Source organism: Rissa tridactyla, chromosome 1 (genome assembly GCF_028500815.1).
Source record: "Rissa tridactyla isolate bRisTri1 chromosome 1, bRisTri1.patW.cur.20221130, whole genome shotgun sequence".
Lineage (NCBI taxonomy): Eukaryota > Metazoa > Chordata > Aves > Charadriiformes > Laridae > Rissa > Rissa tridactyla.
The window spans coordinates 132,757,750-132,994,761 of record NC_071466.1 but is presented as its reverse complement, the minus strand read 5'-3'; the positions used below and the strand labels follow the sequence as shown (position 1 = coordinate 132,994,761).

Below are 237,012 nucleotides of genomic sequence, written 5' to 3'. Positions count from 1 at the left end.
AGAGAAAAACAGCAATTCATAAAGAAATCAATATTAGGCAAACCCATGGCTCCAGAAGCGTTTGAAAAAGGGGAAAAGAAAATGGTAAAAAATACTGTTGAAAACAGGGGGAGGAGAGGGAGCTGAATGGAAAGAACATCAGCAAATGAACTCAGAAAGAGAAGAAAACCATGCCCCATGGTTGCGTGGCTGCTCCTTCCCCACAGACTGTGCCTGGTTGTGGTGGGAAGGCCTGTATTGCCTAGCGACACTGAAATACGTGCTGGCAAGTTATCTGTCTCCCAGAAGATGACTCATGGCAGACAGTTTACTGCACAGGAGGCTGAAGTTAGTCCACAAGCTCTTAAAACAATGACATATTGCCTTTCCTGCCTTTGCAGTCATTTTCCCTTCCTTTGCTGCACCTTATTATTGTTGGCCCAACCTACCTGGACCTCTCCTTGGCTGTCCATCAGCATTGTCCAGCGCTGCCCTGCTTCACTGACAGTCATTGCTTTGACCTGCCACACGTCAACGTTATTGTCCCATACAATCCTGTGACACTACTCTTCACTGTCATCCCTAACCTTTTCTGCCACCTCTTGTTTTAACACTACATCACCACATCAACTCTACCTGTTGGGCAATGTTGCTGTTCCCTCTTACTTCTCACTCCCCACCTTGATGAGACATCCCAAGGCTCAGGATCATAATCCTGCTTTCCCACCTGATGTCTTCAGTGCTGCTAACATCCTGCCCTCTACTTCTTGTCATTTTCTAGCCACTTCTCTTCTTCCCATTCTGCTTTGTCAGCCTTTGTCATTTTGACCTGTTGCCCAGGCATTGATGGCCTATACCAATACCTACCATAACTGTTTTCTTCTGTCTGTCCAAAAGTGTCACCCCTTTTCTATTTTCATCTTCATTGCCTGGATTCACTCTCTGTCACCCTTTGCCATCCTTACTAAATGGGCATGCTCATGAAAAATGGGATGAACGCCTTTCATGTGGGTTACAGAAACCATTGTTCAGTGGGGAAAGGGAAGTCACAAATACCTTCTGTCAAAAAAAGCTGAAGCTGTCTACAATGGGAAAAGTAGAGAAGGTTATAAACTTTGGCACGTTGCATGTAGAAAGACAGTAAGTCAGGTCAAACAAAGCTTCAAGCAACAACTAGCAAATGGAATCAAAACTAACATTAGATCTTTCTTGAAACGTATCAGGAACCTGCCAGATGTTCTGAAGGGCAAATGGGTGATCAGCCTGTGAGAGGAGTGCACAGGGGAGATAAGGTCGTTGCAGAAATCTCTGCATCTGTGTTAAGTGTTGAGTGACGAGATCATCGTGGTAGAACCCATTCCTCAGCAGGGTGGGGTTTGCCAATGAACATGTCTGAAATTGAAGCTGCTGTGGAAAAGTCTGTTCAACACACTGACAAAGTGAACAGCAACAACTTGCTGGGAGCAGTGGTGTTTGTCCAAGAGCCTTAAAAGCACTCAAGAATAAAATAGCTGAACTGCTCCAAGCAGCATGTAACCCATGCTTACCACCACTGTGGTACCTGAGGAGGGAAAAGTGGTGAATGTGATACCAATTTTTAAAGAATTTACATGGGCTGAAGGGGAGAATGGAAAGCTTCATGGAAAAGAAACCTACGGAGGGTGACTAAACCACAGCAACCACGTCCAGTCAGGAAGTCCCTGCCCTGAAAGTGTTTGAAGACCGGAAGAGTATTAATGAGAAGTATAATATGTTTGCCCTGTTCATCTTGAGCTTTTCCCTGAGAAGGAGAGAGGAGGAGGCTAGAGGAAGAGAAATCAAATGCTTATGGTGAGGACGGAGTGAAGAGAGGGAGAGGATAAGGTGAAAACGTAAACCAGAAACTTAAGAGGTGTCACAGAGCCCAGCAGCTCCAACACTGCTTCCCGAAGGCACCTGAGGATGCCAGGTGGTGGATGATACGCTGTGATCCTCTGCACAGAGTTGTAACAGCACAAGGGAATGGGAATAGGCTGTGCAATCACCAGGAACGCCCCTGCAATCAAACATCCTCCTTCTGGAGCTGCAGGTGGCCAGTTTGGCCAGGAGCGTGTATTGGAAGAAGTTCTGGGATTTGTTTGAGCTTCAGATTAAGATAGCATGAATAAAAAATTGAGAGATAAGTACAGCTAAAATCTAAGAGGGTCTGGACAAATTAGAAGACCTGAGCCTGGCACACCACTCCATGATGCTTACGCCCCCAGAGGGCTGTCCTCTGCCAGCCTAAGGGAGTTGTGTGCTGTGGTCTGCCTGCTGAGGATTTGTGTGCATGCTTGGATGAATGCTGCCTGGTAGCATTGGAGCCAGCTGGGACCTGCGGAGTGGTTGGCTTTTACTGTAGGACATAACAGATATTGTGGCCCAGGCACTTTGACTCAGCTACTGGTGAAAGGGACACCAGCAGTGACAGAGGGGTGTGGTTGTGTCAGCACCAGAAATGAAGCTCCTGGTGGTGGCTCTCTCCTTTCTCCTTGGCCCTCTCCTTTCTCCTCTCACGATTCAGGGGTTGTAGAGGCAGAAGGAGCTCCCAGTTCTGCAACCATTGCATATTTCTGGGGACAATGGGTGGGGATGGTCCTCATTTCTCTGCTGTGTCTCCTCACCAGGAACTGGTGGCAACTACTGCTCATCCTGGAGGCTGAAACCAGCCCTCTCCACTCCAGATAGGCTTTTTGCGCTTCTCAGTTAGTTTTTCATCCAGAGAGGGCATCTGCCATTTTTCAGCATCTGCTGATCACTCATTGAAGGAGACACATGGGAACACGCGTTCTGTGTGCTGGGAGAAGCAGAATTTTCAGCTGACCTGGGAGGAGGAGTGTGTTTTGGCAGTGAATGGGAGCCAGAGTGACTTAGTGTGACCCATCATGCTCTGTAGGGAAGCGAGTGTCCTGTGCTTTTGTCTGGGACACAAGTTAGGGGGTGGTTTTAATAGAGCAGAAGGCTTTGCTAAAAGAAAAGCCCAATCCTTTTTCCCTTTTTTCCCTTTTCTCTTTTCTTCTTTCTCCTTTCTTTTTTTTGTTTTGTTTCGTTTGGTTTGGTTTGGGTTTTTTTTGTAGTTTTTTGCTGTTGTTGCCTTTTGTTCAGTTGGGTTTTTTTGAGAGAGTGTGGAGTGTTACAGGAGCTTCATTACCCATTGTAGCTTATCATTGGTCACATCAGTCAAGTCCAGATGAAGGACAGGTCAGAGAAAGTGATCAATGCAGAAGATTGCTGTTACTAAGAAAAGCAAACGTGCAGCACTAGTGAAGATGTGTCTTTGGTCAGCATTTCATACCCTTCCCCTTCACAGAGGGGCAGTGTTCCTGCAGGCAGTGCTAGGGAGGGGAGGCAGCCATTGCTTAGCTGACATGACCTTCTCTATGAAAAGAGGTATCCAGCTATTGAGAAGAACTGCCTGATATCTGTGGGCTTTCAAGAAGCTGCAGCCGTGTGGGAGTCATCTTACTGTCTATATATGCGAATCCCCTGCTGCTCACTGTGACGATCCAACCAAGGACTGTGATGCCAAGCTCTTGCAATGGAGCTTGGTGTTTCAGGCTTCTGATCTGGAAGAAATATACAGTCAGACAGCACGAATGCTGGCCCTGATGCTTTGTCCTGGCCCACCCCTACCAAGCAGGTTGCAGTGATTCCTCGCAGTTCATTGACCAAGATAGGGGAGAATGTGGGAAAGTTTGGCATTATGTCTGCATTCGGTGTGGAAACCTGTTTCCTGTTGCGTGCTGGGCTTGAACGAGTTACTGTCTGTCATTGCCTGGGGGACCCAGAGTGGGGTTTTAGCTTTGAATGACTCCTGTTCTTTAGGCACTTCGCTAGGAGTCTGCAAGAGGCTGAGGGTGACAGGTGGAATTTGAAGATTCTCAGCTTGAGCATATGGTGCCAAGGTGGCAACAAGCTTTATAAAGACAGCTATCATAGAATCTAGAATTCTTAGAGAATTTCCTCGCTGTAGGGAGCTGTATCGTTGTAGCCCTTCAGGCACAAAAGCAGGACTCTTCCTAGTCTGATCTGCGATGAAGTTGGCAGTTACGTGTAAGGGTGAGCACAGCTCTCAGGACTTTTGACATTTTCAGAGGTGTCACTCTCAAATGTTTCAAGAGTGACATCTCTACGGTTTAAAAAGCAGTCCTTGCTAAGCCTGTCCTCACTGTGGTGCCTTGCGATGGGGCCACTTCCATTGAATTCCAATGGCGTGTAGGTAGCAGCTGCGTGGCTGGAGAGGGCCTGCACGCTGACCTTCAGGGTCGAGGGTGGCCTCTCATATAGTGTGTCTGTCATGTTCCAGTTGCTTTGGAAGTGCTGCAGAATGTGCGATTATGATACAACGTGAGGTCAAAGCAAACACAGCTTATTTAAACACTTTACTTCTAGTTAATGCATGTTCTCTTTGAGGCACGTACCAGCTGAGCTTCAGCTGTTTTCATAAAGTGCATCTAAACCACTGTAACTAGACCGCTGGATCTATTTTGCTAGCTTAAACTGAATGAGCAAAGGCATAATCAAACAAGGGGAACCTATGTGGAAAATGCAGTCTCGAGCTTGGCTTTATTGTTTGTAGAATGACCGCTCTTTCAATACCACATTAGAAGTTCTGGCTTGTCCCTATTCACAATACAATGCAGCCACAGCCCCTAAGTAATCTTGTGTTGCCTGAAATGCAAAGGACTTAATCTTATATTTTGCAGGTTGACAAAATTTGTATCAAATTTCCTGCCTAATATCAAATAATTCTCCTAAAGAACTAGTTTAAAACGCCTACATTTAATATTTATTTGTATTGACACAGTATACCTCATAACGGCTTGGTCTGCCCAGCAGCTAATCAGATGATGACCAGATTCCTGCTTCTCAATTCACGTGGCCAGCCAGTGATGCCATGTGGCACCTGGCCACGGCACATTCGACCTTGGAAGGCAGCGTGGCTGTCTCCCGGAGGCACAGAACATACAATATTATTTATCCATGTCTTTCTAATGCAATCAAGTTTGTCTTTGATGAACTTTTAGTTTCTTAGTGTCATAGCCTGTGTTTTATATTGAAAATACAAGGAACGCTGTTTTTAAACACAAGGTCACTTTGTTTACCGGTAAATATTACTTTTTCTGCTTTAGGGTATATGCTTTACTTGTTTTTGTGGTTTAAATTCAGCTTGAGACCTTCAGGGACGCAGCAATTGTGGACTCCCTATAGCAACTCTAGAGGGGAGCATCAGAGAGCAGGTAGTCAAATAAAATCAAGTGCCATGGTATATTTCTCCTTACAAGGAATATGGCCACTCCTAATGCATTTCTGCCCCCTCTCCATTATTTTTCTTTCCTTTATGTCGGTTCATGGGCCAAAAAAGCAGACAAACCACCAGCTCTCACTTCAAGTGTAACGCAGACCTTGGAATTTTACCCGGTGTCTCTTTTAACTGATGCCATTAACTTTTCTAAAAAATTATTATTAAAGGACAGCTTGAAAGAAATAACCTGGCCTTTATTTGAAGACCTTGAGAGATAGTTTGCCATTTTTATTGACAGATGGCTGGGACAGTCACCCTCACTGTTGAGTATATGATGTCTTATTCTACTCTGAACATGCCTAAATATAACTTGCAGCTGTTGATTCTCACTGTGCCTTTCTCCGCAGGTTAAGGTCCCACCAGTACTCTGTATTTTCTGTGGTGTGATTGAGAGACACTGTTTTAGTAAGGCCAGAGTAATGCCTCAAAGTACCTTTTCTGACCTTCCTAATTGGTCCTGTCATTTTGCTCTGGACCTCCTCCAAGCTTTCAAGATATTAAAAAGCCACGTGGGTGCCTGCACTGCCGATGGGCATTGTAGCTTCAGGCTTTGCTGGGATTCCGACTCGGCGTTATCAGTCGCAGGTGACAGTGACCTCTCCAGTGGTTGCCAGTGAGGTTCCTGCTCTCCGCAGCTCATGCTTCCTCCCTGGTTGCACAGGAGCCAGCTCTCACATACCCGCACATTATCTGGGGGTGTCTCTGAATACAGCAGGTTGTACAAAAATCTTCTGCGAGTCCTTCTCCAGAGTGACAGCCTCTGGGAGCAAGGGCTATTAACACCAAGAGTCCCTTGGAGCTCCCCTTCCCGAATCCCAGGTGGTTTCCCCTGCTGTGCAGGGCTCAGCACGCCTGTTCACCCGCCATGGAGCCACGCAGACTCCACAGGGCGATGTGGGAGCCGCACAGAGAGAAGACAACTGTTGGAACTGAAAATACTAATTTACTGTCAATGCATCAAAAACGAAGAGGAAATGATACAAGTAAAAACTACTGCCACCAGCAGCTGCATTCTGCCCATGGTGGCTCTTACGTGTTCCCAGAGGTCAGGCAACTGATAGGGATGCGTGGATCAACGGCACTGAGGCAGCGCGGTGGTCCAGTACCTGAGGAGACTCCGCTGGCATTACCGAGCATCTTATCTTGTTTGAGTGTGTTCAGCTGCCCAGGTGACTTGTATGGATCTGAAGGACTCCCTCCACTTTAGCTGCTTTGCCATTGCAAATTTTATCAACAATATTTTTTACAAGTGTATTTCGTGATGCAAATACTAAACAGCACGGTTCTTGCAGAGAGGCGCACACTTTCAGCAGTGATTGCTGCTTCTTTTTGGACAACGAATTTTTATCATTTGTCTGTTAGCTAGTGATTAATCCAGATAATGCAAATTATGATGTACACATACACTATTATTGTTTCTTCAGAATTTACAAATTTCTTGATTTGTTAAATCTGCACCAGTACTTTTATCAACCAAATGTATTATTTCATCAAAGAATGAAGTCAGGTTTGTTTCTCACAACTTTTAAAAAAAAACAACAAACCAACCACGTACTAAATTATTAATGTTATTTTCATTGTTGAAGCTCCTTTAGCTAACTTGTAATAACTTCACAGTCTCTTACCTACAATTATTGCTATGGAACCATCTAAAAGTTGTTGGTGTTGTCTCACTTTCCCTCTGTGAACACTGGCACAACACGCTCTTCCGAGATCTTGGGATTTCTCTAGTATGCCAGGACTTTCTAATACCTAACTCTATTCGGCCAGGTGCCTCCTCAGCCAAACCTTTTGTGATTCTGAGATGTAAATTTTCTTGGCTACTGATCTGAAAATACTTAAGCTTGTTAGATACTGTTAAAACCTTCCTCATCTCACAAACAGATTAGGAAGTTGTTTACCATCCTCATGTAGTATGAATACAATTCTGCTTCTTTCTGTGTACAAACAAATATCTTCTCTGTATCAAAAAGCCTCCATCAGAAATCTTCTCTATCAACAGTTTTACCTGTATCTACCCAGTAAGAGCCTAGGCCGTTGCTAGAGTTTCTTGGGTTTCAAGGTATTTTGAAAAAAAACTCCTTCCCAGTGCTGTTAGCACTTGCAGAAATCCAGTTTTTCCAGATTATTTTGAACATTCCTTATCCCCTTGTATGCTTCATAAATTCTCACTTTTATTGTGTGCCATATACCTCCTTTCCATCCACACCTTCCTTCTGCTTTTTTTTCCCCTGTTGGTTATATACAAGATTTCTAAGTGTAACCTTCACATTCCCTGTTAGGCAGGGTAAGCATTTAATCATGTCTGTCTGTCTCACAGCAATAGAACCACAGATATTCTCCACCTTGTAAACTTCTAGCAGTGAAATTTCCATTAAAATTTTTATTGTAGCTTTCTCCTGGAGAGTCGTATTTTTCTGATTGCTTAATTTGTGATCAGTTTAACCCATGACTTCCTCTGTTTGAGGATTTACCATCTTGAGGTATCAATTTTGCCTGCATATTTGCCCAGCTTTACAGTTAAAACACATATATACATAAAAAGCCAGGTCAGACAGGGCTTTGAGCAGCCTGGTCAAGTGGGAGGTGTCCCTGCCCATGGCAGGGGGGTTGGAACTGGATCATATTTAAGGTCTCTTCCAACTCTAACTATTCTGTGATTCTATAAATAAATTAAACACCTGCCTCAGGCATTAACCAAATGTACCTATATACATCTACAGAAACATACATGTGTAAATGCTGTTTACCTATTTACAACATGTACACATGCATACATATATCTGTATATACACATGCATATATACAGCCATACAAACACTCACCTGTCTACAACCTCATTTTCCCTGAAACTGGAGAAGAAGCATTTCTAAAAACGGATGCATCTTGCATCTAATGCAGCATCCCAGCAAAGAGCTGAGGCTACTGATGTGGCCCTCCCAAGATGAAGACATGTTGTTCTGTGAGTCCACCTCTGATCGGTCACTCAGCTCCTCCACCAAGGGCAGCCCTACCCCTCCCATACTGATTGATGTCTCTGGTAACGTTTGGGCAGGGCTGGCTCTCCTGAGCAGCATGTGTCAAGAGACAGGAGTGCAGGTGGGTGACACAAGGGTTCCTTCTATTCTGAAGCCCCTAGAAGTTGCTCAGACTTTGGTTTAGCTGAAAAGGAGAGAGGAAAAAAAAAAAAAGTAGTAGTAGGATTCAGGAAGACCAAAGCGGAGCAAAACATCCCCTCATGCTGCCTTCCACAAGAAATGAGTCTCCAGCTCATCTGCTCCCCACCTCCCCCTCCAGGATCCTGGGACGTCCTGACTTCCATCTCTCCCGAGTGGAGATGCAGGGGAGAGGAAGATGCCCTTTGCTCCATCTCACCCACAAGGAAAGTGTCTCAGCATTTTAAACTCCTACCTGCTCTTCTCCTGAGCACATTGAAGAGGACAACGATGAAAATGACGGTAGCAATGAAACCCCCCACCAGTCCTTCTGATCCCATTTGCTCTGCAGAGGAAGAGGAGGATCAGTGACATTAGGTTGGCTGGAGCAGCTGAACAGCCAGAAAGTTGTCACAGTTAAACGAGCTCCCACAGCCACTGACCGTGTGCGTACCCTTGCCAGATACACAGCTCTGACACAAAACACGTGAGCTAAAGCCACAGGGACCCAGGGCCAGTTATACTGGCTGGACTTAGGTGTCGTAACTTGTTAAACTGCGGTATTGCTTGCTTTTCCCTGCTGGGTCGGGAGGAGACACAGGAGCAATCTCCCATCAGCAGGGAGAACAAGAACCCCAACAGCTCCAACGGAAGAAGGATTTTTTGCTGTAGTTCTCAAGCAGTATCGGTCTCCAGCTGAACATCAAGTCCAGTTGGGCATCTAACTCCTTGGGGCATGGCTGTTTTCTTGTGCCTGTCCACCAGGGTCCAGCCCATGTGCTACAAACTTTTGCTCTGTTGCTCCACTTTTGGTTATAAAATCTCTTTTCCCCTGAAGGAAATGAGATACTTGCTCCCCAAAAGCTTCAAGGAGTGAAATAAAAGCTGAGGAAGTGAAAGGGAAAGGGAAGAGGAGGATAGAGAGGATGGGTATGAGAGGACACCAGAAGGAAAGCACGGAGGAACAGGCATACATGGTGTGACTCAGAGTTTTTGATCCCTGTGGTGGGTAGATGAGGTGGGAGGAGGTCTGAGCAGGATGAAGAACTCACGTCTCTGCCCCTGACACCTACCTGAACCTGGTGCCTTAAGATGGGCGCTCACAGAGATGGGCTCTGACAGGGTTACGTGTGAAACATGGCAGCTGTAGGTGGCTGGTGCCCGCGCCGTGGCTGAGCTGATGCTGAGGTAGGAGGTGATGCTATAGGTGCCATCTCGGCTTTGACGGTGGCTGGAGAAACGTGCATTTGAGAGAGGGATTTCCATGTCATCTTGAGGAGTCTTCTGTGTCCAGCTCACTGAGACGTCCAGGGGGTAATAGCCAGCAATGCTGCAGGTGAGAGTAGTCGTCACACCTCTCTCGAATGACACCACTGATGGAACGACACGAACTCTTGGAGGCGCTGGAGGAGGTAAAGAGGGAATTGACTTATTGTTAGCGGAGTACAAAGGTCCCCATCCACAAGGGAGAGAAGTTGAGCTGCCTGTGAAAATAAGTGTTGGGAGCGATGGGGTAAGGGTGCAGGGCAAAGTTTTAGTGCCTTGGACCCCTGTTGCCCCCAGGCATTTCCCTTCCTCACCAACCACATGCAGCTGGATGATGTGCTGAGTCTGGTGCAGTGGGGTGGACACCAAACAGATGTATGTCCCTTCGTCTCCCACGCTCACTCCTTCCAGGCTGAGTGATGCATCTCCACTCCCCAACAGCTCCGCCACATCCACGTGGACTTTTGGCTGCGCTTCTGGGCCTGTGCTCCCCACCTGGTACCGGAAAAGGCTGCGGCCACTGCCTTGGTACTGCCTCTTCCACTCCAGGGAGGAGAGCGAGGAGCTGGGAGCCAACGCAAAATGGCAGTCGAGGGTGACTGAGCTGCCAAGATGTGTGCGCAGGGAAGTGTTGCGTGATGAGGATTGAAATTCAACTAGAAACAGAAAGAAGGGCACAGGGAAGCAGAGAGTTAAACAGTTGTGGTTAAAGAAGGGACTCTCAGGTGGGAAGGGCTGGTGGAAGGGATGGCAGTGAACTCCTCACCCGGAGGCAGAGGAGGAGGAGGCACAGGCACCCTATGTGATGCCCCAGGGGCCATGTGGACCGAAGAGCTGGAGGAAGCCAGCCCCGTGGGGTTAGCAGGACAGGGAGACAGGTGGACACCAAGTGCACATCATGGTCTTGAAGGTGTTTGTCATCCTGAGGGTCTGGCACTTGGGGAACCTTGAGAAGAGGCACGGGACGGGCAATATGTCTGACCCCTTTTTCCCTAAGCACCAACTCCTGGCAGCCCTCAGGTCCTGGTGAGAGGAGGGGCATGGGACTGTTGGGGAGGCTGACTCCCCTCCCCTCATGTCTCTTGGTGCTGCGAGGTCACCCTGGGACACCTGGTCACCTGTGGTCAGCAGCGTCCCCTCCTTGCTCATAGGAATCCTCAGCTTTGGGTGCAGTGTTGCTTCGTGCTCCTGCTTCTCCTCCTGGCTGCCGCAGTGGGGTCCTCTGAGCACCAAGACGATACTGATCCCACTGGAGAGCTGCAGGTTGGCCACGAACCAGGAGGTACGGCAGGGCCCCTTGCCAGCCCACTGGGAGCTGTACGGGGAGATCTCACAGGTCACCTCCTCCCCTTCACAGTCTGCGTGCAGCAGGGACTCTGCATGTGGGATGGATACCAACTCGTCTGTGAGAACAGAGGAAGAGGTTTAACCGTCTGAATGCAAAGGGGGAAAGAAAGTGCAAGCTGATGAAGCACATTATTTTGGAGGAGCATCATGCGCTGTTGGGGTCAGTCAGAGCCGAGAAATGCCAGGCTAGGCTTAACGGATGAAGGCCTTCAAAGAATATGGAAGGTTTGTCATGACTTGTCTTACATCCCTCGGTTGGTTGTATTTTAACCTGCCAGATTGCACAGAGTTCACTCTGGGCGAAAGAAGCTGTTAGGAAAGGAGAATAAACAGAACAGATTCCCAGGTAAGGAAAGAAAGGGTGGCAAGAAGGCAGGAGTGGCTGGATATACTGGATGCACACTGTATCTGTGCCTTTGGTCATAGCATGGGCTTAAGCGTAGGCATAAGCATCCCAGTGACCCACACACTTTCCATGGACATCACTGGAAGCTAACTCAGTGTCTGCAATGCCTGACAGTATCCTGCCTGTAGTGTGCTTGAACTCAGGCATGCCCAATCCATCCACACCTCTTGAAGGAGAGTTTGCACCCAGGCTAATGGATCCTGCTGGGTCTTCATCTTCTTCTCTGAAAACATCTCAGAGCCTTGAATAAGCTTGTACTGAAGCACATGCTCGCAGATAAGCACTGTGGGCAGCAAACAAGACCACGGCGAAGTACAGGCTCAGACCTTTGCTTGACTGTGGTTGCAAAGTCATATGTGAAGCAAGGGCTACAGAGGCTGGACTGCAGGTTGGCACCCATGCGTGAAGCAAGGAAAGCCAAGTCGCACACAGGCAGCCTTCTGAGCAGGAGAGCTCTGCTTTAGGCCCGCTGACCACGAGGCTTCCTGCTAACAAAAAGCACCTGCTTGACTAAAGATGCGAACGCTCTTTATGGGTCCAAAAATACTGCATAGTGGCATAATTCCTGAGTTGTTTTTGACAAAGTATTCCCCAAGAGACAGGCAATCTAGAATAGCCCCAGGAGGAGAGACGTGCCTCAACAGATGTCTCAACATCTTCCACAAATTTCCTTTCTTAAAAGTCCCAATTGCTGAATTCAGGAAATCACGTGTGAAATTTTAGTGCCCATCCACAAACTGTCGAAACTCAGCTAGAAACAAATCTTTAGGAAGCCTAGTGCAGACAAGTGGCCAAAGCCCCCGGCGGCAGCTCTCCCACCCCGGCTTTCCCACTCACCGGAGACTTCAAAGATAATGGGAGAAGAAGAGTCAGGATTTTCCTGGGGGACTTTGTACTCAGTTACATCATCCAAGTTCCCGTCGTCTCGGACGCTGATCCCCCTCAGCAGGAGGGTAGCCGGATGCTGGGAGGACGAGCCACCCGAGGCGCGCAGCAAGCCTCTTGCATCTGCCCCCACGTAGGAGCAGCCCAGGGCGACGTCCACCCTGCGGAGCGGAGGCGCTGCTGTGGGACTTTCCGCCGGCCCTTTAGGGAGGGAAAAGAAGCGGTTGAACGCGTGAACCCCACCGCAAAAAAAAAGGGGAGCGTATGAGCTTCTCTTGGGACGGGGGATAAATAGTGGGGAGGCAGGGGGCTGGCTGCCACTTTGGGGTTGTTCTCCTGGGGTTGTCCCCTGCTGGCAGCCGACCCCTCTAGCCCTGCGCCACCCGCCTCTGCCAACACCATTCACCCTTAGGAAGCCCCTTTAGGAGGGCTCTAGTTTCCCCTGGGAGACCTTCAATGAGGGGGCGGGGGGGTGCGAGGGCAGAAGCCCCGGTCTTCTTCCTCGTCCCCGTCCCTGTCCCCGTCCCCGTCCCGATCCCGGTCCCGGTCCCCCCGCCCGGCGTCCCCGCTGCTCACCCGCCGCCGGGGCCAGCGGGGCCCCGCACAGCACCAGGGCCCCGCACAGCACCAGCCCCCCGGCCATCCCGCCCCGCAGGAATCCTCCTTCCATCCGAGCCCCGCAACCCTCCTGCACGGGATCCAAAAGCGGGACCGGCCGCGGCGGACGCGCTTCGTTTCACTTTCGCTCTGGCAAAACAGAAAGGGAAAAAAAAGAAAAAAAAAACAAACCAGACCTCAAACCCAACCCTTAAACCCGTTAACTCTTGCTTTACCGAACGCGGGAGACTGGAGGCAGCAGGGGAGCGGGGTTCGATCAGCCGGGATCGAGGAGCATCCCCCAGCCTGCGGCGGGGGCGCTTTTGCCGGGTCCCTCTTTTAAGCCAATATTATATCGGCCTTTCCTACCACGGTTCTGCCCGCGAACTCATCTCCTCCGGACCCGCTGAGCAGCCTCTGAAAGCAGCCACATCTCTGTCCTGTTGCTTTTTAGAAGACTTTAGCTTTGTGAGAGTCTTGGAGGTTGAAGCTGGGTTGTTCTTTTGTTTGTGTTGTGCTGTTTTGTTTTGTTTTGTTTTCCCCCTTGCTAAACCCTTCTTCAACTGCAAAGAAGCCGGTTTGCTCTGCAGCGGCGTGAGCCAACCCTCCGAGCCCAGCAGACTGTGGTGCCACCACCAGACCTCACGTCAGCCCTGGCTTCATGGGAAAAAACATCACAGGATAAAACGAAGACGCAAGAGAAGAAATGGATGAGCTCTGATGGTATTTTAACTACTGCCTTTCCCCCCCTGTCATTCAGACACATGGAGAGAAAATGTCTGCTTCTCTGCTGGTGTGTTCCTCTCTTCACAGTCTTGCCAGCCCTGCAGTAACACAACTCACCCTTGCTGTGGCCTGCTATAATCATGTGTACACACCTGCGGGAAACCACCATCAGCCCCAGCCTCGACTCTTCCAGTACAACTTCCTGACACCCAGCCCAAGGAGCACCTTGCGCTGGCCAGATACAGACTTACCCCTTGCATCCCAGTCCCGTCCTCACTCGCCACTTCGATCCTTCTTGGAAAAGCCTCACGAGGAATATTAATTCTTCCTGCTGAAGTTCTGCTTAGGAGCCCTGAGCTGTCAGACATGGCCAGCTGTTCTGACCAGCTCTCCCACTGCCTCACCGGGGTAATATCACACACCCATCGGCACACCCTGTCAGTCTGCTTCCATCTGAGATGCACTCACCTCTGCTCCCCTGGCCCTACATGTTATTATCTGGCATTATCTGTGCTCTTAGAGGGCACCCACGTATTCCTGTCGGCCCATGAAGCAAAGCACAAGTGTTCCCGCAGCTCCTTCACCCCAGGCAAATGCAGCAGCGGTGGCTGCTCCTTTCTCTGGTTTGTTTCTCTACCCGCTCCAGTGGGGCCAAAACTGCATTTCCACAGATTTGCCCATAGGCTGTTTGTGCAGAGGAGCTGGGGGAGGTCTGCAGCCTGTGCTGTGAAACGGGTTGTGGGTCATTGCCTGGAGAGAGGCTCAAACACAGCAGTTGTGACAGACTGTTTTGCAGAGCAGTCGGCCCTTCTCTGCAATCGAATCCTTCCAGGTGTCTGCTTAGAGCTGGGGCTTCTCTCTCATTCTCCAGAGCTGCAATCCATTGCACACTGGATCAGCCTGCCTAAAACAAACAGCTCTGGTAAAAAAGCTGGGCAACTTCCTAAGCTGTCTAGTAAATATAATTTTACTGTGAAGGTATCATGTTCAAGAGAGCCATTCAGTGACGCTGCAGCTGCTGGGAGAGGGCTGTGTATCTGTTTCATAAGCAGGGAGACGAAAACAAGTTAAATAACTATGTGATGACAGATAAGGAGGTATCGATGGGCAGAGGCCTAGACCACAAGGGGGAAGAATATACTAATCGTGATGAGAGAAGCAGCAGCAGACAATACTGGTAGCCAAAGGGCTATGTAGTTCAGCTAAGGGAAGCAGGTGAGGCCAGGGAGGCAGACACCTGTCTGGTACAGGGAATCTCAGGTGATGCTGTGGAATCAGAGGAGTGATGGTGGCAGGAGACCTCCAGAGGTCTCTGATCCAGCCTCTGGCTCAGTCAGGTCACCGTGATTTTGTCCGACCAAGTCTGGAAACCCTCCAAGGGTGGAGATACTGCCTCTTTGCTGGGTACCCGTTCCAGTACTGCGTTACCTTTCTAGTAAAAGAATAATTCCTGAAATTCAGCCTGATGCTCTCAAGCTTCAACTTGTTGCCATTGCACCTTGTTATATCGCCTGCTACTATCGAGGAGACTTTGTCTCCATTATTTTTGTAACTACCTTCCAGATATTTGTAGGAAATAAATATGAAAAACTAATACTGGGTGTAAACTAGCTATCATGCAAGTAGCAGAAAATATGGTAGAGTGACATTCATCCCCGGTATTAAAATATTGTGCTGTTCGGGATCGTTAGAAAGGAAGGTAAATGTTGTGCATTAGCATTCCGTGAATGATGCTATAGGTTGTCTAGGTGAAACTCAGAAAGTTAAAAGAGGCTTTTCACTGGTGCAGCTCAGAGTCAGCTGTGAACCGCTCAAGTTCATAAGTGGATATGTAGGGAGAGAGCTAATATTAAAAGAGAGAAATCCCAGGAAGAACTATGCTGGCATGGCAAAACTAACTTCAGAGTTATGGACCAGAGAATAATCTCTGATGACCATAATGGGCCTTAGGCCTATAATTCTCAATATGACAGATGACAAATTCCTGCACAAAACCCTCACTGAACCTACAAAAGATTTGTTAGTTGTAAATAGCAATTCAGTCATAGAGCAGGTGGTCATCAAAAATAAAATTGGAGCGTGGGATCATAATTTCCTTACATATAAATTAAGTAGGAAGCTAAATATGAATAGGCCCATACTGTACATGCGGTTTGTTTTTTTTTTTGTTTGTTTTTTGTTTTTTGTTTTTTTTCAAAAGAAAAAAATAATCAAGGAGTTAAGAGAACTCTCTAACATGGACTGTAGCAGTAAGGAAACTGGATGTGAAAGAAGCCCAGAATTTCTCAGGGCAAGGCACAGTGGCTGTGGAACTTGCACCCCAAGTAAAGAAGTAAAAATTCCTCTGTAGCTGCCTGGCTGAACAGCCACAAGGTTATTAAAAGTACGTGAAGATTAAGGAGAGAGGTCGACAAAGAAAACTCTTCTTCAAATATTTGTAGATACAATGTAATGTCAATCTGGAAACGGGATTTTTAGAAGAAGAGAAAGTCTTTCATCTAAGTAAATAACTGAACCAGGAAAGAGAAAGTGTCTATGCAAAGAGGGTGGCGTCAAAACTAAGAATTATTGTTAAAATACAAATATAAAATAAATATAAATAATAAATACAAATAATAGTCTCCAACCAGGAAAATTATAGTGACGAGTGGAGCAGAGAAAAGGAACGTAATGAATATGAGGGTACAGGCAAAGCAAACATTAATGTGATGAAACTAAGAAAACAAGCTAAGACTTGGATTTTTGGTTTTTTTTGTTTTTTTTTTTTACCATAATAATTTTTATTCTTAAGAAAGCAACAAGGAGTTACAGAGTTTTGCCAAATAACAAACGCTGTTCAAAGAAACTTCACCTTATCTGTGCTCACTCAGTTTTGGGACCGGGAGGCCCGGTAAGTCATTTCTTCCTCCGACCTGGACTTACAAAACATGTCAGTAGGGGACCTACCCTTTCACACCTTAAGAATTATCATCTGCCTCATGTTATTGTATAATACTGATTGGGAATTTCCATCCCCTTCCTCAAGGAGAAGCATTTATCCAGAAAGTCTGTTGTTGGCAGCAAGTGATGAACATACAGGAACATCAAAACTGGTGACTCTTCATGGTTTTACAGTGGCCTCTCAGCTCGTGTTTCAACAATCCGCTGGCTGAATGCTCTGACCCAGAACAGAGGTTGTGCCACAGAGGGAGGTCCACTGTAAAAATTACAATGCAAAAGAGTCTGCATTTCACTGAGTTTACCAGGCTTATCCAAATCTCTTACTTTGGGCAGTCGAAACCAAATAAAATGAACTGAACTCTCCATTCCCCTTATGTCTCTGCTCTCCTAAATGTCTCTCCTATTCTCCTCATGTCTGAACCATTTCCTCCTAAAACTTTTGCAGCCGCATCACCTCTTCCACATCCCACGTCCCTTCATTCCTGTGCCCTTTTACCATTCTCCACGTGCCTGTCCCCATGACACCTACAATCAGGCAGGTCTCCTCTATCCAAACCCTTTCCTGTTTCCCATCTTGTCCCGAGCCTTTTTGCCCTGCTTTGACCTCTCTGATTTCCACGATGCCATCATTTCTGTTCCTGTTCCAACAAGTGGACACACCGCAAAGCACATCTGCCTGGCGTGTGTGGAGTGTTGCCCTTGCCCTGCACAAGACACGTGGGCACCACAAACGGGATCAAAGCCATGAAGGTCTGGAGTGTGAGATCTGTACTGAGAACAACGTCAGGGCTTTGCTGGACTTGGGTCCTCTTTTCCAGTCCAGACCCAGCCACAGCAAAAGACCTATTTTGAAAAACACCAAATGCCCAGTTTCTTCTAATCAAATCCCTCTAGCTGAAATTTAGGAAGTTTTAACTTTCCATGGGTCAAGTTATGACCTTAAGCTAGGAGCCTAAGGACTTGCTCAACCCAAATTAAAGCTTCTCGTCTTTTAACTTAGCTGGCTTTGTCCTCACCAAAATGAACAGAGCAGGCAAATTCAGTTCACTGCCGCTCTTCAAAGCTTCTGACGACTCTGCTAACGAGCAGGAGCACCAACATTGACCTAGCTTGGCATACATCCTCTGATTAATTAAACTGTGTCTGACACCAGTTTGCAGCTCTCTGCTAGCGTTAAATGGGAGATAAAATGAGAAGTGGCCACCAGCTGGAATTTGCCAGGTGGCTACCCACCAGTATAAGGGTGATCTCCACTTCCTGCACAGCTTTCCCACTTGCTGGGTTGGGTTAACCAAACTAACCTGAAGATGGCTGTGGATTTTCAGCTTCCACTGTATATGCTGAAGGTTACTTAACCAAATTTACATTTTACAGAAGTATATATTCACGGGGGCGAATTTGTCTCTCTGTGCATTAACAGCCTGTGTCTCTCCAGCGTACAAGAAGGAAAATGATCTAAGAAGCCTCCTAGAAGTTGTAATGTCCACCCTGGTGGATCCCAAGAGGTAGAGGTTGCGACATCTCTAACCCAGTCACACTGGCACTAAAGGTAAAACGAGCCCAATTCGTACCAGACATGAACCTCAGTTTCAGGGCAGCTACACCAATTTACAGCAATTAAGCGGCTGATCAGGTGAGAGATGCTTCACAGGCTGAACTAACTGTTCCACAGTCGCTTACACCAGCCTTCAATACTGACTTACTCTGAGAGCCTGTCATTTAAGCCTCTTTTTTCTTTTTTTCTTTTTTTCCTCCCCAAATTACCCATAATTTTGGGTGTCTCCATTTTTAAGTACCCAGCATAGATACTGGGACGCGATTTTTGGACGTGCATTTGCAGCTGCTGTGGCCTGCAGCTACGCATAACGCTGCAGCTCAGCATCTTTCAAAATCAGGTACACGATGCGTGAAGGACGAGGCCCTGATGTAGAGGCCAGTCTAGAAAGTCTGGCTGCATATTCTCACCTTTTTCAACTTCCCCGTGTAAAACAGAGTGACAATATTTGGGAACCTCTTTCACAGGGGATGTTTTGAGGACAGGTGAATTTTTGTAAGCCACTTTAAAGGATGGCCAGTTTGGTTTTATGAAACAGTTAAGCCACAGGATGAAGGGTCAGAGCACCCAGCTTCAACTGCTGCTGGCCCAGCTCAGGTGCCCTGTGTTCATTTCCTTCAGAGTCCTCTGCATAAAACTGGGATGGTAATTGTTGTGTTTTCCACAGGATACCTGTGCAGACAATTTTATTCTCACGTCCAAAGCTTTATGAGACTTCCCACAAAAAAGATCTCTAGCGACAGGAAACAGAATACCACTAAAAAAAAAATTAAAAACGTAACTGCTGCTACTCCTGCTCCTGGGACCAATTCACTGTCCCCACAAGTAGATAATATCCTCCTGAGGGCATGTGTCTGGAGAAGGAAAACATCCCCATATGGTTAAAAATCTCACAGGGACCACTTAAGCTGCAAGTGTGGACATGGACGAGCTGCGTGCACTCAGCACAGCTTCGGTCACCACACAATTCACGCCTTCAGCTACCAAGTGCTTAGCTCAGGTTCATCAGCAACCTCTATCGGTAGGAGAGGGCTCCTTCTTGCCTTATCCTAGATCTACTTGGAGGTCAGAGATGGCAAGTGCGGCGTGTGTCCGTTGCCCTGGGCCCGTTTTCACCTGTCCAGCCCAGGCGACGAGAGCAGTGGTCCGAGCCAGCAGATGTCCCAGCTCCCGGCGAGGTCCTCCTGCCCAAGATGGTGAGATAAGAGCCAGATCTCATGTCCTGAGCTCGCACTTCTGACTACAAGCTTAAAAAAGAAAGGGGCGTGAGTTGGCACTGCTGTGGCTGTGCAGTGGCCATAAGCTGTCGAATCGGTTTACAGACATTTTGGAGGAATCCCACCCACCGCCACAACTATGGCATTTCTAACAAATGCCTCTGAAATGGGTTTAAATAGTGTAATAAGACAGACGCTGTTGGTAACATGCCTGCTTTCTCTCATCTGTTGCCTCAACAAGTACATTCTGTTTTTAAATTAGCGTATTTATTAACAAACAAACCAAATCCTCCTGCTCTGTAAAAATAGAAAAAAGTCTTTATACTCCAGCCCATTTAACTGAAGCAAACATTATCCATATGGTTACTGAACGGCTTGCTGAATGCCTTTTCTTTTACAGAAAAAAATACAATGTTTCTTTGACAAATCATTTACAATTGCTTACAACTACAATTAGCAATTTATAATTGCAAAACTGAGTTAGGTAAGGCATTCTAAGAATGTCTCCAAATATTTTGTGGTGGCTTTAATGGATTTTTAAATAAAAGCAGAAAGTTATTAACTGAAAAATATAAAAAGTCAATCGAGCCCCTAAAATGGTTTGCTACTTGGTTGTTTCTAACAAAGAGCAAGTTTGTTTGCTTTGCTTGGGTTTGAGTGTTCCCATGAGCTCAGCTTTAGGCTTGTGCTCAAACTCTGTGCGAACTGGGCACGCTTGCCTGAATCAGGGCCCTGAATGATGGTCTGTGGCTGTATGGTGCATTCCTGAGTCTTAATCTATGCGCTTGACTTTGGGGGCTCCTTTTCTTTTGCTCACATCTCAGAAGAGATTAGCAGTCCCTAGATTTGCTGGGCAGGAGGGCATCTGCCTGTGCTCCCAGAACTTGTGTCTCCAGCCAAAACTAAGGTGTTTCAGACCTAGTCGTGCTACGTACATTAACTGCTTTTGCTTCTCTCAGGGACATGGTACAGGAGCAGCAGCCTACCTTCAAGGTTACGAAGATGTTGTTTCAAACAAGATCCTTATTGCTTTCTCCAGGAGGCTGTATTAAACAAGGAACAGAAACATAAACTGAAAGCACACGGTATCAGTGAGCAGTGGATGCAGTTTTAACAATTAAATTAATGCAGGAAATTAAAAAAAAAAAAAAGATACAGGATGTTCCAAACGCGGCTGGGGAGAAGCCAGTTTTGTACGTCCAAAGGAGAGTTGGAAGCAACAATCTTTCTTCACACCCCAATTCCCGAATCTTCTTTTCGAGGGCCCTGAAAGGAGCGTGGCGGAAGGGAAGCGGATCGTTCAGACTCTGCGCTTGAAAGTAGAAACCAAAGTCTTCCGAGCCTGCTCTCGAGATTCGCACATGCCTGTCAGCAGCACGGGGTCCGTCTTGTGCTCCACTTGGTAGAAGGGACAATTCTTCAGGTGCTCCGACATGCAGGCTCCGATGTCGTTGCGTTGCCATTTGTTAACTCTGGAGAACAGGCTGCTGAACTGCCAGATCTAATATGGGAAAGGGGAGAGGAATTGGGGAGAGAAAACGGGAATGCTGGTAAAAATAGAAGAGGATTTAAAAAATCTCTGCATGCTTATAGTGGGTGTGTTTTACTGGACAGGCTACTGAACACCTGATTGTGCAGGGCCAGCATAAAAATGGGGTCTATATAACAATACACCTCATACTCGCTGGTTTTGCTGCTTCAGTCATCACCTGCCATTTTTAACGGGAAAATATCTTTCTACAGTTTTTGGTGCCAATCCAGGGCAGGGCATGAGGAAATCCAGGACACCTGACCACCGCACCTCCACAGAAAACTCCAGCACATGTACAGCGTGATCCAAGGTGTTTATAAAGGAAAGTGACTACAGCATACTTGTGTGATACATATCTCAAAGAAACCTGACTTCGTAAAGACCTTCCAAAGCATCTATCAGCAACTTCAAAGTAATTAACGTTACAACACTGTTGTTATTCGCCCCACCCCAAAATAAGCCTGGGAAATCTAAGGTTAAAGCTGTTCTTAGAGGACATACAAGCTTGTAAAAAATAGAAATATGCAGTTAAAATTTTCTGATTCTGTTTGCAGCGATACCACATACCGCTTAGTGATATACTAGCATACAGTGATAAGACTGTGATTAAGTCACTTTAATATTTGCCATATACCATTAAATCAAATGAATTTTTAAAGCCATAGTTCTTCTCCCTAAAAATGTTTCTTCCTGTGGAATAGGGACAGTATGCGGGTGTGCTACGCTGAACATTACTTGAGTCTGTCCTAGTCCTAAGTAATCATAGCTACTATACAGGGTAGTCAAGGAATTCAGACTAATTACAAACAGAATGTTTTCAAGCAGAGTCTGTGCATTGGAAAAAAGATTCATGTGTGGCCAGAACAGAGAGCTAACATGAAAAGGGTTAGACAGTCCTTATATTCAATGCTGCTGGTTTGAAATTGCACTGCAGTAATTGAAGTTAATTGCTATATGATTGCTCAGGAAGAATTTCTTCTTTTTTCTGCAGGAAGCCACATCCTCCAGTAAATTATTTCAGTGGCTAATTCCTGTTTTGGATTGGGCTAATTCAACTTGCAGCCACCAAACTTTGCTACACAGATTTTGAATTCACCACACTTCATGTTTTCTCTTAATAAAGAGCACTTTCTCTTAATGAAGAGTCATAAACTGCTATGCTTCCCTTTGATAAGAATCAATCAGTGGAGATCTTCAGGGGTCTGCTTGAAAGCCAGGTCCTTAAATAATTTCTGGGAGTCTTCCCTGGACCTCTAAATTAATTTTTCCTAGATCTCTGTCTTGTCTGCTTCGTCATGCTGGAGTCTCTCACGTTATTCTTTCAAACAGTTTTATGTTAGAGCAGCTGCAACGCTATCAGATAGAAAAAAACCTGTAATAACTATGGTTCAACTAGCACTTAGACTGAGCTGTCTTTACATATTTCTTCCAGACTGCCTGAACAGCCAGTAAGGGTGGTAATTTTCCAGCACAAGCAGTGGGAGACCAGCTTTGCAGAAGAAGGCTTCCTACACCCATGCTGCTCCCTCAGATGCTCACAGCCCAACGGGTCAGACACTCATGGCAATCCTGCGAACCACTAATCATGAAAGCCCTCGGTGGCTGATGCGAATGCCTGAGCTCCCTTCACAGCCACGTCTCCTTGTTCCTTACCGTCTTGGCATTCTAAAGCATCTTTTAGTTTTGGCATACCCTAAATCAGCTTGTGAAGAACAAAAAAAAGTACGAACTTCAAGTTCCTCAATAATCCACGTATAACCTTTAAATATCAGGAATTCTCAATTCCCAGTGCCCAAAACCAGTGCACGTGCAAACAGGTTACCCAAGACAAGCTTGGGTGGGGACTTTCAGCTAGTCAGATGTCCATTTACACCTTCCTAGCTTCACTAGATGTACTGCATTTTACAGCCCTGACCCCTGACAATTATTGTGCATATTCACAAGCTCATGAACCTTCCCCACATCTGCATCCCTTGCTATGCTTGTGTTTTATCTGGAGAGAACCCACGGCTGCCTTTTTCCCAGCATCACAGTCACTTGCCTTTTTGCGAGCTTTCCATGAGGTACCGCCATGGGAATATCTTTTTTTCTCCCAGACCAGCAGGACCATTCCCCTCTCTTGAAGAAGAGTGGCACAGATGTCCCTCATCAGCACTGACACTTGCGATAGCTGAGATAAACTGAAGCTGTCCAGGAACCCTGCAATGTACTTGAGCACTTCCACTGGGAGGCCGCTCAGCAAGTCCTTATTTCCCCCTTGGTTAGCCACTGTGGAACTGCACTTCCCTGACTCAGCAAGGACAGGGTCCACCTCTGGCTTAATAGCAAATGTCTTGAGAGGCTTGCTGTATATAACCTTGGCCTTAAGTCCATCAGGGCGGAAGTGATTTTGAACAAAAGTACATCCTAAGTAGGCCAGCGGGCAGCGATGCTGGAACCATCCATCCAGGCATGACTGGATATCAGCGTGCACATTCTTGAAGTGGGATGGGAATTCATCTCTCCTGAAGAAATGCCTGCAAGTGAACGTGAAAGCTGAACTGCTTTTGTTGTGTCTTCTGGTTACGCATTCAGTGTAGAGCTCCACGTGGAGTTCTGGCGGGCTTTTTTCATCCAGAATATCTGCTAGAACAGCGTTGGAGGGGAAGGGCTCCAGAGGAAAGCTGTATGTCTGTGTTGCAAAATCCACAAAAAGTCCATCGATACCCCTTGCTTCAGAGATCTCGTGACCTTTCAGCTCTTTTTCCAGTGCACACAGCAATGTGGCTGTAACTATATTTGCTTTAGGTAGTTCTTCTACGTTTATTCCCAATTCTGAGGTATCTACTGACTTGTCTGAAGATGGCATCTTGTGGCCCAGTGCATCTCCTAGTCGTGCTCTTTTTCCACAGTAACTAACTGGCACTTTGAAGGTGTAAACAGTCTTCACCTCCTGAGCTTCCAAGTTCCCGTAGACAAAGTCTTTTTCCTTGGGCGTGCAAGCAGCTAGCTGGCCAAAGCGGATGAGCATTCCCCCATGATGTACCAGATACATGTTGTAATCACCTACACCAACTTCCTTCTTCAGCCTCTCCAGGACACCTTCTTGCCAGGGAGCCAGTCCTGTCATTTCTGTGTTTGATGTTACTTGTTCAGGCTTTTGGTCTTTTGCCTCTGTACCCGCACCTGCACCCTCAGGTACTTCCTTTGCCTTCTCTGTGGAGCTAGCAGCATGAGGCACTGATGCTGTTTTCTTGGAAGCCTCCTCTGTCTTTTGTCCTGCGCTGGCTGCTGAGCCCGTTACCTTGCAAGCCTGTAGCTCTTTGCTGAAAATGTTCTCCCAGGTTTTGTAACTCCCCAGATCCATTCCTTCTTTGTCCTTTGCCAAATGTTCACGCTCACATTGGCTGAGCTCGGACAACTGGTCATCACCCTCTTGGGAACCACAGGCTACTCCTCCCACAGCACCTTCTTCCCCAGCCACGGCTTCGTCCATTAACTTTTCCACTTCATCCTTTTTCCTCCACTCTGGAAACAAGTCGGCTATTTTCAAAGTCCTGAAAAGTATCTTCTGGTCTCTTAGCGCCAAGGCTGTGTCCAAGCACTCTTCATTCAAGGTCTCCTTCATAATGTTCTTGTGGAGAGTTGTGTCTGAATCCACGTTTGGCCAGCGGTTCCACTCCATCGAGCAGCAGACGACGCTGGCTGGACAGACCTGGAGGTGCTTCGCCAGCTTAAAGCGGGCCATGGAAAAAGGGCAGCCATAGGCTGAGTTGAGGCAGGAGACCTGCTCTAAGGGACAGAGCAATTGGTGCTCCTCCTCCTTGCACATGTGGAAGGTGGCCCCGCAGTGCAAGCGGCAGCTGATCACCATGCAGGAGACGGAGGGCTCAATTGGTGCGCGGCAGTGACGGTTGAAACATCTCTCGCAGTGCCTGTGCTGCCCAGGGGGAGGCTTCTGAGCCCGGTGCTGTGTGCAGCAAAGATAAGAAGACAAGAGTTATTGCCTGAAGGAGCAAGAACGGCCACAGGCTGTCCGTGCCCATGCTTGGTTTCTATGTGTTAGGTGCTCATATGCACCTCCGGTGGGAATAAGGCTGTGGGCAAGTGACTGCCAGCTCCGTACAGTCACGTATCAGCACTGATACGGTATAGAGTGGCCTGATAGCAGCATGGATATAGATAAGGTCCTTACTCATTAGTTCAGTAGAGGCAGCCAGGGTTTGGGAGCAAGCTGTTTTCCGTCCCAATATTTACACTGGGTCTATCTATACCAAGGTGCTGCAATCAAGACTGACAGAGGCACAGTGAGGGAGCTCCCCACTTCCTCAATGCTGCTTGAGTAGGAAAGATGACGTTTCTTTCCCCTCTCTTGAAAAATTATCTGGTCATTTGGCCTACAAGTCTTCTCATCCCCCCCATAAAGACATGAGTGTTGTGCAAATGAACCTCCCTTTGCTCTACACCAGCAAGGCTGAGAGTGAGGATTACCATCACGATCCCAGTTCCCAGCGTGGAAACCAGCCTGGGTAAAGGCTGGTTTGCCTGTCCTTCCTTACTCTGCTTTTCTGATTTACCCTGACTCTCCTAGATGATGCCTACATGTCGTGGAACAGATACTGCAGGGGACTTTCCTTCGGGCAGGTTTACTTGCTACATTTACTTTCAGGCATCAAAACCTGGAATAAGGCGATGCCTTGGTCTGCGTTTTGGAGAGAAGCTCCGGAGTGCAGTGGGGGCTTGTTGCATGGTTATACTCACCCGGTTAGATCCATTTTCTTTCACTTTTTTTTTTTTTTACAAACTGTCTTTCACCTTCCTTCCCCGTCCTTTCACCAGTGAATTCCAAGCAGATAGGAAGGAGGAGAAGGCGGCAGGTATGGTTTATCTCATCCTCAGCTCAGCACCACTACGTGCAGTTAGGGCAGAAGGGGAGTGACAAAAGTCTAACCTCAACAGAGCTTTTCCCTTCCTGTGACGGAGCAGGGGAGAGGGCAGCTCCGAGCATGCCTTTTACAGGGTACCTCTTTGAGAAAGAATCCATTTTTATTCCTTTGGGATCTATTTTAGAGCGTGATCCTACAAAAAGCAGTCACCACTGCTCTACTTTTTCAGTTCATCCTATGTACTTCTGACAAGTCAGTGTCAAACATTACCTGGAACCGAACGGATGATCCTGAGTTGATCATATGTTAGATTCAGTTTATGAAGGCGTTAATGACACCACAAGGGGACAGAAAATAGAGAAAAAGGTCCCAGGCAACAAGTAATAAAAAATACCAGTCACCATTTCATAAATTCAGCTGCCACCAGCCAGCTCCATGAATTTAACATTTTGCAACCAACAGACTGGATTAAAAGAACAAGTTGAGGATGCCAAAACAAATGCCTCAGAAATTTCAACCAGCTTTATTATATAAACAGGCTAAATGTTTTCTTAAGGAAGGATGCATTTCAGTTCTCATGTTTCCATATTAATGCGGTTTCAAAATATATATGTATTTTTTTCCTCTCCTCCCCTTTAAAACCTTTGATAAAAGAAGGAGATACAATTTTCCTGAGATCTGTCGTGGTTTGTGCCAGACTGGCCACTGAAATGAATGACAGATGCTCTCCCCCACCACTCTCAAGAGAGGAGGGAAAGAGAGAAAGACACTTAGGAGTTTAGAAAAAAATAAACTACTTCAATGAAAATATTAATAAAATAATGAAAAGGAAATAATGAAGTATATACAATATATACAAAACCAGTATTGAGCTCCCAGGATAACAATCACATCACCGGCAGGCACTGGGTAAGTCCCAGACTGGACTCAGTGATGGACAGGAGCTGGATTCCGAATCTGGATTCAGGAATGCCCGGATTGGGATCAAAGGCAGATAAACAGAGTCCTCCTCGAGTGCTGGCCATTAAAGAAAAAGAGTTGACCCTTTGATCCCTCAGCTTTTATACTGAGCATGGGGCAGATGGGATGGAATACCCCTGTTGGTCAGTTTTGGGTCACCTGCCCTGTCCCCTCCCCCACACAGGTGGGACCCCTCTACACTTTTCCGTTTCCGACCCTCTAACGGGGCAAATAGCGAAGTTCGCTGACCTTGGCTGTTATAGCAGTAAGTGAGAGCCTCTCTGCATATCATTCCTTGGCATAAATTAGAAACAATCAGGTCTTTTCTCCCTGAGAGTGAACAGTATCTGGACAATATGCTGTTAATTTCAGAGAGTTCAGTTGGTTAGAAGAGGTTTAGCTGCAAAGTAAAACTAGTGAACAGAAAATAGGTTCTGTTTTACCTCAAACCAGGACAAGATCCAACAACAAAAAGCAGAAGTACAAGAACATGATATACAAAGATCCTTATATAAAAAAGTTACCACTACCAGATTACTAGCTTGGTGTCAGAATGAACCACTGATCTGCTTTGCTTTCATTATTGTTTTTTTTTTTTTGTTCTTTCCCAGTAAGTCTAGTCCCAGTAAGTAATTAAACTAATTAAATTAGTTTAATTACTAAAATCAGTGCACTTATGAGGCCTGCTTCCAAAAGTTCTCAGTTGCCCTTGCTCACAATATCTCTACCCTTGCAATAATTTCCGGCAATAGCTCTCACTTCACCCTAAACACGGTAAAACAGAAGCAGAGTCCGACAGCAAGAAAATGGAGATGGTGATTAGCATGAGGCATGCCTTCTGTTGTAAAAAACCTAAGAACATAAGAAATGACATTCTGGGTGGTGATCCACCCAGCCCAGGAGTCTTCTTCAACAATGTCCGCAAGAGATGCTCTTTAGGGGGAACATGTAGGACCTCCTGTGGTCCTTTCCCCTCATACACAGTCGTTGGATTAGAGGACTAGAGGCTGCTCAGTCACTACTTGGAGCTGCTTCCCTGGATACCTTCAACTGGCCTCAGTAACTTGGCTCAAAGAAGAGCTGCCGCAAGCAGAAAAGTCCAGACTTACGACTGTAGAGGCTGCATTTCTGCTTGGTTCAGTCTACTGAGAGTCTTTGTGGAAGGAAAAAAGCTAATGATCGGGAGGAACTGTAGTTCTATTTCCAAACAGGACTCAGAGCACTTTTTTTTAGTGAAAATGAGACAAAGATTTTTGGCAAGTCTTCGCACCACAGCAGGAACTACCACAGGCCCAGCAGCCTCTCATTGGGCTCTTGGAAAAAATACACGTTATTAGTAAAAAAAATTTAAACTATGTTTTGTTTTTTTTTTTTCCTAAGGTTAAAGAAAATACAGGAGTGTCCTTTACCTCGATGTGAGCGCTTTTGCAACCCCAGGCTGAATTGACCTATCCCTAAGGAGACCTGTGCTGCAGAGGAAGTAGGTTTAGGCTCAAGGGGAACAGATGCCACCCGAAGCTGCTTCCCCTCTCTTTCTTGAAGGCGCTGTTTTAACTTCTCGTCTTTCACATCTAGGCAATGGAAGCCATGAGCAACGCAGGAGAAGGAAAGATGCTTGGGAAAGGCGATGCATGGATTCCTGCAGTCACCAAAGACCACACACTCGTCTTCGAATTTGATGTGCATTAATTGCTCAACACATCTTTGTTCTTCATTGCAGCTTCCAACGCTGACCAATACCTGTTTACGTCTCTTAGTGTATCCCATTCCTCCTTGGTCCTGCAGAGTAAAGGAACAAGTCCTCTGTGGTCCCTTTACCTAGGGGCACACTTACACTCTGAAGTATAAGCCTCAAGTACCTTCACCTTTGTTTGCAGGGAAAGAGCTCGAGACAGCAATGCAGAAGAACAATATTTTGTGACCATCCACTATAACATTCCCTGCCTTGTCCTGGGAAGCACTGGCTTCTGCAGAGAGGTGACACCAGGGTGCTGCCCAGAGTGGCCCCGGCCACGTCCAGCCCTCAAATACATGTGGTTTAGGGTGTCATCTGTCCTGCTATAGGCTGTTTAGTTACATCTACTTTTATGCTGCTCAGAGAAGAAGGAGATACAGATGGATTTATTTCACATTGGCAGCATCCTTGCTGCTCTCATTCTTGTAGCATTTTGCTGCAAATATAATCTCTAAAAATAGTCCCAGCTATGACTTGCATAAGGTCAGAGGAAGGCTGGGTACATTACACCGCAATAAAAACATGAACGTGCGAACAATACTTTCCACTGCCAAACCAACTCTCAGAGAGAAATAATTGATAAATAAAAATACACCTGAGGCAGGGGCCTTATAGTTCTCCAAAAGGATCACAGAAAGGGCTGATTGCAAAGTTTCTGGAGAGGAGCCTGCTTTCACGCCGTTGCATGCTGAAAGAACCCCATCTGAATCACACGTAGAGAAAGAAAACACATGCTTTGTTTATCAAAAGTGACCGTATCAGAGCATTCAGGTCCAGAATAAGTCCTTATCATTGTTCAGATGTGCCATTTTCAGTTGAGTTTACTTCATCTCTAACTTGTATATGCTGTCCTGTTAACAAATGATTTCTGTATCTCTCTTCTTGTCCAATCTGTGAAGCGGGAGGACAGGAAGAAGGGAGAGAAAACTTTTCTGGTATTTATCAGGGTTTGAATCCTTCTTCTATTCTGACATGCCAGTAATCCGGAGCTCTGCATTTTAACTGATGATCTAGTCAGCTGTGTTGTTTAGTTGATGGTATTATTGTCAGTACACAAACTACAACTTTCAAACCCCTGAGCGGGAAGTTTACAAATCCTTGCTTCAGTAAGTTTGATACATAACATCCAGAGGCAGGGGACACAGAAATATGTCAGGTGATGAAACATTTCTCTCAACCCATACACTTCTTGTTTCCCTGCAACTTGAAAAACTTTCCTGAGAGCTGGGTTAGAAAAAAAATCAAACCAGAAACGCTTACTTGAATCATGTTCAGTCAACTGTGGAAAGAAAGGATGCAAATTACAGTCCACAGTCTGTCCACTTTGGTAAATCTTTATTTTTAGACCGTCATGACAGCAAATCAAGTAAGGTTTAAAAATATACAGCTGCTATTTTGACTGCAGATATGTCTGTGTCTGGGGCAGATCTGTTCAGTGACAATAACTTACAGTTTATAAAGAAATTACAATTTATTTTCAGTAAATATACATTTAATTCAGTTGCAGTCAATGATCTAAAACAACACAACTGTTTTCTTATTTGGTATTTGCTATATGTGACTGATCATATCACATACTAAGGTTACACATCATACCTAAGCCCTTATCACAGAATCAAGGGATGTCTCGCAGTTTAAAGAACCATCAAAAAGGGCCATCTGAAACCCCAGATAATTACCTTAAAGAGTGCCTCTGAGATGAGATTGCAAATAAACATAAAACAATATTTCTAAGATTCACAATGTGATGAGGAGCACTTAAAACAATCTCAGGAAAGTTTGCATCCAAATTCTGGAGCCAAGAATGTTAAAGTTATATATAATGTTACAACAGAAAGATATTTTCAAGAAATGTGAATATTTTTGGTGGAGTGTACAGGGCAGATAGGAGGTATTGTCGATTTCTTTTAATCCTTGTTACCAGGTACGTAGTGCTTATCTCATTTTTATCATAACACTTAAATCCTGAGGTGAATACAGAGTTATTGATTTCCTTACAGGGTTTCTCAATATATTTACTATGTTAGTATCCAAGGGGCTTCACAAACAATAATGAATTTATCTTTGCAGTACTAGAGGTGCAATTGAGGCGAAAAGATACTATTACTTCTATTTGGCAGATGTAGAATTAAAGTATAGAAAGATGAAAATAAATAGAATATTTTATATAAATAAATGAATAAATATACGCACAACCAAGCATGAAGATGCCAGGTTCTGATGTTTCACTTGAAGTTGCATGCCTCCTGCACAAAAAACCCTGTCAGAGCCAGCTGTAGAATCACATTTTCTAGGAGAGCATCTAGAGTCTCCTTAAACTAGAGATTCTCTTCTCTTTTTGTGCAGTGCTTGTCCTCAATCACTATGTACTTAACCTCGGCAAGAAATCTGGCTTGGGTCTCCTTTTGCTACACGGATATAGTTATTTCTAGGAGCTGAGGAAGAAAACACTATGGCATTGGAAACTGTACTGTACTGCACTTGTACCTGATTCTCGGGAGCCTACTTTTTCTGCAGTCCCATCCTTCAACACAAAATAAAAAGCAAAACCAAGAATGCCACCATCTGGAATCATGGTGACCCCCTAAGTGAGTCAAGCCCCACATCTTGACACCCACGGCAGGGACAGCTACAGCTTGAGCGACTGCCTTGGCGTTAAGGCATAGAGGGTCACTGTCCTTTGTGGCACACCTGCTCTGCAATTGCCATTCAGACTGATCTCGTGTATACGTGTTGCCAGCTGAGCTTTAAATGAGTCAGGCAGGGAATGTGGTACAGCCCAGGGTAGGGGGAAAGGGAAAATAAAAAGTACAGACGAAAACTTTGTCAATAACACTAATAAATTTCTAGAAGCATGTGCAAGACAAAGTTTCTTTGAGGATCAGACCTTGAACAAGTCCACGTGGGTTTTCTAGGGGCACTTTGATTCCAGGACAATCCTTCTGGTGAAGCTCAAATCCTCAGTATAAGACATGCAGAATGAAAAGGTTTTCCATGAGACAACTGACCTGTTAGATAAGCCCAAAGATGGAAGCATGAGGCTGTGACAATTAGGGAGCTACTCCCTGCATTTTCTAGCTGGGGATCAGCTGGTTGAGCCTGTGGTGTTTCATGGTGATAACCACTGGTTCAGTTACTGAACAAGCTGGAATTGCTTTATACTGAAAAACAAATGCTTTAAAACGACAGGGACAGAGTAAGTCCGTGGTACAGTGCATCAGTCAGGCTCATTCCTTGCTTTCCTTTCAGAGCACACGTGCTGCTCAGGTTCCCACAGCAGCACATCAGCTTCTCTTCAGCTCCCTAAACCTGCCACGCGGGAGCGTGGAGCTCAAGAGAAGCTATTGCATCATCAGGCCTCCCCCTCACCTGGTAAATCTGTGCTGCATGCATGCAGTAAAGAGGCACCGAAAACTTGCTACTGCAATTTCGGTCCAGTGAAATGCGCTGGTGCTGTTGTGGGAGGAATAGAGGAGAGTTCAGGGCAGTGAGGCACAGGTAACACAGGGTGGGCACTGCTGGTGGAAACCCCACACTGCACTCCCCTCCTGTGAGACCTGGGTCAGCAATATTTCTTGCTCCTCCCTACCTGGCGCAATGTAGCCATAGCCCACCTGAGACAAACCCACCCCAAAAATTCCAGGTGCTGAAGTGGTTCCCTGGGCTGGTGGTACAGGGCAGGGCAGACCAGCAGCAGGGTCTTCTGCTGGGCATGTTGGGGAGTCGTGTGGGGACAGGCAGGACAGGGAGAAGGGGGAGGCTGTGGCGTGGAGCTGCTCAGCTGCTTCTCGTGCATGTGAGGGGTCCCTGTGCTGTCCTTGGAAGAGACACAGTCAGGCAAACTCTCACTTTGCATCGACAACTGGGAAATGGGTTTGGTTTTGGTTTGAGTTCAGCAAGTGCTTTAAAATAACAGGTTCCAGTTTAGTTGCAGTTTAAGGAAAAAAAAAAGTTCCAAACTGTGTTTTTTTTTCTTTGGGCTCATGTTCTATTTTATGCCCTGGTAACAATCTCATTGATATACTTTTCTGAAAACTTCTTGAGATAACCAAGTGAATGGTTTTAAGCAAAACAAAAGAAACCCAGCCCAAGGCAGATGCCCTGCATAGAGAATTTCAGAGCTACTGGTCAAGGTCTAGGTCATAAAAACAAAAGAGAAAAGTTTCATGAACAAATATTGCTAAGCAGACACAACTCTAAATGGTACAGTAGTACCTCTAACACTTGTGATTCTTACTTCATCATCTTATTATTCATTCTGGCGTATAAACATAGAGTTTGCAGTCTGAATCTACAAAACGTTTAAGGATTTTAAGGCTTAGGACTTTTGCCAGAAGATTGCTTGTGCCTCTCCTCTAAACCTTACTGTGTCTCATTTTCTTACTTCTCAGAGTTTCTTGAAAATTACAGAAATTGAATTTTCTGATTTATCATCTGTCCTGCTACTGAAGCTACCATCTTAGAATCAGCATCTTAGTTTTTTTAAACCCCAGATAAGGCACTGCAAACTATTGCTAATCCACTGAATATATTATGGAGGGTTGGTTTTTTTGAGAGTAACGTCATAGAAACGTTCCCAGTTACCAGCTGCCTCTGTTTTAGGGTGTCATTTAAGACATCTTGTGTCTGATTATTCTAATTCATCTTAATCACCAAGGCTGCTTTGAAGACGTCTTGATTTTCATAGCTCGATACAGTAACCATTGCATTGCATAAGGTTTGACCAATAAAGACTTCAACTCTATTTACAAAGCCTTACCTTAATCATAGAGGCCCTGTGTGTGTAGCAAACACTTGCTCTCCTGGTTCTGCCCAGCTGGGTTGAAGTGAGGTGGGTGAGGGAGAACTGCAAGCAAAGAAAGAGGAGAGAATGGGAGGACACGGAGCAAACCCAGGCAGAAACGTCAAGTAGTTTTGGGATGTTAAAAATAAATCCTGTGCATGTGATCGTGTAGCTCAGCTTACAGAGCGGTCTATTCCGCTGTATTTGTTAACACTGTCACTTCTGCAGTTATAATTCACAGAGAAGATGTAAGAGGCAAAACCAATAATATTCTGTAACCCCCGCATGAGAGGAAAAGATGAAAACCCTTCCCAGAGCCCTGTATCAGCTCCCTGGCAGTCTCTGATGGGGGTTTGCCCTTTACGACTTAACTCCCCTTGGTGCCCACACCAGTTTGTGGTTTCTGCTGTTGGAGTTGTTGCCGTGCCCCTGGCTCCCATCGTCACCAACTCTATCCGCTGGTGCAGACAGCGATGGTGGCTTTCTGATCTGTCTGGGCAGGGGCAGGCAGAAAGAGAGCAGGAATGGCCCAGAGCTGAGCAGCCGGGCAGACCTGCCAGCCTGACTCCCAGGGAGCCCCAGGAGACTCCGCAGCTCCGGCCCCTCCACTGCACAGTGAAAGGGTCCCACCAGCCAGCGGGAGGAAGCCTGGAGGGTGCAGCTCCCAGTGTCACCCTTCCTTAGCCAAACCTGAGGAAGCAAAGGAGAACAGTCACATTTTACCATCAGCGTGGACCCATTAAAGCATTTCAAACAGTGAGTTTCATGGTGAATATTCCATATGCATGGTGAGTACAGACATACAGGTACTACTGCGTGTCAGTGGGGTTCAGGGGTGCAGATGGGGCAGGCACTCCTTCTCCCTGGTGGGTGCTCACCCCACCTGGCTGCAAAGACAGCTCTCGTGACCCTGCTGCTGCACGTGACCACTTTTCACCAACTCAGAAACACAGAACAACACCTTTTGGTTGTGGTGGCGGTAGCTCTGAGATCCTAAGTCACGATGAACTTGTTGCTTTGACTTATCTTTCTCTTTCCCTATCTGTGAGTCCCCAGTGACTCTCATCGTTTGAAACAGTGCAGGCAACTGTGTTTTCATTTTTAGGGCTGAACAAAATGTCAGTAGGTGACAACCAAGGCATGTTGGTGCCAATCGTAGTTTAGTAGTGCTAAATATGGTTAGCAGTCTGGCTGCGTGGCCTTTTTTAGAAAGGGCTGTATTATCGTGATACCATTTTCTGTCATCCCATTGCACTGGGGAAAACAGGGGCCAGTGGTAACATGCCTAAACCCAAATTTCACCTGATCACAACATGATCGCTGATCTGTTTACCCCATCCACTTCCACCTCTCACCCTGCAGTTCAGTCCAATTCTGTATTACTGGTTTAGGAGTAAAATCCCTCCAGCTGAATCATCCCAGATTACTAAAATACTTAGGGATTCACAATTAGCTGTTATCAGAAATGAAGCTACCTTCTATCTTAATTTTACTGGCACCTGATCTCAGCCTGGTTTTAGATCTCCATGTTTCTGAACTCTGGTGGTGCTTTTTACTGCATCCATGTGTTGCTTGGTGACCACGCAGAACCCAAAAGCCTGCCCTGGGCCTTCCTCACTCTGTTTGGTATTCTGCCTCGCAGCCTCACGTAATACAAGCCGCCAGGTTTTGCAAATCCTTGTCTGCAAGTGATGGCTATACTCCTAAAAGGCATCATCTGTGGTGGCCTTTTAGGGCAGGGTATCCCAAGATGTGCAGAATGGATGTAGTTCACCATCCCTGAAAATATGTACGTGGTGGAGAGAAGGGAGCAGAAGAGCAAAGGTGATGGGAAACAGGACTTCATCTTTGTACCTGCAGCACACCACTGTATTAGCTCAGCTGCATCTGAAACCAGACTCTCAGCAAAAACAGGAGAGCTTGCAGATCTCTACTACCGCTCTTACCTGTGCTAATTTGATTCAAGGTATCTCAGGAATGCCAACCAATACTGTAACCAGACCTCCTGCTGCAGTATAGATGTGCTTAATGGCAAGGTGTAAGAAACCTCAAATCTCTGAAAGAAAAGTGTAACAGTCATGTATTTTTCAGAGAAAGCTGTTGCCTGTCTGCTTTAATCTCTCTTATCTCAATTTTGTGGGTAGAAATACTGTGCTATATAGAAGCCCTATGAAATATACCTATCTATATGTATATGATATGTATGTTGTATATGTATACAAATATACATATCTATTGATATGGGAAAATCGGACCAGATCTGGTAGCCTGAGAGAGGCAAGGCTGCTGCAGCTCCATACCCCCGCATCCAAGCAGTAGCCAGGTTGAGCTTGTATTCCCAGCAGGCACATGAACAAACACACATATACACCCCCGAAACATATATACACAGATGGCCACACAAGTAACACAGCCAGCCACACAGACCACTCACACAAACACAGGCCGAGCCAGCAGCCTCATCCCACCCCCTTGTCTGGCAGAGCAGGATGGAGGTGCACTATTGAGCGCATATATATATACACATACACACACAATGTGGCTCCCTCCAGCAGCTGGGCTCAGGCAGTCTGCCCAGTAGCAGCACCTCAGTCCCAGTCTCTCCAGTCCCCCTGGTCCCCCAGTAGCCAGCTCCCCTGTGATGCTCTGGCACTCAAGGTCCCTCAGACTCTTCATCAGCTGCTGGGACTCCCTGGTCCCCCTGGCAGCCAGCTCCTCCCTTGCAGCACCCCTGTCCCCCAGGCCGCCTCGCCAGTGGGTCCAGCTGCACCCTCGCTGCCAGTCGCCCACACTGGATGCTGCCCCATGGCTCAAGTCCCAGCCCAGCTGCTGGCACCCAAACCCCCGCACACAGGTAGCAATGAGAATCTGTCACCCAGGGCAAATCGAGGAAGGAGGTTAATGAGAAGAAGGGACAGGCTGTGCTGATCAGGCGCAGGCCATGGCCAGACAAACCATCTCAAATCATTTAGACACTTACCGGCCCATTTATTTCCATAACTCTCTGTTCTCCCACAGTTGTTCCTCCATGAATCACCTAGATCCCTCCCTTTCCCACCTTTGGTTCCTCCCTGAAGCATCCCCCTGATGAGTCCTGTGCAATCCCCAAATGCTTTTCCCCTGCATCCCATTGTCCATCCCACAGCCCTGATCATGGTGACCCCCTCAGCCCTAAAGGTGCTCTGGGGCTGAGGGTCCCCTGGGAGGGGCCTGGACAGGGTGTCCCTTCCTCCGAGTCCTTAATTTGGGTTCCCAACTGCCACTGTGCTGCTGTTCTCCCCAAGATGGGCCTTTGGTGGGCTGATGGCTCCTGGGATGGGCCTGGGAGCAGCCCAGCAAGGTGCTGTTTGGGCTCCCCCTCCTGCTGTCCTGTCCCTGCTCTCCTTTGTGGGTGTGCAGATGAGCTTTTGTCACACAACCTAACATTATGTACACATCTCCACATATATCACTGTTGACTAGCAGCTGTTGTGGCTTTTCGTGCTCACTATGGGACCACTGACCATCATCTGTACCTATTACTGCCACTCGTCTGCATTCAGTCCTACTACCGTACAGCCGCCTGTGAAATGGTTTCAGCTGTCACCCCTACCCTTGGCGTGCGCAGAGGACGGCAGTGCTTTGCTTGCAGTGACGTGGTTTGTGGCGACACCGAGGCCACCGCTAGGTAACCTGCAACGCGGGAAGCATTAATTACAGTGGAAATATCATCTCGTCAGGTTATCCTGGGCCCCTGGGGGTGTGCGCGTGTCCCTGTCCCTTTTACCGCTGCCTGTCACGAAGCTCCCTTGCGGCGGCCCTGACAGGAGGCACGCTACGGCCCGCGGCCTCCAGAGGCCTATCACCCCCCGGCCACCCGCGGCTGCAGCGCCCGCTACCGCCACGCTCCTCAGGGCAGCACCCGGCCGCCACAGCCCCCCTCCACCTCCGGCCCTGCCACCCGCCCGGCTGCCGCTGCCGCTGCTGCCGCCACCGCCCCTCAGGCGGGGAGGCGGTGCCTCCTCCCCCGTCCCTCCCGCCTGCGGCCCCGCCGCACTACAGCTCCCGGCATGCCCTGCGGCGCACTGCGACGGGAGCGGCGCGCCCGGCATGCCGGGAGCCGTAGTCTTCCGCGGGGGAGGCGGCCCGCCGGCGCCATCGCCGCCGTCCTGAGGAGGGCGCCGCCGCTGCGTGAGGGGTGGCCGCCGCCGCCGCCGGTCGGGCCGGGCTTGGACAGCCGAAGCCCGGCCTGGCGGAAAGGTTCTCCCTCCCAGAGTGCGCTGCGGCAAGAGCCGGAAGTTACGCAGTGCGCTGCGCGCGTGCGCACTGCCGTCGCCAGCCAGCGCTGGGCAGGCAGGGAGGGAGGGAGCGGCGCTCGCGCGCCTCGGGCCCGAGAGGAGACAGCGCCGGGCCGGGCCGGGCCGGGCCGCGCCGGCAGCAGGTACGAGGCGGGGCGGGGGAGGGTTGTGTTGTGTTGGGGAAACAGGGAGAGCGCCGTCCTCTGTGGCACCGGGACTGGGGGGAGCCCCGCTCTCGGGCCCGCGCCGCGCCGAGCCGGCGGAGCGGGGGATAACGGCAGCCGGGCGCGAGAGGAGGGAACGGGTCGTCGGGGGCCGCCTCAGGCCGGGCTGCGGGGGGAGGCCCCGACTTGAGGGTGCCGGCGGCGGCTGTGGCGGGAGCCCCAGGCCTGCGCGCGTGCAACAGGCGGGGGCCGCGCGGGCGGGGCGGGGCGGGGTGGGGCCGGCGCGGCGGGAGCCGCGCGCGTGGGCCGGGGCCGGTCGCCGCCCGCCCGAGGGGAGCGGGAGGAGAGGGGGCTCCGGGCGAGCGGCCCGGCCGGGCCGGTGCTGCCCCGGCAGCCCCCCTCCAGTATGGCTGGTGGTGCGGCGGGGCTTGTGGCCGGTGGCGGGCTGGGCTCCGCGGAGGAGCCGCGCTCGGGGTTTGGAAGTCGGCGGCGCGGCAGCGGGGAGTCGGAGAGATCTGTGGCGCCAGGACGGGCTTCCCCGGTGCTGCTGGGTGCCGGCGGGACCGGCCGTGTAGGTCCTCTGGCGGGACGGGGCGTGAGGAGCGGCTCGAGGGAGAGGGAAACTTTCTCCCGGATCTCCTAAGCTTGTCCGGTTTTTTTTATCCCTTATGATCTTAGTTGATCTTAGAAAAGCTGTACCTTCTCCCTGCAAATGTCACCTCGTATCCTCACACTGTCTCAGCAACAACATTATCTCTTTGACTGCCAGTTTGTGATGAAGGGTTCGCGCTTTCTCTGCAGCCGTGGTGGCCGTGTCTCCCGAGATCTTATAACCAGCAGAAACTCGTCCCATTCATAATCTTTAAATTTGTATTGCTCGCTCAAGAATACACGTAGCGATGATTTGAAGCTTTGCCTCTTGAGGGCGTTTCATGAAAACTGAAACTCCAGGCTGAAAAGATATGTCATGAGCTGTGAAAATACTGGGCTGCTGTTTCTGCAGAATTCCCAAATGGTGCTGAATGGTTGTGTTTAATAGTCCCTTTATCCTTTATTCAAGCTGCTGTTACTCTGGATTTTTTTGTTTGCTGGCATATTTTCTGCTCTGACTGCTTAATGTTAATGAAAGACTTCACAGAGTTGGGATATGTCTGTGGGCTATCCAGAAATGGGATCACAACTTTATTTCTAGAAACTAGTTATTGTAAAGCTATTTTGTATATACCCATGCCAGTTAACAATTAGATTAGAATGTTTAATAGAACACTGTGTAAATTAATAATTTGGATCAGTCTAATCTTTGGTGTATCTGGCCTTGTTTTTATTGTAACTTCATTATGCTGTTCTCCCTGCAACATGACCACGTGCATGGACATGTGAACTAGCTCGTTCAAAACAAGTTTGTTTCTACTTGAACTGTGGTTGCACCTTTTAATTACCCTTTAGACATACCCGTGGGCACAGGGAAAAGGAAGAGTAGCTTGAGGCATGGTAGGATAAGGTGACATTCGAGGTAGTGGTTTTTCTCAGAATGGGTTCCCTTGTCAAAATCTTTCAAATAGATGCAATGATGCTTCACTTCCAAGAAACATGGCTGTTCTGGGGGCTTGGGATTTTTCCCCCCTCTCTCTACAACTTCTGAACTGAATCTTTGTCACATCCCATTTCTCATTCCAACACCGTACCGGGATATTTACTGTTTTTCTCTCAGTGTGCAATCCATTGATTTTTTTTTTTTCTGATGTTCTCTGTGTTGATGTCTTCAGTACTGGCTTGCAGATGTGGTCCTGTGTATTCAGCTGAGTGCTGGTTCCTGGAGAAGTCATAGTTTAGTCCATTTAGAAAGGGAAAGGCAGCAACAGCCCACGTCAGCAGCGCTTGCCAAAGACACTATGAGAACTAAAAGTACTACAGTCAGATCTTGTAGCAGCTTCAGAAAAGTTCTTTATAGAGACTTTTAAGCATAAATGTTTATTTAAGCAGATTGTTTAATAGTCTTATTTCAACTTCAGTGTTTCAATACAGTGCTCTTCTCTGTTGAATAAGCTAAAATGAACAGAACGGTACATTTTGTTTTAGACTGTCCTGTATCTAGCAGGCTTGCTTTGATATCTTTGTTTATCTCTTTCTCCATGAGATTGTGGAGTTTTTCTTCTGAAGTGTTTTACAAGTCATGGAGGGGGCAAAATGAGGAGCTTAACTGATATCCTTAGGAACGCAAAAGGAAACTATACCTTGAAAGGCAATAGTAAAGAAGTTGCTAGGTTGGAAAACATAACTTTGTGGCAAGAGGTTAAGATGTTAATGGGTATAAAACAGTGCCCTCCAGAAAACTGGAAAACAAGTCTATTTGGAAAAGCATAAAATACAGATTAAAAAAGCGATGTGAACTAGAGTTAGGGATTTTAATGTAAATTGGAAACATAAGGGGAAATAGAAGAGCAGTAGCAAATACCTACACTTAATGGGTTCGTTTACATGCCTCTGAAGGCCAAAGGGAATAGGGGCGTGAGTGTGCCTAGTAGGCTGATGTTAAAGCCTATGTTAAAGGGATTACTCACTTGATGTTAAAGGAATTAGTCACTTGATGAAATGTTGTGAGTGGCTGAAATACCTAACCGGGAGGTTCTGGAATGATGTAATGAACAAGCAAGTTAGAAAGCCGAGATCACCTCTTTTTTCAGAGAACAAGAGTGGAAGTTGAACTGCTATGAAAATTATCCGGCTTCATACTATGGGGCTAAAGCCTAATGGAAATCCTTATTTAAATAATATAATAATACTAATGAAAAAATGTTGATGTAAATTGCAGAGATAAGGGGCAGCAATACGATAGCAAGTCAGGGTTTTTTCCTGCTCTGAAGAAAAAAATCCATCCTTGGTCTGCTACAGTTTTTGAATTGTGTCAAGCAAGTAGTGGATTAAACTGCTTGTGTTCCAAGAACAAATGTGGGGTTTTCAAGGCACAAAATGCCAGCAGTAGGATGCAAGGCCCATAGAAATATCAGTACTTTAAAATTATTTTGAAGAAGGTAGGGAAACTCTGGAAAACCAGCAAAAATAAGTTTAAACAAAACACTCAGTAAAAACCTCTGCTAAATATAAAATCTGTAGAACAATAGGGCTGCAAATTATATTGTGCCACCTCATGAACGTCTTGAACTGCATTAAACATTGTGCAGGCTTAATAATTCATTATGAGGATAAAAAGTAGAGGTAGTCTAAGGCAGGTGACAAGACAGTAGATTACCTTTCACCATAACTGTTTTAAGAAGGATGTTAGTAGTAGAGGCATATTAAAAAGTGGTAGGAAGTTATGGTAGGTTGGACATTGCATTATCACTTCTGTTGATCCATTCATGTAAGACAGGAGTAAATGGAGTTTAGTGACATAGAAGAAATTTTAAGTTGGGATAAAGTGGATACTTTCTTGAAACGTAATTAGTGCTTAGTGTCATGAGGAGGCAGAAGCTAAAAAGCATTAGAATTGAAAGAAATATGACTGTGTTCCTGGATGTATATAGGGAGTAATAGACCCTGAGTTTTCAGAGTATACCGTAAGACTTAAGATTTAGCTAGTCACCAGCTGCTGAAAGCTTCCTTATGATGTAATTATTTTCTCTTTTTCTATTTTTATTTGATAGTTCAGACTGCTTGCCAGGCTCAGCAGGAGGATTCATATGTTCAGTGATAAACTAACCAGTTTGACACACAGATCTTTATTTTATTTTTTTACAATCTGAGCATAAAGTTGAGATTATACTTAAGTGATATGCTGGTTTTAGAAATAAGTATCCTTTGGCTAAAGATCCTGAATATATTTATCTCCAAAGAAGGTATTGTAAGCCTACCAAATCTATTGCTAAGGTTATACTTAGAAGACAATTCACTTGTTGATATATGGAAATGTAATTTTGGCAAACGAACTACCTTTTGGTGGCACGCAATCTAAGTAAAGTCAGATAATAATGTTGTGATTAGTGTTAGATTGTTCTAATGTGTGTTTTGTCTGAAGCAGGATGAGACTGCCTCTTAAAAGATGCTGGACTCCTTTGTGTAGCTTCCACATGGTGACCTCTTTAACTGCCTATGTTTTCTTGTTTTACCTCTTTTTTTTTTTTTTCTTTTTTCTTTTGTATTGTGAAATGCTCAGAAAGGAAAAGAGTTGTTTTTGTGAATGTGCTGTGTTGGATTCCAGAGCTTTTGGTAGGAGGGGTACTAGGTGTAAATGGGGTGGGGGAGGCAGAGTGAGTGTCATCAAGCTTTAAAGTTCTTGCGGTTTTTGGCTTGATGTGGCAGATACATCAGTATTATGTGACTCTCTTGGTTGCTGATGCCTAAAGCTAGTATGAAGTCAGTTGCATTTTGACTTGCTGTTATTTTGTGCTTTTGCACACATATCTTTATAATGCTGAGTCACAGAGACCAGTAAGTTTGTTGAAGGCAAATTTGTCATCGGGGAGGCATGAGGTAGGTTTGGTTTCAGTGCCTTCTGGCATTCACAACTCCAAACAAAAGTTGCTTGAAACTACGAAGTCAACTTAATTAATATTTAGGGTTTTTTTAACCTAATTTTTTTAAAGTGTCTGGGATTTCTTATTTTCATGATATGAAATGCTGAAAGTTGCACTCTCATTCTCTTGTAAAGAATGTTTAGGGTATGTTAGGATGTTAGAAATGTTAGGATGATTTTTTTTCCTGACAGATGATGATTGTCGAATGACAGAGAGAACTGTTGTTTTTCAAATGATCCGAATTTTAGGTATGACCTTACAAAACATACATTGTGGGCCAGGTCATTCTGTAAGCGCAGGGAAGATGTGCTGTAATCATAGTCAAAATACAAATTAATCTCTGCTTTAAAAGAAAACCAGATTACATTTTAGGTTGGCACACAGGAGTGATTGCTTCTCTTATTTTGTGTAGCTGGACGCATTAAAGTGAAGTAATTATTTTTAATGTTGGTGTAATCTTGTGTGTCTGAAAAGTTTTTAATTCCCCATCACTAGCTGCTTTGTTTTACGACGCGTGGGAACTTTGGGTTTCAGGTTGATTGTGGACTGTGGGGTTATAGAAATCAGGGTAGTTTTGTTTTGTTTTCATTTAAACAGATTTACTGCACTGCAATGACTTTGAATGCAGTAAAGGAATTTTGTGTTTGTAACTCAAATGAGAAAGGCTCAGTTAATTAATTTGTTTTCCTTTTAAGTTGACCTGGCATTGAGAGTTGGTGTTTTTTTGCACTCTTGCTCAAGTTAAAAGCTTTATGGAACTTTGAAAGATATATCTCAAGTCAAAACGGACCTTTAAAAAATGAAACTCAAAACCATCTTGGAAATACCTAGGCGATAGTGAATGTATAGTGAAGTGCTAGATATACAGTGTATGTGTATAATCTTTTATTGATTTTTATTGCCCCCCCTGCCCCCACACCGCATTTAGTAAAACTATTTTCCAATAAACCTTGTAAATGCATCGCTACTTAATCTTTTCAGTGATGTTTCTTTAAAGAAGATGAGATCACACTGTTGAAATGTGACATCCCTACAAACCTGACATGGGGTGTCCTCAGCATTATTCAGATAATGCAGTCTGTTTTCTTTTCTCCCTTTTGTTTGCTTTTAAGCAGGTCTTTTATATTAGAAAAAACAGTCAATATTGAACTTTTTAATTAGTCTATATTTTCATGTTCCGTATTGTGTAAAATTTTATATCTTTTCGGGCCTTGTATTAATTGTCGTAAGTTTTAAGATTGGCTTCGTTTTGGGCAAGTAGAAGTCCAGCTTGCCAAATGGCTAAAGAACTAGAACATACTGAATTTGCCATAGATTAAGTGTATTAATACTTGCTTTGCTATTTCACATATTTATAAAGGTGCTAGAACAGAAACAATTGTCAACTAAGGCTTACTAATGGGCATGGAAAAAAACCTGAGACTAGGAAGCCCGCATAAGAAAGCGGATTTGAAAGATACAGAGCTGGGCAGCAATTCCGTGAAGAAGTTCCCTTGCTACTTCCAGTTTTTGACAGAAGGTTCCTATAAGTCTGAACCCTGCTTCAAGACTGTATGTGCTCTCTGTTTCAGCTACGAATGATATATTCCGTTTGAAGCTCCTCTAATTTGCCGGCCTTTTGGATGGCAGAAGGTGGTGGTTCTGTTTCTTCTCTGTCATTCTTGTGTGATGGTTGCCCTAGGAGCGTGGGTCCCTGCTCTTCTGCATAAATCGAAGTCTCTCATTCCTGCTAGTGAATAGCACTGGTGCCTGCTACTGCAGCTTTGACCAGCCATAGAAAATTAAATTCACACGATTGTTTTGTTTCCTTGTTAGTGCTAAGTTTTGATATATCATCAGCAAAACTTACTTTTCAGGTCTTTACAAATACTGTAACTGTTAATTTTGTAGTGCTAATGAGGCATGTTTCCCAATCTCATTTTACTGGTAGAGAAAACTAAGCAAAGGTTTTAGAAATTGGCTGTGTTGTGCTTGAACATTTTGTAGTTGAGATGGTTAAATGTCCTTTCCTCTAGATGTCCTGAGCTTTACAAGAGTCTGAAGACATTGGAAATCAGGAAGTTAACACCCTTGTCCCTCAGGTGATATGCATGTTTCTACTGATGGACATTCCCATAGACCCCTATAATCCAGTATGCTTTGTCAGATAATTTTGCAAATCTGATTGATCCAGTTTTTCAAACAACAGGAGGTGGCAGTGAAGTCAGTCTGCTGATTTTCTGTATTTTCTTTTTTCCTCGGATAACCCTGTCAACAGTGTAGAGATTCAGTGGATGTGTTTTCATCTCTCTAGGATGATGGCAGATGTTGCTCTAGAAGTTTTTTCCAGGGAAATAATGTTAATCCCAGGTGATATTTTTATCATTCTACATCATATATTATTCATGGTTTTATTATGAGGACCTTTCATGGTCTGTCACCTCTGAGAAAGCTGACGGTTTGTTTCTTTGCACAGGATTTAAATAACTCTGTTAGCATCCTGAACCTGTTGCCTTAAAAATGTCAAAAAGCAATTTAGGACTTTCCAAAATCTATACTTCATGGGGAAAGAACCAAACGCATTTGTGGTCAAAATGCTGGATTTGTAGGGAGGGTGTTTATGAGAGAAATGAATGACCAAGTGCTGCTTTCAGGGTAGTTTTTAAATCCTATGGGTTTTCTGGTCTCTCACTGAGTGTCAGAAGATGATGTATGTTGTAATCAGAGGTAAATGGGTTGCTCAAACATCTGCCCAGGCTGTGCTGTACATATTTGGCATGATGTCAAGAACCATGATTGTGAGGAGACTTTAAGAGGAGGTCTGTAGTTCTATGACAGAGCCAACAAACAAACAAAAATCTCCTTGTAAGTAAAGGCTTTGTAGTGCAGCTGAACCATTTCTTACCTTGAATAATTCCAGCTTCTCTCCCTGCTAGGAATTCTGTCTTGACAGTGCTGTTTCCGACACAAGCTGTCCTTTCAGGGCTGAAAGTGCCTCTGTTGTCTTTTCACTGTCTCTCTGGTAGCAATCTAAAGGAGACATGGCAGTTTGACAGTACAGTAGAGCTCACAAGTATTCCTCCAGTGAGTCCTTTTCCTTCTGACAACTGCCTCAGTTAGGAGATGTTGACTGGTAGTACGTCAGATCATGGATCTTCAAGCTAACTTTATCCCTTACACCATTTCTCTTCAAACTCTTTGTCCGCCTTCATTTTTCAAGTCTTCCTCTTCTGATATATTTCCATTGGAAGGTAGAATTTCTTGTACAGGTCTATGCTTCTGAAAGACCATTTTTTTTTCTTCCTCTTCCCACCCATTCCAAAGAAGGAAACTTTGTTTCTAACAGTCTTTAGTATCATCTGTGTATATGGTAATCTTCGTCTCAGTCATCTTGGTCATATATACCATTATGCACGTCTTGATTTGTAAGGCCTTTATTTTTACATCTGTATACCTCTGCCACGTGGAATATCCAAGAGGCTTTGTCATGTGGCATTCCTTCTAGCAAAGCCCTGAAGGCTAGTGACAGTGATATCTGATTTAAGAAGGCAGGGAGTTCATTTTTGTTCTTATCTTGATGATTGCTTGGGACAAGGTAGGTCATCACAGTAAGTGACTGCGTTTCCCAGAGCCTCTGAATTTCTTTGACTTGAAGAGCAAGGAGAAATGCAGTACTTTTCCTGTCTCTTAAAATTGTCTGCTTAGAACGCATCCACGTTTGATAGGGTACCTGTCTTGATCAGCAAAAAATTAGGGGATCATCATTTCCTTAGTGAAATGCAGACATTCAGGAATAAATGATGTTTTTAATTTCACTAAAATTTGTTTTTTCATGGCAGCCCAGTTGAGGAGGAGAAAGTGTCATATGAGTTTTGAATAATGCTGCACAAAACCCCAAAGAATACACCATGAACACTCCTTACCGGGTCGCCAGAGGTTTTTATCTATGGACAGAAGCATCAAAAAATGTTGAAAATACTGTGCTATCTTTAGGAAAGAAAAGATGAGTAGAACATTTCCATGACAACCACCACAGATTTTTACCAGAAGTAGCATTAATTTTGATAGCGCAGAGAAGGTTCAGGGTTTACTATTTGCTGTGACGAAATTACCATGGGTGAATTTAAAGGGACCATTGAAAGATTTTCAGTTAAGCCACAACAAAGCTGCTGAAGACAAGTGAGAGGCAATTTGAAGTTGTTTTGCCTCTGTTGTTTAGTCTGGGGGAAAGGCTAACATCCTGAAAAATGGAAAAGAAGATTTATAGAAAATGGTCCTTGGATGACTGTAATAACTAACGCAGGATTATTTTATTTTCAGTCTTAAAATTACTTGTGTGCTCACACTGAGTAGGTCTAAAGACGCTAGCAGTGGATGTGGGCTAGATGAAATCCTTCATGTGGTCATTGAATTTTTCGCTAGTAGTTGGGGAACCACTACAAGAATGATGAAGTAAGAATTTATTTTAGGAGATGTTGAGGATATTACAAAAGTTGCTTTTAGAAAATAACTTTGGATTTAATAGTTATGCAGGTTAGATAGCCACATGTCCACTTTATATACCTGCCTATGTGTTGGGATTTTGTTTATTTACTACCAGTGAGGGACTGCTATGAAATAAATTATTGAACTCGTTACTAGTTGAATTTGGTAACTACTCAAAAGTGAAGGGAGCTTAGTTTTTTTTTTCTACATTTTATAGAAGAAACTTTGTCTTCCTAGCCATTTATTTGTTAATAGGAATTTGTAGGAAGGCTTTACTCCCTGGGTACACAATACACTATTTTGAAAAGATCTTAAGTGTACTGATACTCAGAAAATAGAAGAGGAGGGTTTGTCACCGAAGTGAGCTGTCTTGAAAGTCAGAAATGAGCATAGCCAAAGGTTACAGCTAAAGCTTGTAAAGGGTGTCATAAGTAGAAGATAGTTCTTAAGTTATAAAAATAAAGAGAATGAGAAAAATGGGAAGGGTTGAGGCAGTCAGTTAATTCAAATAAAAAACTGGTAAATGTTTTGCCTGTATTTTCATAATGGGAGAGGGCAAATAGAGCTCTGAGAGGGAATTGAAAATCCTTTCAATTTTGCTTTTGACTTTAAGGAAACAAATTCATATGCACATTAGGAGATGAGGGGAACCTAGGTAAGTAAGTACAATAAGGAAGAATGCGCTAAGGAAACTTGCTGATGATGAAGTTGGATGGTGTCATTGATGTTTAGAAACATTGGAACATCATCATATGGAGGGGTCTACATAGTAGAAATGAGGTGAAATTGTGTAATAAGAAATAAAGATGCTCACTGTCAAGGATTTCTTTAAGAACTTGCAGGGATTGAAAGTGGAGGTGTGAAATGATCACAGGAGCTACTGAAGTCCTGCAATCCCAAATAAAAGCAAAATATAATTTTGATAAGTTAGAGAAGATATGTTCCAGATAAAAATGGAGAATTTATTAATAAGTCATGGATGGCCTAAGATCTTATCTGAGCTGTTGTGTATGCCTGTGTTTATTCATGTTCAAGGGCAGATTGATTAGAGTGGCTGCAAAGCTCTTTTCCCATTATGTGTGTCCTTTTAGTTTGTGGTTGTCCATCTGGTGTTTGAGTTAATTTTCTTAATTCTAAAGTATATAAAATATTTTTTCAAAATGTTTTAGAAACAACAACAAAAAAAGTACTCTGAGTATTTGTTAGCCCGATCTTCTTTTTACAGTTAAAATCCAGGGCTTCCCCAAATATTTTGTATGTTTAATATACAGGTAGAATCATAGAACCATAGAATGTGTGGGGTTAGAAGGGACCTTTAAAGGTCATCTAGTCCAACCCCCCTGCAGTAAGCAGGGACATCTTCAACTAGATCAGGTTGCTCAGAGCCTCATCAAGCCTGGCCTTGAATGTCTCCAGGGATGGGGCCTCCACCACCTCTCTGGGAAACCTGTTCCAGTGTCTCACCACCCTCATTGTAAAGAACTTCTTCCTAATGTCTAATCTTAACCTACCCTGCTCTAGTTTAAAGCCATTGCCCCTCATCCTATCGCTGCTACAGGTTAGCAGTCACTTAAACTGAAAGCGGGAAGAAAATGTTATTGCCAAGCATATTGCAAGAAACGTGAACACTTTAAGCTGAGACACTTAAACACAGTAGGAAAAGAGTCTCTAAGCTGTTAAGAATGATACAGGGAACTTCTGGCATTCTGAGGTTTATCTTTTTGTAGGACCTTTATTTTTAAAAAAGCCATTTTAGGAAGAGCCTTTAGAGCAGAATTAAGAGGCTGAATTACTGTATGCTCAGGTTTTTCTGTTGCATTCAGTGCAATCTGTGACTGATCTTGAATACAGTAGTTTTATGTCCCTTAACAGCTTTTTAAATCTGAGTTGGCAGAATACAGTAACGCTTGAAGTGATGCGCGAAATGTCTTCTGTGAAAGTCAGTTCTGATTATCAGAATTGGCGGCAACTTAAAAAGAGGCTCTAATAAGAAGCACATTTGGGTATCCTCTTTTTTTTTTTAATCTCTTAAAACTCTTCGTGCTAACTGAAAGAAGAGGAGGTTATAGTAGACTCGATTATACATTTGATGTGTTTTAAATAGGAAACCTAAGCTGTGGAGACTCTGTATACACTTGTGTTGCTCCATTTTAAAGTAAAAAGTGCACAGGAGATCATTTATCGCCTGGTGATTCTGAGCTTATGGAATTTGAGGTAGGTAGCATATTTCATACAAGACATTAGGACATTTGAAAGAAATGTTTAAAAGTCCTGTAGAGTAACTTTTTGTATACCGTAGTTTCCTAAATTTTGTATTACAGAGTCGCAGATATTTGCAACATATTGGACATTCTGCATCTGTGTGAAGATGCATGGAAATACTGAGATGTTTAGAATTTGGTTCTCAACCTTTTTCGGATTTAAAGGGGGGATGCAAGGGAAGAAGTAGCAGCAGAATGGAGCACTAAGAGTAGAGACGTGGTCCATAGTCCACTGATTTACGGGGCAGTGTGTGTCTTTCCATACAGTTTTGTAGCTATTGGTTTATTCGAAGTAACTTCAAAGTGCAGCATTGTACATGTGAAAATCATCATGGGTAGATAAAAATGCTCATCAACTGAGTTACGTAAGACAGTACTGGGAAATCATAGACTGAAAAAAAGGCCCTCTGTATAAACAGTGGCAGGATTAGAGGCTGGGGGTGGGGAGGAGGGGAAGAGTAGCACTGCTTTCTTTGCAGGAGTGAGCATTTTTGGTGGTTAAACCATCCTCACCTAAAATTTCTCGGTCCCTTTCATTTTTCTTGTAGGTCTTGTCTGGATAGAAGGAACACAGGGTTGTGTTGAATTAACTTAAAATGTGGATTTGGAGTGCAAAAAAGTCCCTGTATTGACTTGCAAAGTGAATTAAGCTAAAAAGCAGCCTGAGACCCATTCACTCGAAAGTGAAGACAGGGAAATATAATTAGTTTTGATAATTCCCTGTGTGGAGAAATGTGAAGATTTATTAGTGCAGCTTTCTTTTTTAGCCCACCCTGTGTCCTCTGCCTTACAGATCTCAATTCTTTTTTAATAAAATATTTAACTTATTCATGCCTTGCAGTTTCAGAGAGTAAAATAAATGTTTGTTAATCTGATGCGAACAACTGTCATATTGAAGTGACAATTCTGTGAAATTTTGCTTTACACTTTCCAAATTATTGGAAGTTAGGTGATGGGATATAGGGGGACAGTGGCTGTAAGTGCATGGCTACAGAGATTAAGAGGTGGAGACAGAATATAAAATGATGTGTTGTTGAAGAATAGCTGTTTTCTGACTTCTCTTTTTAATTGCATTGTAAAGGAATCATGACGACCTCAGGAAAAGAGAATTTCCGACTGAAGAGCTACAAGAACAAATCTCTAAACCCTGATGAGATGCGTCGCAGGCGGGAGGAAGAGGGTCTTCAGCTACGGAAGCAAAAGAGAGAGGAACAGGTACTGTATACATTTGCGATAGCTGTGTTCAGTCCTGAAACAGTCTTGTCTTGCAGTATCTCTACCTCTTTGCTTCTCCCAAGCCGCTTCTTAGCTGTTCCTGCACTGCCAGATTCATACGTAGTCTGAAATCAGAGTCACTTGCAGACGTTACTGCCTCTTCTGCAAGCAGTACAAAACTTAGACTGAGTGCTCCTCATTCACTTAAGTGCAAGATTGGCCAGAGCAGCTTAAAGATGATTTGAACAAAGCTGTCTGACTTTGCACTGAAGGTGATTGATGTTTGGGGTTTTTTTTGTTGTGTTTTTTTTTTTTTCCTGCTACCTGAGTTGTGGTGGCGCTAATTTCTGTTCAAAGAGTGGCAAGCTTGGGTGAAATGGAAGGAAACATTGCACCTAGAGTAGGGGGAAAAGAAAGTCTGACCAAGTCCTTGTAAGTTGAAGTAATGATTTTCTTGAAGGAAGAAATAATTTGTTGACTTGATTATTCTCAGTTTTCTGTCTTTAAGCTTCAATTCATTTATGAATTTGCAAAAGTTCATGCTATGTTTATGCCCATAAGGGTGGTACCTTGAGGAGTGGATTTAGTATATGTTGTAAGCAAAAGATTGAGAAAAATGCTTGGAAATGTAGCTTCTCTACCTGCTCATGTCTCCCTACTTTTACTACTTCATTCACATTGCAAAGTGACAGGTGCTCTGCAAGGTTAATCAGGAAACAGCAGCAGTGATAGGACATGATAAAAAACATCTTCAGATAAAACCAGGTAGCACTGAGCAGTTCTTCCTTTTGTTCTTGTGTTCATTGGAAGCTTTAAGGGATTGGTTCAATTTCAAAGAAAGTTATAACGAAGCCTTTTTCATCCATGTTGAGGTTTCTGGAGTTAGAATGCAGATAGTAATGTGCTTGTTTTTGGAAGTCTGTAATCTGTTCTGTTTAATATTTTTATTCACAGCATCAGTACCAGATGCTTTCAAGGAAAGTCAGGGGAGAGTTCTGAGAGGGAATTGCAATACTTCTTGTTGATTTTGCTCAGTACCTATGGGTAGCATTTCCAGACTACTGGCAGCACAGAATGTTGTTGGTCTTATTTGTAAAGCTGTTACTAAATTAGGAAAATGCTGAGTCATTTTCTGTCTTATATGTGCATCTGTCCTCCCTTGGATCTGATTACTACAGGTTGGCTAAATAAAGTGAGTGGCCGTATTTCCTTCTGTTAACGAAAATTGTTAGTCTGAACTGGACTAACAGTGAAATAAAAGTGGAACTGCAAGACAGTCTGTAGCTCTGCAATTTCAGACCTTTTGCAGGTTCTTCTCTTTTATGTATTTGGCATATTATGACATAGGTCATGGAAGTTTGTTTAAATTTCTGGGGATTTTTAGTTGGTGGGTTTTTTTAAAAAAAAAAAACAAAGCTGAAAAACCCCATAAAAACAACCTCAAGCCTCGGAATTCACATAACTTGCCAATGTATAAATTTTGGTTTAAGATTGTATTTGAGCACATGTCTGTTGAGCTTGAGTGGGCACATCATACATTAGGTTAGAAGGAATAGCATTCCGCAAGGATGCCTATCACTGATTGGTATAGACTTAGCGGTTTTGCATACTGTTTCCTCCCCGTCTTCTCTGGATGGATCTTGCCTGTCTGCAGTAGTGCAAATCTGACACAGCTCAGTGCTGGAGTCTTGTTTAGAGAACTCAGCAGGCCAGGCAGCACCACCAAACCTATCTGATTATTGCTCATGTTTCTTCCAATGAGACAACTGGATTAAGGGGAGAAGCTGCAGCCTCTCCAGCTCTCCTCATGACATCTGAAACTGGGTACCTTCTCTAAGTGGTAGCAACCAAATTCTGTTCATCTCAGTATAATTTCATTAGACCAATCCCATCTGATCATCCTCCAAAGTCCTCTCTTTGCCATAGTAACTCAATTATCCTAGTCTCTGCAGGTTTCTACAAAGGTCTGTTATATACAGCAATTTTTCAGATCTTTGAGCCCCAGCATCCTCTGCTGCTCAGTTGTAAGAAAGCAACTGACTGAAAACTAGAGGTAGTTCTAGATGGAGGGGGACGGTGAAGAAGAGAAGAGAATATCAGTGCGGATTTTCCAGAAATGTTGGGGACCAGTATTCTGGCTTGTTGCTGTTTTCATTTACTCCATGACTAAACTTCCTCCGTGTGCTTTCAGGAGGAGTTTTGTAGCCAGTATACTAGCTTCTTGCAGGTGATAGCATATGCCATTTTTATTGCAGCCTAACATGACGTGCTGTGTATATATTGGCTACATAACATATATTAAATACTTTCTTTCTTTAGTTGTTTAAACGCCGAAATGTTGCAACGGCTGAGGAAGAAGCGGAGGAGGAAGTGATGTCAGATGGTGGCTTCCATGAGGCTCAGATGAACAACATGGAGATGACTTCTGTAAGTGATGAGAAAGGAATACAGTGTTTGTTGAAACTGAGCAGGCCTGTCACGCAGTGACTTGAGGAGAGTGGAATTCCAGAAAAATGTGAAAAAAGGCATTCGAAGAACTTATGGACAGCTCTTAAATACCTGTCTCAGTGAGCTGCCCTGAAACAGAGTACTTGAGAGAGAAATGTTATGGATTGAGTGAGTGGTTGCTCGATGGATATGCTTTCAAGAAAATTAAATAAAATATTATTCTTCCAGGCAGGCTGATTACTTCCTGGTTTTGATGTTCACCATAACGGGTGATTTTTATCAACTGTTGCTCAAAGTTGTTGGGCTTTTTTTAATCTGAAATTCATAATGCTTGAAACATGAAAATACAAACCAGGCAACGTGCTATTGCAATTTACAAAGTAAAAAAGGGACTGGGTGGAAATCTCTGTTAGCAGACTTCCAAGTGATACAATTTTTAGCCAGGGTGTTGGAAACACAGCTAGATCTAGCTAATCTAACTGCACGTGTCCTTGAACTCCATTCCAAGCTGGAATTTCATCCTACAGAAAAACTTTTTAGTGGAAATTAGGTTTTTCCATTTTTCTCCCTGTTTCTTTACCACAGTTCTCTCCCTGGAAAGAAAACGCAGTCCTCATTTAAAGTCTGACCACTGATCTTCACACTTGTGCCTATATTTCAAAGTACACAAATGATGTTCTCATAGAAATCAGGCTGGGTTTGGTCTCTGTTGGTGGTTGTACCTTCCTTGAAATAACTGAGAAATGCCTATAAACAGTGTGGTAGATCAATAATAGAATATATTGTTTTACTCTTTAAGATAGTTTTTTAACATCAGACAAGTCCTAAATCCCATTTAGTCTTTTGTGTGAAAGCTTATATGAAATGAATAGATGGTTAAAAAGTAAGGCAAGGAGCCTATCTAATTTAGATAGGTACTACCATTATACAGTGTACTATTTTAGATACCATTAATTTCAGGGTCTTAAAAGTTGGAGCTGTTAGACAGCTGTTACAGACAAAGCTTAAGTACTTTCAGCACTGTCATCCGTCTCCCTATCTATCTAAGGGTTTGGATCAGATCTATCTAATGATTTAGAGCAGAAGTAGAAGGAAGAAAATTTGACTTTTCTTATGCATCTTTACATGAATTTACATGTGTGATGAACAGAATGTCAGATTTTGCCTGGCATAAGAAAAGTCGCTGATTTAATTTAGGTGTATTAGTGGAAACCGTCAGTCTTATGGAAATTTAGTACTCTATTTGATTATGATGACAAGCATTAGGTTTGTCAACTCTTCTGAAAATGTCAGGTCCTGTACGTTTTGGTGTAAGAGAATGGCTCAAAATGTACACGTTGTAGAAATCTAAACAATAGCATAATCAAAGTGGTGTTCTTGCATAACAGTAATTGGTATTCCAATTTAAACTACCTTTTGTTGAAGCTGACAATTTTACATTTATTTTAAAGGAAAGAAGAGGGGGGGGGAAAAAAGGGGAGAAAATACCACTGAGAAGTTCTGAAGAGTAATTTTCTTGACATAGTTTAAGCAAAATTTGATTTTTGGCTTCCAGAGAAGAACGATGGTGCTTAGGTAGATGTACATGTATGATGACTCATTTGTTGTCCATACTGGTCTTATCCACGTGTTTAGTCAATAAGAGATAAATTTAATAACAGTTCAGCAAATGTATCCTTTTTGCCACTAATCCCAGACTTTCTTTTTCCTCTTGCTTTCTGTTACTCTCATTCTGTCTCCTCCACTTGAATCCTAGAGTGCAGTCATCACCTCCGATATGATTGAGATGATTTTCTCCAATAGTCCAGAACAGCAGCTTTCAGCCACCCAGAAATTCCGAAAGCTTCTTTCTAAAGGTAAGGAGCTGAAATTACTTGGAGAAAAATGTAGAAGTGTCCCTGGCATATGTTTTTTCTTTGACAGCAATAAAGATTGAGTTTCATACAGAAATTTCTGAATGAAGCTCTGTTTTGCAAAACGTCAGCTAGCTGTATGTAATAGTCACTTCCATTCTTGAAATCCGTAGAACTACTAAGTGATACAGCTGCAATGTCTGTTCTGTAATGTAAGTTTAAATATTGTAGGCAGTGTCTCTATGGCTCAAGTATGCTGATTTACAGAAGTTGAGCTCTGCATGTGCGTACGCCGGAGTGACTTCACAGGACTGCTGCTGTGAAATTGTTCTGTCTAAATTACTGGGTGCATTTGTGTTTTGAATCGTGTTACCTCAAAATTCAAGCGGGAGTCGTTTTATGGTGACAGATATGAATCCATTGCCTTTAGTAAAGGTAAATCAGTGTTGTAGAAAAAGAACACACTCTCAGGAAAGAGGAGTTGGTATGTCATTGGATATTATTTTGGTGCAGTAATTTGAGAATTTCCCTACAAAGAAATTAATGTATCTAACTTTGCTTTTTATTTTAAATAGAACCAAATCCCCCAATAGATGAAGTCATAAGCACACCAGGAGTGGTGGCCAGGTTTGTGGAGTTCCTCAAACGAAAAGAAAACTGTACATTACAGGTATACAAATATAAATATATTTATCTTCCTATATTATGAAGGCATTTGGTGATGCAAATTAGGTAGAAAAAAAATCAGTGGCTTGCTTCATTAGTTGTACTCCTCTCTTTTCCTTTGCTAGGATAAAAAAGCTATTTTACCTTCAGGGTTTGTAGCAAGACCTCTGATGGAGACAGGAGAGGGAGACCTCTGAGTTGTACTGTGTGACAGCTAGAATGGGGTCTTTACACTGACTTTCTCATGTAACAAAAACGGAGTTTGAAATGTGGACCTTGACAGATGAAAAGCTATTCAACTAAACTTTAGGGGTTTTTGTACTAATTGGAGACAGTTTTAAGTCTTTAGAATTATGACTTAGATTTTTTGTTAAATTAAAAAAAAAAGTTTAGAATTATAGTTCACAGTGATAAAGATAGAAACCTTGGAACTTAGATGCTTTGGTTTGAAAAACTAAATTGTCTGCTACAATGTGGGTTCATTTGTCTTGAATTTCCTTGTTGGAGCTTTGTCTTGTTTCCAGCTGTCCTTTTTTCTGGTCAGAGTTCTTTCTTCTGGGCTAGTAGAAAATGAAAGGAAATTAATTGTCTAGTAAAAGAAAAAAAATTGCTAACAAGGAACCATTAAATACAATATATAGGTTAGAATCAATGTTCTTTCCAAATACATAAAGCAACAAGTTTGTTAATGCCATGTGAAATCCAGATGTTGGTGAGTGGAGGTATGCAAAAAATTGAGTCTTTCTTACATATTAGGGAAAAGGTATCATTTATAGGAATTAGTGTTCAAATTGATATCTGCAGAATTCCAAAGGTCTGTTAGCTACTTTTGAGGAATCTGTGGACAGTAACTAAGAGTATGTATCACATTTAAGCCAGTTTATTGGTTTGCAACTCCAGTGGAAAGTTTGTAAGGAATCCGATATAAAAAAAAAAAAAGAACACCTTTTATTACTTGTAGGGCCTCTAGCATGGAAGCCTAAGACAGGCAGATAAAGGGAAACAAGCTCCTAATATTTCAAGTACATATTTGAACAGGAAGGGAAAATAAGGGTATAAGATACTTCATCAAATGCAGATACATCTCTAGTTTAAAATACTTCAAAAGCTATTATAGACTGAGTCAAGTTCCCACGGCCTTACTGGTATAACGTACATGTATTGATTTTTACATGAAAAGAGCAAAAAACAGTTGAAACTTCCAAGCTTGTCCTAAAGAGTGTGTATGCTCTGTGTTCTTCTGTGTTGTCAATGGAATATCCAGTAAAAACTGGACTCCTTGTATCAGTGTTAGGAAGGCGTAATTTGTCTGGAATTCCTCTGTCTGTTTTTTCCTCAAGTGATTTCAAGACTTAAAAAAAAAAAAAAACCTCCCCTCTTCTCCATGATCACTTAAATCATACGTGGACAAGTAAATTTGTCTGACGTGCAAAATCTGTGATGGAGAGAGAAATCTTAAAATAGAACAATACCAACAGACACCATCTTTGGATGAGGTTTTCTTCCTGTTAATTAAGTATCATTTAAGTATTTTGCTTTTCTGTCCTTTGCCATTTGCATGTGACTGTTCCTTAGTTTACACATCCTGGAGCATCAGATGTCCAAGGTGGAGAGGGAGGAGAGAAACTGCCACTCAGCTAACCTTTCTGTAACTTATACCATCTGAAATGTTAAGGGCTGCTCACACAAGGCCATCATCTAATTTGTCCTTGATTCTAGTTAGATGTTGGGAAGACCTCTGTTTAACAGTACTTTGTTCCGCAAAAAATGGGGAGGTCTTATAATCTTATGATTAAGCTCTGGCCTGAACATTTTTTTTCTAGTTCATTAATGATGTGTCTTGCAGTTTTGACATTGTGTGTTCATGCTTTCTTGCTGTCCATACTTTTTATGTACAATGTATTTTGGAATCATTTATTCTGATCACAATTTACCAGAAAATAATTTCTCCTTTAGTCAGGAGGCAGGATTAATTGTATTTTTAGAACTGATGTCTTAATAATTATTAGCACTTAAAAATTAAAAGCCTTACAAATCTAGGCTTAATTGTTGAGTTCTTGTTTCAGGATTCTGTGCGCCTGCTTAGCAGAAGTTGCTTTTATGATAAAATCCTAAATATAATTCCGTGCTGCTCGTCAGAGATAGATGTACTTGGAAAGTATACCGCGATTTTCACTGGAATACTGCTGGATCAGCATCAGTGTAATACAGTTCATTAGTAATGTCAAAATTGGTCATTTAGAGCATACAACTTTCCATTTTTATTGCTCGTTGATTTTTGCCTTTTCATTCAACTTCTAGCACTCTTCGTTCTCTAGATTCTGGATTTACTTCATAGGATTTAAATTTGCTAATATAGTGTAATAATTTTTGGACTGAAAAGCATTCAGAAATGTACCAAAGTCTAGATTTCTAGATTCTGTATTTTCTGAGGTTAAATGTTAAGTGTTAAAATTTGCATTTCAGCTTAGAAAGTTAATGCTTTCGCACATTGAGATTAAAAGAAAATAAATAACAAAAGCAGTTAACTCAAAAGATGTGAAGTGTTGATTCAGGAGCTCAGTTTTGTTTCAAGGCTTGAATAAAAACATCATACGCTAATAATTCTTGGCAGCAATACTGATCACCAGAGTTGGAGAGACATACTTTGCTGTAGTTGCAGAATTCTACCAGATTGTGATCACGAAGGTGTTTTGTTTTGTTTTTAATCTCCTTTCCTTTTTTTTTATTTTATTTTGGAGTGAATTGTGGGGTTTGTTTTTTTTTTTTTTCATGGCTTTTATTTGCTTTATATCCATCAAGTTTTGTCAAAGAATGTTTCTTCATGTGTCTTCAGGAATATCATTGCTGATTTGGTGAATGCAGGTATTAGATGTCTTGTGGGAAGATTCATTGTTTCTGTATAGGTTCTCAGCCAGTAAGGAAAGGCAGTAGAACAGACCAAAGGTAATATAATTGCATAGGAAAAAATAATACTGGAAAAGCCACAGCAAACCTGATCTTGTTCTCATAAGGAACTTCTGTAAATTTTGATTTTGAGTGATATTGATAACTCTTAACAGTATCATTCTGATTCTTACTTTGCAAATTGTCTATGTTAATTAGTAATATCTCATGCTTTCCCTATGCAAACTTTATCTGTCTTTAAAAGACACTTAGTCTTCATTTTTGTTGTGGCACAGAAGGCTCCTAGTAAACTTTCTTTTGTATTTGGTTTTCCAGTTTGAAGCTGCGTGGGTGCTGACAAATATTGCCTCGGGAAATTCCCTTCAGACTCGAATAGTGATCCAAGCAGGAGCCGTCCCCATCTTCATAGAGCTGCTTAGTTCAGAGTTTGAAGATGTACAGGAACAGGTAAAGATTAAGAACAGTGCTGGGGTTTTGGTTTTGTGTGAATGTGTGGTGGTTTGTGTCGTTGAGGTTTTTGGTTTTTTTATTTGCTTTGGTTGTTTTGGTTTGGGGTTGTTTTTTGGCTTTGGTTTTTTTTTTCTTTTCCCAGAGAGGAACAAGGCTATCTTGTAAGAAAGCCTTTAGAGGAAATGTAGTGTTTGGCAGTTTTGCACAACAGTCCGTTTCTACCTAGTATGTGTTAAGATGTCTAAGCAAGTATTGTATTTTTTTTTTTTCTGGAAATGATGTCTTTGACCACAGCCAATGGGGTAATGCATTTTGCTCTCTAATGGGTTAATATTTTTTTCTGTGTATTGAGGAATTCAAGAAGCCTTGTTTAAAAAATTGCTTTAGAGACGGAAGGTTCATGCTTGTTTCTCCTGCAGGTAAAGCATGAGTGGAAATGATAGTTTGTTCTCTGCTTTCCTTACAGAGTAGATGAATATTCTTTAAGGCCCAAAGGGATCAGTGTAAAGCAAACATTTGAGTGATTTCTGCATGAGTTCTGTAACTTGTATTTGAACAAGGATGTATTTCAGATATATAATCTTGCTTTGAAGATTTAGGATGATGAAATATTAATTATGTTAACTAATAGATTTTTCAGTTAATCTTAATCCTAACTTGAAAGTGTGTATGTTTACTGTACAGATTTGACTAGCTTTGCCTCCTGGTATTTGATTTGGTTTCATTGTCTACTCAATTAGTAAGCGCTCTGTTTTTTCCTGTAGCTACTTACAGACCATAGCTTAAGCTTTTCTTGAGCAAATGAAATTAAACTCTGAATTCTCATTACGAGGGTATTTCTGTGGTGGTTGGTTTGTTTTTTGGTGACCATTCTCTGAACGTTTCTTTGTTTTAATATCTTTTTGTGGCGCTGAAATTACAAGCACTGGATATTCCAGTAGCGCTGTTCCAGCAATCCTTTTTGCAGAGGCAGCACCTCATTTTCATTTCTACTTGATACTTTGGTGTGTAGATATCCAAGATGTCTTTGTGGACTCTTTGCCACAGAAGCTGGCTCCAAGCTCAGGTTAAGCTGATTATCCAATATGATCCATTGTTCTTTTCAGAGTCACTGACTTCCAGGGTTCAGTTCTCCATCCTGTAAGTGTGACCTCTATTCTCTGTTCCTAGATGTCTGACCTTGCATTTGGCTGTATTGAGATGCATGATTGGAGGAGTCCCGACGCATAAGCATTGGATTGCTTTGTGTAACTTGCCTTTCTCTCTTATAGCTGGCCCAGAATGTACCACCTATACTTAAGGTTGCCTAACATTTTCCACAAGACAAACAGATATTTTTTTTTCAGTTGCTTATAGTTTTCTAGTTCTTCCACTCTGCAGCCTCCCATTTTCAATGGCCTGTCTCAGGCTGAATTGTGTGGAAAGTTGGAAAAGTTTGTGGTTTTTTAAAGAGACATTTAATTCAGGTGCTTGAGAAAATTGTATTAGAGGAAATAAGGTTTGGGTTTGGTTATTTGGTGGGTTTTTTTTTTTGGTCCATTTTTGTAGCTTTCTGTGAGGAAATTAATCTTTGTTATTGTAGAAACTAGAAATGTGATAGGGAGCTTGCCAAATCGGCAGATAAATGCCATGTTCTACCCATGTGAAGATCCATCCAGACTTAGCTATATAATGCTTTTTAGAGTTTGGGTTTTTTGGGGATTGAGACTGGTGGCATTACTTCCCAAATTCAGCCATCGCTTATACAGTGCTGTTGCTGCAGTATGATTGGTGCATTGAGTGTGGTAAGGGCTACTTCGTTTTTTTTTTTCATTTTGCTCTTGATGATCATCTGTGCAAGAGCTAACTTGTTTTTTTTGTTAGGCTGTTATCATCCCTGCCGATGTTCAGAGAGCAGGTGAGAAGAGCAACTTGTTTAGAATGAGTTGTGCAGCCTTCAGCCTTAAGATGTGTGAATTAACAGAAGAGTTTAGGGGCCACAGTTAAGTAGTTTATTTGGCGTCTTCCCCCTCTGCCTCCTAATAAACTGCTGACATGTTAAAATTAAAATTGCAGGCAGAGTGGGTTATAATCACTGGAAAATATTTTTTTTTTAAGCAATTGAGGTGCTGAATCCATGATCCCTTTGTTACCAGTAAATCTCTAAATAACAGTTACAAATTGCTCTGTAGTAAAGAAGGAAAATATACCACTGCAAAGAGTTACCTGCACCTTTTTCATGGTGGGTTTCTGTGCTGCAGGTCTGGTGGTTGCAGCCCTGCTCACAGCTGACGTTGAGTTTAATGCAGGCCAGCATGAAAGAAATCCTGTTTTTTCTGACAGCTTTGAAAAAACCCAAACACTTCACCATACTATCTACTAAAACAAAAATTAAAAGCATTAAGCACTTAAATATTAGCTCTTGTACTTCTGCATAGCAGTACACAATTGCATAGTATTTTCCAGATGACTCTCGTCTCATTTAGTGTATGTCCCGATTGTTGCCCTGGTAACAAATCCTCAGGTAGTAAAGGAGGCTATTATTTGTCACACTGTGGCCCTGGTTGTTGAAGTGTGAACACATTGTAGTGAATGAAGGAGAGAAAAGGGAAGAGATTCTTACGATTAAGGCAATTGCAGGTTTCAGAGATAAATGTATCTACTGCTTACTGTCTGATGCTGGACAGTTTGCTTGTATCAGTTTTCAGTAAGTAGATACTAGTTCTGTGGGTTTTGAGTGCTCAACGCAAAATATTTGCATTTTGTTTTGTAGTTGGGGGCAACTCGGCACTTTTGCAAGTAACTTTTGTAGTTAGGTCTGTGTTTTGAGCAGATCTGGGCTTCTCAGGCTGGATTTCTGAAACTGGAAGATACTTGGCCTTAATTTTCAGCTCTGTAAAATGGTGGTTCTTATATTCACTCACAGCAGTACTATGAAGATTATTATTTGCAAGCAACTCCTGCTACATTTGTAACAAATTACAAAAATGCAGGAAAATACAGAAAATAGAACTATATGTTCAGGACAGATGGTCCAGAAGCTATCCCTACAACCATATAGTAAAGGATGAAGAGAAAAAGAAATATTGAAGGCTGGGTTTAGTAAGCCATTCTTTGTGCTAAGTGAGATAGTAATTCTGTAGAAGGAAATGTAAGTGCCAATGTAATTTTGAATATGTATCATAGCATAAACTTAAAAAATAATAATAATATTTTAATTTGACTTAATGGCTAATCATTATCCACTGGTTTTGTCTTACAGTAAGACTTACAGAATTACACTATTGAATTTGTCATTTATTTCAAACTTCCCTAGCAGTGACACAGGAACAGATACCAGTGTACTTTATCTGATCATAATTTTCCCAACAGTTATTCTTCATATTTATAAGACAGTTTTAACCTAATGTGTTGCACTGTTTCTTTTGCATATGCCAGTTTCTGAGTCTAGCGTGATTCTAAATCAATGGTTTTATAGAAATCTGCGTGAGAGAATCTTTATAACTATGTTTATTAAACAACATGTATTTTAATGAAATTATATCTTGTGTCTTTTTACAAGATCTGTTTCCCATTAAGCTATGCAGGCTGATATTTAATGCCCTGCCATCCTTTAACTCTTCTCTTTCATTATTTGCATTGTGTATCGGTCTTTCTCATTCTCTCGATACTCCCTGTGATCAGTGGCCAAACCATTTGGCATCCATTTTCCCCCCAAAGAAACTGGGTTTATGACAGAAGCTACATCTCTATTATTTATGCAAAACTGTTTGGGTACATCTGTTTTGTTTGTTTCTGGTTTTGGTGTACTGTTTTTTATATTTAGTCAGTGGCATATGTCATAGTCGTCTTATATTTATCGCAATTTTTTCTTCCAAAAGACATATCGAAATTTAGAAATGCTGGCCTGAAATTATTTATATTGAAGGACTTCATCAAAGCCCTTTAGACATGCTTAAGGTTGATGTAGCTTCAGCAGTGTTCTAGTCACAGTTCTGTCTTGCATGCCCTTGCTGAGGTATTTAAAACTCAGATGTCAACTTGGGTTTCCTTGATGAATGTTGAATTTCCTTCAAAAACCACACAAGGCATTACACTCCCCAAGACAGCTGAGATCGTCTCACAGTAACATATATGTCATTGTGCTCTGCTGGACAGCCGGTGGCAGAAGCATCCCCAGCTGCCCTGTTCTCCTTTGGGAATGTATGTGTTTTCATCTAAAGCAACCAAGGTGTTTTTCCCTCAGTATTTTTCCATTTCTAGTTGTATTGCGATTCCTTTTGGTAACCATCATTTATTTGGCAGAGGTGACCTGTGAGCCTGGTGTCCAAGTTCTGCTTGGCTTTCACATCAGCAGTCCTGCTAATTAGGTCACAGTAATCAAAATCAGGAGAAGCAGTTGAGGCATGAGTATGAGCTGCTTTCTTTGTTTGTGTGGATGAGATGTGAGAATGGAACTATGGTCACCCCAACACTGAAAGAAAGGTATTTTCTGTGTTGGGGCATAGTAGAAGTCATCTCCTAAGGATTTGCCCTTCTTGTATCCTTCCTTGTGTCCACTAATCCAATCACACTTGTATGCAAGCTAATCTTCAGTCTTTATCCCAGCATTAGATCCACTTCCAAAGTCTGCGGCCAAAAATAGAGAAAGTGTTGATTCTTACTTCGTAGTATTTCTTCTGTACCAAGAGATACAGACTTTATGCACTGTTGGTGGTTGGTTTAGCACTTGCTTTAAGTGTCCAAAGGCCTAATGAAATAATGGCTGAGCACCTTCAGAATCCAGGGGAGAGTGGAGGGTTCTCAGAAAGCACATGGATTATTTACAGAAGGCACCGTATGGCTCAGCAGCGCTTTAGAAAACTTGCACTTTATTGTTACTGACTACTGAAGTCGTTCAGCATGGCAGGAAAAAACACTGGAGTTTAATAATGAGTATAATAAACTGGAGACCTGCAACAATCCCTGCTCCACTATTAGCAATAAATAGAAATTTATACAGGTGTATAAAAATAGACACTTTCAGTTGACAAGTCAGCATTTGCATTTTCAGTTTACACACAACTTTGCTACCCCTAAGGTGTTGGTTAAAAAGTTAGACAACAAATCTTAAATTAGAGGGTCTTTTCATCTTCAGGTCTGGATGTGGATATTGGAAAGTACTGAAATTGATTTTTTTTTTTTAAAGTAATTTTTTTTTTTACTTAATAAAGTGAAATTGACTGTAATTAAATATCCTTTTACCTCTGCAACTATCCAGAAAAGAAGATAAAAATATTTGGGATGTGTAGAACGAAGCCAAAATGTTATGGCAAGCAAGCCATTTGCATCTTGAGGTATGCACAAAAGGAGCAATAGAAACCATCGTGCATTATTCAGACAAGCTCTGAAGACAGTTGTCATTGTTCACATGTCTTCTGTGGGAGCCATGATGAAGCTTTGTATTTATAACAGTATCTGATAAGAAGAGTTTAAATGAGCTTTGTCTTACGTTCCTCGCTTATCTGAAGAGCTGAAATAATTCCTTAAGGACAGACATCTTCCTTATTGAGTGAAACTGTGCATATTTTTCAAAGATATTTCAATTTCTCTGCATTTTGTGTACTAGCAGTCATTAGCATCATAAGGATTTCTTGCAATATCCTCGCTTACCAGGTCCTGTGATACCAGACTACTCAGCCAGGCTTTTCTTGCTGTAAAAAGTCAACAGTGGAAAAGCAGTGGAGATGCTATTTGACTTCTCTGGTCAGACTTTTTGATATGAGATTTGCTGTTGCAAAGCCAGTCTGTCATTCAGGGTCAGAATGGATTCCTGGATTAAGTGATTATCACTGTTGTCAACCCTAAAAATAGATATTACTATAATAGCAGAAACAAAGTCCACAGACGAGGAACACAGCTTCCAGGGGTGTTTTAACATGTGGAAGGGTATCCAGGCAAGCAGTCTGTATCTTCATACAAAGTTACCTACGTGTTCAATAAAAGGAAATTATTACAAATTATAACGTTTTCCCCCAAAATGTTTTTAAAAGATCCACCAGGTTATTTAGAACTGGATGAAATCTTTGATTCTTTCCTCGTGCTTTTCATTGCTGCAGAAATACAAGCATTGTAGCGAGCAATGAGCATGGCTTCTTACAGTTCTGCAAAATGTCATTTATATTGGGAGTTGTCATATGTTCTCTCCAGTAGCCACCTTTTCTGTCTTGAGTCCGTGAGGCTGCCAGACCCAAGGTTATACTTTTATTTCAGGCAAACTGTTGTCACAACAGTTGTAAAATAATAAGAATGGATAATGAAAACTAAGTTTTCTTATGTAGATCAATTTAAGGGCGACACCACAGAATAGTAATTGCTGTGCTCTTTCACAGCAAAGATCAGTATAGTCTGGGCCCTCTCTCTATGGCAGACAGCAGGAGCCCAGAAAACAGTAGCAGAACAAAACAAGCTAATCCTTCCCCAGAATAGTTTCCCAGTCTCTTAACAACTTGTAGTTTAGGGACTTTTGATCTATTGATCGATCTATTTATGGTATTGTTTGTAATATTGGTACAGAGGATGAGACTTTTTCTTTCATGTCTGGCAAGCTGACCTCTGTATCTATGTTTTGTATGTATATTTTGTTATCTGGTTTTAACTGTATTCATTTTGCAGGTATTTGCTGCAGTTTTGGGCCCTCTAGAGTGCTTGGAGGAGATTTTTAAAGGGTATTTTCTAAAGTAGCATTTTTTTGCCACCTTTTAAAAAATCAAAGTAGAAATCTAATGTAACAAATCAATTGACTTCCTATTGATAATGAATAAAAAAACCCTTATTTCAGATTATCTGAGAATTTCCTTTAGGTAACAAATAGGGCTTATTCTGTAACTTTTTTAGAGGAGTAATTTATTTCAAGTAGAGAACAGAGAAAAATGTGGGTTTTTTTATGTGGGAAACAGCTGTTTTCAGTTGGAGAAATAGTTATGCACCGTTATGCATTTTATTGCAAATAAATACATAGTCTTCAACTGAGGAGAGATTTAGGGAGGACATTTAGCTGCTGTCCATGATAAATCGAATTGCTTTTGTCCTCTATGTGCAGTACTGGAAGTATTTCCAGTGTTGTGTAGACATTGTATAGGTCTTACCAAGTAGGCAGATACATATATCTATTTGATGTGACATTTAGCCCTCTGCTAACTTAAAAGCAAATGTTGCATACAGTTTTTTTGTGTGACAAAATATTGTCTGTAAATCACATGGAATTCATAAAATGGCTTTGTATAGACTGACTTTGAATTTTTTTCGGTTACAGCTCTCATACTAGTGGATAGTAGTATCAAAAACACCACTTCACCCAAACATATAAGTCAAAACCAATCAAATCATTCATTCACATCGTATTATGGAAGATGAATTTCATGCTTCTTTAATTATCTTCTAATATTTTAGATCTTTTATTCTCAAAATTAAGGGTTACAGTAATACTGATGTGCAAGGGAGAAAATACGTGTCTTTGCATTTTGTCATGCATATGTCCAGTATGCAATACTGGTTCTGTCTATATAGTTTTCTCTTAAAGAATATGTGCTGATCCCCATCTGAACTCTTTGATTATGAATATTGGTTTATCTTGCATTTAGAGTCTCATTTTCATCTATCTTGGTGTCAGCATTCTTAATGTGACTGCATAAACAACGCATGCTTTTATGACTTCTTAGGAAATACTAATATGGGCTGTTCTACAGAAACTTTTTTGTGTAGATACACTTGCTTGATCTGTGGTATGGACCATCTGGACTTGAACCAACTCTGAACCAGGAGGAGTGTAGAATTAGTGTGTTACTAAGTCTGAGAAGATAAGCTCATTTCTTCTGTTGTGGACAGGACAAGGTTATGTCTGCCTGCAAAGTCTTTGGAGACATACGTGTTGGCTGTTTGGTATTCCTTTTAGATCTGTGTAAATATTCCTGAATCATATAATGAGCTTGGGTGTGTATGTATGTAGTACTCAAACCAGAATGCATTCCCCTTTTGTATATTGTCCAGGATCTAACAGTGAGAACAGAGTATCCGACTCTAATACATAAACTGAAATGGTTGAATTATGAGAATGAAAGCAATTACTATTCTGTTTTTCATTGCAGGCAGTATGGGCTCTTGGCAACATAGCTGGAGACAGCACTATGTGCAGAGACTATGTATTGGACTGTAATATCCTGCCCCCTTTATTGCAGTAAGTCTGTTTTAATATGTTTTCCAGAATTTTGTTTGAGTATCTGATAAGACTGAAGTTTGTTTTTGGCCTTGAATATTAATAACCATTTTTTAATTGTGGACTAATCAGACTTTTTAATGGGGATTCCTGAAATACATTTTGTAATGGAGCTAAAATGAAAACATGTTTAGGAGCAGCTAAGCTGGAACTATTTTATTCTGCAGAGTGGGTGGATATCTGGGCTTATAGAGTCATAGAATAATTTGAGTTGAAAGGCACCTCTAGAGGTCATCTAGTCAAAAGCTCTCTTCATAGCAAGTGAGATCAGATTAGATTGCTTAATTACTTAACCAGTCAAATTTGGAACATCGAAAGTAGATTCCATAACCACCTGGGGCAACCTGTTGCAGTATTTGACCATGGCATGGTGAAAAACAATATTCTGATACCTAATCAGAATTTTCTATATTCTACCTTGTGACAGATGCCATTTGTCCTGTTACTTATGCATCTTTGAGAAGGATCTGGCTTCCTCTTTTCTGTATCCACCTGCTAAACTTGTAGGCAACAGTTAGCTCTCCCCTTACACAGTCTCTTTCTAAGGCTGAACATACCCAGGACTACAACCCCACCATTGTGTGCCATTTCTCTAGTCCGCTAATTATCTTGATTGTCCTCAGCTAAAGGACCATAATTATTGCTGAAACGAACTAGGATTACTCAGTCTCTGTCCTTTGCAAACTGTTTGCAGCAGTGGAGTTTTCCAGTGCTTTCATAAAGACATTGGTACAGTGTGGGATGGCTACAAGAAAAGGAAACCGAGTTGTTATAGTTGCGGAAAAACTAGGTCTTGCCTTACTGCATTCCTCTTAGGCCAAAGAGCAACTATTGCTAGTCATTTCTACGCTGTCAGGAAAATGCCTTGTTTAGGGGCATCATACTGTGTTTGACTTAACCGACTCCACAGACGCACAGACGTCTTTGTCGGTGCTAGGATTGATCTCGCATAAGGGGACCCGTGGTGTACCAGTGACTGACACAGCTTTGGTCTGTGTGATAGTCCTAATCTGAGAGGGCAGTTTTGGTATGCAGATTTCATGAAGCTGTCAGTATTGCGGTTCATCACATCGTTGGGCTTCCTGTGTCTTACTGAGCAGAAGCTGAACCCTGCAGCTGGTGTGTGGATGCCACCCCTTAACAACTGCGGGAAGAAACTGCTTTGGGGTGGTCTGCAGAATCATGTTCTAACAAGAACCCAGTGGGCAAGGCTCTTGTATGCCGGGACTGGAGTCAGTGTGCACAGAAAGTCTGTAAATGGTGCTTGCCGTGAGATACGTGACTGTCTTGAATGTTTGGGAAACCCTAAACCTGGCTATACGCATTTTCTGAGGAAAGTTTTGTTCTCCTTCAGTAGTTAACATACAGAAGTGTAAAAGTGGGGCTGATAGTCTGAGACTGACATAAAAACGCAGTTCAGTGAAGAGAGTACTCTCCAAAACTACCTGCACATGCTTCTACTTAGAGTAGTTTTGTCGCAGTTCCTGTGGCTTTTGACTTAATCTGCCACATCAGTAACTAAGCAATTAAATTAACATACTCTCAGTGTAATGGTTATTGTTCTTGTCAGGATACTAGCATTCATGTGTCTAGTATCTGTGTTAGTATCCAGCCATGAAGCACGATTTTCCTCAGGATGTATTTTTATAGAAAAAAAAAAAAGTAGCATATTTTGCCCTGTTGTACGGTAATACATAGGCCTGAGTTAATATTTTAATGATTCATGCAGTTGACCCTACACGGTCGCCTGGCTTTGATTTTTAAAAAACAAAGGTTGGATTTTTTTATTGGTTTGTTTTAGATTGCTTTCAAAACAGAACCGTCTCACTATGACCCGAAATGCTGTATGGGCTCTATCCAACCTCTGCAGAGGGAAAAATCCGCCTCCAGATTTCGCCAAGGTAAGAGATACTTGAAAGGAAATGTGTTGTGAGGTGATGGTATCCAAATAAGCAATAAGGGTGGTGAAACTTAAAATAAATAGCAGAAATCATATGGGCTTCTTATAGATTAAGTTTTTGAATGTATTTAGTCCTTTGGATAGACGTTCATTATGACTGTTCTTAATATTGTTGCTTCCTAACTTTTTGTTACTGTTCCTGTACTGGAGATGACCATTCCACAGCAGAATAAAACTCTGTACATCGTGGCTGCTGTAGTTCAAAGTATGACACATCTTAGCGGACGAGTATGAGTTTAAGTTGCCAGACATTGTACTGTAGAAGCTGAAGAATTCTCGTAGTACTTTTCTGCTGATTTGCTTCTCTGTACTTGTGTAGCTGCAGCCCTGCACATAAGCGCTACCTAGGTCTGAAATTTTCTGAGTATTGAACCTGGAGATGCCAGTGTCTAGTCCTGTAATGTCAAATGGAAAATGAACTGACATGTAAATAGATCTTCTGGCCCTTTTAATTGCACAATGTATATATCTCTTCTTAATGTCTTACAGGTTTCACCTTGTCTTAGTGTGCTTTCCTGGCTGCTCTTTGTCAATGATACAGATGTATTAGCAGATGCCTGCTGGGCTTTGTCCTATTTGTCTGATGGTCCCAATGATAAAATCCAGGCTGTGATTGATGCAGGAGTCTGCAGAAGACTTGTGGAATTGCTGATGTAAGAAATTTGTTCTGAGCAAATGTGCTATCTGCTCTTTTACCTAAAATCAAGGTTGCAGCAATAGGAAGTTTAATTAATTATGCCTTGAAATGTAATAATTTCCAAAAAGCAAGTTTTGAGTTTTAATTTTACCTGTGTTCAGCCTTCTCTATTTATCATGTATAACAGAAACAATGGAACTTTTCTTTACTATTTTTGCTATCTCTTGAGAGATTTTTTTTTTCCTGCACCTAACAGCTGCATTTTTGCGAAATCGATAATATATACTGAAATTTTCTCTGTGCCATTGAGGTCCATGTTATAATTACCAGCCAGATAAATTGCCAAGGGATATCAAGGGCAGAAGTGTAAGAAATAGTAAAACTTGGTAGAATTGACAGCAACAGGGACTTGAAATGTAAGTAATTTCCTAAACCCTTACTGTAGAAGTGCATATGCACACTTTGGTCAGTAAAGTGTAGCTGTGGGAGTTGGGGTCAGGGAGGCTTGCTTCGTTCAGAGCCATTTTTTCAGATCTAAGGGAAGGATATGGAACACTCAGACTCAGTTATCTAAGAACAAGAAATAATGTTTTTCAGTGATGTAAATAAAAAAAGACTACTAAGGCTTTTAAGATTAAAGCAAATCTGATGCTGGATTAATGAATAGAATGTATTACTTAAGTGTTTTCAATTGAGAAAAAAATTCCGTACTTCACTGTTTCTATTCTATTACAGTCCTGATTTAACAATGATGATGGGGGGGCTGCAGTATAAGGGTGGGATGCATATGATGACAGAAAATAATCAAACAGCTGTATGGAGACATGGCTGAGTTAAACACACAGCTTCTATCAGTGTTCTGTCTCATTCACTGCCTTTGTGCATGCTACATTTAGTGTGTTTCATAGCTAAAGCTGGTTACTTTTTCCCTCCCAAGGATGCCTATATTCTGAAGTACTTGTATTCTTTTAATCTCATATTTTATTTTTATGCTGCTGAATGATATCTAAAGGCCTAAATATTTAGAAACCCTAGAAAGATTTACCATCAGTTTAAAATCAAAGAGTGTTTTGATTCAGATAGAGTTAAGTCTGGTTTAGCAGGGAAGTTTTCCCATGGCTGATGGATATTCCTTCCTTGAGGATGTAAAGATGGAGATGCTTCAGGGTGGTTAACATTTAGATCTTTCCTTGGTAATTTTAGGCACAACGATTACAAAGTTGTATCTCCTGCCTTGCGAGCTGTTGGGAACATCGTCACAGGAGATGATATCCAGACCCAGGTATGGATTCACTTTCTCTTACGTTGTACTGCAGTTCATCTTTCTGTTAGTTGTGGTAACATATTCACAAACACCTTCCCTTTTTTCTTTTGAGGTTGGAAAGTGAAGGATTGATGACACTAGTTGCCTCAAAACATGTGGTGGTTTTCATAGTTTTTCTGTTCAGTCGGGAACTGCTGGTGATTCTTATGTAGCTATGCCTGGGATTTGTATATAGCTGTGCAATACCCTTTGAGTTTTTCTTTTCTGGTTTGTTGAAAGCAAATCTGCCTCTTAGGCTGAATTTTATGCTGAATGATGTGTCATGGTAGGGCCATTGAAAGGGCCTGTCACATTTGATGCTGTTGACAGTCTATGGTGAATATACTGAAAAAGAGAGTCTGGTCACATTTTGGATGGTATGTAACTGTGTCAGGACCCATGCTCGGAGAAGCATTGGTAGGAGGCAGTGACTTTCACCACTTTATTGGAATTAAACTGGGAGCCAGGAAACCTTATGCGTCAGAGGCACTAAGTGGTCATCCTGCTTCTTGGTAGGTTTTGCAATAGGCAGCAGCTCCCATCAGGTTTTAAAATCTATGGGAGCAGACGGTCTGTGCGTGTGTTACCTGTGATCTACTGGCTGGTGGCAATTTCTTTTTACGTGTAGAGCAGACGCTCCAGTTAGGGGCTTTTGTGATTGTACTTTGTGTTGATTATTTTCCCTCTCCTTTGTGCATTCTGACACCCTGTTGTGAGGCTCAATTGGTAATATGCAGAAGGAAGGTACAGAGTTGGCTATTGCTTTTGAAACTTTGCTGATTCTTGGCCTCCATCTCTAGTTTACAAACTAAAAAGCATGCCTGCGTGTTGCAGAGCTGTCTGATATGCAGAACCAAATTGGATTGAAGTCACAGGCTCAAAGAGGCTTGCTGTGGCTGTTGACTCTACTAAAGCTGATGTCAGAAATAGGATGAAAAAGTGGTAGTAGCTGTGAATGGGGAGGTGTGTGCAGTGGAGGCAGTGGGATGGACATCCAGGAAGCAGTTAGAGGTGTGAGATCATGTGAAGAGTTTGGAAAAAGACACTTTCAGTGACGTGTAGATGCACAAAGCTTGTGATTCCCCATTCAAAGCATTAAATTACTTCCTCTATGTAAACTATGCCAAAGTTAAAATCCAGGTTCCTAACCTTGAGGCTTCTTTCAGTGCTTATTTTTTGGTTTGTATAAATGTAGTTCTATAGCAATGAGATTAGAGACAAAGATGAGTTAGTAGCAGCAGGACACTGAATATCTTACCAGTTAGTGCTGGAGGAGGTTAACATGGGTGGGTTTTTTTATTGTTGCACTATTTTTTCTGTAACTGAATTGCATAGGCTTTCTTGTATTTTCTCAGTGGCTTGTTTTGCCGATCAGTCATAAGAATGAGGTGCATTTTGTGATTTCATAGTTTCATTAAAAATAAAAACACAAGAGATCACTAAATTGCATGTAATGCAGGTCATTAAATACTGCATAAATCTTAGATTTCAATTTGAGAAAGTTTTTAAACATTTTTGTTGCACGCATTTTTTTTCAGAGGAGCATACCGTAAGTATTCCTAAAATTCTAGAGAACTGCTTAAGTAAGATACTTTGGTAGTCCTGCCTGCAGATTGTGCTGTATGCTAAAGAGGGGTCCGGAAAGCATATAAAAATCCTTAATCAGGTGTGCAAGGGAAAAGGAAGAGCTCGGCTTTGACAGTCGATATGTTTCTGAACATGTGAGCAGCATACAAGACAGTTGCCTGAAAACTTCTCTGTACAGCCTCAGAACACAAACCTGCTTTTGCTTTATATCTTATTTCCAACAGTTAACAATTGCCAGTGCTTGGAGATGGCCAAAACCATAAACAGTATGTGTGAGGAAAAAATAAATCTTTCTTGTCCTGGTAGATATCTGATAAAATCCTGAACCATAACTTTTGCTTTTCTTAATCTTAATTTGGAATGGAAAGGTTTAGGAGTATGTGTGGAGTCAGAGTGATATGAGCAAGGGAATTCAGATTCCAAGATCAGAAGTCATCACCATGATTCAGTTTGACTCTCTCATCCTTTTGACCTCTGTAAGCAGACTAAAAAATTTCTCAAAATTCTGTACCACGCTGTCTTTCTAAGCTGCCCACTTTTGCCATACAAGGCAAAACTACCAAGCTTTTTAGTAGGCTCTTAAAATTTTTTATTTACTTGTAGGAAGTTGCAATTTAATAGTAAAAACAAAACAAAATCTTCTAATTTTTCAGTCGTTGAATCTTGTTATGGCCTTTCAGAGGGTCAGAAAGCTCTTTGCTATCAAACGTTGCATAATGAAGTATTCTGTCGTGTAACATACCTGTTCTGGGGCCTTTTATCTTTTACTTTAGACACTTAAAGTCTTCATTTTGGAAATACAGATTTCCCTGCAACTTTTTTGCCTCTACGGTTGCAGTTTTAAACAATTTTTAATAACAATTACCCATTCATAATGTCATTGGACACAACACTGGCAACAGTCCCCCCTGCTGTGCCAGCTTATGTAGAAAGCAGAAGTAGTTGGAGCTTCTAAGTATACAAAAATATAGAAAACAAGAATACAGGAAAATACTGTCATCTTATTTTTGTTTGGTTATAAAGGACTTAGTATCTTTTTGTGTTCAGGTCACGCTGAAATCATGATGAAGGCATGATCTGTTACCTGCATTACTCAGTTGTCTTGCTCATTAGCTTTCCTGAGTATACAATACAAACATTTATTGATTATTTCTTGCTCTGTTTTTTTTTTTGTTTTGTTTGGGGTTTTTGTTGTTTAAGTGTTTTTTTTTTTTTTCCATAACTTTTTGGGATCATCTGATCGGAGACGCTTTATAGATTTTGAAGACATTGTATTCCTTGTTACTGTGATACTTTATCCTGAATTTCCCCTAAGTTGTGGTTTGTTTATTTCTGTTTTGATTTCTTTTGTATGCAGGTAATTCTGAATTGTTCAGCCCTGCAAAGCTTACTACACTTGCTAAGCAGCCCAAAAGAATCTATCAAAAAGGAAGCATGCTGGACAATATCTAATATAACAGCTGGAAACAGAGCCCAGATCCAGGTAACCTTTTCAACTATGATCAATAATCTTTGTCTTGCAGGCTAGAAGAAACACACATCAGATGATGCACTCTTTGTGTGTAAAGGGCATATTTGTATGTATGTATATCACAGATATATAATTACATATAAGCAGAAGTATATTATAGGCTCTGTGGATAATTAGAATATTTCAATGGCCCAGACATCTCTCAAATTCAAATGAAAATAGTTTAATTTTATAATCATCTACAGATCATAAGGGGTGAAGAGATGATCATACTAGAGAATGACTAAATGAGGCTAAGCTCAAGAAAACCTTTTAAATAGTTTGCTTCATGCCTTTGACAATCACTAAGATGCAGAAATTCTTAAGTAAGAAAGGAGTAAGCTACAAACTTTGAGAATCAAATAACTTTACAAATTTCTTAATTTCACCAGCAGATATGGATACCTGCATTGTGAAATACTTTCTTTATTCCTGTTTATATTTTCTTAGAATTCCTGATATAGGCAGTTGTGCTTAGCCAAATCTAGGATCACTTTTTATTAAACTGAACAATAATGGAGGATATCTTAATGTACTGTGTTGGCATTTGTTCTTCCTGTTTGTACCAAATTTTGTAACCCTTTCATGCTAAGCGATAGCACACAGAAGCAAATGAAAGTCTCACTCCCTTGTGTCAGTCTTTACACTTAGGCCTCCAAAAGACCACATCTTGTTCTGAGTCTGGACTTAGTGTCAGCCATCAGGAAGAAGTCCCAGGACTTGTGTCCAGGTGGTATAAATGAGAGACTGACCATCTCTTCCTCAAAGAAAATTTTTTCTTTGACTAGATAAAAGAGAAACTGCTAAATTTTCCCCAGCTGCCCCCTCAATTTTTAAGAACAGCTATACTAGGGAATTTTTTTGCTTAGCTTTCTAGGTCAATTCCTCCTTCTTTCTCTTTATGAGAAGTGATGGAAAAACAGATTATAGTGAAACCAGGCTTCACCTGATAAATATGCAAGGTTCCTATCAGGGCAGTTAAATGAAAGTCTCCTCATATAAATCAAATGTAATTCTTCTGAAGTTATGTTTCTCAGTGCTCTTCTCCCTCACCAGATACAGAGAGTATTTTCAGAGATTGCAGAGGATGCATGGAAGTCCAGTTGGAGATATCTGTTCTATGAGGAACAGAAATAAATAGAAACATTAGGCATTAGAAATATTTGTCTAGCTCATTAGTAACCAGGCAGAAACAATGTACGTTTGCACAGAAAGTAAACGAAATCCCATAATACATTGGCAAAAGTGGCCAAGGAGTACTACTTTTCTTCCATATCCTTTTCCTTGGAAGGCAGCCTCACACTTGCTAGTCTTATATCTGATGGCTCTGGATTATTCTTTGTGTGTGATCAGAATGAGCGTCAAGTGGTTAACCCTCTTCACCCAAGGCGTGGAATTACTTCTCTTTTTGCAGAAGACTTGCAGAAGATTGTAGAAAGGCTGCATGAGGAAAAGCAGATGGCACTTGCAATCTTTTGGTTATACATTCTCCCTTAGAAAGAACATTCAGCTGCTGAAGGGGCAGCGTAAAGTCTTAATACCTTGAATGAGGTCTTCATCTTCATCTTGGAAAGCATGGGAAATAATACTGTTGTGGAAGATAACTCAATCTCTGCTAAGCTTCCTGGAATTATGAGCGAGTGCTCATGTAACTTCAGAGATACTTATGTTAGGACGTGAGTAGGCAAGAAGACCAAACTTACAAAGGCGGAAAGCTGTGTAGGTCCTTCTTATCTGATGTAAGGATGTGACTAAGATGGCAGTGGAACTGTGAGCTAAGAAATCTCCCACAGTTGTATTTGCTCCGTCTATCAAGATTTTACTTTTACCACCGAAGATAGTGGTTTTTTGTCAGAGAGAGAATGATACGGTAACTTAATCTAACCTTGGTAGAGGTCCCAGAATTTTGATTCCGTCTTTATTGTGGCTTGTGTGTTAATCTGTGGATTAGTTGAATTTCTAACAAAGAGTACTGTGTAAAATCAGCAACTGTACCACAGTTTTTTCCTGTGTCAGCAATTGTAATTGCTGTGCAATTAGCAGTGCAGAAAAAGCAGTTTCTGCTGCTTGTACTAAGGTAAAAATGTTTTTGCCTTTGCTTTTCTTGCAGTGAAGAATCTTTTGGCTGCTTTATCCCTGCTGGTATCACCTTCGAAACAGGGAGGGGCAGTATTTTCTCTCTAGAAGGCCATTTCTGCTTTTCCTGGGAAGTCTAAGAGTATTTTCTGGGGAACAATCCAGCCCAATATATTTTCTTAACTTTGTGGTTTCTCCCAAGTCTGTCGGACAGTTGCTTCAGGATGCACAATCATATAGGAATGTTGCAGACTTAAGAAAAAGAAGAGCTTGAGAAAATCAGATATCCATACAAGTCATTCCATAAAGAAATAAGTAGCGTAAGTGTCAATAGAAAGTAAAGCTTGTTATCAGAGTATTTTTTTCAAAACTTCAGGATCTCTATTTTCATATTCCCTATCTGCTGAAGAGACAGTTGCGAAGAGTCCTAGAGGTAACTAAAATTCTAGTGCACCAGAAACTATTTCAATAGTGTATTCACTTCTGTGACTTCTACATAAGTATTCACTGTACTATGTCATCCTGTTCAAATGAAGGAGTAAGTAAGTGCCTGTCCTTGTTGGCACAGTGTTCTTACGTCTGGTATCCACTACTTGGACATGTAAAAGTAGGGCTTTAGGTGGAGAGTCTTAGCTATACCCTTGGTAATCCTCTGTCTTCTAAACTGTTGGCACATCTTTATTTGAAAACAAGTAAGGATAAAATAGTCTCTCCTCTGTTAAAACAAAATTTGTCTAATCTAGCTAAACAAATTTGCTAGGTACATCTCTGTGTGTATGTGTTTAGTAGTTTTTAATGGGTTTGGGGTGTCTTATCACCAGTTTAGATCAGCCCCCTTTCTACTGAGAAGAGACTAGAATTGCTTTGTGACTTGGAAAGGTGAGGCAGGAAGGCAGGGAGAGGAAAACTATTGCACCTTCCTTTCTAGCAGGTGATTCTTTAGAACTACAACAAAAAACCCTTAACTCTGCATAGAGAAATAGTTGTTGTGGTTGTGTGGGTAGAAGCTTGCTTTCTTAGAATTTTTGCATCAGGAAGAAAACACAGTGTCAACCAAATCACCAAAATACACGTGGACTTAAAAGAAACCAGCTTAAAGCAGCTGCCTTATGTCACAGACAAGGTTGGAAGCAGAGAAAAAATGTGAGAAGCAGCTTCTCAAAAGTGAAAGCTATAGTTCATGTAAGAATCCCTCAGGCCCCCATTAAGAGTAACTGAGCTGCCTTCAAACTCTGAGCACACATAGAGTTGAATGCTGAGTGCCCTAAGTGCACACCCAATTTAACCTATACCGGCAGTTATAAAAATGAGATTAAAAAAATAGTGTTTCTGATTCTGAGCAGGAGGTAACTGTCCTGGTAGTTGTGACATATTGCAAATGATGCCCATTGTGAGGTTTAGATTTTTGGAACTGCAGAAGGAGGCCTGTTAGAGGAAAGTTGTGAAGTAAAGGACATTGGAGAATGTTAACAACATGCTTGATTAGAGATCTTGAGGCCACTGTTTCTTGGAAGTAAAATTGGCAATTGCAGGTGTAATTACAATTATTACCTTGTGTTGAAAGGAAAGTCTCATCACAGATGTGTAACAAATTCCAGAAAGGCTCTAATTCTTTAGTTTCTAGTCTCAACCTGGAGAATATCATGTGAGAGACAAGGTGTGATGAAACCTCCTTTCAGCTCCAGAGCTGGTATGTCTGCTTTTGTCAGAAAACCTCTTCTCTGAGGTATTACTTCAGACAACTCCTACTCAGTGTAAAAATCACTGTAAACATTCCAGCTGAAAAACACTTTGAAATAATTAACGATGTTGGAAGATGATCATATGCTAAAATGGAGACTAAAAGCCTAGTCTTTTTTCAATAGCTGTGAGGACAATAGGATAATGCCCATCTGGGAAGAATATCTGATTTAACTAAGTTCATGGACGAACCTATTTCATCTGTGAGTTGAGGTTTTATTTCTTTCTCTAAATTAATTTCACATTGCGATTAATTAAAACGTTACTTCTAGAGAATTGGTCTTCCTTACAGAAGGAATTCTAAAATACTAGATGCAGCTCTGAACTAAATAATTTATTTTCCTTTCTTCCCAGTCCCTCCAAGTTGCTTGGTAGTTCCTACTAGAGGTCATATACTGTATCCAGGTCTGTTCCAGGCTCTGTGATACTAATTGGATTTTGAACATGCACAATCTTTAACCAGATGTCAGATAAGAATAATTTCAGCATGTGGTACTTTTTTTTTTTTTCCCCTGAAAGTTAAATGTCTGCCGGGCATAGTAAACCATATTATTACAAATTGCCAGCTGATCTAACTAGTGTGTTGTTGCTCCAGAGCAGTTGGGTTATTAGAATACTATGGAAACTTTGGGTAATGCTCAAGTCATAATCTAGCAATCCCTTCTGCATACCAAGAAGAAAATGAAATATTTTGGTAAATCTAATAGGTGTTTTACCTAACCAATATTAACAGACAGAGCTATATTTAGTGTTGTTTAAGATTGCATTGGGTTACGCTCCCTCCATCCACCCACTCTAAAGTATAGAAATATAAAGTTAGAGGGAAGGACTTCTATATTCATTTCCACTTTCATACTGCCTACACTGCTGTTTGGTAGCACACTCCAAAGGCTTTCACTGCCATTTCTAAAAGATAAGAGAGCAGTCTATCACCATTTGAGATGCACTCAAACACAATCAAGCTAACAAATCTAGTGTTAAGGTAATACAAGTTAACATGCATGAAATGTGTGAAAGTAAGTGCTGAACTTTCTTTTGTAGCTAATGTTAAAGCATAGGAGGTTTGGGTTTTTTCCCCACCAAAGGTGGAAGTGAAAGCCTTTCAGAGTGTGTTATCAACAGTACCTAGGCAACAGAAAAGCATGGTGGAATACAGCAGTCTTTCCCCTCTTTATTTCTGTGCTTGTAAGGTATGGGTTGGATGTGTGTATCCTGATGCAGTCGTGATTGTCACTAAGTATAGTTTTTGTTTGTTAATTTCCTAGTTTGTATACAGCTTTGCTGTACTTCAGTGGATAGCTTCCCCAGTCAGGGAGAAGGGGAACTACATCTTCCTGGGAGTCAGAAGGAGAACTGCACAACTGAAGCTAAATCCTGACTGTCGACCCTTCTGAAGGGTATGAAAGGCTATCACATACCTCAGGAAATGTTCTGTGTCTAACTTCGCAACCTGTTGAAAAGCCATGAAAGGCAGTACATCAGACACAATCTTCCATATCTGACAGTGAAGACATCATAGGAGTTCTCTCCTCTTGACAGGTTAAGAAACTTATCACTTCTTTTCTAATATACCTTAAATTCTCACAAGAACATCTGGAAACCTGAATCTGGGTAAGCACAGTAGCAACAGGACCTGTGCCATATTTTTCCTCCTTTAGGGTTTCCTTTCCTTGCTGAAATATGACAAGGGCAAGTGTAGCAAATGATACGTTGCCTGTCAGTTTTAAAAACTCTGGAATGAAATACATTTTTTACAGATTAGGGTAAAGATAAAAGCTAAGAATTGTCAGAGGCTCGTCTCCAAAAAGACCACAGTAACGCTGGGGACATGGAAAACAAATGACATGATTCACACAGAGTCGGGGTTTACACAGGCAAACTGTGTATCAGATTACTTAAATATAAAGTGTTTGGCTTATGCCATAGTTTGCACAAGTGTGCATTATACTGCAGGTTCTTCTCGACAGCATTAGCAACCTTCTGTAAACTGGTTAGAGGTTTGCTTTATACACAGTTTGGAGTACATAGGCGTAGATGTCTGTGTCAACAACGTTAAAAGTCCATTAGAACTGAGATCTGAAGTGCTTCCTTCCTGACTCTCGGATGGCAGTGGTTTTGTACTCATGGTATCATGTTAAGTAGCTTGGTCTTACAAATAATTTGCTATGTTATTTAAAAAGCAGTTGTAAATTGAATCAATAAACAAGGTAACTGGAACAACTGGAAGTTGAGAAGCCTCTATGAACTGAAATTTCCAGCCAGGAGGAAATCATAGCAGTAGGGCTGTATTCCCAGCTGCCAGCTAGGGTGGTGACTGTAATCTTGATTTGTTAAAGGTGATTAGAGAGTTTGTAGGAATAGGAAAACAGTCATGCTATAAGACTTGGTTGTTTTCACATTTCTGTAATCAATCATATGTAGATAAATGATGCCAACGCTTGCATGCTAAGTGTATATGTGTATTTTTGCATACTGTAAGTGATTTATTTGCGGGAACCCAAAGGAGGAGAAGAGAATTCAGTTGGTATCGACCAGCTCAAAATACTAAATTAATATACTACTGCTGAAGACCTGCTCCCTAACAGTGACTACAGTGTATTTAGATTCAACATCCATGCAGATGTAATAAAACTCTGAAAAATCACTTTTATCTAGCTTCACCCTTTAAAAATCAAATACTATAAAGTGAAAAAGATTGATTAAAATAAATAACAAGAACAGAATGTTTGTAAGAGACAGGCAACCCTCTTGGAGAGCCACAGCACAGTGATACCATCTATTTAAAAAAATAAAAACCAAAACACAAAAAAGTTGACACTTCAAAAGTAAGGGCCAGATTTCCTGAAGGACTAAGTATTACAACATAGTTCAATTTCAAATTAAATTTGAAAACTCAGATTTCAATTAAAAATCAATTTCAGTTTTCTGAAAGACTTGTAATTACAAGTCAAGATGGAGTTCTGTTCCAGCAAATACAAATGGATACAGTTGGGCAAAAATTTCAGTGTTAGTTTAATGTATTAAAGGATGGGCTTTGGATTACCTATTATGCAAAAAAGAGATTTCTAATGTATTTTGAAGACACCACCTCAGTGCCTTGTAGTAGCAGCCTAAAACGAATGTGAATATTAGAAATCATCAGGAAAGGGACCAAAAAAAAAACCAAACCAAAAGAGGAATCCTTATTCGTGTTCTAGTATAAATATTCAATGTTGCCCTCTATGTAGGTCTGTCTTCAGAGGATATGGTAGGAGTGTGAGGTAAGGACATAAAATGTCAACTGGATCCCATATGAGGAACAACTACATAGACTATGAGACAAGTGAGGGGAGATTTGGCTATAGAAACATGGGTGGCGTCTGAGAAGATGAACAAGGAATGATTCTTCTTTGTTTTTTGAGCAAGATCCTTGAAGGAAGAGGCGTCAGAGAAATGAGTGGGTGCTGCGTTTAGGACAAAAAGGCACGTATCTTTTCCTACAGGTGTAGCCAACTGGAACTCATTGCTGCAACTGAATACTTAAAAGGGAGAAAAATAAAAATAAACCTGACTAGGATTTACACTTTCCTGTGCATCTGCTGCTGGTTGCTGTTGGGAGCAGGATGTTAGTATGTTTTGTTCTGTTCTCACATGCAAGCACAACAGTAATTTGGATTGAAAAAACTCCGCACAAAACTGGTAAAAATGATACAGGTTTTGGAGTGTTTCTTAACATTTTGGTTACCTTGTTGCCCTCCTGTTACACTCCTTGAAAAATTCTGTTTACATGTAAAGGGCACAGATAAACCCAAGTGTTACAATGCATCAGCAGCTCAGAAAGAATGTTTAAGCATCCTTTACTTTATGGCACCTATGAGGCTGTTGCCCAGTATTTTCAGAATGGCCAAGGCACTTTTAATTTTTCAAGCAACAGTGGAACATTTGAACAGGTGACAAAGTGATATCTGCACTAGTTTGTACATCAGTCCTTAATTTACAACTTGATTTTCATTTCCTTTTTCTTTCACAAAGTTCTTGTTGAACTGAAATCCTTTAAGTGTGTTCATTTTGTTTGAAAGCTATGCTTACCATGAGCATTTTTATATGCACTATGTTACTTTAGTCTTCAACACGCTTCCATTTGTCAGGCACGCACAGTATAGTAATGCTAAAAAACTAAAGTAATTTGAATTAACACTTTCTAAGTCCTCAGAAATTTTAGGTACCTAATTCTGCCACAGCCCTTTAGGGTTTTGCTCTGCTTGAGGTTTGCTTTTCTTCAAGAAAAAAGCAAAACCAAATTCTATTCCAGTAGTTTACTATTTTATCACTTGGAAGGAATTTAACTGAAAGGGAGACATGGCCTGTTGCCACAATCGCTGTTGTTCTGATGTAAAATGTCATAGAGCTAGGAATCCTTAGACAGTCTAGTTTGCTTTCAAGAGTAACGGCTGTAGGCGAGGCTGCAAGATGTGAGGAGTCAATAATAGGTGCTGCTGGCACTTTCTCTCTATTAATGCTTTGTTGTCTCCACCCTTGTTGAGCTTAACTGGACTTTTAAAATCTAGTGAAGATATTAAAGTTAAAGGAAACTATTTTCTAACCCAGTTAATGTATTTTTTTAAAAACATCTAAGCTCTGAGAGTTTCAGCTGTCCACAGGCTGCTAGTTGAAAAACTTTGCTGTACTACGGAGGACGGTTAAGTACCTTTAACTGGGACTCATGTTAGGGTGAGGTAGTGACAACACTTACATTGCATGTTGAGCAGTAGGAAAAAAAAAAAAATACAATGACTGATAATCTGCTTCTCTCTTGAGCCAGCCTCTTTCAGTGAAGTACCTTATGAGAGGCTGCAGTTCATCGTGGTGTTTTGGGTAAAGATAGCCAACTTCACTGTAGAGCAGATAGTAAACAAACAGGGCCCATAGCCTTTCATACAATACAATAAGAAATAAAAATAAGTAGAATTAGAAATAAGAGGACTCACCCAAGACATGTGAGATCTGAATGCAGTTGCTTCTGAAAAGGTTCAAATGCACATTTCTCCACTCTGCGAAGAGTAATTTTACCCACTAGTCTTTGCACTGAAACAAAGAGTTCACAATTGAGTGAGCCAAAAGGAAAACAATAACAATTTTTAGTGATTCTCCCATTTGCTGCCCTCCTGTTGCTAGTTCCCTTTGTTCCCTACTATTTTGCAAGTTTAAATTGAAACGTTTTATGGTAACTTTTTTTTTTTTTGCATTAAAAAGGGTCAAAGTATGTTCTGCCTGTCAGCTAAGATGTGTTGACTTAGCTGCATACTATCGTGTGACGCTGATTTTAGTACTTACTAATGAAGTTGGTTTTAAAAAGACACTCTCTAAGGAAATAAATCTCATGTAAAAGATTTCTTTTGGGGAGAGGATTTAATAAGCAGTAATGAGATTTTTGACTTATTTGCTGTAATTGTAAAATACTAATGCCCTCACCTATCCTATCTTAGATATATATCAAGCTCTTTTGGTAGAAATAATTAATATCCTTTAACACACTGTTCTTATATGGGCTTCCACTTCAACAACACCGTTGTATAGCACTACCTGGACTCACATAAAATGTAAGTGTAGGCTGCCAAGTCCCCTTTCTCCTCTCCACCTGATGAGGACTGAAGTTCACGAGTGAAAACATGCATGCCCTCACTCTCTACATCCACACGCACATCCACAGATCTCTAGAATATCAGTGTGGGCTCTGTGCCCATCTGCTGTCCGTGGCTGGAGCCTGAGCTCTCTTAACTCGCTGTACTTGGCTCCTGCACACTGGCTAGTTCAGCTTGATTCTCACTAGCAAACAGACGCATACATTCGTCTCAAGCATCCCCAGGCTTGCAGACCCCTTGAGCACAGGCCCTCTCTCCATGCCCGCATCCTGGGCCTCCTACTTGCCACCTACTCCACCTTGCTAGCTAATTATGTACACTGCGATCCTCCACTCCCACCACCACATTTGGGGATAACGTAATTCCCCCCATCACATGGAGCTGGTGCCCAGGTATGTGTCCTGTGGCCTGCAGTCCTACTCCAGATGAGGTTCCAAGACCCTCACTCAACTTCACCCCAGTCCCGCTAGTAGCTGGCATCCAGGCACACAGGCCCTATGAACTGTAATCCTGCCTCAGTGGCTGATCCTGGGACCCTCACCTGCTCGAATTGCAGGGGCCCCTTCACCCAAAGTCTGACACCAGTTGCTGGCCCTGAATTCAAGTTTTCTGGGCACCCCAGAAACATGCTCTGTAGTCCATGTCTCCTCCACCTACTGATGCTGAGACCCCCAACCACTCCAGTAGCTGGCCTCACTAGACACGGGGATTTCTCCTGATGTCTGATCCAGTTCCTGGCCCAAATCCAGTCATCCCAATCTCCATTCACAGAATCATAGAATGTGTTGGGTTAGAAGGAACCTTTAAAGGTCATCTAGTCCAACCCCCCTGCAGTAAGCAGGGACATGTTTAACTAGATCAGATTGCTCAGAGCCTCATTAAGCCTGACCTTGAATGTCTCCAGGGGCCTCCACCACCTCTCTGGGCAACCTGTTCCAGTGTCTCACCACCCTTATTGTAAAGAACTTCTTCCTAATGTCTAATCTTAACCTACCCTGCTCTAGTTTAAAACCATTGCCCCTCGTCTTATTGCTACATGCCCTTGCAAACAGCCCCTCCCCAGCTTTCTTATAGGCACAGAATCACAGGATGGTAGGGGTTGGAAGAGACCTCTGGAGATCATCTAGTCCAACCCCCCTGTCAGAGCAGGGTCACCCAGAGCAGGTTGCACAGGAACGCGTCCAGGCGGGTTTTGAATGTCTCCAGAGATGGAGACTCCACGACCTCCATGGGCAGCCTGTTCCAGTGCTCTGCCACCCTCAAAGCAATGAAGTTCCTCCTCATGTTTAGGTGGAACTTCCTGTGTTCCAGTTTGTGCCTGTTACCTCTTGTCCTGTCGCTGGGCACCACTGAAAAGAGCCTGGCCCCATCCTCCTGACACTTGCCTTTTAGGTATTTATAAGCATTTATAAGATCCCCCTTCAGTCGTCTTTCTTCCAGACTGAAGAGACCCAAATCCCTCAGCCTTTCTTCATAAGACAGGTGTTCCAGTCCCCTAATCATCTTGGTAGCCCTTTGCTGTACCCTCTTCAGTTGCTAGCACCTAATCCTTACAGCACTCACGCGGTCTAGAGAGGGAGGTTGCATGGTTAAGATAGTTAAGAAAAGATTCATTATTTAATGTTGCACGCTCCGGCTTGTTTCCATCTTACCAGTTACAAAGTCCAGGCTGGCTCTCTGCAAAGCTGTGCCTGTGGTTTCTTAATGGCCCATTAATTATTGACTGGACCCTTTCCTTCTTTGTGATTGTCTCTCTTATCACTTGTCTATCAGGTTCATGTCACCGTGTTTTATTTATTATTTTCCTGTTATTTATATCTCCCTTTGAGCTGAAAAGGTCCTTGATCTGATAACTGTAACGAAGCAGATGCTCTTGTGTTCCACGGACCCTTACAGTGTGTTGCTTTTGTATGTTTTTAAAAATTCAGTGTTTTTTCACAGTAAAATACGTCAGGGAGGGAAATGCATTCTGTTTTTTGAAAATACTTTCTTTTATCTTTTGTGGGTTTTTTTAAATCACTGGCTCCTGTTTATGATCTACCACTACCAGCGTTCGTGTTCAGAAATTTCAGTTAAGGACTTTTTGCCAAATTCTCTTTGCAAGGTACAAATCTAGTGTAACACGGCATGATGGAAGTGTAAGTGGTTTTCCTTGAGGGCCCCATATTGCTGTGCTAGAAGTGCAGATTCTGTGGTAAAGGAGACAGTGTTCGTGGGACTGTTGATCCAACTGATACGTGGTATGGATTTACAGAGTAGATGCAGTGTGGATGCCCAAACAGGAAAGGTAAAAGAAATATCAAACACTTGGGTTTTTTCACTGATGTACCATCCACACTGTGAATTGACTGTATCTTTTGGCTATATGTAACCTGTTAGTTTTCTTCTATTGAGCTCCTTGAAAGAGATCTCTTTGGCTTTCTTTGAATTTGCCTTTATCCGTTCTGTGATGACTTAGGTTTGTAAAATGGTAGTTCTAAAATGTAATCCTAAATTCTTGTTCTTTGAATGGTCCTTATGAAAGTGTTTCAGATTCTTGTTGTATGCGTGTAACTAAAATGGTTTAATTTGTGTCTTATTGCAAAAGGCTCTTTCCAGAGGAAGTTACTAGAAACTGAGTTACCGACTAAATGCTCATTTGACTTATATCACTTTGGTGAGCTAAGCAGTTAACCATACTACCAAACCATCTGTTGCTTTGTCTTTTCACCAGGAAAGAATATATTGGTGCTTGCTTGTTTTGAGTTGTTCTTACAATTCATTCTTTCTTTCCTCTGTTGTCTCACCTAGTGGAAATGTAGAGGCTTATGAAGTTTTTTTCCTCTCTTTAGGGAATCTTAATGACTTTGTGGTTTACTGGCTTAATAGCTGAGTGTTTCACTACCTGGAAAAATAAAGGAAGCATGGCATTCTTTTGCTGTCAAAGTATGATTAAGTAACACATTAGATGTGGCAGTCACTTCAGTCTGTGTTTTGAACTCTTCTGGGATAAGCTCAGACCCATGCAATAACTAGGTTTTTGAATGTAAAGCTGAAAACTGATTTTTGCCCCTTGATAAGTAACATTTAATTGTTTAATGTGTTGTGCTGAGCATAGACATTAACTAGCTCAGGACAAGGAATTTACTTCTAATTTTTATTATAACCCTGACATGTCATTTGTTTTTGCAGACAGTCATAGATGCGCATATCTTTCCAGCTCTTATAAATATTTTGCAAACAGCTGAGTTTCGGACAAGGAAGGAAGCTGCTTGGGCAATCACGAATGCAACATCTGGAGGCTCTGCTGAACAAATCAAGTATGAAATAGTTCAAATATTTCAATGCAATTGAGTGAATTAGTGTTTGTGCAAGAAATCAAACTAATAACCTAGCAACTGGAAAACCTTTCTGTATGCTCCGAGTGTTGTTTCCAGAGAGACCACGTCTTTGTATTGAGTTGTGAATGAGCCATTCATTCCTTTAAGGAGAAATCACATAAGTATTTCAGCTGTAATACTTATTTAATTAATTGAACTGATTCTCTTACGTGAAAAAACGTAAATGCAACTTTTAAACTAATTTCTTAGTGGTCATTGTAGAGTGTAAAAAAATGCATTAGCAGTCTGGAGAGGAATAGCTCAGCCCCTCAGACAAGGGCATTGTGTGCATTGTTTTTCCTGTTTAACTTACACCAGTGCATTATGCTTACATGCAATTTTGTATAAAATAAAACCCTAAAATTATAAATAAATTAATATAGTTGATATTAATAGAAACATCTTTATAAATTATGGTTATAGAATTATAAATTTAAGTTACAAAAATAAATTATTATTTCATATCTACATAGAAAGAGAGAGGCAGAGAAGGTATTTTAAAGCTACTTTCATTGTTTCAGCAGAATTGACTAGATAGAAATAGATGTCTATAATTTCTCCAGTTTCTGCGGTCGAGTTGATATTTTATCTGATTGTTTTGGTTCTTAAGACCTTCATGCTAAGTGCTTAAATGGCTACACCATTTATAATTTTGCAGGCAATTTACTGGGTTCCGTGTGGTGTTTTTCAGGTATTTAGTAGAACTGGGATGCATCAAACCGCTCTGCGACCTCCTGACAGTAATGGACTCAAAGATTGTGCAAGTAGCACTGAATGGGCTGGAGAATATCCTGAGGCTTGGAGAGCAGGAATCCAAACGCAGCGGCACTGGCATCAATCCCTACTGCGCTCTTATTGAAGAAGCGTATGGTATGAGCAAAACATCTGTGGAAGTCAGGGGTTAAAGCAATGATCACGAACCATCAGAGTTTCAGTAGACCTGGTTCTATTAATTTCCTAATCACTATTTGAAAATTAACTGTTCTTTGACAAGTCTCCATTTACCAATGTACTCCATCTTTTACATTATCTGCATGTAGATTGGAGACAGTGTGTGCAGATCTTCTTTTCTTAATTTCTTTTGATCCTGAGGGAGCCTCCTGGGTGTCATTCAGCCTCAATATCTTCCCTCCACAGCAGATTAAAGTTCAGGCACACTGCTCTGTTGCTCAGGTTTCAATCCTTTGCCTTCCCTCTCTGCTGCCCTGTAGAATTATGGCAGCAGCAGCAACTTCCTTGTTTTCCTTTGCAGAATTATTTCCGTAGTAAAAGGAGCAGACAAGAAATTCCCAATATTAGAGTTTTACTAGAGTGACTAAGACTTGGTTTTCATTGTGGCATCGTTCCTAGGCATGAAAATTAGTTTAGCTTGCTGTATTATTTTCATTTGTTTCTGATTACAAGGGGCTGAGTTTGCCCATCTGCTTAATGTCTACCCAAAAATTGGTTGCATGAGTTTAACTGCATTGTATATACACGTGATGCAGATTATGTAATGGAGTCTCCATCGCTGCAGGTTTTGAAGATTTGGCTAGACACAGCTGACCTAATCTGGTGTTGGTAGTAGTGCTGGGCTGGGCTGCAGGTTGGACTAGATAATTACCAGAAGTCTCTTCCAACTTGCAGTTGTGTGATTCTGTAGTCATTGTCCTTGTAAACAAAGCACTGTGAACACACTTTCATGAAATGTGGTCCTAAAAGTCTCTTCTGAAAAAGTCTTTGAGGCCTTGTTCTTTACACATTCAAGCTTGTTTTAATTTTTTGAGCGAAAGGGTAGAGGCAGACAGAAAGTATGAAACACATCACACAGTTATGGGGAACTCTGTAGTTCAACTTATTTTTCCTTGTTTGTGGAGAATACAAGCTGGGTAAGGGTCTCCATAGAGGGGGCGGTTCTTTCTGAAGGTGGGATAGAATTGTCATGGAACTCCGTGTTCACAACAGACTTAAATTATCACGGGCACATGCTTTCGCTGAGCTGTAACTTTTATGTACTTCTTTTCTCTGTAGGCCTGGACAAGATTGAATTCCTGCAGAGCCATGAGAATCAAGAGATTTATCAGAAGGCCTTTGATCTGATTGAGCACTACTTTGGAACAGAGGATGAAGACAGCAGCATTGCCCCACAGGTGGATCTCAACCAGCAACAGTACATCTTCCAGCAGTGTGAGGCTCCCATGGAAGGCTTCCAGCTCTGAGGTGCCCCTGTGCTGTGTGCTCCTCTACCTAGCCAATCCTGTTGTCGAGCCACAAGCCACCCGTGGAGTGATTCTCTCAATGTTTTCCATAACCCTGTTTGCGCTCATTCGCTTGCCTTGTGCACATGCTCTTACATACGTCTGGAAAACTTTTGGCTCTCCGTGGCAGGATGCCCTCTCCTTGGCAAGGGGTCGCCAGAATCACCCTTCTCTTCTAGATTCTGAACCTCTCCACTGTCATCTTCGTGGAGTTGAGGCACCTTTCTATACTTTGAGAAATTCCCTGCTCCTATTACAGGAAAATAATCCCTCCTCCGTAGCCCCCACACTCCTGGCATCCAAGATAAGGCTGCTTTTCTCTTGTATTTGCTGCAGTGTGTGCCTGCAGTCCAGGGAGACATTCGGACTTTCCAAGAACGTAGCTGAATTCATTCCCCGTATCATCCCCTGGATGCCTCTTTGGATGGCTATGTGAGATGCGTTAAATTTTCACATGCGATGTATCTACTTTGCTGTATGTGCCAGCTGGGGTTATTGGCATACAGAACACGTTACAAAGAATGGAATAAGTTCTCTATCCCCTGCAACAACAGGCTGCAAAGAACGTGTTTTCTGGTTCTTAAGAATACCGAACACATCTGGCCCCATCCCTTCTGAACACTGAGCTCCCATGCCGGATTGCAGACCACTGTGGAGATTTGTATACCTTCCCAGTCTTTCCTCTCCATCCACAAAAAGAGAGCCTGAGAACAGGTCACTCTTACCACCTGCCCAGAAATGACTTTCCAAACCAGTCTCTAGAATGGAGAAACTACCCTCACTTCTGCTTGCCAGCACAGTACGATCCACCCGGGCTTCCTTAAAAATCAAGCCCTTTCTGACTTCATGCTCCAGAGTCTGGTCCTTGGTATTATAGCTATGGCTGAAAAATTCCTGTCTGCCTCTTCACATTTTTACACAGCGTGACTTGAACAGATTTATCTTCGGAAAAATTACCTTCTGAATATGGAAATCTTCATTTCTAAAACTTAGCACAAGGAGCGTTAGATCTCCTTTTCATTTTCACGAGACAAGAGCTTCCTCTCCAGCTCACCTGATAAACGGAGTCCTCCTGGTCAGGCCCCTTATTTAACAACTAAAATGACACTACAGTCAAAGGATAGTAATATTACCCACGGATCCGCCTGACCCTTTCATTTCATTTTTCCCTTTTGCTGTTTACGGGACTTCAGGTGAATTAGCATGGAACGCATGGTTCCTACAGGTGACATCTATAAGACATCGCTGACTGCATGACAGCTGTCATCTGCAGCTGCAGACTGCCCTTCTGCTAGCAGCATGTTCTTGGCTCCGCAACCTGCTTGGATCACAGACGCCTGATGCAAAGGCCAGCCACTCCTCACTGAGTTCAGCTGACATTGACACCAAACCCTTCACACAACTGGGGAGATGCCACCTGATTGAAAGTGGCAGTTCCATTTCTGTAAACGCAATGGATTCTCCAGGCCGTCCGCTCCCCCCTGCATCGGGCTGTGTTCTTTCAAGCCGTTTTGCACGCTTGGAACACACACTTGTCCAGTGTAAACATTTCAAAATTGCCACTGGCAACTGCAGCGTCATGTACCTGTGGTGAATGTTAGTGGCAGAACTGTCTGCAAGATCCTCCTTATGACTCCTCTCAGTGACAAGCCACTGCAAAAACAAAACCAGCCCATTGGATACAGAATAATAAACATATATAAATCACTTGTCAAACTGCTGAAAGAAGCTAGGCAAAGGCCTGAACATCAGCTCTGTGTGACCATTATTTAAATACAGTCTTCAGTTCTGTCTCTGCTTCAGGATGGAGACTCTGACCTGTGTGGCCACTGCAGAGGCCACCTGCTGCCTCCCTAGCTAAGCCAGTTGGCCTCCACCTTCCCTCTCCCAGTTATTTTCTCTAGTGCTGCTTTGTGCTGAAGGAACATTTAGTTTACTGCACTTGATCTGTAAATGGACTTTGATTCTTTGTAATTTTAGGGGGTTAAATTTGGTGGTTAATTTAAAAAAAGAAAAAAACCCCTCAATGTTGCCTTTACATCACATATAAATAACTGTGTTTCTCTTTTCTTGAAGGGTGATAGAAGCACTGATTAGTAGCAAAATCTTGTTTTAGCTTTTGGATTTTTTTGTGCTGGATTTTTTTACGTGTAAATTTCCAATAACATGTCATTTCTATAAGATTTGTTTAAAATCATGTACCTCTTATTGGATGGTATAAAAATGCTACATATTTTGTAAACAAATCTGAGCAAAGTGTGTGTGCATATATTCTGTATATTCATATATGTATATTCTGTGTATATATACACTAGTGTGTATATATACATATATACACACACACGTATATATATACACACATGCGTATGTGTGTATGTATATACATATCTATATAACTATATATCTATATATATATAAGTGTTTTCTCTTCCAGGCTAGTGAAAACAATGTGGTGCATTGGCGTTTCCTTCCCCCACCCCCCAAGAAAATAATGACAATTGCCTCTAAATGAGTGAATTAAAAAATAGTCCATTTAAGCTGAATGGTGTGCCTTCCTCTGTAAGGAGCCTGGCCAGTGTTTGTTACTTTTGCAGTGGATATGTGAATTCAGACCAGATAAGTATAAATCTTTAAACTTGGTATGTTTGTTTGAAGTGACAGGCTTGGTTGACACAGGTAATATTGTTGTCATATATACTTAGACTGTGTAAGGCATTTGACTGGTACTGCATAACATTTTGACTGAAAACTAAAACAATACAAAAATCAACATGGCACACATTAAATGGATTAAAACGTGGCTAACTCACAGGTCTCAATTTAATTTTAAATGGTGCTCAATTGAGTGTATTTCCATCAGGATCTTCCAGCAATCAGTTCTTGGCCTTGCTTTACTTAGCCTTTTTGATGGGTTGGTAAGAAACAAAATCTACTTCAAACAAAGGCTGCAAACTCCGTGAGTACGGAAGCGAGATCAGACCTGTGAATTATGAAAGGAACAGCTCACTGATACAGACTGATCAGAATTACTTGGTAAACCAGGGGCAAGTAAACTGTTTGCATTTTAATAGACCCAAATGTGTAGTGTTATGTTACCCACCTAATAAATAACATTCAGGCCACAGGTGAAGGACTCCGTTTTGGAGGAAAAGCGCCTCTGAAAGAGTATGAGGATCATTATACGTTATCACTCAAACACTATTTCCTAACACGATTCTGTGGCTAGTTTAATGCTTATAGATACAAAAGGAAATCTTTAGTAGAAATGGGAAATTTATTTTAACTTTATATTTTACATTGGTGCAACTTTTTTACAGGAGCGCTCTCAGTGTTGCTATCAGCAGCTAAAAAGGGTTGCTAAAATTTTGGAACAGCAACAGCTTCTAAAAAGGTGTAAGTTCCATTCAGATGAGAAATGGTTCTCATCTCATGGTTCCGTTCAGATGAGAAATTTTTTAGACTGACATGAGAGTAACAAGGGTTATGTCCCCTGCTAGGAATATTGAAACCAGTATTCTCCGCTTTCCTGAGGGACGCACTGCTGCTCAAACAGGAGCTAACTTAGAAAATGCTGCTAGTTTCCACTTTTGTGAAGGTGACACTGTTTTAAATGATCTGTTCTTGTTCTGTGTGTAGGTAGGAAACAGCATGGTCTTATGTGTAGGGGACAGGCCAGGAAGCTGTTGAGGTTCTTGGTTTTTTCTCTGTGTGTAGTGCCAGAAGAGTGATCTCACGTATTTTCTTCTGCCCTTATCCTCAACACGAAAGTTAATGCATTTGTTTTTGTCTGCTTGTGGAGATCCAACCTAAGCACCTTCCAAAAGCCCCACAAGCTGGTAAGGTGAAAGGATTGATGAGAACAAGAATCTCTGAGTTGTTCTTGCAGCGTCAGTTAAACTGGGCATTAGAGAAAGGAAAATGCAGGACTACCTGGAATTGTTATCTAGCCATCCTGTCCGCACACCTGTAATGCCTTTGAAGTGTTGTGTATTTGTTGGGGCAGCAAACAGGAGCTATAATTTTTTCTGTTGGTAAACTCCCAGTGGGACATGGCAGGCAGGATCACTCTTTTGGGTTCAGGAGGATGCAACAGACAATGGAGCAGAAGATTATTGAAAGCTCAGTAACTAAGCCAGGACCGGTGCTTGGGGATCCTGGGAAGACACCATGCACACAAAAAATCCTTTGAGGGAACTGCTGCCTAGAGACTTTGGCCAGGTCTTTCATTCCTGTATTAGTTCCTTGATGCCAACCAGCTACTGGTGGTCAAAGTCCCTTCGCTTAGTCTTAAGGGAAGGGAGGAAGGCACCGGCCCTGGAAAACCTATATGTTCTTGAACCTGCATTTATATAACTACCATCATCGAGACTGTTACGATCCAAGTCCCACCACCCAGTCCTAAATGTGACATTGCTTCTGGTGATACACCTCCATGCTTCCCTGAGGATTTCCAGAGCAGCTGTTGTACCTCTGTGCCAGGTTTAAGTAATTCCCGCATCTTCCAGTATGGTTTCTTTGCTTCTGGGATTGGCACAACACATCAGTAGTACCTTCCCATGCCAGTCTTAGCCAGTAGACTTGAAGGTCTTTGTTTAGATGCCCAAGTCTTAGTAGGAAAATTAACAGGAGGTTTTTGTGTACTTCTCTGGCCATGCTCCTGCGTGCTCTTCTAAGGTGTCATTCAAGTTGTCAAATCGATCCTTGCACTGGGAAATTTCAGTTGCCTCTGAAACAGGTACAGCAATATGGCATATGGTATAGGATTGATAATTTGACTTTTTTGGATAAATGTGAATGGTGTTGCAGACCAAGCCAAAGGGGAGAAAGAAATGGAAATGCTGTTTAAGGGCTTAGTATGTTCCTCTCCCTCAGGCATTGTTAAAAGGCTGTAGGCTAAATCTATGAGCTAATCAGGTGATCCGAGGTCTATTAAGAAGTTCTCCAGTCAGTTAGACTGGCTGCCTAGGCCAGAAATACGTGTTGTTTTTAAGCCGTTTTCTGTGTTTAGAAGTGCTTTCTTGGAAGCCATCACACTAGGAAAGAGGCGAGTTCTTTCGTTGTCCCTCTGAGAAAGATACATGTAATTTTTCTAATGCCCAACTGCTTGCAAAGGAAATTTGCAAAGGTTGTGAGCGAGCTGGAGACAGCACAAAGCCCAGTGGCTCAGGCTTTTATTTGCGACTCTAGAGACCATGTGGAAGCTGAAAGAAAAACCAAAGGTGTGCAGTGATGCGCAGGTTTTACAGTAGATACTGAAATGGTGAAGATACCAGAGGTAGAAGGAAAGGCTGTATGACTTCTACATGGACCTTCTGTCAAACCACTGGACCAGGGGTCAGTTTTCGAGTAGACAGCATAAAGCTTATAGAAAGTTAAGTAAAATGAAAAACTAGTGACCACTGCTGCTCTGGGGGGTTGCTTTCTAGGTGGTATTTGACATGGTTTTATTTGAAACACTTTACCAGCTGGATGAGTCCAAATAGTTTTATTTCCAAAACTAGGTGAGGTACCCACCAGTTCTGTTCACAAGAGTGCGCTCGGAGGTGCTTATTGAAAGGGGGATACTTCTGAGAGATGCATGCAAGCTCTGCCATCACCAAGCATAAATGAAATCACAAGTTTCTCTTCGTGGTAACCTGAACAGGTAAGCAGACTTTCTAGTAACTTACAATCATTTCGGTGATGTTAATGCAGGTGATACAATTATTCCTGACTCAAGGACTCCCCTAATAATTGTTCTCTCTTACGCAAAGAGGAACATGTGGAATATTTTAGGCAGGCTGTAACAATAGAGAATACATACAGCACCATACTTCCTGAATGGACCTGAAATAGTCAGTAATAGTGGACGACTGTCCAGCAAAAGTATTTGGAAATCTAATGGGCTGTCCTTTTGTGTCCATTACCTTTTCTTAAGTGGTAACTGGCTGGATGGCTGGGCCCAGAGAGTGGTGGTGAATGGAGTTAAATCCAGTTAGCAGCCAGTCACAAGTGGTGTTCCCCAGGGCTCAGTACTGGGGCCGGTTCTGTTTAATATCTTTTATCAGCAATCTAGATGAGGGGATTGAGTGCACCCTCAGTAGGTTTGCAGACACCAAGTTAGGTGGGATCGTCGACCTGCTTAAGGGGAGGAAGGCTCTACAGAGGGATCTGGACAAGCTGGATTGATGGGCCGAGGCCAGTGGTATGGGGTTCAAAAAGACCAAGTGCCGGTTCCTGCACTTGGGTCACAACAACCCCTTGCAGCCCTACAGGCTAGGGGAAGAGTGGCTGGAGAGCTGCCTGGCAGAAATGGACCTGGGGGTGTTGGTCAACAGCCGGCTGAACATGAGCCAACAGTATGCCCAGGCAGCCAAGATGGCCAATAGCATCCTGGCTTGTATCAGCAATAGTGTGGCCAGTAGGACTACGGAAGTGATTGTCCCCCAGTAGTCAGCACTGGTGAGGTCCCACCTGGAGTACTGTGTCCAGTTCTGGTGCCCTCACTACAAGAAAGGCATTGAGGTGCTGGAGCGGGTCCAGAGAAGAGCAAAGCTGGTGAAGGGTCTGGAGCACAAGTCTTTTGAGGAACGGCTGAGGGACCTGGGATTGTTCAGCCTGGAGAAAAGGAGGCTGAGGGGAGACCTTATCACTGTTACTACCTGAAAGGACGTTGTAGCAAAGTGGGGGGTCATCTTTTCTCCCAAGTAATAGCATGAGAGGAAACAGGCTCTCCCGCCTCCAAACAGACTGGATATCATGAAAAATTTCTTCACAGAAAGGGCTAACAAGTATTGGAACAGGCTGCCCAGGGAAGTGGTTGAGTCACCATCCCTGGAGGTATTTAAAAGATGTGTAGACATGGTGCTTAGGGACATGGTTTAGTGGTGGACTTGGCAGTGTCAGGTTAGTGGTTGGACTTGATTATCTTAAGGATCTTTTTCAACCTAAATGATTCTAAGTAAGAGCACAAGCCTTTGTAAATAAAACTCGTATCATGAACGCAGGTACAGCTCCTGCAGTCTCAGACACTTAGTCTTGCGTATAGCACATGTGGGAAACAACTGTTTTTTTTAATCCACTTTACTCGCCCTGTTTCACCAATGAACAAGAGAGTTTGGAGGAAAGGGAAGGTTGCTAGGAAAACAAAATAGAGGTTTTAATGATTACAAGATAATGTGTTCATTCTTTCACGAACATGAGATAGTACAGAACTAACACACAGGAAAGGTGTGACGATGTCATCCTTCCAGTGCTGAAAAAGACTCAGCTTTTCTTCCCCAGTCCTCGGTCTCTTCGATTCCTCCTCTAAGGTTTAGCAGATGTGCTCTGAGTAGCTTCCTCTCTCCACTGAGCTTTCTTCTCCAAGTTAATGCTTGTAAGAGATTCATGCCTTTTCACAGCCTACAACATCATGATAAAGCAAGAGCAGAAAGTTATCACCTAAAGCACTACAGAGATTAAACTTGAATCAGTAGTTTACAAAAATATCTGGCCTATCCTTACCAAGGCACAGTTCTGTCAGCTTTAATGCCAGGAAGAGAGAGGGTTAAAATAACACATCCAGGTATTATTTTGGCTTAAACTCATTACTTCTCTGGGAATAAATTAAACTCTTTTGTTAAGGCACTAGAAGGTATATTCTGTGCTTCTGGTCAGTGTTTAATACTAATCTCTGGTCTTCAGAAGGCAGAGGTACTGGAAACAAATAAAAAATTAAACATAATAGATTCCAGCTGCTGTGAAAACAAGGGTCCCAAAGCAGCTGTCCTCGTCTTCCCAGTGTTTGCATTCATACTATTCCAACATAAGAGAAGAGCGTTCTGGGAATTGTCAGTGTTTGATCTCTTCTGCTGAAGCCAGGGAAAAACCTTCCCACTGTTTTGTTTCAGAGTTCTGCGTTCTTTTCATTTTGGTAGGGGAATGCTGACAAGTAGGAATGTCTCTTGACACTGCAATAGTTCACAGTGCTGAGGGGAGATTCTGTTGCTAGTTTTAAGGTTTCTCTAGAACACTTAGTAGCCTATAGAAACAAGATACGAACGTTGTCGTTAGAACTGCTTCAGAGAAAGGCCGCGTACAAATAAGGCTCTGCCCCTGTAGATGTTTTAAACTCAGAGTTTTCTGCTTCTAGTCATCCTTAAAAGAATGTAGTGGGCTGCGTTTCTGTTACCACTGTGCTTTTTATCAAAAGCAACATGACAATAAGATGCACAGATTATATTCACTTTCTTTAAGACTAATGCTGCTGAGAGCCTTTAGCTTGGCTTCAGTACACAAAAATTGTTCCTTGCTTCTTCACAGAAATACCACAAAGTTAATAATCCACAAAGTGTGTTAAAAAAACACACATAAAATTAAGGCATGACTAACCTTTGCTGCACTTGGAATCTTAAACTTTACACTTACTCTCTTTACATGATGCAAATTAAATCATAGACCTGCTTCTGCCATATGCTGAACTTGGCTATCTTGCCAAATTCTATGCAAGTGAAGGATACTCAGCATCTACAGGACTTGGGAGCTTTTGTATAAAAAAGTTTTCTTATTCAGCGAACAATAATAATTTGAGAAAAGTTGTTCTATCCACACTAAAGGAAGACTATTTTCTAATGCAATTAAAGAGCACAGAATTGTTACTGACCATCTCCTCACTGTTTAAAAAGACTTTTGAGAATTCTCAAGTCTGTTTTGTGGAGAAACATACTCATTTGCTATTTCCATTTTACAGATTGTACGAGTGTTGTAGTGTGTAGAGAGGCATTTGGAACCCATGGCCCAAGAAGCATTTACCTGCCTACTGGATCCACAGAACAGAAGGTGCTCTTTCGAACTCTCTCAGTCCATCAGCAAAATTAAAAAGTTAAAACAGCGCAAGCTAAAATTAAGTATTGCGCTGAGAAAAAAAAGACCATTTTTTTTCCCTTTTAAAGGGAGCATATGCAGTCTAACAGTGACACCACCCGTTTCTGACTTGGGAATTAATTCAATGATGGTCACCTTCTGGGGAACTAGGAGGACTTATTTTTAATTTTTGCTCATAAAATGAAAGAGAAAAACCCCAAAGCAAAACAGTACTAACACATCCATAGGAGGAACTGAGGAGTTTATGTGAAGATTGATTTGCATTCACCAGCCAAAAATCTGCTTACCTGCTTCCCCTTAATCACCATGACTATGCATCCCAGTATTGTCAAGGCCATCATTACATAGCTGAACTTCACACGCAGTGTGGTCTTTGCTGCTCTGATTGTTTCAATCCTCGAGAAATAATAATAAAAGAACACAGAGTTATTACCAGAGGCACAAATAAATCATTTGGTGAATTTTTTTGATTTCTCCTGGCATGCTGTCTATGTAATCTTGTATAATGCTAACCGTACTTGGCTCTTTTCACAAAAAGGTTTTACAAGAACAGGAAAAGCTCATCCCCAGCTACCTTGGGACATTCGTGGTCACAAAGGAGTTCCTCTCAAAGTTGGAAACAAACCCAACATTTTTTAAGTTTCAGTTATTTAATTGTTAAGAAACAATACTGCCTTTCTAGACTACTTGACTGCAACGCAAAGGAGGAAGGCTGCAGTATTTAGATATGTACGTTTACTATGGGGAGGACAGGAAAAGGAGAGGGATACTTTTACTGATATGATGTTTTCCTTAACGTTAGCTCCTTCTGCGCGCACTGCCACCTTCTAGTATCTGCAAAGCCATTGAGTACCCCATCCGTATTACAATGTGAAATACGCCACAGTTCTAAAACATGCATTTTCCCCTCATAAGCAGAAGCATGGAAAAAAAAAAAACCAACATTTGCCAGCAGCAATAAAATATATAATGTTTGACAGTTGGAGTTTCTTGGGCAGAGGGAAGCATTGTCACAGCTTAGCAGTTCTTCTGCCTGAACTTCAAAATGGTTCCATTTATTTTCCAACAAGAAGGCTTCCTCTGCTACAGGACTGGACAGTGCTATAGATTACACGCTGGCTGCTGAATGTAACACTCCTCAGAAATTCTAAATAGGACTTGGTAAAAGACCAGTGGCTACCACTTCCCTCCTGCTAGGGTAGTATTAAGGTAATGTGTTTTCCTAAGAAACTAAGGAGGCACAGAGGATTGTAAGCCTTCCAACATCAGCTTTGGTCAGAGGATTCCTTTAAATCTTTATTTTGTTCGTTTCAGGGGCTTATCCAGCCACACCAGTGCTGTACCACTCCTTTGGAAAACCTGTTGCCTAGTCTACTGTTTTTTAAAAACCAAAAATCTTCCACAAGAAGAGTATCGCTTACTAAAGCCTTCCAGCTGTACATGTGATGAGGTAAAACAAAAAGTCATTTATTTTAAGTTGGGTTAAATTCTGAAGGTCGTTCTACCCAACTGACATCTCGGTTACAGCAAATTTAAAGTTTGTATTAGACACAACAATCCAAGAAGGGCCAATGAAGCATAATGCTTTTAGACGTACTTTCCACAATAACCAAAGACCTATACCCTATATATTTAACTCTCCTTGCAGAATTCAGAGCAGTTGACTCCCTTCTCAAGGGGATCTGATAGTCTCACTGATTAAATTGGGCATGTTATAAAATTACAGATGACTAAAAAAAAGCATCAACATCACGTGATGAAAGATTAAATGCAACAAACTAGATAATTATTCCCCAAAACTAACATAGTTAGTGAATTTATGGAACTGGGATATTATCACTGTACACAAACATGAGTGAATATGTAATCTACAACATTTTGACCCTTATACTTGGAGGAAAAAAAGATACCAAAGGATCCCCAATAGTTCAACATGGTAAATCACACAGGACCCGAGAACCGTGAAGAGAGGTTTGTTCTTGTTTTTGCAGAGGAGGGCAAGAGTGATTTGATCACTGTTTCAAAGTATTGATAGAATCCTAGAATGGTTTGGGTTAGAAGGGACCTTAAAGATCATCTAGTTCCAACCCCCCTGCCCTGGGCAGGGACACCTCCCACTAGAGTACGAGACTTCTGATCATAGGGAGCATGTCCATCTACCATGAAACTAATAGTTAAATTTTGCTTCCAGGTTACTTGTTTTTGCTAATAATCTGCAATCAACAACTTGGGTGTAGGCTGCAATTAAGCTGAAATGCACAGAAGTAGGATTTAAAAAATTGATTAGTTAATTTCTGAAGTACCTTGGATATATTAGAACATACAAGAGAAAAAGGTAGTTAACCTGAATGCATTTTGCATTATAAATCAATTCAGTAGCTAAGATTAACATTTGTTTAATAAATGAGTTACTTCTGATCACCAGATCTTGTAAGATTACTGAGTTATATCACAAGCTCTTACAAACCACTCTTAATTCAGCTTAGAGCAGGAAAGCAAGCTTTTGTGCTTTTATAGTTCTCAATTGTCTTTTCAGCTTTAGCTGAACTATTTGCCTAAATAAAAAGAAGAATTCCTGATGCACATGCAAAAACGGTCAGCTTTTGTCAGAAGTTGGTTTGTCCTTTCAATAAACCATTGAAATGACTTCACTCACTCTGCTAACTCTGTTTTCTTAAAAACACTCATAACAAGTGTTTGGTATGCAAAAATATATGAACTGACATAATTTAGTAAGTTTTAATAATTTACGCCTTTATGTATTTCAAACGTAATTTTAAGAAAAATTATTCAATACAAAATTGAAGAATTCATTTTTAACAATATTTATCCACTGTGATACACTTAGAAAACACTTAAGATGCATGGGTGGATTTTCAGTTCCCATACTGCACATCCAAAAAGATAGAGTAACTTTAGAGGGCAGCTACATAGTTTGCTTACCCAAGTAGTAGAAGATTTACTGTATATTTTTAATTTAAATACATACCTATATTTAAAAACATTAAAGGCCTATTTTAAAAGATAACTATACTACCACCAGGAATGTTTTTTAAACTAATAATTTACTGCTGTTGTTATTAAGGTTGATCTTCATTTTAGATAGGCAAACAAGAACATCCAGTTTTGTCTTCTACTTTTCACAAAGAGCAAAGCATTGACATTTAGACTCCACCAGCAACAAGGAAATTTTGAATATATGTATATTTTGTTAGGGAGCCTTTCTGCTGTTTGTTAGTTTAAATTACAAGAGTAAGGAAAGTTGGCCCATGGCCTCCAGACATTCATTAATAAATATTTTAAATGAGTTTCAGTTATTGTATAGCTATATTATGAAAGTTGCACACAATGTGAGACTGACATACAAAGAAGAACACTAGAGAAAGCTCACACTAATTTTTGCAAAAAGCTTTTTTGATTGGGAGGCAAGAGTAAAACTTGACTGATTTGTGATGTTTTTCTAATGAAACAACTAATAGATGCTGGTCAGAAAAACCAGCCCTTCAGAAAACCAGCCCCTTTTTTCTGCCCTTCAGAAAAAAATCAAAAGGGATCTATTATCTCAGCAATACAGAATTGCTCAGGTCATCTCATCTACAAAATGATAAAACAAACACAGCAGTGTAAGATTTTTTTTAGCTGCAAAAACCCTTTCCATTTAAGAAAAGTTATTCTGGAGTTGCATTCAAGTAACTTATTCCTGCGTAGACAGTGTCCCCTTTACAGCTTCAAAACTGGCACTTACGAGACAGTCTCTGGTATATCCTCTGGTTTTTTGAAATGGCCTGCCCACAACAAAAATCTTTTCTCCCAGTCTGTAGGCCTGTGTCCAGGCACCCTCAAAGGAGACCGACCTAAAAAAACCCAAACAAACAAACACATAAACAAACAAATAACCCACCAAAAACAACAGTCAGAGAAGATTACTGATAACAGCTGTAATGAAACCAGTTAGGGTGAGCAATGCACAATTTTAAGTACGATTCCTAGAGCTGGTTAGGGAACAAAAAGGGTATCATGGTCAGATTAACAAACCTGTAAATATGGATTAAACTGAGGCCGTGTAAGGAAAGCCAAATCTTGCCCAAGACCTCTATATTTGTAGCTCTAAATTTGCAGAACCTGCTCCAGCATCTAAGCTTCCTAAGGTGCTGTGATATTATAGGGTTTTTACTACATTTAAATTAGTTTAAAAAAATAAATCAAATGGAACTGCTACAGAAAAGCCAATATGCCACACCATTGCATCACAAAATGTTAACTTTTCCAGGGAGCATAAGATTTTATCTTATCTGAAGGTATAAACAAACAGAAGACCATAGGCAAAGATTAGACACTTAATTTTCAGCTCAGTCTTTCAAACTCAATATAAAAAAAGTATTCTGAATGTAACATGGGAAGGTTTCCATACATAACATACCATTAAAAACTAGCAAAGAAAGTGCAAAGATAGACAGCTTTCCCACTCCCTTTAAAAAAAAAAAAAAACAACAAACCAAACCCAAACAACCAAAAAAACCCCACAAAACCCAACAATGGGAGGTATCCTGAATGGCCCTGTGCTGCCTCATGGATTCACAAATTATTTAGGAAGCAGGGTGGATAGAGAGTTTGCTGACAACACTAAGTTATTCAGAGACATAAAGAAGACGGCTAAGCATGAAGAGCTGTAGGGCTTCAGAATCCTGAGTCAGTGAGATGGCCAGTACATAAACAGGAAGCGATTCCAGTTCATGTGCAGAAGACAGAGTCTAACCTAACTATTATTGCCAAGAAGTAAGTAAAAGGGGTTTCCTAGAGTTTTTGGCAAAATGTTCAGTTAATAGTCAGAAAGGGAAACAGCATTACCATCAATGTTTAGGAACACAACACAAAAGCATTATTATGCCACTGTATAAAACCGTGACTCCGGCATTTTGAAAAGCACGTGAAATACTGATCCCTCACCTCAGAAACAGTTGCAATAGAATAAGTACAGAGAAAATTGGTATGGATGACCACAGGTACGGAATGGCCGCCATATAAGAAACCGTATCATAGACTGAGACCTTTGGCCTGGAAAAGCAGTAATCGAAGCTCCCTTCAGCACAACAGAGGCACCAGAATTGTAAGGGACATTGGGAGTGTGGGTTACAATGAACAGGTCCCGTTTTGGAAGGGGTACTGAATAAAGGAACATCAGATAAAAAAAATAGCATGCATCAGTTGCAAAAACAAATGCAAGACTGTACTTGTTTTCTCACGGCATGGTTCAGCTGAGGAATTCCTTCCCAGAGGATGCGAATGCTAAAAATACATCCAGCTTCAAGAGACTGGGGAAATTTATGAAAGAAAAATCCAGTGAGGACCATTAAAAGCAAAGATGCCCCCTCTGGGGCAGCAGTCTAGGGGAGAAACACTATGTTTGCCCCAATTCTGTACTCTTCCTTAGATCTTTGCTATTTGTCACCATTCCTATTAGTCCTCACATAAATGTAAGGGACCTCCTTTCCCAGCCACTTCTGGAGACGTGACACTGCTAAAGAGACCTTTGGTCTTACTCAGTACAGCTGCATTATGATCGTAACACAGAAGTATGCAAAATGCTTCACACCTGTATGCTCCTTGTATCTAGCACCACCAGGCAAAGACAGGAACGTGTTACACAGATGTCGTGGTTTAGGCTGGGCTGGCTAATAAACAAATGACAGATGCTCTCTCTAACCTCTCACCCTTCAGAGAAGGGAGATGCTCTCATTAGACCATCGCAACTGTTCCATATAGAGTGAAAAAATGTTTCATGGCCTCAGCTTTACCTGAACAACTCCGGGGTTAAACATGAACCAAGCCAACTATTCAGACCGACTCTCCAGCAGGACACGTTCAGTTTTGTGAACAGCTGGAGCTGGCTGTGCTATGAAAAACTGCAGAAGTATTTTAGCTTGTATGATATTCCTAAACATTGATAGCTTACACTGGGGTTAAAGAGTTGTTCTACAGCACAGCTGAAGAGCCTCAACATACATCAGATAAGATACTAGTGACCTGCTACAAAGTGAAATTTTTGTTATTGTCACAAAAAAAATATTGACCCCCGGCTTTGTTCAAAATCAAGATCTTATTGTTAGCTTTAATGGTCAGTTTTTCAGTCTAAAGATCAGAATTCTCTCACAAAATCAGGGATATTAGCACCTGTGCCAGCCAAATTCCTGTTCAGATGATTGCAGCCTAGATACCTAAACATTTAATGGCATGAAACTAGCATGATCTTTATCAGAAACTCTTACTTCTTGGCTGAAGCTGACTTTCTTCCTGGGGTTTAATGCAAAGCCGTCTGCTTATCTTCAGATCTACTCCTTTAGTCATCCGCAGAATTGAGGGAATATTTCTTCCCAGCAGTTTAACAGCCCTATCTGGAAGAGAAAGCAGAGGAGCAAAGGGACCAAATCTAACACAGAACACTAGAAAGCGAGAATGTTACCTTTTAAATGGCAGTTGTTTGGTGTTTTTTTTTTTAAACGCAAGAGAAAAAAAGAAAGAAAAACAATAGGTACAATTCTAATATTATGCAAGAAACACCAGATTCAGGTTGTAACGGAACCTGTCAAAGAAATTAAAGCTTGTCTATAAGCTATGACCTGAGCTTGCCCATTAACCTTATTTAGAAAAATGGGGATGCAAGCTTACAGCCTACAAGCAATTCCTAAAAGCCAATGCACATCACAGTTTCAAGGAACTTATCTATTCCTATGCTTCAGTTATACTTTAGGCAGTGTTATTTCAAGGACCGCACACCAGCATTCTACCAAACTTGTCACATCCCAAAAGGAAGTCCCAGACTTGACAGAGTCAAGAAAAAAGAATCTTGCAGTACAGAGATATACGTTGTATACTTTCTAATACATTACTTTGTAGCGTATTAGAAAAGGATACGGCGCCTTATATATGAAAACATACGTGCAAGAAAGAGCTTCTGATTCATTAATTACTGTAATTAAAAAATTTTGAGGGGGGAAAAAACAACTTTGAAAGGCAAAGGGCACTTTTAAAAATATAAAATATTTTTTTCTTCTTTATGCTGGCTGAAAACGTCTCCCCTATGAGAAACAGTTGCCCTGTATTTTCTAGGCATAATACATTCCAGCTCTGAAAAAAATAATGATTTATATTTATAAGCGACCTTCACGGCCCACACATCACACCACCCCCCCAACGAAACCAAACCCTTTTCGAGACATTTAGGGGAAGGGGAAAAAAAAGGCATAAATCTATTCCTTTCACTTTATTTTTTTTTTTTTAAGTTTTAAGTGACAGCTCGGAGGTCACCAGCCCTCCAGCGCCCACCGGACTCGGGCGCTCAAGCCTCCCCTCAGCGCTGCCGGCGCCGCCCGGGGGATCCCCCCGGCTCCGCGCTCCCCTTCCACGGGACCCGCCACCTCCGGAGCGCCGGCGGAGGCCGATGGGTCGACTGACTGATCGATCAGCCTCCCCCGGCCCCGTAGCAGTCACTCACCGGCGCGGCCCCACATGGCGCGGCCTCCCGCCCCGGCAGCGCTGCCTGGGCCCTCCCCGGCGCCCCTCAATGTCACCGCTGGGCCAGCGACGCGCCCCGCCCCAGGATTGGAAAGGGGGGGCGGGACGCGCGGGCCGGGACCGCCGCGCTGCCGCCCGGACCCGCCTCTGAAGGGCCGCCGCAGCCCTGCGAGGCCACCAGCGGAACCGCTGCTTGAAGCTGCCCGGCCGGCGGCCGCCCCACGCCTTCACAGCCTCGGGCCCGGGGCAGGGCCCGCCTGGCCCCGCCCACCCCCCCGGCGCGTCATCCCGCCTCCCCGCCGGATTGGCCGCCGCCGCGGCCCTTGGCCTTTCCAATATGGCGGCGCCCAGCGGAGCGGCGAGCTGTGAGGACTTCGCCGAGTTCCAGGTAACACGCGTGGGGCCCCGCGGGAGGGAGGAGGGGGCGCGCGCCCTCCCGCCGCCGCCCAGCGCGCTCCCGCCGTCTCCTGGTAGCGCCCCGCGGCCACGAGGGCTGAAGGTGGGGGTCGCGCGCGCGGCGGCAGCGGCGAGGTCACCCCTCCCCGCAACGGTCGGGGTCCGGCCTTCCCCTTCAGCCTGGCGGCGGGAGCGCGCCCCTGTCCGGTAGCGAGCGGGGTGGGGGATCCCGCTCCCGCCGTCCCGTCCCGGGCGGGGAGGGGAGCGGGAGCTGGCGGCGTGGGAGCCTCCGTGGGCGGAGGGAGCTCCGTGGGCGCCTTCACGCGGGCGTGAAGGTACCGCGCGTGTCCTCCGCGGGTTGAGGAGGGTGCGGATCGGCGGAGGTGGCGGTACCTGGCCTGCTTCTTAAGTGTTTTTTCCCTTCCCCCCTCCCGAAAGTGGTCGGTTTTTATCCGAAGTTTGCCGTTTTGCTGCAGGTCGTGCCCGGTTTCCCGCCTGGAAGCGTTAACGGGCGGGGACGGGGCCTCGGACGGCGGGGCTCTGGCCTGGCCGCGGCGCGGGCGGGTTCCCTGAGGGGAGCGGTGCGGGCCGGGCCCGGCCGCGGGGGCGGGCAGGGACGGGGGCGGCGGGGGTGTGAGGTGCTCGGCGCTGCCCGGTTTTGTGTTTCCCCCCCTCTGGCCTTGGCTGCTCAGGAGACTGGCTGGTTTGCAGCACCTACTCCTGCGCGCAGAAATCATTCGTTTGGGGTGGGTTGTTTGGGTTTTTTTGGTGTTTGTAAGCGGTCTGCTTAACTTTCCCATTGAAAGACTTACTCATGCAACATGAGAAAGGAGAAGAACTTGGGTGTGTTGGTGGATGAGAAGCTCAACATGACCAAGCAATGTGCACTCGCAGCCCAGAAAGCCAACAGCATCCTGGGCCGCATCAAAAGAAGCGTGGCCAGCGGGTCAAGGGAGGTGATTCTGCCCCTCTACTCCACTCTGGTGAGACCCCACCTGGAGTGCTGCATCCAGCTCTGGAGTCCTCAGCACAAGAAGGACATGGACCTGTTGGAGCAAGTCCAGAGGAGGGCCACACAAATGATCCGAGGGGTGGAGCACTTCTCCTACGAAGACAGGCTGAGAGAGTTGGAGTTGTTCAGCCTGGAGAAAGAGGAGGCCCCGGGGAGACCTTATAGTGGCCTTTCAGTACCTGAAGGGGGCCTACAGGAGAGATGGGGAGGGACTTTTTATCAGGGAGTGTGGTGATAGGACGAGAGGTAACAGTTTTAAACTGGAAGAGGGTAAATTTAGATGAGATCGTGAAGAAATTCTTTACTGTGAAGGTGGTCAGACACTAGAAGAGGTTGCCCAGGGAAGCTGTGGAAGCCCCATCCCTGGAAGTGTTCAAGGCCAGGCTGGATGGGGCTTTGAGCAGCCTGGTCTAGTGGGAGGTGTCCCTGCCCAGGGCAGGGGGTGTGGAACTAGATGATCTTTAAGGATCCTTCCAACTCTAACCATTCTGTGATTCCATGATTTTTTTTTTTGCAGTAAGCTTTTCTCAGAGATATGAGCAAACATTTTTATTTTATTTATTTTATTTTTAATACAGGAGTTGCTCAGGGTGATGAGGACGATCGATGACAGAATTGTCCACGAATTAAACACTACGATTCCAACAGCTTCCTTTGTGGGGAAAATTGATGCCGGCCAGACGTGTAAAGAGCTGTACCAGTCTGTGAGTGTGCACTCCTTCGACTTTCAGCGCGCTTCCTGATGTTTTGTTGGGTGCAGTGGCCAGTAAAGCATCTGCAGTTTCTAAGGAAACGACTGCCTTGATACTTCGTGCTTTATGTACCTGTAACTGGCATGCTCAACTCCTCTGCACAGCTAAACCACATGTGTGTAACAGCTCTGTCAGTTTAGAACAGTGGGGGGGATGTATTTGCTCTGCAATGCCGACCCTTCAAGGCACACTTCAGGCTTCAGTAGATGGCAGTGTCCCAGTCCACTTCTTTCTTTTAAAAATGGGTGCTAGCACACTTTTAGCGCTACTTTGCCAGAGTCCTGCTCATGTGTATCTTTGACTTTTGATCAAGTTGGTAGCTGCTGCTCAAAGCAGTGTTGCTTCCAACATGTGGATTATAGAGTCAAAGGGATTTCTATAGGGACAGAAATACCTCGACTTTCGAAAGTCCCTCTTTTAACTTGTAGCTTGGTTTTTATTCTCTACTGAACTAGTTGTTGTGGCTTTCTCTCTCCCCCCACTTAGTTGATGGATGCTCACACCAGCAGAGAGAGAATCATCAAAAACTGCATCGCTCAGACCTCCAGTGTAGTGAAAACCCTGAGAGAGGAGAGGGAAAAGACCCAGGATGACTTAGCATTATTAAAGCAACTCAGGAAAGAGCAGACAAAGGTGAGTGGTGGAGCTTTTTAGAAATCACTTTAGAGTGGAAGAAGAGGGTATCTTTCCCAAACAGAAAGACCAGTGTGATGGAGAGAACCTGAAGTGGATCCCGACTCAGGCAGTCTTTTCTGAGGGTCTTGTTGGCTGGGTTTGTGAGAAGGCTTTCCCCTGGCCCTCAAGACAGAGCTGCTTTTGTCCCGCAAGTGCAACACTTTCTGAGATCCTATTACACAAATGCCAGAGAAAAGCATGTGTACTTCTCCCTGGTGGACTCTAGCCTTCATTGACTAACACCACTTAGCGTGCAACTTACCTGGGGCTTGCCTAGGCCTTTCAGAATGCCTGAAGGTTCATTTTGCCTTTTTGAGATCTTGTAAAATTAGTATACCTGCAAACAGCCAGTATGGGTGCCAAGATGTAAACACCGGAAGATAATGGGATAGGGCTTTTGTGTATGTCTCTTGCAGCACCCAGTTACACAGCTGTCCCTCTTCACCATCACCCTGAGAAGCATGGTTCTTACTCGGTGTGTTGATTGGAGTTGCTGTCCTCTACGAGGAGCTGCCGGGCAACCTTGAATTCCACTTAACCAACTTTGTTGGTTGGTATTTAATGGTTTAATTTTTTTAGTACCTTGTGATGGTGTGAGAGAGACTTCTTGGTTGGCCTAAGGAATTTTAATCTGCAAACATCCTTTCAGCCTTCTGGATGGAAAGTGTACTTCACCAGAGGTGAACAAAGGTGATGTAGGTGGAGTATCCGAAGTGGAGAAGGGAACCCTGCTGAAGTTCTTATCCCCATTCCAGGGCCTCCTTTGTAGGGGAAAGGATAGTGCATGTGTAGCTCTAGGAGTGGAGGTTAGCAGGGATGTGAACTGTTCCATTAATTTCTCTTCCGGACCTTCTCCAGATGGCTCATGCTCACTTTACTTTTTTTTTTTTCCATGCTATATGCTTGCAGAACATACCAAATGAGACTGTTTGCATATTGGTTTTTTTGCATGCGGGTAGGTGTGTCTGTTGTGTTCATCAGCTTAGTGAGCCTTCCTCTGTTGAGGACTGTCTTAACCAGGGTTTCTAAACCAGTGCCTTTGAGTTTGCAGTGTAACTGAGTTCTCGTAACAGCCAGTCATCCCACCATCGTATATATAGAGGCACTTAAGTGCCTCTATGCAAACGCACGTAGCATGGGGAACAAATGAGGAGTTAGAGACGTGTGCACGCCTTCAGGGCTATGATCTCATTGGCACCCCAGAGATGGGGTGGGGTGGCTCCTATGACTGGAGTGTTGGAATGGAAGGATACAGGCTCTTTAGCAAGGACAGGCAGGGGAGATGAGGAAGGGGGTGTTGCCGTCTATGTCAATGAACGTCTGGAGTGCATGGAGCTCCACCTGGAGATGGATGAGGAGCTAACTGAGAACTTATGGGTCAGGATTAAAGGGAGGGCAGGGGCAGGTGACGTTACAGTGGGGGTCTGCTACAGGCCACCTGACCAGGATGGCAGAGTGGTTGAGGCCCTCTATAGACAGATAGGAGCGGCACTGTGTTCACGGTCCCTGGTCCTCATGGGGGACTTCAAGCACCCCGATATCTGTTGGAGGGACAACACAGTGGGGCACAAGCAATCCAGGAAATTCTTGGAATGCGTTGATGACAACTTCCTTCTCCAAGTTATAGAGGAGCCAAGGAGAGGAGCTATGCTGGACCTTGTCCTTACCAACAAGGAGAGGCTAGTGGGGAATGTCAAGCTCAAGGGTAGCCTTGCCTGCAGTGATCATGAAACGGTAGAGTTCAAGATCCTTAGGGCAGCAAGGAAGGTGCTCAGCAAGCTCACTATGCTGGACTTCAGGAGAGCAGACCTTGGCCTCTTGAGAGATCTTCTTGGTAGGGTTCCATGGGATAAGGCACTTTTGGGGGGAAGGGCCCAAGGAAGCTGCTTAGTATTCGAGGATCACCTCCTCCAAGCTCAGGAGCGACGTATCCCAACAAAGGAGAAGGCAGGCAAAAAGCCAGGGGGCCTACATGGGTGAACAAGGAGCTCCTGGACACACTCAAAAGCAAAAAGGAGGCCTAGAGAGGGTGGAAGCAAGGACAGGTAGCCTAGGAGGAGTACAGAGAAACTCTCTGAGCAGCCAGGGACCAGGTTAGGCAAGCTAAAGCCCAGGCAAAATTAAATCTGGCCAGGGACATCAAGGGCAACAAGAAAAACTTCTATAAGTACGTCAGTGGTAAAAGAAGACTAAGGAAGATGTGGGCCCTCTCTGGAACGACAGAGGAGACCAGGTCACTGAGGACATGGAGAAGGCTCAGGTACTCAATGAATTTTTTGTCTCAGCCTTCACTGTCAAGGGCTCCTTACTGTCAAGGGGCTCTAACCACACCACCTGAGTTGCAAAAGGCAAAAAGGCAGGGGCTGTGAGAATGAAGCGCCACCCACTGTAGGTGAAGATCAAGTATGAGACCATCTAAGGAACATGAAGGAACACAAGTCCATGGGACCTAATGATATCCATCCACTGGTCCTGGGGGAACTGATGGATGAATTTGCTAAGCTGCTTTCCACTGGTGAAGTTCCCACTGACTGGAAAAAGGGAAACGTAACCCCCATTTTCAAAAAGGGAAAAAAGGAAGACCCGGAGAACCTACAGGCTGGTCAGTCTCACCTCTGTGCCCAGCAAGATCATGGAGCAGATCGTCCTGGAAACTCTGCTAAGGCACACGGAAAATAAGGAGGTGATTGGTGACAGTCAACAGGGCTTCACTAAGGGCAAGTGTCCTGGTTTGAGGTGGAACAGAACCAACTTTCTGCTCAGTAATTTTATTTCTTAGCTAGGCCTCTTCTGACTCTCTGAAATTAACAGCATGTTGTGTCTGAAGCGATTCGTTCAGAGTGATAAGACAGTTTGTGACAAGGAATGATATGCAGCGAGGCTCTTGCTTGTACTTATTTCTATAACAACCAAGGTCAGCTAATTCTGTTATTTGCTGCATTGGAGGGTTGGAAGCAGAGGGGCATAGAGGGGTCCCACCTGCAGGGAGGAGCGGACAGGACGCATGACCCAAAATTGACCAACAGGGATATTCCATCCTATCTGCGCCATGCTCACTATAAAAGCTGAGGGATCAAAGCTCTCTTCCTTCAATGGCTGATGCCTGAGGAGGACCTCGTCTGTTCATCTGCCTTTGATCCTGATTGGTGTGTTCCTGACTCCAACTCTGGAACCCGGTTCCCACCCATCGCTGAGTCCAGCCTGGGACTTCCCTAGTGCCTGCCGGTGACATCATCCTGGGAGCTTAATACAGTTTTGTATATACTGTATCTATTTCATTATTTTCCTTTTTATCTTATTATTAATATTTCATTAAAGTAGTTTAGTTTCTTGTAAACTTATAAATCTCTCTTTATCTCTCCTCTTCCTCTCTGTGCACGAGAGGCTAGGGGGGAGCATCTGTCACCAGCCATTGGCCGATTTGGCCAAAACCATGACAGAAGTCATACCTGACAAATTTCGTGACCTTCTATTATGGGGTTACAGCGGTTTTGGATAAGGGGAGAGCAACTCACGTCATCTGTCTGGACTTATGCAAAGCATTTCATGCTGTCCCACACAACATCCTGGTCTCTAAATTGGAGAGACATGGATTTGATGGATGGGCCACTCATTGGATAAGGAACTGTTTGGATGTCCACACTCAAAGGGTTGTGGTCATCAACTTGATGTCCAAGTGGAAACCAGAGACAAGTGGCATTCCTCAGGGGTTGGTATTGGGACCAGTGCTGTTTAACGTCATTGTTGGCAATGTGGACAGTGGGATTGAGTGCACCCTCAGCAAGTTCACCAACGACAGTGAGCTGTGTGGCGCACTCGATCTGCTGGAGGGAAGGGATGCCAGCCAGAGGCACCTGGACAGGCTTGAAACGTGGGCCTGTGCAAACCTTATGAAGTTCAGCCAGGCCAAGTGCAAGGTCCTGCACCTGTGTCACAGCAATCCCAAGCACAAACACAGGATGGGCAAAATGTATTGAGAGCAGCCCTGAGGAGAAGGACTTGGGTACGTTGGTTGATGAGAAGCTCAACATGAGCCGGGAATGCTCGCTTGCAGCCCAGAAAGCCAACTGTACCCTGGGCTACATCAAAAGAAGCGCGGCCAGCAGGTCAAGGGAGGTGGTTCTGACCTTCTACTCTGCTTTTGTGAGACCCCACCTGGAGTACTGGGTCAAGCTTTGGAGTCCTCAGCACAAGAAGGACATGGACCTGTTGGAGCAAGTCCAGAGAAGAGCCACAAAGGTGATCAGAGGGCTGGAGCACCTCTCCTATGAAGACAGGCTGAGAGAGTTGGGGTTGCCCAGCCTGGAGAAGAGGAGGCTCCTTACGATGGCCTTCCAGTACCTGAAGGTGGCCTACAGGAAAGATGGGGAGGGACTTTTTACAAAGGCATGTAGCGATAGGAAGAGGGGTAATGGTTTCAAACTGAAAGAGGGTCGATTCAGATTAGGTATTAGGATGAAATTCTTTACTGTGAGGGTGGTGAGACACTGGAAGAGGTTGCCCAGGGAAGCTGTGGATGCCCCATCCCTGGAAGTGTTCAAGGCCAGGCTGGATGGGGCTTTGAGCAGCCTGGTCTAGTGGGAGGTGTCCCTGCCCATGGCAGGGGGGTTGGAACTAGATGATCTTTAAGGTCCCTTCCAATATAAACCATTCTATGATTTTTATATAATAAATATAGAGAGGTCCTATATGGTCCTGTATCCTAGGTGTGGCTGTCCCTGCTGCAATACTATAAGAGTTGAAGAGGTGGGTCTCGACGTTTTGCTTTTGCAGTGCTGAACTACCTGAAGACCCGCTTGCCCTTGTACTTCCAAGAAGACCTGTTGTAGCCCCTGTCTCAAAAAGCAGTTGAATGCTGATGCAGTTGTAGTTAAAGGGCTTCCTGAGGAGATGATTTCAACTCAAGCATCTGATTTTTCCCAGGCGTGGAGTGAACGAACCATTTCGTTTGTTCCTGTGCTCTTCAGAGAAGTGCTCCGTCATGAGCTCAGGTTTAAAGAACCAGGTGGCAGGCGCGTGGTTTAATTCTTAAGCCTCACTCACAGAACTGCTAACAAGCATCCGTATAAGTTTGGAAAACTAGAATGGGAGCTTAGTATTTTCTACAAATTTTGTTTGCAGAGCCAATTCTTTAAATGGTTTAGTTACTGAGCCCAAAACCTATCACTGAAACCACTAGTAGGTTCACAGTGTTAACGTTTAATAATCGGAGGAGATTTCAAATGTTTGGAAACATCCCAAAAATCTGGTGAGATGACCCCAAATTTGCACTCGGACTTTATGAAGTGTCATCCCCCTGCTTTTTTTTGTTGTTCTCTGTGAGAGTTGTGTTTTTTCTAGAACTCAAATAAGCCATCTTGAGAGAACACAACCTGCACTGCAGATTATGCATTTCAAATATATGCACTTGGTTGCAATACAGATCTGTTTTCTCTTAATATTTGTGTTCCTCTTATCCTGATAATGGTACAAATTGGAGGACTTTATCCAAAATTATTACTTCTGGGTCAATGAGTAAGAAAACTTGGGATAGGGTCAACCTAGCAGCCAGTTCTTTTAGTCTGCTTACATTAAAACACCATTTTGTCATTGTATTAATGTGTTATCGTCTTAGTTTACTTGAATGAAATATCATAAAATATCCAACCAATCTAAACATACAGAATAATGATTATTAGCTTTGGCAATCGAATTAGAAAGTCTTGTTAAAATGTCAGAATATGTTTTAAAAACAACGACAACAAATTCTCCTGCATGGCCATGTTGATTATCACTATATTGCTGTTCAGGTCTGCACCTTTAAGGAAAAGGCTACAATAGTAGTTTTGCTTAGGCTTGGTGTCAAAGGCAATTAATGCAACAGTCCAGATGATTGTAAACCTAGTCACATCTTCTATCAGGAAGATGTTTCTTTGAACTGCTAAAGCTCTTCTTCTGAGTGATTATTTTATGGAGACTAATCTTGGTGATCTCGTCACGCTGTGGATGCTGGATTGTTATTTCCAACAGTTTGGGGTCCTATTGAGTAGGTAAAAGTTCATCCAACAGCTATATTAGCTGTGTGTGTCTGGGCGTCTTTCTTGGAAGGTGTTTGATGGGATTGCCGTCTTGGCTTGCACCTGTTCACCATCTCTCCAATTGGAACCGTGTATCTAAAATGGAGCAACTCCGATCCTTAGTCTGTTGCATTAAAGACTCCAGCAGAAACATGTCCTAAATGTAGACAAAAATGGCAGATGGTTCTTCTGTCTCCTACTGTTGCTTCAGGGCCTCGTGGCAGGGTTCAGTTACCAGAGGTCACCTGAACACAACTCTTGCATGCAGTCCTTGGATTTTCTAATAGGTGTGAAAGAAAGAGATTCTTACATTTCTCATGGGTTGAGTGTGTGCTCAAGAACTGCGTCTTGTGGTAGTTCTTGCTGGAGCTTTTGCATCTGCGTAAACTTGATTTGTCCTACTGTGATCACAGAACACGTTAACTGGTTTGGACGGCATGGGCATGCATGGTCTGTCCTTGTAGACCCTTTTTTTGGTGAATGCACAGAGTTGACAGCAAAGGAAGCAGAGGGAATCTCTTTTATGGTCTTCACTCTTAATCCAGAATCTGAGATCCGTGCTCAGTCCCAGCTTTGCTGCCAGCTCCCTGCATGACTCTAATAATGGGTGCATGGGAGAATAACAACTCAGTGCTGCAGAGCTGAGCCCAGCACTGGCATTCCCCGTGCCAAGTGCTTGAATTAGGTGTAGTTATTTTTTGTATGTGAAGCCTTTAATGTTAATCAGTTAATTGCTAGCAAATCTCGATGGGCAATATTTAAGAACGGAGTGTTAGTAACCAACCAGGCGCTACTTCTGCTAGGCTTGGGTTGCAAGTCTGCCTTCACCGTGCCCCTGCAGACTTCAGTCTGCCCCGAGTATGGGCTGAGTGGAAGGTCCAGGCTTTCTGGATGATTATGCATCGTGCCCTTCAGTTTGCACCATCAGAGGGAGTGTGCACTTGGTCTTGGGGCTGTGATCTAGAAAGTCGCAATGGTAGTGAATACTGAAGGCTGCAGGGAGGCTTGTTTGACAATAACCTCTTTCTCTGTTGTTTTCTGCAGTTGAAATTGATGCAGTCGGAGCTGAATGTTGAAGAAGTGGTAAACGACAGAAGCTGGAAGGTACTCAGTCATTTAAAACAGTGATGATGTTCTGTCCCGACAGAACTGCACCGGAGGTTTGGGACCGGTGCCATATGAGGCCAGTTAATTAGAAGTAGGTGAAGATGTTGAGGTTTCAGGTCAGTCATTTTCCCTCTTCTGGATGCAGAGATCAAAGCTTTTCAGTTGCACTGCAAAGGCAAGAAAAGCCTCTGAGCGGGGAAGAACAACTGCGGAATACTCCCTCTGTAAATCCCTTTCTCTGCCTTGCCCAGTGGCTAAGAGCTGCAGCTCCCTTTTTGATCTCTGCTTCAGGATGTTAGTCCCTCTAGATGGCATCAGCACAACTGCAATACAGTTTGTGTACTCACCACAGTACAGCTCAAGGCTGATTAGATGAGCATCTCCACGTTTTTCCAGCTAAGTTTTGCTGCCAGTACTGCCTCTGTCCTGTCTGAAAAATCTAGTCGTATCCTTCAGCTTAATTAATTTAAAGCCAGCTCAGGCATGACTAAGCAACGCCACAGCCTTAACAACATGCTGCGGGCCACCAGTGGCAAACATTTTATAGCAACCCTGCTCTCAGTTTTATTCAAAAGGGGTGGGGGCAAGACACCCCTCCCACTATCTCCATCCTGAAGCCCAGAGTTGGCACCCAAGTCAGGCCTGGCACCAGTGATGTCCTGTAGCTGTGTTAAGCTTTTGCAAGTGACAGAAATGTCATAATTTTTCCAGAAGATGGCGAACATGTCATTTATAAATGGTGAGGTATGTGTGGTGCAGGGATATCTGAGCCTGATGGTGTTTCAAGTAGGGCTTGAAGAGAAAAGTGTTTCTGGGTTTTATCTCCAGCTCTGCTGTTGTCTTTGTCTGAATATAGCCTTAGATGTCTCATTTAGCACCTCTAAAAATGTGTCACTGAAGGAATTAGAGCCAGTCGTAGTTGTGGATGGAATGCCATTTGTTCCATGGAAGTGGCTATTGGTTTGCAGGTGAGGACCTCCACTCCTTTTTACTGTTGCAGACTTTTAGTTGGAAAGTAGACTTCCGTATTTACATTAACCCTAACCAACGGAAAACTGATTGGAAAAATGTGATGAGGATATAGGAAGTTATCTTCAAACTGTAGCAATAGTGACATACAGAAAGACGCTGTTCTCTAGAAATGTGTGCAGTGGGATGTTGTTTGGCTGATACCAAGGAAGGAACTGACTTCCGAAAGATGACAGTTGCATTAATCTCTGTACAGCACCTCCACGCTGGAGCTTATCGTTGGAGTGTTTTATGTTAATGTGTAAAAGACAGCAAAATCAAACTTCTGCATAGTAAGAAGAATGTGAAGGTTTGTCAGGCATGGTTTTTCCTTTCTGAAAAATGAGAATAGCACTTCACAGTTGGACCAATGGAGTTAGTTGGCCTGAGTAACAGACTGAGATCTGTGGGTCAATGATCCTAAAACTATGAGGCAGTGTAAGGCTGCAGGATTGATCTTCCTTACATAGCATGCAGAGTTACTGTTAAAGATGCTTTAAAAGTTTGCATGGTAGCAAGCTGGAAGCTGCAATTTTTTGGGTGTGTTGTTTGATGCAAGAGACCCTTATGGTGTTTCAGAGTGTATTTCCACTACCCTTTAAGACATATAAAATGTCTTTGACAGACGATGGACAAAAATGGTGTAATTTGCTTAGCGTTAAAATGCTTCTGAATGGGAAGCCTTTGTGGCTCTTAATTTCTACAGTTTCCTTGTTGCTTATCTGTTCTCAGACCTTTAGATACTCTTCACTCTTCCAGAGGGGTCCATTGCTTGTGGTAACATAGTGGGACAGGCTGTCTGTGTGTGTGAAAGAAACTATCACAACTTTTTTCTGCAATATGAGGCAGTGCGTAGTACGTGTCTGTTCCTTAAAGTAAATTAAATGTGAGAATAAGTTAAAAATGACTCAAAACTTTTTAAGAATCCATGCTAAAACAAATGCATGCTGCAAACTTCACTTTTGCTGAAGTTGCCATGGGTTCTGAACTCTGAATAAGGAGATTGGCTTAGAAGTAGAAGAATCTAGGAAAACATGGTTTAAAATATTGTATTTATAGAAAGTGATGCATAACTTCCCTAAAAGTACAAGACCACACACTTGCATGTGTCACCAGTGGGAGAGTTCAGGAAAGTTGACATTCTGAAGATCACAGGATGTGAAGTCTCTGGACTGTTTGACCAAACGTGCTCTTGCAGGAGTGCTGATGCAGCACCTAATAACTGCCAGTGCCTCCACTTGCTGCAAGGTGGTGCTCGTGTTGCTTTTCAGGAGATGTGCTGGACAAAGTCTGGAGCCAAACCGATAACTAACTAAAGCGCTTGTAAAGAGCACCTGTAACTTTGGAGTGAGCCTACGTGTCGTGCTTCTGATTCAGACTGCCGTCCTTTCAATACTCACATTTATTGGCCCTCCTTGGGCTAAGCAGTCTGCTTGACAAGGTCTGCAGGTCCAGCTGAATGAACGTGATCATCAGTCTCTTGTTCTGTGTGTTAAATTTCATGCAGAGAGGGTGCCAGGGGCGAGTGTGGCAAGAGCAGTGTGCCCTTTGCATAGGAGTGCTGTCAGCATTGGCGCCTGTGGTCACATAACTAAAATTATGAACGTGGCTTCCAAGAGCCCTTGCACCTCTTCTTAGCTGTCATGACAAGGTAAAAGGCATTTGCTGAGGAAAGAGAAGAATACAGTGTCCAAATTTGAATGCCAGAGTCAGGTCAGGAGCCTCCCACTCCCTCTTTAACAAACAAACAAACAAGAAAAAAAAACAAACCCCCATCATCATCTTTGAGGCTAGCAGACTACCAGGATTATAAGGCTGCCTTACCCGAGGGAGAACAGTTTTAGTGCTCTGCAGTGCCCCAGCATCAGGCTGCAAACTTTGGATTCACTAAAGCCAGGAGAGAAGGTGAATGGAGACAGCTGCCTTGGTAAGTACCATTTATTGGTACAGCAGGGCTGGGCAGCTTGAGATGGGGGCTACGTGAAGAGGTAGTGGCCTGGACTAGCTCTGAAGTTCCAATCATCTCCTGGATGAGGGCTGATTTGCTTTTGCTCTTCTGTTTTGGTGTCTCAGGTATTTAATGAGCGTTGCCGAATTCACTACAAGCCTCCGAAGAGTCAATGATGCGGGATATTTTCCATCAAGGTGGTCCATAACCACGAGAGCCAAACTGGAAAGAGACCTTGGGTGAGCTGTATTGGGACCCTCCAGAACCAGTGGAACCCAGTCTTGTGTTGTTTTGGACCTGCTTAGCTGCAATCTCAAGGTTGAAATGATTCTCCTGTAATTAAGAGAAAACAACTCCTCTTTTGTACAAAATATGTGAACAAATGAGTTTTATAGTATTAAAATAATTTTCAAATGGAATGCAAGAGTGGCATCTTTCTTGACCTTCTACAGCTTCAGCAGTCCTAGAGGGGAAGAAGCAGTAAAATCTATCTCTGAGCAGGGAGGATGGGGCTCTCCCTGAACTGATGCTTGCTAAACTACCAGAGAACACGGTGTGTTTGTGCAAATGATCTACTAAAATCTGAATGGAAATAAAAATTGAAGAACAATCAGCAAGCGTAGGTTCAGTGTCCCTGAAAGTAAGAAGCTACCAACATTGTTCTGAACTACTCAGCACCAGCAGCATTTATTTGGAGTTGCATGTGGAGGCAGTTTGACACTGTTCCAACAGTGCTGACAGGCAGCATCTGTTGCATACTGTCCTTTGGTCTGTGTTACCAAGCTCTGGATTTTTTCATAGAATCCTAGAATAGTTTAGGTTGGAAGGGACCTTAAAGATCATCTAGTTCCAACCCCCCTGCCCTGGGCAGGGACACCTCCCACTAGACCAGGCTGCTCAAAGCCCCATCCAGCCTGGCCTTGAACACTTCCAGGGATGGGGCATCCACAGCTTCCCTGGGCAACCTCTTCCAGTGTCTCACCACCCTCACAGTAAAGAATTTCTTTCTAATATCTAATCTAAATCTACCACCTTGCAGTTTGAGGCCATTACCCCTCTTCCTATCACTGCATGCCCTTGTAATGGGCAATACATTCACAATGTGTAAATATGACTATAAGTGAGTCATCCTACCCCCATAAAAAGCAAAGAGCTGCTGTACCAACCATGGCAAACTTAACAGCTACTTTGGAAGCAGTTGCACACCCATGGAGGGCAGAGCTAGGTGCAAAAGATACGTCCTTTTTGGTTCCCTTGAAGGAAGAGGATAAAGAGAAGTTTTCTTTTACTTGGGAGCGAATATAATATACCTTTAACAGACACTCACAAGGATATATGAACTTTCATAGACATTCTCACTCCCCCAAGATGTGAAATTGTACCAATATACAGATGATATTCTGATTGTAGGAACTTCCCCTGAGATGATGGGGGAAGTGGCAGCAGCAGCGTGGCAAGCATTAAGTAAAGCAGAAATTGGGATTCCACCTGGAAAAGGCCAGGGGCCAAGCAAAGAAGTAAAATTTTTCAGAACTTGTTGGATGGCGGGCAGTGCTGCGATTCCTCCAGATACCTTAAGGAAAAATCAAAGAGCTGCAAATGCCCCAACCAAGGAAGGAGTTCCAACAACTAATGGCAACTTTAGGGTACTGGAGGAAGCATGTGAAGATTTTCTGTCATTTCCTGTCCATTACAAAATGCCTGTCTTACAAAAGGCAAATCCTGGGAGTGGAAATTAGAACGTAACAAGGCAGTGAAAACTCCAGTTGATGAATTAAAAACATATTGGTGACTGGGACCAATGCACCCCCGTGACCCTATTAGACGTGGGGTCTCACAGAACATGCTGCTTACTGAAACCTGTCCCAAACTGGCCCCGATGGGCCAAAAAGGCCTTTACCATTTAGGTCAACCGCATTAAAAGAAACCAAACCAAGACAACCTGGATGGGAGAGGGGACATTTATCTTTAGTCTGAGCAGTGAAAAAAGTTGAGAAAATACATCTGTCAGGGACAACCTGTGCAAACTAGAGGACCATTTAATTTATTAGAAGCAATCCTGAAGGGGACTGCTCCCTCAGAAGGAGTTGCACAAAAACCCACTAACAGGAAATGGTGTGCCTACCTAACAGGAGTTGCAGAAAACAGCTGCAGTTACCTAACAACCTAACAGGAGTTGCCGAAACAAGTCTCTGTTTTCTCTTGCAACACCCCGCAGGATGGCAAACAGAAATGCTGTGTTCATGCTTGTGTTCCAAACCCTAACAATGCTGCTTACACCCATCGCGGTCTTTTCGGTTAGCACTGGGAACTACCAATGGCTCTTAACAGCTATACTGCCTCAGTGGGAAAGAACTAATGAAAGGCACCACCAATTGATTGTGGATGCACTTGATGCAGCCCAAAATAATGTTGCTCTAGCTCTTAGTTGTATCCAAGCACAACTGTGGATGCAAGCTATGGTAGGAGCTATTATTAAGAGAAGGTGAAGAGGGCACCGTACTTACTGAAATTTGAAAGGTAATCCAGGATAATGCAACTTATAAACTTCTCCACTCACCAGGGTGCAGATCTCACTAACTCCCTTGCAACAGGATGCTGTTAAGATCCACAAGGCAGCACTACCCTTCTGGAGAACCCTTGATTCTGATTCCTAGGAAATACACTGAGTACAAAGATCTGGAGGCTTAATTTATAACTGTGGGAAAACTCTAGGTGTGAAACTAAAGACATTAATGTTGTGTGGAAATCATTCGTTGGAATCCATGTTTCCGGGTTTGCTGGGCTTTGATGTCAGAGCATAAGAATGTGGGAATTTTTCCACAGAATGCATGAGTTGTGCAGAAGGGAAGGAAAATCAATAGGAATTGTCAGCAAGCTGACGTTACAGTTTACTCAGGCATATCAGTCTGTTTTCTTTCTTTGGCAGTGCTAATGGCTGCCCCAAAATCCAGTGACATTTGTGAGACAGGGATGCAGCACTCATCCTGCATACGTAGTTCACAAAGTCACGTTGAACTGCTGCTGTTTCACAGACCTGCTATCAAAGACGATCAGTGGCAACGCGCTATCCTTGGCAGCCCTCATCTGCACCTCTCTCTATTAAGCTTTGGATGTAATGAAAGAGCATTTGGAATTCGGCCTTGGAAAGAACAGCCAACCCCATTCCACCTCTTGCACAACATCGACAAGCTCCTCAGTGTCTCCCCTTTACTATCCGAGATATGTTTGATACTACCGTTTTACTGCAGAGGTGTTGCATTTAGGCTTTCCAAATACAACACTATGGCCAGAATCAACAGGATCAGGTATGCACAGGTATCTTGTCAGTTCAAATATAATTCACCTAGAGAATTCATTTCAAAGGTTCAGAAAGAGGGACAAAATAGAGTCATCAGATAGTTAACTGTCTCATTCCCAGTGGGAAAGAACTAATCAAAGGCACCACCAACTGATTGTGGATGCACTTGATGCAGCCCAAAATAATGTTGCTCTAGCTCTTAGTTGTATCCAAGCTCAACTGTGGGTGCAAGCTACGGTAGCAGCTATTATTAAGAGAAGGTGAAGAGGGCACCTTACTCACTGAAATTCGAAAGGTAATCTGGGATAATGCAACTTGAATTTGAAAGGCAATTCCAGTCCTGGTGGTATTTAGTCAATTTTACCTATGACCCCATCAACAATAAGGCCACGGCTTTTGTCCTAACAATACACAATGCTTTGGTATGTGCCATATACCCAATCGTTGCGATAGTCATGATGGCTATATCCAGCACAAAGCGGTTTCAGGGAGACAGCAACACAATAGCCAAGGGCTAACTTGAGCAACGCTGGTAAGTGCGTCGATACACAAATATGACTGTAAGTGCGTCATCTTACCGCATAAAAAACAGAGCTGCTGTACCAAACATCGCAAACTTAAGAGCTCCTTTGTAAGCAGCTGCACACCCATGGGTGGCAGCGCTAGGTGTGAAAAATGCATTCTTTGCGGTTCCCTTAAATACCCATAAAAAGCAAACAGCCCAAGAGCCCTTTGAGCACTCCTGCACGGCAGCGGGCTGCATGCCAGGATCTCCCCTTGAGTAGGGATGCCTCTCAAGGTTACTTCTCGAGACCGAGAGATTCCTTCCTGCAACAGATTCTTGCGGTTTACAGCATGCTAAAGTGACATAAAGGATTGATTGCCTGTGTATAATCCTTTAGATATAATCCCTTGACCAAGTCTGGGACTAGGACTGGATCCAGCCACACCTGGACTCCTCTCTAAGAGGGAGTTCAGAAAGCAAGGGGGTCCTTTCTCAACCTCATGACTCAAAGGCAGCATCTCCTTGACAGTTCTGTCTGACCCGGTCCTCTAGGCAGTAAGTAACCAAGTGTGCCTTGCTACAGGATCTCGTTCAGACACTGAGGATACGAGTATTGACACCAGACTGCCACATCTTTTGAGGTATAATGGAAAGCACATTAGCAACTTCACGTGCTGGTTGTCTCGGGACCTGCGGATGGATTTCATCAGGTCCCACTTTCTTTAAATATTGAACGTGGTGTCAATTAAAACCACAGAATTGTGGTAAGTACAGCAGGACTGCTGTAATTATACCTTTATTTTTTATTAGCTCTAATTGGCTGACGGTCAAATGACACGGTCTGCTTGGTGGCCAGCTGTTTTTATTACTTAGTGATAAGTCTTGAAGAACCATTGAACTTGAACAGAGCCTTAAAAATAGAAATCTCACCTTGCAAATCCTTTGGAACTGAGTTATAGCCCTGAAGTGACTGTATACTCTCATAGCCTTAAAAGCTGTGCATATGTCGTGGTGGGAATTGATTGGAGAAACTTACCTATGTTGCTGAAAGGTGGCAAAAATCTGTGCAGCATCATCTGTTTTACAGTTATTTGGATCTACAACTGTGGGGACAAATTCTCCTTTTAAGCCAGTTGTGTGATAGAAACTTCTGCCAGCGTGTATAGAGTTGGCATCAATACTCTGGAAATTTAAGCTTGTGTTGTATTTCTGTAGAAACGAGAGGTGGTAATGAGAATTAATCACTGTCCTCCTCTGTCCATCCAGATGTTTGCTCAGCTTTAGTGGGAAAACTTCTTCGCTTAAGGAGATTCTGTGAAAAATGACCTGTGAAATGGATGTGATGCATGCGCAGATTATTTTTTTTCTTTGCAGTAGCCCAGCTTAGCATTTGTTATGAGAAAACTATGTAAAAAATACCCCAAACCCCAACATAGCCCTACTTTTCAGTTGAATATAAGGCCGAGCAACTAGATTTATACAGATGTGTGTATGAAAAACTTCTGACACCATCAGAAGACTTCTAAGTCCCAAACATCCCCTCTTCGGGTGTTTGCGGCTTGTATACAGGAGGTTGCAATAAGAAGTTGACTTCCTCTATTTAGTTTGCTGTGAGCACATGTTATGGTTTGAGAAAACCCACAACAATTTGTTGTCATTTAGACAATTATTCTATCACCCAGCGACCCCTCCCCACATGAGGAAACATGAGGGTTGGAATATATATAGATTTAATAGGATAAGACTAAATAATTAGCAATAATACTAAAGAACCAGTATTAATCCCGATACCAATATAAGATATACAAGGATTACACTCAGCCAATTCCATCAGCGGGAAGCTGTGCACTCCCAGCCGTGGACAGCAAATGTCGGACACTGCGAGCGCTGTGGCTTCGGGAGGAAGGGAAGGGCTCAGGGGTCCGGCAGCGGGGCAAGGAGTTTCTCTGGGCTGCCGCCATCAAGGGAGAGAGACACTACGCAGCAAACTTTCTAACTTATATCGAATGTGTTGTTCATGGTATGAAATAATCCTGTTGGCCAGCCTGGGTCAATGCCCAGGCCTCGCTCCTCCTCATCCCTGCACGTGGCAAGGCTTGAAAACACTGAGACCTTGAATCCCGCATAACCTAGCTGGCTATAAAGTAAGTATTTTCACAAATTCAGACACTAGAGTCTTCCAAAAGCAGAGTTTTCCCCAGCATTAGAAGAGAAATGAGTCCTGTGTCGCTCAACCCAGGACAGCACAGAGGGCTATCTCTTACCGTACATGGCAAATCACGTGGATCAGGGGCTGTTTGAATGTTGCTGTTGAAGTTGGTGGAAGATTAAGGTGAGCACCTGGAATTGCGTGCCACGCTTTGGGGCCTGGGGAAGGAGAAAATGGTTTTGCTATTTTTTGAGTACTTAAGATGCGTCTGTCGAGTGGGAGTTTTTGTGATGGTATGTAAATGGCATTGGTAAGATCTGTGGGCCATACTAAATGCAGGCAGGTAAAACCTCTGTGTCTAGTGATCCCTGTCCATTCTCAGATTGTGCCTAGTCTGTGATTTGATCTGCTTCAAGTTTACTGCTGAGGTAGTCACAAAATTACTGGGCTGCTTGCCGTCATCTGTGAATAAAATAATGGACCCCAGAAATACCAGGATTTCATCCTCTTCCTGATTGTACCTTTATTCCTGCGGGTAAAGGCACTTGAACAAGAAGCCCAACTGATGGCCCCATGCAGGGTCTGGATGTCCTGCAGGTGGCTTTCCCCTCTACTGGGGGGCTTTCCCATTGCTTGGAAATGGTGAATACAGGTGGGCAGATCCTTGTTCCTTGGAATATCCTCTCACGTCTATGCTTCTAATTTCCTTCTATGAAATAAAGAGGTGTGTTTTTTCTGGCACTCAGTGTTGTTGTCTTCTGCAGCCTGTAAGCACGCCAGACTGATGAAAGAGGTAATCTCTTTACAGAATTATTTTAAAGACAGAATTTGGTTGCCGTGAAGCAGAGTGAGGGGAAAAGGCTCTTTACTGGTACCATAGGCTCAGCATAGGCTGGGATACGATACCCTTGTGCTGCTGAGGTTCGGGTTTTGTATTAATCCTAGTTGATGTCCAGTGTCAGAAACCTTTTGAAATCAGGGCGGGTAGCTCTTCAAATGGTGCTGACCACGTGTCATTTCACCCAGGCACAATTACGTGTCTTGTCACTGGGAAACCATAAGACTGACCTACTGACTTAGCTTTCACAGTCATTTCTACAGAGCTGACTTCATTTCTGGTTTAAAAATAACTCATAAATACATAACCCTGGGGCTTTGGTTTGGTGTGGGGTTTTTTTGTTTGCTTTGTTTTGTTACTGTATTGGTGTTTTTACTGACTGTAGCTTCTATGTCTTAAATTTGCTTATACAGGACCAGACAGTAGTGGGGGGATCTCATCAGCATCCTATTGCAAGGGAGTTAGTGAGATCTGCGTCCTGGTGAGTGGAGAAGTTCATAAAACATCCTGGCTTAGCACTGGTGCTGCATGGCTGTTGGAGGGTGGGAAATCCCGCAACAACGACCTTATCAGTAGCATGCCGTTATCTTGATGTGTATGTGTACTGTTGAGTTTAGGGCCCTTAACAGCCCCAGTTTCTCAATCTCAGGTCCTTTGTATCAAGAACAGGCCCTGAAGTTAGATATGAAGTACTTGTTTACCAGCTGTTGCATCCCTTGTCATCCGTGAGGAGGGTCGGTAGGCTGGTTAGGCCGCCGGTAGGTCTGTGTTACACAGTCACCGCTGCTGTGGCCATGAACAGGCTTGTTTCTAGTGAATTCCCCGTGCTGATTCCAGCAGAAATGCCCGTTGCCTGTGTGCAGCTCATATTCGCATTTCACCCCCTTCCATGTTCCCAGCCCTAGGGACCAAAAAATTGCCTGGTCTGCTGCTGTTTCTCTGTCCTAGCTCTGGGGCAACATTCCTCCTGTTTGCTGGAGAGGGGGATGGCAGGAATACCGAAGGCAAGTATTTTTTCTGTGGTGTTGAGTGTTGTCTCTCCCTTACCAGGTAGGGCTGCTGACAGTTGGTAGCCTTTCTGCAGTCTGTTGTGTGTGTTTTGAGCTTTGCACATTCATTCTGGTCATGAATATGACTGTGTATGTCATGCATCTGTGACTGTAACTGCAAAATGAATACTTCTGACTATATATTCTGCACGTTACATATTTCAGCAGTGTGTGAAATATAAGAAACCTTGAAATTAGAACAGCTCTTGTGCGCACACAACTACTGTAGTGAGAGGGATTGTACCTTGTCTTCCAGGAAATTGGCACTGGAGTTGCAATAAAAATGTAAATGGCACTGCGTATTCATTTGTTATTGTAATTGCCTGGATGCAACTCTAGGATTGGTAGGAAAGAAGCAGAAATAACTTACTTGCAGTTATTTACCTGAACCTAGGATTTAATTTTTTCCTCTTCTGGGTCTGGTGTTTACCTTGGCACCTTTCTGGTCAGGCAGAGGGAAGTAAAGTCCCTGAAAGTAAAATGCAAGCTGCTTCTGCTTCCCACTTCGAAGCATATTGAGACAGCACAATTTTATCCTGAACCTGCACCAAGGAAATTACTGCATGCTTTTTTCTGATTTTGAATAGTGTTGGGAAATACTGGGTGTGACTTTGATCCATTTCCTCAGTGCACAGAGCAGTCATCTGCACATGGGTGGAGAGGCGAGAGGCTCTCGTTTCAGCCCAAACCAACTGTTCTAAGATGTGGGTGGCTGGAGGCTGTTTGCTTTTCTTATGGGCATGGAGACTACATGCACTTAAGATGTTAAAGTGTTTTTCTTGGCTAGTAGTAATATTATCAGTGTTTTACATCGCTTTTTCCCCCATTTTCCCCATTTCTCTCCTCCTCCAGTTCAGTAATGGTAGGTTCCATATGTTACATGTCACATGATTCCATGACACATGTATATGTATATATATGAGGTGCCTGGTGACTCTGCTCAGGCTGTGCTGAACTTCCCTCTTCAGAAGCACCCAGCGTTTCAGAGAAGTCTCCTGCCACTATGATGCCTGGGGGCTTAACTGAGCCTGAGCCTGCTACTCCCGAAGTCCAGCGTATCGCTAACGAGGTGAGTTGCGACTTCTCTAAAGATGAAGTCTCTGTGTGCAAAGGGCCGAGTCCTGAAGCTTGCGTAAAGGCTGGGAGAGCAGGTGGTGATAGTGAACCAGTGTTTAAACTGAAGAAGCTGATGGTGAACACGGGAGCCCCCTGATTGCCAGTAAGTATTTCCTCAGCATTCTGCATAGGCAGTGTACTGGTAAGCCCAAGACAAACCACTTCTCTGTCTCATCTGATTCTTACTATTCCAGCACTGAGGTCGCTCATTTTAAGTGAAAGGTCGTGAATTGGAGGGGAAAAGATTGTGCCTGGTAGAATTAATTCTTCAGTGAAGGACATGGATAGGAGAAACCCCGTGGTCATATGCACTAAAAAAAGATACCTAGAGGACAAGGCTGTGGACAAACGGCATGTTCTGTGCTGGCATCTAGTGTTTTCTAGAGTCACAGCTTGATGCAGGAGCTGATGGTGCGCCAGTGGGGCAGGGAGAGGCTGGCACAAGGCAGGCAGGGTGAGTCCAGTTGCTCTGGTGGGTGGTTCCAGGCAGCGGTCCTGTCCTGGAAGCAGCTGTGTGAGCAACACCTCTGGAGGTGCTCTAACGCTCTGCAGTGCAGCAGCTCTTAAAAGAGCGTGAAGTGCATCCTGAGGAGCCGGAGGGGGAACAACACGGCATGGGAAAGGTCCTTTTTTTGTCTCCCATCTTGTGTTCCCACCCTCCCAGCCAGTCTCCTTCATCCTCCCAGCTCTGAAAGGTGAGCTTTTCCCCTTTGGCAACCACACAAAGCGTAACTTATGCCCTCCTTGAGGAAACAAAAGAAGGAGGTAGTTGTGCTGAACACGTTGGCCAACACTGCTGCACGCTCCTGTGTGTGCAGGGCTCCCAGCTCCATCCTTTGCTGTGCCACTGAGGACAGAGTTTGCCCCGGCGCCATTCCGCAGCTCCTGTGAGCTTGCAGGCTAAGACCAGGCAATGATGAAGCCAGACGAAGGTGAGCTGGGCTCTGCGTGCAGAGGGGCAGAGCCACCAGGAGAGATCTGTAAATAGGCTGTGTGGGCTGGTGTCAGAGTCCAGTCCATGGAGGGTATAATGGTTAATAGCGTATTTACTTCTTGGAAGATATTTGATGTTACATGAGGTTTCTGATTTAGCAGAGTGATACAAATGTGCTGGTAACACAATATAGATGTAAGTTACTCTTAGGAAAATAAAGCAATTGCAATACACAGTTCAATCACAATACCAATGTGACCTCCATTACTGGTCTCTATAATGTGCTCACCGTCGTGATGGTGGGCATCGTCAGTCACCAAGAAGGAGTATGTGGGTTGGAGCCAGCTCAAGCCTGCTGTTTTCTTTGAAATTCTTTTGTTTGTTATTTAGGTTTTGCAGTCCGTGTTGGGCAGAACCACGTATTCACTCCCCCCGTGCTGGTCTGTCTTACTCAGGGAGGCGTTCACCTTCTTTTAATGAACTCAGGGAGTTACGCCACCAGTGGATCCACTCAGCTGACATATCTGTTTATCTAATACAAACACCCTCTGTTCCCCTTTGTGTTGAGATAAAGTCAGCTTCTTTGCAAAAGCTGTGGTCAGTCACACCCTGTGTTATTTTCTGCTCATCGCCCTTGCCCAGCTCCTCTGAGCCTTCTTCCATTGTAGGGCTTTCTTGGCCAGTCACCGTGGGGGTTGCCAGAGTTGGGCACGTGTACGTGGGGGAGGGCTGGAGTATGTGATAACGGGTTAGTCAGGGGGGAGATAATGTTGCTGCAGAACAGAAAGAGAGAAGGATTATCAAAAAATGAGTTGGGGGACAGTGATTGAATTACTCCGGAGTGGTATCGCTGTCCCTCCTGTGCTGGCACAAGTGGCTGAAGGAGCAGCACTTGCAGAGCTCAGAAATTCCCTTTTACCTACGGAGGGGAGAGCCTGGGCAAGGACTTGCGGCATCTTTGTGTATTTGCAGTCCTTGTTTCCTCGTGTAAGAGAGGGAAGGGGATGATTCCTGCCAGCTGGGGGGCTGTGAAATTTGCCTAATGACTCTGTGAATCACAGTAGCATCATTTAGGTTGGGAAAGACCTTTAAGATGATCGAGTCCAACCGAACTGATGCACCCCACGGTGCCTGCCGTGACGCAGCGCTCCCTGAAGGGCCTCCTTTAAACGCTGCTGACAGCGTAGCGCGCCAGATACCAAGCCGTGTTTTTAATGCTAGGCTGTGTTCACGGGCGATCGAAAGAACCTGCCCTATCGCATTGTGCGTCAGCGATGAAACCACAGTGCTGAGCTCTCAGTGAGCAAGCATGGGCTTAAAATGATGGGAATGCTCGTTTCAGGCCGAGCTAGTGCTCACCACGTACAGGGCAAATATGGAATCTGAAATGTAAACTGCATGTGAATATGAGTCTGAAATGTACAGATTTTCTGTTTGATTCCTGAAGAGGACTGATCTTAATTTTGGTATTCTTCCATTCTCAGTACCTTCAGGGAAATGAAAACACATTATTCTTCGCTCTTTATTTGCTGCATGGTGAAATTTTTGCCTTGTGCTGGGCACAAGAGAGAGAGAACTCTCCCTGCTCCTTTTCCTTTGAAAAAGCTCATGCTCCACTGCAGAGACTTTGCTGTAGTTGGTTCTCTATGGAAAATATTCTTGTGGAGACGCAGCTTACACTGGGGCAATCCGGCTCTGCTTCCAGCCAGATAGCAGTGTCACCCTTTGATGATGCAATTCTGTGGGATTTTATGCTTTGCTAAGCAGAGAAGCAACTCGTATGACTGGAATGAAGCTGTGAAGAGCATCCGCAGCCCTTGGGATGGCCAAGGTCTGTCTGCTCTTGGGATGTTCCTCAGGTACTTTCTGGGACCTGCCTGTGCTAGGCAGGAATGCCATGGGAGCGGCAGCCATCTGTAGGTGGATGTGCTGAGGAAGCCAATTAATTCTGTGCATTTCTGCAAAACGGGTGGGTGATGAGAAGCATTTATGTGCCAGAACAGGCTGCCGAGTGACGCTGCGCTGCTCTGCCTGACTTCTGGAATGCCTCTGCCCTGCATCGGGCCATCGGTTCAGGCTGTGTGTGCAGAGGAGCGGCTGTCACCCAGCCTGCAAAACATCGTTTCTGCTTTCTAGATGTCAGAAATAAGTTTCCGGGTTACATTGCCTTTCTGTAGGCAATTCATGTCATCAGATGCAAATGACTGTAGTAAAACACTATTACACTGGTACGTAAATCGTGATGCCTCAGACACCTGGCCAGCCTTCCACTGCTGCTCACAGCTGCCTCCGTCTCTACCCCCTGCCCTTTCAGCCTAGTAATTATAGGAACATTTCACCTCCGAGAGGACAGTAGCACTGTAATTGCTGCCGAACTTAAAAGCAGCCCCACATTTTCTGTACGTTTTCTACATCTACCTGAGCTGTGAGTGTGAATGCTGTCAGCACGGACCATTGTTTCTTCTGGAACTGCATTTCCTGCAGCTGCTACGTAGTGAAGGACTGATGATGTTTCTGCAGCTCTGGACTTGATTCTGGCTCACAATCTACAGGTCGTACTTTCATTTTGGGGGATGGAAGTACGTAGTGTAGTCCTGTACCTTTGTAACTGTCAGACTTGCTCGTATGTTACATGGTTCTAGGTGTTTAAGGAAGTATTTAGTTTGAATTACATCTTTAGCTGCGGGGCTTCTACCAGCACTAGAATAACTTTCAGGAACTACTTCATCAGGTGGTTGTCTCGATACTCTCAAATAACCGTGTTTATTGCAAGTCCTTAAAGAAAAACGTTAAAGAGATCGAGTGCAGCTCTGAGGCTGTGAAACACAAGAGGGGTCCCCAGCCTCCCAGGCTGACCGGCATGGGTGTGGGTGTTCCAGGCGAGGGGGGCTGTCTTGCCCTGCTATGTAACAGTGTGGTTGACGTGGGGTGTACCCTGGTAGAGAGCGGGGCTTCGTTCCTTTCTCCTTCGACAAAGAATTAAAAGGGCAGCGGGGAGTCGTTTCCCTGTACCAAGCAGGAGAGAGTTTAGCTGGACAGCTTTCGGGGCAGGGGGACATCACCTAGGATTTGAAAGAATGCCGGAGGCAATGCTAGGAAAGAGGGCTGGAGGTTTTGGTGTAAATTTAATTGTTTTGGGGGGGGTTCTGGGTTTATTTCATTAAGGGTGTGTATCTGAAGAGGTAAAAATTGGAGTGGTAGGTGTGAAAGAAAAGCTTAAAATATGAACCTGCCAACCATTTTTCCCTTTCTCTTTACAGGTGAAGCCTCAATTTGAAAGCAAGGAAAACAGAAGATATGGCACCTTTAATGCCATAATATACAGGACTCAGGTGGTTGCTGGGACAAACTACTTTATAAAGGTTTGTATATATTATAGGAGGGAGTGCTTTGTAGTTAAACAATCTAGGTGACTCGTGCAGTGGCTTCTAGCAAGAAAGAGAAGCAGATGCAGTAGAAAACCACCTAATGTGACTAGCAGAGTTAGGGACTACCTCCAGATGCTTACAAAATTCCTTTTTGGCACTAGTGTAGAACAGAAATATAAAAAAACCCCAACTTCTAAAACATGCCTTGTGCTTCTTCAGATGTGAATGATAACTTAGAATCATAGAATTGTCTGGGTTGGGAGGGACCTTTAAGATCATCAAGTCCAACCATTAACCTAACATTGCTGAAACCACCACTAAACCATGTCCCTAAGAACCATGTCACCCCTCAGCAGCTTTGTTGCTCTTCTCCGGACACACTGCAGCATCTCAATGTCTTTCTTGTAGTGACGGGCCCAAAACTGAACACAGTATTTGATGTGGGGCCTCACCAGTGCTGAGTACAGGGTGGCAATCACTTCCCTAGTCCTGCTGGCCACACTATTTCTGATAGAAGCCAGGATGCTGTTGGCCTTCTTGGCCACCTGGGCACACTGCTGGCTCATGTTCAGCCGGCTGTTGACCAACACCCCCAGGTCCATTTCTGCCGGGCAGCTCTCCAGCCACTCTTCCCCAAGCCTGTAGGGCTGCAAGGGGTTGTTGTGACCCAAGTGCAGGACCCGGCACTTGGCCTTCCTTATACCACTGGCCTCAGCCCATCGATCCAGCCTCTCCAGATCCCTCTGTAGAGCCTTCCTTCCCTCAAGCAGATTGACACCCTCACCCAACTTGGTATTGTCTGAAGACTTACTGAGGATACACTCAATCCCCTCGTCCAGATCATTGATAAAGATATTAAGCAGAACCAGCTCCAGTACCAAGCCCTGGGGAACACCACTTGTGACCAGCCGCCAACTAGATGTAACTCCATTCACCACAACTCTTTGGGCCTGGCCATCCAGTTTTTAACCCAGCAAAAAGTACACCTGTCCAGGCCATGAGCAGCCAGTTTCTCCAGGAGAATGCTGTGGGAAACGGTGTCAAAGGCTTTACTGCGGTCCAGGTAGACAACATCCACAGCTTCTCTCTCTTCCTCTAAGCAGGTCACCTCATAATAGAAGGCAATCAGGTTTGTCAAGCAGGACCTGCCTTTCATGAACCCGTGCTGACTGGGCCTGATCACCTGGTTGTCCTGCATGTGCCATGTAATGGCACTCAGGATGATCTGTTCCATGATCTTCCCCAACACTGAGGTCAGACTGACAGGCCTGTAGTTCCCCAGATCCTCCTTCTGGCCCTTTCTGTGGATGAGTGTCACATTTGCTAACCTCCAGTCAACTGGGACCTCTCCGGTTAGCCAGGACTGATGATAAATGATGGAGGGTGGCTTGGTGAGCACTTCCGCCGGCTCCCTCAGTACCTTGGGTGGATCCCATCCAGCCCAATAGACTTGTGTGTGTCTAAGTGCTGTAGCAGGTCACTCAACATTTCCCCTTTGATTATGGGGGCTTCATCCTGCTCCCTGACTGTCTTCTAGCTCAGGGGTCTGGGTACTCAGGGAACAACTGGTCCTACTATTAAAGATTGAGGCAAAGGCGGCATTAAGTACCTCAGCCTTTTCCTAGTTTTGCATGCAAGTGCATATGTTGATGTTTTGGTTCTGCCAAAACAAATGTTGATGTTTGGTTTTGTTTCTGGTAGCGCCTACCTTCTAGTACTTTCTGTATTTTAAAAACCCCTTTTTCTGTTGTGGAGGAAAGATGGGTAATGCTTAATTTGGAGCCCTCTGGTAGCACTATTCATCCTCGACTAGAAAACCATACCCATAAGCCTGGTCAGACATGCTCCCTTGACAAGGGTCAGAATCTTATTAAAGAAATTGGCAGGTAGGTTTTGGGGGATAGCAATTCTGCAGAGAGACATTAGGAGCATTTGCTCCACGCTTCTCATATTTAGTTGATCCCAGGAAGGACAGACACAGCCAAAGCCGCTTCTTTCTCAGGTCCTTCCTTAAAACAACTCTGAACAGTAATTTCCGCTCTGTGGGCACCAGGGGATTGTTCCGACAGACTACCTATTATATGGCAAGTCTGAGTCTTACATGAACCATGTTCATCCCTCCCTTGCTCCTGGGAGAGGTGCTTTCACTTTGTGGGCAAGGTAGTGAGTAACGGAGAGGAGCGATTTAGAGGCAGGCTGCAGGAAAGCCGCAAGTCACGCTCAGTTGCATTTCTTCCCCTGGTGCCACCCTGTGGCTGACCCAGGCAAAGTCAGATACTTGCCTGCTGTCCGGCTAAGCCTCATGGCCCAACTACTGGGAAATGAAGACTGACACGTTATCGAAATTGGAAGAAATCCATTCAGAACACTGAAAACTGAGGATTTGTCTCTACTTTCCCAGTCTTGCAAGTGACAGGAAACACCTATTCATCATAGCACTAAGTGGAATGAGCTCCGTCACAAGAGTCATTCTTTTATACGTCAGAATTTTCCACATCATTAGTATTTTACCAACAGCAAACATGGTGCCCCGTCGCAGCCACCAGAAAGCACGTAAAAACCTCTGAGAGTCTAAGGCGTTAAATTTTCCCTTAATACTATATCCCTCACACAGTGAGAGTTTAGCACCTGTTGTGCTTGAGTCTGTATGTACAAAATTACACACAACTCTGTAACGAGTCTTTACGTGAGGACTTTCTGGAGGGGAAGGTGAGTTTATTCATAAAAGTGTTTCAGCCACTCTCATTCACTCCCACCAGGAGTGGGAGGCACCAGGATGGGTTAAGATGTCTGTTCAGGCACTGATGTGTTTGCCATAATTCTGAAGACAAGGGATCCTGCCTTTCACGTTGTCATTGCTTCTTTGGACAATGTGCTGGTTTTGGATAGATCTTTCTGTACCTTCTAGGACCTGACACTCTCTCTGCATCTCTGCCTCACCCCTGAGTCATTAAGATTTACTCACTATCTCTTGTCTCCTATCCTTGGGTGTCCTGAGAAGCTGTAAGCTGATGTGCTGGGATCCTGATGACCTAAATAGGATGCCATCAAACCCTTTCTCCTTTTGTGCCTTCTGGTACTTCCACACCCAAGAAGTCCTTCTCGTTTTCCAATCAGTTCTCTTCAGGTGTAGACAGCTTCTGCTACCAGTTACTATCCAGACTAGGCTTAAGAGTTGTTGAAGTAAAAATGGAGAGACACCTCAAATTAAGCTCCTGAGCAAAGAGGTATGTAAAGAGCATCCTTCTGTTTGAACCCACTTCGCCCATGATCCTCACTCTCCCACCATTTTGGTTTCTAGGTCCAAGTTTCTGATGCCGAGTATGTCCACTTAAGGGTGTTTCAGAGCCTTCCTCATGAGAATCAAGGTCCCAGACTTGATGGTTATCAGACTGGCAAAACCAAAGACGATCCTCTGACCTACTTCTGAGAGACGATGAGGAATGGCACCTCACTTCTGAAGTTGCATCCGTAACTGCATAAAAATAAAATGTTTGGAAAGCTATTTGTTGATCTGCTGCGTGTCATGTGTACGTCTGCTGCCTGGCTAACACTTAAGTAGGCTCTGAAATACTACAGAAGGCTGTTTCTGCCACCTGAAGCACTACAGGTGTAAGGCAGAGTACGCCCCTTTCAGCTTCTCTTCCCAAAGGACCTCGAATTCCTGAAGGCAAGTCCTACCAGTAAAGGCCGAGACAAAGGCAGCATTGAGTGCCTCAGCTTCTTCGGTGTCCTCTGTCAGCAGGTGCCCTGCTCCACTGAGCACTGAGGACCCACGTTTTCCTTAGTGTTCTTTTGCTGCTGATATACCTGCAGAAGCCTTTCTTGTAGCCTTTCATATCCCTCACCAGTTTAACGTATTTCTAATTAAAACACAGAATAAACATAAGGTTACCTGGCATATGAAAAACACTCATGGAAAAAAAACCCTCTGAGCAAGATAATAACCAATACTGAAAACAAGTAAAGAGAGTCTGTGAAACACCAGTCAAGTATGCCATCTCAATTCAAGAGAAATATTTATTAGTGCAGAAATGCTTGTCCAACTTAAGTTCCTTTCCAGGACTTTTCCTTAGGACTGAGAAAACAATCAAGTTGGGTTTTTTTTATTTTTTAACTCATACACCCTCTACTGGACATTATATCCCACTGCTGCAAGAGGATAAACACGATTGCAAGGGAATGGTTGTTTCAAAAGACTATAATCCTCCTCTTTCTCCTGCCTTCCAAATTTCTTCAGCTCAAGTCTCTCTTCAGGTCTTTGCCAATAAAATACATAGTACACATATATTCAGAGTTGCGAAAGAGCACAGAAAAGATTCTGGTTTTCCTCTTGGTCCTTGCTGTAAATACATGAGTGCTAGTGTCACTCCCCTTTCAATTTCCAGAACAAGGAAGTCCACAAACAGGACTCAGCCACAGTATTCCCGTTAAGTTGCACTGAAGTCAGTGCAGCTACTTGGGTTTGCATTAGCGTAGGCAAAAGGAGAGCTGTGTAACTCTAAAATTTAGATATTGCACAGGAAGGGGATGCCATAAAAGAAATTGTTTTTTTCCAGCATTAAGTTTAAAAAAAAAGACACTTCCTTTTTTCCTTTGTTGGCACAGCAATCAACATTTTGCAGCCTATAGAAAATGCATACAAGAAACCATTAGGAAAATGCACAAGGTAAGTGTGCTAGAAAAAAGCCAGTTCATCATGCTTAGTCTTGCTGCTCTGGTAACTGTGGAGACTCAGCGGCTTATTCTCGTGAGGAAGGCTTCTGAACACCCGCAGGTGCATGAACTCATCATTGCCAACATGGACCTGCAAAGCATGAAAACCAGTGAGTTCCACGGAGTAACAGCAGCCTTCAGCAGGAGGGATGGTGTAGACTGGCATGTTTTGAGGATGAAGAAGAGGACGGGTGGTAAGAAAAACCATCACCTCAAAAGGTTTTAAACCAGACTGGGGGTCTTGACTTCATGGAAATATCACCTCATCTTTCCATGCTTGTTAGTACTCCCTGAGTGCCTGAGATAGATAGGGAATTTACGGGTAGGGAACTGGAGTTGCAGAGAAGTGATTAATATATTGCACACATGCAAAATGCTCTAATCTTATCTGGCACAACAAGCACTTAAATGCTTTGATCACTGTTGCTTGCTTTTTGTGTCTGGCATCACTACAGGCAGAGTCAGAGCAGGTTTGATACTTTACTGTATCTTTACACATCTTGACTTCACATAATGCAATGTTAGTGCTCAACATCACAGATGTGTAATTACCCCCAAGACCAAGTTTCACAAAGTAACTGAAAAGTGGAAGTCATGAAAATAGAGAAGTACTGTTATCTCCATTTATAGACAGGCAGGGAGAGCAGCTGGGAGGAGCGGGGTGTGGATTTATTTGTTTATTTTTAATGTACAGATTTTCTTCTCATTAAGGCCAAATCTTAAGCATCCCTCTGTAGGTAAGTAAAGAAAAAAACCCACCATTCCAAATATTATACGTACAAATTTTTTAAAAAAAATAAGTGTCCTCTACCTTGATGAAGTAGTTTGTTCCAGCAACCACCTGAGTTTTAAACTCCACTGCAGTGAAGACATCAAATGTTTTCCCTTCTTTTTCTTCTATCTGAGGTTTCACCTTAAGGAAACAATAGGTTATTCAAGACTGATGCAAGATTCAAGTATTTAGGACTTACGGCCCACACTATCAGGTCACTGCTGCTGAATTCCCAGAGACAGAGTTCCTGCTTTTCCAAGTTACGAGAAGATCAAAATGAATAATGTTAAGTTTTGTGTTAAAGTAAGACCAGAATTCTAGACAGGCAGCAAAGCCAAGACAGCGGTATGATTCAGTCGCTGCAGACTGACACCAAGTCTGGAGCCTCCAACAGAGAACTGTGTGGGTATTCTAAAAGATTTATTTTGACAAATGAGTTCCTCTACTGACGTCTCAGCTTCCCTTTCTGTCCTGTATATTTAAAAATAAATGTGAAGGTGTTCGGTATCTACATGCACAAGACTATAGGCTTTTTTAAATAGAAGTTTTTAAAATACATCATTCTTACAACACGAAAAAGGAATGTCTTCAGCATTAGCTCCCTTCTCAAGTTCAAAACAAGTTATTACAGACCCAGCATCACAGAACAGACAGACAGACATCCAAAAATGGAGCTTCGAAAGCAAACTACCCAAGTCTGAGGTTTTACAACACTTACTTGACAGTTCTTCCAGCATGTCTGCTGGAATCTAGAATGTTTTCAAACTGCAAATATTTTCCAAAAAATAACTGAACCATAAAGGCTTCTGAGTTACCATGCCAACTTCCAGAGTGTAAAACCACTGCTCACGCAGTCAGAATAACTTGCCCAATACCCCACAGGGAGGCATGAACTCATATGAGTTGCAGCTCTTATTTCCCACACTTGACTCTCTAGAACATTGTGGCTAGAATTCTTGGCTACGAAAGCAGATTTCAGGCTTTGTTTACAAGGGCAATATGAATTAGTCTTGGGAGTCCTCGCTGTAAGCTCTGTCCTACCCAGGCGGCCTTACCTCCTCCACTGCATCATTATGTAGCCCCTTCTCCACTCCCAGAGCAACACTACCACCAGGGAGTAGATTTTCTCTTTCCAGCGATATGGTGTATTTCCCCTTCTTCCTAAATTCAAGGGGAATGAAGACATTTGCTACCCTGCCCGAACCCCACCTGCTTCCTTAGGGGAAAACAAGTGCCTATTTGCCACTGCTCAGGTGCTTTAGGTGAAGTAGGAATAGGAACAATTCCTGCAACACGCTATGTTCTCCCACCTTTCCAGCACCAAGAAGGTGCAGGACCAAACTCTGGTGCCTTTCCCAGACAGCTGATCAGTGACCATCCTGCTCCTGGGGGCCATGACCATATTGTACATCATCTCTCATATTTCAGTTGGAAGGGACCTTCAACGATCATCTAGTCCAACACTTTTGTATGTATTTTTTTTGCCATACGGAAATCAAAGTGCCCTGAACAACTTTGCATTCTGAGATGCAAGGAAGGGCACAGCCCCAGAAAGTACAGCGATTCAGTCCTTCCTCCTCTCCTTACCCTGAGTCAGAGAATGGAGCAAATGATTTCATTTTCCATCACTAGAGCTACTATTAGAAATTTTAAGAAGTGGGGGAGAGGGCAGACATAAACATCCCACTGACCCTGTCCCGTCCCGTGCTCCCTTAGCAATCCCTAGGCGTTGTGCAAGGTGGGTTTCACAGGTCTCGAAATCGCCCTGGCTCAGCACATCTTGTACCTCCACCAGGAAGCTGAACACTGGTCTCCGTGACTGTGGACAGCTCAGAGTCACAGGCAGCTGCCAGCTTGTCAGGGTGTTACCGCAGCATTTGTCACAGCACATGATGTGACAGCACAGATGACAAATGGGCATCCTGATTCAGCGTGGAGAGGGAGAGCCCAGAGAGAGAGAGACTCTCTGAAAGACCTGGTATCAGCCCACCCTGCTAGTTCATGATCACTGTCATTAGCATTTGGAATACCGTGTCTAGTTTTGGGCCCCCAATACAAGAAAGATGTCAATAAATTGTAGAGAGCTCAGTAGAGGGCCACCAAGAGGTCATACGGCTGGAGCGCTCGTGCTGTGAGAGGAGGAAGAAAATGAGCTTGCTCAACCTGGAGAAGAGAAGGCTTTGAGGAAAACTTTCCGGTACCTACAAGAAGCCAGGCTCTTTACATTGGGACAGAAGAATGATACCCAATGGTCATAAATGGAAATTGGAGGTTCAGACTGGATGTGAGGAAAATCTTTTTCTCTGAGGGCGCTCCTGCAGTACAGCAGGCTGCCCAGAGAAACTACAGTTTCCACCCTCGGAGGTTTTCAAGACTTGACTGGACAAAGCCGGGAGCAGCCTGGGGTGGTTGACCCTGTGCTCGCCAGGTGGTGCAGTCCCTTCCCACCCAAAAAATCTGAGATTCAATCACGGGGCTGAAAATTATCATGCCCCGAAAGCTCTTCACTGTTCTGCATGGCCTGTTTGCTTACTCACAGAGCACTTACTAACAAGCAGATGGTTCAAAATCAGCCTGACCAATCTCTGCCACAGCTGCCAGCGAGAAGCCAAGGGCTGAACAGGCCGGGGTGGAAATCCTTGCCATGGAGAAGCAGTTCCTATGGGACTTCTATGCCAGAGACACCGTTGGAGGGAAGCTGTCCTGCTCTGTCTCACGCTGTACCTGCTCTGGGCAGTACTTGTGAATCTTAACAACGTTCGGTCACTGCTATGATTCTTACGAAACAATACAATGGAAGCAAGAACTGGAAAAGCAGGAACAGAAACTGTATTTATAGCAAGCAACCTGGCAGGCTCTAACAAATCTCCACAAAGATTTGATTTTAAGCAAACAAAGTAATTTTAGAAGTTTACCTTGATTTAAGAAAACTGATGTTTCCTTCACAGTCTATATCCAGATACAAATATGACTGCATGGGCCAATTTCAGTTTTGGGTTTTTCCATGTATATTACATAAAATAAAGTAATTTAAGCTGGCAGTCAAAATAAGCTGGACAATCTTTGAAATATCTAGGTGATTTAAATGAAAATGCCAGATTTTTAGTTAATTCCACTCATGTCTAAATCCAAATGGGTTTTGTTTTTACTCTTCATTTTATATTTGGACTACCAAAAACCACTGCAGTCTGCCATGGAATGGAAATTCAGGATTTTAAACAAATCTAGTTTTCAGTCCATGTGCAACATTAATTGCAAACTCACATTATCTTTAACGTGACGTGTAGTCTTTTTGGATCAAAATAGTAATTGTGACTCTCAGCAATTCTCAGTAATGTAGTCATTACCGCAAACTCAGTTTAGTGCTTAGGAGATCCACATTTTTTTTTTTTAAATGCAAAATCATCAGATTCTACAAGCTAACTGTTAATTTCAACGACTGCTCTGCCTTTGGGTGCTTTGTACATGTTTAGAAACTGCTGCAGCTTGAGGAACAAATCTAGACAATGACAAAAAGCCTAAGAAGCTGGAGCTTGTCCTTCATCTTTCTTCACTGGCTTGACACACCCTAGCTGATAAAACCAAAATGCAGAAGGAACCTGAGGTTCCTCGATGACAGAAAGATCTCGTGCTTTGAAAGAAGAGCGTAGTGGTACATAGCCATTTTTAGAGCAAAATCATGCACTCCACTAACATGGGCAATAATTTAAGTTACTGCAAGTAGTATCAGGATTTGGAGTTGGCAGTGAGCTGAGTTCTCCTTCGGGGTACAGCAGAAAACCCAACCCAAACCAAAAAACCTGGCTACAAGGTTTAGTCTTTAGTGTAGAATCATAGAATGGTTTGGGTTGGAAGGGACCTTAAAGATCACCCAGTTCCAACCCCCCTGCCATGGGCAGGGACACCTCCCACTAGACCAGGCTGCCCAAAGCCCCATCCAGCCTGGCCTTGAACACTTCCAGGGATGGGGCATCCACAGCTTCCCTGGGCAACCTCTTCCAGTGTCTCACCACCCTCACAGTAAAGTATTTCTTCCTAATATCTAATCTAAATCTAAGCTCTCTCAGTTAAAAACCCTTTTAAGAACTACTTGTGCTCCTTCACCAGGCTCAAGAAGAAAACGGACCTTTTGCGGCTGGGATGTAGATGGGTTGCCTGGTGGCCCTGCGCCGACAGGCAGCACATCACCTGCAGAGCCAGGGACAGAGCTGGACGCACCGTGGCCGCCCCTGACCTCTCTAAATCTCTCTTTTAAAATCCCGAACCTGCTCTGCCGGGAGTCGATAATAACTACGCAGGGCCAAGCAGGCGCAGGCAGGGCTCCAGAGAACCAGCGACCGCTCACCGCGCTTCCGCGGCCTGTCAGTTTTCCTCCTTTTAAGCTGAGGGGGGAGGAACGGCGCCTGCCCCCTCGGCTGTGTAGAGCGACGGCCACCCCCAGGCCCTCAGCCACCCTCTGCACCGGGACGGGTCCCCGGCGCTGCGCTCAAACCTACGGCCTGTCCATGCGTCCCCCCGGCGGCCCGGCCCGCAGGCAAAGCCGGCTGCCGCCCGCCCAAGCCGGCAGGCTCCGACCGCCAACAGGCCCGGCGGGAGAAGCCCCGGGAGACCCGCCGCACCGCCCTGCCCCGCCCCGCCCCGGGTGCGCCCAGCGCCCCGCCGCCAGGCCCTTGTGGGGTCCGGCGGTCCCCTCACGGAACTTCCCCCCCGGCGCCGCGCGGCGGGGCCCAACTCACCTCGTCCGCTATCTGCTGCGTCTCGTCGGTGGCGGGCCGCGCCGCCGAGGTGCCCCCGCACAACATGGTGGCAGCCGCTCCGTGCCGCTCCCAGCCGCGCCGCTCCCGTCTTCCCGCTCAGGAGGGGCAGGGCCTGCCGGCGGGGCGGGACCGGGGCCGGGCCTGGGGCTCCAACCTGCGTTTGGGCCTTCCGAAGCGGGAGGCGGCGGGCGGGACCGGCCGGCCCCTGTCAGGCCGGCGGGGGCGGGAGGCGGGGATGGCCCCGGGGGCGCGGCTGGGCCGGGGCGGGGATGTTTAGCGTTTGGTACGACAGAGCGGGCGGGCCCGGCTGCGCGGGCTTGGCGGAGAGCCTCCCGACCCGCGGTATGCTAGAAAAGATGGAAGCGGGGTGTGGGGGGGGAAAAGCTAAAAGCAAGAGTTGCCATAAAAAGCTGCCTCCACTAAAAGGCTGCGGCCTGTCCGCGGCGGGTGGCACCTCTGTGAGTCATCCAGCCTTTGGGAAACCCCCTGGTGAGACTTCAGGTCTTTAGCTAAATTTCCCTCCCCCCACCAGTTTAAACATCCAGATTCCTTGGAAAACCACCACCAACAACAACCTACCTTCCTACCGCCCTTGCCAGCATCCCTTGGTACGTTTGGTAAATATAACCCTAAACTGAACATCAGCCAGATACTGCATACTGAATGGACCTCCTGTGCTGGTAGGGAGGGCATGGTGAGAAGAATGAAACAGGGTGGGGAAGAACTATTTCTTTTCCCCTGGTATCACCTCCCTCCTCTGTGGGGAGGAAATAAACGCTCCTCCGCTGGGGCCATGGCCGGGCAGAGCTCTGCTGGGGGTGTGAGCAGAGCGGGGGTGAAGGATCAGGCCCCTCACTGGGTGGGTTCCCTGCCCATCAGACAACTTTTCCAACGGAAATCCCACCACAGAGCTGATACACTCTTTGCTCCTGTCCCCACTGCTGCTGCTTCTCTACCGGATGGTTCAGCAAACGCCACATTGGCCCGTGCTTTCCAGGACGTTTTTCAGCCACGGTGGCAGGGTGGGACGGGACAGCCATTCACATGGGCAACTTCTGGTGGGACATGCCAGTGGAGGTTCTCAGGCTTGAGCTTTCAACAGACGGTGTTACCCAACTTGTCTTCATCAGTGTCGTCTTGTGTGACAGACAGACAGGCTTTCGGATGGGTGTCTGAGCAAACTTCCTCTTCTCCTGGACCTGGCAGGATGAGAACATGCACCCTCCTCCCTGAATGGGAAAAAAGGGCTTGGTTGCAAATCACCTTCAGGAGGGGGGTCCTTTCTCACTGAACTCCCCTTCCAGCTGCGTCTGCATCACTAGGGCGTGTGGAGCTTCAGCCTTAGAGCTCAGGGTACAGGTGCAGTGAGGGTGGGGAGGGAGATCCCCAGCAAATTGTTGCTATAAAATTATGGCAGCTGTTGGAGCCTCATTTGATGTACTTTAAAAAGGTAGAATGTATTTTAGGAGGTAGACTCTCTCACTTAGCAAGAGGAAAGAGCTGTAAAAAGGCTACGAGGCTTTGTGAAACCGGACGCTTTGTATAAACAATACATGCCTTGCTAATGAATTTACCCTTGGAGAAGAACAGAGGGTTGATAACAAGGGAACATCCCTCCGCAGAAGGCGCTGAAACTGGCTGAAACCCGGACAGCCGCTGAATGAAGCATAAAGTCAACAAAGATCTGCAGTAACTGGGGAAAGGAACAGGCAGCAGTGGGAGATCGCGACCACTGACTCAGAGCGTGAACAGAACTACACCACCTCCCCCCACCCCCGTACTGGTGCACGCGCACATCAATTAAAAGACATACGCGAGAGACTGTACTAACCAAAAGAAATTGTTAAGATAAAGTACTAATCAATAATTATGATTCAGGGTGTGTATTTCAGTGTTTTGAACTGCATGAATATTCCCAGGAGCACGTACTCCGGCGTGCTCGCTTTGTGGATTACCACCTAGCACCCATCTCTGCAGAAATGATTTAAATAAATACCACTGCTCTGTGTGTCTATTGGTGTCTTGCACACCGGGTAAATGACCCCGCTTTGGGACAACATCATCATACGCCAGGGTACAAATTCCTTTTAGGTAAAGAACAAAAACCACCTGAAGAATGGAAACCACCCAAAGAATGAAAAACACCCAAATGTCAACACCTACTGTGTGCAGAGCCCATGAGTATTGTTCTCCAAACAAGGCAGCCAGTGATGACCTTCTGTTTCTCACGCTGTGTGCGTTCACAGACAGTCTTCATTTTGCATCGTGTGTCGTTTTCATTTAATTCATTAAGCACTTCTATCTTTTCAATGCTGTCAGCTTCAGTTCAGGGGCCGCTGTACTGGTTTTTGCCCGTAGGAATGATTCACCAGCACTAAAACTACTTGGCTACTGAGATTTTTCAAAGCATGGCCGTAACAGAAGTACTTTTTTTTAGCCCTTTCTGCCATCTAGTGCCCATCTCCGTTCGTGCAGTTAGGAGACCACGGGTTCTCAATTCCGTACCCTAAATTAAGCCTAGATGCCACACTCAGCAGCCTGGGGAAGGGACCTCTTTTTTCAGAAGCAACGAGCAACTCCCACTGGGTCTGGGGTAGACTGTGGTTTCCAAAAGTGTGGCCGCAAGAATTCGTGTTTTCAAACTCTCTTTTTTTTCCCTTTTAACCTGCTATGCCATAGCTTTAATCAAATATTGTAATTTGCAGGCCTTACATTTAAAGTTGGATTGGTTCCTCCATGGTGTAATTAAAATTTGAGCCCACTTCGAGGTGCACGTAACAAACCAACAAAAGCGTTAAAATAGCTTGTCTTAATAGTGCCCTTCTTGGGTTTCTGGACTCCCACTGTGCTCTACTAAGCCAAAACTCCTCTTCCTCGTCAGCAACAAGTGGAGGTGGCAAAACAAAGTTTTTAATGCAGTAATGTCACCTGTAAGTTTTATTTGCCTGCCCTGACAAAAGAACAACCAAGCGAAAACAGCAACAAGAGAGTTGTGGTATTTTCCCCAACGCATTCATGCAGTCCTTCGGTCTCGGCTCACACCAAGCTGCAGGCCCGTCTGCCTTTCCACAGCGGTGTGGACTACCTTCATGTTTGACGAGGGAGGGTACTGACATCTTCACCTCAGACGCTTGTTCTTGCATGCACGATCTGGGAGGAGGGAAATAAGTTCTGCAATGTAACCCCACCCCTCCTGCCAAGCTGTCGAGAGGTGCTTTTTCTCTTATCGGGCTGCAACAAACAGCTCTTCTCATGACTCTCTTACTTCAACCTTTCCAGCATGGATGGAGAGGAACCAGGTATGCCTTGCAAAACCAGGAGCACTTACGTCTGCATTTGGGGGAGTGGGACAAGTGTCAAGAGTAATGAAGTTCCGCTACGCTCTCTGCTGAAGTCCTTACTGTTTTTCTTTAGGTGCAGTCCACCCTTCTTGTACTAGGTGCCCTCTCGTCAAGATGAGCCAGGAGGGAAATAATCTAGTAGGTGGCCTACAGGAGCCAAAACAGAGCCAATTTACCCATTTGTCGTTGTCCATGTCTCAGAGCACAGGCCTGTACGCCTTCCTCATCCAGTCATCTACCAACACACACGCTTCAGATATTCACCCACTCCTGCGATCGTATTACCACCTCTGGGGGCTGTTTCTCTATCCCTAGCTCCTCCATTTCGCCTTGTTCCATTTGTTTTGTATCATCAGGCCCCACCCAGTGTCGTCACAACTAGCGCAATGCTCCGTGTAGGTGTGAGGCAGATTAATGTGGCAAAGCACAACACTGACTATGGTGTGAGAGGGTTAGCCATGTATGCCATGTGGGATATTACAGCAGCAACACTTTGTTAAGCATACAACTACTAGCGACATAATCAATCATGGATACATCTCATTGTGCTCTCGCAACGTTCTCCAGGGGGTGGGAGGGGATTTACAAGCTGTTCTCCCCCTCCACCAAAGCAGGCAGGCGGGAGGTAAAGGTACCTCAGCTGGAGGAAACCAGTAGGAACCTAGTAGCTTGGTCTAGTGCAATGGAGTCTATGAAGAGTATTGTCCAGTATTTCCTGCTGGGCAGAAAGGAGAGATTGGGACATTACTAAATATAAATAGCAGGGCGCTCTGTCACATTAAATACTTTACATGTTCACACCCTTGGCTGTACACAGCGTGCAGGATGTTGGGGGCTTTTTTATTTTCCCCATGACCGTGCTTTCCCCAAGTGAAACCGTGTACCTTACTTTTGTAGAGCTGAGAGTCCTGATGCACATGGTTACAGATCACATATACTGGATAAAGAGGGAATATTATACATAGTGGGAAAGAGGAATATTATACATAAATGTAAAAGCAGAGTATAGTGGAATTGCCTAGTGCCTCCCATAGTCAGCTGAATTGCAGTCTGGCAGGAAAAGCTTATGGAGGCAAGGCAGCATGCAGACTTCTGCTTAAGCCCCACCAGAGGCAATCTTCACTTGTCCTTCTGAGGTGTCCTGGTTTTGATAAAGCGAACGCAAATTCAGTCCAAGGCTCCCCAGACACAGTCCTTCCTCTGGAGGCACGTGTGTTACCCTGCCGGCGCTAACAGTAAGGTGTGGTGGGGCTGTGTCACAGGAGCGTGTCTTTGTTGTCTTTCCCATTCAGAAGCAAGAGGTGAGCAAGTTCCTCTTGGGGACTGGTGTGCTTTTCATGATCTTCTTTCGTTAGGAATGTACCGTGTTCTCTGTGACAGAGCCACCTCCAGTGCCTATAAAATTTCGGGAGTTAGCCGATGGCAGGGAAGGCTCTGCCTCAGGGTTTGGTACCTCTTCTTTGGTGTCTCCCACCACCGACTCCTGTGAGCTGGTCTCCGGGCTGGATGCTGCCTGGAAGCCGGGCTCAACGCTGAGGGGCTCGCTGTTTTGCAGGGGCAGCAGGGCCCGGTGTCGCATCAGGCTGTCATCGCTGTTCTGGGCCTCCAGTGAGTTCCTGCGCTTGGCGTTCCTGTTGGCCATGGCATTCTTCTGCGGCTCCTCAAAGCTCAGCGACAGGGTGACCGTGCCGCTCCCAAAGCTGACTTTTTGCTTGCACCCACGTTGCTGCTGGCGCTGCCGCTCGGCAGAAGCCGGTAGAGGAAAAGGGTCTTCATGGTTGCTCTTGCTGCTGATGGAGGATGAAGGAGTGGAGCCGGTGGAGCCCCCCAGGCTGTTGGAGCGCTTGCGTGACACATTGCTCCGTCTCAGTGTGGCCCTGGCGGCCACCTTGAAAGCATGGGCAGCTGTGCTGCAGCGCACCTCCTCGATTGTGTTGCGGGAGGGCTTGAAGAGGATGATGTAGACTTTGTTGAAGAAGATGCAGGCCAGGAGCCCAAAGCTGGCAGCCAGTATTGCAATCACCTCTACGGCAGAGACGAATTTACCGTATGTGCTAGCATAAGCAGGGATGAAGGAGATCCAGACGATGAAGAAAATTAGCATGCTGAAGGTGATGAACTTGGCCTCATTAAAGTTCTCAGGCAGCTTTCGAGACTTGAAGGCGAAGAAGAAGCAGATGGCCGCCAGGAGGCAGGTGTAGCCAATGAGGAAGCCAAGGGCCATCAGGGAGCCTTCATGGCAGGTGATGAAGATAATCTCATCCTCCAGTTCATGGTTTCGGTAACTGGATGGCGGGGCTGTGTAAAGCCAAATCACACAGATGACAATCTGCACGAACGTACACAAGAAGACCAGGAGGAACTGGAGGTTGAGGCCCCACCACTTTCGGTGGAGGCTCGTGGGGATCTTTGCCTCAAAGACGAGCAGGACACGGTTGGTTTTCACCAGGATGCAGGAGATGCAGAGGACAAAGCTGATGCCGAAAGCTGGCTGCCGCAGACGACAAGTCCAGTTCTGGGGCTCGCCAATGAAGAACAACGAGCTGGAGAAGCAGCAGAGCAAGGAGAAGAGGAGGAGGTAGGACAGCTCCCGGTTTGTGGCCTTGACGATAGGCGTGTTGCGAAATTTGGTGAAGACTCCCAGGACAAAAGAAGTCAAGAAAATTCCCAACACAGCAAAGAGAGTCAGAGCGATCCCAAAGGGCTCGGTCCAGGACAGAAACTCTATCTGCTTGGGGATGCAGGACGTGTGGTTCTCATTGGACCAGTAATCCTCAGGGCACTTGTCACAGGCACTTGCATCTGAAAAAGAAGGGACAGGGAGAGGGTAAGTGTGTCGGAATGAGATGCTGGAATGTGGGATGACATACATGGCAGCTACGCACCAGCCTTCACCTTATATACATGGGGTGTTCCCTTCAGGTATCTGCAGGTTCCCGGAATCACATGTCGGTGTCTCAGAGTGTTTTACACTGAAACAACTAGCATCCCATGGGATATACAGCAAAACACAAGGCATACTTAGTTCCATCTTAAAAAAAATTCTGCCCCTGCACTCATATTTTTGGAATCCATTTCTTGGCAAAACTTTGCAAACTTTGATTGCTATCTGCTGTTACACAGGTTCTGTCCCTCTCTCTTGTTCCTTCATTTTTATCATCTACTTCTGTCTGTCTTCCTCCCTCTCACACTTTTACCATCATTTGAAACATCTTGCCTGTCTCTATTACAGAGAAAATTAAAAACGTGCTTGCCTCCTTAAGCGCTTTGAGACTCTATTTCATATTCCATGGAGGCAAGTCTTACAAGTGTTTAAATTGCTCTTCCCCGAAGGCAGGCAATGCCCTTGACTCCCATCATACTCTCATTTCATGTTGGAACATCAGGGGAAAATGTGTCTTAATGATATCACTTTCCCCACACCCAGCAAAGTGTCCCACTGATACTTGCAAAGGAAAAATTGAAGCCTTCATCTCTTTCCTCTACATGAAACTAGTTGTGCCTACTGGGATGGCAATGTATGTCTCCAATGGCTGCCAGGATCAAAAGGCAAGGACCTGCTGCTTCTGCTCTTCTTCTTCAACCGAAATGGGTCTTGTGCACCACTGGGGAGGGTCATGACTCCCTTGATGGCAGCAGAAAGGGGTTGAAAGCAGTGAGTTGGAAGTCACAACCTACCTCAGCCTTTGGGATCCCAGCTGGGTAGCAATGGGCTGCAGCAAGTTCTGGGAACATTCAGAAACCTTCTTTAGTAGCAACCTCCCTCTGAGCTTTGCACCTGAGCAAAGAGACTCAGAGCATAGCTCCCAGATCCAGAGCTTGATGCCAATGAGAAAGCCAGGAATGCCCAGCTAAGGAGGGCAGAGGATTTCAAACTCTCTTGTTTTGGAGGTATGGTTGGAGGGAGCATCCGTGACCTGCTATGATACTGCTTTCCTAATGACTGGTTGCCTCACCTAAGCTGTTCATGTGAAAAACTTCCACTCAATGCAAAAGCTCGGTCAGAAACTCCCATCACCACATGTCATTGCATTTACATCCATTCAGCCAATCATTTTTGTTCTTCTTGTGCCCTTTACCTGAAGGCCTGTTCCAAACTGCAGGCAAGGCAGAGCTAACTTCACACAGCAGGGAACCCAACCACCTCTACCAGAGACAGGGGCATCCTAAAGATACGCTTTCACCGTTGTCTGGAGCTGATTTAAGAGGCCATGCTGCCACTGAAGGGAGTGAACCAGATCTCTCTCCTCCCCCAAGGCTGCTCATTCCTGCCCCCTCCTTTGTGTTAGCACTATAGGTCATGCAGCTTCTCCTTCTAGCTGGAAACCCAACCTGCCAAGAGTTTGTTCTTGAGAAGACCAGAGACCTGATCCAACTCGCTCTGTGGTCACCCGAGCACCAGCACTGCTCTGAGACAAAGGGTGGGAGCAAACAGCTGGGAGAGGACGCGACAGATTGTCTCATTCTGTACCATTGCTGTCTCAGCTCCATGAGACTGGTTGTAAAACTGCTCTCTACGCCTATAAAACTGGCAAGCGCAGGAAATAAAGAGCACTGCTTTCATCTGAAATAGCAGCAGGAAACTGTGAAGTCAGAAGGCAGTCGCCCCCTCAGCCCCACAAGTTTCACCAGCACACCAGTGCTAGCTCCCAAAAGAATGTGAAAAACACCAAAAGACCCCTATTACACATGACCAGAATTGCTTCTATTTAATTTGGAAATGCTATCCCCAAGCATCTTCTAGCACTATATCTTTATGCTAAAAAATTATCATTCCCGTCTGATAGGATGCAAATTAGACTCTCACAAAGGAGAACACTTGCTCAGTTTTGCAAACAGCTTACTGAAGTTTTCATCTCGGCCAAGGTCTGCAGTGTGTCCTGGAACCAGTGCTGCTGGAGAGGGTGTGAGGAGATCCTGAGCGCTCTGCAGCACGGAGGGGACTGCTGTTCTGAAAGGATTTACTTGCACTCATTACCCTGCGGATGCCCAACACTGAGGGAGCACTAATGGCATTGGAAATTCAGAATTTTTCAACCAGTTCTAAAACTGAGGTTACCTTTCACCTCTACTGCAGAACCTGAGTGGCTCGACCCATGCTCCCACTGAAACCAACAAAAAAGATGTCCATGGGTGTTTGTTAGAACCCAGAGATTCTGGTCTCTTGCAGTGCCAGTGCTCAACAAAAGCTGTGTCTGGTGACCCCATAAAGGGAAATATTCCTCTCTGCTTGTGAAGTCAGGGATGGAATGGACTTTATTTCTTTGAAAAGCATGAAATAAAACGCTGACAACATGTGGAAAAGATGGAGGCAGACTGATAACTACAGAATTTAGGATCAGGGTAGGGAGCGTGTCTTTCCTCCAGGTTTTTGGAGGACAAAAGCTACAGTGCTACAGTGCAGTGGAGTTTGCTTGTGGATGCATGGGACACTTCCTATATATAGCAAGTCCTTTTTCAAGTTCTCTGCCTTAATTTTCCTAACTCAGAGCAGAAGGGACAAGTAGGCTTAGCAAAAGACAGGACCTGAGGACCACAGGACTCAACTCCTGTAAGCTTTTTCAGAAGCCCCTCCAGACTTTCTGTGAAGCCTGGCGGCAAGGCAGCCTCCAGCTCAGCGCTGTAGGGAAGCGACTTCAGCACAGCTGCAGGTGATGCCCAGAGGGTTCCCCTGCAAACCTCAACGCAGCTCTGCGGGTATTACCTGTTTCATCACTGTACTCTCCGTCGGGGCAGTCCACGCACTCAAAGCAGCAGGTGGGCTCTCCCTCAATAATGCCCTTCCTGGTGCCCGGGAGGCAGTCCCTGCTGCAGTTAGAGAAAGGCACCTGCAAGAAGAAAACCCGAAGAGGGTTAATGGTGGCAATGCCCCACATACAGCCTTCCTACAGCAGGACCTTGGGCGTACAAGGGTGTTATTGCTTGAGTAGCATGCTGCATAGAGAGTCTCAGAAGCTCACCTCTTCCCTCCACAGAACAGACACATGTTGCGTAATAGTTGTTCCCCAGCCCACAGCAGTGACATTTGTTTGAAAGAACACATCGAGGGATGGTAGGGAAGATCAGCAGATCTTTGTAATCTCTACTGTGTTGTGGGCACTGCGAACACACATGTGACCCATGATACACATACCAGAAAACAGTCAATACATGGTTAAAAGAAAAGACAATGAATCTCTCTTGTTCCAGTATTTAAAGGGTGGCTACAAAGAAGATGGAGACTCCCTTTTTACAAGGAGTCACATGGAAAAGGGGAGGGGCAATGGATACAAGCTACTCCTGGGGATATTCTGATTGGACACAAGAGGAAAAATTTTCACAATGAGAACAATCAGCCATTGGAATAATCTCCCCAGGGAGGTGGTGGATTCCCCACTGATTCAGCTGGACAGGGTGCTGGGCCATCTTGTCTATACTGTGCCTTTGCCAAAGAAGGCTGGACCACATCATCCTTGAGGTCCCCTCCACCCTGGTATTCTATGATTCTACTGGCGGGAATTTGAGTCAGCCTTGGAGATGATGGGCTCTGGCTGCTGATCCCCAATCCCATATATTGCATATTGATTGCTAATGATTTATGGACATTAAAACAGTTTCTTAAAACCCACTTCTTCCTGTTCTCCTGTAGACCCTCTCCAACCCAGAAACAAAAAAGGTAAATTAACTAAACAAGAGGAGTTTTCATATGAAAGAAAGAAAGGCCCTGTTTTGAGAACACTGAGCATCTAAAGATGCAAATCAGCAGCTATATGCAGATCCAAAGGCTTCCAGACTTCTGCTGCTGCAAATGACGAGCTGTGTCACCGTGTCACCAGCTGGCTGCGCATTTATGCTGTGTGTGAGCCCACCTGGGGCACAGACACATCCTAGCAGCAAGTGGTCGCACGGGCACGCTCGCTGCATGCCTAATGCACACTGACGACAAGGGGTTCAGCATAATGAGTGGAAACCTGGGCGTTTTTTACACAGAAGCACAACTTGAGGTTGAGCTCACCTTTTCTTTTCCTGACTAAATTAAGGAAAGAGAGCTGGCACAGAACATGGCTTTCTCAGCTCAGGAGAGTTAAACTCACCATTTCCACTGCCAGCAAAGTACCATGTTCTGCACATACTTAAGGGCTGCTCTGGCTGGAAGCCTCCATTCACCTTTTTGGAAGCTTGCTGCTAGTTTGCCCAAGTGCTGCTAACCTGCTGATCTCCAGGAAACTCCTGTGTGGATGCATTTAGGCAGTGAGTCCAGGGTATGGTTTGGAAATTGCCTGTGTGCAGGCATTGACCTCAGCCACAGGGTAAGCAAGCCCTTTGGAGTGGCAGCTCCTACGTGGAGATGCTCATTTTGTAACTCTGGTATTCGTCTGCAGCTGAGAGCAGTCGCCATTGGCTATCACTCTGAAGTACAGCTGCAGCACAGTTTGGAAACACTGTTTGTAAGCTTTTAATCAGGATTGTGTAATGAATTGGACCGACACACATCCAGGGCAAATCCCTGCAGCTCCCCACTTGAAGCACTCCTTGCTGTTAATATCTATTGCTATCGATACAGTGTGCTGTTAATACCTGTCCCTTGGGACAGTCTTTCAGCAGGTTGTGCACCCACCAAGAGGACTTCATCAGTCTAGACACTCTTTGGGAAAGAGTGGGTAGGCTGTCACTGATGATTTCGTACAGGGCTGCATCAAAGGCCCGAGTGAAGTCATGCACTGCTGGCCCATTATCTACTAAACTGATTGAGCTTCCAAGGAGGAAAATTAAATTGGTTTGGCATGATTTCATCTCGACAAATCCATGTTGGCTTTTTCTTATCAGTTTATTATCCTCTAAGTGTTTATAAACTGTTTAATATTTTTTTTATCAAGTCTTTTAGGTTACTGAAGCTCAGCTCAATTGTATGTAATTCCCTTGGCTCTCCTATATCTCTTTTTAAAAATAGGTATTACAGCTATTCTCCTCTAATCCTTTGAGACATCACCCATCCTCCACATTTCCCAAAGATGAATTGCTAGTACTTTTGAGATTGCTTTGGCTGCCTTGTTAAGTTTCCTGTGGGGAATTTCATCAAGTTCTGCCAAAATGAATCTATCTATCTTACCTACTCTTTAACTTGTTCTTGTGCAAGTCTGGCCAATGCTGAAGTTCCTGTGTTAAAATTAACTACATTTAATCATTTTTGAGGATGACGGAGGCATAGAAGGCTTCAATGAGTGAAGTACTGGCTACACTCTTTGAGCAGAGACTTTTCTCTGTAAGAAATTCAAACTCTATAAACTGGGAAAAAAGCTGCAACAGCCACAGAGATTACAAACCCCTTCACTGGCACACAATTTACACGCCCTGCCATGACACTCAGTGATGAGTGTCAGTCACATTTCTAATAGTTTAGGACAGAGAATAAATATAAAAATTGCAGTGTTGGAGGAATTGAGACCAAAAGAACAAAATTACTTAGTTTAAGCTAAAAAAAATTAATAATTCTGCCTGTTGGAAGAGGTATCTGTGGCATTTGCAATGATTAGAAGAAGGGGTTAGAGTATCAGGGTTTTTTAATTCCACTTGTAGTTTGGGCTCAGGGTCTCCAGCCGGGCTTAGAAAAGCCTGGGCTCAATATTTCTGCTGCAGCAGGCTCTGCCTGACCCACACCTCCTTCAGAGCGCTCTGGATTTAAGCCGTAAGTGAAGCTGGGGTATCTGGAGTAAAGGTAAGGCTTAACTGATGGTGTAAGCGTGTTAGGCAAGTGTAGCTACTGCAGAAGCAGTTACCTGATCTGTCAGCCGATGTGAATAATCACTTGGAAGTGAATTGCCTTGTTCATTAATTAGGTGCTGATTTAACACACCTAAACGTTGCAGCAAGGACTGGCAGCAGCATTTCTAAGCTAATGCTCCCCGTGTCACCTCGCAGAGCACAAGCCAGATGCCCGCTCAGTATCCTGTCTGGGAGCCGGGTCTCTGTCTTGGCTGGAGTGGGCTGCTGCCAGCTATGACAGCAGATCAACCTGGCTCTTGTCCAGAGATCTCTGCGCCACGTTCCTATCACACAGGGGAGACACAGCCCTGGCTGCTAGTGACGATACAGTTGTGCTGAAAAGATCTAGCATATGTAAGAAAGTGGAGAAGGACTTAGGGATGACTAAAGTCAATGGCTACTTTTAAGACTGCACAAACACCTTCTGGTAGATTAAAAAAAGGTAGCAGGTACTGGCATCTCCCAGTATTTGAGCACCATGTCCGAATTAACCTGTGAATATTCACCGGGCTTATTCTTTTTGGTTTGCAAGGCAAGGGCGTGTGAAAGGCTCTGGGACTTGGAAAGTAAAGCCAGCAGAAACGCTCGCAGTGGCACGAGGAGACACTTCTTGATACATAGGGACTGGGAGTGGAGGAGATGGCTGCACTCAGGAGAACAACCAGACTTGGGCAATGAATTTCTCATCCTTGTGTAAAACAGCATTACAAAATCCCAAGCTAACTCCTTGGTCCAGAAAAAAGGCATTAAAACATTAATACTGAGGCTCATCAAACGTGTAGGAGGGGAGAAGCAGCTGCCCGTTGTTTCCAGAATTGTGCAATAAGGGTGTGAAAGACTAGGACAGAAACCATGTATACAGTAAGATGAATGGGTCTTGTAACGAAGCACAGAGCCATAATACAGGAGTGTGTAGGGTTAGTTGAAATTTCAGCTTGTGGAAACTTGGAAAACGTTACTGTGAGGATTTAAGCACTTACCTCCTTAGAGAATCCACTCCACAGGATCTTGTTTTCATTGATAAAGAGCCTCTCCCCTTTCTTGGCATAAACGTTGTAGTGCCCAACCTCCTCAAAAACGACTGAGCCATCCTCCGGAGAGAGATGCCAATTGATTATTGAGTAATTCCCTACCAGGTCCCCAAACTCATCAAAATCTACTTGCTCCCCCATGTTATTGGTGAAATTTAAGTGGCGCAGGTGCTTGAGAACCTAGAGAGAGAGACAGACAGAGACAGAGAGCATGAATGCCTGCGTGTCACTACCCTACCACAGCACACATCTGCTATGGGCACAAAACTGGAAATAACCACCTTATTACAGTCTTTAATGTCTTAAAAAGCACTTAATCACAACAGTAGCAGGCTTTCTCTTATAGACATCACACGCCCACACAGAGCCTATACAAACCTCATGGACAGCACAAGGTATCATGGCCCTCAGAGTGGACGGCACCCATCAGTAACACTTTGCTTACTGGTTGCTACCCCATCAGTTTTTTAGCATTGCTTCCAGCCACCTCTGCAAGCCCACAGCTGTCCTTCGGGGCAGAGAACTGGCAGCAGCCACTGGAGTGTTTCGGTCACCCACGCATCCCTCTTAGCCCATATTCTTGCAACCATTCTGCATAAATGCTCTCAGATGGCATCACTCATCTCTGAATGATCAATCACTCAGAAATGGTAATGGATGAGAAACAATTCAAACTTGACTTTTGATTGAAAAACCCCAAGCCAAATGCACTTCAGTAAAAAACAACAAATCAAGCTCATTCACCACATGGCAGGCCTGGAGAATTCATACCACTTTTTTTTTTTTTGGCTCCTGTCTCCTGGTTGCGTAGTTTCAAGTAATCACATTCTGCCTGTCCCCACATGTTTGCTCCTGTAACTTTCACCTCCTGCCTTAAACTCTCATATGCGGACAAGAGCAGTTAATCCCAGGGACAACTGCAGTTGCAAAATCCATGATCGAGATAGCCTGACAGGCAGACCAAAGAAACTGCAGCATGAAAGAAAGACGATACCGGCAACTGTGACACAATTCATCCACATCATATTTTTCTTCAAAAGTTAGTTGCTGGTTTATGCACTTATCAGATTTTTTTTTTCTCCCTCATTTAATGGATGTTCTTAGTTAGTTTCTCTGTAGAGCTCACCTATGGAAAGCTGAGGTGACTCTGAGAGCACCTGGCTGTCAGCTGTCCCTAGACCACTGCAGGACTTGTTGCTGTGGTTCTAGCACCTGTGACAGCTTGTACTCCCAGTTCTCTCTCTCTGTCACCTATGGGTGCCCAAACATACAATCCTGGATGGCAAAATGTAAGAAAAAACAAAATGCAATCAATTTGTCTGGGCAGGCAGAGCCCTCCTCATCCCATAGACATAGAACAGACAATATTGTTTTGATGAAGCCTTTTCACCTGGAAACACAGGGACAGGGGAACAAAATCATTTCATTAATTCCTGTCACTTTCATAAATTGTCTCATTTTTCTCTGTTTCCTTTCGGGATCCTCCTATCTCAAGCTAAAATCCCCAGAGCTACAGAGATACCCTCCTTTCACTGCCTATATCAATGCCAGCCTGAGAGAGTCTGGAAAAATCACAGTAGTACTACGCAGGACGTGCCTGACAATACCTTTTCAGCTTTGTGTGATGTTGATGGAAGTACATCAAAATATTGCCACAGTATTCAGTCTTTGAATAACGGGTGAGATGGCGGAGGCAGGATTTTTTTCTGTCTTTCTCAGCCCTGCTGGCCCTCCTCTGTAGACCAGCTCCTCCATAAGGTGTGCAGCTGCGATGACCTCACTGAAGAGCCAGCACTTTTCCCTAGAAGATCTCACCTTCTGATGGATATGGCAAAAGAAGGTGCCCTGCTCTGGCACATTGCTGTGGAGAGCTGGGGCATTGCCTGTTGTGGGGAGGAAAAGAGGAGACTGCTTTCCTCTCCTCCCTCTCGTCCTTGAGTGGCACCCAGGAAGATGCTACTTGCCCAGCTCCAGCAGGGAATAGAGAGAGAACAGGGCAGAGGCAGCTCTGAGGTCAGAATGGGTGACCTGCAGATCCAGAGTGGTGTCTGTACTGTATCAACTCACTTTGGCCTCGTCTGCAGTGGGACTGCAATCCTGGACACGTTAGCAGGAACTCTGTCCACCAGCAGCGTAGGTCCCAAGCAGGGAACCGTGTTCTTCTGCAGGCTCTAGCACCTACCACAGGGTGACACCTGGAGCTTTGACATCCAGATCAGATTTGACTTGTCATGCTGAGCTGAATGTCGTGTTTCTCCTCACTCTAATTCGGTATCACGCTCTCATGCAGCACTGCAGCACTCTGCTAAACGACACGAGGTTATCCTGACTGGATATCACTGCTGGATTGACTGTTATCTGTATGGACAGGAGTGCAGACCTTGCACTTCTTTTGATTACAGTTACTACACACAGTAGGAGACAATTTTGCAAAAGCCATATTGAAGATTCTTCAGTTCAAGTTCTGCCTCTTTTGGTGAGCTGCAATGGCAGGAGGCCAGCTGGTCTTATGGCCCACGAGACGAATGGTGGAGAAATTTCTGGATTCCCCAGATGCATTTTTTTTTGTTTAATTTCATAATATTCAACTCGATTAGTCTATTCCTTTGCCTTACCTCCTGACGTTAGGCTTCTTAGAAAGTAATACGTACCCATGGCTACTGGTGGGGTTTTGTAGGATTAGTTTAGCAGCATTTTTCCCTTGGTCACACACACACACTACACCTGAGGATTCAGGTTATAAACCATTTCATGTATGGGCTGATATCTCTATCTGGTGGGGTAAATATTAATATAAAAGCACTGATCTGCACTTAATGTTGTCTTTCCCCAGGCCCAGAATAGCAGCTTCAGCTATGCAGCCATAGCTGTGGAGCAAGAGAGCACAGGTATATCAGTTCATGCAGGAAAGATGCATGCCCTATTTAAAATCCCAAATGGAAGTGCAACAGGAAAAACAGGAGTAACAAACCCCATTTTCTCTTTCCAACAAATACCAAAGTTTGCCTTCAGGTCTAAATTTCTGATGGTAACTGTAGGATATGTTCCTGTTTCAGATGGTAAGAAAATCCCAGGATGATATCTGTGTATCATACAAGTTCTGCTCTCTACAGGAGGAAAATATGATTTAAAGAGCCAAGGAATATCTAAGCACTAAACTTTAAAAGAGGAAGTTGTAGACTCTGAATAGCTACAGCACTCTTTTATAGGCACTAGTCTATCAATGATTAGCTAAAGGCTTTACAGTTAAAAATGTGTCACTGTGTTTTGTAACTAAAGATAGAAACATAAATACCCGGGACTCAATCCACAAAGACTTAAAAGACCCTGCTTCAGTGAGGGCAAGAGCACGTGTCAGGGGTGCACGTATCATATCCTGGAACCAAGAGTTTATGAAAGAAGTGTTGAACTCGTGGCTTGAATACACTGTCAGCAGCTGGTGGAAGCCTGTGGGGAGAGCATTGTGCAAGCTGCTGTCTTCAGATATTTATTTCCGTAATTTTTCCTTCTTTTTTCCCCCCTCTGTCACAAGCTCCGTATTGAATTACAATGCCTTTTAATTAGAACACCTATTATCAGAAAGGACTTGCAAGCTGCCTTCTACTTCACCCTACCATTATTTCTGGTAAGGCCATTCCCAGCCACGTAGCATCCCATGCTTTATCCAGGCTAGATATTCTGAGTAATGTGGTTTCCACTCTTAAGGAAGGATCCTAAAAACATAACATACAGTGGTACTAGGTCAGACCAGCAGCCCATCTCCCTGGGACCTGTTTCTGACTGTGGCCAACAGCAAATGCCTACACAAGAGCCTACAGCAAATGCCTACACAACAGCCTACAGCAAATGCCTACAAGAGTAGAAGGGGATACTTTCCCAGAATACTCTCACACATTTTGCAGCTCAGTGACTTCCTGGGCCAAAGGTCTTTGTACTTGATAACCTGCAGTGGATTTTTCTTCCATGACGTTGCACATTTGTGTTCTGCACCTGTGCAGACTTTTCACATCCACAGCCTCCTACAGCAAGGAGATCTGCATTTTATGAGAAAAGCACCTTTTCTTGCCTGTTGGAACAGAGCAGCTACTAATCTTTTTTGATGCTCTTTGTGCTTATGCTGGAAGAGGCAAAGAACTGTCATTCACTAGTCACCTTTTCCGTGCCTCTCAGGATTTTAAAAACCTTTTGTCAGATCTTTCTTCAGCGACTCTTTCCCAGGCTGATGAGCCCTATCTGACTTGCTGCTTCTTGTCCTGTTCCATTGACCCTTCTCCAAACTTTCCCAGATTCCTTCATCAATTCTGACACCAGTACGTGATATTGAAGTGAGATGCCTAAGAGTTAATGAAGTGCCTCCAGGGCACTCTGTTTACCTCTCTGTCCCTTTTTCCAGCGTGGCTATTCCTAACAGTACATTTGCTCCTTTGACTACTACTCAGTCAGACCTCAAGAGTCCACTTAAGGACCTGATCAAACTTGAAGATCTCATTTGTGATTAGTTAGAACTGACCATTTGTTTTTATCCTCTGCTGACTATCTTTCAAACAACTGTTCATCCATGAGGACTGAATTTGATGACAGACTACCAGAAGCCTTTTAGAAGCCTGAACAAACTGTGCATAGGATCTCCCTTATCTGCCTATGTCCCAATACTTTCAAAGAATTTCAGAAAGTTTGAGGTAGGGCCTGTCTTTGCAAAATTCGTGGTGTCTCCTCCTCAGTATATTCTATTTTTCCTTTCTTTTTCCTACTTCATCTGTGAGTTCTGGCAGAGCTCTTGGGTGGACACCATTCACTCACAGCAAAGTAGGAAGATTAATTTTGCTCTTGTGTCCCATAGCTTCTTCCACTTCAATATCAGGCACTTCAATATCAGACAGATCCTCTACAAGTTCCCCATTATTAAATAAATTCAGGAACATTCTCAAGTTTGTCCATAAAGAGCACATTTTTCTTCTGCCATGGCCTCGCCTTTTCTTTTGAAGCGATAATCGATGGCTCAAGAGACTGCTGAAGTGTTTAAAAAAGGATTGATGAGATTTTTCTCCATTTACAGCCTGTTCCTCATTCTGGTTTTTGGCCTGCCTTATTTTATTTTTACATTTAACCTGCCAGAGTTTAGACCCTTCCAATTTTACTCACTGGACATAACTCAGCTATTTGAAGGATGCTGTCTCGCTTTTAATAAACACCACTTAATACCTTTGGTTTCCCTTGCCAGGTTCCTTACCCTTTCTCCACCTTTTCTTGATCTGCAGTAGACACTTACTTTGTGTCACTAGTAGTGCCAGCGGCAGGCAAAAAAACCCACTTAAATTGCAAACGCTGTCAGGCAGCAGGTAATTGTGTGTGTGCATCAATGTCCAAAACTGAACTTTTCTAGTCTGGAGCACAAGCCTGCTACTTGCAAGCAGCATCTACTGGTTGTACATTTGATAGCAGCTGGACTAAACAAAAGTGGGGAGAGTGAGCAAGATCTTAAGCAGGTTAAAAGCTTTAGTCTTCTTAATTCTTAAATAAACATCAGTATCCAGATCTACTGTGAGTTGTCCTTTACTCTCTCTCAACTATGACAGGTCCTTAACTAGTGTCCATATACCAGCAAGGATTTAATATCTTTGGCTTCCTTCTGCAGTTGCCTCACTAACATGTTTCCTCACTAGGTCAAATGGTCCTGCAAGGGAATTGAACCCAGGCACGTTACACGTGTCTGTCCCCACAAAAGGCAAACGATTCTCACCCCTAACACGTAGTTGCAAGGAATTCTGTCTTGACAGTTCCCACACCGAGTTTTAATTTCTGTCTATCTAGCTATATTCAGAACTGTAAAACAGCTCTGGACCAATAGGTATCAAATGTTTTTCCCTTTGCTTTGGCAGGGTGCCCATCCTGACAGCAGTGAACAATTTCACTTTTCATGGCTCAATGTGAAGATGAAAAGCTGGCGACTGTACTGAAGACAGCAAGTCCTCTCTTTCATTCTGAATTGCCGAGGGTCCGTTCTCCCCTCTTGTTTTGGATTCCTAGTCAAGCACCCGGAGAAGATATTTTCATAATGCTGTAAGAGGCTTAAGGACTCGAGAGCTCAGCTGTCACATTAGCCCAGTGGTCATGGCATACAGGATTTGGTTTCTGCCAGTGGTCAAGTACAGGAGGAAATATGCCCATGCCCGTTCTGAAAGAGCCACTTGTAAAATACTGTAAGAGAAGCGTTCCCTGAAGCAATAGGGTTGGGGTTTTTTCTTTCTTCCTTTCGTTTCCATCTATCTATGTGTCAATCTTTATTTACGTGCTAGCAAAGCTCTAATTTTTACTGTCTGTATCAATGTTTAATTCCTGCTGCATTCCCTACTTTGGATTATCTTGTTCTGCCTGTTTTTTATGTGAGGCCAACTCTTAGGCTCTCCCAAAGGCAGTGCTGTCATCACAGCATGCACCAGTTCTGACACACAAGACCTATCTGGCAGGAAGGCACTGACCTGAGCTCCCTGAGACAGTAATACCTGTTTCCAGAAGCCAGAGGCAGGGGAAGACACACCCAGCTCTTCTGCCCAAAGCATTCTTCTTGCCATCAGGAGCTGAACCCTCCTTATCCCCCTATAATCTCTCCTCCCCTCCCTGCTGCTCATTGTGCACTGAAGGGGACCAGATGTAGTGCTGATGGTTTTTTTAAAACCAAGATGCCAGGATATGCCAACACCGTTAATCTCATCTTTTTCCGAAGGCCATTCAGAAGATAACAGAGTTCTTCAGCCAGAGAAGGATGTGATTCATTACCATGCACCACTTGTGACATTCCACCTAAGCTGCCTGGTTTCTATTGGTTTTCTGCTCTGAAGAAGTGACTGTTAATACTGTTTATCCGCTGTAACCCAGCTGGAGAAGTTGAAAGGGACCCAGGAACAGAGCTGGGATTCTCACTGTAAATGCCTCACAACAAAATGCGATGTCTTTTTGTTACACGTGTCCAGCCCCATGCACAAGGAGTTCCTGCTCTGCAGATGGGATACTGGGCACTTCATGCTAAAATAATGAAGACCAGTCATCACCTACTGCACAAGGACTGGACTGTACTCCAGGAGAGAAACTGTCAGGTTGGTAACAGTGCAGATGAATGAAGGAAGATAAACTCTGGAAGCAGGGCTGGTGTCAAAGAGTTAAAGAGAGAGAACACTAATAGTTCAGCCAGAGATTCATTGACATTACTGCAAAGGAATTCTAGCAAGATGGGGTGGACACCCCAGCTCTGGTGAAATGCTAGATCTGCCAGTGACTTGAAAACAGGGTGAAAGAAAAAGTTCCATTCAAGACTCAAGAATAGCTACACAAAGGCTGAGAATAACTCAAGAACATTCAAAGTTGTTATGGTTTGCTAAGAACTGAATGACATCCTTGTAAAGCTAGGCAGGTCAATGGACAGCACAACTGAAGGCTAAATGTTTATGACAGCGTGCCGTATGTTATGAGTAATAATTATGCTATTCACAATCTTTATTGAAAACTAAATTAACCAATTACTCAAGACAAAGACCCATTCATTATTGCAGGCAGCTAAGTAAAAACACTCAATGCGTTATGCAGTTGAAAGAGCAAACAAAATATTAGAATATGAAAGTAAGAAAGAAAATGACACTGAAAATACAGTGCCAATATGTACATTGGTAATACAGTTTCCCCTGGAAAATGCACTTAGTTCTAGTCACTTGATCAGAAAAGAAGAATAAAATTAAAGAAAGACTAGAGCGGTCCAGAAGTGGTGATGATAGCTCTTAGACAGCCAGTCTGACTTCCACTTGAAGAAAAATGAAAGTGCAGGATTATTTAACTGTTTATGACACACACAGTGATTTGTGGGAAAGGGGTGACATATTCTCACAGAAGCAGAGACCCCTGCGAAGCTGACTGACTTTATTCAGGTCTCTATAAAAGTACAGGACATGAAGCTGCCATGACAAGATGTACATCGTGGATTCCACATCAGAGGCTGCACAAGTCAGGTCTAACTGAGATATTTTAGAAAATCCCACTAGGTATTTACTGGTGTTTGCAGATATCTGAATACCATTACAAAACACCTTCAGAAAGACCTGTCTGCTGAGTCACAGAGGTTCTTGAAGGAATCAAGAAATGATCTTACAGTATTTTGCCATTGCATGGCTGGTTTTCCAGACTGATTTAACTATCAGTTAGAAGGTCACAGGACACAGTAAGGATGGGACCAGAATATTTTGTTTCCTGAAGGGCCTCCAGAGCTCATTCTGGCCATGTGCACACCTGCTGTTCTAAGCGCACTTGTCTACAGAATGCAAGTCCTGAGCTCATACTGCTTGATGCAAAGCTGATGGCTAACAGCGCATTGCTTAAGTGTGCTATGATAAAGGATAATGATTTTGCTAAGTGTGGCATGACTAAAAAATATAGCAAGAAAGTTTTCATGTGTTTGGCCTTGGCTGGATCCACATGATATATGAGGAAATAAACAGAGTGGGAACAACCTCTGCATATATCTCAACTATAGAATTTTCTGAAAACAAAGATTTTCATAGGAAAACATCATGTGAAATCCAGTCAACTGAAATTCAGTGCAAATGTATTTTTTAAAGTCAAACTTAAAAATGTGACCTTTAGGTCACTGTACCATTTTCAATTGTAATTAATTTTTTAATGGGAAAAAGCGGAAACACTTAATTTTGAGTCCATCAAAATGCTTGTTTGGACACTGTTGTTTCAATTAACTGCAATTTTTGAGTTTGACTAACTCCAGGGGAGAAGAAGAGAGATGACAAAAGCATTTTTTCCTCTAACATTTTCTCCTTTCTCTGTTTTAAATTAAGATCCAACCGTATGATAGTACCCCAATATATTTGTACGATCCAAAGCATGATATTGTACTGTTAGTTCCCTAGAGTCCAAAAGAATCCTTCCTACAAGTAACTTCAGGAGTTAAGGCATCTGGATTAGCCTCAGTCCCAGTTCAGTGCTATCCCAAACAGACTTAATCTGATCTACTGACTGTAGTAGATTTCTTCTGGAGAAAAATGGCTGGAGTGACAGCATCTCTCCCCTCCTTACAAATACCGTGAGCATTAATGCAATTCCTAGGAATCAGGACAAAAATCATGGTGGCGAAATGAAAAATGAATGTGTGTGGAGGTGTGGAATATATTATTTCATTATATTCCCCAGGTGTGGAATATAATGGTATACAAAATCAACAGGCTTCTGACTAGTTTCTGCCCCAGTGATGTACAAGCATAGGCCAGTGATGATGGAGGTCTCTGCGCTCAACAGAATGGAGAAAATCCACGGATGAGATAGAGAAAAGGACTGAATGACTGTACTGCATGCATGATAAACCCATTATCAGTTCAGAAATTTTGGCTGTGTTCATTAAAATAAAAGCTCAGTAATGGAGGGGTAATGGTATGTTGCTATCCTCATCATACAAATAAAGCTCAAACAACAGTATTTATTATGGTGTGCTCTAAAAGCACTAATCCAACACAGACCATTGAAACAAGGCTGAGAAACAGAAGTAGTATAGTAATGGAAAGTAGAACATAGAAAAACATGGAGAACAAAGAGGAAAAAATCACCAGGCAACACATTAAGAAATTTCTTGAACATACTAAAACTGAAACGTGTCGTGTTTGCCAGATCATCATGACATAAGGCTGTAAGAGTCAGCTAAAGAGGATAGAAAGCTAAAGAGACAGGTAAGGAGGAGCAGGAAAGCTAAATAAATGATATATTATTGCCCTTGCTATCAGAAAAAAACCCCTGGACATTCTTATCCCAAGGGCACTTGTTTTGAAGCCGTAGTGTGACATTACTGGAGGTAGAAGGTCCTTAAAAAGAGATTAGAGAACAGCCCGAGCAATTTAAAGTGGATCTAAAAGGCTGACAGAACCAGACAGTTCATCACATCACTCCACAGGCAATAAAGAGAGCACTAATACAGTAGGTTTATGATATATGCATAAAAATGCCACTGGCTTTGAATGACTAAGTCAATGTGTGTCTAATATTATTCCACAGTAATCCCAATCCACCTCTCTCTTACGCATGCACATGTACTGCAGTCCCAACAGCGTGCCTCAAGTTTCCCCCTGTGTCAGTCCGTGCAGGGCATGAATCAGAGCTAACCCCTCTTACAGAGAGGCTTGCCTTTTTGCTCAGCGGGCTGCTCCAGAGTCAGCCTCTGATGGGCTGCAACAGCAAAGCCAGTATCGTAAAAGGCAGAGGGATGTCTTCTGTAACCAAAGGCTGGTTAGCCTGACATTAATCCCAGGAAAAAGAATAGGAAAATGACAGGTTTGGGTTGAGGATCAATTAATACAAAATTATAGGACAGGAACATAATTGCTGCCAGTCAATAAGGCTTTGAGGAACACAGATCTTCTTAAATCCAAGTTTCGTTGGCACCCTTTTAGAAGTGAAATATCTGAGCTTTAGAATTAATGTAAAGCATCCATTGATGGATCAAGAATTGCCCAACAGATTTGTAAAAACAGATACCAACAGAGACAGATCATCAGTTCATGAGGAATTCCCCCAGCCCCAGTAAACAACTCACTGTTATCCAATATGTTCATCGATACTCTGTCAGCAAATACAAAAGCACTGTTGGGAAAATTTGCAGAAAATGCACGGATTAACGTAATGGTAAATAATAATCAAGACAAAGCATTTCCCCCAGATTGCTCTCAAACATCTGTGCTTAATACAGCGAAATTCAGACTTATGCATCAAGGCATAAGAAATTCAGGCCACAGGCACAGAAAGGGTACTGCATCCTGCAAAGTATTATTGGCAACTTAATGTGACCTTTCCATTGCACGCTGTGGCAAGGAAGGCTAATGTAACTTCTGCACGTATAAATGAGGAAGTAATAAGTATATGTAAATGTGGAATTTTTTTTCACTGTCTGGCTGTGCTGAGGCTGTTAACGCAATACTGAATATATGCCAAAAAGAAGGACAAGATACAGAAATAAAGCAGAAAACATATCTTATGACTAAAAACCCACTCTGTTTAAATTATCACAATAAGACTGAGGAATAATTTGATCAATGTGCATAAATACCATATTGAGAAAAATTATGAGTACTTCATCTGGACTTTTAAATCTAACAGAGCAAGACCAAGTAAGGACCAATGAAACTAAAGGTCAGTTAAATCCCAACTAGAAATAAGACACAATCTGTGACAAGAGATGTGACCTGCCATGGATCATACTAATAAAAAAAAGGTCTGCTACTCAGCATGTCATTGAGAAAAATAAATCTTGCTAAACACAAGTTTGACTGGCAAACACAGCCCTTCAGAAGAGAATACGTAGGCTTTACATCCAATGTGAAGCATCCCTCAGCTGCACCAAGATTACTTCCCTGAACGTGGCATAAATTTACAGTTTATTATACAGAGGATTTCAAACTGCGTGATCATTTGGAAAGTGACTCCATTTGAACATTTTTTAGGTTCCTATTATGGTTTTGTAGAGTGAGATGGCCTCTGGACAAACAAAGGCAACGGTACAGGTACAGTGAGAGCTAACTGTCAGTGCTGTTATATGGCATTTTGTACTGTACTTTGTAGGCTGCTGTCTTTACCTACAGCCACAACATGAAAGAACCACCATGGACACCTAGTCTAGACTCAATGCCATAATTGCTTTGGCTTTCGCTTGTAACAAATATAACATGGAGAAATCCATTGGGTACAATGGCCCAGGGTGCTGTGTGTACTAACTGTGAAGGATCGATCTATTGGCAGAAATCCTGACTGAGTAAATGATGTTTTAATGCTCTTGGGAGGTCAGCATACTGCACAATAACTGTTACAGCGAAGTATCTAAAAGCTTAAGATAGGGCCCTTTTTATTAACTTAAGCCTAAATTTAATACTAAATAATACATAATTAACTGATCAATTATTAAAGCTAATAATAAAGCCAATGGTTATGCTGCAAGCTCAGTGTTTTCAAGCAGCATAATTCACACAAAATGTCTTGTACAATCAAAATCTGATTGAAATGTCTTTTCTGGAAGGTGTTTAATGCCATCTCTACCCAGCTGTGCAGAGAACGAATCTTCATATGTGTCTCTCTGCACCCACTTGCTGTCACTTTCTTCTAACAGCCCTTTATGGATCCGTCTCTTCAAAGTCCCAACAAGGTCTGAAAATGCATCCTGCACAGAACACTGCTGATATTGATTTGAAGAACTGTGCCTTTCTCTAGGCCAGGAGGAAGTCAAAGCTTTTGACTGCAAATTCTTTCCTATTTGGAACTATGGGTTGAATTACTTCAATGCCTGGATAAGCTGCCTCTCTGTTAGAATGAAAACCGACTGATACTGCATACCTGGTGTCATTTCTTTTAACAAAACAATGATCAAATCTGAGTTCAGTGGTTATTTATAATCTATTCAAGAACTACTATCCATAAAAAAAAAAAGTCCTAAAGTTTCCTATAGTCACACTAAGTTGACTGAAATCATGCATTTCAGACATTTAGAATGGGCATCTCTTGCAAGCACAGTCATAGGTCCCATCAATGGTCAACTAAAATCCCAGTGACTTCACTGTTACAGTGTTTGGGCACATGTTCCACTTCGCTACTAGCTTAAAACTGTTTTTTCCATTTCCTTTATCAACATAAGTCTTGGCCAACAAAGAAATCTCATGTCAAAGCTTTGATTTATACAGTTCCTAAACAACCTTCACGTAATTCCTCCTAGAGATACAGGTAAAAGTCCTTTCTGAGCAAAGTATTGCTTCTGCTCCAGTCGGGAGATCACTCTCTTAATTCTATAAGGCAAAAGGTCCTTTATATGCCATAAAAGGTAATTTGTTCTCCTTCCTCCAAATTTCACTCACTGTATGGATCAACACCAGTCCTTCATAGTGCATGGAAGTTCACTTTGTGGATAAATCATAGAATCACAGGATCATAGAATGGTTTGGGCTGGAAGGGACCTTAAAGATCATCTAGTTCCAACCCCCCCTGCCATGGGCAGGGACACCTCCCACTAGACCAGGCTGCTCAAAGCCCCATCCAGCCTGGCCTTGAACACTTCCAGGGATGGGGCATCCACAACCTCCCTGGGCAACCTGTTCCAGCGCCCCACCACCCTCACAGTAAAGAATTTCTTCCTAATATCCAATCTAAATCTACCCTCCTTCAGTTTGAAATCGTTATCCCATGTCCTATCACCACACTCCCTGATACAGAGTCCCTCCCCATCTCTCCTGTAGGTCCCCTTTAGGTACTGGAAGGCTGCTATAAGGTCTCCCTGGAGCCTTCTCTTCTCCAGGCTGAACAACTCCAACTCTCTCAGCCTGTCCTCATAGGAGAGGTGCTCCAGCCCTCTGATGATATTTGTGGCCCTCCGCTGGACCCGTTCCAACAGGTCCATGTAAAAAACTATGTATAAAACTACGTGGCTGGTTAGTAAAGCATCTGTAGAGATGGCTGACCACCCAGAAAGAAAAGAAATAACAAACTATGCTATTATTACCATGCCTTTGAAGGTAGCTTCAACCCTACCTTGGGATAAATGGAAATCAGCCAAGTCAGAGGAATGATTATAACATGAAACTGAATTTTTGATAAATCCATTTGTTTTCTCACCTCACTTTCTGAGTGCCTTTAGGGAGCTCCCAAGGTGCCCTTTGTGTCACCAGCTCCATTTGTGAGTAGCATCAGGAAAGGTCAGTCCTTGGAGAAACTTTACATCCTTTTGTGTAACAAAGACATACTGTGTCTTAGTTAAAGATACTGATGTCTTGGTAATTCAAGGATAATTATTATCTGAAGTTGTTACAGACAGAGATGTTACACAGGCATCTCATGGAGCCTTCCCTAAAATTCCCAAGTCCAATATAGGCTGAAAAATCACTTCTGTTCCCCAAGTGACAAAGGTACATATAAGCTTCATAAATAAAACATAAAGAAAGCACTTCCCTTCAAATATAGCTTTTGTTGTAATGCAGCATATAAGTGACTATATTAAAAATGACTTTTATGAAAAATTCAACACACTTGGGGATGTGCAGGAATACTGCGGTTTTTGTCATCAGGCAGTGTGTACTACCCTGACTCAGAGGAATCTCAGCCATTCTCTACCAAGTAATTAATAACCACAACTCCTTACTTTATGACATAGAGGTTGCGTATTTGCTGCATCCAGTTCATTCACCCTTCTTCTAGCAACCCTGTTGGGGCGATGGTTTCTCTGTGCATTTTCTACTGGTGAGGTTACAGGCCTGACTCCCTTCCTTTGATAAGGTTCGGTTAAGTCTTCCTCCTTTTAGTTGAAGAGACATCTAAATAATACTCCCTTTATTGTCTGCTTAGTTGAAGAGCTCACAAGGGATGTTCTCAGCTGATGAGAATTTGTTATCTCCAAACTGATGAATAAGCGATCATCTGTTATTGCCCTTGTGGAGAAATAGCTGTGTTTGCTCTATTGACCCACACATTTCTCTGCGTGGCTTAAATCATCTGCCTCTCAATTCGGTCTCCCACAACACAGGCACACTGGTGAAATGCTTGCTTTCTGTTCATAACAAATACATCTCCAGTGCGTTTCTAATGCAGACTAGGTGAGGTTTTGCAGTTGCCTGATATTCAGCAGCTTCCTTTCTCTTCATTGCTATTCTTCCCAAATGACTAATTTTCACACCAGCCAGAGTTAATACCTGTTCTGATACTGTTTCATTCTCTATACCACAAAGTAGCTGTTTTCCATACACTGCCTTAATTGTCCGGCTAGGCCTCTGTAGTTCAACAGACACAAAATTGATTAGATAAGCCCTTAGGCTCAAAGGTCTGGAGAGACATATGTCATCTAAGGCACCGTTCTCTTCTTTAAAGCCTTGCAGAATCAATTTCCAGCCAGCCAGACATACCTAAATGTAAAGTTGGAGAAGGCACCAATCCATTTTTACCTCTTCATAATGCCTATCACCAGCAGAGAGGAAGGAACTGTTGGCTGGTAGGTGCACAGGTGTAATAAAAGACTTTAGGTGTTGCTAGGTGAAGCAAATTTGTATTTGCTTTTATTTTGTGGAACAGCATATGGCAGCTTTTCACTAAGTCTGAGGTCAATCAGATTTCTAGGCATAGAATAATTTACATGAGCATCATGAGCATGTCTTTAACCTGCTAATCATTAGGACAGCGTGTTTTTCAGCCTGCGCAGCATGCTTTGCCTTGGTGCCTAGAAGAGCTATCTCCATTTTCTCTCATGAACCTGCTGAAGTTCACAGCCTCCAGTGTAACCACAACCTGCAAATAGTCAGGGAGTCCACCTAAGGATGCTCTGCTCCATGACCCTGTGACTGCACACCTTTGGCTTCTCAAATCCATGGCAGCCTGTCTTCTGCTGTGAGACAGAAGAGGCTCATCAGCTGCATGTTGGCAATCATCAAGAAGCCAAATGAATGGGCAGAAACACAGAGTGAACTATGTCTGAGGTAAAGACAGGCTTTTCCTCTTCTCACACAGAAAGAATGTGAATTAATAAATATTTGGTCTGAAGGACAGATTAGGAACCCTTACTTGTATGTCTCTTATTTTTTGCAGGAACACCCAGCGCTTGAAATGAGAGAGACACCAGAGAGGCTCCTGTAAATGCCCCAAAGGGAACTGAAAAAAGAACAGATGGACTTGCTGTTAGAAGTGGCCATGGGAATAACCACATGAGCAGAGACCAAGAAAATGAAAGAGCTTGAGGGACCTGGGAAATCTTATCAAGGAAGATATTAAGAAAAAAGAGCTTCAAAACCAGACTGTTTAAGCTGTTATGGAGAAACAGGCCAAAGATGCAGGGAATTTTGACAAAGAAGCAGTATCAATAAAGGAGTCCTGAGCCCATGTCCCACCTCTTGCCATACCTTGCCACTGCTATTCTATAGCTTATGGGAGAACCTGTATTTGGGGGAGGCCAATCCATGAACCAGAGAAACACAGAATTAGCCCTACTCAATGCAGTCTCCTAAAAAAATCACAGCCCACCAGTGAAAGAAAATGGGCATCTGATAATCAGAGGTGATGGAGCCCTTTAAGAGGATTCTTTCTGTTGTACTATTTGCAGTCATGCACTTTACTCCTCAGTGCTTTGTATAAAATTTTGCCATTTCCAAATGTGACAGAAACTGCCTATACATTTTGTTCTGGATTGCCCGGCACCTTTTTGTTACCTGAACAAAACACTGCAAAAAGAAGTAATTAATCTAATCAATATTGTGCAGGACACAACAGTGGCATGTGCAGAGAATACTATGTGCCCTTTGCAGGCGTCTTGCAAAGGTGTGCAACTGGAGTGTTGATCTGCTTGAGGGTAGGAAGGCTCTACAGAGGGACCTGGACAGGCTGGATCGATGGGCCAAGGCCAATTGTATGAGGCTTAATAAGGCCGAGTGCCGGGTCCTGCATTTTGGTCACAACTACCCCAAGCAATGCTACAGGCTTGGGGAAGAGTGGCTGGAAAGCTGCCCGGCAGAAAAGGACCTGGGGGTGCTCATGGATGGCCAGCTTAACATGAGCCAGCAGTGTGCCCAGGTGGCCAAGAGGGCCAACAGCATTCTGGCTTGTATCAGGAATAGCGTGGCCAGCAGGAGTAGGGAAGTGATCGTGCCTCTGTACTCGGCACTGGTGAGGCCTCACCTCGAGTACTGTGTTCAGTTCTGGGCCCCTCTGTACAAGAGGGACACTGAAGTGCTGGAGCGTGTCCAGAGGAGAGCTACCAGGCTGGTGAGGGGTCTGGAGACCAGGTCATATGAGGAGAGGCTGAGGGAGCTGGGCATGTTTAGCTTGAAGAAGAGGAGGCTGAGGGGAGACCTCATTGCCCTCTACAACTACCTGAAAGGAGGTTGGAGAGAGGTGGGGGTTGGCCTCTTCTCCCAGGTGAATAATGACAGGACCAGAGGAAATGGTCTGAAGCTGCGGCAGGGGAGGTTTAATTAGATATTAGGAAGAATTACTTTACTGAAAGAGTGGTCAGGCACTGGAACAGCCTGCCCAGGGAGGTGGTTGAGTCACCATCCCTAGAGGTATTTAAGAAATGTGTAGATTTGGCACTTCAGGGTATGCTCTAGTGACAGAGATTGTAGGGTTTTTGTGTGTGTGTGTGTGGTTGGACTCGATGATCTCAAAGGTCCTTTCCAACCATGAAGATTCTATGATTCTATGATTATCTTCCGCCTTTCAGCAGGGTAGGTTCTTAAAGCATGACAGCTGCAGGCACATCAGTTGCTCAGAATAAGGACATCCTATTAAAGCGTGGAATTTTCTGTAGAATACGGAAGTGACAGTTTTCCTGTTTTCAGATAGAGCACTCTGAAGCCCCGGGCCAGCTCCACACATGGGGTGAGTGGCACAGCTCCTGCCTGGAAGCTGCCCTGCCAGCTCACCAGCTCTGCCGGTGCCCGCATCCCCGCATGTGCTGCGGCTGCCTGACAGCTCGGGCTGACCAGTCCCCATCCATCTCTAGGGGAGGCGCCTGCCGCCAGCTTCACGGGGGTTGGTAAAACAAATGGAAGCAAGACTTTATGGACAGGGTCTGTCACAGACCACCGACTCAGGTGGAGAAAATGAGCAAGCAGCTTCTTAAACAAGTAAAAAGTTGTTGGTATTTGATATTTCAGCTTGTGAGACACAGAAAAATCCCATGGTCCCCATGCTGAAACATACTAGAGCTTTCTTAAATAGTAGATGGTAAATTCTCAATAGGAGAATCGCACTCAATGTAACCAACTCACAGTAATTCTGTGCTAGGCTTCCTGCTGTCCGGTTCAAACAAACTGATCACTGAGGTAAAAATGTTATTTTTATATACAGACACACGGAAGCACCCCCCACAAATTACATAAACCAGTTCCTCCAAAAAGGTTTATACTCTGAGTACATAAAATTAACAATTAGAAGACAATGAAAAAATAATATGTGTTAATGTGTTAATGCCATTGAAAGGCAACAAAATTAAATGGTACATAATTAAATTGTGGAGCACACCATTTATCCTCTGCAGCTACTGACCCTGCTGGCAAGAGCTGCTCAGGACAGGAGCTCAGGCTAATGGAGCCACCACAAGTTCACCGGGTTCCCCTTATCAGTCCTACGCACCACCTGGTCAGTGATTGCAGACACTATTAGTGGCTGCTGCCTCCAGGCTTAGGTGTGGAGGCTTCCTAATACTGTCCTTGCTCTCTCTGGTTGTTTCCTATCAGTAACCCCTTGAGCTGATTGCGAGAAGAGGGAGCACCATCAGAAGCACTGCTGCAAATGAGATTGACTTTAGCGGAAAGATTTTCTTCTGTCTGGTTCTCAGAAAACCACTCTCTGGAGATGCTGGAGGATGCACGTCTGTGAGGTGAACTCATTACCCCCGGGGCTGAGGAAAGCTTCCCAAAGGTAATGAGCCGCAATGCCTGATATAAAGTAGATGTGCACACATACTTGGCATTTACCTGCTATTTATGTGTTTGATTTTGGAATGAAGTGAAAAGATGTGCAAATATCAAATATACTTGACAGCCAATGCCACATAATGGTGGTCATTTCAAATACAGCCTGTTTCTTTGTAGTACCTCCTATTCCTACCCAGTCATATTACCCCCCACATACTTTCTTCATGCTGACTCCCTCCTTTAAGACAAGTATGTGTACCCAAAAGCCTAGATAAGCAGGATGCTTTACATTTTGATACAGCCATCCTTCAGCATCAGACAGAAATGAGAAGACATTCTTCCCGATCGTGAAATCCTCAACAAACACCACATTATTTTACTTAGCTATGGTATGAATATCCTGCTTTACTTTCCAAGTTGACAAGTTATAAGGGAAGGAATTAAAAATATATTTATTCTGGATCACTTTTACTGACAGAGTGAAAGCTAAATTTGTCTGAGACTTGCCCACTTCTGCCAGTATGTTCCTGAAAAGCAGCATAGCTTTGAAACACAGAAACCTCAGAGACAGTCAGCAATCACAGGATTCCCCTAAACCAGGGTCAAACCCTGCACTCGTCAACTCCAAGTAAGGTGGTTTTTGGTAAACCCAAATCAGGTACCTAAAGCAATGCAGGTCTCCCATCAATGTCAAGACATAGCCTTTTACTTTGATTTGACTGATGTTTTTGAGCTGACTGAGGCTATACAGGAAGAAAACTGCAGTTCCCACGTGCAAATGCTGACCCGACATATGCAAAATTTGTGGCATGGATAGCCTTCATCTTGGTTAGACTATCCCCAATAAAGGAAATTACACCTGCAAACAGGGATGTGATCCTCCTCGTATTCATCTGTGTTCCTCTGATTTCAGGTATGTTTGGGTCCAAGTTTTCTGTGATGACCAGAACAGGGCAAACAGAATTTGCTACACGTTTGGCGTATCTTCATTTGATAGCCTTACAAGCTAATTCTGTTATTTAAGAATGCAGTAGATATTAAAAACACATACTGAATATCACATTGGATAGCACAATCAAACATATGGTAAGGTGTAGAGTATTCATAAAGAGTCAGAAGACAAAATGCCAGAACGCCATCCATATGCCACTGGGCAGAATGCATCGAATGAATGGGTAAATGTGGCTAAGTCGTTGGTATCATTTTATCAGTTCACAAATATCTCTGCCTAATCAAAGCAGCTATCTATTATTTGCCCAGTAGCCACACATTTTTTTCCTTCATTACTCAATCTGCTTTAGTTCGATCCTATAGAAGCCTAAAACTGTGGGAAAAAAATACGGCCTGTATGGAAAATTGCTGTGGGATTGCAAAAGACGTAGAGCTTGCCAAAGAAAATGAACTCCAAAAACTGTTTTCCTTGTTTATGTGCTCTCTCCAGGCCCTCTTGTTTATGTAAGGGTTCAATATATGATCAAGTTACCTTGCGTCAGCCAGGCTATGGTAATTGTCTGTGTGTGCACTTTTGGCCCGTAACGAGTGCAAGAAAATTTAACTTAGTTTAAGTCCCTTTTACTGCAGGCAAACCTAACGCAACCTACCTTACATCCTCTCTGGGGTGGGAGCGTGCAGCTAACCCACACACAGTCATATGCTGTGTCCCAGGAGCCTGACGCTGTGTCTGAGACCCAGGACTGTGAAAGGCACCCTAAGAGCTCCGGGACAGCTTGTCTTTTTTTCTGCAAGTGTATCAAATATATACAGGCACAAAAATGAAGGACTTACCTGCCATGCCTCAACCTTCTTAATGTCTGCGCAGGATCCGTTAGTGAAGAGTCCTTTCCCAGGGGTACAGGTATATATATCCTGCAAGGCATGGGCAATAGAATATACTGCCAAATACACATTATAGGATATCCGCAAGTGTGTGTAGTCCATGTACGGTGTCTCCACACTGGTGATGTTCTCATCCCCTGTGCACGGAGGTCGGAAGGCAGCTGTTCCATTTCCAGTTCCCAGTCCCTCTTCATGGCCCTTGTGGAAGGAAGTTGAAGCTGGAGAATTTTTGGACCCATCGGGGAGATAGCAGTTAAATGTCTCCTCCCAAAACTCCTTGGCAAAGCCGTTGTTGGTGGACTTCTTGGGATGCACCTTCTGCAGGAACTCACGAAAGCCAGGGATCTGTCCTGCCTTCAGAGCAAACCCAATGGTGCTGCCGATGACACGGAAGAACTCCGGCATGGCTATCAGGGAAGAGCTGGCCCAGGCCTCGCTCGCCAGCCAGATCTTGCCAGTGATGTTTCGTCTGACAATCTCTTTGATAAGGGGCTCCAGGTCCGGGCCACTGGAGAAAACAACTATCACCCTTGCCGTGGAGTTCTGGATGACCTCCACCACCTGCTGGATCTCCTCTTCATCTGAGTACTGGGAAATGAGCTCGCTAAAATCAATACAGATGTCTCTCTCCTCTGCCTCCTCCCGAAACTTTTCAATCCCTGGCCGGCCATAGTCATCATCGGCTGCAATTGTTCCCACCCAGTTCCAGCGAAAGTACTCGATGATGTCTGCCATCGCTGTGGCCTGATGCTCATCATTGGGGATTGTGCGGAGGAAGGACTTGAACTGGTTCTTATTGCTCAAGAGACGACTGGATGAGGCATAGCTGACCTGTGAGAGCACAGTGAACAAGCAAAACACATCATGAAGTGAACTGCCTGGGAATAAATTGCCTACATTTACCTAGCATCACTCTCAACCTATGTAACCTCGGATGGGATGAAGAGACCGCTGAGCACCACACTGGCAACCACAAACTCTTAGCTTGTTGTTGCACATGATCCACTCTGAGAGCCTGTATGTTCTTGTAGCTGTGACTTTCTTACAGAGGCACACATACAGGAGCAGCTGCTCAGACCTGTGAGACTGGAGCAAGCTCATGTCCACCTGTAAAGTCAAAGATCTGCGGGAGAGAGACACTGACACTAGCTTGAAGGAATGGCAAAGAGGTGAGCCAGGGGTGGCCTACATGCACCTCACCGCGCTTCCTGCCAAATACAGAAACAAGAAGAATGTATCTTTTAGATAAACGAGGGCAATGCACATAATTCAGACAAAATGCAGGCTTCCTCTGTCCTGAACCAGACATGATGCAGCGGGCTGGTATTGCCATCCCAGACCTACTCTGAAGAGCACTGTCTGTCTCTCCTTGCCTCTCACTCTGTCCCCATACTTAGGCACCATCAGACACCATATGTATGCCGTATACAATCCCTGCCAGTTGAAGTAAGAAGATTTTGATGTATATCGGTTGTCTAGACCCTGCAGAGTGTTAAGGTAATGCTGGTCAATACTACCTTAGCGATATTTCTTCATTGCTGGCCTGAATCAGCAAAGAAGCCAGCAGGCATTCCCTGCTCCATGAGCCACCATGTTTTACAGTTGAAATGGGATTTTATTTCCTTTTCTAAAGCTATCAAGAAATATTTCTTCCTTAATCAGAACAAGTGCCATATGGTCTTAAGATATTATTTGGATTTTCTACAAGTAGGAAGAAAACCATAAAACCAGAAGAGAATAGTTTAAAGATCTGGAGAACTTTTAAAACTCACTTATCTTTGCATTCTGAGATTGATATCTGAACTCTTTAGGACTCACTCTCATTTTGAAAAAGTCTTCTATAAACAGTTCATTTTGTACAAAATGGAAATTCACAGAAAACCCTATCTCTTCCTTGAATTCTGGCATTTAATGTTTCTGCAAGAAGAAAGAAAAGGAGGTCTCCTAGTGCAGTTTCAAGGGCCACAGGAGCAAATCCTCCTTTCACAGAACTCTCCCCTGGACAGGTTCCTGCCCAGTGCTACTTTTATCTCCTAAAACGTAGTGTCGTGAGGTACAGGCAAGGTACGCCGTAAGGGTACACCAACACGAGATACTAAGAAACAGAGCTCAAGTTGTAACATTTTTCAGTTTCTATGTCAACGGAATGAGTAATGAGCCTTACATTAATTGTAAAATATACCTCCAACTTGTACTGAAATGCAGGGTCTATTAAGCATGGATTTGCTAACGGCCTTGTTATAAATGGCAGTGATAATACGTATTCTAATACCGCCCGACAACTCCCAGTTTAAAAGCTTGCTTTCAGTTGTCATACTTCAACCACCTGGCTGAGATTTTGTTCCAGAACTGAACCTCCTGACATCTAACCATTTCAGCAACCTCTAGATAAGGCTACTGCCTCGTAGCACAAACACCATTCCTGGTTTAAAGGGAAAGTCTGGGAATTGCAAACATCTCTTTTATTCAGTCCAACCCACCAACCTTTCTCAGCTGCCCTTGTTCAGCTGGTAATGCGATGTGTAAATTAACAGTATAAAATGTTTTTTATACATATATATATGGGGTTTTTTTATATATATATATATATATAAAATATACAATGCCATAATGGTGTTTATTACATGCCACCTTCCAGTGCTACTCTGGGCAATACCTAGATAGCAAATATTGGTCTTAGCTTAAGCCATTCTTGCCCTGCTCAGAGACCAAATATCCATTTTTTCAGACTCCTTTGAGAGACTCCGACTGATAACATTAAATAGACAAGATATATTACTGTGCACCAGCCAGACAAGAATCCTTCCTTCTTCATTTGTGGTGCAGATGGGAGTTGGAGCCCTGGCTGAGATAAAGATATATCCCCTCAGGAGATAGTGAGACTGCAGTGTGACACAATCTTGTTGCAAGGACTCCTGTGAGCTCTGGCACCTGTATTCATTTTAGAAGAGGAATTGGAAAATGTTAGGCTATACAAGGCAATACATAAATAGATAAGGCCAAGTGCTTTTTCCAAAGTTATCTTCAGTGTCAAAATCTGAAATCAAGAGCAACAACATTAAGCTATAATACACCAGCCTCATAGTCTGCTTAGGTCTTGGCAGAGCAACAAGTTCGTTAAACAAAAGGATGGGACTGTGGATGCTGGCATTGGCCCCAGTGGAGTCATCAGACAGCAAGAAGGATGCTGCAATACAGAGCTGGCATGACTACATCACCACACAGATGACCCCAGGACACGGGGGGCATATCCACATGCTCCAACAAACCCTGTTTTGGAGGCCTTAGCCTAAGAAAGGACGGTCAGCCCAGAAGAAACCTGCACTGCACCTGATCAGCAGAAGTAACAACTTTACAGATCACCTACTTGAATGATCAGAGACACTGGGAGCCCTAAGAGTAGCTGGCAATGACTGAGCTCCACCTTAAGTGGGCTCTGTGGGAGTTGGGCATGACTAGACAGTGACCATGGTGAAGTAACATCACAACTAACCTGTCAAGGCTGGCAACTGCCAATGACTGACCTAAATTACTTGTGTTCACAGACTAAAGCACTCTAGAGGACTCTAGTCCTCCTAGACTAAGTTGTTGTTGGCTGAATGTTGTTATTGGCTGCTCGGTAAGCTTTGTGTTTGGGGATTGCAAATTGCTAGCAGGACATATTTCTACCATCAGAAAACCTCTACATTTTGTATTGTTTCTCTCCTTGAGATTGTATTGGAAATGGCAAAAATTAAACAAGCCATGGAGAGTGAACTCCCCTTGAGACCTCCCAGTGTGTAATTAGGACACATTGGCACACAGTGGGACAGAGAAGCTGCCACAGCCACCGCACAAACCTATACTGGCCCAAAGACATTTCTGGCAAATGTGAGCCTAAAGACTTGTATTTCTGACTAAAAAAAATAATATTCTATTTGATTTGACATATAAGTTTGGAGGGAAGTAGACTGCTTTCTTTCATGTAAACTTGTTGTCCCACTTTAAAAGCCAGTGCTTCTCATCATGTTGCCTCTCAGCCCTCCAAGGATGTATTCATACATCCAGGGCCATTGCATTTCTAAACCTTCTTTTGTTTGAAACAGAGATGGAGTGCATAAGGCAGCAGTGCAGTTCCCTGTCCTGGTCCTATAATGTACTTAAAGATCCCCTCCAAACAGCAATCCCCCCAGCTGTACCTAAACAAAAGAAGTGAAAGCATACCTGAGGTATGTAAAAGAGTCCAAGGAGATTGGCCACGGCGGTAGAGATGCCAGAGCCGGTTGCCCCCACGACTGCAATGGTAGAAGGGATATGTTCTGAGCAGTTGCAGAATTCATCCAGGTTCAAAGAGTCTATCTTGTTTTGGGCCACAAAACTCAGTGTGGCCTCGAGGGCTTTCGAGACTGTATTGCAAGTGTCAAATATCCTGTATCCTAGCGTCATGTTGGGAAGGAGAGTTGGGCTACTGTTTATTTCTTCTATGGCAAAGATCATAGCCTGGAGCCAGCGGAAGCCTCGGAAATTATACCTGGGGGAGCAAAAATAAAAATAAAATAGAGTGAGAAGAAGGGAAACAGAGAGGAGACTAGGACTAAGACAAAGACTGAGTGAAGAATTCCAGATACAAAAGGCAAAAGCAACTTATATGATTTCTTGCATCCTACTAAATTTGGAAAGATTTGCTTTTGTGTTCAGTGGTTACCGAAGAGGCACGTATATGCTACAAGATTTTGTTCTGGTTTTCAGCTTTTCAGTTTGGGAGCTCACTTCAGAGGTTGTGAGGATGAGCTGAACTTTTCTAAGTGCACTGAAGTCTGGGAAAGTTGAAAGAGAGCATGCCTGGGGCGTTGGCTCTGGCCTGTCCCTTCTGCTCAGTACCCTAAACCTGGATCTTGTCGTTCCTGATCAAATTCTATGACACAAAGCTACACCTACTAGGTTCCCTTCCAGGCTTCTCTGACATGTTTCTGAATGCAGATGGCAGTGTCTGCTCAGCCTGTGCTGAGCGCGATGCTGCCAGGGACTTTGGCTCAGGGATACTCAGCGTTTCAGCTCCTCCTTGCTTGAGGCAGGCAGAGTGAGCTGAGACACGGCACCGGCGTGCCCCTCGATGCAAAGGCGCCTGGTAGCTCTGCTCAGGGAAATCTGGCCTCACATCACAAACGTCACGCTGTGAGAGAAGGCACAGTCAACCTGTTTATACCAGAGAACAGAGACATCCTGTCAATGTCAATCCTGTCAATCCTTGCTTCCTAAATTGTTAATTAGATACTTCAGTGTTTTCATTAAAGGAATAACTTTTCTCTTTATTATAGTGTTTTCACACATTTGTTTTAGACATGGGCTGAAAAGATGCCATGAGAGCTGGCCTGTGAAGTTGACAGAGTGGCTTTTGAAGCCTCCTCAGTTCTCTGAAATAGAGCAGCTGAGTTTTCTGACTCTCTTTTAGCCATGCATGGAGCTAACCCAGAGTTGGGGAGTGGTGGCAAGAGCATGTTGCAGGACCTGGGAGTCCCTGTTTAGAGCATCGCCAGGGCCAGCAGTGAAAGAAGCTGATGCGGGGTGAGTGACCTCTTATCCAAAAAAGAGAGAAGCTTTTTTGTGTGAAGCAGCAGGAAGAAAGTCGATTTGATATGTGTTATTCTCAAGATCTACCTACTGTGTTTTCCCCTGTAAAGCTGCAAAAGCATCCAGTTGTGTGCCTGAGAAGCTACCGTGTTTTAGGGTAATTCAGCTGGAATGGCAGAATCTTTCATGAACTGAAACCTGCCTTTCCTTGTAACGCACCATATCGGTCAGGATAGCAGTTTGCAGTTTTGTCTTGAGTTGTGGCTGCAAATGGGAAAGTGCCAAAGCTGCTGTGCTTGAGATCCATTGGAAAAACTGACAGGCCCCAGAACTGGAAAAGCCTGGGGAAACAGCCTGCCCAAGAACAGATTCTATATGAAATGGTACATTTTAGGTTTCACATGAGTGCCACTGTGAAACATTTGGAGAGCTATTTCTGTTACGCAGGTGAAGACTTTTAAAGATAAGCGTAATAAAATCATGCACTTCCAATCTCTGAGATATACGACCTGAACATTTTTTAATTGCTGGATTAAATGGTTTGCTTCCAAAGCTCATGTTAGGTATGCCTGACTTTTTTAACGCTGAATGAACATAGCCACATTACTTCCATTTTAGGAGTTTTATCTGATTTATCTGGGATCAGATGTTCTAAAGATATCACATCTAAGGTTTATCTTGAAGTCCTCAAAACTTAATTTATTCAACTTCATTTTACCTGCTCCAGACATTTTTGGCCAACTTCCAATTGAGGTTCTGCTCTGAGATTGTATCTCAAAGACTAGACAGCACGGTTTCATTACAAATCTCTTCAAGTCAAAAAGTTTGAGGCCAATAAAAATCCTTAGTTATAATTTATGACCAAAGGGACAGCTACCTATTTTAAGATCACTCTTAAGAAAATGGACAGCATTTAGAACGCATGAGTGTGGGTTACAGTTAGAAGTAATTTGGTCATTTAGATTATTTTTTGCTCTAGTTGCAAACCACTAAGGAGTGAGATGCAATGGAAGAGCTCTGAAATAAAAGGAGAAGTCTCCAGTGAAGGAGGCAGTGAGTGTTGTGCACAGAAAAAGATGGGTCTGTCACACCACGCGGCCAGTGTGGTCAGTAATGCTTGCTGGGGTGAATGGCAGCAAAGAGGGGTCTTGTGACGCTTCTTTTTAAAAACCTAAATGTCTTTACAGATGTTTTTAATTAAAATGAAAATAGGATTTGAAGCAAGGAACTATATACAGGCTTCTCATGTAAAAGAGAAAAATACGAAAGCATTTTCTATATTTAAAGGGAAGACTGCTGAGAAGCTGGGAAGTTCAAAGGTACCACTAGACCACTGTGAAAGCTGCACGCATTTGAGTATGTGTAAAAGTAAATTTAAGCCTGCTCACATTAAATTATGCAGGTGGAGTATGACATGGAATTATTTTGCCTGCTTGACAGCAATTTGGCTTAATTTTTTTTTTAATGCAGCAAAGGGGTATCTTCAAAAGCAGAACTGGACTGTCTTCTCCCTGATTTCAGAGAACGTGCTTGCCATTTAATTCAGTAGATGCAGATCAGCAGAAGAGGATCCGATGGGATGGATACTAAAACTCCTCAATCTGTCTTCTCTAATACCTGATAGAGCTTCAGACAAGGTCTCATTTTGTTAACTGATACAGCGTTGTATCAGTACTGTACCAGAGCTAACACGGTTAGATGGTTCTGGTCAGATGAAAGCAGTGCCACTAAACTGTTCTAAATGAAGTAAGATTTTATGATTCCATCCATCCCTGTGAATGGAAATTGTTTGGATAAATTCTCTCCCACCATACTGTAAGGCCCCAGCAAGGGGCTGCAGAGAGGCTCCTCTTGGCTTGCTGTGTACATGAGTGATTGGTAAGAGCAGCCTTTGAACCTGGCAGCAGGTTACACTGATCCAGCTGACCTCCTGTGTGATGCTGCTGCTGTGATTAATATGACTGCGTGTCAACCATGCACAACATTTGACCAGTAATTTCCATGAAGGAACTGCAAAGGATTTGCTAACAGAAGCAAACTTTTCATTAGATTTCCAGAAGCTTTAAATAACCACTGACATTTTCTTGGTGGAAAATAAGCAGCCTTCGAAACTTATTTTCTGCCATATTACTTTACAGGTATGTTGGCATAGTCTCGTATTTTGACATTTCTGAGACATGGTGCTATGAAAAGTGGTCATTAAGTTCTAAATGAGAGTTTAATGTAAACAATCCAGTGCCCAAAGGTGCAGATAGGAATTTTTATTTACACTCATCTCTTTAAATATTTCCTCTCTCATGCCTGCTCTCCCACGTGTCAGAGTATGCAACCTACTGATCTTTCTATTCCCAGGTAGAAGCACAAACAGGGAAAGAGAAATCAGGAACGATTCCTCCACAAATCCTCATCCTAATCTTCACGTCTCCAGGGGACAGATTATCTTTGCAGCAGCCCAGTTTGCTAGACAGTAAACTCACAAGATCTCAATGATTCCTGTAGGTTTCTTTCTAGTTGGTATGAAAGTGACTATCCAGGGGTGCTCAGGGTGGCTTAAATGTCTCAGTCAATGTTACAAAGTAAGGGTATATAATTTAGGGGGCATAAGCTCACTGCATGGTTTAAGCTCCCTGTAGCTCCATCCCCTGTTTGTCTGTTTGTTTCTTTGTCTGGTTTGGTTTGAACAGCTCACGCTGTCTGGATCCAGCAGGGAAGCTAGTCCTGATTCCCGTTAGTCTCCATAGCGGAACAACTCACAGCCTTCTGTGAATTCATGACCTTCATTTACCAAAACTAAACTAAAAGCTAAACTAAATAGAACATGACGGAAAAGAAGAAAGTAATGTGAAAGCTGTAAATACAGCTTTTCCTTACCCTCCCATATCTGACAGGTACTTTTATTTAAGAATGGTGGCAAAGCCTGCATATGCCTCTCGGCTCACCCAGTACTCTTCTTTCTCTAGTGGTTGTATGCACATACTAATGTCTCTGTTCTCTCTAGATTTCCAGTACATTAATTACATGTTATTGCTGCTACTACCACTGCTATTACTAAGCTATGCAGAGGGGAGACCTTCAGTTGTTTGTTGGATTCCTGCAGTCAGTAGGTATAACGAGTTGCTTACCGCTCTTACAGGCTAGGGATATGGGTAAGGGTAATTGTGCAGACCAAAGAAAATTAAAAATTAAAAAATTAAAATTCAGAAGGTGGGTGTAAGAGAAAGAGGAAAAGGAAGTAATTTGGTCATAGGGAGGAAGTTCTAAATATCATGTTATGCATTTAGCTCTCCAGTGGGATCAGCAAATACATCCACAAGGAGCAGAATTAAAATTCTCTTTTCTCTCAGATGGACAGACAGACTCAGTGAGCTAAAGTGCTCCGGAGCCATGCTGTGTGAAGTCCTGCACTATGACATGGAGATGATGTCTCACCACAGTTCCACAGCCTGAAAGCTATGTGTCACAGTATGGGGCCTTGGCTACATAGCTGATCAGAATATGGGGAATATGCATTAAAAATGATGACCCAGTGACACCATATTGTCAACGCTGTATCTCAGCTCAGTAAAGATATGACCTCACTGCAAAGAGTTCATTACAGTAGGAGGAATCCATGGGTACCGCACATCTGTGCAATAACACTAACAATAACGCTAACGATACTACCACCACCACTACTGCTAATCTACCTGAAATCAAGAAAGAACAGAGAAATCAGGTTATGAATAGACCTCTGTGGGCGCTGACAGGGAATGGGGGTCAAGGTCTGCTTGTGCTGTTCTCAGCCTCTGCCTCCACGGCGCACATCAGATAGGCATCTGCAAATGTTATAAGGGAAGTTGCTGGAACAGCACACATGATGGTACACAAAGACAGAAGGTGTATTTATATCAAATGCGGGATACTTGATTGCTTAAACAATAAGGCCTGTCAGTATTTCTGAAACACAGGAAACAAAATGGCTCTCACTTCCCATACTCCTATCTGACATTTGGTGGGGCAAAATCATGAGTAAGTTTTCACTTTGGACTCTCAAACTCAGTGCTTAAAGTGTGAAGATACATTTTCAGGAGAATCAGCACAAAAAGAATGGAGACCAGATGAACAGACCATTACTGTTCCCTTTTCTTTTCACTGCTGAGTTATGTGTATAGTTTTCCAAGTAATCATGTGCAAGATATGCACAGTAGGTTCAGGCCAGTACGTATGCTGAGCTGAGGTGAAAGGTTCCATGCCACAACAGTGTGAAAACTGAAAAAGTGGAGAGAAAACTGTCCTACCCATTTTGAGAAGCCCTGTTTGGGAGCATAGGTATGGCACTGAACACAGCTAAATGTGTAGAAAGAGGTCCAAACAGCACAGATCAGATTGAATGGTCCTCAAAAGAAAGGAAAGCCACATTATCTTAAACTTTTTGATACTGAACTCCAGAATAAACAGGGGCAAACCACCTGCACAGTTCAGTGGGACCCCTAGGTGTTTCTTGGTCCCAAAGCAAGGAGCTTTTCAGATGGTCTGATGCCTTGTTGCTGTTGCCGCCTAATGGAGGAGTATGAGGAAAGAGAGAGGATGCATGCATACTCCTAAAGTGACATGGGTCTAATTTTCTTATGTGATATGAGACACGTTTTCCTATGTAATAAAGGGATTAAAAGCTGTAGACAGCCATCTAAAAAGGGAATAAAGCAGATTTGCCTCAGCTTTGAAAAGATAAAGAAGTGCTAGAGAAGGCTCAGAGAAAGGCAACAAGGGCAGCCAAAGGTATGGAACAGATTTTGCACCTTTGGTTTGACCAGGTACAGCCATGCTTATGGTCCTCTAGTGGATTTCCCACTCTATAACAGTTTTTGACATGACAAGACTGGGGAGATTTTACTTTGGAAAAAAACTAGAGCCTATCTTTTTTTTTTTTTTTCCTTCTCTGCAGAAAATATGAGTTCACTCATTCCAGACTAGCCACCTGCACAGAACTGAGGAAACTCAAATGGGATAAAAAAAGACTTGAAGAGTGTATCGGGCTCTTAGAGTCAGCATGCACAACCCTGCCCCACGCTACTACCTAATCACAGAGTCCAAAACCAAAAAGGACCACTATGGTTTTGTTGTGAGATCTCTAAACAAATCCAGTAAGAGGAATTTTCTGACTTAAATTCTGCTTAAAACAGAAAAATCGTTTCAGGAAAAATACCTGCTCTCAATTTAACAGGTACCAATAAGAAGGAAAACACCATAGCACATAAATTGTCACATGGATTAATGATCTTCTTCAAGAAAATCTGATGACCAGTCTCAAAAAGTCTTCCCAACCCAATCTCTTTTGAATTAAATCTTCCCTGGAAATGGACTTTTTCTGGTAAAGACATGTGCAACGAAGGAGCTTGCAGTCATTTCTGGTCCAGTCATCCCCTTCTTCCTATTCAGTTGCCACTACCTTTGCAGATAGATCTCTGCCTTTCATTAAGTGTTCTCTCTCCATTTGCATTATGCTATCAAGTCACAATTTATCCAGCTGCTTGAAGGAATGCAGCAAAGTGGCACAAATGCTTCTTCAGTCAACTCCTCTCATTTGCACCCGCAACTCCGTGGTGCAGGGGTAAGAGGAACACAGATTTTACCCAGGCAGATTTCAGGTGGAGGACGCCTTTTAGCAGATCAAATGCCACCTAGAAGGATCTCCCATTGTGTCCTTAAAATGGCTGGTCTGGCTTTTCAGGATTGGCCTGTTGTTGGCAGTGCTACCCCATTAACAAATCTTTTGGCAACCACACATTTGTAGTACTCCTAGGGGAACGTTCTCCTGTGATCTGTTCCAATAATGTGACCATGTCAAGGAAGTCACTGAGGCTGACGCAACACTGACAGAAATGAAAACTATGTTCAGTTTGCAAATATCTGCACTGTCCTATCTGCCACTTGGAGCAGGTGAAGAAGACACCAGAGATTAAAACATCCACCTCTTTTCAGCATTCCACTTTTAAAATGCTGCATCTTGGAGAGAAAGAAATGCTGAAAATCTGGCAAAGCACCTTGCTCCATGAGGTAGACATTTCACATACATTTAGTTCATGACTTGCTTGTGCATGCACAGAATAAGTCAAAAGAAACCCTGCTTAATTACACTTCTTTCTCCGTGCTTGCTATGAGACCATCTGGGGATGATCTCATAACCTAGATGGATGCGTCCTGCTCAGTGTCTCAGCAGGAAACTGCACCTGGAAGCTGTAAGCATAGCAGGAATCCTGTCAGCCATTCTTCATTTCCATCTACAACAAAACTGTACCAGATCCCCAGTCTAGGACGAGAGGTCCAAATAATTCCAGATATACAATTTTTCACATATGATTACAGAAGAGGTCCTATAACACTGACTTGTTTTCCCATGCGTGGTCATGACAAAATTCCACATCAATTTCTTATATTTTGGTTATATGACATTTCAGATGCAATCAGTTTCTGTCACACTTACTTTATGTATATTATGTGCAAGATCGTAAGGTTAAAAGTTCCTCATGTTTCATCATAAAAATGGCTGCACTTCAATAATAAGATACTTTGTTTTCACGTGCATTTCTCTCTCCAGGGTTAACTGCCAAAGACTTAAGACAAAACCTATATGCACTGTTTACACAGAAAAAAGGACTTTGGGCGTCAAAAGCCTGGGTAAGGAGTTCAAGTCTGGGACTTTGTAAAGGTCCTGAAAAGACATCTCTGTGTTCAGTGGGATTTTTCAAAAGCAGTGACCTATCCCACTTTCCCCTGTTCACTTGTTTAGGCAGCTAAACAGTTTGTAAAGTCTTAGAAGATGAGAGGCAGAACTGGAAAAAAAAACCCCAAAATTTGATTCTAAGCTATTTTGCTGTGCATTACTGTAATCAAATAAACTTAAGGGGTTTTTGTGGGTTTTTTTCCACCCTTGGATGGAAATGGGTTATTTTCCATCCTTCTGCTAGGAAAGCTAATTTTCAGATACGATTCAAATGTCCACCATGAATGGCCAGATAGATTCATGTTTTGGCAGCGTTGGGTAATACAAGGATCGCCCTCTTTCACTGTCAAAATATTATTTATGATACAGTTTAACATATGCATTTCCTGTCTTTACATGCCTGTTTCATTCTATTATTTACACCATACTTTCCCATTGCCTCTACAAGCATCAGATTACAGACTGTATTTACACAGTGTATAGCACCTCACCTGTAGCCAAGAAAGGGCAAGACTCCCCCATCAAAACTTTTTTTTTTTTCATGGCTTACCTTATACACTCCACTGATTCTGGTCTTGATTTTAGATCCTGGTCTTTAGCAGCCACTCCAAAATGAATGGGGAACAGCCCTCCGAGAATAATGTCTCCCTTCTTCTGTGCCCGTTGGTTTGGCCCATAGGCAGCTGTGTTCCAGGTAAATAGCAAAAGAATCAAGCAGCAGCTATATAAAGTCATTGTTCCTCTTTTCACCAGGGGGTTATAGGACGCAAAATTGGAAAAGGTGATGTAAGAAAGCTGATGTTGTAATGTCTAAGCTTTTCCTTTCCTTAATACAGCACAGAGAGGATTTGGGACACATGTCTGCAGGAGGATAAGCAACAGGGTGGGAGCCACAGTGCTGGTGTTTCTCCTTCTGTCTTCTCCATTGCAAAACAACAATTCAGCAGTCCTTCTTTCTTCATAACCAAAGCATTATGGAGAGCCCATCTCTGAGAACTGCAAAAGAAAGACATGAAAAGTGATCCCAGCTACACACCAGGACCTCATGCTGCCACAGCAGTTCTGCACTGTCCCATCAACTTCATTGTCCCATCAACTCCATGGCCATCCACACTCAACAACTTGCACAGGATACATACCAACTTTGACAGAGTAAGTCAGACACCTCAGTAATGCCAGGCACTCCTCCACAAACAAATGTCATGGATTCTCTTGGATGCCCAATTCTCTATCACATGTGTAAGGTGGGTGTCTTCCCACCATCTTCCTATGGTTCTGCATGACTCTGGTCACAGGAGACCCTGTGAAACTTGTGATCACACCTCCATGAACAGAGCACACTATGAAAGACTCGGATGGGCAAGTGGGGAATAAGGAAGAATTAAATGCAGAAGGAATCAAACCTTTCTCTTAAGAAAAGAACTACGATAATCTTTTAGTGTTGGTCCATCCCCTCCTTTCTGATGATAATTCTTAACTCTCTGGTTTGAACTTATCATGGCTAAAACTGAAACAAGGTCACAAGAGAGACTTCTTCCACATTCAAAGTGAGGATGACTTCCAGGGAAGCATTTGAAATCAAGATACTTCTCCATAATGAATCACGAAGACTTGAAAGGTTCGGTGATCGTGTCATTGCAAGCTTAGCTGTTGGGCTTTTAAGTGTGCATCCTGGGGATGAGAAATATTGCAGCTTCTCTGTGCTCAATACATTTTCCTTGCAGCATGTCTACAGGCCTGCCAAATGAAGAACTAACTTAATTAAGGCGTATGAAAATAGCTATTGCTATGGGGGAGGAGGTAGCACAAAAAAAAATTCATAATAAACATCTCTTCAGCCTATTAGGAATATGTCTAAAAGCTAGTAGGAAAATCTGAAGTTAGTCAAATTCAGAATAGAAGCTAGGCATACATTGCTAATCCTGAGGACAGTTAATTTCTGAAGTAAGCCACCAAGAGTTTTCAAGTGCTGAGAACCAGTTTAAGGGGATGACTTATTATGCACTAAATGTACCTAGTCAGATTTGACCTCTACCTAGGTCAAAAAAGGAGCTATTGCAGGGAAACACTGTGATCATGGGGGTTCTTCCAGTAGCCAGCCCAAATGATTATGCGTACTGTATGACCACCAAGCATTTGGAAATATTTCACACATTTTTGCTAAAAAGAAGGTCCAGACGCAGCAGTCAATGGGAGAAGAGAGACAAAGCTCACATCATTCTCATACCTCTGCGGCCAACACACTTAAGACAGCTGGGCATAGGCTGCACTTCTCAGTGGTGGGTCCACTCTAAACTATTCTTTGGTCCTGGCTTAAACACGCACATTCTTATTGGCAAGGGCAATCAAATCTTTGTCTACAGGTCAAAATATGTCCAGGCAAACAATTTTATACCAGAAAATGTGGAGTCACGCTCAAAGAGTTTATAGGAACATACTGTTTTTCATATGAAAAAACAGGTATTTTATGTTTCCAGCATCCAAGTGACTCAATCCAAAGTCAGGAACTCCCATTTTGACAAACTTGACAGCTAGATCGCTACTGCTGGGTGGGGATTTCAACACTACCCTCAAAATCTGAAACATGGACATGATATATCCAACTGCTGCTGACACTGGCAGTCAGAGAACACTTTGGGACATACCTCTGGCAAGCAACTGGAGTTATGTCACACTGCTCTAGCCAGGATGCAATATAGTCTATCACTTGTGAGCACGTTGTCTTACCATCTGACTTTTACTGACAAGCGTCTAGTATTGGCATGTGGCCCCTTGACACCAGGATGACAGAATTTTAACCAGAGCCAGGACTGGCAGGTGACAGAGCATTGCAACAAGTGAGTGTGTGGAAAACCGCCCCTGAGCTTTTGGGTTCACATTTCCCCTGGCAGGTGGACAGTGGCTGTTGCTTCTTTGATGCCCAACATAAAAAGGAAGGAAACACTTTGCCACATTTTCAGGTAGGGAAAGATCGTCTTCCTTCCACGACTTATGGATTCAAAAAAGATATGAAAAAGCATATAAGATATTTTCTAGTCTGATGTTCTCTCTCTCCTCTTGGCTGAGGCTAAGTCTGCCAGGTCCTATGGGATAAACTACTAAAATGCAAACAATCATTGCAGTCAGCTGCAGACTCTTTCCACTCCATCCTGGTTCATGAAGCCCTTCTGCTATCTGATGCCCCATAGAAATATCTACAATCATCTCCAGAATCGGTGTCTAGTGGCAGGAAGAAAGATATGTGGTCGGCCTGCTGCAGAAGAGGACTTTACACTGTGACCCGCTGCCTTGACACATATCTAGCCTTCCTGTGTGTACAGCCAGAGAGCTGGTGAATGTGCAGCAAGCTCAGTGCTTCAGGAGTGCATCAAGTTTATTGCAGATGGGAAGGTCAAGTAGACCACGCATGCTCTCTACATCTGCTCACAGCCCACTCCTTGCCCAAGTGAGAGGACCACTGAGGAATATCTCCACCTACGTGGAGAACCATGGCCAGAACACGCATGCTGTTACTCTGCCTGGCCTGCTCAGATCATGACACGTAGCCAAACTGTTCTACTATTGTTAATCTGTTCCTTGCTGCCATCTTTCCAATACTGGGTGAGCTGATAGCATGGGGTCCCTGAGAAAAAAAGTGGTCTGCTCCCCAGCTGAACCACTTCACCTGTTTTGCAATCTGCTCTTCAACAACATCCAAGAGTGGGTAAGGCCCTCATGAATTGCTCTGGAGCTTGCAAACGGTCTGTGAGAGACTGAGGCTGACAAGTGAGGTCCACCACATGAGCTCTGGTCCAGCCGGTTCCAGTGTGAGTGACATAGCCCAGTGGAGCAGGGTGCCTTTGGTACAGCTAATTGCACTTCCCTTCTTGGCTGCTTCATTTATCCATCTGGGCAGATACATCTCCCACTTAACCACCATTTCTGTCTGGCACAGGCATGAAAAGCTATGCTGGGAACTTCTGTTCTTAGAAGCAACTACGAGTTGAACAAAATATTTTTATACTCATTTTGATTAGCATGTTCCAGAATGAGCAATCACAAGAAAATCAATAACAGGCCAAAACTGGGTCCTCTTCTGGACAATTCAATAGGGACCCTTGTACTGTAAGAAATAGCAGCCAAAAAAGTATGTAAAATGTTCTCCTGTGTTGCGAACTGAGATTAAAAAAAGGGAAGTAATGCAGCAGTATTATTAAAGTCAACTTAAATACACTTGCAGATAGTGTTGGCTCAGATATCCCTGTCCCAGTGCAGCGTATGGCACATATGAAAGCAGCTCAGAAAGCAGGGAAAAAGTTGTGTGTCTGAGAGAGATTTCATGTTTAGAAAGATTGGCACTGTTTAATTTAAGAAAGGAGATGAAGGAAAGGGAAGAGAAGAGAAGATCTGAAATGATAAACAGTACACGGAGCCTGATGTGACAGGCAAGAGGTCATGGCTAACACTTGTGGGCAAAGGGAAAGAAGAGCAACCTGGGGCTTTGGCCAGTGGTCGCTTTCTGTGGGGGGCCCCTTGCCCACATCTGCTAGGGTTCCAGGAGAGCTGGCATCACTGGCACAGCAGTCACGCTAGAGCAGAGCATTCTTATTCAGATACTGCCAGGTTTGAGGATAGTATGAATAAAAGGCTGCTAATCACATCTGGTAAGGCATGGACAAACCATGCTGTGCCCAGACCTAGAGCAGGCTGTGAGTCACTCCTGGGCTGAGGAGTCACCCTAACCAGCAATGTAGCCTTCCAGGAGAACAGGGAAAAGATCTAGGGAAGGGATGTTCTTCAGCAGTTTAAAAAAAAAAAAAAAAAAAAAAGAAGGAAAAAAAGCTTCTTCAGTAGTAAAAAAACCCAAAAAACAAAAAAAAAAGCAAAGCAAAAGAAAGAAGGAAAAAAGCTGATACAGAGTACTGACGTGAGGGCCAGCACAGGTGGCACCTTGCACACCCAGTACTTTGGCAAAATGTTTGAAGCAGGGAGCAGTAATTTCTGAGGAGTGGCCACAAAGAGATGGGATGGTCTGACTACTGCTACATAGCCTAGGGCATCTCCTCCCCTGCTTCCTGCCGCCCCGGGCAAAGGGAGCTGGGGACTGCATGCTCCTTCGGGGCAGAGATAGAGGCGGCCAGCAATGGGGTCCCCAGAGCCTGGGCAGCAAGTTGTGCATAGGACTTAGCCAAGGTGGGATGGGATCAGCGACTTCCCCATCTGCTGTGGGAAGAGACTGAGCTCGAGACCACAGCCTGCTGATTTATTACTCTGTTTTTCTGCTTTTCCTTTAATAAAGCTTTCTTTTACCTTCAGGGTTCCTTGCTTATGAAACGGAAATAATTTTCATCATGAACGGACAGACAATGTAATTTAGTTTGCTGGGATGGTGTGGAGGCGTTTGAGCTGATGCTTCTGAATATTTAGGAACCACTCTTTGCCACCAGACAGTACGTGGCTGAAGTATTAAATGTAGCGAAAATAAATTCACTTTATTTTTTCTTTTTTCTCGCAGTAGGCAAAGTTGAAATAAACTGGTAAAATAGGGTTCATTTTAAAACAGCATTTACAGCACTCAGTACTCCAAGATGTCATTCAAGAGCATGACAAGGGATTAGACAATGAAAACAAAGTTATTCATTCATGGTATAAGATAATACTTGCTATCCCCCTGAATAATTTGGAACTAGCTATTCTCAGGGACAGGACACAGAATTTAAATAATACCAGAGGTGCTGTCTGTGAACAAGATGGGCTGTGTATATATAAAACGTATTCCTGAGGCAGCAAAGGGAGGGACAGATGTCCAAAGATGCACTGACACAAAATGATATCCAGAAAAAGCAAAACTAAGTGTATGCCCAGCTCTTTGTAAATCTCAGTGTCAAAATTTACAACTCTGTACACATAAATACCAACTACAGCTGAGAAACCAAGTATCTCAAACTCCTTTAATAGGAGACACAATTATCCCATCTGCTTTCAAGAGCTCTCCCTGCTTGAGGTTGAAAATATTTGAAGATACAGATTTCCTGATGAAAAGTTATTAGCTTGCTGCCCGTACCCCAAGCTAATATCCTCTAGTATCATATTTTGTTGTGGCAAATCTTCCTTCAGTTATCTTTTCTTTAATTGGATTAAGATTATAAATGTCTTCCTTATTAAAGGGAAGTGTTATGCAGCCAAAGATTGAATTACCTGCTAATGCATGCCTGAAGACATAAAACTTAGCAAAATACAGGTGGAAACTGTACTACTAATAGAACAAATTACTGTGGTCCTGCAGTTTTCAGCTAATACATTAAAAAGATTAAATTAACAAGGAACTGAATTAAGAAGGGAGCTTGGAATCCATTGCTATTTTTTTTTCCTTTGCAAATATTCTTACATTTATGTCCTCGTTTGAGGTAGAACAGAACCAATTTTCTGTTTTGTAATTTTACTTTCTAGCTGGGCCTCTTCTAACTGCCTAAACTCTGGAATTAACAGCATATTGTTCAGAAACTGTTCACCCTCAGGGTGGTAAGACCTGATTATACCAAGGGATGGTACGCACAGAGGCTCTTGCTTATACTTATTGCTATAACAGCCAAGGTCAGCTAACTTCGTTATTTGCCCTGTCCTCGTTAGAGGGTCAGAAGCAGAAAAGTGTAGAGGGGACCTGCAGGGAGGAGCGGACAGGACAGGTGACCCAAAACTGACCAACAGGGTATTCCATCCCATCTGCATCATGCTCAGTATAATAGCTGAGGGATCGAAGGGTCAACTCTCTTTCTTCAATGGCCGACGTCCAAGAAGGACCCTGTCTGTTCGTCTGCTTTTGATCCCGATCTGAGCATTCCTGACTCCAGATCCAGAATCCAGCTCCTGTCTGTCACTGACTCCAGTCTGGGACTTTCCCTGTGCCTGCTGGTGATGAGATTGTCATCCTGGGAGATGGATACGGTTTTCTATATATTGTATATATTATTATTATTATTATTATTTCATTATTTATTAATAGTTTAATTAAAGTAGTTCTTTTTCTAAACTCGTAAATCTCTTTATCTCTTCCTCTCCTCTCTGGAGAGAGAGCGGGGGAAGGGGCCATCTGTCATTCTGATTGGCCAATCCGGCCAAAACCATGACAATTTAAAACATTATTTAGCATTAGCACATAAATCCTTTAATTATAAGCTCTTCAATGCAGAACACCTATTCCCTGTACATATATTCAGCAAATACAATTCCATAAGATTTCTTTTGCAAGAAAAATATAAAAAATAGGTATTATCATTTCCATTTTCTTTTGACACAGCCCTCTTTTTAATCTCCCTCCCCTTTTTTGAAATATTCTTCGATATTTTTTTTCCACTCTGTTTTGCAACTATGAGACGTTTTGATTTTGAAGTCTCTTGGAAGTGGAAGTAAAAGAACAGGGGGAGATACCAGGACACTATTGTCATGGCAGAAACAGCACCTGAGGGGAGAGAGAAGGTACCTCGGGTACACTCGTGGGTATTTGAAAGGCTTGCAGCAATCGGTACCATTTTGCTAGTTGAATGAATGTTTTAGTTGTCAGTCTAAGTCATGCAGAAAAGCCAGAAATGTTCAATAAATCTTTGTTCTTTGGGTGAAAGGAAGCCGAATGGCACACTCATGGCATGTATTACTTATGAAGCGCTTCTTAATCAAACAGTCACTAACCACAACTTTAAACAGCAGCTGCTCAAGTTCATATAATAGCTGGGTTGGAAAGGATCTCAAGGGGTCATGCAGCCTGTCCCTTAGCCCAAGAAGGGCTCAGCAATAGTACTGCTGTTCCCAGCATGTTTTCTCTAAAACCTTTTGAATAAGAAGACCTGTCAGACGCCCAGGGCAGCCTACTCCAATGATTCTCTGCCCTTAGTGAGGCAAATGTTTTCTCACATCTCACTTGAATGTTTTTTGTTACAATTTAGCCTGTCGTCTTCTCCCATAATCGCCTTATTTGGGATTTGAATTCACCTCCCCTTTTTCTCTTTTTTTTAGACCAAGTAAACTAAATTAATTTAATCTTTTTTCATAAATATGCTTTCCTGAGCTCAGATTATTCTTGTTTTGCTCCTCTGGCCTCCCTCCAGCGTGTCTCCACGCTTAGTGCAGACCAGTGCCCAGAAATGGACAGAGTGTCCTTGTTGGGCCCTTACCAGCGCTGAGCATAGTGGTAGGATTACTTTGTGTGTTATGCAGGCTACAGCCCTGTTTATACATCTCAGCGTGGCACTTGTCTTTTTTGGAACAGCATGACATTGTTAACTTATGGTAGATCATCAGCTGAACACAAGGCAAGTTGCACATGTTTATATCCACAAGGCCATGAAACCTCACAAGAAATTCTTATCTTCCAAAAGCTTTTCCTTCCCATTCAGCCCAAAGGTAGAACCTGCGAAACTTCATATGATCAACCTGGATACGAACAAGGAACCGTCATGCTCAAGCTCAGCTGAGTCTCCTGGGCTTTCGGGACCTTTTTACAGCAGAAAGCTGGGGAAGATTCCTGGTCCTGGCCATAGCAACAGGGCTGTCCCAGACCCCAAAAGACCCTGAACTCCCACATAGCCTATTCAGCAGGGTTGTCCCACTTCTGGGAGGCCTGGATGTCCCATGGCCAGCACAGCCTGCAGGTGAGGTTGCCTGGAGATGCAATGTTGTGTGGTTTGGAGGACCCAGGCTGCTCATCATGTTGTGCATGAAGCAAAAGCTTGTGGAAACTCCAGCTGCATTTCAGCAAAACACTACCCCACCAGGAGACTTCCACAGAGCTTCTTGCTTTTAACAATCCCTGTTTTCTGATTAAATGCCGCTTTGTCAGAAAATGCTTAAGTGCTCCCTCTTCAGCTTTAGCTTGTCAAAGCTTCAAGGTTTCTATACCTTTCCAGAAGGTCCAGAACAGCTCAGTCAGGAGCTCTGCATCTGATAAAATAACTACCGGGTGGAGAGCTACATCTTGTGTAATGCAGGTGGCAGAATAATTCATTAGCTTTTTTGTGGCTTTTAAATCTGGGATTCATTAAGCCTCACTGCAACAGGTAGCTGTACTTTTCTAAAGTGACAGAAACTCCACAGAAGATATCCTGCTGTACCTTGAAATTCTCATATTAATTCAAGGCATACGGTTAGATTACAGTAAGGTTGAAGCCATGAGCAACACACCTGCCCGCAACAGACAAGGAAGAGGTTCAGGTAGAACAGAAATCACAGAGGATACTGGAGGTCAACTTTGTGCCCAATCTCATTGCCCAAGACAGCTAAAGGTGGGCACTTCTGTGAAGTGGACAGTGGACACAGGACACAAGTCTTCATAGTTCTGAGACCAGACAAGACTTCTAGTGCTGAGGTACCATGACAATATGAGAAAAAGTAAATTTTTCATGTCTGTCACCAGAGCAGGCATTAGCTTAGCCTTCTTGCACCTCTTTGGTCCAAATGAGGGATGAGCACACCAAAGATGCTATCAAAACCAGACCGCTAGCGTGCTCAAATGGAGGGGCTGTGTTTGAACTTTGTGGAATGAAACTGTTCTGTCCTTAAAGAAGGCAAGTGTTTACTGAAAATTACTATAAAGCACTTATTGCCGATGCTGAAAGAGACAATTTTTACAGACCACACTCCCCAAAATAGGGAGATTTTTGTCTGGACAAATAGCATGATTGGAAATGGAATCTCAGCCACCTCTCGGAAAAGTTTGGAGAGTTCCGACGTGAGGAGTGTAGAGCAAAATTCAGACCTAGAATAATGACTCTGTTTTAAAAGCACTACCATACACTTGGTTTTGAACTAACTACGAAACATGAAAGCTAGAGCTTTTACTGAGAATGAAACTTCGCAAAATCATCAAGACCATCAGCAGGACAGGATTTCCATGCCCTGCTATTACCTTAAGGCAGAGTTATCTGTTATAGATGGAATTTTGCTGGCAGGAATCAGGATGCTAATGTCTTATTACACTACAGAAAATGTATGTTGAAAAAAGATACATTACAGTCACACTTGGCATTGGAAAAGCTAAGAGGAGGCCAAAAATGCTGCATACAAATCAGCCATGGTACTGTAGAAGCTGCTGAAGCTTGTAAATAACAAGACATGGCGAGTTCAAATGAAGCAAGCCATATTCTTAGCACTGGGAGGAATAGCCCACAGAAGGAAAAGTAGGCCCAAGAATGTGTTTATGTTGGCCATGAAAAACCTAAGCACTTGTCCTAAAGTTACATTCTCAATTCTCCAAGATAAACTAAACATAAAAAAGAATATAGTAAACCAGGCAATTGTATCACGTTTAATTCTGCTACATCTGATATGCCCAACATTGTTAAGTTCATCAGTGAGTTACTGTTTAAGTTTCTAGAATTTTCATACCTATAACATTCTTTTCATGTAGCAGTCATATTATTAGCTCTTCTTTACTCCTAAGATCATGTACTGGTGTCCAAATAATAAAGAGCCTACTACGACAGAGTGTGGAGTCACACCCTGATCCCTGTTTAGCACTATGAAATATCCAAGTGGCAAAAATATGCCTAGGCTATCACTGCTGATATTCTGCTCAACACAGCAACTTGAGAACAAGGAAGCCTAAACTGTTAGAGGCTGATGTCTGAGCCTCTGGGGAATGGCAGATACAGAAAAAGGAACCAGAACTAACCGGAATACTTTGTTTCAAGGGATCTTGAACAAATTTGGTGGTAGCAACAGCAGTCAAAAGAGCAACAGCTCCTGGCTCTTGCACAACCAGGTAAAAATCCAAACCTGCCCCCAGGCAGCATTTACCATGTGTGGATTTAATGTGGGATTACAAGGCTTCTGATCTCCCTCCCACTTCAGTGCTGGCTCATAAAGTTCACACGATCACATGCCAAGCAATGTAGCTGGGATCGCACGGCTTTGTAGCAACCACTTTTCAATCAGGACTGTATGTGACTTTGGGATTCACATAACACTTTTCAAGTAACTTGCACCAGTATCACGTTCAAAATCCCTGATCAGTATGATTTGTATCCTGGGAACTGACGTCCATTTGTGGAAATAATTCCGTGTTTGTTGATGGTGGGATGCAAAAAACAGAAACAGAAGTGGTAATAGAAAATACCTTAGAGACTCAGTGAATGCACTCAGAGAACCCATTACCAACCACAGGGATGCGTCAGCAGGCACAAAGCTGTAAGTGGTTTCTGAGTAGCGAGTGCTTGGTGGAAATCTATGTGGAGGGTGACCTATGTCTTTGGAGCCATTTCTACACAGGCGTGTCAGTAAGCTAGCCTGAGAAGCAGCTCTAGGGGCCTTATAGGCATGACTGTTTTTATTCCTCTGAAGGAATAAAATTCCTGCAATATTCTGCAAAATATATTTGAATATTCTGCAATAAGAGCTACAGCTCATTTCTGCAAGACATATCACAAAGCTCTTAAACAAATACCAGAAGGGAATAAGGCAATTCTGCAACTTCTCATCTTTCCGCTCCTGTGCCTTCTTCAGTACAAGTGCCCAAGTGCAGCAAAAGTTCAAGTGTGTATACGCAAAAGGGAGTACTGAAATGCACGAGGTTATCAAGGCATCCTATCAAGCAAAGCATTCTTTTGTGCCCCCAGTGCTCACTGTGAAATGACTAGACAAGAAACAACATGTGACGAATTTTTTAGATTGCTTAATGAACTGCTGAGAAATGCTAAGAAGGTACAGCTCTGCACAGAAGCAAGGGCAGAACAGCAGGGCTTGGAGGGATTTCCAAGTCCTAGGGAGTTCCAGAGGCACCGCAGCCCATCTGCAGCCTTTTGGGAAGTTGTCATAAACCAACCAGTTATTGACTATCCTTATTTATGTTGGGAACTGCACTGGACCCTTGAGCAATCTCAGAGATTATAGGTACCAGGGAATCCATCTGGTCTACATCTTAAAGCTGTCCTGTTTTGCTTCTCTATGTTCCAGACTCTGACCTTCTCTTGCCGTGTTATGGTTTACTAACTTGGTTGTTTCCTACCCCTCCTGTTAAAAGCCTACCTTCTTATAAGTTGTTTAAAGTGGGTGAAAAGATACCTTAGATATAATACCAGTCTAAGGTTCCTCGGTAGTTTCAATGATTTTTGTCATGTACAGGGGAGACTAGGACCCTTAAAAGTTGCAATAAAATAGGTGATTTTTATGAAATTGTTTTCCCTAACTTTCCTTGTTTCTAAACAGTGTCCAAGCAATCATGCTAATGAGTGCACATTCCAGTGACAACTATTTTACCCCACCCCATATTTTTGGTAAGTGACTAGACCCTCCCGGACAGATGGAGAAAGAAAGCCTGTAGGGTGCTCTGCAGAATGAAGATATGCCATCCTTGTGGGATGGTGCATACGGCAGTGGGATGTTGTTTGCAAAATTTGATTAGTTCAGACTTTTGCCTGCAGGTGAAACAGCCAGGCATTCAACCTGTGTGCCTTGCAGGGTACCTTACATTCCTGCATATTCTATATACATTCCTGCATCTCAAGCAAGCCTTTCCTCCTACCTCCAATGCAGAAGCTCTGCCAGCAAGTGTCACCCAACTGAATTGCTCTTAATTCCTAATTTGCAGGATTAATAGCTTTTCTGGGGCTGGCCTTAGAAGATACAGAAGTGTTCACGGCCCACAGAAGTAAAGTCCACCACTGCTCTACAGAACAACCCTGCACAGGTAACTGGGAAGTTTCTCCATCGTTCCCAGCTCCTAGACCTCTCTCACAAGAAGGCTGACAGGAAGGCTCAATCCCTCTAGCGCGGTCCTTTCTTGCTAGGCATGCCCGTAAAACAATATGGGTGCATTACGCTCTTTGCATCAGGGTATTATTTTAAGATGCACTTCTCTACAAGCAAATGAAAAGAGGCTTCATCTCACTTCTTGAATACCAATAAATACCAACAAACACCAATCCAAGAACGTAGTTTATGGAACTGCACTGCTCTCGTCTGTCTTGGAAAGAGCAAGAAGGAACTATCCTTGTTATCAATTCCTGGATGCTCTATACCCTACCTTTGTCTTTAATTTTTGTCTCTCTTTCTTCTGTCTAGAAAATAACAGGTTAGAAGAACTGGTCACCAGAATCAGACCATTTTAAACTGTGCTACATTGTGAGGCAGGAAAGAACGGGGGAGTGATGGGGGAGATGCCAGAGCAGTTGTTCATTTGTATGTAGTTAAAATGACACAATTTAGTGCAGTGTTATTCAAAAGAGATTGATTCGCCAGTGTAAGGTCTGCTGGTTAGCAAGCTGAAAGGTCAGGGAACATGAAATGACAGAATAAGAACACTAGAATAAGGAAAAGCATAATTATCTTTCTGTATTTCTCTGAGTTAGTCAACCAGCTTTTGATCATTTTTTTACAAAATAGCAGGAGGAAATAAGCTCGGATCATGTAAATAAACATGAGAAGAAGGATGTGGGTTGTATCAGCAAAATTCTTCTTTCCAAAACCTTCTGTGATACACCGGTATCAGGTGCAAGCCACTAGAAAAGTCAATCCGTCTGTGAAGTGCAGCTTTTAAATAAACTAGGGTAACAGATTTCTGCTAACAACTTGATATGGTTTTGTTGAAAGTGATGTTCTCCCAGAGCTGGCATGGGGAAGGATCCTTGACATGATACCTGCTTCTTTCTCCTGCCTGGCTGGGCAGCCTTATGCCAATCACTTTCTTTGTCTGGGGCTTGGCTTCCCAACTTGAAATAGTGGCCAGAAATAATTTCAGAAATGTATTGCAACTATGCTTCGTCCATGTCTACAGATGTCAAACTGAGTATCAGCTGAATCAAGGCTGATTCAAGCTTTTCTCTAGCAAAAAAATAAAATATTTGAGAGTTGAATATTTTTTCCAATTCAACTTTGTCAAATTGCTTACAAGGGAAAAACGTATTTCGCTCAGTAATTTCCTTTAATTCTACGTGATTTTTTTAAAAAAAGCTCTGTGTCTGAAACAAAACACTTTACTTGATCCCATTTTTTCCCCGCAGAATCCTCAGTGAACCAAACAATAAGGACAACTGTAATTCTGAGCCAATTTCAACATAAATCCAATTCAGAAAAAACACTTAAGTATGTGCTCAACTTTAGTGAGACTTGACTTTAATGAAATTTAGTAGATTCTAAAAGCTTAGTATGTACTTTAGTGGTTTGCTGAATCAGAGACTAAAGTAGCCCCTGGCTGGCTGTTCCATTCTCATTTATGCTATTATTAAAAACAAATAAACACTTTCTTTGTGTTGGATGGTTTATTTTTACATTAAGTCCAACATGATTTATTAACAAATCCTTATGGATTTTTGTGGTCTTTTTTTCTACCCTTTCTCTTACATTTCTAGTTCTCTACTGTTCCAGGATGTCTTTTTTTCTGATTTTTCCATTGCTTATTTTCTGTTCTTTATGATTTTCTGAACAGAATAATTATTGTTCCTTCTCCAGCTTTCTTCTCTCTCCTCCTTTCATTCTAATACGAAAACAACCTTTCCTATTTTTCTATTTGTTTTGCCTATGTACTATGTGTAACCTCTTCCTGCTAAAGGAGGCAGGGGTGAACAGGGTTCCCAGAAAAGGAAAATAGGTTCAATGTAAAGAGAGTCGCAGTAAGGTCATTAGAAATGTCGGACTCTAGCAAGGACAGAAGTTCTGCTGAACACATAAAATCACTAAACATAGACCAGTAGAAGGCAGAGAAGAAAATCTAGAGTAGAAATGCAGGCATGAGGGTAGGTGCGTAACTGGCATGGACAGGCACATGTCCCACTCTAGTCCTACGGGGAGACAAAGCAGGTTTTACTGACTCTTCCTTGCAGAACTGTCTTGTGCTAGTATGCCTTATGAGGGACGGAGCACAGGGTGGAATACAACACTTTACGCTATACACTGACCCCTGAATAGGAACAGTGACCCTTATCTGCCGATGCAATGCACTGGAAGATCAATGTGATACGCAAGGACTTGTTTATCAGTTATGATTATTGATATTATTCACCTAAGAAATGCTGGCTGGGCGTGTGGGGCTGTGTTTCCCTGCTAAAGATGTCAGTAAGATGATACCACAGACCCACGACATACAGCCAGTACTGGCAAGTAGCAACATCAAAGCAGCAATGTGCAAGCACCCAGCCTACCTCTCCCCTATTGCTCCACCTGCCCTCTTCAGGGATGCACTATATAATTTACAAGTTTGTACGACACAAACTTTCTATGATTATTTGTCAAAGATAGGGAGGGCAAGCGTAAATGTTTTTTCAATAATCCCACTTAGATTCTTTACAGGATTCATTTTGAACCCCACAGATGCATGTTTTCTGCCCTGCAATGTATGAAGATGATGGAAATTGCCATCCAGATTCAAATCGGCAGTCCATTTGGTATAAGAGCCTGCCTCTAGCAGTACCCAGTAATGTCTGCATCAAAAATGTTGTGCTAGACAATTATAGTGTTAGTGTCTTACAAGGAACATTTCTAGCTCCACTAGTTAGCAGTTGGTTAATGTCCTAAGCAAATGGTTTTGTGAAAAACAGCCCTAATTTTGTAAAAGTCAGCCCTAGAATAAAATAATCGACACCTTAACTTTTTTCTCTCCACAACTGAGACACACATATTCCTGTGAACAAAATACATATCCCTGAGTGATATTCTCCTATCGGAAATTCCCTGTCTCTCTCCCCACTTGACACAACCACCTAAGATACCCCAGTCTCACCTCTGATTTTCTATTGCACCACTACTGAAGGTCATCAGGAGCTCCAAAGAGTCATCAGAATAGATATTGAGCCTTCAACTTAGCTTTTTCCTGAAAACGCTGGCAGTTTAGCTCAAACTGATGTGAAGATGAGATTAACCAAATTGGCTAGATTTGGCACTGAGGCAGATCAGGAGCATGGTTCTTGCTGGGAAGACTGCCCAGCTAAAGAGCATGCTGATGTAAGAATAACACCTCAAACTGCAGCAGCTAGATCCAGAAGAAGATGTCCAATAATGCTCAAGTGTGGGCTCCTTTTGACTACATTTATCTCCACAGATTTATTATCACTCTTTTAAACCATAAAAAGGCTAGGAATTGTATCTTTCTCACTTCCATATTTATTTAGTTGGTAAATCCAGTATCGCACCTGATTCTACCACCATATTCTGCAAGAAGTTTCATATGATTTAGCTGATAACTAAGGTATTGCTCAGTGTGAGTAAAAGCAGCAAAACTGAGGTGAAGGTAAGGACAAGGAAAGCTATTCAGCTTCTAAAATAATCTGTATTCAGAGCAAAGGACTTTATCCACTCTTTTCCCTGTACAAAAATAAAAGTCATAAAAGTGCACATGTTAATTTTCTTTCAGCACACAAAAACTTATGTGCTTAAAACAGTATATGACAGAAAATTATCATCGTTTCTGTCAGAGCTCCTCTCTGAAACAAAGCAGGAGACCCCAGGTTTGTCTTTGATAAGCCTAGTTGCTAGGCTTTGTATTCTTTGTCCTTTTAAATGAAGCCTTCTCCCCCTCTTATTTTAGACACTTAATAATTTTTTCTAGTTCATAATTTAAGAAACATTAGTGAGAGCTACCAGAGCTTCAGGGCAGGACAGACAACCCCTTCCTCTGCATCACTTCTACATCCAGCACAAAGAGGTCCCAGCAGCTTGGGAATAGAAGCAAATATGAGGTTTGTGTCATGGAAAGAGTTGAAGAGCGCCCTGCTTTATTGCACAAGCTGGCATGGTACGAATGACTTGAAGGCCCTCAGCCGGAAAGGGAGCCTGGCTGATGGAGTACCACCTGTCCCCCAGCGGAGCAGGATCACCTGTGAGCATTACAGAGCTGGGGGCAGGCTGCAGCAGGCAGGGAACTCTTCACCAGCGAGGAAAAAACTAATAACAGAACCACTGGAAGATACATGAAGGCTTTCATGGTCTTCACAGCCCTTTTTGCCATGCTGTCCAGAAATCAGAAGAGATTGTGGCCAGCCACTTCCTCCATACATCCTTAAGAAACACAGCCGCGTTACCTGACCACAATGTGGCAACCTCTCGTTAACACAGTGCTTTTTAACATAATATTTTTTAATTGACTTTCCCCCCCTCCTTTCTGAAGGTGATCTTTCTAGAACAGAAAAACATGTGGGGTCACACTCCGGTGAGCCCCAGCCACCTCACCTGCCTGCCAACTCTGCAGCTATACGCGCTTCATCTCCGGGACGACGGTGTGACTTTTGGAGGCTCCATGCCTCATTTAGCCCTGGTAATGGCCTAATTGGGTTGGAAAAATGCAGGAGCAGGAGCGTGATAAAAAAACAGCTCTGCTGTGCTTATTTAAGCAAGTGGAAAAAGAAAAGAAAAGCATAGAAAAGAAAAAAAAAACCACCACATTTTCTACCTTGACTAGATATTTACATGTGTATCTTTGTTTATAAGAGGGCATCATGCTGACTGGCTGTGCTGCTGTCAGGATTAACACGGCAAATGAACAAATGTCAGGAGAGGGCCAGACTTGGATGCGCGTTTCACCTCCAGTAACGTTTTCCATGGGAGTCAGCCCCGTGTCCACAGGGCTTCAGTCCATCCCCGCATGGTTCTCAGTGGGGCAGAGTTAATGGGGGCTTTCATGAGCTACGTGGGAGGGGAAACAAGAAAAGGTGAGTGACGAGAATCACTATTCCAGGCACCCGAATGGAAGGAGCCCTTTGCCAGCTTGGGTGATTAACATGAATGGTCATTCACCATTTCTTAGCCACGCTTTCCCCTCTGCTGGGAGGAATTTTGCTACCTACCAAAGGAAAACCATGCTGCCCTTTATTGAGCTACTCCTGTAATTTTTCCTGGCAGTCTATAAACCCCACAAAGAACAAAATGCTACCTCTGCCCTTGGCAAATCTCAGAAAAAGAACTGAAAGGAGGCAAGCCAGACCATTTTTGAGTTTCAAAAAATGAAGAGCCTCTTCATTTAGGGATCTGCTCTCCAGCAACAACAGGAGTGCAAGACCAGGGGATGAAACAGATTCCCCTTCACCAGATGATAAACCCAAATTGTACTTTACAGTGAAAAGGACAGCCTTCCCTTCTGATGGTCTTTTTTTCATGGGCTTTCATCATCCCCAACGAGTTCCCAGGTATTTAACTGACTGACTTTTCTCCCGGGGAGCTCTATAACATCTCAGAATGGAGCCCCCTTAAGATGGACACAAGACTGCTCATACAGCAATGAAGTAACAAAAGTGAGAACAAAAGCTATACTTGCCAGTGTGTAAAGGACAACCCATATCCATTTCATCTCTCTGCCCCGGGGACTAGTACAAAATATACCATCCTGTGCTTCGTTCAGTCTGGTATTACAACTTCCAAGCATAGGTATTTGGCTGATACCACTTCCAGAAGACCCTGCTGTAAATGCCTGCCAACATCTTCGTTGGGGACATTTTAAAAATTTGATTGATTTTTGGTGCTTTTATTTTCAGCACAACCCTATAAACATTTCCACTAGCGCAATAGAGGGGCAGCAAACAGCATGGCGCAAAACCAAGCAGACAGCGGGAGGGGAAAAAAAAACCCAGGGATTTTCAGGCAACCCCTCATGCTTCCTTTGGGAATCTCACTGGAATTGTTCATAATGACTTTTTACTCACTTTTCCTGCCCACTTCTTATTACAATTTCCTTACTAACTTGAAATAAACTGTTTTATCGGGGATGTGCTCTTGCGAAGAGTATGTGCTCTACCTGTCAAGTGGCAGGTAACAAAATCACGGTTAAGTTTCCTGGGGCTGTAGTGGTAACATAAAAGTTTCCCCATGGAAGCTCGAACAGCTGAGCCACAGACTTGTTTCTGATGGACTAGAAGTATTAAGTGCTTGCCTTGAACTGGCAATTGCCTAGGCGCCAATACTGGTGATGTGGTTACAATTACAATATGCAAGCAGAATGCATCATCAATCACTAATAAAGGACTGGTTCCAAAATGTAGGCTTGGAGCTTTAAACAGGACAGATTTTGAAAGTTTAGAACAACTGTCAGTCCAATTGACTGGTAGTGTAAAGTCAAACGGGAAATGTAAAATAAAGTGTTAAGCCTATCCAATTATGGGCCAAAAATGCACTTCAAAGCAAAAAAAATATTTATACTAAATCAAAAACTGTATGGAATAAAAGATGGCAAAAAACCATACTAAAAATCACCTATTTGCAGCATAGAAGAAAGGGGAAAGTAAAAGTTAATAACAATTCCTAAGATACAATATGCAGGGAATTTATGAGGGAAGCCAATAAAACAAAGGAAGTACTAATAGTTAACAGAGGTAAAGAGGCAAAAAAGATATTTTTATAAATATTAGAAAAAGGTTGGGACTGGCCATGAGCCCACTGCTAGATGCGGGTGATAAAACTGTAAATGACAATCCAAAAAAGGCGGAAATATCCAATAAACATTTTGTCCTTCGCACATTGTTTTGTCCTTGGAATGAAGCTGGCGAATGTATCATCCCATATTACGTCAGCACAACAAAATTCACTGTAGGTAATAAAAGGAGATGTGAGACGAGATCTGCTAAAATTAAATGTTTTCAAATCAACAGGCCTGGAGTCTTACATAAACTCAATGAGGAGTTCTCCGAACCGCTAGTGTTGATACTGAACAACTCATGGAAAACTGGGAAAATTCCAAAGGGTCAGAGAACTGTAAGTGTACCTAAGTATTAAATAACTACTAAAGAAGCAAGGCTCAGGAAATTATAGGCACAGTACCCCAATATCAATTTGGATACAACAATAAAATGAGTTAAGTCATCATTCTTTCTACAAATCAACGAGGATAAAATACAATATGAACCACCTTGTAAAAAAAATCCCCACCGTTCTTTTTATGAGATACTGACTTGAAAAAGGCAACTATATAGACTACAACATGGACTTCTCCAAGGCATATGACCGTACAAATCCAAAAATTGCAATTAATAGAGAGATTCAAAACTAGTTTATGGAGAGATCTCAAAGGTTTTGTTAAAGGGATGATATCAACGAGTGGACACATTTCTAAAGATATCACTCAGAGATCAATCTCACTGTGAACCTATTAAATATTTTTCAATCAGTCCTCTAGATAGTAAAATGAAACTGTGGTTATTAAAAACTGTGAAGAAAAAAAATCTTGCAGTGAGAATGACAGTTTTAATGTATAAATGACCACTAATGTTGGAACATACAAAATTGCAACTCTCCCCTGGTGACCGGTGGTTTTCTGTATTGTGCTCAACATACTCATCTTTCTGGTAGCTCTGCATTGAGATGAATTCTATAACCAAATCTCATGTTTCAAGGCTTCTGTTGACAGCCTGCAGGAGGGAGAGGACAGTTCTTTTTTCTGATGCCCAATTTACCCGCACACTCTAGGATGCTTGAGGGAAGACAAAGCTTCACTGATTGGCAGCAGCTAGACTGGGACCCTGGAAAAGTTGCACCAGTGTCCTGATAGGACACAAAGGATCTTTTTTTTCTGAAGTGCATGTGTTGGTCTATCTTGCTCACACGCTGAGGGTCAAATTTAAAGTCAGATATGGAATTAGGAAGGAATTTTCCATCCCACGAAGACTGGCGAGAATCCCAAGTGCAGCTAACTCTCTGTTTTCTCTTCTTATCTCCCTAGACTTGCACAAGGAGATGCAAACAACAAACTTAAACCCAGAGATTTGACAGATTTACAAGATCTTCAAAAAATAAGACATATTTCTTCTGCAATCACTGCATGACTCAAAGAGGCTTGTTTCTTCTGAGTAAATGTGCGGCAAAAGACATGCATAGTATTTGGGTAAAGGAAGGGTAGATGTGATGTTATATGTCCTGTGACAGTTTTACTGAAAGCTCCTCAGGGCACAACACAAGCTTCATGCTTAATTTTTGAAAGCCAACATGTGCATAGAGTGTGCTACAGACATGTCACTGTCACAAAATGAGAACAACGCGACTCTGAATTCTGCTGCAGATTTTTGCAGGACAAAAAATTCCTCAGCTTTGATTGTTGAGGAATTAACTCACTTCTCAGCAGAGCTGTCATATTTCAGCTGTTTAGGCAGTCCTCTTAGAGTATCTAAGAAAATGACCAGAAAACCAGCTGAAAAAGTAACCACTAGTTACAACTGCTGTAACTACTTCTGGTGTTGACATATTAACTTACTGACAAGGGAAGTGTTTCCTATAGTGTCAGCACAGTAAAAGTTGAAGTCTAGGTCACATGTACACTTGTCTCAAGCATAAACAAAAAACCCTGATAAGTTCCAGATCCAGAGTCCTTTTCCTGTGGGTGCTACTGTAGTGAAGCAGAACAAGCCTGGCTTGATGTTCAGATAGCAGGCTAAACCTGCAGTGTTAGCAATGGTGTGATACTTTGTTTTGACTTACAAACTGAATAGAGCAAAGACAAAGCCTCAAAAGGAGAATAAATATAGATGCGCAAGAGGTCATTTCATTGATAGCTCACTTTTATGAGGGCTACCCACGCTTACAAGGGGAAGTGCGAACTCTGCACCTGAAAACTTGTTCTCGAACCCTCCTGAGGCTTCTCACTAAAGCAATGCCCTATTTTCTCCTCTTTTTGACTGTACAGATTCAACACTCAAAATGCGCCCTTGCTAAGCCCTAGTCTACCAGATTTGCAGCCAGCTAAAAGACCTAATATAATACAGAGTGAAAGTGAATACTCTTAAAATTAGCCTATCAATGGAAAAAACAGTCCCTTCCCACTATTAAAAAGACAGACCTAAGGTGTACCACAGAAATGCATGTGAGCAAATCTGGATTTCTGTAATCTAGTAAACCCTATGAAAATACCAGACAGGCAGTGAAAAAGTAGTATCACAGCAGTCAAGGCAAGAAACATTTAGAAAGTGACTAATAGCAGCAATTTTTAATCAAATTGTTCAACATGAGTTTTTTTTGTTTTAGTTGATCACGTCTGATAACATTGTTAAAAGAGTAAAAGAGCCTTGCTAAAGACTCAGCGCAATCACCTTTTCAAATCACAAAATGTCAAGGCAGACTGCTCCTAAATTTTCAGGAGACAGCATATTCATCTCTCTTGCTATTTGCAAAGCCAAAGGAAACAATTTCAAACAAAACAAAGCGGTCCCCTATTGGTCCTTCTGCAAGGAATCAAGGAGAGCACAAAACTAACGTTAGCATTTGTAACCTCTTTCTGAGCTCAACCCATTAGCAACAAAAGCATTGCTAAGAAAACAGTAGTAGGAGGTACTCCGGTAAACAACTACATCTGTAAGATTTCGAGTGTTCACTGTATATGCCTTATTTCTTGCCAGCTTCCTTTCTTGCTCAGTATTTGCTTCTTGTGCAACGTTGAATGCAGCAAAAGAAATCTCTGCTTCCCTAGCCAGTAAATAGATAACAATTAGCTTTCACCTCTTCTGTGGACGATTGAGCGTGTTGAGACTGAATTATTGTTCCCCAGTAAAAGTACAGAATATTATTATGTACAAAATCCTGATAATGATACTGCATACTCATAACTTTTCTCCAAGGATCCAAGACTTCCTAACAAACATTAAATTAAGCCTTGCCACGACACTCTTGGAAGACAAATAGTTCTTCACTACAATTTTCAAGTGGGAGAATATAATGAACAGCTAATGCTTATAGACCTAATTTGAAAAGAAAAGCTTTCATGATTTTATTTGTAAATGTTTATTTAATTTCCCAAAAGTGAAACTGAGAGAAGTATACTATTTTACGCCAGCCTCTCTCCACCCCTTCAGCTCTTTGAAGCCTTAAAACATCGAGACTGTAAATTCAATTTCTGTGTCTGGAGGCCCAGCACTAATAGCTCTGTCTGGAACATCAGTATCAAGGGACAGTAAGCGTCTTTAGAGTTTAGAGGAAGCCAGCAACGGGCTTTCTAGAGAGACAGAAAATATCTCTATTATTTATTTTAGTGAGAGATTAGTAAGTGGGGAATATTATAAGAGCATGTTATTTTCAGTATCAGTAATCCAGTAAGAGCACTAAAATTTATGTATAGACATGGAAAAAAAATGGATCCACGCCTCTACATAACTTGCCTGCGTTCTCTCTCCAGCAGAAATCATCTCTGGTCATTTCAGAACAAGAAACACTGAGCCGGGATAATAATTATTGTGCACACGTTAAGACCATTAGGAAGAGACAATGCTCAAACTGTATTTAGGAGACAAAAAATGAGGAACACTGCTGAAATCCAGAAACCCAAGTTCAACTCTTGCTTTTCCTTTTTCAAAGGTGAGCCAGTTTTAACCCAATTGCCCTTACCATATGTGTTTGTCATCGTATCTTCTATCATGAACTATGAATAAGACACTGTAACGGTTCTTATTTGTGTATTTGTGTGATAAATATTTCTGAATTTATAAGCATATGTTTATATTCAGGTATTTAATGTATTTATGTATTTAGAATCACACAATTCCAGCAGTGTGTCTTTGTCTGTACGTCAATTTGCTGTTCCTGGCTTTGGCCTCGCTGGTAAAACTGTCAGCTCTGCTGTGTCTTCTGGGATCTAGCCACGATGAATAAAGTTTGCATCGTGTCAGCCCACTAAAAATAAGCAAAGCAGTCTTTACCTGCAGCTTTAAAACAACACCATTTCTAGGGAAAAAAATATGTCTCATTTGCAAGGACATGGGTTCCAAACCAGTGTAGTTACACAGGTCCATCACCTTAAGAAGTTCAGGCCTTGAGACAAGCATCCATTTAAGCATCATTTACTGTTAATGAATTTGACACACATTAAAATGGATCAACCATTGTAGTTAGTTTGGCTTTCCCTAAGCCAGAGTGTCTTATATAGACCTATAAATATATATATATATATATATATATATATATATATATATACACACACCTATAAATATAGACCTATTTCTGATATACCTCCAGCAAAACACGTTGCTGAATAAAGATGGCTACAATGATTGGTAACAATAGGAAATTAAGAAATTAACAACCGAAACTAAGAATTGGAGATTCAGTGAGAGAGAACAAACTGGACTACAGTTTAATCAAAGAAATACTAATAGTTTATGACACACCACAGTCACTTGCTATTTCAATTGACACTCCAGACTTGCGTCCTCAGACTTGGAAACTGAAGCCATAAGACCTAGGTGATTAGGAACATTGGAAAAGCCCAGTAGGTTCCTAATCACATATTTCAAGTCTAAAAATCTGACTCTTGAGAACCTAAGTCTTGCCAAAAATTGGCTTACATCTGTCCACAAAGTATTTCTTTACCATGTAGGTATCATACAGGGTTTCAAAGACACGCGTCAGCCACCCCTACAGTGAAGCTATGTCAAAAAAGGTTTCCCCATGTAGTGAATGCTGCCAGAACTTAAGATATATTTTCCATTCCACATCAGAAGAACTAGACTTTTCCCAGTTTTAAGCCAAAAATGCCAGAAACATTGCTCAGGACTGCCAGCGGCATTGTCAATGTGAGCGCTTGCACACAACTTCTGGAGACAACCAGGTATACTTGGCTCTGATCTGGCTGAAAGACTAGAACTGGGCCATCCTACATAACAAGTGAGACACCTACACTTTAGGCTACAGTCATTCAATTATGAAATGGGTCTTCCTCTTTTTGATCCAAAAATGTACTGCATATTTGAAAAAAAAAGTCCCCAATACAACTTTTATATGATTCCATGATTTGATTTAAATAATCTCACTTTCTCTGCCAAATCCTACCCTCCTTTCTCCTTTAGAGCAGGATCATCCAAAACATCCCCAGTCTCCTTCTTCCTTATTCACACAGAACCACAAGAACCTGATGTTTTGTTTGTGAATGCACCCGCATAAACTAGCAGACCGCTCAGACCCCCGGCTCAGGTCTCGGAAGCAGGGCTTTTAATTTAGACGGAAGAACACATCTCTTACCTGCAGAGCTCAAACGTGCTCTGCCACTGGTCAGACTACACAGCAAGAGGACTGAATCAAATTTACCAATGTGTGAAAGGTGTGACAATAGGAAATTTAGGGGCAGTGTGAGAAAAATGCACAGTATCAGAAGTCAGAAAGTAGATTAAAACAGGACGCAGCTTGAATTTTCAGGGAAAGGAAGAGTGTCCCAGCCCCTTTTCTTACCATCTTACTCCATGGTAGTCTACGTGGCTCCCCATTTATCTCTTTTCTGCAAATCGTTTGCCAGGTCTTTAGTATACTCTGTATGAAATCTATAATTCAGGATTGAGAATCTGACAGGCAGTTAGCCAGCCAAATTTAAGTGTTGCTTTGCTCACTGAAGAGCATAAATTCACCAATGACTTGAAAATCCTGACCTGAAGTCACTTTTGAAAGCAGGATTCAAACCCTGTTATGGGATTAAGTTTTTCAGTGCCAATTAGCATAATCTCTAAATTATGAGACAAACTCAAATTAATGCGCTCATTTGATGATTATATGTACAAATATTTTAAACGCCTTTTTTTTTTTTTTAATATCAGGTAACTACAGCATTTGTAATACCTGAAATGCTCAAAACAAAAGGAGGCAACAAACAAAGGTTCAAACTCTATTCTAATTTGTGAGTGCAGAAGAGTTGTTCAGACAAATAACATTTGACACAGTTTCTTTATTTAGTATCACGAGACCTTAAAATGATCCAATAGTTGCGTATGTGCTTTCTAATTTCTAAACTAATAATAATTAAAGACTATGGAATAGTGAACAATACGTGAAGAACTGTAAAGGAAATTCATTCCTGATACAAATTTCTGAACAAATATTAAAATCTCTGTAAAGTTAATTAAAATTACAGAACCTGCCATCAATTTTACCTATATTCAATTGGTAATTATCTGATTACATGATTAAATCATCCTGTAACCAGGGAGCAGGAGCTTTTCCTCAAATCACAGCTGAACCTGAATTATTATTTTGCTATTTTGTTTAAATAAGCTGAAATAACTTCAGTCATAGCAGCACAAGAACTAGAACTGAGCTGAAGAATTAACTAGCTCAGCTCCACAACATGAACTCAAATTTGTACTGATCTATTCATCCATTTTTCCATTTTTTTGTCTCAGTATAGAATGAATGAGAATGACTTTTTGATTTTTTAACTAGCTGAGATTTGCCTTATCACGCAATCTTTATTTACACAGTCATACAATATTCCTAGAATAATATCATGTCATGCAGCTGTTATTGTAATTTTACATGTATCAATGTAGAGTCTTGGAGCATGCAGAATATTTCTGAAGAAATGATTCAAGAAGATAGTGTATGTAGGATAGTTCATTTAACAAGCAGCAGAGGAACGCCAAGATCTTTCTGTTTCTTCAGGCATTTAGGAAAAATAGAGCTATAGTGAGTAAGAGTTGGGATAAGGTTTGCCATTTGATATACTTTTGGATTTTGTTCAGAGTGACGATATCTGTATATTTTAATGTGCAATTATTACTCTAAACCATTTCAGTTGCACTGTAAACATGCACAGTGTTAAAGAGATGTCAGGACTGCAGTGGGCTTCACAAACTAAATAAGCAGTGGAAGAGGGATTTCTTTTTTGCCTTTTTACACATGGATTTACACAATCCATGCAGATAAGGATTTTATGACTTTATTAATAAAAAAAATAAAGATAGCCAAAAGCAATGAATCTAGGCATCTGTTACAACCCCTAGCTTAAACATTTAACTGAGAAGGGACTATGTGCTGCAAAGAACAATTACACACAAGTAAATGTTGCTGTACAAGTCATGCCCAGATTCTCCAAGCTGTTCTTGGCATAAGACCAGAGGAGGTGAAACAAAAATAGCTTTATGCCATCTTTGCAGTTACCCAAATCCAGTAACAAGCATGGAGGCCAGCCTCAGCCCTGTATGCCACCGTATAGCTACAGGACCGCTCTGTGTATCACCCACTTGCCTGTGGTTCTGACACAGTTTTTGGTAACTGAGGACCATTGGGAAAAGGTGAACTTTAATTCCCACAGGTATTTTCCCCAGGTACAGGAAACATTATGGGAGCTGGCAGGTACTGAGGAAACAGTTCTCTGGATTTTAGAAATGTCTCAATTTAAAAACTGGACTCCGTGGCCTTTTTGGATGAAACAAGAAATCAACCATTAATTTGCCATAAAATTAACATAAGAGCACTTAAGATTTAAACTGGACAAAGCACACAGGCAAAGCAGAGAGATCCCATAGGTACTACGTTCACCTGAAATTTCTATCAGTCCACAGTATTGAAAGGAAAAGATTAGAGCCATGAGTTATCTAACCCCACTGCCAGCTGTATTAGTGAAACTGTGTTCCTTTAATTAAGAGGTATATATCTCATAATCCCTTTGCCCACCAGGATATGAACTCTTGCTCACCTGAAATATTTCATTTAGGAGGAAATGTGCATTGTTAGGTACACATCAGCACAGCTGCATTACATGCTTAACTAAGAATTATGACTTTTTTTTCCTTCCTAGTTATTGCTCCTGTACTGTTCCCTGAATAATTTTTGTAGTTGCTTTGCTTCTGAAGAAGGTTGCATAATGTTAGTGTAAACATCACAGAGATATGTTAGCTGGCAACTACAGGCTGAAGTCAGAGACAAATTATCAAAAGCAAAAAAGAAATTTAAGAGGACATGTCCCAGTGAGAAACAAAATAATTTAGGCTTTTTAATGTTTTATATGCTCATCAAAAATTCCACCTTTTCATCTTTGGGCCTGGAAATCAGATAATTTTCAAACTTGAATGCAAGTTGCTACCTACACCCATATTTAGATCAGTAACATGAAGTATAATGTATAATATGAATGTCAGTACCCAACAATACAAATCCCAACCTGAAAATTGTAGTCGTGTATTTTTTCTACTTTGGTAATCCTTGATACAAAATGGGAACCCATTATGCTGTAATTAGACATTTTTAAAAGCTCTTTTAGATCTCTGGATGAAAGACAGTATGTAGATGCCAAGCTGTTGTCAACTGTTTTTACTGTCTGGAATTGTATGTTCAAATCCTGGCTCAATCAAGCCAACCTTTCTCATTTCTGAGACAGCTATTTCAATGTGCTGTGATTTACTACAAGCAGAGCTTTCAAACAGGGCCCTATAATGTACAGCTGTTTCAAAATGTGCCTATAAAAACAAAGTCTTAATACTCCACATGTGTTGCACGCAACTATATTCTTTATAATTTACAAGATGTTATTGTTTTTAATGGCCATCCCTCCAAACTTACTTGCCAGTTTGCAAATTGCTAACAGCAACAGAAAGCCGTCAGAACAAACTGTGCCCTCAGTGTCACCTACACTCTTCTGTATCCTCCGGTTTGTTGGCACAACTGTCAACGTTTCTCAATTACAAGTCAGTAATTCTCTAGGCAATGCACATGAAGGGAGAGGATACAAATCGTTGTGTCAGCTCCGCTGGTTTTGCAATGTTAATAGAAACCACAGTGCTCAAGATTTGTTTTAGTCTTCAGTAACTGCAGCTATCACCTTGATAAATATGGCAACAGGCGTATTGAATAAGAAAATGGGACTACTACAAATCACCTCCCAGAATAAGATTTCACTTTAAAAATTGCAAACACTAACAATATCATGGCATTGCTATTAGGAAAGATATTTTGGCAAAACTATAAAACTTTCAGGAAAAGAAGCAATTTCAGAATAAGTTATTTAAATTATTTTTATATAGTGGCATGAAAATAATCTCTTCCTCAATAATAATCTTTGTCGATAGTCTCTTCTCACAGGACATCATTCAGAGGACAGTATGTATGTCAACGCCCAAACTATGACTGTGTATATTCTATCTTGGGATCTTTAGTGTCATTTGCCAGGCACTGTCATCAACCTAAAAGTTCTTTAAAAAATATACACAACTATCACCAGCAATAGTCCCCACCTAGAATAATGGAAATTACGTGCTATGCCTCAGTGTCATTAACAGACAATAGGTCTATTTCTACAAATATCACATTGATGTGCAAAGCAAGGAATAACTAGTTTATTAGGGGAGAAAGGAAACAAGCATTATATAGAAAAAGCATGTCATCCTCATGCAAATAACAAATGAGGAGCACTCAGCCTCACAGTCCCTTGTTTCACCTCGTTGACCCTGTTCACTCCCACAGCTACGCAGGGGACAAAGTTCTTCCCACATTTCACTTAGGCAGGTCTGTAAGAGAGTGGGCAGTGCCAGCACCCTGCCTGCCTCTACTCCCACCCCACCACTGCCTCTTGTCAGATCTCCACATCTGCTCCAGACCCTCTCACTACTGCTGGTTTCAATGCTACCGCTGCAGCATCTCTTATAGCACCGCACTGCCAGCTACCTTGTCTGATGCCGATGATATGACAGACATGTCCTACTTCAGTTACAGCAGTTCCAGTTTGACAAATACTGAAAAATGGCTAGACCCAGGCCCCTGCCTGAGCACCTTCAGCTCTATCGCTGCACAGAAGACAACAAGGACAATCACCGCACTTCTTCTCTCCATATTGTTCACCTATGACACTGAGCAGTATGTATGGATACTTCTGGATGCAGTGAACTCCTTCCCGTTAAAAGTGCCTTGTGGCCAATTTGTGTTGCTCTTTGTTTATAAAATACTTCATAGCCTCAATTGAAACTGAAACTCTATGAAAGCATCGGAAATAACCTCAGCAAAACAACTCCCAAAACTTAAATCTGCTTCATTCTGGCTATTTCCACCATATGGCGACAGGTCCTTCCTGTTGAGATTCCAACCACAGAGCTACTGATGCATCTGTGGTCACAGCACAAACTCAGCAAGAAGGTAGCTATGACTTTGGTGATCAGGGCCCACGTGGTTTCATGTGAACCTCAGTTTTCCATTGAAATTAAACACTTCTAGCTCTCATGACTGTGAACCAAAACTTCAGTGCTTAAGTAGAGTGAAACAAATATAGTAAATGTTGCACACTCCAGAAGAGGGAGGGATTACAGTTATTAACACTGAGGAACTAAAATTCAGGTCCTTAAAGATTCTTGAGATATTCATCACCCACTTTAGGCACAGAGATTTTTTTACACCCTCAAAAGTGTAATCCAGCTGCTGCTTAAGACTGGAGGGTTGACACTGTGCCTCCTGCACCAATTCATAGAGAGACACTGCTCAAAGCTCTCAACTGAAAGCTCACAGGCAGCATATTCTAAGCACGTGCTCTGATCTAACTGTGGAGGAGGGAGGGTAAAGGCTTCTCCATAAGATCAAGCAGGGCTTTCTGACTGACGACTGCTTTCAAAGGCTTAGGTATGCAAATGTCTATGAAAATGGACATGACACATCAGAGACCATTAACTGTGCAACACCGCTTCCTGAGAAATGGAAGCAGCAGTAATTGTACCTTAGCTAGCTGCTACAACTACTCAACCTAAGACTATGCTGGGAAGCACAAGAAGCATAATCCACTATCAGTATGTTTGTTACAGACACAAGTCTAAATCATATCAAAATTCATGCTTATACATTCATATATACATTCACACACCACTGTTGGTATTAATGTTCGTATCCTTATTACAATGCTTTAGACAAGGGTATCATATGGAGTAATGTATTTAAAAGACATTATGGTGCAACAGGTGGAATTTATTTCTGTTGTTTAGAAACCAGACTTTTATACTCTGTTTGTCATTCACTAACTGGATCCAGGCCCTTCAGTCTCTAATACATAAAACAGGAGAATTACAGTTGCCTCCCTCAGGTAAGGTAAGGACGGTAGGGAGGTTCCCTGAAATAATAAATACAGGCAGCAGAAGATTTAGGATTACAGCTCAGTTTATAAATCTGTGCGTTTTCCCTAGATTGAAGGCCAGTGAATAGAGGAAACTCATCAGCAGGGTTTGATATTTTATCATTTGTGCAAGAATATGACAGTCTTGCAAAATATATGGCTATGCAGAAGACATAAAATATCTGTGGGACTTAAACGTGATGTAGATTACTTGTCCTTTCAGCAGACCATTGTCTTTCCAATACAAAGTCTCCTGGAAGTAACTACCTCCGCAATTCAAATTACTTTCAAAACACTTGCGTAGAAAGAATGGCATCTGAACAGCTGCAACAGTGCATAGTGTAGAGTGTACTGCTTGGTGTAGACTAGGTACAGCTTAGTTAAATTCCTTCTGAAATGCTAAATGTAAAACATGTTCTAAAACGTAAACAAAGAGAGATCTGAAAACTGGATTGCTGTTGCAGGGCTGGAGAGTTGTGCTGCTCAGGGTTAGTCAGAAGTTCCTAACAAGTACCAATTATGATATGTTCAAAATACTCAAAAACACATACAGCTAAATAGGTCATCTTGAAAGCAGCTACCATAGCGGACTGTGTGATACATGTTGGACCCATTCAGTCATGGCTTCCCACAATGGAGTTTCAAGTGGCATCAAAGAACCGTGCAGAAACGTGCACTGTGTGTGCCAAAGACACCTAAACATGAGGAAGAACTTCTTTACTTTGAGGGTGGCAGAGCACTAGAACAGGCTGCCCATAGAAGTGGTGGAGTCTCCATCTCTGGAGACATTCAAAACACACCCAGATGCGTTCCTGTGCAACCTGCTCTGGCAGGGGAGGTTGGACTAGATGATCTCCAGAGGTCCCTTCCAACCCTACCATTCTGTGATTCTGTGACAGCCATGAGGTGAAAGGTGGAAGAAGATGGGAATAAGGAGGCAATCTCTGCCACAAGCACCAAGTATTGAGGCACCGGTCTAGACATTTAAACCTGCCTACACTGTACCTTGCCAGAATATAAGAGATAACTGCACCAGTCTGGCAGCCCTGACACAGGACCTACAAAAGATCCTTGCCCTTCTGAGGCACAGCAGCTGTGAGCTAGGCACCATACTGCTGTGTACCTGAAATGGCACTCACTGTGTGCTTCAAAAGTACTTGAACTTTCTGGGAAGAGGGAAGGGTGCCAACAAAACTGTCTGCAAGCTCTAGATCAGTTCAGGCTTCTCAAAGAAGAATTTAAGTAGAAGACTGCATGAACAACCTATCCGCTACTTCAGTCCCTAATCTGTAACTTCACTGATGAACCCCGTCACCACGAGACCTCAGCTTCCCTTTCTGCCTTGTCTCTGTGGAGACTTTTGTGCAATGGACCATGTGAACACAGCCATGAGCTTGCTGAATGCTTTGACACTAAGAACCAGCATAAGAGACACAGATCTCTTGCACATTCACTGAAACAGTCAGATTGCTCCCATTGCCATCCCCTCCTGATGCTTCCAATTGGTACTAGAGGACCAGGAGTAATGGGACTGGAGGAAATCTCCCCATAATTTTACATTCCCCCAACAACTTGTCTTCAATGGTCCTCCTTTAGCACAGACAGTTCTCAAACAAAGAAACTTCACAAGCAAATGCTTAAATTAATGGTGCCAGGCCGTTGGTGAGTCAAAGGGTAGAAAAACAGGAATGGGGAACGAATGTCCCCTTCTCAAGAAGATTAAGGTTACAAGATAAAAAGAGAGCACAGAGAACAGAAAGCAGAAAATACAAGTTAGATGGTGCTTCCTGGAGAAAAGGACTACATCTGTTAAGCTCTGCCTTGAGGAGATGATGACGGGAAATGGAAAGATGAAATGTTTTTCATCTCCTTAACCTCATCTGCCTGAGGCAACTTCATTGGTTATGGTAGGTAGCAGCTCTCTCCTTTCTGTTTGCAGAGCATACTGTAGACCACTATTCTGGTTTATGAGATGTCCTCCTAAGTGGAGACAAGTAATGGTAACATTAACAGGTCAGCAGCCCTACTGCTTTTAAAGCCCAGCAGACACCTCTGAGCAGTGTCATGGTGCTGGAAGGACTTGCTGACTGAAGGCAGAAAGCAGGCAGAAAACTTCTTATAGCAGGGATGATTTATGGTGACACTTTGATGTTCAACTTTGCTTTGGATTGCTCCTAAATGTTCTGTTTCCTGGAAGATGTACATAAAGGAACCCAAAGCCCCTGGTTTCCCAATGTTTTAATTCAAGATACCAAGTGTCCAAGTATAGCAGCAGCACAATGAGTAAACAGAAGCATCAGATGTGAAACTCGTTCAAGTTAAAGCAAGCTTTCTCTAGATGAATAGATGTACATGTTGATTATTTGTGATAAACACTTGAAAAAAATCCTGAAATCAGCTATCTTAACTTCTATGAATTCTTGTGTATTCGGTTTGCTCGGAGAGGTTGGTGTATCTTTTCAAGCTCACATATTGCTATTTTTAAGTAGTAAGTGTAATTAGCAAAATTTACTAAACCGATCCCATAATTTAAGAAAGTGCTGCAGAGAATTTATTATTCATTAGAGGTCACTTAATGTGTTCCTAACTTATTAAGCTGAAATAACAGTTTCTAGATGCTGAATACTGGTTAAAGTCTCAAAAATAGTATTTGTGTAAACCATTACACAAACCAAGTCTATTAAGGAATTCCTGTAGACAGTAGCATGGACATTGAATTAATTTTTTAAAATATATGCCAGCAGTCTAGCTGCAAAGAACAGAGCACTCAGAGAACTTAGCTACTATTTTGTTTGTGAGATGTCTGTGAATAGCCCGATTTTTATCATTTATTTCAGGACCATGAGTGTCCCTTTCCGGTTGACTCACAGCTATGTATTAATTTTTGGAGAGAACTGAATTCCATTTCATGACTGTCCATGGACTGCATCATAAATTCAAGACTACACACTCCCCTCTCTCCACCGATCTCCCACAGATGCCAAAAGGAAGCTTGTACAGAGATCAAAGGAAGAATTTGGGCTCTGTGTAGTAAAATAAAACTTTCAGTTGTTATTTTTTACATCACATTCAGAACTGCTTACTGGAAAATGTTCCCTTTGCTAGGATTACTGCCACCCTTGCTCCTTTTTCTTTCCCCATCCTTCTTTCTTTTCTCTGTCTTCTTTTTCTTCTTTTTGTATCTGTCATTACAAATTCCCATTCCCTGTGCAATGTGTTGGAATGGTCACTGTTAGCATGTAAAGTGCCACCATTAACCATGAGCACTTGCACTCTGACAAGTCCCGAGCAGTAATGGTTCAAATATACCTCCAGAGTCTAAGACATAGCACAATGGCCCTCACCTTCTGCACAGGAGAACATTGCATATCTATATCTGCAATGTCACAGCTTTGTTTAACCCTCTCCCCCCCATACACACACGTTTTCCAAGAGGCAAAAATCAGAACCCAGGCACTCACTAACTGCCATACCCATATTAGACACTCACTCAGGTGTTCAGTATCTTGTCCACCGAAGTACTGAGCAGCAGGTAGTCTCTGTCCCAGTGCTAGGCACTGTAGGCAGACAGGTTAATATGCCGGCCCCAAATACCGCAAACTAACTATTAACAAATAGAATTTATCAAGTTCAGTAGCATGTTTTCCCTCCTACTCCAAAATGGGTTTAGATCAATAAAGCTAGTTTAGATCAGTTTCAGGCACAGGGGATCTAGTTATAAGGTCCCCTTAAGACTGCAGAACAGAAAAGTGGTTGCCTGACCCTACGGACCACAACAGCCAGTTGAACCCTCCTGAAAATGGCAGGAAAAGGGATCAGAAACTTTTGAACCCCTGAGTTTTGCCTGTTCCCATATGGTACCCATACCTTACAACAACACAGAGCTTTTTGCATGGAAATTCCAGTGTGCTTCAGAAACCCCTGTTTCTAAACAAGACATTTCTAAGACCCTGGGAGGCACGGTTCTTATCCCCACTTTTGAAACTGTAAAACTGAAAGGGAATTATTTGCCTGAGGTCAATGTTCAAGCCCAGAACAGGTTCTGGAATCATTTTTACAATTAAGTCACTGGATCGTGTTCCCTTCACTAGCATTTCATGTATGCATGAAGAGATTACAATCTCTCATACTTTGTGAGCTGAGCAGTTCATCTACCCTAACTTTCTCAGCTGAACAAAAAATGTGCTTATACAGAATTAGCCCTGATACATCAGCAGAGAAGCTATCACTCTGTCAATGCGCCCCTCAGTCTACTTGAGTGTCAATAATGTTCTTACAAGCGTTGGCACAAATTAGTGCAGGTAAAGCATTCCTCACTCTTGCAGTTAATAAGTGACTGAGAAAGCCTATCAACTTATGCAGAAGAGGTTGTTTGCAACCAACAGTAGATGCAACAGTTTGCAACCAACATGCAGATGAAATGGGAACGAACTGAAAGAGCTCTCACTGTCTCACTAGACATTTTTACTTATGTTTCGGAAGTTAATTCTAACAAGCTTATCAAATATCAAGAAAGTACGATGGTCTGAGAATGGCGCAAAGGGTGTCATACTGACAGAAGTGGGATCTGGATTCTTTCATTGAGCCATAAAGTTTAGCACAGGAGGTAACTGCACAACCTTCTCTGTCAGTATTGCTTTATTGCTACTTTGAGAATGATGTCAAAATTTTGCCAGCATGCCAACCACTCCATCACTAGTCTCTTTCATAGGTTACAGGTAAGGCACTTTGGTGTCAAATACTGTGGTGAGATTTGACACACACTTGGGCACAGAGTTGGGCTTACCCTAATAATTTTATATATGATCCCAAATATCAGCCATGTCATGTCCTAGAATAAAAAAAATTACTTTGGGATGTTCTGTTTGCCTTCTCATCACCAACCTGCCATAATTAATCTGCTTTAAAACTATCTACTTTTCAAAAAGTTACATTAATTAAATGTAAGCTAGTCATTGAAACAGTGTTCCGTCTGAACAGCCATCAGATCCCTTCACCACCACTCAGTAAACCTCAGCAAAAATATTCCTAATAATCATCCCGCTAATTTTTTCCACTCTCACAACTAGACGATGTACCCAGACTTCACAACACTTGGATCAATGACCAAAGCCCAGTGAACACACAGGAAACAGAACTGGATCCTGTCTGGGGGGCTGGAACTTGCATTTCTCATTGAAAGAAGAGCTTAGTCCTGCAGCATGGTGAGGCAAGAAGAGTAGTGCAGTAAGTGAAAAGAGTTCACAGTTGCTCAGCCCCAGACTAAATCAAGAAATCGAGTTAAGGGCTCTAATTTCCACAATTAGCATAAACACTTTCAGGGACACTACGCTGCCTGGGAAATAGCCGTAGCAACGCCTCACTAATACTCCCCTGACCTTGCCCCTCCCAGCACATCCTCTGTGCATTTACACCAGGTCGTGAAACTCGAGTAGGAGGCAAAAAAAGTCCTGACTGTGATAGACACTACTCGAAAGGGGAAATCAGGAAAAGCCTGCAAAGCCGCTCTCCCCCACACACATGACCAAACAGGAGCACTGCACTGGGCATGGCTGGCAGATGTAGGGCTACTGGCCCCTTGCCCCTCTGAATCCAGCCCAGGGCGTCCAGCAGGATTAATTCTAGTTTGCACCAGGGCTGCACAGAAAGGTACACAGAGCTGGTTTTGGGGCACAGAGCCTGACAGTAAGCAGGAGGGCTGTGCATAATGGACAACCTGTTTCAAGTAGGGAAAACATCAGTCAAAAGGGAAACACTTCAAACAAGCATATGAAAGTAATTCTAAGGATCATATCCTGTATCCACATAAGTAAAAATGAAGATTTTAAGGACAGATTAATTAGTGTTTAGAATGTCTCTTCAGACATATGGTGAAATTTGTTTTGAGTAGTGCTAGGAGCTCCCAGAACTCCTAACTGTGTTATAAATCAGTTTGCACGATACTGCTATTAGCCGTTTTCTATCAGGACCACTTGAGGTGATTTTTTTTTCCCAGCGCGTGTGATTTCAGTAAAACAACCTGTTGCTCCTTCAAGTTTTGTTATGAATTACTGCTCTTCCCCTCAATATTATTGCTAGATAACTTCAGCCAGAGAAAACACTTCTGAGCTTTACTGAAACTTCTCCTTTTGCCTGATCCTACATGTATCAGAAGCCACCCTGCCCAGGATTTGGGGAGGGGAAGTGAAGGGGTCCCTCCGTGGAATTACGTCTGCATCCGGCGCGGCCGGCCGGGCTCAGCCCGAAATGCCCCTGGCTCCCCGTCGCCCTCGCATTCCTCCACCCCCCCCAAATCCCCCCTCGCCGGGGGCTCTGCTCCTCTGGGTTTCTGCACCCCCAAAGCCAGACCCCGGCGCTGCACCGCGGGCTCTCTCCCCTCCCTCCTCGCCGCCGGCGCGAACCCCGCAGGCTGCGCCCCGTCCCTTCCCCATGCGCCCCCAGCGCGGGCGGGCTGGACCCGGCGGGAGCGCTGCCCCCCCGGCGCTGACCCCGACCCCGGCCCCGGCCCCTCTCCCGCTCCCGGGCACGCACCCACCTGCCCCGCGGGCCCCGCGCCCGGCTCACCTCGTCCCGCCGCCGGGGCTGCTCCTGCCGCCACCAGCTCCTGCCCTTACTCCGGCGCTGGGCAGGGCGGCGGCAGCAGCATCCCCCGCCGGCCCCCCAGCTGCCGCGGCGGCACTTGCAGCCTCACGGGAACCGGCGGCGAGGGGAGGAGGGGGTGGGGGAGAGAGAAACCCCTGGCCAGGGCCCCGTCCCAGCCCTCCCCGCCGCCTCCGGCACCTGGGCCCGCTCCCACGGGCCACGCAAGGAGGGGCGGGCGGCGGCGGCCACCGCGGGGACCCGCCCGGGCGCGCCCCGCTCCGCGCCGCGCCGCCCCGCTGCTCCCGGGCACGGCGTTCCCGGTCAGGGCATCGCGGATACTGCCCAAGGAGGTGCAGGAACGTCGGATACCTCTGCATGGACCTTCCTGCAGCTGGGCTGCTCGGCGTGCAAGTTCGGGGGTACGGCGGCGGTGCGAGCGCTGCTGCCTGGCTCTGGCGGTTCCCCGTGCGGCGGCACTCGACGGGCCGGCACCCGCGTTCTTAACCCTGCGGCTGTGGGGACACTGCTGCGGGGAGGGAAAGCATCCCTGCCTCAATTTCCTTATCAAGGATGAGGTCTTCTTCCAGTTCACACCGAAAAAGTCTGGCCTTCTATTTTATGCTGTTCCCTGGTAGCTGAGCCCCATGCAGTAACGATACCAGAGTCCTCTATCTCTTGAAGCAGAAAATCCTCAGCTCATGCTGTACTGTTGTGTGGTTGTGCGCATATGTACAGCTCCAGACTTGCTATACTCGCCAATTTATTTCCATCTTAAGAACTGAAATGCAGAGAACGAAATGTTTTCATCATTATTTGCTAGCACTTATATTATTACACTGCTTGTCACATCCAAAGATCTGTCGGTGTTGGTTGAGAGCAACACTGTCTTTTAGGATCATTATGCAGTTTATATCTGAAATTTCTTAACCTTATAAAATGTTTTGGTTTTTTTTTTCTTTTAAGGAAAAGTAGCACCTAGCCCTATACTCAGATTCTGGTGTCATTCTAGTGCCCAATCCTAGTGCTCTGGATCTGTCCTGAGAGTCTCCAGTTTTCATTTCCCAGATAATAACAACAAAAGTATTGTTAAAGTTGCAATGTACTGATGAGAGTGATACTCAGTATGTATTAAAAGTGTATTGTACTTTTCCCCCCAAAGAAGTGACAGAGACCTTTACTTCTGAAGATCTGTGAGACCTAACTTTGGTACCGGCCTAGTCCATGTATTATTGCAGAATTATCAATGGACTTAAAGTCACTTAGGTCCTCAGACAGCGTTTCATGTATTAAGATGCAGCTAATTTTGATAAATAATTATATTTATTTTCTCACTTCTAGTGCAATACACTAACTTTTTAAAAATTAGATCATCATCCTTATGATAGTTATTACAGTATAATTGTGCTATCAATCATAATGAAATGACCTTTATGACCAAATACTTTCTAGATAAAAAAAACCCAAATCAAAACTGATTGCAAAGGTGAATGAATAGCTTCCTTAATTCTTAATCATGCTTAACTGGAGATGGTTCCAAATAAAAGGTCTACAAATTCAGAGAATTCCCTATTAAGGTTAAACTAAACATTCATTTAGGGACCAAAGCAAACCTAACGTTTCCCTGCAGGAGTCAAAAGTGTTAATGTTTCGAATCCCAAATAAAAATAAACTCTTGTTTGAAGAAACAGTAGAGATTTCTTTGTACAGAAAGTATTTGGAGTCAGGTTTTTCAGGACTACACTGTAGCATGGCAACAAAACTAAACTTTTTTTAAAGCTATTCTCTGGTTGTACAGAAACTGGAAGAAAAGAGGAAGTTGGTTATTTTAAGTAATCATCTAGGTATAGTTATGGGGCAGAGACGGAAAACGTGGAAGAAAACAAAACCTTTAAAATGGAAAATGATCCAGGTCAGATGTCAGATTGTGGTACCTTTCCAAACTTTTTCCACAAAATCTGTAAATCAGATATTGCTGTATTAATTCCTGTACTACCCCCGCTTAGCCAACCGTGGAATTTACGCCATAGGTTTTGTGTGGCCCAGTATGTGAGACATGGTTGTAACAAATAGGAGCCAATGTAACAGAAGGGTTGTTTTTTTTTTAATTTCTCTTGATATTAATTGTAGCTCCCCATTATTTGTCATTTAATCACTTTGTGGTTGCTTCTTCCACCATGATAGTAGCAACAGAGCACAATCTGTTTCCGCCGATAAAAATGGAACAACGGAAAGGCAGCAGGACAAGCCCATAGGGACCTTCTGTGCTCTTGCTGGACAACTTGTTGCTTCCTAGAGCTTAGCTACACAAGCCAAGGTAGCAAAATTACACCCATTCAGGGCCTGAGCAACATGACATCTCACCTGCGGAGTTCAAGCAGACCATACCAGAATGCACCTTGTCAGGGCACCCGCAAATCCCAATGTTTGGAGAGCTCAGCCAGGATGTAGAAGGCTCAGCTTCTCCTGTGTCTAAGCAGATTTGAACCCACGTCTCTCTCTTAGCAAGGAAATAGCCTCAACAGCTGGCCACAGAGCATTCCAGAGGAGGAATTACCCATGCTGTCCTTCTGAAACCCACGCTGTCCTTCGCTTTGTTTCACATGGCTTAATTTTATTTTGAATTGGGTGGGAGGAAAAAGAAAGAGTAAGTTCCTTACACCAGGGAAACTTTAACATTTTGAGTCCTATGCTAATGACAGTTGATTGCAATTTTGACTCTATCACCCTCTTTGCAGATGAAGCTGCCAGTTTCAGTAGAGACTCTGGATCTGAGCCAGCTTCGGTAGTGACTTGACTTGGGAGCTAGTCCTTATATGCCAGCTTCTCTCTGCCTTTGCCATATGCAACACATGCTTAAAATACAGCATAAAAATAACAAGTAAAAGCCAAATATATTATTTGTATTATTTAATTCCCTAATTATTGTAATACTCAACAGCATTAGTAGCTCAGTGATAGAGTGCCTGTGAAAGAAGCAAACCAACAAATACTGAGGATCACTTCTACTTCAGTAAAAAGAAAAGGAATACATGGAACTACAGAGAACATGCAGCTGTTTGTTCCTTTAAAACTACAAGTCAAAACCACCTTTGAATATTTCCTGGAAATACCACAAGCAGTTAAACAAGGTAAAGCTAAGAACGGCTGAGTTGGAACACTAGACCTAAGGACAAAAAAAAGAAAAGCTGAGGTGGCAAGAAACTTCTCTGGTTTCCAGGTAGTATAGTCACCTCTACTGTACTGTGGCCTTCAGAGTTTGATCTCAAAGGATCAAAGGCTGCATTGCCAAGCAAGTTTGTCAAGCTGCAGCAGGTCCCTTGTAATGGAAAGGCACCTGTGGTGTCAGCGGGGAGATTCTTCATGGAGCAACAAGGGTGTCTCACAGAACAAGGAGAGAGTTCAGAAAGACAGAAAGGCCCTCAGAAACAGCTAGTTTCCTCTTGCAAGGATTTGCTTGCAGGGCTGGTATGGTTTCCAACTGTATATCATCAGATGCCCAGGCATGTTAGCAACTCAGAGGCAAAAGTGGCTTGGGAGAGAGGTGGGCAACTGCTGGGAAGGACTCCTGGAGGAGACCATTGATTGGAGTAGCATCTGTAATCAGTTCAACGTACTGAGGAATTTATGTATGTAATGCATCTTATTGTGCAGCATTATGGCAAATAGGGTGTCATGGGCTGTCCTTTAGGGTACAGTTGGACAAGTTATGTTAGGCTGCTGATTCTTTTGATGATGCCTCTGATGATCCTTGGTGATGAATAACGGCTCTGCTGGGTGGCATTGCACACCCACCTTACACTGGCTATGTGGACCACTTACTCCTCTCCAAATTAATTTCCTAATCAGTAGCCAGAATAGGCAATGTGTAGATGCCATGAGGTGATGAAGTCTCACAAAGGTATGGGGAGTAGTGAGGTCATGTGTTGATGTGAATGGGGCAGTTGTCAGCTCATAAAGCAGAGTATTGAAGGTTGCTCTTTGCATACAGGTATTTTGTTAACTCACTGCTGGTCCCCTCTAGGTGCGAAGGGCAAAATAATCCCACAGAAGCATTTTCCTGCAGAAACTCTGCAGAGGGCTAAGAAGAGAGTTACCATTGTATCTCTAAATAGCAGGCTCTTTGTCCATCATCCGGACAAAGATGTAAGTAACCTCCCAAACAGAACTCCTGCAGCTCTCAAGTGCAGCAGTCAGACAGCTCTCCAGAAGGGCTTGGAAAGCTGCCCGATTCACCTGTCCCTAGTCAGAAAGGTGAATTGGTGCTAGGACAGGCTTTCTTCTCCTGTAAGTTAGCCTCTTCTAGCTTATCTGTGTCCCTTATCCAGGGTGTGCATGTGGTTGGGGAAGAAGAAAGGGTCAGGAAGAAGGTGTAAAGGCTAGATGGCAAGGTGCAAAGTCAGATGGGATAACTGGAAAGTCTGATTTTCATTTTGATAAAGCTTTCTGACGCTGCAGCTTGTGCATGCCAGAGGTATGCTTAATACAACAGGTGCAGATGTAAGTGGCTTGAGCCAATTGCCTGGGAAGCTGAAGCCCAAATTTGAACCAGGTTACCAATGGCTGAGTCTTGTTCCCAGGGCCTGATATGCTGAAGAGAACTATACTAATAAAGCCCAAACCAGGCTCTCCATTGTTTTGTTCTGTTACATAAGTTCAGGGAAGTAGGTGACAGGGAGAATGACAGTCTGCCTCAACTTCTTAAACTACATTTATTGCTAATAAAAGAAGCTACTCTGATAGCTTGAACACTGACAACCCAGAAAGCTGAGGTCTTTCCATTGAACAAGCTGAGCATCACAGGCAAGGCATATCCCTGGGTCCCTCTACCCCAAAATGTTCCTCATCTTTGGCTTGTGTAGGAGAAAAGGCTGCATTCAGGCCTTCTTCTCTGCTGAAACTGAATGATGAGTACTCAGAACGAACATTTGCAAGCTGAGTTTTGACTGGGATTCAGAGAAAAGTTGAGCTGTTGGGCTCTGAAGGAAACGCTAGAGAGAGGCTGGGGCGGTTACAGGGGTGTGAAGCTGACATACTTTGGCTGTGTAGATGTGGCTATATCACTGTCTAGTGGCTGTCCCATAGAACACAAGTCCCCTTGCTGCAGCTAGACTTCATGGATACACCACGTGCTTGAATAATGAGTTCTATGTTTTTCAAGCCAAAAATTCTTCTTCCCCTGCTGAGGACCATGAGGTCCGCGTATCTGCAACACATGGATTTCTTACAGAGGAGTAGATTTACTCTTGAAGGGCAGTTGATGTTGTTTTGGTCAGTGCAGGAATGAAGAAAGGAATCAGCTTTTGGTGACTAAATGCTGAAAGGACTAGACTGGTATTACGCTACCCAAAATGAAATCTACTGGTCCAGCTAGGAGTGAAACACAAACAAGGCAAAATCTGAATTAAAGGCTGCTAGAGAGACACAGCACCCAGTGTGCATTGGATAAAACCAGCAGCCCCGTGGACTGAGGACAATCCAACAACAACTCCAGCCCAGCTCCACAAATGTTATTGAACAAGTCTCATGAAGGTGTGTCCTATGTGAATTAGCCTTAAACAAAGAGGACTAAAAATCTCAAGCCCTTTCCTTCTTCCTCCCTGCTGTCTTGGTTTAAAAAGTTGAAAAGTCATGATTAAATTGGCTGAACTTGTTATTTAATATGTTTTATTTAGTTTGTATCTATGATTTTTTAAATATTTATCATATTGCTAAAGAATGGTGACTGTTTTCATAGAAACTGGAGATGGAAGAGACCCAGTAAGTTCACATCCAGTCCATCCCCCCTGCTGCCATTGCAAAATTTTTCTGCATGTACATTTTCCAGGACCACCTCCAAACTCATTTTAAAATGTTCTACTTTCATGGCAAGGGTCTGTGTTCCTCGTGTACAGATCTGGATATAGCTGGTGATGTCCACTCTCACCTTTTCTGCACTCCTTTCCCTCTTGATCTTCTTTGTTCTCAGATTCCTTTTTCAGACACAGGCACTTCTTATTTGGTTATCCTTAAGTGTTTCTTCTCCCTCCTTAGCTTTTTTTAAAAGGATCTGCACAGTTGGGCAGGGCTACTCTGGCAGATACAAGCAGCCTAAGCAATATCATTTGAGCAGTTATTTGTTGAGCAACCCTGGAATATCCTGCCCTGGGGAGTATGAAAAACCAAAACAAAAGCTCCAAGGTATTTGCTGAATACCAAAGCAGAAGCACACAGAGAACATTGTCCCTCTGTTAACCACAGCCAAGCACACTCTTCTTAAAATCCTATTTTGCTACAACTTTTCAGCAACAAATTTTCTGTTAAAAATGTTATTTATAACTATTGTAGCTCCTTTGTTTATTATTCAGGCCCTGCATTTGTTTGATCTATAGGTCACATTTGGCCTACTTGGGGCAGCTTAGAGAGCTGGCTGTTTTCCCTCATGACAGAATCATCTTGTGCTTCAGGAGCTAGCCATGGATAAAATAACAGTTTCATGCCCACATTTTATGATTGCAAAGAAAACTTCGCAGATGTGAGACAGTCAAAATGGATGTACTGATATCTGCACCAGAAGACTGCCAGCTTCAAACAATAACTCTGAGATGTAAGACTTGCTTTCCGCGTTTCAGCTCCAGAGCCTGCTAACAACTATTTAAATATTAGTGTGGTGAACACTATCTCTGTTTCCTCATAAATGAAAAGAGACAACTAGCATGGAAAAACAGGCCACTGAGGATGAAGCTTTCCAGAGTTAGCACAATAACTGAACTGAAGGCAAATTTTACTAGTGTCTGGCTGCCTGCTTTTTCCACTCACGCTTGTACTGTATTCTCTGATCTTCTTTCCTCAGTCAGTTTTGTGTTTTTTTTTTCCTTCTGATACTAGTTCTCCCACAGTTTTTGCTCACTTTCACACTTTCATTTCTTCTCTATATTTCCCAAATTTGGTTCAGGAAAGCTACAGAAAAATCTTGTGCACACTGACCTGTCTGTAGGTCCATAAATGTTATTCCCCTTATGTTAGTTTGCAGTTAGTGCAAGTGAAGTGTTGGGATGGAGAACAATCAAATCTGACCTCAAAGGAGGCTTCCAAACACCCCTGAAGCACTGACAACCCAAGCAAAAGTTATACCATACGATTAAAAACAAACGTGGAAGTACATTGAAATCAGAAGACTTTGAAGCTGGATAACTTAAGAAAGTTCCCCCCCCATGCATTTAGAAGTCCTTTTGAAGGACCAATATATATGTATTCAAAAATTTCAAGGTCAAAACTGAACCTTAAGTGCTCATTTACTCTTGGGAAGCCTCTTGATCTTCCCTCATGTTTCCCACAGCTCCTTAGCTCCTGTCCTTCCTGAGCTCCTGCTGCACTTCTATGAAGAGAGCATGTCACAGAAGTGCTGCACTTTAGCTGGATTTCTTGCCATATGCACATAACGTTGCTTTACTGGGTTCTTCTCTCAACTCCTTTCTCTTGTAATTTCTGTTCCACTTTTGAGTTGCATATAAGATCCGTCCCAAAATTGTAGCATTCCCAGGGAATTTACACTTTGAATAATAAACAGCCTACTAAGAAAGAAGGATCTTAATTAGCTCACGCACTAAAAATAATTTTAAAATGCGATTCATTTAAAGAGTCTATTCCATTTCATGCAGTGCAGGCGTGAGCAGATTTTGACAGGTTGGGTATGATGTGGGGTTCTTGTTTGGTTTTGGTCAGTTCAGGTATTATCTGTCTGGACAAACATTAACTGAGAGATGAATCTTAAGCTCAGCTGTTGTTGTGGTTAATTATTCATGGTGATGGATGTTTATAGCTACTTTTCCCTAAAATCTTTGTAAGTGAAAGTTTTTACTGTAGTAAAGGCTGAATGCCAATGCACCCCTCCATATAAATCACAGGGATCTGCCTATCTACAAATTAGTTGCTGTCTCCAGTCGTTCTCTAATAATGACAGGCAGATGAAGAACTGGCAGTGCAAGCAGTGATCTGTAATACAGATCTGTTAGGATACTTACTATATAACATGTAACAGAAGGTGAGTGAAAGTATAAGGTCCCATCAAAAGATCTGAATAGCCCCCTGAAGGTGTCTATCTCTATGGACTAGAGAGGCAGCATCGGGCAATTTTTGCTCCTAACCAAGATACTTCAGTTAAGACTTCGAAATTTGGATTAAAAAAAATAAATCTTAAAAACAGGATGAATGTATTTCTCAGTATCTTTTCAGATTCACACAAAATGCCATCAGTCTTACCTCAGCACTTCTACTCAGCCATTCACAACAATCTAATCTCTTCAGCTGTTGTTGGGTTATTCATGCAGAGAAACCCACACATACTGACACTTGTGCATGCATCCTCTATGGCTTAGTCCTCAACTGCTATGAAAGCAATTGGACATCTCAATGGACATGTAGATGAACATCAGGTTCACCCAAACAATGCTGCACAGAAAAGTGTTTATTTATAAACTGGAGATCTTCTGCCTCTGATTTGCACAGCTACGGCAACAGATGGAATGGTGTATCAAGTGCCAGTGTTCTCACTTTGAGACAGATGGCCTTAAAACTGGAGATGTACAAGAAAAAGGACATAAGAATTGTTAAAGATTTGGAAAAATTTCTCAGTGAAAATTTGAAAGAGACACGTTTAGTTTATGAAAAGGAAGGTGAAGGTGTGAATTTATCACAGCCATCATGTATCAACATGGCGGGGGGTAAAGTGGTAACAGAGAGCTCTTCAGTTTCAAAGCCAAAGACAGTACTATGGTAGTAAAGCAAAAAGTAGATACCTGTTTGGTATCTAAAAAAGAACACCTGTTTGGTGTTCCAAGCTAGGCAAATAGAGATGGGTCAGTCTGCAACTCCTCAGAAATGGACAGACACCCATTTGCTTGTGTTTACACTCAGACACCTAGCAGGGCAAGAGACATTTATTGGAATTTGGATTTAATCAAATTCAGACTTGAAATCAAGTAAATTTTGTAATATTGCTAACAGTTGTCAGAACAATTACCAACAATTTCTGGTACGATATCCTGCAATAGAAATCTTTTCAATTCAAAACTTTTTTAATAGTCAGGTCTCTGTTACAAGAGGCTAAACTACACATTCACAATGTTTTCTCCTGTCTTTATAACACCCCAGCCTCTGAATTTATGCCTTTATGACAGTATTGTTTGATCATCAGTCTTAATGAAGGTCTCATTAACCACCTCTGCTTTCCTGTGAAACGGTCACACGTACTGTTCAGCCATTACTGAATAAATCCAGTCATTAAAGAAAGGAAATAATTAATCTCCTCTTGTCTTCTGTTACAGCTGCTAATGGGATGATATGATATCTATAATGTATATCAGAAAGTACATTCTGTTTCCTTGTAAAAACATAAAAAGTAATTTAAAATGTTGCTATTGTATTGCACCTACTTTTTGTCATACACTTTTCCACACTTACCATGCCTTAGAACATACTTCTTGGGCAGAGTGAGTCTTCAGGCTTCTATAGACAATGAGAATTTTCTGGGTGGCTTTTGAATACTCAGTTATTGGTCAATATTGACATCCTGTTTGAAGGGCAAGGGAGGAGGTGTTAGTTATCATGTTGAGCTATATATCCTACTACTTACCTTTTCTATATGTCTTAATAGCTTCTGTGACAAAATGTCTCAATTAAGGAAGTATTTTGCTTCTTGGAAAGTTCTTTGCTCCAAAGACACACTTGGTTAAGTATTGCCTTTCCTTTGCAAATAGGAATCAACTCACTTGAATTAATATCCATACTCATTATTGCAGAGATTAGTTTCAGATAGTTGCAAGAATGAGTAACTCTGCAAACAAACAGACAGTGATTTATTACGTAGGCCCCTAGTGCTGGGTATTTGAAAATAATTTCTCCACCTTACCAGCTGTGACTTGGTCTAATTGTTTGTAACAAATCTTGGTACGATCTTGTTTACCTCATTATCTGTCAGTGACTGTCCAGTTTAACTAACTGATTCCATGGCCACATCCACTCCTCTGCCTGGTAGCTAATTCAAAAATCAGGTCACTACTAAAATAAAACAAATGAACCTATTATCATGACACCGACAGTTCTGGATTTTTAGCAGAAAGAAAGGGCCTAACAAGATACACAGATGAATATCATATATCACCTCTCTGTATCTGAGGCTATGGCTCCAAGAAAATCCTCCCAGCAGAGCCACAAGTTGAAGAAATCCCTACTTGCCTCCCTTGGCCCCAAACAGTCATTTACCCCTCTTTGTTGTACGTAGTTGACTGTGGAGATGGACAGGAAACTGGGAAACTAATCTGATTAAAGAATCAAAATTTAAAATACGTATGTTTTTAATTTGGTCCTGTTCCCTGTACAGTCCCACAGTCATTGATATCATCACAACTAAGGAGACTAGATGGAAACAGAAAGGGGACCTGCCTGAATCAGGAGAAATGGGTATAAAAAGTGGCCTGAAAGAATGCCTCTGTTCCTTGATGATTCCTGAAACTATTCTGATAAATAACCCAAAAAATATTAATTAGTCTGCGGACAATTCTTCCAAATGGCTAACCCTTGCTTAGAGGTTCTGAAAATGCTTTTGTAAGCTAAAGTGACTCCTCAGGTTGAAAGGACCCCACTCTTGGTATAATCAAGTTTCAATCAGAGGCAAGTTTTTGCCTCTCAGTGCTCACCTCAAATTTCTAGGAATTTGGGGAAAGATTGATATAAATACAATTAGAATCTAGTTACTTGACTCATTACACATTTTCAACTCTGAAACTACTGGAAGCACTTTAAACGTAACCTACTTGTTATAACAAAGTTTCAGCGATCTGTATCATCACTTCGCAGTTTTCCAACCTAGGATGACTGAATGACAGTACTCAGAGATGGTATCCGATGTAGTAATCCGGAGTCTTAATATTAGTATTCTACCTTCTTCTTTATGTTGATCATTCCATAGTCCTTCATTAATGGTTGTCATACTTAATACTTTCACCATTTGCTGTCTCTTTTAGTCATTACACTTGCTTTGCATTGTTTGCTTTTCTAAGTAGTATTTGCCACCCTCGGAATGTATTGTAGTTATTATTTTTTTAACTTTCCCAGAATCCAATTTATTTCACTTGTAGTTTGAAATAAAATGATCATCCATCACCTAATAAGGCAGAAGGCAACATTTTGCACAGTAGCTTGGTGTTACTAATATTTTTCAAATTCATTTTTCTGCTGCCGGTTTGTTTCGGGTGATGGCAAAGATTTTGTTATTTTGCAGAAATTAGACCTTTTTCTTCTTTTTTTTTTTTGGTCGTTGCTAATTTTGTTTATTTAATTCTTTGGTTTTGTAGAAGGACTTGTAGTACTTCTTGCAGTACAAGAGGACATACACTGATTACAACTGTTTGCAATTCAGCTACCAGCTATTTGCCTTTCAGCTTCTTGTTGAATTCAGTAGACCTGGAGATGCCATGGGAAGACCAAAACCCTGACATGACCACATCTGGAATGCTGTCCTCAGCTCTGGTCTTTCCCACTGAAAACAGGATATACAGGAACTAGAAGAGTCACAAAGTAAAGAAGTAAGAATAATCAGTGGACAGGAATGACATGTACAGGGAGAGACTACATAGGCTGTTAACCTTGGAGACGACGCAGCTGAGGTATGTGATGATAGAGGTCTGCAAAATCATGAATGGTCTGGAAAAAGCAAAAAAGGAATTTGCCATGTCTCAGAATACAAGAATTGGATTGGGAGGCAAGTGAAATGATATGGAGAAGTGTTGAACAAACAAAAAGATGGAATGTTTTTTCTACACAGATTGCGGAGTTCAGTGACAAGGGATGTGATTGAGGCCAAAAGTATGAATGGGTTCAAAATGTGATTTGACATCTCATGAAAGAAAGCTCCACCCAGGATTGTTCTGGCTTGTGGGGAGGACTTTAACTGGTGGATTTCTAGAACCTGGGAGAGAACTGAACCAAATTTGGACTGTTGTTATACTCTTTCCCTTAGCATTTGCCACTGGCCTACAGAGGTGGTATGCTGCCTTCTTAACTGGACCTTTACTACAACTGAGGATAGCTATTCTTAGGTGCTTAGGAAGGCTGGGACCAGGGAGGGAGAGAGGGATGGAGAGGAACGTTGAATGCATTGGGATATGAGATCAAGTCATCAGTGAGAAAGTGCTGGGCGATATGATTGTCAGTTGACTGCTAGATGGGAAAGGCAGAGATGAGGAGAGCAGGGAAAGAATCTTCCTCTTCCTCTCCTTGTGCTGTACTTTCAAGTGACTCAGTCTGCAATTTTCAGTGTGAGGCTGCTGTTTGGTCTCCTGTCTTTCTCACTTTTTCATTCTCTTTGTGACCCTTTGGCTTGGGCAAGCAGTCTCTTTTTTTTTAGAATCTTTCAGCATGATCACCATACAGGTGCATATGTAAGGTGTTCATGGCCATGTCTGTTCTATTGCTGCCCCTTTCGTAGCCCCACAACGTTCCCTAAACCAATTATTAGAGGCAATATGTCAGTTAAAAAATATCTGCCCTGAAATAAACC

The 237,012-nt window shown here is 43.2% G+C and overlaps 8 protein-coding genes across 13 annotated transcripts; 3 read left to right on the top strand and 5 right to left on the bottom strand.

Moving 5' to 3' along the window:
- Window positions 1-6,625: 6,625 nt before the first annotated feature.
- Window positions 6,626-14,267, bottom strand: TAPBPL (TAP binding protein like). Of its 3 annotated transcripts, none has more exons than XM_054188703.1 (8): window positions 14,153-14,267; window positions 12,938-13,106; window positions 12,314-12,562; window positions 10,842-11,126; window positions 10,038-10,379; window positions 9,531-9,860; window positions 8,714-8,803; window positions 6,626-8,464 (listed from the first exon to the last, which is right to left on the bottom strand). In XM_054188703.1, exons 2-8 carry the CDS (start codon window positions 13,029-13,031, stop codon window positions 8,424-8,426), a joined length of 1,431 nt encoding a protein of 476 aa, XP_054044678.1. In that variant the 5' UTR covers window positions 13,032-13,106; window positions 14,153-14,267; the 3' UTR covers window positions 6,626-8,423. The 3 variants fall into 3 exon arrangements, with proteins under 3 accessions (XP_054044678.1, XP_054044677.1, XP_054044676.1); XM_054188702.1 differs by lacking the exon at window positions 14,153-14,267 and adding an exon at window positions 13,328-13,891 and having other exon boundaries at window positions 12,938-13,108; XM_054188701.1 differs by lacking the exon at window positions 14,153-14,267 and having other exon boundaries at window positions 12,938-13,891.
- Window positions 14,268-20,482: 6,215 nt separating this feature from the next.
- On the bottom strand, window positions 20,483-37,025 carry FBXO40 (F-box protein 40). The gene is made up of 4 exons (XM_054188655.1): window positions 36,251-37,025; window positions 33,247-33,333; window positions 22,969-24,876; window positions 20,483-20,897 (listed from the first exon to the last, which is right to left on the bottom strand). Exons 1-4 carry the CDS (start codon window positions 36,266-36,268, stop codon window positions 20,697-20,699), a joined length of 2,214 nt encoding a protein of 737 aa, XP_054044630.1. The 5' UTR covers window positions 36,269-37,025; the 3' UTR covers window positions 20,483-20,696.
- A 522-nt stretch (window positions 37,026-37,547) lies between these two features.
- On the top strand, window positions 37,548-91,557 carry KPNA1 (karyopherin subunit alpha 1). Its single transcript, XM_054188700.1, has 14 exons — window positions 37,548-37,690; window positions 50,032-50,165; window positions 52,485-52,592; window positions 54,370-54,469; window positions 55,042-55,136; window positions 58,355-58,486; window positions 66,595-66,683; window positions 68,524-68,623; window positions 69,172-69,335; window positions 70,523-70,601; window positions 73,567-73,692; window positions 86,328-86,455; window positions 87,207-87,385; window positions 88,526-91,557. The coding sequence occupies exons 2-14, from the start codon at window positions 50,037-50,039 to the stop codon at window positions 88,711-88,713; spliced, it is 1,617 nt and encodes a 538-aa protein (XP_054044675.1). The 5' UTR covers window positions 37,548-37,690; window positions 50,032-50,036; the 3' UTR covers window positions 88,714-91,557.
- Window positions 91,558-95,869: 4,312 nt separating this feature from the next.
- Window positions 95,870-105,304, bottom strand: FAM162A (family with sequence similarity 162 member A). The gene is made up of 5 exons (XM_054188718.1): window positions 105,089-105,304; window positions 103,863-103,988; window positions 101,342-101,450; window positions 97,884-97,992; window positions 95,870-96,135 (listed from the first exon to the last, which is right to left on the bottom strand). The coding sequence occupies exons 1-5, from the start codon at window positions 105,102-105,104 to the stop codon at window positions 96,040-96,042; spliced, it is 456 nt and encodes a 151-aa protein (XP_054044693.1). The 5' UTR covers window positions 105,105-105,304; the 3' UTR covers window positions 95,870-96,039.
- Window positions 105,305-105,380: 76 nt separating this feature from the next.
- MIX23 (mitochondrial matrix import factor 23) lies at window positions 105,381-118,481 on the top strand. Of its 2 annotated transcripts, XM_054188721.1 has the most exons (5): window positions 105,388-105,496; window positions 107,095-107,220; window positions 107,755-107,901; window positions 115,044-115,103; window positions 118,188-118,481. In XM_054188721.1, the coding sequence occupies exons 1-5, from the start codon at window positions 105,446-105,448 to the stop codon at window positions 118,236-118,238; spliced, it is 435 nt and encodes a 144-aa protein (XP_054044696.1). In that variant the 5' UTR covers window positions 105,388-105,445; the 3' UTR covers window positions 118,239-118,481. The 2 variants fall into 2 exon arrangements, with proteins under 2 accessions (XP_054044697.1, XP_054044696.1); XM_054188722.1 differs by lacking the exons at window positions 115,044-115,103; window positions 118,188-118,481 and adding an exon at window positions 108,360-114,975 and having other exon boundaries at window positions 105,381-105,496.
- An 8,170-nt stretch (window positions 118,482-126,651) lies between these two features.
- Window positions 126,652-134,827, top strand: LOC128904411 (cystatin-A-like). The gene is made up of 4 exons (XM_054188717.1): window positions 126,652-126,766; window positions 126,873-126,973; window positions 131,215-131,316; window positions 134,624-134,827. The coding sequence occupies exons 1-4, from the start codon at window positions 126,667-126,669 to the stop codon at window positions 134,750-134,752; spliced, it is 432 nt and encodes a 143-aa protein (XP_054044692.1). The 5' UTR covers window positions 126,652-126,666; the 3' UTR covers window positions 134,753-134,827.
- Window positions 134,828-135,324: 497 nt separating this feature from the next.
- LOC128904418 (cystatin-B-like) lies at window positions 135,325-141,780 on the bottom strand. Its single transcript, XM_054188731.1, has 3 exons — window positions 141,547-141,780; window positions 136,850-136,951; window positions 135,325-136,129 (listed from the first exon to the last, which is right to left on the bottom strand). Exons 1-3 carry the CDS (start codon window positions 141,610-141,612, stop codon window positions 136,001-136,003), a joined length of 297 nt encoding a protein of 98 aa, XP_054044706.1. The 5' UTR covers window positions 141,613-141,780; the 3' UTR covers window positions 135,325-136,000.
- Window positions 141,781-145,352: 3,572 nt separating this feature from the next.
- Window positions 145,353-225,081, bottom strand: CASR (calcium sensing receptor). 3 transcript variants are annotated; one of them, XM_054188651.1, is made up of 7 exons: window positions 224,847-225,081; window positions 187,734-188,179; window positions 179,134-179,440; window positions 174,880-175,761; window positions 154,631-154,861; window positions 150,613-150,736; window positions 145,353-147,710 (listed from the first exon to the last, which is right to left on the bottom strand). In XM_054188651.1, the coding sequence occupies exons 2-7, from the start codon at window positions 187,916-187,918 to the stop codon at window positions 146,260-146,262; spliced, it is 3,180 nt and encodes a 1,059-aa protein (XP_054044626.1). In that variant the 5' UTR covers window positions 187,919-188,179; window positions 224,847-225,081; the 3' UTR covers window positions 145,353-146,259. The 3 variants fall into 3 exon arrangements, with proteins under 3 accessions (XP_054044626.1, XP_054044628.1, XP_054044627.1); XM_054188653.1 differs by lacking the exon at window positions 224,847-225,081 and adding an exon at window positions 224,431-224,602; XM_054188652.1 differs by lacking the exon at window positions 224,847-225,081 and adding an exon at window positions 224,460-224,602.
- Between the last annotated feature and the right edge of the window lie 11,931 nt (window positions 225,082-237,012).

Coding starts and splice junctions, on each gene's coding strand:
- FBXO40 (XM_054188655.1), bottom strand. Junction 24,877..33,246: donor ACAGGGCCTCTATGATTAAG/GTAAGGCTTTGT, acceptor TGCTGCACACAG/CACCGGGCTCAGAAGCCTCC. Junction 20,898..22,968: donor CATGGAAAGCTCGCAAAAAG/GCAAGTGACTGT, acceptor TTCCCATATTAG/ATCTGGCAGTTCAGCAGCCT.
- CASR (XM_054188651.1), bottom strand. CDS start 187,918: ATGACTTTATATAGCTGCTGCTTGATTCTTTTGCTATTTACCTGGAAC. Junction 175,762..179,133: donor GACTCTTTTACATACCTCAG/GTATGCTTTCAC, acceptor GTGCTCTCACAG/GTCAGCTATGCCTCATCCAG. Junction 150,737..154,630: donor GGAGTGGATTCTCTAAGGAG/GTAAGTGCTTAA, acceptor TTCTTCTTGCAG/GTGCCTTTCTCTAACTGCAG.
- FAM162A (XM_054188718.1), bottom strand. Junction 101,451..103,862: donor AAGTCAGCTTCAGCCAAGAA/GTAAGAGTTTCT, acceptor GGGTTTTTTTAG/GTCGGTCTCCTTTGAGGGTG. Junction 97,993..101,341: donor GATATACCAGAGACTGTCTC/GTAAGTGCCAGT, acceptor TTATTTCTCGAG/GATTGAAACAATCAGAGCAG.
- KPNA1 (XM_054188700.1), top strand. CDS start 50,037: ATGACGACCTCAGGAAAAGAGAATTTCCGACTGAAGAGCTACAAGAAC. Junction 50,166..52,484: donor AGCAAAAGAGAGAGGAACAG/GTACTGTATACA, acceptor TTCTTTCTTTAG/TTGTTTAAACGCCGAAATGT. Junction 86,456..87,206: donor GGCTCTGCTGAACAAATCAA/GTATGAAATAGT, acceptor GGTGTTTTTCAG/GTATTTAGTAGAACTGGGAT.
- LOC128904411 (XM_054188717.1), top strand. CDS start 126,667: ATGTTAAAGTGTTTTTCTTGGCTAGTAGTAATATTATCAGTGTTTTAC. Junction 126,767..126,872: donor CCTCCTCCAGTTCAGTAATG/GTAGGTTCCATA, acceptor TTCCCTCTTCAG/AAGCACCCAGCGTTTCAGAG. Junction 126,974..131,214: donor TCCAGCGTATCGCTAACGAG/GTGAGTTGCGAC, acceptor TTCTCTTTACAG/GTGAAGCCTCAATTTGAAAG.
- LOC128904418 (XM_054188731.1), bottom strand. CDS start 141,612: ATGTTGTGCGGGGGCACCTCGGCGGCGCGGCCCGCCACCGACGAGACG. Junction 136,952..141,546: donor CGCAGCAGATAGCGGACGAG/GTGAGTTGGGCC, acceptor TGTTTCCTTAAG/GTGAAACCTCAGATAGAAGA. Junction 136,130..136,849: donor GAACAAACTACTTCATCAAG/GTAGAGGACACT, acceptor CATGCTTTGCAG/GTCCATGTTGGCAATGATGA.
- TAPBPL (XM_054188703.1), bottom strand. CDS start 13,031: ATGGAAGGAGGATTCCTGCGGGGCGGGATGGCCGGGGGGCTGGTGCTG. Junction 11,127..12,313: donor CATTATCTTTGAAGTCTCCG/GTGAGTGGGAAA, acceptor CTGTTCTCACAG/ACGAGTTGGTATCCATCCCA. Junction 8,465..8,713: donor TGTGCTCAGGAGAAGAGCAG/GTAGGAGTTTAA, acceptor TCTCCTTTTCAG/CTAAACCAAAGTCTGAGCAA.
- MIX23 (XM_054188721.1), top strand. CDS start 105,446: ATGGCGGCGCCCAGCGGAGCGGCGAGCTGTGAGGACTTCGCCGAGTTC. Junction 105,497..107,094: donor AGGACTTCGCCGAGTTCCAG/GTAACACGCGTG, acceptor TTTTTAATACAG/GAGTTGCTCAGGGTGATGAG. Junction 115,104..118,187: donor TAAACGACAGAAGCTGGAAG/GTACTCAGTCAT, acceptor TTGGTGTCTCAG/GTATTTAATGAGCGTTGCCG.